Source organism: Antedon mediterranea, chromosome 11, assembly GCF_964355755.1.
Source record: "Antedon mediterranea chromosome 11, ecAntMedi1.1, whole genome shotgun sequence".
In the NCBI taxonomy this organism is placed as follows: Eukaryota; Metazoa; Echinodermata; class Crinoidea; order Comatulida; family Antedonidae; genus Antedon; species Antedon mediterranea.
This window is the reverse complement of record NC_092680.1, coordinates 21,701,080-21,944,319: the sequence shown is the minus strand read 5'-3', so window position 1 is coordinate 21,944,319 and position 243,240 is coordinate 21,701,080. Positions and strand designations below refer to the sequence as shown.

General features: G+C 33.7%; 24 protein-coding genes across 33 annotated transcripts; 13 read left to right on the top strand and 11 right to left on the bottom strand.

Moving 5' to 3' along the window:
- The first annotated feature begins 2,534 nt into the window (after positions 1-2,534).
- On the top strand, positions 2,535-7,190 carry LOC140063181 (uncharacterized). The gene is made up of 2 exons (XM_072109656.1): positions 2,535-2,734; positions 3,290-7,190. The coding sequence occupies exon 2, from the start codon at positions 3,332-3,334 to the stop codon at positions 5,648-5,650; it is 2,319 nt and encodes a 772-aa protein (XP_071965757.1). The 5' UTR covers positions 2,535-2,734; positions 3,290-3,331; the 3' UTR covers positions 5,651-7,190.
- A 605-nt stretch (positions 7,191-7,795) lies between these two features.
- On the bottom strand, positions 7,796-24,543 carry LOC140063179 (RB1-inducible coiled-coil protein 1-like). 3 transcript variants are annotated; one of them, XM_072109654.1, is made up of 19 exons: positions 24,031-24,537; positions 23,497-23,565; positions 23,203-23,372; positions 21,660-21,786; positions 16,774-16,956; positions 16,202-16,317; positions 15,494-15,704; positions 15,012-15,120; positions 14,548-14,666; positions 14,076-14,260; positions 13,658-13,844; positions 13,230-13,358; positions 12,928-13,025; positions 10,582-12,722; positions 10,218-10,428; positions 9,615-9,740; positions 9,080-9,223; positions 8,806-8,857; positions 7,796-8,534 (listed from the first exon to the last, which is right to left on the bottom strand). In XM_072109654.1, the coding sequence occupies exons 3-19, from the start codon at positions 23,268-23,270 to the stop codon at positions 8,427-8,429; spliced, it is 4,314 nt and encodes a 1,437-aa protein (XP_071965755.1). In that variant the 5' UTR covers positions 23,271-23,372; positions 23,497-23,565; positions 24,031-24,537; the 3' UTR covers positions 7,796-8,426. The 3 variants fall into 3 exon arrangements, 2 of the variants coding, with proteins under 2 accessions (XP_071965755.1, XP_071965756.1); XM_072109655.1 differs by lacking the exon at positions 23,497-23,565; XR_011847584.1 differs by lacking the exon at positions 7,796-8,534 and having other exon boundaries at positions 9,080-9,218; positions 24,031-24,543.
- A 2,200-nt stretch (positions 24,544-26,743) lies between these two features.
- On the top strand, positions 26,744-27,784 carry LOC140062077 (uncharacterized). Its single transcript, XM_072108121.1, has one exon. The coding sequence runs from the start codon at positions 26,744-26,746 to the stop codon at positions 27,782-27,784; it is 1,041 nt and encodes a 346-aa protein (XP_071964222.1).
- Positions 27,785-34,924: 7,140 nt separating this feature from the next.
- Positions 34,925-53,810, bottom strand: LOC140062442 (uncharacterized). The gene is made up of 8 exons (XM_072108663.1): positions 53,533-53,810; positions 46,368-46,414; positions 45,512-45,667; positions 40,961-41,082; positions 39,995-40,147; positions 39,505-39,607; positions 37,541-37,695; positions 34,925-36,825 (listed from the first exon to the last, which is right to left on the bottom strand). The coding sequence occupies exons 2-8, from the start codon at positions 46,384-46,386 to the stop codon at positions 35,263-35,265; spliced, it is 2,271 nt and encodes a 756-aa protein (XP_071964764.1). The 5' UTR covers positions 46,387-46,414; positions 53,533-53,810; the 3' UTR covers positions 34,925-35,262.
- Positions 53,811-53,919: 109 nt separating this feature from the next.
- LOC140062475 (coiled-coil-helix-coiled-coil-helix domain-containing protein 7-like) lies at positions 53,920-59,145 on the top strand. Its single transcript, XM_072108710.1, has 3 exons — positions 53,920-54,096; positions 55,478-55,576; positions 58,045-59,145. The coding sequence occupies exons 1-3, from the start codon at positions 53,986-53,988 to the stop codon at positions 58,141-58,143; spliced, it is 309 nt and encodes a 102-aa protein (XP_071964811.1). The 5' UTR covers positions 53,920-53,985; the 3' UTR covers positions 58,144-59,145.
- A 2,337-nt stretch (positions 59,146-61,482) lies between these two features.
- LOC140062076 (uncharacterized) lies at positions 61,483-62,307 on the top strand. The gene has a single exon (XM_072108120.1). It carries the CDS (start codon positions 61,483-61,485, stop codon positions 62,305-62,307), a length of 825 nt encoding a protein of 274 aa, XP_071964221.1.
- Positions 62,308-82,200: 19,893 nt separating this feature from the next.
- On the top strand, positions 82,201-88,815 carry LOC140062572 (40S small subunit processome assembly factor 1-like). The gene is made up of 6 exons (XM_072108840.1): positions 82,201-82,316; positions 82,899-83,197; positions 83,522-83,671; positions 88,220-88,306; positions 88,421-88,473; positions 88,609-88,815. Exons 1-6 carry the CDS (start codon positions 82,241-82,243, stop codon positions 88,766-88,768), a joined length of 825 nt encoding a protein of 274 aa, XP_071964941.1. The 5' UTR covers positions 82,201-82,240; the 3' UTR covers positions 88,769-88,815.
- A 42-nt stretch (positions 88,816-88,857) lies between these two features.
- LOC140062571 (tectonic-1-like) lies at positions 88,858-95,511 on the bottom strand. Its single transcript, XM_072108838.1, has 12 exons — positions 95,156-95,511; positions 94,701-94,821; positions 94,204-94,310; positions 93,591-93,727; positions 93,058-93,169; positions 92,656-92,774; positions 92,136-92,540; positions 91,718-91,845; positions 91,282-91,422; positions 90,304-90,478; positions 89,905-90,048; positions 88,858-89,752 (listed from the first exon to the last, which is right to left on the bottom strand). The coding sequence occupies exons 1-12, from the start codon at positions 95,451-95,453 to the stop codon at positions 89,516-89,518; spliced, it is 2,124 nt and encodes a 707-aa protein (XP_071964939.1). The 5' UTR covers positions 95,454-95,511; the 3' UTR covers positions 88,858-89,515.
- Positions 95,512-97,710: 2,199 nt separating this feature from the next.
- LOC140062141 (ATPase family AAA domain-containing protein 2-like) lies at positions 97,711-118,168 on the top strand. Its single transcript, XM_072108208.1, has 22 exons — positions 97,711-97,871; positions 99,731-99,882; positions 100,088-100,305; positions 101,166-101,335; positions 101,830-101,950; positions 102,153-102,390; positions 102,912-103,025; positions 105,371-105,479; positions 106,608-106,898; positions 107,594-107,842; positions 108,108-108,198; positions 108,348-108,662; positions 109,179-109,329; positions 109,499-109,685; positions 110,350-110,535; positions 111,396-111,716; positions 112,187-112,346; positions 112,569-112,691; positions 113,041-113,709; positions 114,171-114,289; positions 114,675-114,803; positions 116,074-118,168. Exons 1-22 carry the CDS (start codon positions 97,764-97,766, stop codon positions 116,107-116,109), a joined length of 4,257 nt encoding a protein of 1,418 aa, XP_071964309.1. The 5' UTR covers positions 97,711-97,763; the 3' UTR covers positions 116,110-118,168.
- Positions 118,169-118,546: 378 nt separating this feature from the next.
- Positions 118,547-124,124, bottom strand: LOC140062138 (carotenoid-cleaving dioxygenase, mitochondrial-like). The gene is made up of 9 exons (XM_072108203.1): positions 124,078-124,124; positions 123,626-123,735; positions 122,857-123,254; positions 122,073-122,217; positions 120,840-121,297; positions 120,287-120,398; positions 119,988-120,073; positions 119,585-119,696; positions 118,547-119,323 (listed from the first exon to the last, which is right to left on the bottom strand). The coding sequence occupies exons 2-9, from the start codon at positions 123,720-123,722 to the stop codon at positions 119,169-119,171; spliced, it is 1,563 nt and encodes a 520-aa protein (XP_071964304.1). The 5' UTR covers positions 123,723-123,735; positions 124,078-124,124; the 3' UTR covers positions 118,547-119,168.
- Positions 124,125-125,245: 1,121 nt separating this feature from the next.
- On the top strand, positions 125,246-134,545 carry LOC140062139 (KH domain-containing, RNA-binding, signal transduction-associated protein 2-like). Of its 3 annotated transcripts, XM_072108205.1 has the most exons (10): positions 125,246-125,366; positions 125,865-125,989; positions 126,304-126,420; positions 126,713-126,859; positions 127,185-127,502; positions 127,626-127,681; positions 128,418-128,482; positions 128,920-129,007; positions 133,376-133,409; positions 133,935-134,545. In XM_072108205.1, exons 1-9 carry the CDS (start codon positions 125,339-125,341, stop codon positions 133,392-133,394), a joined length of 963 nt encoding a protein of 320 aa, XP_071964306.1. In that variant the 5' UTR covers positions 125,246-125,338; the 3' UTR covers positions 133,395-133,409; positions 133,935-134,545. The 3 variants fall into 3 exon arrangements, 2 of the variants coding, with proteins under 2 accessions (XP_071964306.1, XP_071964307.1); XR_011847462.1 differs by lacking the exon at positions 128,418-128,482 and having other exon boundaries at positions 133,935-133,949; XM_072108206.1 differs by lacking the exons at positions 128,418-128,482; positions 133,376-133,409; positions 133,935-134,545 and having other exon boundaries at positions 128,920-130,394.
- Positions 134,546-135,338: 793 nt separating this feature from the next.
- On the top strand, positions 135,339-156,879 carry LOC140062542 (voltage-dependent calcium channel subunit alpha-2/delta-1-like). Its single transcript, XM_072108802.1, has 23 exons — positions 135,339-135,393; positions 136,462-137,084; positions 138,273-138,422; positions 138,957-139,096; positions 139,487-139,639; positions 141,974-142,138; positions 142,312-142,440; positions 142,772-142,900; positions 143,206-143,327; positions 143,598-143,701; positions 143,955-144,208; positions 144,545-144,689; positions 144,906-145,052; positions 145,364-145,474; positions 148,398-148,515; positions 149,185-149,407; positions 149,834-149,989; positions 150,220-150,431; positions 150,520-150,727; positions 151,200-151,410; positions 151,839-151,977; positions 152,948-153,113; positions 153,828-156,879. Exons 2-23 carry the CDS (start codon positions 136,884-136,886, stop codon positions 154,033-154,035), a joined length of 3,591 nt encoding a protein of 1,196 aa, XP_071964903.1. The 5' UTR covers positions 135,339-135,393; positions 136,462-136,883; the 3' UTR covers positions 154,036-156,879.
- A 2,494-nt stretch (positions 156,880-159,373) lies between these two features.
- On the bottom strand, positions 159,374-173,403 carry LOC140062592 (hephaestin-like protein). Its single transcript, XM_072108875.1, has 16 exons — positions 173,185-173,403; positions 172,529-172,746; positions 171,901-172,113; positions 165,953-166,087; positions 165,295-165,461; positions 164,947-165,070; positions 164,634-164,778; positions 163,983-164,257; positions 163,449-163,657; positions 163,127-163,256; positions 162,552-162,764; positions 162,238-162,448; positions 161,230-161,816; positions 160,496-160,678; positions 160,045-160,155; positions 159,374-159,789 (listed from the first exon to the last, which is right to left on the bottom strand). Exons 1-16 carry the CDS (start codon positions 173,343-173,345, stop codon positions 159,695-159,697), a joined length of 3,177 nt encoding a protein of 1,058 aa, XP_071964976.1. The 5' UTR covers positions 173,346-173,403; the 3' UTR covers positions 159,374-159,694.
- Positions 173,404-174,225: 822 nt separating this feature from the next.
- Positions 174,226-181,654, bottom strand: LOC140062199 (L-threonine 3-dehydrogenase, mitochondrial-like). Of its 2 annotated transcripts, XM_072108290.1 has the most exons (9): positions 181,516-181,654; positions 180,613-180,796; positions 178,899-179,012; positions 177,660-177,775; positions 177,273-177,479; positions 176,972-177,062; positions 176,085-176,354; positions 175,478-175,636; positions 174,226-175,413 (listed from the first exon to the last, which is right to left on the bottom strand). In XM_072108290.1, exons 2-9 carry the CDS (start codon positions 180,779-180,781, stop codon positions 175,409-175,411), a joined length of 1,131 nt encoding a protein of 376 aa, XP_071964391.1. In that variant the 5' UTR covers positions 180,782-180,796; positions 181,516-181,654; the 3' UTR covers positions 174,226-175,408. The 2 variants fall into 2 exon arrangements, with proteins under 2 accessions (XP_071964391.1, XP_071964390.1); XM_072108289.1 differs by having other exon boundaries at positions 174,226-175,636.
- A 519-nt stretch (positions 181,655-182,173) lies between these two features.
- On the top strand, positions 182,174-183,950 carry LOC140062265 (uncharacterized). 2 transcript variants are annotated; one of them, XM_072108398.1, is made up of 2 exons: positions 182,174-182,217; positions 182,670-183,950. In XM_072108398.1, the coding sequence occupies exon 2, from the start codon at positions 182,675-182,677 to the stop codon at positions 183,305-183,307; it is 633 nt and encodes a 210-aa protein (XP_071964499.1). In that variant the 5' UTR covers positions 182,174-182,217; positions 182,670-182,674; the 3' UTR covers positions 183,308-183,950. The 2 variants fall into 2 exon arrangements, with proteins under 2 accessions (XP_071964499.1, XP_071964500.1); XM_072108399.1 differs by having other exon boundaries at positions 182,191-182,227.
- Positions 183,951-184,496: 546 nt separating this feature from the next.
- LOC140062264 (WASH complex subunit 5-like) lies at positions 184,497-200,981 on the bottom strand. The gene is made up of 26 exons (XM_072108397.1): positions 200,829-200,981; positions 200,006-200,237; positions 199,653-199,759; positions 199,323-199,407; positions 198,907-199,007; positions 198,465-198,584; positions 198,025-198,250; positions 197,646-197,759; positions 197,158-197,329; positions 196,773-196,897; positions 196,426-196,555; positions 195,474-195,586; positions 194,957-195,199; positions 194,460-194,711; positions 194,050-194,130; positions 192,250-192,351; positions 191,844-192,023; positions 191,535-191,659; positions 191,140-191,230; positions 190,801-190,975; positions 190,159-190,342; positions 189,593-189,722; positions 185,916-186,012; positions 185,286-185,445; positions 184,900-184,987; positions 184,497-184,671 (listed from the first exon to the last, which is right to left on the bottom strand). Exons 2-26 carry the CDS (start codon positions 200,228-200,230, stop codon positions 184,615-184,617), a joined length of 3,483 nt encoding a protein of 1,160 aa, XP_071964498.1. The 5' UTR covers positions 200,231-200,237; positions 200,829-200,981; the 3' UTR covers positions 184,497-184,614.
- A 119-nt stretch (positions 200,982-201,100) lies between these two features.
- On the bottom strand, positions 201,101-206,097 carry LOC140063119 (regulator of chromosome condensation-like). Its single transcript, XM_072109561.1, has 8 exons — positions 206,013-206,097; positions 205,470-205,585; positions 205,104-205,303; positions 204,468-204,650; positions 203,590-203,806; positions 202,938-203,207; positions 202,522-202,680; positions 201,101-202,399 (listed from the first exon to the last, which is right to left on the bottom strand). Exons 2-8 carry the CDS (start codon positions 205,549-205,551, stop codon positions 202,233-202,235), a joined length of 1,278 nt encoding a protein of 425 aa, XP_071965662.1. The 5' UTR covers positions 205,552-205,585; positions 206,013-206,097; the 3' UTR covers positions 201,101-202,232.
- On the top strand, positions 201,881-209,279 carry LOC140063121 (probable thiopurine S-methyltransferase). Of its 3 annotated transcripts, none has more exons than XM_072109566.1 (9): positions 201,881-201,947; positions 206,727-206,838; positions 207,262-207,354; positions 207,784-207,916; positions 208,044-208,096; positions 208,398-208,472; positions 208,553-208,641; positions 208,823-208,864; positions 209,141-209,279. In XM_072109566.1, exons 2-9 carry the CDS (start codon positions 206,738-206,740, stop codon positions 209,263-209,265), a joined length of 711 nt encoding a protein of 236 aa, XP_071965667.1. In that variant the 5' UTR covers positions 201,881-201,947; positions 206,727-206,737; the 3' UTR covers positions 209,266-209,279. The 3 variants fall into 3 exon arrangements, with proteins under 3 accessions (XP_071965667.1, XP_071965666.1, XP_071965665.1); XM_072109565.1 differs by lacking the exon at positions 201,881-201,947 and adding an exon at positions 206,198-206,234; XM_072109564.1 differs by lacking the exon at positions 201,881-201,947 and adding an exon at positions 206,201-206,314.
- On the bottom strand, positions 209,158-215,359 carry LOC140063118 (IQ motif and ankyrin repeat domain-containing protein 1-like). 2 transcript variants are annotated; one of them, XM_072109560.1, is made up of 14 exons: positions 215,182-215,359; positions 214,790-214,878; positions 214,347-214,511; positions 214,015-214,179; positions 213,344-213,564; positions 212,990-213,086; positions 212,440-212,579; positions 212,145-212,289; positions 211,621-211,735; positions 211,407-211,506; positions 210,961-211,095; positions 210,475-210,603; positions 209,759-210,363; positions 209,158-209,257 (listed from the first exon to the last, which is right to left on the bottom strand). In XM_072109560.1, the coding sequence occupies exons 1-13, from the start codon at positions 215,297-215,299 to the stop codon at positions 210,204-210,206; spliced, it is 1,779 nt and encodes a 592-aa protein (XP_071965661.1). In that variant the 5' UTR covers positions 215,300-215,359; the 3' UTR covers positions 209,158-209,257; positions 209,759-210,203. The 2 variants fall into 2 exon arrangements, with proteins under 2 accessions (XP_071965661.1, XP_071965660.1); XM_072109559.1 differs by having other exon boundaries at positions 209,166-209,279.
- Positions 215,360-215,897: 538 nt separating this feature from the next.
- On the bottom strand, positions 215,898-218,337 carry LOC140063122 (uncharacterized). The gene is made up of 2 exons (XM_072109567.1): positions 218,044-218,337; positions 215,898-216,450 (listed from the first exon to the last, which is right to left on the bottom strand). The coding sequence occupies exons 1-2, from the start codon at positions 218,174-218,176 to the stop codon at positions 216,023-216,025; spliced, it is 561 nt and encodes a 186-aa protein (XP_071965668.1). The 5' UTR covers positions 218,177-218,337; the 3' UTR covers positions 215,898-216,022.
- Positions 218,338-218,466: 129 nt separating this feature from the next.
- On the bottom strand, positions 218,467-228,407 carry LOC140063120 (nuclear inhibitor of protein phosphatase 1-like). Its single transcript, XM_072109563.1, has 7 exons — positions 228,377-228,407; positions 227,952-228,012; positions 227,319-227,472; positions 224,949-225,178; positions 224,476-224,623; positions 220,692-220,756; positions 218,467-220,465 (listed from the first exon to the last, which is right to left on the bottom strand). The coding sequence occupies exons 2-7, from the start codon at positions 227,958-227,960 to the stop codon at positions 220,121-220,123; spliced, it is 951 nt and encodes a 316-aa protein (XP_071965664.1). The 5' UTR covers positions 227,961-228,012; positions 228,377-228,407; the 3' UTR covers positions 218,467-220,120.
- Positions 228,408-230,170: 1,763 nt separating this feature from the next.
- On the top strand, positions 230,171-235,781 carry LOC140062676 (uncharacterized). Its single transcript, XM_072108981.1, has 5 exons — positions 230,171-230,689; positions 231,833-232,069; positions 233,530-233,603; positions 234,194-234,277; positions 234,397-235,781. The coding sequence occupies exons 1-5, from the start codon at positions 230,212-230,214 to the stop codon at positions 235,258-235,260; spliced, it is 1,737 nt and encodes a 578-aa protein (XP_071965082.1). The 5' UTR covers positions 230,171-230,211; the 3' UTR covers positions 235,261-235,781.
- Positions 235,782-237,066: 1,285 nt separating this feature from the next.
- Positions 237,067-238,947, top strand: LOC140062639 (uncharacterized). Its single transcript, XM_072108941.1, has 2 exons — positions 237,067-237,762; positions 238,094-238,947. Exons 1-2 carry the CDS (start codon positions 237,257-237,259, stop codon positions 238,530-238,532), a joined length of 945 nt encoding a protein of 314 aa, XP_071965042.1. The 5' UTR covers positions 237,067-237,256; the 3' UTR covers positions 238,533-238,947.
- An 863-nt stretch (positions 238,948-239,810) lies between these two features.
- On the top strand, positions 239,811-241,994 carry LOC140062833 (uncharacterized). Its single transcript, XM_072109193.1, has 2 exons — positions 239,811-240,026; positions 240,683-241,994. The coding sequence occupies exons 1-2, from the start codon at positions 240,024-240,026 to the stop codon at positions 241,598-241,600; spliced, it is 921 nt and encodes a 306-aa protein (XP_071965294.1). The 5' UTR covers positions 239,811-240,023; the 3' UTR covers positions 241,601-241,994.
- The last annotated feature ends 1,246 nt before the right edge of the window (positions 241,995-243,240 follow it).

Here is a 243,240-nt window from a genome sequence, read left to right as displayed (position 1 = left end):
ATAAAAATCAGCTATGGGTTTTTTTGTGTGTACTTATTGTGTACGTATATCGGAACAGATTTCACGCGCAAATTGCAGACAGCATTGAGGATCGTGTACCGGTGACAGGCCCGTATCCAGGGGGGGTGCGTTGGGTGCAGACGCACCCCCCCAAGTCCCAAAAGGTCCACTATTTCCTCGGTTGGTATTTTTTCTTGTCTTGTTTAACTAAAGACAATATCATTATATATATACAAAATTTACATTATCAATGGTATACAAACAAAAATATGCTAATATAAAATGAAAAAATACCGGTAATTAAATTACGGAATCTGAACTGACTACAAACTCGATGTAAAACATGCGCAGTCGATCATGTGACGACAAGCAATAGCTTAGCGCTTCATGTACGCGGTACGCGGTAAAGTGTTTGCTGGAGAAATACAGACAACTTAAAGTCAGGGAACACGTGTACTTTTTGTCGGGGAATATAATATACAGTAAAAAGCGTTCGCGTTCACTTAGTAGCTAGCTTCAGCGCCTAGAAAACCGCGACGTTTCATTGACCGTGAGAGTACGTCAGAGTGATATTATGCACTTTATATGCATTCATTATTGCCAGCGATCTAACTTACTACTAAACAATAGCTAGGTACGCACTTGTCTGGCGGTATCCCTTTGTACGAATCGTTCAACGTTGGGTCGAGACGCGTGATATCAAGTTTCATCCAGGGACCAAAATGTGTAATGTGTTATTTTCCAGGCGAAGTTTACCGACGGTTACGTCGTGTACTGCGTCGACGTACGCTACACTACAGCAAAAACGAATTATGTTAATTGTTCGTTTGTTCACCAATTTTTTAATTTACAAGTAACCTTCTGTACCGTGGGGCACCTAAAATCAATTTTTCATCCATTACTAAACAAAAAAACATGCCATTTTCGCTTAGCCAACATTATAGCTATAGTTATTACATTTTCAATATCCTGTATGTCATGAATTTCTCACCACTCGGAAGTCCAGATGGTACGCATGCATACACCCTGGGAGGAATAAACTTTTTTCCCCGACTGAAAAAGGTCTACGCTTGCGTTTTTTAAGCCTCTAGGCCTGATGTTTCCAAAGTATAAAATGCAATTTTTTGAAGACCTGCAGCTCTAGTTTTAAACATTTTCTTAGCTCAGCCCCAACAATAAAGCTGGTCATATTTCGAAGAACAAGAAGTACATTTTCCGGGACCTAACATCTCTATTTTTCAAACATTTCTTAGCTCAGTCACAACCCATGATAGGGACTTATATATTTTTTTTCATGTTTTGAAGTATAATAAGTCCAATTTCCGGGACCTCCAACTCTATTTTTCAAAATTTTCTTTGAACTTTTATTTTTTAAATTGAAAAATATGGATTGAAACCGTCATCGCGCATCGTTTTTTTGCACGCAGTATTTTATTTATGCATTATAAAAAATGGAAAAAATGGCTACCCTAAATCTGATTAAAAAGACCTCAAATGACGCTAGAACGCGTTGCTTCCGGGGGCTTCGCCCCCTGGACCCCCACCGGGGGCCCTTGGTGGCCCCCAGCCTAGTGATGCTCGCTTCGCTCGCATAGCCCCCTCGTCGGGGAATGTAGCCCCCGCGTCGGGAAGATCCTGGCGCCACCCCTGCTGAGTTGGCCTCATCATGAAAGCGTTAAGTTCTGGTGTCCATCGTTCAACTAGCCCAAGCCACAACAGAGAGTCTTACATCAGTCTTTAGAACGTCAAATAACGCAAATTTTTCCAGGGCCTTCGGCCCCTGGACCCTGACCGGGGGCCCTTGGCGGCCCCCTGGCCCCCAGCCATTGTTGCTCGCTTCGCTCGCACCCCCCCATTATAAATGCTGCATACGGGCCTGCGGTGGTGGTACACGAAAACTGTCTTTTATTTTTGTATCCGATATAAAGAAATTTAATTGACAATGCTGAATTGATAGGCCTATTGATTTATAAAATTGGATGAAAATAAAGTGATTTTAAATTACTATTCTATGTATTGCATGACACTGGCCATGGAGTTTACTCCATGCACTGGCATACACTTTTCATGGTCATCATCGAATAAAATCTATTTATTGATTAATTCGACACGGGATTCGACACGTCACGCATCGGTGATTCTAAAACCGAAGTTATCCAGTAAAAGATAGGCCTACCAGATTAATCCATATTTCCCCAAATATCAACAAGTGCTGGTATTAATGAACCAGGATTGTTACACGTTCATATTATTAAAATATCAAAAAATAATTCTTTATTCTTTATTCTTTATTTCAAGCCAACAGTGTAAAACACCAATAAGTTGAAAATAAAATAACTAAACTATAAATATAAGCCAATATAAGTACAAAAATGTAAATAAGATTATTTAAATAATTTCATTAATAATACATTTAAATAAGGTAAAAACTGAACAGGGAAATGCTCCGAGTACATTACTACACTAGCAAACATTCTAGTATTTAATTAAGAACGTGATGTTACTGTTTATGAATATTGTACAATAAAAGGTTTTGATTGTTTTGACTTAATCAGCCGCCCATACCGTTTCCAAAACATAAAAAAGAGGGCGTAAATACAGCGTCCCCCTGTGTGTCTCTACAGTTCGTCCCACTATAAAATTATCTAGGCTAGGCCTGCACATATTACAGTATTTTCTGTTAAACATATGCTATATTCTGCATCTTATGCATATAGTGTGTATATTTTTTCATGTAAGTAAGTTAAAATAAATGAATAATAATAGCGTTTAATTCGTAATACTAATAATTAATAAATACTAATATTCTCGCGGGGATGGCTTGCCCACGTACATGCAGGGCCAGGCCTAAACTAGAGTCGAGTCGAGTGTAGAGAGCAGGAGGCCCTACACATACAGTACGACCTACTTTCTTAGTAGTTTAGTAAATACCCAGCTCGAATTGGCCTATTCGATATGGATGCAGTGAGTGTAAACGGCAATCCGTTACTGTGTAGTACTGCCGAGTAGGCTAGAGTCGGCTAGATAGAAACTCAGCAGCTAGCTGCAGGCTGTGTTTTTAAAATTTCATTTGAAAATACAGTAATATATTATTATTAATTAACACTTAAACATAGTAAATAAGCTAGTTAGGCCATTATTTTAATTTGTTTGCATATTAACATTTTGAGCTCATCACAATTATCATTAAAATATTTTTGTTGCAAATACAATGACGTTTAGGTTTTAATTGATAAAAATAATAGTAGCATTTTTTGAGTGTGTGATAATTGCTCGCCTTTTGTTACAGGTGACATGGTTCCATTGATGGTCATTTCAGTGAACTGAAGGGATGGATGATATTGATATACACAACATCAAATATTTGCAAGTATTGATACCAAAACTTGATGATAGCAATATAGAAAGCACACGACAGGATTACGGAAACTTTAACGAGGACCTGATAGATAGCATGATGTCTGGGTTATTGGAAGATGATTCGAGTATGGAATTACCACCATCAATGACTGGTAAAAAACATACATTAAATAAGAATGTTGCCAAAAAGAAAACTGTTAAAAAACAAGACTGTTCTTTACAACACAGTAAAGAGAGTGGACATAATGCATTGAATAAAACAACAAAAATGTTGAATAAATGTTTAACTTGTGGGCAGCGATTTAAGGATAAAGAGACTATGTCATTCCATTGTGCGGCCAGAGGACATACTAATCCAAACGATACAAATGTCACATCCATTGATAAGAAAAAGACGAACTCCAAACAACAAAATGTCTCTCTGAAATGTGGAGAATGCTCTCGAAAATTTAAAGACATTGAAGCGCTTAATTTTCACTATGCAATGTCAGGTCATGCAATGTCAGGTCATGAAATGTCGGGTCAAGCAATGTCAGGTCATGCAATGTCAGGTCATGATAATGATTGCACGAGTGATAGTCAAGAAGAGAATAACACTCCAGCAACAACAAACATCAAACTGCCGTGTGGTAGTTGTAATAAAAAGTTCAAAGATTCTAAATCTTTGGATTTACATTTAGCGCTTTCAGGACATTCTGATAATAGGGAATCAAATGAACTACAAAAACCTGAGAAAATACAAAAAAGGCTTTCAGAAAAAAAGGATGCTGAGAAAACACAAAAGGGACATTCAGGAAAAAAAGATTCAGAGAAAAAACAAAGTGAAAAACAAAAATCTGAAATGAATGGAAAAAGAAGAAGCAGTAATAACAGTGATTGTAAAAGTAAAAACACTTTTGAGAATCGAAACGAATCGTTCAACTGTAATGGTTGTAGGAAAAAGTTTAAAAGTTTGAAAGAATTAGATATGCATTGTGCTCTTAGTGGTCACACTCGGGCAGAGACAACAGAAATAAATAAAGCAACAAAAACAACCAAAAATAATAAAACTGACTCACAAAAAGCCAAAATACTTAAAAATGGAAGTTCACTAAACGAAAGAAAACCTTCAACAAAATCAAGCTACAACTGTTTTGAATGTGGGAAGAAATTTAAAACTTTAGAAATGTTGAATTACCACGAGGCCTTAAGTGGTCATGCAACTAAGGAGGAAAATGATTCAAATAAAGATGAAGTGAGTGATGTGGACGATGATGAGGAAGTAGACGATGAGGAAGTGGACGAAGAAGAGGAAGTAGATGAAGGTGATTATAGTCACAGTGAAGAGCTATCTGATGATGAACAAGTACTAACTCTCAATGAAGATATTGTTGATATACTTTGCAGTGTTTGTACCAGAAAATTTAAAAACAAAAATGCATTGTATTATCATATGGCAATATCGGGTCATGGAGCATCAAAACTAGGCTCAGATAGAGCTGTAAAGGTCAAACCAAGGTCAAGAATTGCTGATCTCACCAGTAGTGATAGCAGTAGTTCAGAAGAATCTGAATCAGACATTTCCGATGAAAGTGAAGAAGAAAAACCAACTAAAAATAATAAAGCACAAACAAAGTCTATTACAAAACCAAAGTGTGCAACTTGTAAAAAACAATTCAAAGACACCACAACATTAGAATTTCACATTGCTATGTCTGGGCACTCAGACAATACTAACATAAAATCTAAAGGACGCCCAGCAAAGGATAGGACCTCTAAAAGCACCAACAAACGCAAAACTTCTACATCACAAAATGCTAAGAAAGCAAGAGGCAGCAGACAAAAGGCAGTACAAGAAGAAATAGAATCTGAAGATGATGACTCGGCAGAAAAAGAAAAAAAAAGACAATGTAAAGAATGTGGTAGAAAATGTAAAGATCTTCACGCATATCAATATCATTGCGCAATGACAGGGCATGGCAGCACAGCCGTCATTTCAATAGCAAAGATGGACCTTCCAGCTACTAAAATACAATCTGAAGATACCAGTGATGATGAATCACTTGACATCAAAAGACCTCGCAAAAGACAGCGACGAAAAAAACATTCTTCTGACGATGACAGCGATTACGATGAGGCCGCTAGTAGGGTTAGAAGCTATCAGAGTTTCATGGAAGAGGCATCTGTATGGGATAAGTGGAACCCAAAAAAAGGAATCCCATGTCGACGGTGTGGATTGCTCTTTAAAAGGACTGATGAACTTAAGAGACATTTACTCACTACATCTCACAAAACAAATGTGCAGGAGTAAACACAAACCAACATCAGTACGTGCATGTTGCATTGTGTAGTGGTCTCATATCTTAAGAGACATTTACTCACTACATCTCACAAAACAAATGTGCAGGAGTAAACACAGCCAACATCAGTACGTGCATGTTGCATTGTGTAGTGGTCTCATATCTTAAGAGACATTTTGTTTTAAAACGTGCAAAAAAATTGGGATGCTCAATTATAATTATTAATACTGTGTTTCTTTCTGATTAGTTAAAAAGAGATATTTTTACTTTGCTCAAATCCTTTAACTTTTGTAAAACAGGCATTAACAACAGGTTGTTGTATCAATACACAAACATTCCATTCTTAGTCATGTGCTTAGTTTACTATATTAATATCAAGATTGCTTTCTTTTAAATAGGGTAATTTATTTGTTTGCATACCTCATTTGTATCAAGTGATACTTCAATTGAAATGATTTGTACAAAATGATTGATATTAGTCGCAGCAATGTTGATTTCTTGGTGCACTTGTTTGATGTTTATTAAATAAATGAATTATCCTAAATCATAGTAGTATATAAAGTGACTTTTGAAAGCAACTTTTGTGAGTTGCAAATGTCTTGTTAGTGCCATTAAAACATTTTGTAATTTTTGGCTTGTAAAAGATTGTACAGTATTTGAACATTGAGTTTAACTATAATAAGGTATTAAAGATATAAATGTGTGTGTGGACAAAAAGCTAAGTACGTGATTTTTTAATCTATACAGTAAAATGTATAGAATCTTTTAATAATAATTCTTAGATAGAACTATTTATGACATATTTGTCATAGTACAGTAGTTTAAAGATTGTAAATATTATTACATGCTATAACCTTAATCCTTACCGTTTGGCTTATAGGATTCTTAAACCAATTGTGTAAATAATCTTATTGGTTTTAATCATGTTTTTCAACTTCATAGTTTTTAGGTTTTTGTAAAGTAGAGCTATATTTGGGTCTACCATTCAAACTTTATCTTGTTTAAAAGGAAAATTATTTATGCATGTGATAATGATTCCCAAGGATGGATTCAAAAGTTTAAAGTACATAAAGTTGTTCTCTCATTATTCGAAATATATTTCAGCCAAAGCATCAACATTAAGATAACTAATAACTCAGGTGGGGAAAGAAGCATTTTCTAATAATATTTTCACCACTGCCTTCCAAGCCTATTGCCACTATTTTTTTTAAATATGTGTGCAAATCAGGGAAATGAAATAGGACATGGTCATATTGTACTACTATAAAGCTTTGTCTACACTATCAAACTTTATGTGACAAATGTGGCTATATATGGACATGATGTCATATCACTACCATATTTGGACATATTACTACCATATTTAGGCACATCACACTTTTTTTGTCAAACTGGTTTGATACTGTAGACAGAGCTTAAAATTGGGTAGCAAAGGTACTTGATGTAAAGACTATGTACAAATTTGATGGACTTAACCCAACTATTCCAAATGTATTAAGTTTACATTTCTAGATTTACAATGTGTGACTTGCTTTTAAGATGTTTTTTATGGTGGCATCTACTATTGTATAATAAAACTTACTATTCAAACTATTTTCTTGTCAGTTTGTTTAAAAACGCTTCATTGCTGCTAAACAACTCATGTTCAAAAAGCTTTTTAATTAAAATTACAGTTTTTAACACAAAACAGCTTTTAGAATTGCAGCAAGTAGGATCACTGTTTCTGATATTTGTGTAATATCATATAGGGCTACAACTATATTTTTGTTTAGTACAGGCTATTTCTTATGATTATTTACACAAACACAGAGCAGACGGTCAATTGAAACCCGCTTTCTTTCTCCCAGTTTTCTGCTTACCATTATTGTAAATTAGCCTTTTAGTGAGATTTATAACATACTTTTATATGTATTCCATAGTTAAAATACAGAAACATGATTTTGTAATGTCTATGGAACAACCTTGATTTCCACTTGGAACAAACACTAAACCGTTAAACAATAAATTATTATAAAGGATATGAAACAGGAGAATGGGCTCACTACATATTGATTTCTGAATTAAATAAAACTGAACATAAAATATAAACAAAGTCTATATATCATTCATTTTGTAAATGATCAATCAAAATCATATGTTAACATATGTGTTCTCTATATTAAACTGAAGGATATGAATTGACACAAATGAAAGGTACAGCAAGATGTTCACATAAGCCTATTTTATTACACATTAAATATCATACACGGCATTCAAATAAATCATCCCACAAATTACTGTTATGTTTATAGAATTACAATAAAGAATCTTACTACATTTAAACAAGAAACTACAAATTATACACCTCGTTTATTCTCACATACTACTTGAATATACCAACACAAACTTTCAAATTAAGCATAGCATTAGATTTGATTGCACAAATTGTAATGAATCGGGTTTTAATTTAATGTTTATAGGCCTTTATATTTTATATTATTCATTTTATTGTTTAGTGAATCATACTGAAACCCAAGTACTACTTAATTATTAATTGTAATAAAGTAAAACTCCTTTTATTTTGTGGAATTGTATTAGAGTAAACATAAGTTTACAAACTGATTCCTCTTAACTGGTAACATAGTGTATATAAGTTATTAATTCAAAGCTTGTTTATATAATTATAACAAAAACAAATTTGGAGTAGGGATACTTCCTAAAGTGGACTATTACATCTTGAAATAGTAATACTAAATAATAACTAATCTGTAGTTTAATATGGCATACACAGGAGAATTAGTAGGCTGGCTAGGTCTTACTCTCTACCTTTGTCCTACGGTGATCCTTTATACTGCAGAGTTCAGCTTTTACTCTGTAGAACTTGGTGCCTACTGGAACCTTGAACCTATTTTGGGCCTTAAAAGATATAAATGTTAGATTGATAATCCAATAGGGTACAACTCCATAGGTCCAAACCAGGAAATGATTAGTGGAAGCCATCTCTCACAACCCTGACCTTTCATTCGGCATGAAAGCTCAAGGTTAGTATACGTTGCTTCAATTTTGACCCCTAACCAATCAAATTAAATCTTGCATACCGCATGTTTGTTGAAACGGAAGCATATATTTATATGTAGTAACATAATGTACAGGAATTAACAAATATGGCATGGTAAAGATGACATACCTTCTTAGCTTGACAATACTCCTTGTCAGTTATTCTGCCAATTATCCAAGCTCTAAGAACAAAATAGAGAAACTTTAAACTTGAAACTATTATCAAATCTTTTCTTTCAAACTATTTGCAGCATACGAGTACTGCAATCTCTCTTTTTGGGTACACAGTATCAGAATTATAACTCATGAATGTAAAAAACAAATACTCCGATACATAATAGTATTAATCCATACCTAATTCAAATATTTTCACTATAAATGTGTCTTTTACACCAAATGTATACCTTTTGCTGGGGTCATGTGGTTTTAAGCCAAGCCCTGTCAATGAATCAGCATGTACAAAGTAATGTGTCTGTCCTCGTGTAAACACAACATAGTTGTCATGTGGCTCTTCAAAGAAGATCAAAACAAGGTCTCCAACACCTATACTGAAAGCCAAAATCAGGAATAGAAAAAGTTTAGGTACAGAATCAGTGAAGTATGATACCATTCATGTATATACAGACTGATTGATATGAGTGAAACATGATAAGTGTAGGTACAGAACCAGTGAAGTACGTTACGACCACAAGGCTCGAACTAGCATTTCATATGCTATGCGAAAGAGATGGGTTTTCAGCAACTATTTGAAGATGGCAATAGAGTTGGCATTCTTGATTGATTGTGGAAGAGTATTCAAGGATGGAGCTGTGCAAGAGAATGACCATGAATATACAGATTGATTATTGTTATTAATGTTATGATTAAAATATGAGAACTTTATTAGTACTATAAGGGAGCAATAATACTACAACCTTCCTTGTTTAATAATGTACTCACTCTATTATAGATATTTTTTCTGCTTTAGATGTAGAATCTACCATTCTCTTTCTAAAGTCTGTATTTTCTTTGGCCTTTGTAAGTCTATGACCACCAGAAGCCTGATCTTCCAATGTTGATGAATCACTAGGGAAACAAATTTAAACTCACTATAGCTTCAACATATTCTCATTATCTCTTGATATATCTTATTATTTATGTAAAGTTGAAGTCAGTTTTAAGGTAGATCAAGTATACACACAATTATATACATCAGAATATAGAAAGATATGTTCCATATTAATGTAAATGGTCATAAGAAATAGTATTTTTTATACCGCTTACCGTTACTGCTGTAATGTATAAAGATGGATACTAACCCATAGGTTGGACACAAAACTTTAAGATATTGTTATCAGACAAATCATAAAGGAGTGAGACAATTACATAGGATACAGTAAATCAGTACATAACACTGTTTATCACTGCAATAAGCAGATAATGTATGTTTCTGGGTTTAAACATATTATTAGTATATTATGATGGCCTCTGTAGTATATTTGTTGGAATATCCACAATCTTTGTTCACTATCTTTTCCAGCCCTGTTCCATACAACATAATACCTATGAATACTCTTCTGCATGTACAAAACCGACTCCTCCATAGATGAGGAACCACTACCCCTAACTTGCAGGTCCATCAGATCTTGTTTACTTTTTAGTAGAGATTCATTCTCATCTTTAAGTTTCTGGTTTTCTAACGCTCTCTCACTAATTGTTTGTTTGACAATGTCACTGATGTCACAATTTTCAGTAAGCAGTTTATCAATTGCTTCTGTCAAAAACAAATACGACTTTATTTAGAAACAATGAGAATTTACATTTTGCTGAGGTATATACAATACTAATATTGATTAGTTTGACATCAGATTTTAAAAACAGCTATAGAGTATATTATGTTCGAATAAGTAGAAATAAGTATAATTACCTTTATCCATTTGACGTTGCTTCTCAAATTCTGCAATTTTCTTTTTCAAAGTTTCAATTTCCTTATCTTTCTCAACTGATAATTTAGAGAGGGCAGTATTGAAGTGAACTTGCTTGTCTGCTTGGATGCTAGTCTTCATATCATCCAGACTGCTTTGTTTTTCTTTATCAAATGTTTTCATCATTTCTTGGATTTCTCTTGAATGCCGTAATTCAGCATCATCTAAAACGTCTTTGATTGCGTTTTTCTGACTTTCTTCCATGTTTTGTCTGAGTTTATCCATCTTCAGTTTGTGGTTCTTTCTTTCTTCTTCTAAAGCTGCTAGAACCTCACATTGTTTTTCTGTCATAAACGATGCTTCCATCTGATTTGTCTGCTTCACAGAGTCTTTCTGTAATGTATGGTATTTCTCTTCACATATTTTGTATTTTTCCAACAATTCCTCAATTTCTGAGTGGGCTGTCTGCTTGGCTACTGCTATTTCCTCATCTTTCGTTATTTTTAACTCTTCTAGCCTTACATTTAAGTCTTTCTTATGTGTTTCTTCAAGTTGTTTTTGGAGTCCTTTAAGAGATTCTTCATTCTCTTTTCTGATTATTGCTTCAGATTTTATATCTGGTTTAATTGCAATCAAATTCTCTATTGACATAGCTTTTATTTCCTCTTCCCATTGTTTTCGTAAATTATTCTCAAACTCTTTCAATTCAGTAGACTTCTTGCTTTCTAATTCAAGAACAAGTTGCTCTTTTTCTTCACTTTTCTGTTTCAACATTTCCTCCTTGCCATCCTTAAGCTGATCAATCAATTGTTCTTTATCTTTAACAATTAGTCTTAAGTCAGAGATCTCCACCTCTTGGCTCAATCTTAACCTAATTATTTCTTGATTCTTATCTTCCAATTGACTTTCAAGCTTTCTCTTAGATTCTTCTAAAGAGTTACCATACTCGTCTTTAAGATCTTGCTTTTGTTTATTTAAATTTGTCAAGTCTTGTTGACTTTTTTCAAGTTGTTTTTTAAGTTCATTTTCTTTCTGAATTTGTAAACTTAATTCCTGTTGAACAATTTCTAATTTCTCTTTCTCTTTCAACATTTTCTCAAGTAGTGTTTCTTTTTCCTTTATGTCTTTATCCATCATTTCATGTTTTTCATCGTTTTGCTTTATATAACATTCATGTTCCTGTAGTAAATGTTCATATTTTCTTTGAAACACATTTTCTTCTTTTAGTTTATTTTCCTTTTCCTGTTTCATTTCTTCTAACAGATTAGCATTATCTACTTGTGTTCTTTCATACTCCTTACTTATTAACTTTACATGTGTTTCTAATTGAACAACTGCTGTTCTATTATCAGTCAAAAAAGAACTAAAATCATCCTTAATGTTTGTCAATTCACCTCTAATTGACTTTGTTTCCGACAACAAAACGTTCTTACTTTCATTTACCTTTTCTGTTAGGCTTACATTTTGTTTAGAAATCTGTTCCTTTTCATTTTCTAATTTGTTAAATTTAGAAGTTGCATCTTGGATTTCTTGTTGAAGATGTCTAATTTCAACCTCCAATCTTTCAGATATTTTAAGCTTTCTTTCTTTATCTTCATTCTCTCGTTTCAAATCTTCAAGTTCATCTTCCAAAGTCTCTATTTTGTTTGTGAACTCTGTTCCTATCAGTGGTTTTGGTAAAACTGATTGTAGCTGATTACCAGCTAAACTGTAAAATGGCATTTCAACACTATCTTGTGTCGACAAAAAGTTATCAGTGTTTGTTGACAATAAAGCCCCAAAAGGAGGATCCATTTTTAAGTTGCTATGGCTACCAATTGTGATACCAGTCACTGATAAAGGACCACCATTTTCCAGCAAAATATCATCCTCTAAATTATCTTCAAATGGTTCATTTTTAAGTGTTTCAACCGATTCCTCAATGGGTTGTTTTGAGTTTTTCTCAAATTCATCTGTAAATCTATCATCAATATGGGATATGTATATCTCTTCCTCCCTGTTAGCTGTGGGAGTAGTTTCTTTATCACTGTATTGTATTTGTTGCTGTTTTATAAGCACATCTCTCATTGATAACTTTTCCCAGTCTTTATTTGGTAACTCGTCAACTGTTTGTGTTTCTTTACTCAAACCTTCATCTGGAAATCTGCAAGATGTAGTCAAATGTTTTAATATTATTGTTTGTTTAGTTTGCAAGCTGATGATGTCTTTAATGATTTTATAGAATAATTTTGATTTTACACTACAGTAGTTAGATGAAACTATAAAATGGTTTGGTATGGTCATTTTATGGCAATAATATTACTTTTATTTGTTGAATATTATGTGGTAACAATATTAAAATCACTTACTGAAGGCAGTGTTCTAATTCTGGTACATGGTCTTTAAGTAGCTTGATATCTTCAAGGGATACTGTAGGCAAAATAGTATCACTCACCAACGGTTCAAGCTGGAAAACACAAAACAAAAAACGGTTATTCAGGTTTGCTCATTTATGGACAAGATTAGATATTACACATTATTATATATATAGGACATAAATATCTAAGATTAATCAACACAACTATTTGTTTGAGAAAATGTACAACTTTCACTAATCATGTTAATAATATTTAAAAAATAAAAAATGCTTTAAAAAGTGTAAATTTCTAACCATGATCCCTGGTGGAAGGTTGCCAAGCCCAGGAAACATAGCATTAAGAAAATGTGAATGCATTATTGCAGAAAACTCCTTGCGTCTGTCAACCTCCCTTAGCTGCAACTCACTCACCGCTCCAAATTTCTATTACAAAAAATACAAGATATGAGTAAAGGCAGTAGGTAAATATGAACATAATTTCATCTTCCATTTAATAATTAGGTTTAAAGTTCTTCAGCTTGTACGATTTGAAAGTTTCCTCAAATTCCTCAACTTCACATTTTTGTGGAAATCCGTCTTTGTAATCAACTGTTTGGATAAGGATTTATTGAACTACTGAAACCAGAGGTAACACATTTATTTATCATAAATGTTTTTAATTTATTAAATTGATTGTAAATGACAAACAATGACTTAAGTTCACACACATGGTCACAACTAACCTGTGAGAACTGAAAGTCAAACTGCCTTCTGAGGTAAATCTCCACCAAGGCTTTTGCAAACAGTTCTGGCGCATTGTAAACCTGTTGAGCTATTTCCAACCGTTTCTTTAATCTCTTCAGATTCTCGTGGTACACGACCATTTTGCCATGAATGCCGGTAATTTGCTGTTCTACAAACATTATCCACCTGGAACAAATTTGCATTTTTACAGAATTAGTGTTATAGGTATAAAATTCAACATTGCAGGTACACGTTAAAAAACAAGCCTATCAGGAAATGTATATTTCAAAAAACCTTCTGAGTTTACATCATTACAAAATAACAACTTTGAGATCTTTTGCAATAAAAACTCTGGTTTTGGGAGAATTTATATTCCAGATTATTAATGCATTTCCTTCTCTTATTTTAATAATATACCTCAATCTAACATGAAGATTTTGACAAAGCTCTTTTTTTGCAATCAAACAACGACGACTGATTTCTCTTAATTGAAGGTGATTCTTGATCATGACCACCAGCTGTTTCTGGTGACTGTCACAGAGTTGTGGCAAAACAGAGGTGTCTCTAAGGTTACTGATCCGTGTTTGATTCTGAACAAAGCTCTACAAATACAAATTGTTAAAAGTTATTCACAACTCATCCATCAAAACTACAAAAAGTACAATTGTATCAGGCAGAATAAGAGTGTTTCAAGTTCACCAACACAGAACAAAAGGAGTTTTAAATTGACAATATAACATCAATTCCTGTCATCATATTTCATACTGGAACTATAGGCTTGGCTTTCAGTATTTGAACATTAGATTGCCCAGTGAAAACATCTACAGACTTGCTAACATGCTTTATGTTATTTAGATGTGGACTAGAAGTAAAAACCTAATGCACACACCTGGGCCATCTCTCCCTGGTCTTGCCTTGTCTTCTTTGCTTGTGCTAACAGTTGTTCTAATCCAAACAGCCTGTCTCCAAGGCCTTTGATTTCTTTCATACCTGGGTTATCAACTTTCACTGGTATAATAAAATGAAATGTTTAGATTCAGAAGTAATACTAAATGACATTATTTTGTACATTTACAATGACTATGGATATAACCTTTGAGGAATTCTGCCATGCTACAACCAGGACAGTTTAATATAGAGGGCCATCATATTGTACTAAACACACTCAACAAAAGGCCTGAATGTTGAAAACAGGGGGGATGGGAGTCACAAATAGACAATTTTAATTAACACTACTTTTCTTCAAAGCAATCAATCTGCCCCTGAAACAATGTACATGTCAATTTAAAAAACATCTATTCCATTTTTTTGTAAAGGACGTTTCAAATATTATTACATACAAATGCTGTTTACCTTTAACATCATTAATGTCAGAGCTAAAAACATGAAGCGTGTTTGGCTCAAACTGCTCCAGCGACTTTGCACATAATTGGTACATGTTAACTAATGAACTTCGCTCATCCTACAAAAACAACATAGCCTGCTTTATGAAATTGAAGCTAATAAGCAATTTCACACCACCTTTGACACAATGATGTAAAAGTATAATTAAATTATAGGCATTTCATTTCATCAAAACCAACAGCAACGAAAGTTGCCACTTAAAGGTATGAAACAAAAAACATATACAATAAGTACTATAAATTAAGCAGACTTAAATAAAAATATGTTAAATAGCCTATTGAGCACAATTATAACTATTAACAATAGTTATGAATATAACTATTACACTAGTAAAAAAAAATGATTTAACCAAAAAGAAATATATAAATATTCTTCAAGGAATACACAGTACCTATAATTAACATAATTCTAATTATTAAATAAAAAGTAACCTGTCTACTAATCCATCTCATTAGGGTCATGCTATCACGATCACTCTCACTCTCAAGCCGTGCAGAATCAACCAGGTTTGATGGCAATGGAATTCTCTCTAGTTGATTTAGAACATCTGGGAACTCGGATAACATCTTGAAGTAGTCTTCTCTTTTTGACATGAAATCAGTCAAACTATTCTCAAATGAACTTGTTCGAAGTTTGAATGCTCTGAAAACACAATATTTTATGCAATACTTTCCATTCTTTTGTTTTGTAACTATTTATGTATGTTTATGATTTTGTAAATGGAAATAAAGAAAGAAAGAATACATTCTGGTGACAATATTTTAATATAATTTCAACAGCACACTATCTACATAATATTATTTCCTTCTTATTCTTTTCCTTGCCTTTCTATTTTCACTTGCAAATAAATATACATAGAAAATAGATTTTCATACAATACAATAAAAAAGTACAAAACATTGACAAAATAAAAAGTCACAATTCATTCAGTGATAAAAAGAAGCTGGATTAATTCTGTTGCGCAACTTATTTGTACGAGGTGATGAACCGGTAATGTACTGCTATATAGAACTTCATAGTAGATGCCTAATGTTAATATTATTATAAATGTTGGCCATTAGATTATTATGAATGTTGTTATTGATTGTTGTCATGGATGTTGATATTGTCATGAATGTTTCATTGCTTCTTCTTCTTACCTAGAGATATCTTCCAAGTTAGCAACAACAGCCATCCATCCTTGCTGTTGTTGATGTTGATCTCTAACCACATTCTCACATGATTGCACTTTTTCTTTAGCACGATCGTGTAGTTGCTATATAAGTAGATAAATTCAATAACTTATTATTTTAGCAGATTATGGCAAAAACATGTGTATATATATAAATAAAATGCTTACACTATATTTTACGGTGGCTGATTTCCGCCAAAGAAAAAAATTATTTTATATTATTAGGGCGTTATAACGCCGTATTATTATAAAATAATTTTTTTCTTTGGCGGAAATCAGCCACCGTAATATTTAGGTTTGACTACAGCAATTTATTATATTTCATACACACTAGAAAAAACTGGTAATTTACAGGATGCTTATAAACTATATTAGAGGCTTTACTTAGGAAGATTGAATTCTGGGCTAACAGAAAGCATGTTAAACCAAGCTATAGCTCCATTCATTTGAATATAAAATGACTACTGTAAAACTAGCCAGTCTCTTTAAGAAAGATCACATATTCAAATTAATCTTAGTAAGCTAAGAGGCTATACTTACAAGGGCCATTTGCGTTCTTGAACTAACAGCATTATAGCTAGGTGGAAGGTGTCTGAATGCTTCAACCTGTTCTTTCAGCTCATTATCTAACTGTTGCTGATCATCTTCCATCAATGAACTACCATGTTGATAGTTTGCTTGCTCAATTAAAGATTTATCAAACAAATAAATAGGGTTTGTATCCTACACAAGAAAAATCATTAAAATGATAATAATAATGTATTAATAATATAAAGTTAAGAGGATAAATTAAATAACATCAATAAACAATTAGATTTAATTTAAATCACTATTTTGACAATGTAAAGGTGATTAAAGATATAAACAGAGATAAGCAGTTTATAAAAATCATTATCCACACAAACGAAACATATCCATGCAAAGATGAGTGCCAAAAGTTGATTGAATTGTGTCTTTTATGTGTAGAATATACAGTATAGGGTGCTGGATATCCAATCCAACAAACACTCATGGCAATTAACTCGTACCCGTCAACTCATACATGAAATGGCAAACCTGTACCGGAGTTCAATAAGAAACACGTACCTATTTGTATAATATATATATATATATATATATATATATATAAACAAATCAGGCAAAGAACATTAATTCTAAACCGCCCGGTGATATACTGAAATTTAATTAATTAATTTGAAACGATAAAGATGATGAAATCTGTGAGAATGAGAAAAAGTCGCCCCAACCGAGACTCGAACTCAGACCGCCTGCTTGATATGCAGATGTCCTAACCATTAGACCACTGGGGCTTTCATGGTATTGTTCGAACTCGATTGGATAGCGACTCTTTAACACTCTCGGCGTGGTACGGCGGAACAGCACTAGTCCTCAGTTGAACGCACGCGCACCAGAGATCAAATTGATACACCCTCATCTTACAGTATTTCTATTCACGAGGCGGGATCTCCGAAGAGATACTTTTATATATATAAACAAATCAGGCAAAGAACATTAATTCTAAACCGCCCGGTGATATACTGAAATTTAATTAATTAATTTGAAACGATAAAGATGAGGAAATCTGTGAGAATGAGAAAAAGTCGCCCCAACCGAGACTCGAACTCGGACCGCCTGCTTGATATGCAGATGTCCTAACCAAATTCTTACTAAATTGCAGATCCAAATAGTTTATCTAAAACAATAGGCTATTGTATACGACTTCCTGATGACTCACTTCTATTAAGCACTATGAGACAACTGTGTCACTTATGTTTTATATTTCACCTGAAGAGTGCGGCCAGCTACATGCTGGTCGTACGAAACAAATTTGTAGTGATTAAAACAATGAAGTAACCAAGTTTTCTGCTGTTATTTTATTTATTTATGCTCTACCTTGGTATTGAGCACTCTATCCTAACGGTCTGATAATTTCAACCTGAATATATATATATTCTTGCACTGATGAAGGGCTAGTGTTGCCCGAAAGCTCTACTAACTTTTCTGGCTGTTTACTTTATCGTTTTGATTTAGCTTTTCGCTTTTTATTTTTGTATCTCCATTGAGATCCAGCCACTGATACCCACAGCATTGTCATTTTTTTCAGTAATTTGCCTTTGGATTTATATATATTGCGCTGGTTACCGGCTGCATTATGGGAGTATGTTTCCATACGTGTTTGATCCCAAAAAATACTGGGGTAATAATGCTTGTAAAGCGCCTTTGAGCATGATTACTCATGAAAAGGGCGCTATATAAATGTGGTATTATTATTATTATATATATAGGTAGGTAGGGCTTTCTTAATCATATTCACAAACGTTTCTAAGTTACATATTATTACACCATTCCAGCACCGTGTGCTAGCCTTTGTTACCTAAACAAATAAAGAGAGTCAAGTCAATGTATTGTCATTTATAAACATATAAAACACATTTACATTGAAATAAATTTGAATAGTTTCGGCTAACAACAAATATAGAACTTAAACTACAGGGTGAAACTATCCCCCGCTGGACACCATCCCGGCATTTCTAGAACTTGTTTCGGGGTTGGTAAAAAACTAAATCCCATTCCAGTATTTCAAAGTTTCGGGGAAGTATAAACTTAACGTGTGTCATTAATTGCACGGATTGCTGTTGGGTAGAAGGAAGAAACTGACCTATTAGTTTTTGCAAGTATCGATCTCAATTTGTGACTGTAAGTGAGACATAATTTGGAAATGATGGTTGCCAGGATGGTATTGATCATTTATGATCAATGTTGCCTTTCTGAGTAAACATTCAGCATACAAAGTAACAATAGAACGTTGGGGTATGCCTATGATTTTTGAGGGACGTTTAACAACCTTGTGTAACTTGTGTTTATCTTCATTGGAACAGCCATTGTACCATACAATATTATCATTAAGGATAAAGTAACAACACTTTCAACTATTGATTGATAGAATGTACTCATCACCTCTGACCTAATATCAAATTGAGTAAACGCATCATTGGATAATAATAAATGTAATTACAACAATTTGGTAGAAATGCATTCACCTGGAACGATACAAGGAAGTATTGAAAGATGACAACTTTCTAAAAACCACACAGGGTACAGTATGATTTGTTTTGTTTTTTAAATTATATTTATATGTGAAGTTTGCTTTGTTTAGGTTTTTTGTACTTTAAAAATGTCCAACTTTAACTTGTAAACAGCATTTAAATAATTTAAGATTGAATTAAAATACAAGCCTATAGAATCTGTTTTAACATTATAATAAGTAAACAAATGTTATTTTCAAGAAATATACTTTTTCAGTTTATGAATACCAAACAATGCGTGTAAAATATCATATCAAAATATAAATTCATCTTTCAGAGTAATAAGGAAATTATGGCAAAATTTATGATTATTTTCATTATAATCTACACACTCATACAAATGGCAATAGCCTCCAATGTGTCAGTTACTCCAAATTACATTATTACTGATGTTGGGACTGATTCTGTCAACTTTACCTGCAATGTACAACTGGAGACTTATGAAGCAGTGCATGGCCATTGGATAATATGGTGGAAAGACACTATTCGAATTGTAGATAATGACATGGTATTGAGTGATCCAGCCAAGTATAGTGTATATGGAGTATCATCTCTTAGCAACATTGATTATAATCAGACTCTACAGGTTAATAACATTGATGAAAGTGACAGTGGAACATATACTTGTTATTTGCTTTTTATGTCAGAAGGTCCTTCAATACCAATACCACTTCCATCTACCTCAGATGTAGCATTGGTAATTAGAAACTCAATTCCTCAACTTACTTGTTTTGACATTACAATAACTGATTCACAATTGAGATTGATTTGTACATGTTCACCAGGCAATCCCCTAATAACACTCCACTGGATAGATCATACAGGTACTTACTTGACATCAAAGAGTCAGATGGCATTTGAAGCAAACACATTGATACATGATGTGTCTATAGCATCTGTCACAAGTAAGCAATGGTTTATATGTAGAGCTACACAAGAAGGATCAACAGATTCAAACGAATGTGTCGTTGGCAATCGGATTCCAATGACAACTGAACAAGCAGCAGTGTCATTAACAAATAAGTTTACAGGTCAGTCTGTGTCACCTACAGCTAATGAGAAATTTACAACAAAGGATGAAATTGACATGGCTTCATTCATAATTGAAGAGATACGAGTTACAACAAGACATAATACATCAGCAACTGACATGGCTTCAAACACACTAAATACCTCTGAAGATATACGAGGTACAGCAAGGCATGAAACATCAGAAACTGACGTGGCTTCAAGACATGAAACAACATCAGCAGATATTGCTGTCATGGCATTGTCTGTCATTCTAGGTATAAGCCTATTAGTCATATTGGTATTTTCAAGCTACACTCTTCTAAACAAAATAAGAAAGAAATGGCCCAATGCAACAGACAGACCAACTGGGTCTTACTGTGTAACCAATATAGTAGGCCAGAGTACTACTAGCCAAATGCCAAATGAGGTTGAAGATGGTTATATGAAACCAAATGTAGAAGAAATAGCAATGGAACCATGCTATTATACTATCCCAAATCAAAAACATCAAGATAAAATAACACTTGATGACGATGGGTATATAAAACCAAATGTAGGAGAAACATCAATGGAACCATGCTATTATACTATTTCAAATCAAAAACATCAAGATAAAATAACACTTGATGAAGATGGTTATATGGAAACATTATCCAAAATGCCCAATCAGTACAAAGAACTCCAATGGGATAAATAAATTGCACAATAATAAATTGTACTGTACAGTACTGTATATTGTATATAAGGTTATCAGGTTCTGTAAACTCAACGCACCAATATATGATGTTAACCCTGAGATTTAACACTGAGAGTAATACTCTGACTAACGCATCATGTTAACTATTTAGTAGCTATACGTAATAATATAATTTTTGTTCTCATTATTGTATTAATATTATTGTGGAATTGCTGCCATAAATTCTTGAAGGAGAGGAAAAAGTGTGATAGTGTACTAAGATGGATCAGTGTCTGGCAGGTACAGACCGTACAATATGTTATGCTATTGTAATAGGACAGATGTATTGTAAATAAAGCACAAATTAATTGAACTTGTCATACGTGAACATTCTGTACAAAACCACAGTATAAAGCTAGATAGCTTTGTTTTTTTTTTCATAAGAGTCTGTACATATTATATACTTTTTAACAAAGTAGTTTATTTAGTTATTGTTCAGCATTATTGAACTTGGGTATCACTATCAGCCCGCCCTTGATGTGTACGAGTAAGCAAACATTTGGGTACAAGTTTGCATGGGTACAGGTAAAACCTGTTTTCGTCAGAAGTTGCATAAAGTTATAATCATTTCAATGACTTTGAAGTGAACTTACAGTGCCAGCATTGAACGTACAAACTCTCTGCTGTACATCTAAACTCTGACCTCCACTCACAAGAAGAACTTGTTTATCAACTGCAATGCCATACTCTTTATGAATAGCATGTTGTAGATCGAGCACACTAAGAGAAAGAAAACCAACGAACAACAAGATTTAGTTTTTGCCTCTACTCACTTTAATCATTTTAATATAAATCTCACAACAAAGAACTACCACCATGATAGATATCAATAAAAGCAAGAAATTGTCTATGAAAATGATGTTATTAAAAGATGCACACTACTACTGAATTTGTTTGATCATTGATTGAGAATTGTAAACAATTGTTTCCTTGTTTTATTTTAACTGTTTCTATTGTATAGAGTGAGTGCAGAATCTGTTTCTATTGTATGGAGTGAGTGCAGAATCTGTTTCTATTGTATGGAGTGAGTGCAGAATCTGTTTCTATTGTATGGAGTGAGTGCAGAATCTGTTTCTATTGTATGGAGTGAGTGCAGAATCTGTTTCTATTGTATGGAGTGAGTGCAGAATCTGTTTCTATTGTATAGAGTGAGTGCAGAATCTGTTTCTATTGTATGGAGTGAGTGCAGAATCTGTTTCTATTGTATGGAGTGAGTGCAGAATCTGTTTCTATTGTATGGAGTGAGTGTAGAATCTGTTTCTATTGTATAGAGTGAGTGCAGAATCTGTTTCTATTGTATGGAGTGAGTGCAGAATATGTTTCTATTGTATGGAGTGAGTGCAGAATCTGTTTCTATTGTATGGAGTGAGTGCAGAATCTGTTTCTATTGTATGGAGTGAGTGCAGAATCTGTTTCTATTGTATGGAGTGAGTGCAGAATCTGTTTCTATTGTATAGAGTGAGTCCAGAATCTGTTTCTATTGTATGGAGTGAGTGCAGAATCTGTTTCTATTGTATGGAGTGAGTGCAGAATCTGTTTCTATTGTATGGAGTGCAGAATCTATTTGTATTGTATGGAATGAGTGCAGAATCTTTTTCTATTGTATGGAGTGAGTGCAGAATCTGTTTCTATTGTATGGAGTGAGTGCAGAATCTGTTTTTATTGTATGGAGTGAGTGCAGAATATGTTTCTATTGTATGGAATGAGTGTAGAATCTGTTTCTATTGTATGGAGTGAGTGCAGAATTTGTTTGTATTGTATGGAGTGAGTGTAGAATCTGTTTCTATTGTATGGAGTGAGTGCAGAATCTGTTTGTATTGTATGGAGTGAGTGCAGAATCTGTTTGTATTATATGGAGTGAGTGCAGAATCTGTTTCTATTGTATGGAGTGAGTGCAGAATCTGTTTGTATTGTATGGAATGAGTGTAGAATCTGTTTCTATTGTATGGAGTGAGTGCAGAATCTGTTTGTATTGTATGGAGTGAGTGCAGAATCTGTTTGTATTGTATGGAGTGAGTACAGAATCTGTTTCTATTGTATGGAATAAGTGCAGAATCTGTTTCTATTGTATGGAGTGAGTGCAGAATCTGTTTAAAGAAATAAATAAGTTCGCTGAATAGTTTAAAAGATACTTACCTGCGCATTGTGTGGCTCATGTCCATGGTAACCATCGTACCAGTATTCACAACGAATATATGCAACATCTTGGTCCTTTGATTGTTCAACAACACATAATTTTCACAAGATGTCAAAGTTCACTTGACTTGTGTATGTATAATATACTATACATTATCATTATAAGTTTCCTATAAATTGAAAGATTTACACATTTGTAGTAGTAAAGTACTGTAGTATGGTATTGTTCGTTGATAATGATTCCAGAATACGTTGTTAGTTACATCATTGTTATAAATATGCTCAAATACTTACTGTAGATAGTAATTCAACCTTAAAGTGGAAATTCCAATATTTTCAAAATTGTCTCCAAAAGTAAAATTTCTGTAAATAATTTTTCATACAATAATAAATTAAATTACCTAATCTAAAGTTCACAATTTATCTAAAAATAAAATCAGAATTTCTTAATTGCAAAATTTGAAATAATAAAAACAATTCTTTATCCTGGTGTCTTATTTATTATCAAAACGGTATTGATTTAAAAAAATAAATATTTATCCATTGCAAATAAATTTCATTTCATTTATTCTTCATTTCGCACAAATAAAAAAAGTGTACTATTAGGATACACTTACAAATAAAACATATTTTATCTAAAAATATTTAATAAGAAAAAAAATTCTAAACTAGGTAGAAAGAATATATTTACATGTAATATAATATTTGTATAAAAGTTTAATTACTGTCATAATACAATCAATCATACTATCAATAATAGACAATATAAACGAACAAAAAGATGACAGATGCATAAAAAGCATTTTTTAAGAAGTAAAATGAACAAACCTGAAATATCTGTCTCTCTATCTGAAATGTCTGCCTAAATAAATTTTTTTGAGAACAAGAAACAATTCCTATTTTTAGACCAGCAAAATTACAACTAGGCCTAACTAGGCCTATTTAACATTGTCATTGTCATTGACTGATTGAGACTCTTTCTTTTCTAGAGTATGAAAACATTTATTGATTTATCAATATCAGAAAATGAAAACAGTACTGTAACAGTATTTATTGTTCTATTATTTATTAGGCCGCGCCTACATTAGTAAAAAAAAATTATTGTCAGTTGAACTTCTGACACTGTCTATTACATGGGACTATCCCTACGAATACCATCCCTACTACTCTAGGCCCTATGTTTTGTTGCGTTATCCGCAGAATACTGTGTGGGCACAAAAGAAGAACAATGGAACGTCCTTTCTTTTGCTGCTACTGCTCTCTTGTACAACAAGCCCAGCCTAGACTCTAGCAAATTGATTAATCAAGCAGGTCCTAGGTAGTATCTAAAATACCTAGATCTATCTATACATTTTCATGTCATCATCATAATTTGATTGACACACACCACAAAACAATACAAAAATCGATAATGCAATCTTACGGAAATTCCAACTGTGTAAAAATAAAAAAACGACGACATTATCTTTTTTGGACTTTTCATCATATCATCAAAACAAAAGCACGCCACCATACGATGATATGATGTACTCTCATCATGCAGCATGCAGCCTGATGCTTCACTTGGCATAATGAAATTAATTTTGAGAATTAAATATCTTTAAAAAAAAAACTAACAGTGAGTAATCACTGTTGACTGTATACTTTTAAAATAAATATACGTTTGCCAGGTCCAGATATGAAAAAAAAAAGAATAGAGAACTTTGTATAATAAAAGTAAAATGTACAAATCATAATGTCTAAAGGTGTTGCAAATAATTAACTTGTACAGGAACTTTATTATATTAATAGTTCCATCTACAAACATAATTATCACTGCAATTCATATGATTCACAATCTTATGTCATTTAATCAGATATACTGGTCCCATAAATTGGAATAAAATTCCTTTACAAATTAAACATTTGGCTACTAAATTTTTATTTAATAAAACATTCAAATCTTTCCTCATTTCTAAATATTAATGTTTCCCCCTGGTGATGTGTGTTCGTGTATGTGTGTGCTTGTGCATGTTCTGTATGAGATGTCTGTTTGTGTTGTGATTCGTGTCCTGTAAGTTTGTTTCTGTACCTGTGTGTCACTGTTTGTGTAGTGTCTAACTTATTTATTACTTCTTTGTGTGGGCTTCCACATCACAGGCTTTGCCATCTTTCTTTCTACATGTTGCTGTTTATATGGTTTATTTGAAAAAAAGGAAAAAGGAAGTGAAAATTAGTCTATATAGGCTATATATATATATATATATTTATGAAATGTATTATTTGAAATTCGCACTTTCTTTAATTTTTTTAATACCATCTGTTTTATTGTTATTGATTGAGTGAAGTGAAAATTAGTCTATATAGGCTATATATATATATATATAGCTATACCTGTTTGTTTTATAACAAGTATGGCCAATTCCAAGCAAGTTTTACAACAAGCGCGTCGGATTCTCAACAACGACTTAAGCCTGTATTCTCCATGTGTGAAGACATTTGGTTTTTGCTTTGGAACCTCAACGTTCAGTAAGGCAAGATGTTCTAGTAATGTTTATTTTCTGTCCACTTGTCTAAGATGGAACGTCATACCCAAGTCATTTAGATCTACCTGGTCACCGTCCTTTGCTTATTTTGATAAGAAGTTCATATCTGATAGTATCAATGCTGTTTCCAGACGGTTTATGCGTATGAGCATTCAGATGAACTTAAAGAAAGTTGCGTATCATGATGAACAAATGGTACATCATAAGACCAACCTACGAGCAGCTTGTACCAACTACGAATTTGACAAAATACGAAGTATCGTCCATGGATTAAACAAATGGTATTACAAGTCATTGACAGAAGCTAAATTACTTAAAGCTAATCGTGTTTGTAGAGAGTATTCCATTGGTGAGGTAGGACCAACGAGAGCACACCCTGATACGTCTAAACTAGTTGTGACTATACCTGACGATTTGCCTCTTAAAGATGAAGAACGCTCTGTTCTTTCTAAGGGTCTATCTTTTATTCCTATTAGGAAAGAGATTGATGATTTCCAGCTTAAACAAGACATGGATCAATATTACAGACGTTTACGACTCAAAGCAAACTTTCACGGCAAGAATCAGACAAATGTAACAACAAAAGATGAATTACAGTTGCTGAATAAGAAGCCATCTAGCTGGACACTGCCACAAGGTATGTTCGCTGAACTTGATCTGTATGTCAATACTTGCAAACGAGAGATTAACAAGCTTAAGTTAAAACAACCAAAGAATATTTGTAATTTGTCAAAAGGAGAGCAAGCTGCCATTAGATCACTTAAAGGTAATCATGACTACGTTATTAAACGAGCAGATAAAGGTGGTGCTACTGTGGTTTGGAGAAGGGACCTATATATTACAGAGGGAGAAAGACAACTTTCTAATCTTGACGTATATCAGCCACTTGATGCCGACCCTACTGATTCTGATATTGGTATTGTTAAGAAGACTGTAAATAGTATGATTAAGAAGAAAGAGCTCCTTCTACAGCCCATATATTGATTAATTCTGACGCCACTTGTCCTAGCTTTTACATGTTACCTAAAATACACAAGACTAACAGTCCTGGTAGACCTATTGTTTCCGCTTGTAACGCGCCTACAGTTGTTATTAGCGAGTTCTTGGATGGAATCTTGAAGCCAATTGTACAAAATCTGCCAACCTACATCAAGGATAGCAAAGAAGCTGTAGTTTTGTTTAAAGATTATACATTTTCATCTGCGAGTGCTTATCTTTTTACAATGGATGTTACGGCCTTATACACATCAATTCCTATTCAAGATGGACTTAGCGCAATGAGACATTTTATTGAACTAGATAATTCAATTAAATATCCCGCATCGACAATACTACGTCTCGCTGAACTTGTACTTAATACTACAGCCTTCAACTTCAATGGGAAGTTTTTTCGGCAAGTTTCTGGGATAAGCATGGGTACAAAAATGGGACCTAACTTTGCTTGCCTCTTTATGGGGTATTTTGAACAGAATGTGTTACGAGATTATAAGGGAAAGAAACCAGATTTATTCAAACGGTATATTGATGATTGTGTTGGTGTTATGTCGGGAACTTTAGATGAACTTAATGAGTTCATTAACTTTGTGAACAATTTTCATCCTGCTATAAAGTTTACTCATGAAATTTCTGACAAGTGTGTGCCTTTCCTTGATATTAGTTTATCTATTGATAAACCTGGTCTTTCTACATCCGTCCACTACAAAGATACTGACGCGCACACTTATCTAAATTACAACTCTTCGCATCCTCCAGCTTGTAAGAATGCTATACCGTATTCGCAACTTGTTAGACTTCGACGTTTATGTAGCGATGATGATGACTTTAACATCAAAGCATCTGAGATGATCGATTTTTTCAATGCACGCGAATATCCATCTGACATTACTGTGAAATCTCTAAGAAAAGTTTGCCAGTTAACGCACGAGGACACATTACAACCTACACATAATACAAATGCTTGTGACCGCATACCTCTAGTCCTCACGTATCATCCTATGAATAAGAAGGTTATTAACATTGTCCGCGATAACTTTTCAATTTTGACTGAAGATAAATAAATCCGCTACAAAAGATATTTTTCAAGAACCACCCATGATAGCTTACAGACGTGATCAAAGCATTAAAGACACTTTAGTTAAATCTAAATTACAAAACAAAGGTAATGAATCAACTGGAACATTCAAATGTAATAGAAATAGATGTTCGACATGTAATTACGTTTCATGTTCAAACCAAATAGTAGGACCTTCTGGTAATTATGTTATCACAGATCGTATTACGTGCACCACTAGAAATCTAGTTTATTGTATTTCGTGTACTAAATGTACCCGTAAATGTAATATGCTTTATATTGGTGAAACTAAACGCAGGTTAGGTGATAGGTTTGTAGAACATTTAAGGTCTATTAAACTAAAGACTCCCGGATTACCTGTAGCCACCCATTTTTGTAATAATGAGCATTCCCTTTCAGATATTACTATTTCTGGTGTTAAAGTATGTAATGGTTCTGAGACATCTCGTAGAATTATAGAAGAAAGAATAATTGTAAAGCTTGGCACTCTTGCCCCTACCGGCATAACTGTACAATTTAGATCCTTTAAACATTAATTTTGCCAGAGACATTCACATATTAACAATTATTTACACTTGAGCTTTTGTCTTTGTTTTAAATTTCCTGCTTTATAAGCAACCATTCCTGCTTTGTACACCATAGCTTTTGGAGGCGTGCCTTTATAACTATGCCTTTTGTTTGTTAACATCTTTGATTGGCTGATTTGTTTTATTATGTAATTTTGTGACTTATATATGTTATCCTTTGTTACAATTCTTTTCACCTGATGATGGGCTATGCCCGAAACATGTCGTTAAAATAAATCTATATTGAGGCAGTTTTAACTTATTTGATCTTGATTTTTTTCTATATCCTGCCTATGCAGCTCTTTGATTTATATATATATATATATATATATATATATATATATATATATATATATATATATATATATATATATATATATATATATATATATATATATATATATATATATATATATTTATGAATTGTATTATTTGAAACTCGTACTTTCTTTTTTTATACCTATTCATTTTTTATTGATTGAAAGAAAGAAAATAAATGTTTACGTTGAATTGAATTGAATGTGTTACTGTTCTCAGGCCCTTTCATCGACTTAGTATATATATGCGCGCATCTGAGATTATCTCACAAACTGCTGCAATGCGGAGCGAATCACAGCAAATGTTTAGAAAGACGATCCAGAAAATTGCTGATAACTGATTACCTACTTAATTGGGCAATTTGGATTTGGTTTATAATTTTCAAACAAAAACTCAGAAACAACTTGTATATTTTGGAGAAGTGTTTATTATTCCTTGGCATTATTGCATATGCAGCAAAAAAATATATATATGGAGATAACAAGATTAACGCAACACTGTCATTACTTTTCACTGGAAGATAGTTCTTGGATATTGACAGGGATGCTACAGCCAAGCGGCAGTGACAAGTTCATAGAATAGCTAAAATGGTAGAGAGAGTGCTACAGCCAAGCAGCAGTGACAAGTTCATAGAATAGCTAAAATTGTACAGAGAGTGACAATAATTATGGTCATTTATCCACAGGAAGAAGTTTGCATACAAATAGTAATGGGATAGCTTGGAACCAAAATGTATAATAAATTGGCAATAGGTAGACTTGAGTATCTACTTATGAATTAATTTACACATGTGCTGAGACCCCCAGTAAAATCATAGAGGAATTCCTCCATGCATGGTACAAAAGTTAAGAACATGTTCTAACACCAGTTAATAGCATATGTACATATATCATCTTGTAATTGGCAGCAAAGGGATAGTGCCTATATTATTACACAATATTTTCCAAATTTATTGAAACTTGCAGGGAGTTGATTTATCAATTTACATATAGGTGAGCTTTAAACGTAGTAACGTCTGAATTTAAATCCAAGCATTTGTACATGCATTAAACGATTACCACATTTATGTAAACTAGTTAAACATACAAGAAACACAGAATGATGCCAATGTTCCCTGTTCACACACAAGAACAAAGAATGATGTCAATGTTCCCTGTTCACACACAAGAACACAGAATGATGATAATGTTCCCTGTTCACACACAAGAACACAAAATGATGACAATGTTCTCTGTTCACACAAAAGAACACAGAATGATGTCAATGCTCCCTGTTCACACACAAGAACACAGAATGATGTCAATGTTCCCTGTTCACACACAATTGAACACAGAATGATGTCAATGTTCCCTGTTCACACACAAGGTATTAGCATTTTTATCTATCAGTATTTGGCTTACTGTCTTCTGGAAGCAAGTAAAAACAACTATAGTGTTAATAAAGAATTATCCCCACTAATCAGCATCAATACAGTGTAATTTGTGTGAAATTAAACACTGGGTCTTTTTTAATGATTGTAAAAAATCTAACAATCTGTAAATATGAATACTTTACTTCAATCTTGTTATCTCATGCTAACTACCTCATGCTAATTAATTATGCAAAAAATATTAAATACTAGATTTACAGTTTGTTTTATAATATTGGCAAAATGTATAAAAATGGATATATTACAATCAGTCTGGTATTTTATACTACTTATAAATATGAAATGCCTATAATTATTGAATATTATGTTTCATGTACATTATGTACATTATTAATATATAACCTAAAGAAAAATAATTCAATTTACAATACTATTATATATCTGTACATAAGGATATACCACTATACTTCCTGCTATTCTTAAAATTCATAAATATATATAATATATGATATAGTCTAAATACACAGATACTACTATAGAGCTGTTAATACTGATACAATATAAAAACAAAATTAAAAAACAAACTATAAAAACATTAAAGTTATTCTATCTGAAACGGTAGTATTAATTAAGGGTATACCAGCAGAACACAAGGTGTGTCACCCGGAAACAGTGTTCTTAATACTACATTTGATGAGAACTGGCTTAATACTACATTTGATGAGAAGTGGCTTAATACAATTTTTTAAATTCAACTGCAGATTTGTGATACCAGCTACGGTTCTGTGATACAGAAATAAAAGTCTGTAAATCCAAAGCATGCTAGATTAAATTTTAAGAGAAAAGAAATAAACGTCAAATAAAATACTTTAATTTAACTGGTTACCACCAGTAGTAAGCATGATACATCATTTGACACAACTTAATTTCAATATTTTGAAAAGAGTGAATATCAAAATTAATATGACAATTTGTATTACAGCGGGTACCCAAAACAAACACTGTAATATGCGGAGGTCAATGCCGAGGTCATGTAATTAAACAGAATATATAATAATACCAATAATAAAACACACACTATATTAACAATAGGTCTATGTCTCTAGTAAATACAAATGATAACATAACAATAGGTCTATGTATCTAGTAAATATAAATGATAACATAACAATACATATTATTGTAAAACAATAGAAATGTAAATACACATGCAAATAAGAAATTTAAAAAAATTTAATTAAACATTAAATCCACAGTTGTAAGAGACAGTATAACAGCCAAAGAGTAATTGTAAACATTGTAAAAAGCTAAAGAATTGGTGGTAACATTTGATATAAACATTTGATAACATGAATGTGGAAATCAATCAAAATGTAATGATTATGATAAGCCACATGATACCATCTTCATTTCACAGTAATATCATTAACTTGTCTTAACATCATTATCTTAATCTCATTAATAACCAGTTTTATAATGATAATGGAGGTGCCGGCGGCGGAGGAGGGAGGGTTACATATTTGGTTGTACCACTATGTTCAATTGCAACGAATAATATTGTAAATACTCAGAAATACCGTATAATGTTTAATGACATTCTATGATGTACAGCATTGGTTTAGTTTTTAATCATATATAATAATTTTAAAATCTGACAGTTTGTTTATTCAACATTACACCAATTATTATGCTTGGATATATTTATCCTAGTGTTTAATATAAAGACATATAGCATTATCATTTAATAAAGTTAGGTGATATAACACAGAGATTAATATTAATTCAATATATTCATTACTGATTGTTTTAAATACAATTACACTTTTAAACACTTTTATTTATCACACTGCTTCTTAAATTTAACACCATTTACATATTCCACTGAAAAGCTGAATTATTAGTTTTACCAAAATAAAGTGTTATTAAATTGCAAATATTAAAAATACCATTTCAAATAAATTAGAAGTTTTCTTCAAAATATCTAATTATCTTGAATGGGAATTATATGTTTCAATTAAAATATGTTAAATATGAGAATAGTCAGATTCTATTTTATTAATGACATAAAATAGTAAAATGGCCCATGCAAGGGCTAAATGACTGAGGTACCATACTATATATCAACTTGTTGATTATTTGTAATAGCACATATATTAGTGTATTCATAACCTACACAATTGGAGCAGATTGAAGAGTTTTACAGAATATAATCTTTACGTCTTGAACATATTGAAATCAGCAGAAAATTTTGTTAACATTATTTGATTAAATACTGTGCGGAATCTGTTTTATACCAATTAAAATCATTAAACCTAGTTTATATGTATTGTTTCATTTATTTTTTAACTTGAAAAAGGCGGATGTATAATACCATTTACTATCAAATAAATGTAAAAGTAAATGTATTTAATATGAAGAGGAAGAGCAGGTTATAATGAGGTAACAGTAATCAAGTTAAAACCACAGCAAGCAGTTGCATATCAAAATAATATTTACAACATAGACTACTATAATCTATCGATTAAGTAGTTTGAAAATACCTAGGTATTAAAAATTGCACAGCTCTAAGAGGTAGTAGAAGATGAGAAAAAAACTAAATCCAGAGTATATAAGGGCAATGCATATTATGTAGTACAATATATGAAACACAGATGAGTCAGATTTCCATTAAATCTAAAATTAAATACAGTAAAGTAGTGCATAGAACACGTTTAGTTTTGGTATTAATTTTGAATACAGTATTGGGAGACAAAAGATCAAAATAACTGAATACAGTATTGGGAGACAAAAGATCAAAATAACTGAATACAGTATTGGGAGATAAAACATCAAAATAACTGAATATAGTATTGGGAGACAAAAGATCAAAATAACTGAATATAGTATTGGGAGATAAAACATCAAAATAACTGAATATAGTATTGGGAGACAAAAGATCAAAATAACTGAATACAGTATTGGGAGACAAAAGATCAAAATAACTGAATACAGTGTTGGGAGATAAAACATCAAAATAACTGAATATAGTATTGGGAGACAAAAGATCAAAATAACTGAATATAGTATTGGGAGACAAAAGATCAAAATAACTGAATACAGTATTGGGAGACAAAAGATCATAATAACTGAATACAGTATTGGGAGACAAAAGATCAAAATAACTGAATATAGTATTGGGAGATAAAACATCAAAATAACTGAATATAGTATTGGGAGACAAAAGATCAAAATAACTGAATATAGTATTGGGAGATAAAACATCAAAATAACTGAATATAGTATTGGGAGACAAAAGATCAAAATCACTGAACTTAGTATTGGGAGATAAAACATCAAAATAACTGAATATAGTATTGGGAGACAAAAGATCAAAATAACTGAATATAGTATTGGGAGACAAAAGATCAAAATCACTGAACTTAGTATTGGGAGATAAAACATCAAAATAACTGAATATAGTATGGGAGACAAAAGATCAAAATAACTGAACTTAGTATTGGGAGATAAAACATCAAAATAACTGAATATAGTATCATAATACTTAAATTAGTAGAACGCCCCTCCTTTAGGACACCTTTATTTTGGGGACACCCCTATTAATGGGGACACCCCTAATTTGGGACACCCCTATTAAGGGGACAATTTCCCATGAAAGAAACTACTGCAGAAGACGTATTCATTCTGAAACTATGGCCAACCCAAAGGGGATCTATTGTATATCAAACTTAAAATGCATCTAAGTATGGCCTACCAAGAGTTGGACTTACATGCATCTAAGTATGGCCTACCAAGAGTTGGACTTACATGCATCTAAGTATGGCCTACCAAGAGTTGGACTTACATGCATCTAAGTATGGCCTACCAAGAGTTGGACTTACATGCATCTAAGTATGGCCTACCAAGAGTTGGACTTACACCTTCAGAAGAACACAATTGCTTTACACTTTAATAAGAAAATATGACAATGTTACTTAATTAATTCAGTTTAAAAAGATATGATAAAGGCACTGTTAATATAAAGCTATAAAGAGACAGTGAAACAACCAAGAATGAATTTTGGCACAAAAAACCAGACAATTATACCAGCTTACACACTTTTTGGCTTTGAATTCTTTCCGAAAACTCATTCAAATAAATTTAGCGTAACACAATTAGCAATTATTAAATATGGTTAAAAAGAGTTACATCTGGTAAAAATAATTTAAGGAAGGAAGGAAAAGGGAAGTAAAATTTGTTAAAACATAATAGTATACTAAAAAGTTTAAGGTTTAAATGAAGGGAAACAATTTATATTTAAAAAATTCCTCCTAAACCCACTCACACAAAACCCCACCCATAATGGTAGACCCAGGCTACTATACCCATCCATCGCAAACTTCCCAGCCATAATATACCCCACCCCCTCACGCAAACTTCCCAGCCATAAAATACCCCACCCCCTCACGCAAACTTCCCAGCCATAATATACCCAACCCCCTCACGCAAACTTCCCAGCCATAATATACCCCACCCCCTCACACACTCAAATACTTAATATATATTTACACTTTAACATTATTACTTGCAATGTGATTATAATTTAAGAGAATACAAAAAACTTGACAAAATAGCTCGCCAATAATTATAAAGTCATATATTCTAAATCTAACTATATATTTGGATTAGTTTCAGTTTTCTTAGTAATAACAAGGTTTTGAATATTCATTGATTATATCTATATATTTATATCATACCAAAAATTATTTAAAAAAAAGATAAACTCTGCCAACACTGGACAGCATTTAAGCTGGCCCAAATTGCCTGTTTTCACTCATTCAATTCCATTTTACATGGCAGGACAGAATTACAAACATTTCCCGGCAGTTTGGCAGAGTTTCTAAAATGTTTTAGGAGACTATACATAACATAAATTATTATTTAGTAAAAAAGTTTTGTATATTTAAACACATACATTGGCACCAAAATTTATTACTGTACCTATCAGCATTGCTAAATAGCGTTGCTAAGGATGACTCACACCTAGTTACCTGATTGCACATGATAGCTGCTATAAAGAACGCCCTCTATTGAATTGAGAAGTAAAATGAACCGCTAATACTGTAGCTACTTTAGTGTACCATATATTATATTAACCATGTTATTTTTATTCTGATACTACTACTGTAGATAACGCTATGATCAACAAAATAATGTTTTGACATGAATAATGTTTCACTGAAAAGCTTGGTGAAAGCGTGGAAGCCCTTGAATCATTGGATGGTTATACTGACCCTGGCTCATACCACTTTGATTAGAGGGGTATCGGATTGTCTGTGGTTGAATTCCTGGATTAGGAATAGCCATAGGCTGTGAATGAGGTAGATCCGACTGCGTTACATAAGTTGAGGTCTGAGGTAAAGTGCTAGGAGACTGTTTCATTGGCGGCGGCAGTTGCTCGCGTGACGGGTGAGGGGGATTACCAGCTTGCTGCATTGGGTGGTTTGTCGGTAAAAATCCTAGTAACCGACCAAGATCATAGCTATTAGGATTCAAAGTGTCAGACAAATCTTGCATATCTTTATCTCTATCCGTTTCCATCATGCTCATTTCCATTGCCATCCCAGAAGCTTCTTTCACCTGCGTTCCGATCTTTGGTGATAATCTTGTTTCTGTATGAGGTCGTGTCATCGTTCGGTTGTGAGATCTAACTTGAGGAATGGGTGGAACTTTGATAAGGTCAACCTCGTTAAGCGGAGGTTGACCGAGCGACGAAGATGCTGTATTTGACCCGTAGTTTGATATCGTTAGCGGAGGAAGGTCATCCAGATGCTGTTGAAGTATCTGATGAACCGTTGCCGTGCCAACTGCTCTTAAATGTTCACCCATCTTCATCCCAAGTTGTTCTCCATTGTGACTCTTGCGCGTGTGTCTCACCAAATGATCTTTACGTCCAAACCTTTGACCACACGTTTGACACAGGAAGTTCTTCTGACCCGTATGTACCACCGTGTGCCTCCGCACATCTTTCCGCGTGTAGAATTTACGATCACATTCATCGCATTTATGTTTCTTCTCTTTTGCACCATTACTCTTCCCAGAATGCACCTTAATATGTTCTATGAGCATTTCCGTACTATCAAAGTCTCTGTCGCAAACTTTACAAGTGAGTTCACCTGCGTCTGCAGCATGCATTGCTATGTGCTTTTTGAAGCCTGGTTTTGTGTTATAAACTTTGCTACAATTTTCACATCGAAATGATTCCTTGTTCGGGTCGTGTGTCTGCAGGTGATTTTTTAAATGATCTTTACGGTGAAATTTCTTGTCGCAATATTGGCATTGATGAATTTTATCAGGTGAATGAGTTGCCATGTGACGTGATAACTTATAACTTGAGATAAATGCTTTTTTACAATCAGGTTTTGTGCAAACAAATGGCCGTTCACCAGAATGTGTATAACTGTGAGTTCTTAATTTCTCCATACTCAAAAAAATTTTTGAACAGTGATCACACGAGTACGTAACTTGTTCCTTGTGTTTACGTCCTTTGCCATGGCGACCAATCAACTTATCTTTACCCGTCTTTAGTATAATCTGTTTGCTTGCACGTGTAAGCGGTCCTTCTCGACTCGTGGATGTGTCTATTAATTTCTTTGACTTTGGTTTTCGTCCACGTCTAACCTTTGTTGCCGTTTCACATGTGTGTACTTCAAGAAGTGAAAAAGTTCCAAATCCTCGATTACAGGTTGAACATTTCCAAGGGTCTGAAAGTGTAGGGGATTGCAAACTAGCCGATGCCTACAAACAGAGGGACAGAAAACACAGTTTAAAACTTTAGAAATCAAATGAGTTCTTGTCAAACTGTACTTTCAATTCAATTCAACAAACATTTATTTCATCCAATGGCATACAAATAATACAAAGCATAAAATGAAGACCACCAACTTTGTGTTTTTTGCTTTAAAACAATAATAATGTGAAGAAAGTTTAATTAAGTTTACTTTCAAGTTCTACCACTGAAATTGGTGATTGTATCAAATCAAAGAACTTATAACACAAGAATCTCCTGTTCTTCAATTTGCATTCAAAACACAGTATCGGATGTACAGGGTTAAAAGGTCAAACTGGGCGACGCCATTTCACAGCATGGAGCAGCGCCCCCTCCAAACTAGGAAGTCAATTACTCTAACCCCCCCCCCCCCCTTAGAGTATTAGCAGATCACCTCTATGATTTTGACTTTCTAATTTGATGCGGGCTCCCTACTCCTCAGTCAATTACTCTACCCCCCCTAGAGTATTAAGAGTATTAGCAGATCCCCTCTATGATTTTGACTTCCTAATTTGATGCGGGCGCCCTACTCCATGGCTCACAATGGCGCCACCCATAGCTCTATTCTATCCCACAATGCCTTTCGAAATTGTTACGCGCTTCGGACAAACAGGAGATTCTTGTGTTATAAGTTCTTTGATCAAATAAATGAAAACATTTGATGGAAAAGATAAAGTACAGTACCTGGTGCACATTCAAATTAGATTGTAATAGTGATATTTCAGGTTTGAATTCTGGTTCTTGAGGTAACTCATTGAGGTCAGTAAAATCATACTCTGGTGTTGATAAGTGGCTTCCACCCATCTGAGACGTTGATTGTCGAGAAAAATTAGGTGATTCTGAAAAAAAACAAAATCAAATGCATTAGGTGATGTTACACCAATACACTATGTTGTTACAAGAGTGACCAAATGGATCAAATAATGCATTAGTTCATTTACCAAAAGTAATGTATATAGATTTCAAAACAAGCAAATATGTATGTATTATTAAAATATACAACATATAATATCTCTGGTATAATCCCACCTTCCTAGAACATGAAATTGGGCCGGCTTTAGGAAGTAGGATCGGTAAAACCTCATCTGAAAAAAAGGCCTACATCTGTAGACCAAAAGTCAATACTGGGCTCTATCCTGTTTGTGAAATCAAACATAAAGTAAGGGGTGGGATTAGACCTGAAGTGGGATTATACCCGAGGATATATAGTAAATTTTTTTCAGTTTAAAATATTGCTAATTATAAACATCTAACTTTTTATGATGTTTGAATTAATTTTAATTAATGAATTAGTAAATGGTTGACTCACGACAGAAAGGAATATCAACATATGAATGAAGGTATGAATGGTTGACTCACGACAGGAAGGAATATCAACATATGAATGAAGGATTGAATGGTTGACTAAAAAAGTGAAGGATGAATCAACATATGAATTAAGGAATGAATGGTTGACTAAAAAAGTGAAGGATGAATTAACATATGAATGAAGGAATGAATGGTTGACTAAAAAAGTGAAGGATGAATTAACATATGAATGAAGGAATGAATGGTTGACTAAAAAAGTGAAGGATGAATCAACATATGAATTAAGGAATGAATGGTTGACTAAAAAAGTGAAGGATGAATTAACATATGAATTAAGGAATGAATGGTTGACTAAAAAAGTGAAGGATGAATTAACATATGAATGAAGGAATGAATGGTTGACTAAAAAAGTGAAGGATGAATTAACATATGAATGAAGGAATGAATGGTTGACTAAAAAAGTGAAGGATGAATCAACATATGAATGAAGGAATGAATGGTTGACTAAAAAAGTGAAGGATGAATCAACATATGAATGAAGGAATGAATGGTTGACTAAAAAAGTGAAGGAATATCAACATATGAATGAAGGAATGAATGGTTGACTAAAAAAGTGAAGGATGAATTAACATATGAATGAAGGAATGAATGGTTGACTAAAAAAGTGAAGGATGAATCAACATATGAATGAAGGAATGAATGGTTGACTAAAAAAGTGAAGGATGAATTAACATATGAATGAAGGAATGAATGGTTGACTAAAAAAGTGAAGGATGAATCAACATATGAATGAAGGAATGAATGGTTGACTAAAAAAGTGAAGGATGAATTAACATATGAATGAAGGAATGAATGGTTGACTAAAAAAGTGAAGGATGAATTAACATATGAATGAAGGAATGAATGGTTGACTAAAAAAGTGAAGGATGAATTAACATATGAATGAAGGAATGAATGGTTGACTAAAAAAGTGAAGGATGAATCAACATATGAATGAAGGAATGAATGGTTGACTAAAAAAGTGAAGGAATATCAACATATGAATGAAGGAATGAATGGTTGACTAAAAAAGTGAAGGATGAATTAACATATGAATGAAGGAATGAATGGTTGACTAAAAAAGTGAAGGATGAATTAACATATGAATGAAGGAATGAATGGTTGACTAAAAAAGTGAAGGATGAATTAACATATGAATGAAGGAATTACAGTAACTAATAAATGAAGTAATGAAATAGTGAATAAATTAACTAATAAGAGAGAGATTGAATGAAGGGATGAACACAATGAGTAAAGTAATGAAATAAATTATCTAATTAATACTTATCAGTAATCCTTACCTGTTTTGGTTGTACTTAAAGGGTTGTATAATAGTTTTGTCTGCATATTTTTGGAGTACTCTGCCGCATACCAGACCTTTAATTCTGTGTGCGGTGGAATTGCCTGAAAACAAAACACAAATAATAATTGAATATACTACTGTAAATGAGTACATTATTGGACTGATATGCTTTAGTATACCACACACATGCCCATAACGGACATACAGCTTAACAGTTACTGTACTAGCAATAAAATGATAATAAGCAACAAAATTCTGTTAAGAATATTCATCTGAAGGTAGGCCTAACAGACTTACTGTACCTGATGTCGTCAAATAAACATTATTATTTTATTGATTTAAGCAACTACATTCTGTTTAAAGTATTCTCCTGCGATTCTTACAAAGAACGTAGACTTACCTTTGATGTCGTAAAGAAAACATCACTATTTTATTAGTAAGCAACTACATTCTGTTTAAAGTATTTTCCTGCGATTCTTAATTCTTACCTTTGATGTCGTAAAGTAAACGTCATTGTTCCACTGATACGCTACTACATTCTGTTCAAAATATTCTTCTGCAGGTCTTACAAACATCATCCAATTACACACATCCTCACTACTAGTGTCAAGGATCGACTGCTGCATATTATTTTGAAAAATCTGACAAATATGAATTAATATTATGAAATAATAAGCTAGGGAGGATGTTGGGAGATCTACATCTTAAATATATAGTTGAAAAATCCTTGTTAAATTTGCATATTTTAATTGTATTTTTTGACATCTGATATCTGGCCATTTTCATTGCAACCATACCACATACGTTTGCAAATGCAGTCGCAGTAAACATTCTCACAGATCATGAGAGGCAATACTCATTATTAACGTAACTAAAGATAATGATGAGTTAAGTAGTAAAGATGTGCTTATTTTAATAAACTTCTCAACACCTCCAGAATATTATTATGCCATTCTAAGTGTCAACTTATAGATGACATAGAAAAAAAAATCCAGGGACTAGAACAATGAACTTAAAGATAGAGATGAGCACACATGCTTAATCACGCCTCTATTGTTAAGCGCCAGAGATGTCACTCTGATGCATAGAATAGGCATCAGCAATGTTTGATTGTTCTGTCTCATGTTTTATAATAAGATAAGATTTATTAAAGATGTATTGTCCCCCAAAAACATAAAAAGTTTAAAAAAAATTAGTCTTTGAATATGCCATTTTTCAGTTTTCATAAAAAATGTAAAAAATAAATGAAAAGACAAAATAAACTGTTAAATTCAACCAAAACCCCATTGACTTCCAGTCAATTTGACTATTTTTTGCTTTAAATTACATTTTTTTTGTGTACATTTTTTTTTTATCCAACTTTTGGTCAAAGTGGATAACTACTGTATTATGTGACATTAAAATGGTATATTCAACAACAAAAATTATTTTTTTCAGGGGGACAATATTCCTACCTTAAAAGAAGGTCTGTGAGTATCATTGTTGTTTGTTTCCACCTTTGTCAGAGATCTGGGTGCTATGAAGGGACCAAACTGAGTTCGACGTTGTATTAGCTTCCGGGCAAAAACACCAAGGACTGTTGGAAATGACAAAACAAAAACAGATTGTTTATTATACTGTAAATACATAAATCATCTTCAATAAACAATGAACTACTATTTTATATCAGAAATCCCACTCTCTATAGTCGCGAGAGTTTACAATTGCAATTTCTCCCTGGCTCTAGATAGGGTAAAAGAACAGAAAACAGTTTGTAAAACGTTTATAATTTATTCAAGTTAGATCTGTTACATAATTTAAAAACAGGACCTGTCAAATAAATTCCAAAACGAATTCTATAATCTTTTGTAAAATTTAGTTGACAGTTTTTTTTAGATCACTCGAAACATGTTAAATTAATGCTATGATCACTGTACAATTTGATTGCAGTTAATAAAAACTGGAGACATGGTAATTGCTTACAAGTGCCACTTAAGAATTGTGTCACTCAAGGAAAAGGTAAGTTAGGTTTTAAGGTAAATTCCTGTAAAACACCAAGATGCTCCAAGATCTGTAATGAAGTTTTGTAGAAACATACTGTACACAGTGTTTGATATTTTATTGTTACCTTTAATCATTACAACTGGCAAGAAGAATTTTTTTTTTTATTTATAAATCACTCACACTCAGGTATATAAAAATAAATATAATATACCAGTATAATATGATATACTGGTAGTGGTATACAAAATAGGTATTTGATAATACTACTATAAGTCATCATATTATTAGTATTAAGCAAGAAGTGAGGAGACTAAAAGACACCAGCACTTTGTACAACAACACCAGCAACAGTATAGTATTCATCATAAACATTAATCAATGTGTTACTGTTATTTATAATCATCAGTGTAGATGAAAAAAAAGGATATTATATTATAAATACTGTAATTATATATTAGATATTGAACCTATAGTCATCCCTTCTACTTAACTTGACCTTTCTGTTGGAAGGTCAAGTTCACACTTGACAACCTTGATGGTTGTGAAGGTTACCAGCTGATGCCTGTCAGATATAAACCATTTGTTTATATGAATTAATTATGCAAGATATTACAATTCTATTCAAATAAATATGGAAATGGATCATTTGATAAATTGATATAAAATAAAACAATATAAATTAAAAGAAAAAAGGTATAAACAAAATTATAAGGCGTTACGAAAAGAAATGATGATACTAACTACTACTACTACTACAAGGTGGGATGGCGCCCACTTGAGCCCCAGTACACGGATGATAACATTATCCAATAGGGGTGCTCAATGGAATTTCTTCTTTTCACAATTATTCTTACTTCAGAGAGAGGTAAACTACTAGGTAGGCAAGAAATAGCCAAAAGTACCACGACTCAAAAGAAAAATGAATTATACCTGACCAAAAAAATTAAGATCATACAATGTAAAGTTATTCATTATATAAATAACAATAACGTTACACTTATTTGTTGTTTTCAGAAAAAGATTATTGTAATCAATTTATAATAACGCTAATAAATTCCCAGTTATGGACAGTAATTACAGATATTTTACAATTAATAAAATATTTGTAATTTTTACTCATCAGTAGACCTTTTAATTCTACATGTGACACCCCATGTGATAAGAGAATGGCACGTTATGACACAAGCTACGATGACGCGTTAGCCAGGACTTGGGACAAACTGTACGACGACGTTCAAATTATCTATATATAGTCAGATGAGTAACACATCAAACTACTCTATAAAAACTTTATATAAATTAATATGTGAGATGCTGAACCTTTAGTCATACAATCCTGGTTCAAATCTTATGACTGTTAGCTGGGACTTGGGATAAATAAATATATACATGTAATATACTTTGTTTTGTTTGAAATCAAACCAATTGACAATTGTTAAAATCTACTTGTAACTAACAAACTTTGGGTTATCGTTCACCATTCAACCAGATTACAAGTATTTTAGTTTAAGTATAAAACACAATTAAAGGTGTCCATCAATCTCAAGCTGTGTGGGATGTATAGTGACATAAATAAAAGGCACAAAACTAGCAACCACATGTTAATTTATGGTGCTAAACTTGGTTGAGCTAGGATTGGGCACAAACTAAAACACAAGTCTTAAAATGGATGAAAGGGTTGCAACATTTTTCATTTTAGGTTTCCAACACGTAGGATATATTGTACTGTTTGTTACATACTTGTGATTGTAATAAATACTACAGAGATACTGTAGACAGAAAACAGCTCTAAGAAATGCGAAATTTGTTAATATTTTACAACTTTTACTAATTTGAAATGAAGACATCAATTTTGTCATAATTATGAAAATTAATTTCAATTTTTGTTACAGATTTGTATAATAGATAGAGAAATTTTATTTCTTAATCTTACAAATAAATCTATTGTTTGAGGGTTTTTTGTATCTTGGCAAATTTCCAAACATCAATCAAGTTTTAAATTAATGTGTTATTAGCGATTTCCTAAATGGAAATACTTTTCAATTATTATCAATAAAATGTTTAATATGGTTTACCGTAGTAATTTTCAAATGTGTCTCAATTCTAGCAATCTGATACAATCAAGTAAAAATATGTTTAATTAACAAAAAAACCAACTGACAATATTCTCTTTAAAAGGCGCTAATTCTTTAAGATGAATAGATCACAATTAGTAGAATTTTGGTAAATTTCTAAAATTCTGTGACATTTTTTATTAAACAAGTCTGTCATTTATGCGATAAAACATTAAACAAAACCTTTTATTTAGCAAAAGCTAAACCATTTTATTCAAAATAGTTATTTTATTTAAAAAAAACTGTGATTCTATGAAATATGTTATATAATGTAATATAGGTAGGTACCAAAAGTCAACATCAATGAGTCTCTACAGCTCTTTTGTCATTGAAAAAAGGGCTCAAAATAAACCCAAAAAACATCATCTAAATGAAAATTAGTAATTTACGGATTAGAAAAAATTTGTTATTAAAAAGGTTTGGATAGTTTTTACTCATTCTCACAGATTTCGTCATCTTTATCATTTATCAGTACACAACCAGGTGCTTTAGAATTTCTTTACATTTCTGTTTATTGTTAAAAACTAACTGATGGGTCACAGTACTAACTGATGGGTCACAGTACTAACTGATGGGTCACAGTACTAACTGATGGGTCACAGTACTAACTGATGGGTCACAGTAGTAACTGATGGGTCACAGTACTAACTGATGGGTCACAGTACTATCTGTAAGTGGTACATTAATACATTAATTAAAACACAAATATAGATTACAACAAATAAATCAACAATAATCACGATAACGATAAATAAAATAGCCTTGGTGCGCGTTCTGTATCGTTGCACGGTGAACATAGGTCGGAATCCAGCCAACGTTGATAATGAAACAAAACATTGGAAATAGGCAAAGGATAATTTAAATAAATTGTGATTACTCATTTAGATTCAAGTATTATATTATCATTGCATGCTGCCTATATGTCTACACGAAACCTGGCAAAAATAAAGACTACAAATGCTGTAGTTGGCACTGTACAGGTTTAAATCAAAACTCTGTACATTGGGTATTTTATTGCAAAGTTGTGTTTAACACAAAGTTTCACGATCCAAATTATTTCACTCTTCATATTTGACCAAAGACAAAACTAGTGGTGAGTTACAATCACTTACACAATGTTATACATAATAACTGTATGCAAGCTTTATGGGAATATTGGATAGAAAACTTCCCAAAATACTCTTTAACTGACCCGGACATGACCCTATAACTGGCCAAAACACTCTTCAACTGGTCAAAACACCCTTCAACTGGGCATGACCCCGGTAAAAACACAGGAACTTCTACCTTAGTTTTCTGCTCTCCTTCTGTATGTATATTTGTAAATTTTGTATTTAACACTTATTAAAAATATTTATATTATATTTACTATATTACTTTACAGTTAATAACATGCTAGCTGCTGTATTAATAAAAAACATTGTAGTTCTTTCATATCATGTTGCTGTTATTAATTGCGTGGGTGTTGTTTGCCTCTTAATGACAAATATTAGTACTTACATTAAATATTAATATTATCTAATCATGATAATGATACTATAGTGTGTTGCTTTAAACATCTTTAAACTATTTGGGTTGATAGTGAACTTACACAAGTCAGTACTATCCTTTACAGTTACTACCAGGATCATGCTAGCTATAACAAGACATTGCAAACTGTACTTCTTTCTTTGTATGATGTTGCTGGTATAAAATAATTGTGTATGATTCAGGAATAATGTTGTTTGCCTCATTAATGACTGATAATGTATGTTACTACATGTAATATCTAATTATGATATGATGTACAGTAGCATATTGCTGTCAAAACCTTCAAACTGTTTGGGTTACACAAGGCAGCACATCATTTGGACTATACAGTATAAATAAATGTAAGACTTACTTTGTATAAATAAATGTGATACTTACTTTGTTGGTTTCCAGTTCTAAGTTCCAACTCTTTTAAAACCATGTGATGTGGTAGTGTGAGTCTAGCGTGAGACGGTATTACTTTATCTCTCACTCTAGTTAACGAACCATGAACTGGACAATCCCCTATATGACTCTTTCCACATTCTTCACACCCTGTTAAAAAACAACTAAAATCTATCTAACAATTGTCTAAGACCCTGTTCACACCATGAAGTTACACTGTGTTAACGTACAACTTTGTCAAATTTTATGTCTTTGTATCTTCCATTCTGCAACCGAATAAAAGAAACCGGTTGAGTGAACCATTTTAACGTTTTCATTCGTACTACAGTATATCCATTTAAAACAATTCTTATGATGGTAACACAATGTTTGTTAAGGACCGAAAGTTGCACTGTACCAATAAAGTTTTGCTCTGCAGTTCACAATTTTACTTTGCTATCACTTTTGCACAATAATATGACATACTTTAACTGCATCTGTGTCAACATGCCTACTGTAAGTAACTGTAAAAATTATCAAAATGGTATTTAACAGTTTTAATCAAGCAACTTGCTGTATTTTAGTTTACGTCATTCTCAAAACTAAACAACTTGCTGTATTTTACGTCACTCTCAAAACTAAACAACTTGCTGTATTTTACGTCACTCTCAAAACTAAGAAAAATGTTTCTATTGACTTCACTTTAAAAAAATAAAGTGACAACTAAAAAATAATTTACAGTATGCTACTACTGTACTATGTTCGCATAAATAAAATCGGGTAAAACCCTATCATCTGAACAAAAAATTGAATACTGAAAATGTTATGTATGAATATGATGTAATTTTAAATAAATCAAGTATGTACTTACACAAGGGATCTTTGGCCATTGCCTACTACAAGCCAGTATAAATCCGTCTGAAAACAAACATTAACAACAATTGATATTTTATCTCAATTTATCTAAAACAGGAAACAATTTGTTTTAATTGTAAACAGAATAATCCTAATAGAGATTAATAATTTGTCATTTTCATTTCAATTATTATTTTTTTTAATTGTCAATCTGTGCATTTCTGTGAGTTGCCAAGAAAGAGAAATGATGCTAATTAGAATTATAAATAAGTATTTTTCCGCTCAGAACACTCAGTGATGAGTTAAACTGTCACTTTTGCCTGAATTGGTCTTTTCTTTCATTTTTTACATCTTATCAACTCATCTACTCCATATCCATCGTCAGTAACACTGAAAGACAATACGCATGTGAAATGGATTTTGTGTTCACGATGAGACACTAGTTTTGCTTAGCCTTAATTTACTTGTTAATTAAGTAACAAGATTAAAAAAACTACCTGTACACCTCTATAGCTGAATTTCTAGTTATTACAGACATGTTATAAATTTAAAAAAATCTAAATGAAAATTATGTGTCAGCTTTCTCTCTATAAAAATGAATAGAAATGTGTAGGTTTAATGATTTGACATCACTCATCACTAAAAACTACAAACACATCAATCTTGAAGAAAACTAAATATATCTATTATTTGTTAAAAATAAAATAGCAGAACTTATCACATGTGGAGACAAAAATGTTAAATATAACAAGAAAGTCTAAATAGTGATCTATACAGAAAGTGTGGATTTTTGTTTCTTTTTTAGATAGTTTTTAAAATATTTAGGTGGTACTGTAAGATGTTTAAATTATTAAGAACAATGTACAGTACTTAGATGGTACATTACTTGAATTGTTAATTACATAATATGTTGTGTGTGTGTGTGTGTTACAGCTGCATCGGTCCTGTTTTTGTTTTGTTTTTGATACCATAAAATACGTAATAACAAAAATAAATACCTGTAAAATAATAAAAATCAATCAACATGAAATAATTAAATTACAAATGTCAAAAAATTCAACATGTAAAAATGTTGCAGGTGGTAAAAATACAGACATGATATTACAAACTGAATTCAAGCATTATACACACAGGATACTAAGTTCATTCTTAAACAAACTTTGATGGTATCTTAATAACAACTTAAGCAATTATCTTAATAAGAACTTTTCTATTAAAATTACCAGACTACAGTAATTATTTTTACAAGACAATCATTCGGTTTTATCTATGAGGTCAAACGACACACTAAACAGTAGGTACAGAACTCTGATAGGATAGCAGTAGAATTTATATATCATTTATTTGCAAAATAATGAAAATAATAAACATGAAATTAAAATAAAAATCAATTTAGGATCACAAGACTAGTTAGTCCTTGAATCTGCAATGCCAAGTAGTAAGAAGCAATAATTTTACAGTATGTATTTTTTGTAGTTTATCAAACTGAAGCCATTAAAACAAGTTGTTGCCATAAATCAATGTTACCCTACTGTCAGGGTACTCAATACCGATTGTAAGGTGAGTAATGAGCTCATTTTGAGTACCAAAAATCACTCATGTACAATGTGCAAAACCATAAGAAAAATTTTTGAAGCAAGCAATTCAAGGTATCAGTGGCATAGCGAACAGGGCAAAGGCCCCTGGTTTAGCACTCCTAAGGGGCCCTCTAACACAGGGTAGTTGAATTGAGGCTGCTCATGCTCTGGGGCACCTTAAGCTCTGGGCCCCTGGGTTTAGCCAGTGAGCGTCGTGCATAGCTGTTACGCTACTGCAAGGTATTTGCAGTATGAATAGTGTTAGTATTTCCAACCAGGCAATGTATTACTAGGTTAACCCAGAGGCCAGGCTCAATATTCACTAGTCAAGTCAAACTAACTTCTTATAAGCCTGGGTGTGTCTGGTAGAATTGATATTTTATTTTTCATTTATTTTATTTTTAAAACCAGAAACAGCAGAAGAAACAAATCTAACAGATAATTACAACAAATCAAAAACACTTAAATTCAACGACGAAACAGATGAAGATTGGAATTAAAAATGTCAATATGGGGATGGGCCTTGACTAAAACTATTAAAAGATAAACTTAATCTACTAATGTAACCGTTTTTAAGTACACTAACTCTACTAAAGGGATTTTGATGAAATTACCTTTTTATTCTTTGAATGGCATTTAATGCAAACAGTACAGTATACTGACCATAGAATAAATAATGATATTAAAATATGGAACAATAATAAAAAAAATAACTAACCTCCAGTAAGAGCAGAAGAAATGACTTAGGCATTTGTATGTCAGAAGTAAAGGTTTATTAAAACACTATTTGAAGGTACAGGTTTAGGATGGTTCTTAAATATATTTTAAAATGACAGTTATTTTAATATATCAGCTGATCGTGTCACATGGCCTTAGAATGTCTCATACATATAATGGCACCTGTAGTAACCAAAAATGTCATATTTTAGAACATATACCGGTAGAGTTATAAAACTTTAATATCAATTATTACTAACAGTATGGCAGCATTGACACAAACCTAGACTACTGTACTGTCATGTCGGTGATAGTTTACTTTACTTTATACATCTGGTTTAATAACAAGACACAATTAAATGCTGTTTAAAGAATTCATCAAAGAAAAATAACATGCAATGTAAATGAGGGTTGAGATTTAGCAAAAAGTCCCATCAAAATTTCCATGGATATAATCTAATTTAACCAATTACTTAACACTTTGACTGCCAAACACGAAGATCTTCGTTTTTGGAAACACAACGCTTGACTGCCAAACACGAAGATCTTCGTTTTTCGCGTTTTTTTACGAAATCCGGTAGATAGGTTAATTATTGGTATATACTATAAATATGAACACTATATTCGGTCTGGACCGTAAATATTTTACAATTTGAAAGTAACTAATCTGGTTAGGAACGACTGTCAAAATGGTACCTGTCGAAATAACAAACACCGCGCATCACAGTAGCGCGTACAGCGATGGCTTGGCGCATTGTGTATCGGTCGCGCGCTAGCTATGCCGCCGAAGCATTACAAACGTTTTTGTGGATTGACATGTTTGTTTGTTATCTGAATAAAAGATAATGGAGTCATTTTCAATACGAAGTCTTTAATTTTATTATTGTATGTATACCCTAATTGTTTTGGTGTTTTACTTAAAGTGACCGAGTTTCACGCAACAAACTTGTTTTGAAATGGTATGGATATTATCATCAGTTTACTATCTAGGCTAGTAGTACAAGGCTAGCCTAGCCTAGGCCTAGTCGTAAAACGGTTCCGGACCAACTTTAGGCCTGGTTAACTAGGCCTGGTGTCTTTACTATGTGGATTTTGGCGAAACATTGATGTAAGATTTATGATTTATAAAATGTAATACATTTTTCGATAGTGATAACTTGTTTTTATAGGCCTATCGGTGCCGTGTAAGTAACTTTTTTGTTGTTTGTTGATCTCACCGGGCGATATTTTCATACTGTGATGTCTTGCACAAAATCGCGAATATCTCGACTTTCTTGCGCGAAACTACGAAAAACTCAAAAAGTGTGTTACTTTCATTTTACTATTACGATTTACATATTGCGCTTTAAAAATCGTTCTTGGTACCATTGTAAAGCTAAAATCTTTATGATTATTTTAGTCTAAATTACATATAAATCAGATCACATACATGGTTTCAATCAGCTTTAATAAAAACATCGAATTGGGCTAAAAACGCTGGCGGTGGCAGTTTCTAACTGGAAAAACCTCTGGCAGTCAAAGTGTTAAGAGTCTACACTATCAAACTACAGTAGTTTGACAAAAAAAGTGTGATTTGCCAAAATATGGTAGTGATATTCCCAAATACGGTAGTGATATTCCCAAATATGGTAGTGATACTGTATAACATCATCATGTCTATATATGGGCACATCACATTTTTTTGTCACATGAAGTTTGATAGTGAAGACAAGGCAACGTTTCGTTTTTGATTTAGTGTTTTTAACCAAACCCAAGTTGTTATTAATGTGACCAATCTCTGATGACCTAGAGCTCTCTGAAGATTCTTTAGAAATAGTCAAACATATTCTAAATTATTAGATTGAAATACTTTTTTGGAGACAAACGATTTTAGTGCTACAATATCTTTAAAAAATTGTTTGTAATCAGATTCATTGTAATAATCATTTATAATAAAAAGTAAATTAAAATGCTATGTTTTTTAATGCAAAGTTCTGTAATGGTGTGAAAACAATGCAGCTGGCAATGAGGACAATTTATCCTGATCTAAGTTCTTCCAAAGTGTCAAGTTTTAACCAACTTGAAATATAAACCTTCATGACCCCTCAAGACCTAAACTATATAAGTGGAATTAAACTGACATTTTTAAAAATATATCTAAATAGTTCATGGAATATACCATTTGTGGAGAGGGGTCATAAATATAAGGTCTACTTTTTTAGTTATATCTCGCTCTTCAAGAAGAGTACAGTTATTGTTTTAGGTTTATCTAGGTAAGACAGGCAAGAAATAGATATTTGATTAGAACTTGCATAATAAAAATTAATACTTCTACTTCTAATACTAAGTTTCATTTAGTTTTATTCATCCATATAAAAAAAATCGTAAAAAGCATAAAAATACCAAAATATTAAGTAAAATATGGACAAAAAGAAGGCGATAAAAAGCAACTACATGCCTATTGAGATCAACTTCCACTTTTACAAAAGTGGATGACAAAGACCTCTACTGCATAGTTTCAATCATTATGGTACACTTTTCTACTGCGATCCTAGCACAGATCAAGAAATGTTAGCGAAATACAGATGACAGTTTGTCTAGGAATCAGCTGCACAGCCAGGAATTATTTATTCTACCATCATGTCAGTCGACACTTTACAAAGGACATGTCAATTATTAACAGAGTTATGGAAAACACAAAATATTCACTGAAAAATTATACTTTTATTGTTTAAACAGGCCTTGTTTTTAATTCTAAAATTTAAAACCAAATATAATATTTCAATGTTTTCATGGGGACAAAACCATTCAAGTTCAGAAATTGTTTATTAAATAGCTTCAGTTTACATATGTAGTAGGCCAGTTTCTTAATTGACAATAATAATATGCATAATAACTGTAGAAATGATGTCTAAATAAATGACATGTACACAAAATAAATGATGAATAAAATAATGTCATTATGAATAAAAGTATGACTTGTTCAGGATAAATGAACAAGAATGTTGAAATTTCACAACAGTATCATGGTTTTTACAAGCCATGTTGTAAAACTGGGTTTAAATTTTATTAAGTGGAAAAGAATGATTATTTAGAGGATTTAAGGTGGGACAATTGTGGTGAAATTATGTCAGTAGTAGCATGTCACATAAATGACTGTGCAATGAGGCGACAATGGCTGAAATGATGATGAAATAAAGGAAAGAGAACATCTTGTAGCATATCACATAAATGACTGTGTAATGGGGCGACAACGGCTGAAATGATGATGAAATAAAGGAAAGAGAACATCACATAAATGACTGTGCAATGAGGCGACAACGGCTGAAATGATGATGAAATAAAGGAAAGAGAACATCTTGTAGCATATCACATAAATGACTGTGTAATGGGGCGACAACGGCTGAAATGATGATGAAATAAAGGAAAGAGAACATCTTGTAGCATATCACATAAATGACTGTGTAATGGGACGACAATGGCTTAAATGATGATGAAATAAAGGAAAGAGAACATCTTGTAGCATATCACATAAATGACTGTGCAATGGGGCGACAACGGCTGAAATGATGATGAAATAAAGGAAAGAGAACATCACATAAATGACTGTGCAATGGGGCGACAATGGCTTAAATGATGATGAAATAAAGGAAAGAGAACATCTTGTAGCATATCACATAAATGACTGTGCAATGGGGCGACAACGGCTGAAATGATGATGAAATAAAGGAAAGAGAACATCACATAAATGACTGTGCAATGGGGCGACAACGGCTGAAATGATGATGAAATAAAGGAAAGAGAACATCACATAAATGACTGTGCAATGGGGCGACAACGGCTGAAATGATGATGAAATAAAGGAAAGAGAACATCACATAAATGACTGTGCAATGGGGCGACAACGGCTGAAATGATGATGAAATAAAGGAAAGAGAACATCACATAAATGACTGTGCAATGGGGCGACAATGGCTGAAATGATGATGAAATAAAGGAAAGAGAACATCTTGCAATGTCAAATTAAAAAATGTCCATTAAGTAAAAAATAACATCACACATTTCCACTTAAGTGACACCACATAAAACTAATTGACAATGTGACTACAGAGACTATGCACATGGAATAGATTTGTGACTTTAAAAAGTGACACTAAATGTATAGCCTGCCTTACCTACAATTGTTAAATAAGGTTTATCGTAATAGCGTGCACGACGAATAGTGGGAAGGAATACGCATATGTACGTTATTTGTTGTTTGTAAGTACGCATCGTGAAATTTGCTCCCAAACCCTTCCCATCATGCATTGTGCAATGACGTTCCTCGCGAAATCAAGTTATTTGCGATAGCCTAACCTTAAAATTATTACCATTATTACTTAAATTAGACAACGCCTTTTTTTAATAATACTTGACAACATGTGTCATGAAATCATTTAGTATCGTAATCATGAAACAAAACATAAATCTAGGCTTTCTAGTAACAGCAGTCTAGAATAAAACAGATCTGTCAAACCAAACACTCCTCTCAGTTTGGATAGAATAAAAAGATTGTCACTTTAAAACTGTATGTAGGCCAGGCTATAGTACTATATTTATATAGTACAGTTAGTATGCATATCAGTGTTTTATAAAATGTTACATCTAAAATGCAATGTAATGAATGGAAGTTAAAATAGCTGAGATACCATATTCATTTACGCAGCCATGGCTAGTATAATTAGCAATATAGTAGTGTACATGATGAAAAGGGACCAGCCCAGAATAGATATAGCAGTCAGCCAGCAACGAATTTATACAATCCAGGGTTGCTGGTTGTTCAACACACACACGGATGGTCTTTTTATTACACAGCTTTTTTACACAAATCCCAATATGTTTCAAAGATATGAAAAAATGCATACACACCTCTGTAAGTGCCTTTCTTCTGTTAAGACATTCCTAAAATCTATCAGTTGGCATTTTCTACAAATTTCATCAATTTTGGGTCCAAACAGGGATGACATTTCTCCGCAAGCAGATGGGACCGCCCGGCCAATTATTCCAATGTTTTGACGAAATGAACTGTGGGCAAGTTTTTGCAGTTCAAGCGGAAAATGACAGAAAACCACAAAGTTTCAAACATCGTTTTTCACACTATTAAATTTTCAGTTGAAACCTGTATGCACATAGATTTTTTCAAGTAGCAACTGTAAGGTATAGTATTAGTTTTTTTACAAATAAGTAGATAAAATACCAATAACATTTATAAAGGTGTGAAGGTTTTACCTGTTTGTATAATGAGCTGTTCCAAGATGTCTGCCTCCTTCATATGACATTTTATTGGTACAGTACTTGCAATTTTAATCTGATTTCTGCAAAATGGAAACGAAAAGTGGTTCTGAAATTGAAGCAGACAATATTCGAAGAAAAAGGAACTCTGGTTCCGATAGACAAAAACTAGACGATATTAATAATAACCCTTGTCTTGAGGTTTGTATTTAAATTCTGTAGCCTCTATCTAGCTAGGTATAGTCGGCAGGCTAGCTAGTAAGTATAGGCCTAGTAAGTAGACCTTAGTAGTACTGTGTGGCCCATCTATCTGGTCTAGCCTAACTACTACTAACCTATTTTGGGTGCGGAGGGGGAAGGACACCTCGATGTTATCCATGGCTCAGCTGATGGAATCATGTTGGCAGCACTTCACCAAAAGTTGTGACATTCATAGAATACAAAATTTGTAAATTAAAATAACTAATTATTAAACTTATATTAAAATATTTAAGTAAATAATAAAGAAATATAAGAGGCTTTTGTTTCCAGGTAAATAATTAGATAAATAGGTATATAAAAGCAAATTAAAAATGAAATTTGTTGTGCAATACTTAAAAGTGTTAACTATACTAATAATCAATTAAAATGAACATAATAATAATGTTAAACATTTTTTAAATAAAAAGTAAGTAGTAGTACAGTATTATTAAAAACAACTCAAATATCTATGCCCTACTACTACTAGTTGTTACTTTACTTATTTGTTTGCATAATAAAAAAAAACTACAAATGTCGGCTTTCATTTGAAATTTCATAAAATACCTATCCTACTTACACTGATTTTACACTGACTGTAAATTTAAATAAAAAATAATTATTAATAAAAAATGGAAGATAGAAAATGAATTAATTTCACAAATCTTTATTCAGAGAATTCTGTATGCAACTTTTAATGCAATTAATTGCCTCCTCATAGTTCATGTTTATAAATATTCACGAGACAGATTGTTTATATTTAAATTAAGTAGGAGCAGATTGTGAAAACCTAGTAACTGTCAGTGAGTGGTATTTATCCTGCCAGATGTGGATACCTAGTAGGCCTAACATTATGCAATGTGACTCAGTATTATAAATACAATTCATACAGGTTATAAAAGTTGATTAACTATATTTATACATATACAGTTTATATCTAATTGAAAATTCAATTAATAATTTTAGTAAATTTAAAAAAAATCTATTAAATGCAGATAAAAGCTAGCCAAATAAACGTTTTTAAAACCTAATAAATAACTGATTCTCAATAACCCAATAATTTTGTTTTCTGGGGATGATTGAATTATTAGCACTGACTACCGTTGCTCATGCTTAGTGAGTGGTGGTATGCTCATAAGAACTTGGCATATTTTATACAGTTGGCTCCAATCTGACTTGTATTACAAACTAGCTCATGTGACCAAAATATTAAAGTGATGACTACCCAGACAAATTGAGTAGGGACTTAAGTATACAATGAGTTACTTTCATTTGTTTTAATATTTATACTAAAATGGTTGATAAATTCATGAATATCTCCTTTTTTTGTCTTGTTTGTCTTCAGGAAGCTAATGCCTCGTACCGTTGTCTCCATCAAAATAATTTTGATCGCGATTCATGTACCAAGTACTTCCTGAATTATAAAAACTGCCGCAAATTTTGGGTAAGTACTTTATTTTTAGACTAGTGTCATTTAATTGATAACAAAAACATTACACAGGAGAATTTCATAATAAAATATGATCTATGCTATCTGGTTTTAAGGTTTTGTATTGTTACTGCAGTAAATAGAAAATATAGATAAAAATATATAATCCAAAAATGTATTTTATTTTTTATTAAATGTGCTTTTATTCTATTGTTGTTTTTTGTCCATATATGGAAGAAATATAGATAATAAAAGATGGTATTTTAAAGATGGTACCATGCATAAGTTGGTGCAAAACTTGGTTCAAATCAACTAATGAATTAGATATTTCCTGGTTGAATTACTCAGACTGTATCCAGCTAATTACTAACTTGCCTTGACCTTATTAGAAGCGCGATCTCCAAGAAGTACCGTAGTTGGCTAATAAATAGTAATTTGTCATCAATACAAGATTAGATTCATAAACAGGCCTGTTACATAATGTTTGATTTGCATGCTATTAAGGGCAACATGGCTAAAACCTTGTGGTTTTCAAGGTGGTCGGCGTTGTTTGAAAACTTCCATGTTGCAAACTTCCAATATAACGGCTATTGAAACATGCTACTAGTTGTAATGTCAATCATACAGGACCTCAACTAAAGGTAATTAGTAAGAAATGTTTAACATACCTTATTGGTTAGAATTGTGGTGACATTTTAATACAATGCTTTATAAACTTATTGAATAACTAGATGAAGCATAATCCAATTACGTTTGAATAATGTAATTACAAATTTTACTTAATAATAAAATACCAAGTAATTTGTATAAAATTTTTAATTTAGTTTAAATACAAAATAAAATTTTAAACTATACTACTATAATAAACCATACATTTTCATAAATTTTGCACTCTGGGCCAACATTTATGGTTCTTCTTTTCTGAGACCACTTGTCCTCCATTGTGTGGCGTGTATCTGCATACTAATGTTATGCAATATGTAAGACCATACACCTATAAATTAGGGTCCATGGTAAGACCACCCCTGCCTTGATTGCTTGGCCATGCAAACATATATGTAAGACTATGGACCTATAAATTAGGGTCCATAGTTGATTGCTTGGCCATGAAAACATATATGTAAGACTATGGACCTATAAATTAGGGTCCATGGTTGATTGCTTGGCCATGCAAACATATATGTAAGACTATGGACCTATAAATTAGGGTCCATGGTTGATTGCTTGGCCATGCAAACATATATGTAAGACCATGGACCTATAAATTAGGGTCCATGGTAAGACCACCCCTGCCTTGATTGCTTGACCATGCAAACATATATGTAAGACCATGGACCTATAAATTCGGGTCCATGGTAAGACCACCCCTGCCTTGATTGCTTGGCCATGCAAACATAATTACATAATTAATTTAGGATTTTGATAATTATGTATTTTAAGAAAGAATATTTTAATTTTTGTAACAGTTGTTACATGTGAAGTTGACTATTATTTGTGCAGTTTCTGTACTATCATTTTACAGTTTACAGTGCATTTATTACCTCAGAAGTTGCATTAAATACACTCCCAACTTTTTTAGTTAAACTTTACGAGAAAAAGGAAATAGAATTACCTTGCTGGAGTTCCGCTGCAGAACTATAAATCCAAAAATACCATTATTTTCAATATGACATGATTCTAATCTAATCATGCTAATGTGGAATAAATATTATTTGGATACTGCCCTCTATAGTTTATAATATCTAATGAATAATCAAACTTAGGGATTTTTGTATGTAGAGATAGTGGTACTTATTGCTACAGTAATATTAGTCATCATTAACAACACAATGCTTGGCACTGGCACACGTTTTTCAAACTTTGGCTGTAGGCAAACTATAGTTTTTTATAAAACGGAAATTAATATAATTTTACAAATTTAGTTCTCATGTTACATAGACCTACATTGAAATGAATGTCTTGATCTTAGAAAGGTTGAAATTCCCTGTAAGTGAGGGTATATGAAATTAAATGAATTCTTGCCATTTCAAATTTTAACCAATATTCAATATTTTGTTTAGCCAGTAGACTTCATGAATCATAATTACCAATATTTGGATTTTTGTTTGTTGGTGTTATGTAATAATATGTGTATAAAACTTGAGTATATACCGCATACAGTATAGTCCTATAGTGTGGCATTATATTCAGATTGCATTAGCAAAGGAATCGTCCAAAGTCTTGCATCCAAATTTAGCCTAAATTAAGAGGTGGGATTATACTCAAACATAGGATTATACAGTTAATACCTTGTATTTGATATAAATCTACACCAATAATTTAATTTTATTAGTAAGAGGGGCTTTAGTAGAAGCTTTGAAGTGTCAAGCCCAACCACAAAGTAAACAAAGGTTTTGAAGTGTCAAGCCCAACAACCACAAAGTAAACAAAGGTATTAATAATGTTTTTTAAAGTTTATCTTTGGTATCTATTTTATTTTACAGGGGAGTCTAATTAGAGAACGGAAAGGCAAAGGACTTGTACCAGCACTTCCAAATAAAGAAGAAAGAGACAAGATTTTAGAAAACATATCAGTGAAATGATGATAACATAGAACATTATTGTATTTGAAGAAACGTGAGATGAATACAAACATTGATGTGATTGAGTAAATAAACCAAATAACATCATTTGACTCAGATGGTTTGGTTGTGCTGAATGTACTTTGAGAACATTTTGTAACAGTTATTCTTGTGTTTTTCTCATGACCTAGCTCATATATCTAAGCGGCCAAGCTTATAGTTATACTGCTATAGCTAAGGTTAGATTCAAGCCTAAGGAATTAGCTTAGAATTTTATTACTGAATGAAATCTTTTCATAACATCTGTTAATACAGATTAATTTGTACTACATTCAACACTCCCAATACCGGACACCCTTGGGCTGGGCTAATAATTATGTCTGGTTTTCTGAATGTGTTTTTAATGGTAAAAAAGAATAAGACCTAAAAACAGGAACCTTTCTTGTTTTCAGTGAGTCCGGTATTGACCGAGTTATTGTTGTACTATTAAAAATATAAATATTTCTAGTTGTAATTCAACTTTTTAAAAATTGCAATTTGTTGGTGAAAAAATATATTTTGTACCAGTGGTGCTAATTAATGATGGATGTGTGGCTTATTTAGCCGTGTGTAGCGAGGAAACATTGGAGTTTTAATATTTTGACTGATAAGAGAGAAAGTTATACTACATGACTTGATGATAATACAGTATTAGTATATATGCTGGATCAGACAGTGAGGTCTTGGGAGCAGATGGGTTCAAATACAAATCATTCTCCTACAAATAACAAAGTAATTGTTATGAGAAAACTGAAATGAAACATACTCATATTTGGGTTTTCAATTGTATAAGTCCTGTATTGTATAACATGTATCTCACAAACCTTAAACACTAACAAAAGTCTAAGTTAATAATTTGTGGAATTGTCTTGCAAAGCATTGATATGCTTTACTAATTGTGTGGCAGTAACTGTAAGTACAACTTACAACTATGTATAACCATGTTGCTGTGTTGAATAAAAAATAAATAAATATTATAAATCATTTTATGTCTGTATTGTATCTGCTTCACTAAATTGGTACTTGAGCTCTATCTACACTATCAAACTAGTTTGACAAAAAAGTGTGATGTGCTCAAATATGGTATTGATATGCCCAATTATGGCAGTGATATGACATTATCACGTCCATATATATGCAAATATCATTTTTTTGTTACATAAAGTTTGAATGCTAAATATTAGGTTTGAACCCAAGGGAGTAACCATAATGTTGCCAAAGTGCGAGCCAGCGAGGCATGCAATTCATGCGGTCACGACGGTAATTCAACAGAACAAAATTATAACGTACAAACAGCGCGCCACAAACAACATTTACAATAATGAATCGCCTACGATAATTAATTTTAGCCATCCAGATATGACAGGTTTTAGGTGAGTTCAGATTTTAGGTCAGCTTCATGCCATGACAAGGATCCGCGGCATCTTTACAAATGTTATATTTGTTTTGACATATAACGCGGCTATTCTTAAAATTGAGGGCGCTAAACATAGAATTTACGAGATCGAAAAAGGTGGTTAGCCTCAGAAGAAAAAAAATGTGTTGTGCTCCCTTGCCTCTAGCACAGTAAGGCCCTCTCACAGCCTTGGGTACACATCAGATGCCGTGATGTTATCGCCTCATGATGTGTGGTGGAATGGGGGACGTTTAAATCTGTGAACCCCAAACACAGAAGCTCGCATAGCTTTAACTCTTTTCCACCGAGACCGGCATGGGGTTTGAACCCACGACAAACGTGTTCCACGACGCTCTACCAACTGAGCTATCCGGCCCTCTGATGCATTACCAGGAAAAACTAATACAGCACTAGTTTTGTTCCCTCAAGACGACGGTCATGAATATGTATATTTATGACGTAACGATGAATTACGTAATATAGGCACGTATAAATAGAATGTCAATTGTTAGCTGTTCAGTCGTGTACTTCTGTGGCGCAACGGATAATGATCTACTTTGAGTATTCACGGTTTTACCCGAAGGTACGGTTCAAATCTCTACAGCTTTTTTTATGCAAAATCAATATCATTTTTCTTTAGAAATATATAACATATATATTTTGAAATATTATATTTATACTAAGGAGGTTAAATTAATTCAATAAATAGTAATCATAATGTAGTCTAATATAGCGCCTAATAGAATGTTTCTAATCGCTTTAAACACACACAAAATGATCCAAACAATCCTAGAAGAAGCAGAGGAACCATTTTACACATCCTTTATTCATTTATGACTGTTTTTAAAAATACCGATTGATGTCGCCGCTCTTTAATAACTTGTGGCAGATCATTCCAAAGACGAGCAGAAGATCTTTAATAACTTGTGGCAGATCATTCCAAAGACGAGCAGAAGATCTTTAATAACTTGTGGCAGATCATTCCAAAGACGAGCAGAAGATCTTTAATAACTTGTGGCAGATCATTCCAAAGACGAGCAGAAGATCTTTAATAAATTGTGGCAGATCATTCCAAAGACAAGCAGAAGAAAAGATAAATTCATTTATTCTTTTATGTCAGATAAATATCCACAGAGAGAACATATACTATATACATAACATATACTATATACATAACATATACTATATACATAACATATACTATATACATAACATATACTATATACATAACATATACTATATACATAACATATACTATATACATAACATATACTATATACATAACATATACTATATACATAACATATATTATATAACACCTATATAAATTCCTGTCATTTGATTGGACGAATGTGGGTCACATGGCGTGCAATAGTACGCACTATTCAACGATCGTTAAATAGTACTTTTTGAAACATTTTTGTGTACGAAAAAAAAACGTCTAGATGTTATATAAAACAAATAATGAATGTTTTGTATTCGTGTAATGGTACAAATAATGGCACTTGGTGAATGATGAAAGGTTATATCAACTCGGCTTTGCCTCGTTGATATAACCTTTCATCATTCACCTCGTGCCATTATTTGTACCATTGCACTCATAAACATTCATTATTTGTATACTATATACACAACATATACTATATACATAACATTGTATTCGTGTAATGGTACAAATAATGGCACTTGGTGAATGATGAAAGGTTATATCAACTCGGCTTTGCCTCGTTGATATAACCTTTCATCATTCACCTCGTGCCATTATTTGTACCATTGCACTCATAAACATTCATTATTTGTATACTATATACATAACATATACTATATACATAACATATACTATATACATAACATATACTATATACATAACATATTATACTATATACATAACATATACTGGTATTGTTAAGAAGACTGTAAATAGTATGATTAAGAAGAAAGAGCTTCCTTCTACAGCCCATATATTGATTAATTCTGACGCCACTTGTCCTAGCTTTTACATGTTACCTAAAATACACAAGACTAACAGTCCTGGTAGACCTATTGTTTCCGCTTGTAACGCGCCTACAGTTGTTATTAGCGAGTTCTTGGATGGAATCTTGAAGCCAATTGTACAAAATCTGCCAACCCACATCAAAGATAGCAAAGAAGCTGTAGTTTTGTTTAAAGATTATACATTTTCATCTGAGAGTGCTTATCTTTTTACAATGAATGTTACGGCCTTATACACATCAATTCCTATTCAAGATGGACTTAGCGCAATGAGACATTTTATTGAACTAGATAATTCAATTAAATATCCCGCATCGACAATACTACGTCTCGCTGAACTTGTACTTAATACTACAGCCTTCAACTTCAATGGAAAGTTTTTTCGGCAAGTTTCTGGGATAAGCATGGGTACAAAAATGGGACCTAACTTTGCTTGCCTCTTTATGGGGTATTTTGAGCAGAATGTGTTACGAGATTATAAGGGGAAGAAACCAGATTTATTCAAACGGTATATTGATGATTGTGTTGGTGTTATGTCGGGAACTTTAGATGAACTTAATGAGTTCATTAACTTTGTGAACAATTTTCATCCTGCTATAAAGTTTAGGCCTACTCATGAAATTTCTGACAAGTGTGTGCCTTTCCTTGATATTAGTTTATCTATTGATAAACCTGGTCTTTCTACATCCGTCCACTACAAAGATACTGACGCGCACACTTATCTAAATTACAACTCTTCGCATCCTCCAGCTTTGTAAGAATGCTATACCGTATTCGCAACTTGTTAGACTTCGACGTTTATGTAGCGATGATGATGACTTTAACATCAAAGCATCTGAGATGATCGATTTTTTCAATGCACGCGAATATCCATCTGATACTACTGTGAAATCTCTAAGAAAAGTTTGCCAGTTAACGCACGAGGACACATTGCAACCTATACATAATACAAATGCTTGTGACCGCATACCTCTAGTCCTCACGTATCATCCTATGAATAAGAAGGTTATTAACATTGTCCGCGATAACTTTTCAATTTTGACTGAAGATAAATCCGCGACAAAAGATATTTTTCAAGAACCACCCATGATAGCTTACAGACGTGATCAAAGCATTAAAGACACTTTAGTTAAATCTAAATTACAAAACAAAGGTACGGTAATGAATCAACTGGAACATTCAAATGTAATAGAAATAGATGTTCGACATGTAATTACGTTTCATGTTCAAACCAAATAGTAGGACCTTCTGGTAATTATGTTATCACAGATCGTATTACGTGCACCACTAGAAATCTAGTTTATTGTATTTCGTGTACTAAATGTAATATGCTTTATATTGGTGAAACTAAACGCAGGTTAGGTGATAGGTTTGTAGAACATTTAAGGTCTATTAAACTAAAGACTCCCGGATTACCTGTAGCCACCCATTTTTGTAATAATGAGCATTCCCTTTCGGATATTACTATTTCTGGTGTTAAAGTATGTAATGGTTCTGAGACATCTCGTAGAATTATAGAAGAAAGAATAATTGTAAAGCTTGGCACTCTTGCCCCTACCGGCATAAATGTACAATTTAGATCCTTTAAACATTAATTTTGCCAGAGACATTCACATATTAACATTTATTTACACTTGAAGCTTTTGTCTTTGTTTTAAATTTCCTGCTTTATAAGCAACCGTTCCTGCTTTGTACACCATAGCTTTTGGAGGCGTGCCTTTATAACTATGCCTTTTGTTTGTTAACATCTTTGATTGGCTGATTTGTTTTATTATGTAATTTTGTGACTTATATATGTTATCCTTTGTTACAATTCTTTTCACCTGATGATGGGCTATGTCCGAAACATGTCGTTAAAATAAATCTATATTGAGGCAGTTTTAACTTATTTGATCATAACATATACTATATACATAACATATACTATATACATAACGAAAATAAATAAAATGTATTCTGAGAAGTATCTGAATATAAAAAAATAATAAATGATTTTACATCATCTATATATATATTGAATTATAACATTAGCCATGCATGATGCCATAAAAAAAGTGGCCAAATTTGCGATCTTTATGGTTCAACCGTCATAAATGCGTCTTCGTGCACCCCTTACATTAAAATATAATCACAATCTATCGTTTTACAGATCGCTATCTATTATAGAGGATGTCTCTTGCCATTCATTGTATGGATTAAAAAACTTTGTGTAACCCACAAAGAGGTTTCGGAGTGTAGTGGTTATCAGGTTTGATTAACACGCAGAAGGTTCGAGCCCTGGCGAAACCTATTTTTCTTAAACTTTATGGTGAAATATACTGTATACGTAATTATGATATAGCGTATATCTCGTTTTATTACTCGGGGTACCTAACCTCTTTTGCTGTACCCCGAGTATCGCACATTCGTGCTTGTTTGTTAATTAATTTGTTTATTAAGAAGCCACAATGTGTGACACACACCACAGCGTTATGTACTTATATGCGGCTTCTTGGCGTAGTGGTTATCACGCCTGCTTAACACGCAGAAGGTCCTCGGTTCGAGACCGGGTGAAACCTTTTCTTTTTTTTAACTTTAGTGTGAAAAGTACTTTATACGCAATATGTACATATATCAGATTTTTATTATTTTTTTAAATACTTATTTTGTGTAATCGGTAGTTATCACTTTTACACATGTTTATTTTACTTTGTGCTTATTACCATATTTATTTGTAATTTAAATGGATTAAAAAACTTTGTGTAATCCACATTTTTGGTGTAAGATGTTTCGTAGTGTAGGCCCAGTGGTTATCAAGTCTGCTTAACACGCAGAAGGTCCCCGATTTTCGAGCATTGGCGAAACCTATTTTTTCTTAAATTTTATGGTGAAATATACTGTATACGTAATATGATATAGAGTATATTTCGTTTTATTACTCGGGGTACTCATACCTCCATGGGGTACTTGAGTCTGGGACTCTCGCATCTTTTCCTCTTCTTCTTCCATCCGAACACTATTGAGTAAAAAGTGCGATTTATAAAGTACTACTGATCCCTTATTCGCTGTAGTATTGAGCTGGGATTTGGCTTGAATATACTACAGGGACATGTCCTCAAAGCTATAGAGCTGGATTTTTAAATTTCAAACCGGATGCAGCCATATCACGTCTCGAAGATGGTACCGTAGCGAGGTTATGTGTAGGCCTATGTGACGTTACATCCGGTCTTATGACGTCATTACAGCTTCTTTCGCTGTACCCTGAGTATTGCACATTCGTGCTTGTTTATAAATGCACAAAATTAGCTTTGGCTCAATTGCAAGAGTGAAAGTAATTAGCTCTGTCTACACTATCAAGCTTTATGTGACAATGTGATGTGCCTATATATGGACATAATTGATGTCATATCACTACCATATTTAAACATATCACTACCATATTTGGACACACCACACTTTTTTTGTCATACTAGTTTGATAGTGTAGACAGTTAATAGCTTTAACCAATGGGTATTGTAGCGCACAGTGGTAGCCCTAAACTAAATCCTATTTATTATCACTGATATTTTATTGTTTAGGAATATTAACATTAGTAGTTAAGCTCTTGTATGTGTTGCGCCGCTGCGCGCGCTGTTTATGTTTATAAATTACCGTAAAGGCCCTGAGGGAATTGCATGCCTCGCTGGCTCGCACCTTGAGACTGAGTGAGCGAGTCTATTTCGTCATCATAATAGGCTAGATGGTAACGTTCGACCAATGACAGGCCGACAATAATCATTAATTTGGTCGTCGTTCGTTGGTGGTGGTGGTTGTGTGATGGATTACCGATGATTTTTGTTGTTCGGGGATATGATACGTGCGTGGTCGGTTCGTTCTGTTATGAGAGCACATACACAACAGGGTGGACAGGGGTGTGGAGGTAGGGTCTGATAGTGGTTCAGGCCTACATAAATGATTGTGTACGAAACTGCATTAGCGCCAGTAGGCTTAGCTAAGGCCCTGGACCTAGCTAATAAAAATGTTAGTACTAAGTAGGCCTAGCTAGCATAGTAGAGGCTAGGCCCAGGGCCTACTAGCTAGCCTCTAGTAGGTAGGCCTAGCTAGGCCTAGTATGTAGCCTACTACTACTACTAGTCTAGGCCTAGGCCTCTAAGTAATGCTAGGCCTAGCTAGTAGTAGTGGAGAAGTGTAGGTAGGCTAGGCTATGTCTGGACATACAAATGGTCGTTTCGCCCAAGCAAGTTGTCATTGTTACTGTTAGTAGTTAGTATTGTATTGTATTGGATCCGATATGTTAATATTAAATTGATTGGAATGAAAGGGTAGCTTTAGCGTGTTTATTTAGTAGGTCATATCAATATCATACTAACTAATCATAAATAAATTAAATCATAATTATTTCTTTTTTTATTACAGATAATAATACATACAGTTATCTCAAACTAATGGAATATACCAAGTGGATTAAAATTAGAGAGGTTATCTAACCCTGTAACTACTCAATGATGAACGTACTCTTCATGAATTCATTATCATTCAAATAACTCTAGATATGAGTATCTAACTGGAAGCCTTCATCATGTACTGTTTACAATGGCTTCTGCCCGTACTTCTAATGCCTTTGCCAAAAACTGGGCTAGGCTTCGTCAATATTGGTTTGCTTCACAGCCATGCAATGTTCATCATTCTCTATCTAACAGGTTTCTTTCTAGAGAGGCGTCCTTGCACCATATGTACAATAGTCTTTAGCGTTGCTTTGGGCCTGGTCTGTTATAACTGCTTAGGAAATTGTGTGTTCTTTTGTTGTAATGAAAGTGGTAGCTGTGATGCTATGGAAAGTTTGTAACATTATCACCAGTCAGCATGTAATGACGATCATGAATATCAACATTATGGTGAAAAAAGGAAACATGACGAGATGAGAAATCAAGTTAAGACACACAAAAACATTGCAGAATCATAAAGAACCTTTGCATACAATGTGACAGTTTAGTTATAACACATTTAAGTATGTAAAGTACTGTATAAACAAGTATTCAATGATGCACAGTTAAAAGCAAAGTTAACAGGTCATATGATGGACTAACTAAAAGATTACTGGGTCACATGATGGCCTAACTAAAAGATTACCAGGTCACATGATGGCCTTACTATATTACCGGGTCACATGATGGCTTAATTCGATTACTGGGTCACATGATTGCCTAACTAGATTATCTGGTCACATGATGGCCTAACTAGATTATCTGGTCACATGATGGCCTAACTAGATTATCTGGTCACATGATGGCCTAACTAGATTATCTGGTCACATGATGGCCTAACTAGATTATCTGGTCACATGATGGCCTAACTAGATTATCTGGTCACATGATGGCCTAACTAGATTATCTGGTCACATGATGGCCTTACTAGATTATCTGGTCACATGATGGTCTAACTAGATTATCTGGTCACATAATGGCCTAACTAGATTATCTGGTCACATGATGGTCTAACTAGATTATCTGGTCACATGATGGTCTAACTAGATTATCTGGTCACATGATGGCCTAACTAGATTATCTGGTCACATGATGGTCTAACTAGATTATCTGGTCACATGATGGTCTAACTAGATTATCTGGTCACATGATGGTCTAACTAGATTATCTGGTCACATGATGGTCTAACTAGATTATCTGGTCACATGATGGTCTAACTAGATTATCTGGTCACATGATGGTCTAACTAGGAAACATTAATGGTTGCTTTATGTTATTATGCTTTATTATTCATGTTCTATAGTTGTTGTTCTTTTATATAAATTTGAAAAAATATTTTTACTGCTGTTATTTATTTTTAGACATTCCATTAGAATAATTAATAATATGGCAATAGTAAAATATACTAAAAGTAGTAAATTGATCTAGAATGACGGTGGTAATACGATTTAATATTTTATTTTACTTATTTTATTCAGTTGTCAACCAACAGCGATGAAACCGCCACTAACAGGTTGAATCTAACATAATAATAAACTATAAAAATGTATTCAAATAAGCAACAAAAACATAAACAAAGATTGGAACATTATAGAGATTTAACAATTTTACCCTTAAATACATTTAAACTATCATAAAATAAATCAATATCCAAACAAGTAACCTATTAAATGTGTTAGGTAACCGCTGAAAAACACCTCGTTTTGTGCATTCAACACGACCACAAGGAACGTGAAGCAAACACTTGCTGCGAGTACGAGTTGGAATATGCAACTTAAACAAAGCAACAAGAGGACAATCATAAACAGAATTGAATGAGTTGTATAAAAAAACCATATCAAAAACAACTCTACTTTTAATATATTAAGAGTTGTTTTGTGTTTAGTTAACAAAGATTGCTTTTTTCAATTTGGCCTAATTTACCTATATATTAATATAGTATTTGCTTATCTAAATCATAGTCACTATTAACTATATGTCTATTATACATACACTGTTGTGTGTTTAAAACAGAATGTGATTTTTACTTTTAATGGTCTCCTCCATTTTCTGATTGTATTATTCATTTTATAATAAAAGATCATGAATTGTATGAAAGTGTTCTTTTATTTTTTGTTTCAATTACAATATAGTGTGTTGTATAAGCTATGTATTTAGTATATTAATATAATAATATAATATAAGTTCTTCCCAGGTATCAAAAGATATGTGTACGTCTATCTCTCAACTAACAAAGATTCAGATCAGAGCGTCATTCTGACGACTGGAGCATTCTCTACGGAGCGCCATTTATGCCTTTATTAACTTCAGTAATAGAAATAGTACTAACGGTAACTGCTCAAGTGGACCCAATTTAGCACCAGTGGAGCACAGTGATATAAAATAGAAAAAAAGTCACTACTTTTAATACCCATATCACAAACTGACAAACAGAACCATCTTGGCATTCACATTGATTCAAATTTATCTTTTATGTTTTCAAACAACATAAGAATCTTCAGTACCCCACCATGCTTGTGGGGCTGAGCAAAGACAATTTTGAAAAAAAAGAGCTGTATACAGTAGGTTCCCGCCCGAAAAAATGGTGTTACATGATTTGAATGAAACAAACTATATAAGACTCACCAGGACAATATGAGCTTGTTCCCGGAAAGTGCACCTATTAATTGAAATATAAAATTAAATTAAATATTAAGTCTCCAGTACTAGCCCATCCATGGTTGAGGCAGAGCAATGAAAATAGAGCCCAGAAATGCACTTATTTATACTTATTAATATACATAGTCACCTATGATTTAACTATCTCCAGATGCGACGTCAACATTTTAGGTGGGGTTTTCTAGTCTAAAAACTCGACTTCGTATATGCGCATGGCCTAGCCTGGCGGCGGAATTAGTCTAAGCTTCGAAATTGGTCTGGAAATCGGCATCAATTAGATTTATCATATCACATTGATAATTATAATGTTAAATTTCAACTATCCAGAGGCGAATTTTAGGTTGGGTTTAAAAAAAACTCGACTTTATATATGCTTCAATAAAATTGGAATATAAAATTAAATAGTGACGAAATATGATTCATACTATTATAGCTATTTGGCAACGGTCAATGAACTTTGACCTCCGATTTTCCCCAGCCCCTATATCTTCCCTTCTTTTTTTTGGTAGTTGTCCATACCCATACCTACCAAAATCAGTTGAAATTAGCTTCTTTTAAATTTTGTCACAGATTTGCTCAATATATGGCTAATTTAGGGATACTAATTGGGTCCACTTGAGCACAGTGTATTAAAATACGAAAAGATATTAACATTCAGTGACTTATTTCTATTTTATATCACTGTGCTCCCCGGCTCCAAATAGGGTTCAATTGAGTAAAGTGTATTAAAATACGAAAAGATATTAAAATTCAGTGACTTATTTCTATTTTATATCACTGTGCTCCACTGGCGCAAAATTGTGTCCACTTGAGCACAGTACTAGACTAGCATACCCCGTAGCATACGAAAAGATATTAACATTCAATGACTTGTTTCTATTATATCACTGTGCTCCACTGGCTCCAAATTGTGTCCACTTGAGCCCAGTGTATTAACATACGAAAAGATATTAAAATGAGTGACTTATTTCTATTTTATATCACTGTGTTCCACTGGTGCTAAATTTGGTCCACTGAACCAGTTACCGTTGTAGTACTATTTCTATTTCGGAAATAAATAAAGGCATAAATGGCGCTCCGTAGAAGTAGAGAATGCTCGACTCGATCGTCAATAATGCTCAAATATGGGGATCGAGAGCGCCATTTATCGACCGGCGTGAAGTTGGTTACTTATTCCTTATTCGATATTCAATTTTTTTTGTGAAGTTGGATCCTTATTCGACATTCACATTCACATGTATGGGGCGCAATATGTGTAATATTTTAATTAAATGATTTTATACTTACGGCTTAGATTAACTAGGGTTATGATTTATAGGGCTATAACTTCGTTATAAACAGCATGGACCGGGATGACGATACATGGGTTGGGGCTAGTAGGGTCCAGTCGTTTCAGAAAAATACCACTTGCCCCGGTCCATGCCGTCTAGCTGTCATTTTACGCCATTTTAAAACCTTACTACAATTTAATGTTTTTTTAAATAAAAAATGCAATATACCGGATGATTTATAGGGCTATAATTACGTGATAAACGGCATGGACCGGGATGACGATACATGGATTGGGGCGAGTAGGATCTAGTCATTTCAGAAAAATACCACTTGCCCCGGTCCATGCCGTCTAGCTGCCATTTTACGCCATTTTAAAACGTTACCACAATTTAAGTTTTTTTTAAATAAAAAATGCAATATAACCGTATGATTTATAGGGCTATAATTACGTTATAAACGGCATGGACCGGGATGACGATACATGGGTTGGGGCTAGTAGGGTCCTGTCGTTTCAGAAAAATACCACTTGCCCCGGTCCCTGCCGTCTAGCTGCCATTTTACGCCATTTTAAAACGTTACTACAATTTAAGTTTTTTTTAAATGAAAAATGTAATATTACCGGATGATATATAGGGCTATAATTACGTTATAAACGGCATGGACCGGGATGACGATACATGGGTTGGGGCGAGAAGGGTCCAGTCATTTCAGAAAAATACCACTTGCCCCGGTCCATGCCGTCTAGCTAGCATTTTACGCCATTTTAAAACGTTACCACAATTTAACGTTTTTTTTATAAAAAAATGAAATATAACCGAATGATTTATAGGGCTATAATTACGTTATGAACGGCATGGACCGGGATGACGATACATGGGTTGGGGCTAGTAGGGTCCAGTCGTTTCAGAAAAATACCACTTGCCCCGGTCCATGCCGTCTAGCTGTCATTTTACGCCATTTTAAAACGTTACTACAATTTAACGTTTTTTTAAATAAAAATTGCAATATAACCGGATGAAATATAGGGCTATAATTACGTGATAAACGGCATGGACCGGGATGACGATACATGGATTGGGGCGAGTAGGATCTAGTCATTTCAGAAAAATACCACTTGCCCCGGTCCATGCCGTCTAGCTGCCATTTTACGCCATTTTAAAACGTTACCACAATTTAAGTTTTTTTTTTTATAAAAAATGCAATACAACCGTATGATTTATAGGGCTATAATTACGTTATAAACGGCATGGACCGGGATGACGATACATGGGTTGGGGCTAGTAGGGTCCTGTCGTTTCAGAAAAATACCACTTGCCCCGGTCCATGCCGTCTAGCTGCCATTTTTCGCCATTTTAAAACGTTACTACAATTTAAGTTTTTTTTAAAGGAAAAATGTAATATTACCGGATGATATATAGGGCTATAATTACGTTATAAACGGCATGGACCGGGATGACGATACATGGGTTGGGGCGAGTAGGGTCCAGTCATTTCAGAAAAATACCACTTGCCCCGGTCCATGCCGTCTAGCTAGCATTTTACGCCATTTTAAAACGATACCACAATTTAACGTTTTTTTTTATAAAAAAATGAAATATAACCGAATGATTTATAGGGCTATAATTACGTTATGAACGGCATGGACCGGGATGACGATACATGGGTTGGGGCTAGTTGGGTCCAGTCATTTCAGAAAAATACCACTTGCCCCGGTCCATGCCGTCTAGCTGTCATTTTACGCCATTTTAAAACGTTACTACAATTTAACGTTTTTTTAAATAAAAATTGCAATATAACCGGATGAAATATACGGCTATAATTACGTGATAAACGGCATGGACCGGGATGACGATACATGGATTGGGGCGAGTAGGATCTAGTCATTTCAGAAAAATACCACTTGCCCCGGTCCATGCCGTCTAGCTGCCATTTTACGCCATTTTAAAACGTTACCACAATTTAAGTTTTTTTTTTATAAAAAATGCAATATAACCGTATGATTTATAGGGCTATAATTACGTTATAAACGGCATGGACCGGGATGACGATACATGGGTTGGGGCTAGTATGGTCCTGTCGTTTCAGAAAAATACCACTTGCCCCGGTCCATGCCGTCTAGCTGCCATTTTACGCCATTTTAAAACGTTACTACAATTTAAGTTTTTTTTTAATGAAAAATGTAATATTACCGGATGATATATAGGGCTATAATTACGTTATAAACGGCATGGACCGGGATGAAGATACATGGGTTGGGGCGAGTAGGGTCCAGTCATTTCAGAAAAATACCACTTGCCCCGGTCCATGCCGTCTAGCTAGCATTTTACGCCATTTTAAAACGTTACCACAATTTAACGGGGTTTTTTTATAAAAAAATGAAATATAACCGAATGATTTATAGGGCTATAATTACGTTATGAACGGCATGGACCGGGATGACGATACATGGGTTGGGGCTAGTAGGGTCCAGTCGTTTCAGAAAAATACCACTTGCCCCGGTCCATGCCGTCTAGCTGTCATTTTACGCCATTTTAAAACGTTACTACAATTTAACGTTTTTTTAAATAAAAATTGCAATATAACCGGATGAAATATAGGGCTATAATTACGTGATAAACGGCATGGACCGGGATGACGATACATGGATTGGGGCGAGTAGGATCTAGTCATTTCAGAAAAATACCACTTGCCCCGGTCCATGCCGTCTAGCTGCCATTTTACGCCATTTTAAAACGTTACCACAATTTAAGTTTTTTTTTTATAAAAAATGCAATATAACCGTATGATTTATAGGGCTATAATTACGTTATAAACGGCATGGACCGGGATGACGATACATGGGTTGGGGCTAGTAGGGTCCAGTCGTTTCAGAAAAATACCACTTGCCCCGGTCCATGCCGTCTAGCTGCCATTTTACGCCATTTTAAAACGTTACTACAATTTAAGTTTTTTTTAAATGAAAAATGTAATATTACCGGATGATATATAGGGCTATAATTACGTTATAAACGGCATGGACCGGGATGACGATACATGAGTTGGGGCGAGTAGGGTCCAGTCATTTCAGAAAAATACCACTTGCCCCGGTCCATGCCGTCTAGCTAGCATTTTACGCCATTTTAAAACGTTACCACAATTTAACGTTTTTTTTTTATAAAAAAATGAAATATAACCGAATGATTTATAGGGCTATAATTACGTTATGAACGGCATGGACCGGGATGACGATACATGGGTTGGGGCTAGTAGAGTCCAGTCGTTTCAGAAAAATACCACTTGCCCCGGTCCATGCCGTCTAGCTGTCATTTTACGCCATTTTAAAACGTTACTACAATTTAACGTTTTTTTAAATAAAAAATGCAATACAACAGGATAATATATAGGGCTATAATTACGTTATAAACGGCATAGACCGGGATGACGATACATGGGTTGGGGCGAGTAGGGTCCAGTCATTTCAGAAAAATACCACTTGCCCCGGTCCATGCCGTCTAGCTGTAATTTTACGCCATTTTAAAACGTTACCGGTACTACAATTTAATTTTTTTAAATAAAAAATGCAATATAACCGAATGATTTATAGGGCTATAATTACGTTATAAACGGCATGGACCGGGATGACGATACATGGGTTGGGGCTAGTAAGGTCCAGTAGTTTCAGAAAAATACCACTTGACCCGGTCCATGCCGTCTAGCTGCCATTTCACGCCATTTTAAAACCTTACTACAAATTAACGTTTTTATAAAAATTGCAATATAACCGGATGAAATATAGGGCTATAATTACGTTATAAACGACATGGACCGGGATGACGATACATGGGTTGGGGCGAGGAGGGTCCAGTCATTTCAGAAAAATACCTCTTACCCCGGTCCATGCCGTCTAGCTGTCATTTTACGCCATTTTAAAACGTTACTACAATTTAAGTTTTTTTTTATAAAAAATGCAATATAACCGTATGATTTATAGGGCTATAATTACGTTATAAACGGCATGGACCGCGATGACGATACATGGGTTGGGGCTAGTAGGGTCCAGTCGTTTCAGAAAAATACCAATTGCCCCGGTCCATGCCGTCTAGCTGCCATTTTACGCCATTTTAAAACATTACTACAATTTAAGTTTTTTTTAAATAAAAAATGTAATATTACCGGATGATATATAGGGCTATAATTACGTTATAAACGGCATGGATCGGGATTACGATACATAGTTTGGGGCGAGTTGGGTCCAGTCATTTCAGAAAAATACCACTTGCCCCGGTCCATGCCGTCTAGCTAGCGTTTTACGCCATTTTAAAACGTTACCACAATTTAAGGTTTTCATAAAAAATGCAATGTAAACGTATGATTTATAGGGCTATAATTACGTTACAAACGGCATGGACCGGGATGACGATACATGGGTTGGGGCAAGTAGGGTCCAGTCAATTCAGAAAAATACCACTTGCCCCGGTCCATGCCGTCTAGCTATCATTTTATGCCATTTTAAAACGTTACTACAATATAACGTTTTTTTAAATAAAAAATGCAATATAACAGGATGATATATAGGGCTATAATTACGTTATAAGCGGCATGGACCGGGATGACGAAACATGGGTTGGGGCGAGTAGGGTCCAGTCTAGCTGTCATTTTAAGCCATTTTAAAACGTTACCGGTACTACAATTTAATTTTTTTAAATAAAAAATGCAACATTACCAATGATTTATAGGGCTATAATTACGTTATAAACGGCATGGACCGGGATGACGATACATGGGTTGGGGCGAGTAGGGTCCAGTCATTTCAGAAAAATACCTCTTACCCCGGTCCATGCCATCTAGCTGTCATTTTACGCCATTTTAAAACGTTACTACAATTTAAGGTTTTCATAAAAAATGCAATGTAAACGTATGATTTATAGGGCTATAATTACGTTATAAACGGCATGGACCGGGATGACGATACATGGGTTGGGGCTAGTAGGGTCCAGTCGTTTAAAAAATATACCACTTGCCCCGGTTCATGCCGTCTAGCTGCCATTTCACGCCATTTTAAAACCTTACTACAATTTAACGTTTTTATAAAAATTGCAATATAACTGGATGATATATAGGGCTATAATTACGTTATAAACGGCATGGACCGGGATGACGATACATGGGTTGGGGCTAGTAGGGTCCAGTCATTTAAGAAAAATACCTCTTACCCCGGTCCATGCCGTCTAGCTGTCATTTTACGCCATTTTAAAACGTTACTAAAATTTAAGGTTTTCATAAAAAATGCAATGTAAACGTATGATTTATAGGGCTATAATTACGTTATAAACGGCATGGACCGGGAAGACGATACATGGGTTGGAGCAAGTAGGGTCCAGTCAATTCAGAAAAATACCACTTGCCCCGGTCCATGCCGTCTAGCTATCATTTTACGCCATTTTAAAACGTTACTACAATTTAACGTTTTTTTTTTATAAAAAATGCAATATAACCGAATGATTTATAGGGCTATAATTACGTTATAAACGGCATGGACCGGGATGACGATACATGGGTTGGGGCGAGTAGGGTCCAGTCATTTCAGAAAAATACCTCTTACCCCGGTCCATGCCATCTAGCTGTCATTTTACGCCATTTTAAAACGTTACTACAATTTAAGGTTTTCATAAAAAATGCAATGTAAACGTATGATTTATAGGGCTATAATTACGTTATAAACGGCATGGACCGGGATGACGATACATGGGTTGGGGCTAGTAGGGTCCAGTCGTTTCAGAAATATACCACTTGCCCCGGTTCATGCCGTCTAGCTGCCATTTCACGCCATTTTAAAACCTTACTACAATTTAACGTTTTTATAAAAATTGCAATATAACTGGATGATATATAGGGCTATAATTACGTTATAAACGGCATGGACCGGGATGACGATACATGGGTTGGGGCTAGTAGGGTTCAGTCATTTAAGAAAAATACCTCTTACCCCGGTCCATGCCGTCTAGCTGTCATTTTACGCCATTTTAAAACGTTACTAAAATTTAAGGTTTTCATAAAAAATGCAATGTAAACGTATGATTTATAGGGCTATAATTACGTTATAAACGGCATGGACCGGGAAGACGATACATGGGTTGGGGCAAGTAGGGTCCAGTCAATTCAGAAAAATACCACTTGCCCCGGTCCATGCCGTCTAGCTATCATTTTACGCCATTTTAAAACGTTACTACAATTTAACGTTTTTTTTTATAAAAAATGCAATATAACCGAATGATTTATAGGGCTATAATTACGTTATAAACGGCATGGACCGGGATGACGATACATGGGTTGGGGCTAGTAGGGTCCAGTCGTTTCAGAAATATACCACTTGCCCCGGTCCATGCCGTCTAGCTGTCATTTTACGCAATTTTATACGTTACTACAATTTATTGTATTTTTTTTATAAAAAATGTAATAAAACCGGATGATATATAGGGCTATAATTACATTATAAACGGCATGGACCGGGAAGACGATACATGGGTTGGGGCAACTAGGGTCCAGTCAATTCAGAAAAATACCACTTGCCCCGGTCCATGCCGTCTAGCTATCATTTTACGCCATTTTGAAACGTTACTACAATTTAACGTTTTTTTTTATAAAAAATGCAATATAATTGAATGATTTATAGGGCTATAAATACGTTATAAACGGCATGGACCGGGATGACGATAGATGGGTTGGGGCTAGTAGGGTCCAGTCGTTTCAGAAATATACAACTTGCCCCGGTCTATGCCGTCTAACTGTCATTTTACGCCATTTTAAACGTTACTACAATTTAATTTTTTTTTTTTATAAAAAATGTAATATAACCGGATGATATATAGGGCTATAATTACGTTATAAACGGCATGGACCGGGATGACGATACATGGGTTGGGGCGAGTAGGGTCCAGTCATTTCAGAAAAATACCACTTGCCCCGGTCCATGCCGTCTAGCTGTCATTTTACGCCATTTTAAAACGTTACTACAATTTAACGTTTTTTAAAATAAAAAATGCAATATAACAGGATGATATATAGGGCTATAATTACGTTATAAACGGCATGGACCGGGATGACGATACATGGGTTGGGGCGAGTAGGGTCCAGTCATTTCAGAAAAATACCATTTGCCCCGGTCCATGCCGTCTAGCTGTCATTTTACGCCATTTTAAAACGTTACCGGTACTACAATTTAATTTTTTTTATAAAAAATGCAATATAACCGGAAGATATATAGGGCTATAATTACGTTATAAACGGCATGGACCGGGATGACGATACATGAGTTGGGGCTAGTAGGGTCCTGTCGTTTCAGAAAAATACCACTTGCCCCGGTCCATGCCGTCTAGCTGCCATTTTACGCCATTTTAAAACGTTACTACAATTTAAGTTTTTTTTTAAAGAAAAATAGAATATAACCGGATGATATATAGGGCTATAATTACGTTATAAACGGCATGGACCGGGATGACGATACATGGGTTGGAGCGAGTAGGGTCCAGTCATTTCAGAAAAATACCACTTGCCCCGGTCCATGCCGTCTAGCTGTCATTTTACGCCATTTTAAAACGTTACCGGTACTACAATTTAATTTTTTAAAATAAAAAATGCAATATAACCGAATGATTTATAGGGCTATAATTACGTTATAAACGGCATGGACCGGGATGACAATACATGGGTTGGGGCTAGTAGGGTCCAGTAGTTTTAGAAAAATACCACTTGACCCGGTCCATGCCGTCTAGCTGCCTTTTCACGTCATTTTAAAACCTTACTACAATTTAACGTTTTTATAAAAAATGCAATATAACCGGATGATATATAGGGCTATAATTACGTTATAAACGGCATGGACCGGGATGACGATACATGGGTTGGAGCGAGTAGGGTCCAGTCATTACAGAAACATACCACTTGTCCCGGTCCATGACGTCTAGCTGCCATTTTACGCCATTTTAAAACGTTACTACAATTTACGTTTTTTTTAAATAAAAAATGTAATATAACCGGATGATATATAGGGCGATAATTACGTTATAAACGGCATGGACCGGGATAACGATACATGGGTTGGGGCGAGTAGGGTCCAGTCATTTCAGAAAAATACCACTTGCCCCGGTCCATGCCGTCTAGCTGCCATTTTACGCCATTTTAAAAGGTTACTACAATTTAATTTTTTTTTTTATAAAAAATGCAATATAACCGGAAGATATATAGGGCTATAATTACGTTATAAACGGCATGGACCGGGATGACGATACATGGGTTGGGGCGAGTAGGGTCCAGTCATTTCAGAAAAATACCACTTGCCCTGGTCCATGTCGTCTAGCTGTCATTTTACGCCATTTTAAAACGTTACTACAATTGAACTTTAAAAAAAAATGCAATATAAACGCATGATTTATAGGGCTATAATTACGTTATAAACGGCATGGACCGGGATGACGATACGTGGGTGAAATGACTGGACCCTACTTGCCCCAATCAATGTATCGTCATCCCGGTCCATGCCGTTTATAACGTAATTATAGCCCTATAAATCATGCGTTTATATTTTATTTTTTATTTAAAAAAAAGTTAAATTGTAGTAACATTTTAAAATGGCGTAAAATGGCAGCTAGACGGCATAGACCGGGGCAAGTGGTATTTTTATAAAATCACTCGAACATACTCGCCTCAACCTATGTATCGTCATCCCGGTCCATGCCGTTTATAACGTAATTATAGCCCTATTATATCATGCATATATATTGCATTTTTTATTTTTAAAAACGTAAAATTGTAGTAACGTTTTAAAATTGCGTAAAATGACAGCTAGACGGCATGGACCGGGGCAAGTGGTATTTTTCCGAAATGACTAGACACTACTCGTCCAAACCCATGCATCGTCATCCCGGTCCATGACGTTTATAACGTAATTATAGCCCTATATATCATCCGGTTATATTGCATTTTTTATAAAAAAAGTTAAATTGTAGTAACGTTTTAAAATGGCGTGAAATGGCCGCTAGACGGCATGGACCGGGTCAAGTGGTATTTTTCTGAAACGACTGGACCCTACTAGCCCAACCCATGTATCGTCATCCCGGTCCATACCGTTTATAACGTAATTATAGCCCTATAAATCATACGTTTACATTGCATTTTTTATGAAAACCTTAAATTGTAATAACGTTTTAAAATGGCGTAAAATGACAGCTAGACGGCATGGACCGGGGCAAGTTGTATTTTTCTGAAATGACTGGACCCTACTCGCCCCAACCCATGTATCGTTATCCCGGTCCATGCCGTTTATAACGTAATTATAGCCCTATACATCATACGTTTACATTGCATTTTTTATGAAAATCTTAAATTGTAGTAACGTTTTAAAATGGCGTAAAATGACAGCTAGACGGCATGGATCGGGGTAAGAGGTATATTTCTGAAATGACTGGACCCTACTCGCCCCAACCCATGTATCGTCATCCCGGTCCATGCCGTTTATAACGTCATTATAATAGCCCTATAAATCATTCGGTTATATTGCATTTTGTATTTTAAAAAAAAAATTGTAGTACCGGTAACGTTTTAAAATGGCTTAAAATGACAGCTAGACGGCATGGACCGGGGCAAGTGGTATTTTTCTGAAATGACTGGACCCTACTAGCCCCAACCCATGTATCGTCATTCCCGGTCCATGCCGTTTATAACGTAATTATAGCCCTATAAATCATTCGGTTATATTGCATTTTTTTATTAAAAAAAACGTTAAATTGTAGTAACCTTTTAAAATGACGTAAAATGATAGCTAGACGGCATGGACCGGGGCAAGTGGTATTTTTATGAATTGACTGGACCCTACTTGCCCCAACCCATGTATCGTCATCCCGGTCCATGCCGTTTATAACGTAATTATAGCCCTATAAATCATACGTTTACATTACATTTTTTATGAAAACCTTAAATTGTAGTAACGTTTTAAAATGGCGTCAAATGACAGCTAGACGGCATGGACCGGGGTAAGAGGTATTTTTCTTAAATGACTGGACCTTACTCGCCCCAACCCATGTATCGTCATCCCGGTCCATGCCGTTTATAACCTAATTATAGCCCTATATTTCATCCGGTTATATTGCATTTTTTATTTAAAAAAACGTTAAATTGTAGTAACGTTTTAAAATGGCGTAAAATGACAGCTAGACGACATGGATCGGGGTAAGAGGTATATTTCTGAAATGACTGGACCCTACTCGCCCCAACCCACCCATGTATCGTCATCCCGGTCTATGCCGTTTATAACGTAATTATAGCCCTATATATCATCCGGTTATATTGCATTTTTTATAAAAACGTTAAATTGTAGTAAGGTTTTAAAATGGCGTGAAATGGCAGCTAGACGGCATGGACCGGGGCAAGTGGTATATTTCTGAAACGACTGGACCCTACTAGCCCTAACCCATGTATCGTCATCCCGGTCCATGCCGTTTATAACGTAATTATAGCCCTATAATCATTCGGTTATATTGCATTTTTTATTTTAAAAAAACCGTTAAATTGTAGTAACGTTTTAAAATGGCGTAAAATGATAGCTAGACGGCATGGACCGGGGCAAGTGGTATTTTTCTGAATTGACTGGACCCTACTTGCCCCAACCCATGTATCGTCATCCCGGTCCATGCCGTTTATAACGTAATTATAGCCCTATAAATCATACGTTTACATTGCATTTTTTATGAAAACCTTAAATTGTAGTAACGTTTTAAAATGGCGTAAAATGACAGCTAGACGGCATGGATCGGGGTAAGAGGTATATTTCTGAAATGACTGGACCCTACTCGCCCCAACCCATGTATCGTCATCCCGGTCCATGCCGTTTATAACGTCATTATAATAGCCCTATAAATCATTCGGTTATATTGCATTTTGTATTTAAAAAAAAAAAATTGTAGTACCGGTAACGTTTTAAAATGGCTTAAAATGACAGCTAGACGGCATGGACCGGGGCAAGTGGTATTTTTCTGAAATGACTGGACCCTACTAGCCCCAACCCATGTATCGTCATCCCGGTCCATGCCGTTTATAACGTAATTATAGCCCTATAAATCATTCGGTTATATTGCATTTTTTATTAAAAAAAACGTTAAATTGTAGTAACCTTTTAAAATGGCGTAAAATGATAGCTAGACGGCATGGACCGGGGCAAGTGGTATTTTTATGAATTGACTGGACCCTACTTGCCCCAACCCATGTATCGTCATCCCGGTCCATGCCGTTTATAACGTAATTATAGCCCTATAAATCATACGTTTACATTACATTTTTTATGAAAACCTTAAATTGTAGTAACGTTTTAAAATGGCGTCAAATGACAGCTAGACGGCATGGACCGGGGTAAGAGGTATTTTTCTTAAATGACTGGACCTTACTCGCCCCAACCCATGTATCGTCATCCCGGTCCATGCCGTTTATAACCTAATTATAGCCCTATATTTCATCCGGTTATATTGCATTTTTTATTTAAAAAAACGTTAAATTGTAGTAACGTTTTAAAATGGCGTAAAATGACAGCTAGACGACATGGATCGGGGTAAGAGGTATATTTCTGAAATGACTGGACCCTACTCGCCCCAACCCACCCATGTATCGTCATCCCGGTCCATGCCGTTTATAACGTAATTATAGCCCTATAAATCATACGGTTATATTGCATTTTTTATAAAAAAAAAAACTTAAATTGTGGTAACGTTTTAAAATGGCGTAAAATGGCAGCTAGACGGCATGGACCGGGGCAAGTGGTATTTTTCTGAAATGACTAGATCCTACTCGCCCCAATCCATGTATCGTCATCCCGGTCCATGCCGTTTATCACGTAATTATAGCCCTATATTTTATCCGGTTATATTGCAATTTTTATTTAAAAAAACGTTAAATTGTAGTAACGTTTTAAAATGGCGTAAAATGACAGCTAGACGGCATGGACCGGGGCAAGTGGTATTTTTCTGAAACGACTGGACCCTACTAGCCCCAACCCATGTATCGTCATCCCGGTCCATGCTGTTTATAACGAAGTTATAGCCCTATAAATCATAGCCCTAGTTAATCTAAGCCGTAAGTATAAAATCATTTAATTAAAATATTACACATATTGCGCCCCATACATGTGAATGTGAATGTCGAATAAGGATCCAACTTCACAAAAAAAATTGAATATCGAATAAGGAATAAGTAACCAACTTCACGCCGGTCATTTATATATCGCACGTTCACGCAACACACGTTGTTCTATGGGAATCCCTGTCTGGTTGTTAAAATGACTTCAGAAAAAGACACATCACTATTTGACGAACATATTTCCAACTTAATTCTTAAACGTTTAAATGCTTATGGTAAATTCGTAATCCGTTTTTATGTTTTGATTTCTGTTGTTAATTTTGTAGAGATATTATCTAATAATATAGCCTAGGATAAACAACTGTTTTAGTGTAGGCCTAGGCCTTACTACAGTCTAGCTCAGGCCGGCGGCGGATCAGAAAAAGGCAGATTACTTGAATCCGGGACGTTTCGACCCAAAAGGTCTTTATTATTTTGTGGTAAAATTTGATATATAATACTGTATAGACTTTATCGTCCAGTAAGTTTAAAAGAATGAACTAAAGAACCAACCAATATAATCAAAATATTATCTTTATTTTAATTTAATTAATTTAAATTAATTAATGAATAAATGAAGTCTAATACAAATAATGCACCCTCCTCCTACCAGCCATCATGGCATTATAGTTACTGTAATGATGATTATTTCCACTTTTTAAAAACATGATATTGAATGGCGGGCATTTAAATAATATTTAGAAAATGTTATATGGTAGATAGTTAACCTCTGACCTGACTGAAATGGCAGATTGACCAAAATGTTCCTGCGATGTTCCTCCCTTTCAATTTGATTGATTTTATTTATACTTACTTAGGAGATAGTTTACTTGAGGATAATTCCAGCAGGGTAAACAAAATGATAAGAAAGAAAAATGCAGTTGAAATGGATAAAAGAAATGGGTCAAAAAAGAGAAAGAAAAAAAGATCAACTACCATGACAACTAATGATTTATTAAAGGAAAAACACAAATTTACTGACTTTGATAAAGAAATTAAGATGTTCAAAGAATCGGAAGATTTTAAAAAGAAGAAGAAAAGAAAGAAGAAAGTCAAAACACAAAAAGAAGTAGAAGTGATTGTTTTTAATGACCCATCAAAAAGAAAACGTACACAGGTATGATTACAGTAACTGTAATCCAATTGTCAACAATAAGTTATAATTTGATAATAAGTTAATAATTTGTAGAATCATGGAGGTAGAATTTTAAAAAAAATACACAAATTTCAATAAACATTAAGACGTCTGATATTAAAATTATCAATCAAATGTGTTATTCTCAAGCTCTCAGATATTCTCAATTTTAGAAATTAAAAATTTACCATAATAGCACAATTGAAATCCGGATAAATATTGCTATAACTTGTTTATAAACATATATCATATGTGTGTTGGAACTATTTGATCAAGTTAAGTTTACTTAATTAATTCTGTACGCAGGATGAAGACACAGTAGCAATGAACTCAAACACTGCCATCATGAGTTTGAAGAAAGCTAAAATTGACGTTCATCAGTTTGGTCTCAGTGGATTTGATTACGAAGACAAAGAAAAAATGGAATTACAACGAGCGATCAGGCTTGGTGCTCAGGTAAGTTCTCATTAGGCGCAGGAGCCCCGGATAGCGTTACGAAGTCGTTAACTCTGTCAGCCCATGGTCAACCCAACTAATGTGTTTTTCCCAAGGACAACTTATCAATAACTAAACTTTGTCACCACCCATAAGTGTGCTGTTCATTTCCTATTGACCAATGAACACCAATGTAACTGGAACTGAGTTTCTTGCTATTCGACCTTGGGTGCAAATTATACAATTAATTGATGTTAAGGCCACTGACTACCTCTTTTCTGTATAGAAACACTGAATTGACTGAATAATAAGAAAACCCTACAATAATTTCTACTACTACTTGATATGGTGTTATACAAGAACTATATTAAAAGAATTGAATGTATGGAGAATGAAAAGTTAAACGTTATAACTTATGTAAAACATCACTTAGATGATATCTATCAGATATATCATTTTCTAAAAATTGTTTCATTAGTTAGAATAGATCACGGAAAACCAATACCAATACTGATCTGGACTCGGAAATTCAAAATGTAGCAGGCAACGTTTCACCAATGAAAACTTTCAAGACAAACAAAGTATCATAATTATCATAATATCCATTTTTATTTAATAACGATAAATGGATATAAATATTTCGTCTTTTTTGTTATTTTGTGATGGAAAATATATTGAGTGAACATTGGCACTGAGCTTAAATGTTCCCCGTCCCCTTAATGTCCGCTTTATAGGAGTGTCCCCTCAGTAAAGATTTGCTGTTTTTCCCCTTAATAATAAATTATGATGTCCATCTTATCTCAATTTTAATGTGCTACACCCGATAATAGAATACACATCTAGCTTGTGTGTACTTAAAGAACCTAGTACATCTTTCGAGACGAGTGGAGGGTTACCCCGGTGTATTAGTACATCACAGCCACTGATCACGAACTGGGCCCTCTGGGAGACCTGTCTTTGACTGAAGAGGTTACCCAGTATAAATATATATTTCAATTCAATTCAATAGAATAACTGTACAGTAGGCTCCCATTTGATGCAATGTGTTACCCAATGTGCTCAATTTGATTGTGCTACCCAAATCCATGCTATCCATTTGAAATAATTTGCTATCCATTTGAAAGAATGTGCTACCCGATAATCCGTATAGAATAATGTACAGTACAATTATATCCATTTGATTGTGCTACCTAATGTGCTATCCATTTGAAAGAATGTGCTATCCATTTGAAAGAATGTGCTACACGATAATCCGTATAAAATAATGTACAGTACTATATCCATTTGATTGTGCTACCTAATGTGCTATCCATTTGAAAGAATGTGCTACCCGATAATCCTTATAAAATAATGTACAGTACTATATCCATTTGGCTGTGCTACCTAATGTGCTATCCATTTGAAAGAATGTGCTACCCGATAATCCGTAGGCTATAGAATAATGTACAGTACAATTATATCCATTTGATTGTGCTACATAATGTGCTATCCATTTGAAATAATGTGCTACCCGATAATCCTTATAGAATAATGTACAGTACTATATCCATTTGATTGTGCTACCCAATGTGCTATCCATTTGAAATAATTTGCTATTTGAAAGAATGTGCTACCCGATAATCCGTATAGAATAATGTACAGTACAATTACATCCATTTGATTGTGCTACCTAATGTGCTATCCATTTGAAATAATGTGCTATCCATTTGAAAGAATGTGCTATCCATTTGAAAGAATGTGCTACCCGATAATCCGTATAGAATAATATACAGTACAGTACTATATCCATTTGATTGTGCTACCCAACGTGCTATCCATTTGAAAGAATGTGCTATCCATTTGAAAGAATGTGCTACCCGATAATCCGTATAAAATAATGTACAGTACTATATCCATTTGATTGTGCTACCTAATGTGCTATCCATTTGAAAGAATGTGCTACCCGATAATCCTTATAGAATAATGTACAGTACTATATCCATTTGGCTGTGCTACCTAATGTGCTATCCATTTGAAAGAATGTGCTACCCGATAATCCGTAGGCTATAGAATAATGTACAGTACAATTATATCCATTTGATTGTGCTACCTAATGTGCTATCCATTTGAAATAATTTGCTATCCATTTGAAAGAATGTGCTACCCGATAATCCGTATAGAATAATGTACAGTACAATTATATCCATTTGATTGTGCTACCTAATGTGCTATCCATTTGAAAGAATGTGCTATCCATTTGAAATAATGTGCTACCCGATAATCCTTATAGAATAATGTACAGTACTATATCCATTTGATTGTGCTACCCAATGTGCTATCCATTTGAAATAATGTGCTATCCATTTGAAATAATGTGCTATTTGAAAGAATGTGCTACCCGATAATCCGTATAGAATAATGTACAGTACAATTACATCCATTTGATTGTGCTACCTAATGTGCTATCCATTTGAAATAATGTGCTATCCATTTGAAATAATGTGCTATTTGAAAGAATGTGCTACCCGATAATCCGTATAGAATAATGTACAGTACAATTACATCCATTTGATTGTGCTACCTGATGTGCTATCCATTTGAAATAATGTGCTATCCATTTGAAATAATGTGCTATTTGAAAGAATGTGCTACCCGATAATCCGTATAGAATAATGTACAGTACAATTACATCCATTTGATTGTGCTACCTAATGTGCTATCCATTTGAAATAATGTGCTATCCATTTGAAATAATTTTCTATCCATTTGAAAGAATGTGCTACCCGATAATCCGTATAGAATAATGTACAGTAGGCCTACTATATCCATTTGACTGTGCTACCTAATGTGCTATCCATTTGAAATAATGTGCTACCCGATAATCCTTATAGAATAATGTACAGTACTATATCTATTTGATTGTGCTACCCAATGTGCTATCCATTTGAAATAATGTGCTATCCATTTTGAAATAATGTGCTATCCATTTGAAAGAATGTGCTATCCATTTGAAATAGGCCTAATGTGCTATCCATTTGAAAGAATGTGCTACCCGATAATCATAGAATAATGTACAGTACTATATCCATTTGATTGTGCTACCTAATGTGCTATCCATTTGAAAGAATGTGCTATCCATTTGAAAGAATGTGCTATCCATTTGAAAGAATGTGCTACCCGATAATCCGTATAGAATGCACAGTACAGTTATATAGTTATATTCATTTGATTGAACTATCTATATTGTGCTATCCGTTTGAACTAATGTGCTGTCTGTTTGAAATAATTCAGGTTTTTTTTTTTAATATGTTTTGCTATCCATTTTAAACGTGCTAAACAAGTTACATATTTGTTGATATAAATTTGCAGTACACCACGTAGGCCTATATTAGTTATGAAAAGAACTGTTGAGTTGCTTGACGTTTCGATTTAGGCCTACTCCAAAGTCAAAGTCTCCAAAACTATTCCATCATGTCGTATTCGGGGAATCGCCCACAAGTGTTTTCTCAGAGAAGGGTATGTTCTGTATGGGGTTCTGTATGCTATTTGTTAATAATGTACAAAAAATGAAATGAAAAATCATATTAATTATCGGTATGTACGGAGGAAGCTCGAACAAGACAAGGCGCGAAACAAATAAAAGCGCAGCGCGAAACATCTGAAATGATATACAATTTCTCAAAACATGAAAACACAGAATATATTATATTAATATAACTTTTTAATATTTCCAAAGGCTCGGACAAGGAAGAAGGGCCTTAAAAAACTGAATTGCTATATGTTAGACCACATTTACATCACTTTTCAAAACTCATCGAACCCTCTGCTAGTAGGCCTAATTAATATAGGAGCGTATCGCCAAATCATTAGAGAAAAAAAAACATGGCATGAAGATGTAATTAATCAAACAACGGCCAAAGAATACCAACAATTTTAATTTAGGTTTCGATTCGTAATTACTAATGTGGTGGACTAAGCCTAGTTTGAAACTATAGTGACCATTTATTTTAGAAAGAAAGATAGACAAATTTGTTTCCATCTCCATGTTATTGTTAGGCACTTTTCAATTAAAAATTCTGGCCTAGTATTCTTGCAAGGTCGTCACAGCTCCAGTTACAAAGGTCGTCACAGCTCCAGTTACAAACGGTGATACAAAGTGTCAATCATTTGACCAGTGAACAGCCCACTGGTAGGATAGTCCTTGAAACCGTCCGTAAAACACATTAATCACTCACATCAGTCATGCCGCTAATGGTTGAAAACCTCACTTTTTGGGGTTTTCAAACGTAACGCTATCCGGGGCTCCTGCGCCTAATGCTGTCTACACTATCAAACTAGTTTGACAAAAAAAGTGTGATGTGCCAAATATGGTAGTGGTATGCTTAAATATGGTAGTGATATGCTTAAATATGGTAGTGATATGAAATCATCATGTCCATATATGAGTATATCACATTTTTTTGACACATGAAGTTTGATAGTGTGGACAGGGCTTTACACAGTTCTAAAGATTCTAACACATGTGCCTGTTAGTGTTAAACATATTTAAAAAGTGCGTGTGTAGATCATGTTTTATTTATTTTTTTCTAGGCCCCGAAAAAAGAATATATGAATTACAAACAACTAATTGAAACTAGGAAAAAAGAGCGAGAAACTGAAACAAGTCAAAAAGAGATTGTAAGTATGATTTGACCTTTGACATGGAGCTTTTGTGATAGGACCCTGGAATCAATGCTTTGCCTTGGTAAATTTACATTGGATTTTAACCAGTATTGGTTTTTTTTCTCACAGAACCGAAAGCTGGGAATCAAAGTAAAAAAGAAACCAGAGAAAATAGTTCTAAAGTAAGCAACATTTATGACTTGTTTTTAGAATTAATGAGAACTTGCTTATTACTGTATTATTATTAAATTATTATTTTGTTTGGTGAAAAAACAAATTAAGCTAATATTAACATTTCCCATATTGATACATTTCAGAAACAAAGGATTCTGGGTAGATCCAACTCAACAACGAGGTGTTTACATTGATGGACAAGTTGGGAAATTCACAAGGGGTATGCAGATTGTCTCGAAAAAAGATTTAAAAATCAAATCAAGTAAATCCAAAATGCATAAAAACAGTCATATTAAGTTATAATGTTGTAAAATAAATACTAATACAAATATATGCAGCTATACAAGTTTTATTTTGTAAATGGTTTGTTTTCTATTCTACAAAGTTCTTATAAAAAGTACTGTATCATTTTGTTAATTAAAACAAAATAGGAATAAATAAATATAAATTCTCAATCATTTGTCATTTTTAGTAATACAATCATTTACTTCAGAGTAGAGCAAAACATCTGACCAATTACAATCAAGGTAGTTTCTTAATTTACATATGTCAACATGATATAAAAAGGTATATAAACAGGAAGTGAATTCAATAACTGATTGACACTTTAAATATATTGATAAAACAACTCTTTAAACATTTAAAAAGGCAAACATTAATTTCAACAATATATTGGTTGCGTATACAGTTTCTTAATTGTATCAAGGCTTAAAATTAATTTTAAAATTAAAAATGAAATTTGGAGTTATTTGGGCAAAATTAGTCCAGTGTGCCTCAGTAGTTAAAATCACCTTGCATATGAGCTACACAGTTGATAAGCTATACAGCCATAATTGACCCTGCAGTATCTAGTCCATCATTTGTATCTGGACTCGCTTGTTAGGAGAGTCATGTTCTGTTGTTATATAGATATCTATACCATTCTATATTGATAACTCGTTTCAAACCAACTGTCTGAACACCAGGAGGGCGCCACATCATCTACGTTTCGCAGCACCAATACCGCTTGTTTCATTAGACCACGTTTTCACATCTTAGTAATCTCCGATTTCAGGTGCATAACAAATTAACCATCAACAACAACATAATAGTTAAGATGTGAACATGTAGGGTAGAAGCTGTTGAGAGTGGGTAGAAAAAATCGTTGGGCAATTCCACTTTCCATGGGGGTATTTCAGCAAGGACAGCGTCTGGATAGGTTGAAACATCAAGGAATGCTACCGAACTAGCTATCTCGTACTTCTGTCTTAAATTCTCAGTTCCAGCCTGGCAGTATGGTCCCACACACTGCAAACAAAAATTACAACTGCTTAAATTCTTTTTACTCTTATAAATCAAATAAGACAGTATTACATGGAGTACAATTTTACTCCCTATGTTTAAGAACTACTGTAGATTGGTAGGAAATCATTTTAGTTCAAAATGATTTTGCTTCTTACCTGGTATGTAAGTTTACCCGGAATGAATGTGTACTTAACTCCAACAATTTTAGCTTGTGGATTAGCCAATGAGCCAATATTAGCATACAGAATCTCAATGCTTAAAGACAGAATTACGTTATCGCACTGTCCTGCCACGATGCTCTAGAAAATATAGGAAGTTTAGAGTAAAAAGTAAGATTAAACTTGATTGTGACTTAATTCACTAATTTTAAAGATCAAAACATCAAATACACTATTCAAAATAAAAGCAACTAGTGTATTCCAATAATGGTAAAAGCTATAGGTATTTGACTAAGTAATAACCTTAACATAATTCAACCAATCAAGACAAGGGTGGATGATGATTCATTGCATCATGATTGGTCAATTTACTTGCATTAAAAATGAACTTCTTACCGTGGGTTCAGCAACCGGTTCTTGGATAATAACTGGAACCCAATCTCCTACAATTCCCACATCAGAATTGCCAAACATTGCAACATACATAGATTGTGGCATGTCACCTGCAAGTGCTTGCCTTGCTATAGCGTTTATTGCAGTACAAGCCTCAGTAACATCAGAGAACGATACACTGGGAATAGAAAATGGTAAAAAGATAGTTAGTTGCCTTGCTATGGCGTTTATTGCCTCACTGACATCAGAGAACGATACACTGAAATAGAAAATGGTAAAAAAGATAGTTAGTTGCCTTGCTATGGCGTTTATTGCCTCACTGACATCTGAGAACGATACACTGGGAATAGAAAATGGTAAAAAGATAGTTAGTTGCCTTGCTATGGCGTTTATTGCCTCACTGACATCAGAGAACGATACACTGGGAATAAAAAAAATGGTAAAAAGATAGTTAGTTGCCTTGCTATGGCGTTTATTGCCTCACTGACATCTGAGAACGATACACTGGGAATAGAAAATGGTAAAAAGATAGTTAGTTGCCTTGCTATGGCGTTTATTGCCTCACTGACATCTGAGAACGATACACTGGGAATAGAAAATGGTAAAAAGATAGTTAGTTGCCTTGCTATGGCGTTTATTGCCTCACTGACATCAGAGAACGATACACTGGGAATAGAAAATGGTAAAAATATAGTTGCCTTGCTATGGCGTTTATTGCCTCACTGACATCTGAGAACGATACACTGGGAATAGAAAATGGTAAAAAGATAGTTAGTTGCCTTGCTATGGCGTTTATTGCCTCACTGACATCTGAGAACGATACACTGGGAATAGTCAACAGTTATGTTTAATTCAACCATTTATCCTTAAAATGGTTGGCAAAGGGATGACAATTAAGTACAATATACAAGTATGAAATAAAACATACTTACTACGATGTTTCCTAATGAAATTATTCAATAATTTAGAAAAAAACCTAACCTTATAAGGCAACCTGATCGAATGTCCTCTCCAAAGACAACCGGTATTCTCGAGTCTGGATCTGAAACGCAAGTTCCACTTGCTGTAGCGGTCACCACTGTCATACGATTATAGCGGTCTTCACTTAATGATATTGCATATGTAATTAATGTTGGTTAAAGAAACATTATAAAAACAGCGAAATCCCTCCTTTGGGACACCCTATTCAAGAAAACTTTACTGTGAAACAAATAAAAAGCAAACAAAATTCACAGTCCTAAAAAGAAAACTAGAAAATTATTGAAAATCATTGTTATCTAAAACCAAAAATGTTATCATAACTCATCATAAGGGCCCCTTGATTGTCAGCATATGCTGTATAGGGTCACCATCGATAAATAAGGTGTAATAAAAAAATAAAATAATAGTAAGTATGGTTTTAATAAGTAAAGGATATTTGACGTAGACCTCCTCGGTACCCTCATCCACGCTTTCTTCATACGATGTCAGATTACCAGCAATAAGTGGTTCACCAATTACATACCCGGGGTTACCACTCCTAGCAAACACATCCTCTTCATCAAACTGAAAGGTAAGTATTTTTTAGTGTTTTATATTCACCTTCCTTAACTTCCACAAATAACTTACGTTATTTCAAGAATTATAAAACTATTTACTAAAACAAATGATATTTTTTTAAAGCAAGAAATTACATTTTGTTTAAATCGTTAATCAGACTTTACAAATAACTTTAAAAAAAAAATGTTTAATAAATATAATTAATAAACAGAAATATATATGCTTGCAGTAAAGTATATGCTAAAACGGCATGCAAACCAAAGAACGCACAGAAAACATTGAGTCAGTAAACATACCTTGACAAAGCTTGTTGAGAACTTTTGTAAAAGAGGAAAATGTTGAGCATTCACAGTTGATAAAACAAACAACACTTGAGCGTCAACTATACCATCAGTGGCATTATGGGTAATGGTATAATGAACTTCTGTCACAACGTTGCTACAAGTCTCTGTAACATTGTTGTATGTTGGCGTTTGAAAAGATGAAATATTACAGGAAGTACGTATATCAAGAAGATTCTCGCAAAATGATGGTTGTGCCAATCGAATCGGAACAAACTCTTCTCCTGAGTACAAACTTGGAGTCGTACTTGGTGTCTGCGTCGATACGTTAACTTTGGGGGCATCTGTTGTCACGGGGAAAACTGTTGTCAAATTATAATCTGTTACATTTACAAACATATCTCGAATGTAGGCTGGTACCTACAATCAAAACACAAAAGATGAAAGAAATAAAACTAACTTTTTTTAGTAAATATAAATAATTGCTCTATAAATTCTTTAGCAAGTAAAAAGGTTTAAAAAATAAATGACTTACAGCGACAATCTTAATTTCATTGTAGTACGAGTAACTAGATAAAGAGGGCAGTGTTTGGCATTCTGTCGCAAGGTCGATAACCGTACGAATGCACTCTGTGTTTTCATCAACTAAGTATCCTGTTGAAAAAATAATGTACACAAAAAGTATTTAGGTGATGAATGCTAATAATGCATAATACATGATACATCTTTTATTATCAGACGTTGAATGCTAATTATACTAAACTTTGTTGTCTTTTAATGTTTTTTCTAGATGTGTTTTTTAATGTTTTATTACTGTATAATGTACATTAATTTTACATAGTTTTTACATCTGTCAAATTGTACTCATTTCAGCCTTTGGCTGCCTGTATGGTTTCTTTGAATGAATAACTATATAATAACTAATAATGTTACTTACTGGCAGGGTTGTTATCAGTACAAGCATTGGTGACAAGCAAAGCTGGTAGACCAAGGTACCCCAGAGCAATTCCTTTAACTCCCTCAAATAACGTGTATATTTTATCACCATACTTTAACAATAACAAAAATATTCATTCAAAAAAATTCATAATATAAGAGTGTACTGTATAGGATGCATTCTGAAGAGTGCTATTCAATAATCAACGTGCGTGCTATTTCTTTTTGCTTCAGAGGGTACAGTAAAGTACAGTACAAATCTATATATTATATATTATGTTTTCTGTTGATTGTAATGCTCAGCACTTAGATATGCCCTGTATATACATATATACATTATTATTATTTCCATACTGTATGAATTCCAGAGTAGCTCAATGTATTGCCCATGGCAATAAAACTGTTGCTAGTCTGGGTAAAAAAAAATCTTGCTTTTGTACAAAATTGTACGGACTTGAACCTAGGACCTTGAGATTGGACGGCAAGAATATTGCACCAAGCTACTGTACCACATTGGTTTCAAGGAAGACTTACCTTATAGTAATCACCAAATGTTTCATTAGTTTCTGATTGTTTAGCAAAGTTATAAGATCCATATTCTGTAACAAGTTCATCAAAAGTGTCAACACTGTCCACTGTATCTGGAACTGTGTAATAATTACGATCTTCATCTGAAGAAACAAAACATAATTCAAGTAGTTGAGCATTAAAACAGGGGCAATGCATATTAAAGCTATAATATGGGCACAGCTCTGGTAGTGGTGGTAGATCAACAAGATGGATGTCCATTTGGATTGATGCAAACTTACTATTATTTCTATCTATTACCTATCTATCAAAGTTCAAGTATGTTCAAATGGTGCACATATTGTGTGTATTTTGTTGTGATGCTCTAATGTTGTGATACCAGACAACTAAATAATAAATACTGAGCGCTATAATAAATCATTCATTCTTACTGGAGTTAGATTCTACAATAGTAACCTCTAAAAAGATAACGCTGTGCAATATGATCCTGATTTAGATTGTTTATTATTGTTGTGATTGTGCTTGCTTTGTGTACTTTCTTACGTTTTTTATAAAATTGTATTACCACAAGCAAATGAATTTGAAATAATACAATTTTATTGTATTGCATGATTCTTACAATTATCTGTATAAATACAGAATAGGCCGCCAACAGTCTCTGTTGTTACTTCGTCATTGTTGATGTTGTAAATTGTTTCTTTTGAGAAACAGACTCTATCTTCATTGCTAAAAATTAAGAGAAATTTTAATAATAATAGTTAGAACGGGAAAAAGATATTATTTGTGAAAATTTTTATATAATTTGATTTCCAGGACTTTTTGAGAGCAATAAAAAACTGGACACCGTTGGGCTGGCTTATAATCTCTGGTTTGGATCCACAGGCAGATCCAGGGGATTGAAATCTACTTTTTTACAGACTAAATCATATTAAAATCATACTTAAAATATTGTGTTAGCGCTCCTTCGTTAACAAAATCCTGGATCCGTTCCTGGGACCGGAAAAGTTTGGTTTTCAAATTTTTCATTCTCAAAGAGAATCTGATGTTGAAAAGAGTGCCTGATGGAATTTTATATTTTTAACCATGTTATATAGAATCATGTGAAAATGGTCTTACCTTAAATCTTGATTGTTACAGAAACTGAAGGTAGAGATATCATCAGGAGAACAATCTGAATCACAACAACAATTCACATCGCAAGCATTGCCAGTCAAATCACAAGTACATGGCCCAATATCTATAGAATCAAAACAGATATCAAATAATGATATAGGCCTAGCCTATGGCGAGTAAAAATAAGCTATACTTTAAATTTATTTTTCATTAATAATAATTAATATTCAATCAATACAAAAGAAAGATTAAGAATATAGCCTAGATAGGCCTACTACTAGTTCTAGGCCGGCCTAGGCCTACTACTATAATAATAGGCTAGGCCCTAGCTAGGCCTAGTAGTAGTAGCTGGCCTAATATTATTATTATAATATTAATAATAATTAATATAGATTTCTCGAGCGCACTTCGCCACCAAAGGTGCTCAAGGCAATAATAATAGTACTGTAATTACTAACCCGTATTTGCTTCTATTGTACTGTATTCTATAGACATTTCTTCAGGCCTAGTAGGTGTTGTCTGTTGTTGTGGGTCGACGGGCTCGGAGGTCGTTTCTCCACCAGAAGTCTCGGTCGTTGGCTCATCGGTGGTTGTCTGGTCACTCGTCATGCTGGGCTCAACTGTCGTAATATTGGGATTATCGGTACTATTTATAGTTGAATTCATGTTCTGACCATTTACTAACAAAATAAACGTACATCCTAGGCTTATTACCAATAAAAGTAATTCAGGAATGCCTAGGTTTTGCTTCGCCATAGCGACGCACCTTTTCAACAAAAAACAAAAATGTTTGTAAACAACAACCGAGAGATTGAGATCAAAATAAGAGCGCGTCATTTCGACGGATCGAGCATTCTCTACTTCTACGGCGCGCCATTTATGCCTTTATTTACTTCCGAAATACAAATAGTACTACGGTAACTGGTTCAGTGGACCAAATTTAGCACCAGTGGAGCACAGTGATATAAAATAGAAATAAGTCACTAATTTTAATATCTTTTTGTATGTTAATACACTGTGCTTAAGTGGACCCAATTTGGAGCCAGTGGAGCACAGTGATATAAATAGAAACAAGTCATTAAATGTTAAAATCGTTTCGTATGTTATTACATTGTGCTCATGTGGACCCAATTTGGAGCCAGTGGAGCATAGTGATATAAAATAGAAATAAGTAATTGAATTTTAATATCTTTTCGTATTTTAATACACTGTGCTCAAGTGGACCCAATTTGGAGCCAGGGGAGCACAGTGATATAAAATAGAAATAAGTTACTAAATGTTAATATCTTTTCGTATTTTAATACACTTTGCTCAATTGAACCCTATTTGGAGCCAGGGGAGCACAGTGATATAAAATAGAAATAAGTCACTGAATTTTAATATCTTTTCGTATTTTAATACACTGTGCTCAAGTGGACCCAATTTGGTAGGCCTACCAGGGAAGCACATTGATATAAAATAGAAATAAGTCATTGAATGTTAATATCTTTTCGTATTTTAATACACTGTGCTCAAGTGGACCCAATTTGGCGTCAGTGGAGCACAGTGATATAAAATAGAAATAAGTCACTGAATTGTAATATCTTTTCGTATTTTAATACAATGTACTCAAGTGTACCCAATTTGGCACCAGGCGAGCACAACAGTGATATAAAATAGAAATAATTCACGGAATTTTAATATCTTTTTGTATGTTAATACACTGTGCTCAAGTGGACCCAACTTGCAGCCAGTGGAGCACAGTGATATAAAATAGAAATAAGTCACTGAATTTTAATATCTTTTCGTATTAAGCATATTTGAATACCTACCGGCGGTATGGTACCATATGCATGTTCGACAATACATTGTCACATATCTCTATTTAAAAAAATAAATAAATAAAAAATATCCGTCGAGGTTGTCTGACACTTTGGAAACAATCACCATTGTATGGCTGGTCCTGAAGACTTATATATTTCGTTTCATAATTTCCGGGGAATAAGCTTTCATTCTTAGCTCTGCCTCAACCATGGTGAGCTTAACTTGAGACTTAATATTTAATTTCATATTTCAATCAATATGTTTTCAAAATTGTCTTTGCTCAGCCCCAATCACAGTGGGGTAGTGAAGACTATATATCATGTTTCAAAATACTATAGGTGTCATTTCTGGGGACCTTGTAGCCTAGTTTTTTAAACAGTTTGGTATGCCGTGCGTTGTTATAAGCGTTTTAAGCAATGACAAGCGAAGTTATAGACAGTTAGCAATCACAAGCTAATAAGCCATCGCTTGTGATTGGTCAATTCATTTGCGTTGCGTTACGTCCTTGCGTTGCGTCGCTAGTGGGAACCACGCTTTAGAGGATATTATTGTTTTTCCAGTTTCCCAGCACTTACTTATTTCATCTTATTGTATTCGTTTGTTGGCAAATTGATAGGGAATCTCTCAAAAATTCTATTGTAGTTAGCATTCACGCAATTTAGCCTACGGAATTTCGTTCGAAAAAATCCCCAGCTCCTTCTTGCAAATGTAGCTAATCATTCTCCTTCAAAAAAAACCCACAATAGGTTACGGCGGCCCATGTTCCGTCATGAATCAATAAATCACATCCGATTCGTCGACTAGGGGATGAATATCGTTTTGTATTTTAATTCAATTATAAACTGAATGTTTAATCTATGTTTTTTGTTATGACAACGAAAAATCGATATTTCTTATTGTTATGATGAGTGGTTCAGAGACGAAGCAGAAGATTTAGTATTTTGACTTTCGCGCCAATTCCAAAATGAATTGCATTGCGCGGATGAATACCACCGTCTTGTTTTTTTCTCTAATTATTTGATTTAAGTCGAAGCAAAACTACTTCATTCTATATTTTAATTAAACTTTTTGTGTACATTTATTATATTAGAATGCCTTTTATAATTTAATAGTCAAATTTATGGTTGTCGATAATTAAACTACTTTATTATTAGTTAAATGATACTTGAGTAAAACGGCCTTTGTCTCCTCTATATCTCCTCACCACACACAAAAACTGACGATGGAAAATGTTGAGTATGCTTTACATAAAACCTAATTAAAATGGTGAAAACGAGACATAATGAATGTGTTGAAGTTGACGAAGGATCGGCCTTTATTAGCTTGAGGAGTTCAAGAGTTAGTAGACGATCAGGATTACAAGGAAATCAGGTATTCTTAGTGCAATCTTCCTACCCTATCTGAGTGTGTAGGCTCGTCAAAACGGACAAGGCCTTGCTAAGCCTTTGTCGATTGGTGGAGCTCTCCATATTTTGGCCGGCCAGCAAGATAGATTCGAGTAGAAATCTTGCTTTGCGAAGGCTTGTTGGTAGGCCTAGCCTAACTGAAAATTCTCTGTAGGCCTTAAAAGTATGTCGTAAATTAGAAAATATAGAATTTAGTTAGGCCTAGGCTAGGCTACACTTCTAATATAAGCAAATAAACTTAAAACTCTAGCCTAGGCTAGTAGGCCTAGGCCTATACTATAGGCCTAGTAGATGCCCCTGCCTGGCTGGGTGGGCCTAGCCTAGGCGTCTAGCTAGGCTAGGTAGGCCTAGCCGTCCCGCCTAGCCCTAGTCTCTAGAGGCCCTAACGTTCTAAAAACCATGGCTAGCCTAGAGCTAGTTAGAAGGCCTTGGCCTACTCAGCATGCAGGAGAGGTTCCGGGACGTTTACAATATTATTGGTAGGGATAACGATGTAAAATTAAAAGTTAATATTTTTCAAACAAATTATACATTGCCTGTTAGTATTTTGTATCAATATTATAATAAAGAAAGAATTATGAAAATATGACTTGTAGTTTTCGAAATATAGGGTTTAAAACATCGCCGAAAATGATCGTTTTTAGCCACGAACGATATAAACAAATTGCGCCCTCAGTCGACAATTGTATGAACTAGTCATTTTTCGTAAAAATAATTATATAAAATCACGATTTTAAGTAACATATTTTATATATCAACATTGTAAAATTCAATAAAATATGATATTACTTATTTATTATATAAAAAAGAGTGTTTATTTAACCTCGTTCGAAGAATTTCAATGCATTATTTTCCTGTGTAATTGGACAGGCCTGACACCATGTGACTTCACGGCACTCGCGAGAAAATTATTCCGCTGTGTGTTGAATCGCGTCAACCAATCAATGGGCGAGAATCCAAAATCGTTCAACCGTGAGACTTGCGGAGCGGAGGTTTGATTGGCTTGCGATGACATCATACCATAAAATGGCGTTTTTGTAGTTGAGCCCCTCAGAATTTTTCAAAAATTATTTAAAAAATGGACTAAACGGATATTTTTTATGGTATATGGGTTGTTACTATGAAATATTCGAATCATAAAGGCCTCATATCGGGATAAAATTGTTTTTTTAGCAGTTAAAATTAATATTTTTCTTAGTAACAAGCACATGGTATGTGGAACTATATTATCTTGGTGTAGGAATAAAAAACATTTTGAGGTCATAAGAGGCTCAACTACAAAAATAAGGTTGAAATGGTAGGTCATTGAGCCTTCCGAGGGTTTCGTAGTAAACAAAAGCTATACGCGCTAGGCGATAACGATCTTTTAACCACTATATTCACATTTTTGGTTGAATGAAATGGAAATAAAAAATACTTGATCTTATAGAATAATAGGTAAATAAATATATACTCAAAAGGATATATTTATAATTAATTTATTTTCAGAACAATTACCTAATAAAAAGTGTTTACCAAAGTAAAAAAACACCGCGTCAATGACATTGCGCGCATAGTAACGTGCGCGCTGTTTAATCGTGGTAATGAAAATGGAGTCAGCTCTCGGTATCCCTATTATTGGGCTCTACTAACGCCCATATGTCTGGATTGGGATTACCAATTAAAACCTAAAACATTAACTACAGTATGAGGTTTTATTAGTAATTTGACATGATTTATGAAAAAACAAATACAACAACAAAATATTATTATGGCAATAAATTTTATTAAATTAATAATTATGTTAGGATCTAATGAAGCTTACAAAACATAATTTGTCTGTAGGATGAAGATGATAGTAGTCCTGAAATTGTTATGTCAGAAAGAAAAAGACGTCGGATCAGTACTACTACTAAAATTGAGAGTAACGAAAAACATCAACAAGTAAATTGTACACATGCATCGGAGAATAATGAGGAAAACTCGCCCATATTGAAGTAAAATATTTGGCTTTGTCCAAGATTTATTTTTATTATTCATTGTAAAATGGAAATTAAATTACGCTTTTACATACAAGTATAAGACAAATAATTGTTTGACATTTTATAAAAATAATAATTTTGTGAAAAAGCAACATAAAAAGATGTGGAAACCGAGATGAAGACAAATATTTATTTGACATAAACAAAAATTAATTTTTAGAAAAAGCAACATAAAAAGACGTGTAAACCGGGATGAAGATAGTGGAGAGAGTATTTACAGCAATCACACGGTAACTAGAAAAAATTGGCGATTGCAGAGACGGAATCAAGTGAACGGTACGAGTATGAAAGATGAAGAGGTTGAAGATTCGGTGCGAATAAGAAGAAGTGGTCGAAGCCGTCGTCAAGTCTACAACACAATGAATACTAAACTGCTGGGTAAGACAGCTTTGCCTTGCATCTAATTACAGTGTGTATATAGGGAAAATATATTTTTTCATTGAATATGCCATTTTAATTTCACGTAATAGTTATTAACTTTAACCAAAAAATTGATTTGAAGAAAAAAAATTATTTACCTAAAAAAGTTATAATTTAAAGATGTATTGTCCCTTTGACTAATTAAAAAAAAAAAAAAATAGATTTCGAAAAAAGGTGGGTCATTTTGAAATATCATAATAGTTATTAACTATCACCAAAAATTTGTCGAAAAAAAAATCATTTAACTGAAATACAGACGTTTTTTTTGTTAAAAATGAAACGCGCTTGTTTGGCTACTCTGTATCATAATCATAAAACTTCCTCGCGATCTGTGTGAAAACACCTTCTCAACCATGACGAGTTGAAAACAATCCTAATTAGCATATGCATAATGCATACTCGTGGTTTGAAATCTTTCTTTACTTTCGCTAGCGACGATTTTCCAGACGAAATGTAATCAAACTAATTTACCTGTTAATTACATAAACTTGTTGCTTTTGGCTTGAATTTTCGACTTAAAGTGAATAACTTTAATATTACTTTGATATGGCCAATTTAAATTTAGAATATTTTGACCTTCATTTTTTTGTGTTTCAAGGGACAATACATCTTTAAAGTAAAACATTGTCAGGCAATGGATTTTTGGTTAAATTTATGTTGTCTTTTTTTCCTTTTATCTAAGTGAAACCATCATTATTTTTGTTTCATTGTTTTTCTACTACAAAATGGCCTAAGTCTTCATTTTTCATGATTTTCGAGGACAAAACATCTTTAATATGCATGGATTCTCTATTAAATCTTATGCCATTTTTATACAGGGGACTTAATGATGAATGGAGGAATAAACTTAGCAACAGGACCAACAGATGAAGATGAGGAGGACCAAGAAGATGAAGAAGTGGAGGAAGAAGATGAAGAGGAAGAAGCTGGGGAGGAAGAAGAGGATGGTGCTAACAACGAAGGAGAGGCTGCAAGTGATGAAGACGGGGTAAATAGATTTTTTATTAATTCTTATATATATTTGCCAATCTTTAAGAAGAATTTCTATTATTATTTTATATGATAATGGACAAATAAAGCTTTTCAGTATTCAAATGTATGTCAATGAAATTAACTGAAAACCATTAAATACCTATGGAGTGATTATTGTTGTAGGAAGCATTAGTAGTAGTGCTGATGTGTTCTGTTACCAATATAAGAAGGAAAGCCTAGTAGAAAACGCTACTAATTGGCATGGTACCAGCGATAGCACTCTAAATACATTATACACATACATATTAACAAATTCCTTAAACCATAATTGCATTTTTATAGGGTTTTTTAATTAGCATTTAAAAAAAAATATACCTATCTACATTAAAAAGGTCCATGACAGTCTTCTTTCTCCATACTTCTCTATTTAGTGCTTCTTCTTTTACTTCCGAATATGTACTTTTTTGTTTACTTTTACAAAGTATATGATGTTTATATCTATAAAATCAGGAGTTGGAAAGCATGGATATGTACTCGCGTGTGAAACGACGTCACATCTTGGCAAGGAAAAAGCAAGATGCTTTAGAAAAGGGAACTGAATCGTCAGATGGAAGCTCAGATGATAGTGATGGTAAGCAAACACTTTTAAAGAGTTTGTTTGCTGTTTCCCACCCCTGCCTAAATATGGTGAACACTATGTTTGTCCTCTCCATCAATGAATTTTTTATAATGATAGATGAATAAAAATAACAAAACAAATGTATGAATATTAAATTTTTGAAAAGTATATTTATACATGAAACATTGTGAATTTAAATTTTAAATATTTAAAGATTCTTCAGATGATAGCTCAGATGAGGAGGAGGAAGAAGAAGAGGTGCGCCCTCAACAATCAAATTACAGTCTACGAACGAAAAGATCAGTCACGAAGCGGTTTGAAGTTCCAATAGAAGCCCACAAAAAGAGGAACAAAAGGTCGTCACTATTTGATGGTGGCGCATGTTCCCCTTTTAGAAGTTACCGCCGACGCAAGCCAGGACCATCTACACCAGTCAGGAGCCCTGTTAAGAGGTAAGGTTTCAACATCTCCACTAGATAGATTCACAAATTTAATTACAGATAAAAATAAACTATATTTCATCCTTATCAGGAAATTCACAAGGTCTCAGTACAAGAATAAAATGAAATTGAAAACATAAACAATTTTTTATAAAATTATCAAACAGATTATCTCTGAAAATGTTCATTATAATATGTATAGGAATAAATGAATTTCTATAGCAGTTCGACGCTGACCAGAGTGTACCGCTCTTTTCTATATCAACATTAAATTTTATTGAAATTGTTATAGCTTCTACAGACTCGCAGTGAAGACAATTACAGAGCTTTGTCTGAGACAGTAAATAAAGGAATTTTTAAATCAACCAAATACAATAATGAAACAAACAAGATGTATATGATGTCTCAAACTCATTCCCTCCCATTAATCCAGCTCTCAATCTCATATTGCTTCAAGAAGAATGAAATTTGATGGAAAGAGTAAATCTTGACTACAATTTTTAGAGCATAATTGTATATTTGATTTTTTTCAGAATGAGGCGACGTCATGCCACTCACAATCGTTCTTCCACAAGTTCTGACTCTTCTGATGATGAACGCAGATTTGAACGGAGGAAAAAGAAAAGCATGGCAAAGGCTAGAATGAGGTGCAATTTTGAACAATTATTTATAGCTGTTGGTAGTAAGATATCACACATGCCCATAGTGAATATCCCATATCCCTATAGTGAATATCCCATATCCCTATAGTGAATATCCCATATCCCTATAGTGAATATCCCATATCCCTATAGTGAATATCCAGGCCTCGAATTTTACCGCGGCCACCGCGGCCAGTGCCGTCGGTGCCCTCCCAGTTGGCCCGCCTCAATGCCCTCGAAAATGAATAGCACCCACGGCCACTACTGGCCTGCCCTTTTTTTTGCGTTGGCCGCGAGTGCCCTTCCCGAGTTTTACCACAATAAAAACCACTGAATTAGATAGAAAATAATGTCAAGAAGATTTGTTTACACGACTCGGACGAGACGCAAAACTATCGCCTGTCTTCGTTGCAAGGGGATTTCCCTAAACGCATTTTATTAATACACAAACAGTAAACAAAACATCGAACATTGCAATAGGGTAACCAAAACAATATCATCCCGGCCGCCGTGCGTAGTAAATCATGGTATAGATAGTACATTAAAATACAGGGGTGTAAACTTTTAATAATCAAGCTAAAAACGTTCCTCGATCGGAGGTTACTGAAAGTATTAAAGTCGCACAATAATCGAGCTAGCCGCCTTCGATGAAAAAAATATTACACGCACTCCTAGCTAGCCTAGCCTATCCTCCCGCCGCCGATCCGGTCGAAACACACGCAATTCAATGCATTGGGAAAACAATTCTATTTGACGCACACGCACCCTCTGATAAGAAATTTCACACACAAAAAACGTCGTGTGAGAGTACCACGTACGCGCAAGGATCGGTGGTGGTGGATCGTTGGAAAAACAATTCCTTTTGACGTACACGCACCCTCTGAGAAGAAAATACCATGTGCGTTCCTGCATGGTGTAGTCCATTATACGTGTAAAATTAGGGGTGTTTACCTTTAGCACCAAAGTTAAACCTGCACCTCAACCCGAAGATCGTTGGAAGTATATCATATTTATATTTTATCGCACCCACCTCAATAATCCAGCAGACAGATCATCGAAAAATCTTGTTTAACAACGTCGTACACTAAATTACCAAACGCGTTTTTACCGAATTCAAGGAAATGGTATAGTCCAGAATACACGTGCCGAAGGCTAAACAGAGAGAGAAAGGGGTCGGTGTCCGTCCGTGTTTTGAATTCTTATAAATATGGGTTATACTGTACTAACAAAAAAGCTTCAGAAATCGAAACTCGGAAAATAACTATAATTTATATTCTACTACATAATGTAATTGGCTTGATTTTTACCGTGGTTAACACTCTGTGTATGAATAGTTGTAGGTAAGGCCTACAAACAAATTGTTTTTGTATCATGTTTTCTCCGTCGGCTGCTAGCTAAGTAAGGCTGAGTAGCTTGCTGTTGGAAGGGTTTTTATACCTGTTCCGGGCCTTACTTGGTTGGCTTCACATGCCTTTTTATCGCATTATTTGAAACTAAACGAAACATTCAACACAGGACGGTAAACTATAAACGCTGAACATCGTACCTATTTATTATTTATATAGATCGTAAATACACGTAATATTTATATGAAATACAAAAAGATGTATTGTAGACAGTCCTACTCCTACTACTCCGCGATCTGATGAATAGGGGGAAATCCCAAAACATTTTGCGGGTAGAATTTTTTTTTTGGAAAAAAATTCCACCCTCAACCGGAAACAAGCTATTTTTAAATTTTGGCCTAGTTATTAAAATATTTTTTAATTTTGGCCTTGGTGCCCCTTTGATTTAAAACAAATGGCCTTGGTGCCCTCCCATTTGGCCTTGGTGCCCCTAAAATCAATGAAAACCGGAGGCCAAATGGCCTTGCCCCTAAAATCCCCAAATTCGAGGCCTGAATATCCCATATCCCTATAGTGAATATCCCATATCCCTATAGTGAATATCCCATTTTGAGAATGGATAATTATGTTTACAATAAATTTTTACATTTTTTCATAAATGGGTTTTTTGGTTGTTTATCATTAATTAATAACATATATGTTACTGCATTCCATATCTGTAGTATTATGCCAAATTATTATTATTTATTTTGATTAAACTTTGTTTAATAAGGGTGACTCAAAACAGCCGAGGCTGACATGCATGAGGCCCTCAACACTTAATGGGGATGATACAAATACAAAAAACGAATGACAAAAATGGGAAAAAATAGACCAATATATACATATGTAAATATATAATATTACAAAAAAAATAGCAATATAGTTTAAGAAAGAGCGAATCATGTTGTGTTTTTTTTTTTTAGTTTCACAAATATTTTAATTAATGACTGGTTTTCATTTTAGATGCCTCCCAATGAATCTGGCACCTGATGACATCACAGGTGTAATGAAGGATCGTCAGAAGATAGGTAGTAGTTTGGCAGACATCGATCCTATGACTATTGATTCATCGGTAATAAATACTATTCATTTTATTTATACAGTCGACTCTCTCAAAACCAGACTTTTCTTGACGTCCAAAGTGTCCCAAATTCTTGTTGCCATTCAAAAAGAAAGCCAGACATAGCCAGTCCTGGCTTGTCCGGCATTGCGAGAGTTGACTGTGTATGTGTTGTTGTCTCTGGGACTGTAGTTTATATTGAATCAATGGGAGAGTTGACTGTGTATGTGTTGTTGTCTCTGGGACTGTAGTTTATATTGAATCAATGGGAGAGTTGACTGTTTATGTGTTGTTGTCTCTGGGACTGTAGTTTATATTGAATCAATGGGAGAGTTGACTGTATATGTGTTGTTGTCTCTGGGACTGTAGTTTATATTGAATCAATGGGAGAGTTGACTGTGTATGTGTTGTTGTCTCTGAGACTGTAGTTTATATTGAATCAATGGGAGAGTTGACTGTGTATGTGTTGTTGTCTCTGGGACTGTAGTTTATATTGAATCAATGGGAGAGTTGACTGTGTATGTGTTGTTGTCTCTGGGACTGTAGTTTATATTGAATCAATGGGAGAGTTGACTGTGTATGTGTTGTTGTCTCTGGGACTGTAGTTTATATTGAATCAATGGGAGAGTTGACTGTGTATGTGTTGTTGTCTCTGGGACTGTAGTTTATATTGAATCAATGGGAGAGTTGACTGTATATGTGTTGTTGTCTCTGAGACTGTAGTTTATATTGAATCAATGGGATAGTTGACTGTGTATGTGTTGTTGTCTCTGGGACTGTAGTTTATATTGAATCAATGGGAGAGTTGACTGTGTATGTGTTGTTGTCTCTGAGACTGTAGTTTATATTGAATCAATGGGAGAGTTGACTGTGTATGTGTTGTTGTCTCTGGGACTGTAGTTTATATTGAATCAATGGGAGAGTTGACTGTGTATGTGTTGTTGTCTCTGGGACTGTAGTTTATATTGAATCAATGGGAGAGTTGACTGTGTATGTGTTGTTGTCTCTGGGACTGTAGTTTATATTGAATCAATGTTTTACTTACTTATTATTTACTTGTTCTCTTACTAAAATCTGTAGTTCAAAACACTAAATAGCAATTCTTTCATATTATATTATTATTTCATGCTTTTTTATTAGGTTACATTTGAAAATGTTGGTGGCCTTGGTAAACATGTTCAAGCACTTAAAGAAATGGTGGTGTTTCCTTTACTATACCCAGAGGTGTTTGAACGTTTTAAGATCACCCCACCCAGGGGAGTACTCTTCCATGGCCCCCCTGGTACAGGCAAAACCTTAGTTGCGAGAGCCTTAGCAAATGAATGCCGGCATGGGGATAAACATGTATCATTCTTCATGAGGAAAGGAGCTGATTGCCTCAGCAAGTGGGTTGGAGAATCGGAGAGACAGTTGAGACTCCTTTTTGACCAGGTTAGTTATTTTATCTTTCTATGCATTTAATACAAGTATGAAAGAGATCAAATGTATAACCAGTATATATTTAGTAATGATAGACGGAAAGATGTGGAAAAGAAAATAAATAATAATTTGATAGAATGGAAGTGTATGCCTTAATATGTAATTTGTCAAGTGATTATGATTAAAATTCGTTACTGTTAACTTGTTGTGTGATAAAAGGAATAAATAATTGAAAAAGACAAATAATATTTAGTGTGAATTCTATCATCTTTTAGGCCTACACGATGCGTCCTGCAATAATATTTAGTGTGAATTCTATCATCTTTTAGGCCTACACGATGCGTCCTGCAATAATATTTAGTGTGAATTCTATCATCTTTTAGGCCTACACGATGCGTCCTGCAATAATATTTAGTGTGAATTCTATCATCTTTTAGGCCTACACGATGCGTCCTGCAATAATATTTAGTGTGAATTCTATCATCTTTTAGGCCTACACGATGCGTCCTGCAATAATATTTAGTGTGAATTCTATCATCTTTTAGGCCTACACGATGCGTCCTGCAATAATATTTAGTGTGAATTCTATCATCTTTTAGGCCTACACGATGCGTCCTGCAATAATATTTAGTGTGAATTCTATCATCTTTTAGGCCTACACGATGCGTCCTGCAATAATATTTAGTGTGAATTCTATCATCTTTTAGGCCTACACGATGCGTCCTGCAATAATATTTTTTGATGAAATTGATGGATTAGCTCCCGTACGTTCCAGTAGACAGGACCAAATCCACAGCTCCATTGTGTCAACATTGCTAGCATTAATGGATGGGCTTGATAGTCGGGGAGAGATTGTCGTGATAGGCGCCACCAATCGGATTGATTCTATTGATCCCGCATTGAGAAGACCGGGACGTTTTGACAGAGAGTTTCTGTTTCCACTTCCTTCAAAAGAGGTAACAACATAAATAAATTAAATAAAGTAAAATCGTAGCATAACAACCAAAAAATTTTAAACTAATACACTAGTTATTGATGCCAAATAGATGATAATACAAATTTTACTTATTTTTTACAAATCTATTCCAGGCTCGCAGTCAAATCCTATAGATATGATAATACACATTTTACTTATTTTTTACAAATCTATTCCAGGCTCGCAGTCAAATCCTATAGATATGATAATACACATTTTACTTATTTTTTACAAATCTATTCCAGGCTCGCAGTCAAATCCTATCAATACATACCAAAGATTGGAATCCCAAATTATCTGAAAGGTTTATCAACGAGGTTGCGGAAAAATCAGTTGGTGAGTTGTTGATAAACGTTGCCGACAATCATTTGTTTATAATTCTTTTCACATTTTTTAAATTTAATATGCTAATGTATTTAAAATAATAATGATAATGTATTTAATATGTTATTGTACTTAATATGTTAATGTGTTTATTATTGCAGGTTATTGTGGTGCTGATGTAAAGGCATTATGTACAGAAGCTGCATTACAAGCTCTAAGACGTCAGTATCCACAAATCTATGCATCCAAAGAAAAACTACAATTAGACCTCAACCAAATACAGATCACTGCAAGAGATTTCCACCATGCTATGCAAATCATTGTACCCGCTTCACAGAGGGCGGTCAGTTCTCCCGGTAGAGCTTTATCGGTTGTTGTAAGGCCGCTGCTAGAATGTAGTCTACAACAACTTGTAGATCTTACACGTAAGGTTTTCCCAGAGTCATGGAAAAAAAGATCTGGTCTTGATATGAAGGGTAAGCACTGTTTCTCCATTTTATTTTCGTATACAAGAATGCATGACATTGGTAATAATAATATAATTTTCATACCAGTTTTAGTATTATTGAATTGAATTGAATTGAAATATTTTATTTATACTGGGCGACCTCTTCGTACTCGTCTCCAAAGATGTACTAGGTTCTTTAAAGTGCACATGAGCTAGATCTGTACACTGGACCTACGGTTTGTAGTCCTTAACCGAGAAGACTTGTTCTACCACCAGAACCATGGAGTGAGTGAGCCTCGAACCCCTGCCGATGTTATGGCTATGTAATTACAGTTCCACTGTCTTAACCGCTCGGCCACTCACTCACTTTTTATATAAATTATTTTTTCGACCACTTTTTTAATGTGAATAAAGTAAAACAATTACAAAACAAATATTTTTGTTAATATAAATTATTATTATTTCATAATACATTTGAGAAGAGAAAGAAGAAGAAATAATGTTAAAATAATAAATTGTTTTATTTTTATTTCAATATCTACAGGTTCTTCAGATGCATCAAGTGTTGCCATGGCATTATTGAATGATGATGAATACAGTGATGATGATGCTCCTAGTATATATGACAACAATAAAGGTCATAGGTCAACAACTGAACTCAATGGACCAATTAACCCATTTCTTAATTTTGCCTTGTAAGTCTGTTCGGAAGATTTTAAATGATTCAGAGATTTTTACAGGCATCAAGAAATCTGGTTTCACATTCACTTACTGTGTGTGAGAAATTGGTATTGTATTATAAACATATAATCATATATTTATTCCAGTTATATTTGAAATATTGGGTTGTTTTTTTTCTTACAGATCAGCCTATAACACCCCATCAACATACCAACCTCGAATCCTGATAACAGGATCACGTCACTTGGGTCAAAGTTCACATTTAGCGCCAGCATTACTACATAATATGGAGCATTTACCAGTTCACTGTCTAGATCTGCCAGCCCTGTATGCTGTCACTGCCAAGTCCCCAGAAGAATCATGTGCTCAGGTAAAATAATATAATTTTTTTTTTAAATCTATAACAACTTGAAAAATATTTTTTACTCTATTAAATGTTCTCAAGGCACTAGTCACATATGTAGGTAGTCTTAGTTTATTTTGTATACGTCATTAATATATGACTTGCTAAAAGGGTATGATTTTAATGAATTTTTAAAATAATGCTTTGTATGGCTATATGTAGAATGTTAATTGAACTGTCTCTTATACAATGAATACACATGTACAATTAACCATAAAATAATGTAAAGTATGAAGGTTCATCTGGATCTATGTATAGTATTCATGAATTTTTTTCTTTTGGATGATCCAAAGTATATAAACTAAAAATGGAATGATCCAAAGTATATAAACTAAAAATGGAATGATCCAAAGTATATAAACTAAAAATGGAATAATCCAAAGTATATAAACTAAAAATGGAATGATCCAAAGTATATAAACTAAAAATGGAATGATCCAAAGTATATAAACTAAAAATGGAATGATCCAAAGTATATAAACTAAAAATGGAATGATCCAAAGTATATAAACTAAAAATGGAATGATTCAAAGTATATAAACTAAAAATGGAATGATCCAAAGTGTATAAACTAAAAATGGAATGATCCAAAGTATATAAACTAAAAATGGATGGTGGTTGTATTCTGTAGGTGTTTCGTGAAGCGCGACGGACTTGCCCAAGTGTAATATACTTGCCCCACGTTGTACAGTGGTGGTCAGCTTGTACAGAAACCATGAAAGCAACATTCCTTACTTTGCTAGAAGATCTACCATCAACCACACCCATCTTGTTACTTGCTACGTCTGAATCAAGTGATGAAAGCATCCCAGAAGAGGTAAGGCTTTGTCTACACTATCAAACTAGTTTAAAGTGTGATGTGCCTAAATATGGTAGTGATATGATATCATCATGTCCATATATGGGCACATCTCATTTTATCATATGTTTAGCAATGTTAACTGGCTTTAGAAACACACTGCTTATTGACTTTAGACAAGTTAAGCAACTTACAAATGTAAACAAATACCTTGCAACCTGGACAGTAATAGCGAGGTTTCGCAACCTTACGATAACGAAAACGGATACGTCACACATTTGTGAAACTTTTGAGCTGATCCCCATTTCATATTCAAAAAGCGTATTCGTGTTGACGAATATCACCAGTCATATTCGTAACTACAAAACGAGTATAGTTTTTGATCTATTTTGCACGTTTTGCATTTGAATCAGGAATGATTCATGACTATAATATAATTATACCTTTATTGAAAGTAATTTACTAAAGTAATTTATTAAAGTAATTTACTAAAATGCCAGGTCAATTTTGATAAATAGCAGTTTTTAAAGTCTTCACTTGCTTTGATGTTACGCTAGGCCTAGGCAGCTAAGCACCAAGCAACACGTACCTGCGCTTCGCTCAAATTTACCGCAGTCATATTTTGGACGGCGCCCTCACTTTCGTTGCCATGCGAAACAGATTTTTACTGGCTTATGAAAAACGAATACGTGTGCGTGACGTATCCGTTGTCGTTATCGTATTCGTAAGGTTGCGAAACCTCCCTAATATCAATATTATGACCAATTCACTTTAAAATACATTTATTTCTCAAAATAAAACGGAAATCTTTAACAGCAACTTAGCAAAGATTTAATTAGTTTTTTTTTGTTTAGTAATATTTACCGGGTCTTTTTCAGATTGATGAATTATTTAGGACCAAATTCCAGGTAAAATATCCAACTGAAGCAGAAAGGAAAGAATTTTTGAAGGAGTTGATAATCCACCAGGCAGCCAGAGCACCTCCAAGAAAGAAGAAAGCAGCAACAAGGGCTTTGATAGAACTGCCTGTAGCCCCAGCCCCTGAACCAAAGGGTATGAACCAAACTGAACTAGACAGACTTGAGAAATTTGAGGAGAGTCAGCTTAGAGAATTACGATTGTTTCTACGTGATGTGGTGTCTAGACTTGCCAAAGAAAAGAAATTTAGGGTATTTGCTCACCCTGTAGATCCAGAAGAGGTAATACTTTATTCTTAACTCGTGTCAATGTTTGTAAAAATGGTATTTTCTGTAGACTCTCGTCTTTGTACAATTCATGTCTTGAAAAAAATAATTCTTTAGATATCTTTAACTGTAATTTCTTTCAATTTAAAATGTATTATTAATGAAATTATTTAAATAATCTTATTTACATTTTTGTACTTATATTGGCTTATATTTATAGTTTAGTTATTTTATTTTCAACTTATTGGTGTTTTACACTGTTGGCTTGAAATAAATAATAAAAGAAACATCACTTTCTAGTTTGGAAACATCAATCGCTCTAGAGCAAAATAAATGAATCTAGCCATTTATATGATGTAAAATCAATAAATGAATCTAGCCATTTAATTATATGATGTAAAATTTAACATGAAAAATATTATTGCATTCACATTGATGTTCAAAATTAACATGAAAAATTTAATTTTAAATGTTTCTATTTGTAGGTTCCTGACTATGAAGAAGTTGTAAAGAAGCCGATGGATCTAGCTACCATGATGTCAAAGATTAACATGAAGAAATACACATGTGCAAAACAGTTCTTAGAGGACATTGACCTTATCTGTAGCAACGCACTGGAGTATAATCCAGACAGAAATCCTGCAGGTTGGTACAGCAGCGTCTTTCAATAACATTTATTGCAAATAACTTGTCTCCAAAGATGTACTAGGTTCTTTAAAGTACACATGAGCTAGATGCACTGGACCGGTTTATTGTTCCTTATCCACCAGATCCTTTGCCCCTTGATTGAACCTAATTGAATTGATAAGACTGATTATTTTAAACTTTCTAATGATGTACAAATGACTAGCACATTTGTTATTTCAGATAAGATTATAAGATTCAGAGCATGTGAGTTGAAAGACACAGCTTATGCTATAATAGACGTTGAGATGAACTCAGAATTTGAAAAGTCATGTGTTGACATCATGCAATCCAGAAAAAACAGAGGTAACATTTATTTGAATTTAACATGCACCTGATTCCGTCATTTCACCTTTCAAATCTTTGAGGACTCGAAATGAGAACCAAAGTTGCCTTTCTTCTGCCTGAAACAGTGTAGGTCTTTTCAACAATACTGTCAAATATAAAGTAAACAGGAATCTGCTTTGTTAATTGATTTATCCTTTCACTTTGTCTACATACCAAATGTAGTTGAACAGAGGTGTAGAGTAAAAGTAAAGAAGAAACTTAACCAACCTCTGCCCCCTATCGACACATTACTTTCCTCTCTATGAACTTATTGCAATTATATTGAATGCGTTAAACAACTTGCATTTGTTAATTTTTCACATTATAGGTGATAGTCCCACTAAGCATATACCAGATTTTTTCCGAGTTTCGCCTAAAAAAAAGACCTCTGTAAACCGATTAATGAATCATGCACGTACGTATTCACCAGCTTCTCAGGACACGCCCACTATGTCAGATGTGTTGACAGATGAATATGAATTGAGAAGCAGCGGTATGCGTCGAAAAAGGCGACGGCGTTCTGCATGGGCTCGCGGATTTATACCATCAAACAGAAAAAGAAAATTAACGGAAACAAACGAAGAAAAAGATACAGAAGAAAAAGAGGAGGAAGATACAGATAATGAACGCCCTCACAGGACGCGATTTAGAAATCTACGTAGACCGTCTGCCGTGAGTCCCGTAAAGGCTCTTAGGGAGAATAAACCAGAAAGTGCAAATGCTATTGAACCACCACATACTGTGCGTGAGAATGAACCACACACTGTGTGTGAGAATGGAACAGTTGAACTTAATGAGGCTGAGATGTCGTCACACTCTAGTGGTGCTGAGCCACCAATATTACACCCTATTCAGGATGTTGATACTGCAATTGTAACAAATGGACCTGAAATATTACAAGAACCTAATGAGGAATGTGATAAAGAATCAGAGAAGGAAGAACAGTCTACGGAATGTAATAAAGAAGAAGAAGTAGAATTAGAAGACATTGAGCATGGTCAGTAATTGGCTTCATTATTTGAATTTCATTTATGATTTTTGATAGTTATTACACTTTTGTTAAAGATGTATTGTCTTGTCTGGTTGAATATGTCATTTTAATGTCACATAATTATCCATTTTGACCAAAAATTGGATTTAAAAAATGTATTTATCTGAAGAAACTGTAATTTAAAGCAAAAATAGTCAAATGGGCTGCCAGCAAATGTGTGTTTGGTTGAATTAAACCATTTTTGTTGTCATCTTATAACTGAAAATATTTTTTTTTTTTTACGGAAGTAATTAACTTTATTAAAACTACAAAATACTGTACAATACATCTTCTGTATGTTCTTCCTCAATAAGGTCCATAACGGCATCACGTTTATTAAAACTACAAAATAGCGTACAATACATCTTCTGTATGTTCTTCCTCAATAAGGTCCATAACGGCATCACGTTTATTGTTATTATTTTCAGTGACTCCAATAACTGTACGTATGACTAGGTCTCGTGGGGCTAGTAAAACAGCCCAGAGGGCGCTGCAGATTTTAGAAGAACCTTTACCAGAATTGGTTGTTGATGTTGCCAAATTACAGGTATATTGATTGCATTTGGAAATTTACTTGGGAATAAAACATTTTTGCAATGGAACATGGAAGAAGGACCAAAACAGCTTCCTATAAGGGTCCTGTAAATACAATTAATTGAACAATTGCACAAACAAATGTAAAGCTCTGAAGCGTTATGTGCCCAAATATGGCAGTTATATGCCCAAATATAGTAGTAATACGACATCATCATGTCAATATATGGGCACATCACATTATGTAGACAGAGCTGTACATCATCCATCTTACCTTGCGAAAAGCTTACATTGATGCTTTTTACTATTTTTTGCCATTTCCCTCCGTCATGGGCAGGATTATTAATAAATTTTTGTTTAAACCTATAAACCTATTTGTTAAAAATTAATAATTACAGAAATTGTTAGAATTGGCTGTCAGTTTGACTGTCAACTATACAGTAAGCAGACTAGAAAGGTTACACAGCTCCCTCAGTCAGTGTATCTACCTCCATCGTAGGGATTACGATAAAACAAACTTAACCCAGGTAAGTTCATTTCCGATATTTGATGTGGTATCTCTCTTTCCGTGAGTATGCTCTTTATAAAGTTTAAATGAATTTTAAAAACATGTGGGTTTTAATTTGATTGGATCACCACAAACTTTTTGTATGATTACAATATGTCCAGAGTTACAAGCTAACCTTAAACACTCGCTCCATGTAGTTCTGGTGGTAGAACGAGTCTTTTCCAGAGTTACAAGCTAACCTTAAACACTCGCTCCATGTAGTTCTGGTGGTAGAACGAGTCTTTTCCAGAGTTACAAGCTAACCTTAAACACTTGCTCCATAGTTCTGGTGGTAGAACGAGTCTTTTGCAGAGTTACAAGCTAACCTTAAACACTTGCTCCATAGTTCTGGTGGTAGAACGAGTCTTTTGCAGAGTTACAAGCTAACCTTAAACACTCGCTCCATGTAGTTCTGGTGGTAGAACGAGTCTTTTCCAGAGTTACAAGCTAACCTTAAACACTTGCTCCATAGTTCTGGTGGTAGAACGAGTCTTTTGCAGAGTTACAAGCTAACCTTAAACACTTGCTCCATAGTTCTGGTGGTAGACACGAGTCTTTTCCAGAGTTACAAGCTAACCTTAAACACTCGCTCCATAGTTCTGGTGGTAGACACGAGTCTTTTCCAGAGTTACAAGCTAACCTTAAACACTCTCTCCATAGTTCTGGTGATAGAACGAGTCTTTTCCAGAGTTACAAGCTAACTTAAACACTCGCTCCATGTAGTTCTGGTGGTAGAACGAGTCTTTTCCAGAGTTACAAGCTAACCTTAAACACTCTCTCCATAGTTCTGGTGATAGAATGAGTCTTTTCCAGAGTTACAAGCTAACTTAAACACTCGCTCCATGTAGTTCTGGTGATAGAACGAGTCTTTTCCAGAGTTACAAGCTAACCTTAAACACTCGCTCCATGTAGTTCTGGTGGTAGAACGAGTCTTTTCCAGAGTTACAAGCTAACCTTAAACACTCGCTCCATGTAGTTCTGGTGGTAGAACGAGTCTTTTCCGATAAGGACTATAAACCGTATATAAAGAACCTATTACATCTTTTGAGACGAGTGGGGTTTCCCTGGTATACTAGTATACACACAGCCACTGTCGTACTCATCATGAGGGCCCCTTGATTGTCAGCATATGCTGTTCAGGGTTACCCTCTATAAATAAGGTTGAATAAAAAATAAATAAAGTTATACAAATCATATGTTTTTTTGTGATTGTGATTTTTCTGAGCTAACTCATTTTGTTTACCTTTTAGGCTATGGAGAATGAGATCTTAAAACTAGCCAGATGATACAAACATAACCTGTCCTCAACTTGCAAGTACTTCAGTTATTATTTATTTTAGTGTTCACTTGGAAATTATTTTTATTTATAGACAATTATCAGGTGTAGAAAAAGTCTTTTGTTTGTCTTTGTTTAATATGTACAATCCATCATCAGTACTGAAACCCCTATTGCTATGTGTTTTGCATTCTCTCCCTCTTTGATTGTAATACTTTTATTTTTAAACTATTCAAAGAATCTTTTGTGATTGCCAACGTGTCCCAAGATGTTTAAACGGTTGCTAATATATATATATTGCAAATGGTATATCCACCCAAAAGCCGTATCACAATAGCTATTAAAGCCTCTTGTCAGAAAAGAATTTCAAATCCTGGAAGTGAAAATAATTTTTTTTATTTGGCCTAAGCAACATTAATAGTTGAATAAAGACCTCTTTGAATACAACATACTCTGCTGGTCACATTAATGGTGTACTCAAGAGATATTGTTTACTACTTACTAAAGTCACCTGAGCAACTTTAACATTGTTGCTTTAATGTTGTTGCTCAGTAAATGCTCGTAAGTCTTCCAATACACTTGTTGAATTAAGACCTTCTATGTCAAACATCAGGGCTCCTAATTTACATTGACTTAATAATGCATTTACATGAATTCCAGGAAAAATATTGTAGTTATCTGTTTACACATGCATTAGTTATATAAACCAGTACATAAAGCTCTGTTTACACTATCAAAGTGACAAAAAATTCACATTTTGTCAAACTAGTTTGATAGTGTAGATGTATAAACCAGTACCTAAGTGTTAGATCTATATGCCAGTATCTAAGTACTGTACTAAGCATGTACTTAAGTTCTAAACCAGTAGCTAAGTTGTAAGCATGTACTTGATTGCAATCAACAAGTATTTGTTAAAATCAGTAATCTGCATTTGATGTTACAAACATTGCTGCTTTTATATTTTGTTTTAAAACAATTTTCTAAGGAAAATTATAACTACCTCACCGCCTCGAAGTTATTGCAACACTTAGAAAAATAAAAAATGTATGTTTTTATTATTTTTTTTAAATTTTAAGAATGTTATTGTATTTAATATTACCAAGAACATTTAATTTGTCACATTATAATGTGTGTGTTATCAATTTGCTATAAAATTTAATTTATTTTTACAATAGTATTGTAATGTATCTTATTAATTTTACATTTTTTAAACATTTTTGTCAATTGTAAATGCAGTACTACTAATTATTACTAATGGTTGTTCACACACACTCATCAAATGTCAGTAGTGTATTATTATTAGTATTTGGTTTTGCCTACCTCAGAATCACTTGTTCCCATCACAGATAACATTCCCTCTGATGGACTCTTTCTAGTTGTGTTCAATCCATGAATACACTATTGATACTTTGATGATGATATTGTTGTACACAGTAACCACCTGATTGGCTGTACTGTATCTCTACATATGGCATTGTATGACCAGTAACATAGGCAATTTCTGTAATACAGTGTCACACGCCTGTAAAGGTTAGGCTTATGACCTATGATACTGGCATCACATGTGCTACATACGTGACTATGTATTACAGCATTTGCATATGATACTGTACAAAATTATAGATACAGTACTGAGAATTGGCTACAGTAACTATGATGAATTTGTGATTCTAAAATGGCCTCCTCCTCGTCGACAAGAGTGCCCACATCTTGATTCAAAGACTCAGGAAATTAAAATGCTGCATAAATGGGGTTTCACTTGAATGCATAGATGTGGTACAGGTCCTAAAATATTGCTGCATGCATTTTGAATACAGTGGAGAATCTAACGATCTTAGCTCACATAATTGCGGTGTGTCTATTGTAGAGCTAAGATTGTCATAGATATTGTTTGCCATTCCATCATTCATCATCTACTTCATCTTAAGAAGTGTATTATTTTGTGTGTGTGCATTGTTTACTGTTGAGATGCATTCTCATTCCATGTTCAACGACCTTTTTGTATAAATTGTACAATAAAGAGAGAGTGGGATATTTGCTCATTTGTAAAGTGTTATTCATTCTTGCTGTCGATTAGTGAACTATCATTGCCAATCAATTCCTTAATACAGTACAGCCCCTGCGTGAACTATCATCATTGCCAATCAACTCCTTAATACAGTACAGCCCCTGCTTTGGCAGACACATATCCAAATAAGTTGTTTATCTCTTATGTTCACAAATTAAAATGGTAAATAAATTGAAATTGAAACTGAATCATATTCAGGGGACATTTCCATAACGAGATCGAGACGAAATGTTTGTTTTAACACAACTAACCGCTATTAAGGAACGCATTCCCATGACAAATTCAAATAATCTTTATTGCAATCATAATATTTATAAAATAAATAAGATTTGATAATTACAATTCATATAAATACAAAATAACTATTACCATACCATAACACACATAAAATTACCCACTACTAAAAGGCATGAGAGAGAGGAAGTATATGTTTTAACACAACTACAACCAACCTCTATTCAGGAGATACTTATATTAAGGGGATACTTATTTGGGTCCTAAAGATGTTGCCTTTTTGATTTCCTGAAAAGAATCAGTCTATTATTACTCAATAGTTATTTATTTGCACACACATTCAATAAGAAACAGACAAGTTAACTTGTAGTGATGTAGACTATATGCACAGTAATACAGTACGTATCTTCTAAAATGACGGCAGAAATACACAGATATCAGGGACGACGTGCTCCGAAGACGTATGTTGAAATATCGATGCGTGCTTTAGAATATAGGAATTAATAAATGTTAACGACAGTTCGTAGAAGTGATGTCTCAACATGGAGGTGAACAAATATTTCACTTTCCTGCTAGTAATAAATACGTATACAGTACATCATAAGTGATGGCGTAGTAGATGTGTCCTAAACATGATCTGGAACGCCAACGTGAACATAAAACACAACCCGGAACGAACATTCCGTGCATGTCGTCAATGTGAACAGGAAATTGCTACTACAAGCACGGGTTTGCATGGCTATCGACGACGGCGAAGAAGTGACGTCCTAAACACAATCTGGGACGAACAGTCCGTGCATGCCGTAGACAACATCTGCCGGAATCTCTGCTCGTGCTACTTCAGTAAATGTGTTAGCGTCAAGTATTAATAGGAAGGGTGGTTGTTCGCCTTTAAGGTGAATCACGGATGAGAGGATAACTCCTATAATTAAATTTTTAAAAAGTGAATTGTAGAAAACGAATAATCATTTAAAAACTAATAGTAACATGATTCAAGGTGTAAAGCTCTGTCTACTCTATCAAACTAGTTTTACAAAAAAAGTGTGATGTGCCCAATTATGGTAGTGATATGCTCAAATATGGTAGTGATATGACATCATCATGTCCATTATAGGCACATCATATTTTTTGTCACATAAATGTGTTAGTGTAGACAGGAAAGGAAGTGGTGTTTAACACTTACCTTCGTCTTCTTGCTGAGCGTTGGGTGATTCAACGAATATCGGCTCAGACGGAAACCAGTCCACCTCCCTCCATGATGTACTGGTCTTGGTCGATATGTCCACTTTTAACAACTAAATAAAAACAAGTATACAATCATAATTATATCGGAAAATAGGGAATTGCAGCAATATTATGGGTGGTGTAGTCAGTAGCGGAGATAAAAGAGGTGCGAACGGATTTGACAGTTTTTTTTTTTAAATTCAAATATTCTTTATTCATCCTCTATCATGAAAATATCATATAAAATATACAGTTGCGGTATTCATGGTTAGGTGATGTTCTGTTCTGTTCTTGTAGCCGTCTTAAGTTCCTTCTGAAGATCTACGTTTATTTGGTAGAGAAAAGTACGAGAGTATTCTTACGGTTTGTAGTCCGTATCCAAGTCCATAGAAGTAACGGTATGGTTTACCGTTATAAGATGCGTAGTTTATTTGTGGAACTTCCACAGCTGTAAAACAAATGTAGATATCAATTTCATAATTGTATTTTTATGAACTCAGAAACCTCCCAGTGGTCTGAGATAAATTGAACAACCGATGGAGATTAAGACATCTTCTTTCATGGTTTGGTTCAAATTATTTATTATTATAAAGAGATTCCATACCAATAGTGCGTTATTATTATTTTCCCTATTTATAACAACCAACAGCAGTGTACTCACAAACGTCCGAAATCATTTCTGGTTCTACGTACACATGGTCAAATGATGTTAAATAGGCTCTTGCGTCACTTCCTGCCAAAGTGACCAGTTGCTCTGTTGAAGTTCCAATATTCTAATTGAGATGATAAAAAAAAACTTATTCCAAATTTTACAGCACTTGCATATTCCTCAATTGAATATTTTGCATTCAGTAGAAGGGCTCAGAATCATCCATGCATTCTGTCCTCAGAAAATACGGATGCTCCGTATATTATCAATTTGTACTTTATAGTACATAGTTTCTAGTTTTAAAACATACAGCTCTGTCTACACTATCAAACTTTATGTGTCAAAAACATGTCCATATATTGACATGATGATGTCATATCACTACCATATTTGGGCACATCACACCTTTTTTTTTCAAACTAGTTTGATAGTGTAGACAGGGCTTAACGTCTTTTCCAAAGACGAGAAAGTTATAGTTACGGTATGGTAACATCCGTCTAAATGTTCTAAAAATTCTCAGCTAGCTTTTCTTTCATTACTTGTATTTGTATTTATTTATGATTACCTCAGCTTCCATAATGGGAAGTACAAATCGCATTGGTTTATTATCAGTTTCTGGAATAAATCCTGCTTTCATATTTTTAATCTTGAAAAAGTTCAAAACATCTACATTTTCATAGCAACACATATCGACAACAACATGGCCATCTTGTTCAAACGCGTTGATATGATGCAAAGTGAAAAACGCTTTGGCTGAGTAACGCGTTTTTAAATGCTCCCCTGTGTCCCTACGAATAAGGTGAAAATATGTTCTTTTCGCAGGATTCCAATCCAAGCACGAGTCCATTGGGTTACCAAGCAACCTAAACGTCAACGCTCTGAACGCGTTTATTGTTAACGGTTGTTCAACAAACACTATAAAGTTTGATGTTATACCAAAGCTATGGAAGTATGATGGATGGATTCCTGGGCACGTGATTCTAGACAGCACAGAAGCACCATTCAAGTCCCCAACGCCGGATTCTATGAATATAAACATACATGCTTTTAAAACAATGTTTTATTATTATTTAAAATCATAAATCCTTTGTTATCTCTATATTTCAGTGGACGAGAAAAGAATTTAATTCTCTATTTTGAGAAGTCTCGTATTGGACGATCCATTAAATAATATATTGATTGCAATACAAATCATTTATACACATCGAATAATATATCTTTGTATATGGAGAAAATAACATTCGTCGTGTGAAATCTTGGTATTTCGAAAGCCAAGGCTCTAAGCTTAGTTCACACAAGAACGAAACACAATTACGTAAGCGCGACGCAATTAGCGAGTTGACCATTGAAAAGCTACAGTTCGAATAATCCATTCCTGTGATTGGTCAAATTACTTGCGTTTTCTGACGTTGTTGCGCGCGTCGTCCAAGTGGGAACTAATCCTGATACCAGGATGTTGCGGAGAAATAGTGGTGGAATAATTTATTTATCGCAAGACAGTTTTGGCCAGCACCAATTAAGTAACACCTCACGTCACGAATGTTAATGGTTGGAATGAACATATCACCGTGACAACGTCGCATTTATAAGCATTATTATTAGGCCTTATAAATTATATGATTTAAAATTCTAATCATTAATAGTAAGTGGGCTCTAGTAATAGTATAGCTCTAATAATAATAATCATATAACACAATATATTATTACAGCTACTCTTTAAAAATAAAGTATGGATAAATCAGAATATTTTCCTTCCCTCTGACCTATTCAAGCAAGCAAGTATAAACACAATTAATACCTTTTATTGTCTTCGGTGGAATTTGAATAATATTGTATCGAATTCGATAATCTACAGAAGTACCCATGTTGTAAACAGTTCCATCAGAGGCTGTGTGAGGATGCGCAGTTTGAGCAATCAAGGGAACATACTTACGAATATCGATCTAAACATGAAATACAAATGTATTACTGAGAAAATGTTACTTAATAGGTACCTGTATGCTAAGTGAAGTATGGCTCCTGTATCCTAAACTGAAGCGTAACTGTGTAACTTACATATACGTCCCTGAATTAATGTAGACCTATGACTGTTGTAACTTATGTAGGTAGGCCTATGATTGTAACTGTAAGTATTGTAACTAAAGTAGGTAGGCCTATGATTCTAACTGTAAGTATTGTAACTTAAGTATAGGCCTATGATTTTAACTGTAAGTATTGTAACTTAAGTAAGTAGGCCTATGATTATAACTGTAAGTATTGTAACTTAAGTAAGTAGGCCTATGATTCTAACTGTAAGTATTGTAACTTAAGTAGGCCTAGGTAGGCCTATGATTCTAACTGTAATTAAGTATTGTAACTTAAGTAGGTAGGCCTATGATTCTAACTGTAAGTATTGTAACTTAAGTATAGGCCTATGATTCTAACTGTAAGTATTGTAACTTAAGTATAGGCCTATGATTCTAACTGTAAGTATTGTAACTTAAGTATAGGCCTATGATTCTAACTGTAAGTATTGTAACTTAAGTATAGGCCTATGATTCTAACTGTAAGTATTGTAACTTACTGATAATGCTACAACTTACTGATTCTTCTGTATCTAACGTACGCTCATTTATTTTTTGAATTGTGTATGATTCTGTGAGAGCAAACATATCTTTACCAAGAACCATTAAGTTTACGTTACAATTATCGGTTGCTGGTATTTCAAAATACGACATAAATCGATGAAATAGACTCTTGCAAGGATCAGGATAAGTGACGGTACCAAATCCCACATTAGTTAATTGTCCACAGCGTTGAGCGCTTTTATATCCCTCACTTTGAATTAGTTTATGGTCGTATGTCACAGCACCCTGCTTAATCTTGTATCGATGTATCACGGCAAATCCGTCAAACCAGTGATCAAACTGCTGTTTACCAACTTCGAACTTTCCTGGTCCAAGTCGGAAGAAACTACCACATAGCCATTTTGGAATGTTACCTTAGATAAAAATTTTTAACACATCAGTGTAGGCCTATGTATTGTGAAAGAAAATGATGTTTTTAAATTAAATACAAATAGATTAATTTATATAAAATGAATATTAATAGGCCCAATGCTAAAGTGCACACACGTCACCAGCAGTCACCGCCTATCGGGTTTATGATTCATTACTCAAATTAAGTGTATGTTATGTTCGATATACTCGCACGGTACTCGCACGGTACTCGCACGGTATATTATTATCCATTGCAGTGATTATGAAACTAAACCCTCGCTTTGAGCAAGCCAAAATGGCTTGGTTTGATTTTGGTCGGAATAAAATGTTGAATTAAAAGACGAATAATCGAATGAATGAAGATAAGTGTTACCTGTAACTCGACCTGCTACGGGATGTTGGACATCTTTTGATATCGATGTATACGAGATGTGAGGGAATGTAATCGGTGCCTTCTGTGTACTTTCCATCGAAATACGCAACCTATGCAAAAATAAACGTTATAAGATAGTGCAAGGGAAATCCATATTAGCTATACCAGTATACCACCGATCAAAATAAATTTCCCCCAATGTCAGCAAAAATAAAAGATAAGCTTAAATATACAGTACTGTAAGAAAGTAACAGGTGATCATCAACATTCAATCTGTGCATTATAATTATATAAGTAACATTGATTCGGTAGTAGGCCTACGTCTGCACTTCTCGCATCAACGCCGCCGAAAAATGAAGTCAACAGTTATATCAGAATATAATATATTGTATTAAATGAGAAAAAATGACGTGATTTTGCCAAAGAACCGTAATATCGTCAGAGTGTAATACCTAATCGTGGTTCCTCAGCAGAGATGTTTATTGATGAGTGACGTGACTGTGTACTGTCAATCCAGTATCTTCTTTAGGGACTTAATTGGATGAGTACGCATGTGCAAATAAGCAATGTTATTATCATAATTAATTATAATTACTTTGTCCTCATTATATGGTATTACAGACATGCCTTGTATTATTTGAATCAAAATATTTTAAATGGTAATGGAGCAATTTACGAAAACCATTTTTGTTGTAGTGTATATAATCGATTGCTTTTGCAATGCCATGCTATCAGACGATTCGATAGATAGAAAAAAAAAATCAAACAAGTTAAAACTGCCTCAATATAAATTTATTAAACCAACATGTTTCGGACATAGCCCATCATCAAGAGAATTGTAACAACAAAGGATAACATATATCATTCACAAAATTAAATAATAAAACAAATCAGCAGCCAATAGATTTAACAAACAAAAGGCATAGTTATAAAATCACGCCTTCAAAAGCACAATTGTGTACAGACAATCTCAATAAAAACAGATGGTTTATTTTTTGTTAATGTGTACCGTTCTTTGTGGATATGAAGTCCGAAATATAAAGAGAAGATTAACTGAATACCGTAACAAAAAAATGTCCGAAACGTTAATTCAACATTCGTGAGGGTTCACAAATAGCAGATGTAGTTTTTGTTCTGTTCATTGAAGTTTTTTTTTCTTCTAATATATATAGATATATATATATATATTTCATTCTTCGTTTCTTTTAAATATTATATATAGGAATTTATAAAAAAGGTATTTTATTTTATTTAACTAGATGATTATTTTAGAGTATTATTAATAGAGGGCGGGCGACTAATATGATTATTTTTGGCACCATTTCTTTTCTTTCTCAGCAGCTCACACAGTACACAGTGCATACATTAGTATTCATTCGCATTTTGCGAATAAAATATAGTCCAAATAATATTAGTGGAAATGTTTTATTATAGTACGAAACAGAAGTAAACATTACGCATATAGTTTTCTACATATTTATATATAGGCCTATATGCCTAAAGAGATAATTGTATTGAAATAGTAATATCTAAAGTGGAAATAAGATGATAAACCGCGGATTAATAAATTAATTAAAATGTGTATATAGACAAGAAACGCATGGTGTTGTAGTAGGCCACCGGTCATTTTAACGGCGTGTGTGAGTAGTGGTCTATTAAATTCAGTCAATTATTGTGAAAAAGTTGTGTATTATTAACTTATTTTATATAAAAATGGATGGCTTAAAGGTAGAATCAGTAGGTAAGTAAATATTACATTTTTTAAATTAGGAAAAATATGTTTTTCAATGTTATAATAATGAAGTAATGACACTCATTTGTTGTCTCGTCTGTGGTGTGCACGATGGCTCACGATGGATGTTGTTAATGTTGGTGGTAGTGGTGGTGGAAGAAAGAAAGAAAGCAGGATTTTCATGCTGCCTCCATCACATTTTTGTTGTCTGTCTGTAGGCCTACATCGATGACGTAAAAGAATGTTGTCTTTACGATTTATTCCCGGTAAAGCTAGCTAGCTAATAAGGCCACAGTTTATGCTAGTAGTGTGCTATTTTCTAGTCGTAGTAGATTAAGCCTAACTAGATAGGTAGAGGAGTTGGCCGAGGCGGGATCGGTAGAGATACAGTGGGTATTGGCCGCGCCGTCATTCACTTCGGCCGCCGTAAAAATATCCCTCTATGTGGGATCTATAAATGTACTACCATATTATATAGTATAACCAGTTTTTAAAATTGAATTTCAGATGGCGATGGTGAACAACAGAGTATCATCAGGACATCATCGTCAACAGAGTTGATTGAAGTAAATTCAACAAAACCAGTACGGTTAGAAGCAAAGGTTCGCATACCTGTAAAAGAACACCCAAAGGTATGCTAATCAGTTAACTGTATAGGCCTATGTCTTAAACTCTTCTTTATCTGGACTTTTTTTTAAAGTCAAATTGTTTGATTGTTGAATTTGTTGGTAGAACATACCACAAACAATGTAAAGCTCTGTCTACACTATCAAACTTTTATGTGACAAAAAATGTGCCCATATTTGGGCACATCACACTTTTTTTGTCAAACTAGTGATAGTGTGGACAGGGCTTTAGGTGCACACAAAAGTAGGCTTTCACAAACTGAGTAACTGCTTTATTGAATGTAATTTTATGAGCATTTAAGTTTACAATTTACTTTTAGTTCAACTTTATTGGTAAATTACTTGGACCAAGAGGTAATTCCCTGAAGAGAATGCAAGAAGAAACAAAAACAAGAATTTCCATATTAGGGAAAGGGTCAATGAGAGATAAACAGAAGGTAAGAAGGCCTCTTGTAAACTTGTGTGATAAAATGGTTGGGTTTTTATTTTACTTTCTGTTTTGTGATTTAATATTGCAGGACAATGATGTTCACAATTTAATTGCCAATACCAGAATGTTGCATAAAAGAAGACAGCAGCATTTCTTCAATTTCCTAGCCTATTGAAAACATCCTATTTTTTTTTCAACCTATACTTGTACCCAAATTCCCTTTTGATACTTTAATCATTTTGATTACCAATATGTACTCTGAAATTAATTAATTTTTGTTTGTTTTTTTTTTCAAATAGGAAGAAGCATTACGTAATGAAGGGAACCCAAAATTTTCACATTTAAATGATGAATTACACATCCACATAGAGGCATACGCACAGGTTGTAGAGGCTTATCAGAGGCTGGCTACCGCTCTTGCTGAAGTCCAGTACCATCTTGTTCCTGTAAGTTTCATCATTTTCATTACAATAATATTGAACATTATAGAGTGGTCTTTATTGGAGTCTGACAATGTAAAGCTCTGTCTACACTATCAAACTTTTATGTGACAAAAAATGTGCCCATATTTGGGCACATCACACTTTTTCAATCAATAAAAACAAACAAACAAACAAACAGTGAAATACAAAAAGAATAACTATTGAAATAGGTGCGTTTTATGGAGAGATTTGATAGCATGATTTGATAGCATGATTTGATAGCATGATTTGATAGCATGATTATCAAACCAAATTATTGAACACATTATTATACTTTGTATTTTGTCAGGATAACAATGATGAAATCCGAATAAATCAGATCCAAGAAATGGCGATGATAAAGGGCTCATTTTCAGAACCAATCGTAGGAAGAGGAGGCAGACGAGGTGGGCCACCGCTGCGAGGTGCACCACCACCAAGGGGAGGAAGAGGTATCCCAAGAGGAGGACCATCATTAAGAGGAGGACCAGGTAGAGGAGGACCACCAAGGGCAGGATTGAGAGGTGCAGCACCACCTGGTAGGGGACCATTGAGGGGAGGGCCATCAAGAGGAGCTCCACGGGGTGGGTATGGCGGCCATGGTGGCTATCAGGGATCTAATGACTATGTGAGTACCCATTTCACAATTGCTATTCAAATTAGTTTGCAGTAATTTTATTAACTTTTATTACAATAATTTTGGATTAATATTTTGTCTTAACTTGTTTTATTTTAAATGGACATAATTTAGTATGAATATGGCCAGCAGTACGACCAGTCATATGATGACGGATATAACACACAAGGGTGAGTAAGATAAGTGTACTTCCCCCCTCCACTACCACTGAGTAAAATAAGCGTACCTCCCCCCTCCACTACCACTGCTTTCATGGGTCCCCAAAATAAAATAATTAAAAAAAACTGAAGATAAAAATATCATTTTAATGTTATAATAGTGCTTAAATAACTTAATACAGTATTTTTAAATCGCAGTATAAGATCTGTTAAACAGAAATATTTTAAATGGTGTGAATCTGTTATAGAATGTATAAATTAGCTAAAGAATATTAAAATAATAATAATGTATCTTTAATTAAATCAAAAACATGCAATAAAAGAAGAAAAATTGTACACAAATTACAAACTGATGTCATCAGTTACATCATACTGTACATTTTTACAATTTCACACAAAAATAGAATTTGGTTCTTAAATAATTTGAATTACAGAAAAAAGTTAAAGAAAGTCATCACTAATCCTCGCCGAATCTCAATGGAATAAAAGTATCATAAACTTGCAGTTTTGTGCTATAATAAAACTGAACAATCTATTTTATACTGTATGCTACAATAACACTGAACAGTCTATTTTATTTAATAAAATATACTAAAGTCAATAACTAAAGATTGACATAATTGAAAAAGTACAAAACTTGTATTAAAATAAAATATAAATAAAATATATTTTAAAAAAATGTTAAAATTTAATATCCTAAACTAATACTTAAAATAAATGTTAATTAATGTTGTTGTCTTCCTTGTAGCAATGATGGTTACGGTTACGAGGACTACACGGGCAGTGCTATACAAAGCAGTGGTGATGGCTATGGTAAACACACCTACCCTTAATAATAATAAAACAACTAAACATCATTTAAAAGAAACAAGCTAGTTTTAGTATTAAACTAAACATCATTTAAAATAAGCAAGCTAGTTTTAGTATTAAACTAAACATCATTTAAAATAAGCAAGCTAGTTTTAGTATTAAATTAATACATTGAAATAACATTTCACAAATAAACTAAAGTAAAAATGTGTTTATTATTAATCATACCATAAACCCAATAGATGACATGTTTTAATAATTGACTGGCCTCAGTGATATGGAACATTCTGATAGATGACATGTTTTAATAATTGACTGGCCTCAGTGATATGGAACATTCTGTGCAGGTGAAAAACAAAACGTTTTTAAATTGTATTAATGCAATGTTTTTATTATAATTTGGCCATTACATTTATGTGTTGTTTGTTTTTATCTTGTAGGTGGCGATGACACTTGGAGTCAATCCATGTTGCATACAAAGGCTCCAACCACCCAGAAGACGAACGCCAGGGCTCACCCGTACACTAGGTAGGCTGCTTGCATCCGACTACTTGACTCAGGGTTGTTAAAACCCAGATAACATGCATTTCTCTCGCATGACTACTGTTTATTATTTTCATACATTGTCCATTGTTCAGTACATCTATTATGTCCCTTAAATTTTTTGTTATCAAATTGAAAAAAATTTTAAAATATGTTTAAAAAAATTAATAAAAGCCTAAAGTTTCAGATAATGTTCGTATCAAATGGGGTTTGGATTGATTGGAGCAACTGCATAAAATAATTGTTCAAAAATATTAAAAACAAGTAAAAAAAACATTAATAGATTGATATTGTCTTGTGATAGATAAGCATAAGCACATTAATTAGTTAAGTTAAAAATGTCAGATGTTAACTTAAATAGATCATTAATTAGATAAGTCATTAATTATGTAAGTTTAATCATTAATGTAAGGCTCTATAATTATTAATTATGTTAAATGTAATTGTAAGTTTGTGTTAGTGAAAGTGATCTTGTATTAAAGTAGGTAAATAGATATAAACATAAACATGTTAAATGTAACTGTTGCTCATAATATTGTTAACTATAATAATAATATACAGATAATATATAATCTGTGTATCCCTATAAAATATAAATGTCCTTTAATTAATAATCTGTGGTACTTTATTAATCAGACTAAAATCAAGAAATAAACATGTGCTTCAATAACAACTTAAAAGATTATGAATATAAAACCATTCCCCTGAACAGCTTAAATGTTATTATAGAAATGATTATTATTTAATTGAATGTTAAGAAATGTAACTTTTAAAATCATGTATACTTATTAAGACTATTTTTATCTAAAAAATAATAATACCAACAGAAGCCTTGAAAGGTGTAATACAATCATCATTTTTTAAATTAGAAACTTCAATAATTTTTTGTTAACTGAGTGAAATAATTTGAAAATATAAGTCGGAGAAACAAATGTCAAAGAAACTAGAATTTAACATCATTCTAGATAATAAAAGCGCAGTTTAACAGACAATTGAAGTTGACTAGAACATCAGTGATATATACTTATTGTCTACTTTTAAATTGCCCAAGTACTTGAAACATGTTGCATGAAAATGTATTGCATTGAAGGTGTATATATGCTAATTAGTAATCCTCAATAGGTGAGTAAGAATAAATAAAAAAATCAGCATAAATAGAGTAGACCACCATTATGCTAATGAAGAAAAGGTCAAATACAAGTGTCACTATCTAATATGCTGTTGACTTGCGCTGAAGGTGTCAGTAACATTGCTTATTACTATTAGTAAGTTGACATTACAGGTGTCATTATGCTAATGAGCAATTTGTATTTGAAGGCAGTATGTTCAGGTTTTAACTTTTGATGGATTGTAATAAAGGTTTTACGCCAAATTTATGCAGTTAATTCTTTCCTACAAAGTTTAAAACATTCTCAATGGACCAGGTTCGATGGAATTAAAATGATTTTATAATTAAAGTATTAAATCTATAATTAAATCACATTGGTTGATCCACCTGGTGCGAATCACCTGATGAATTTAAATTAAATTTATTATTTTAGCTGAAACGTAATTACTTTATATTCTCATGGATTTCTTCTAAATAATTTAATAATATCCTTGATTTCTATAGCGCCTAATGTTGTGAAACCTCTAAGCACTGAACATAAACTAATATGATAAAAGGGATTCCAACCATGGCAAAAAAAAATTCAAACCGAAGTAAGGGGATACGCATTTTTCGCTAACCAGGGATCGGTCTAATTGAACCCCGGTCAGCATCAGTAGTGTCTCAGTCATCCCGGATCATCTCTGGGCGCCTCCTGCCCTACTCAAACTAGATCTAAAACAACCAGACAATACCAGTAGTTCATATAGCAGCATTGCTAATATAAATATTTAATACAGAATACTCATGGTTAGTGTTTCCCAAAAGCTCTGCTGCAATTTCTTTTTGACTGTTTTACTTTATAGTTTTGATTTATCTTATTATTTACCCACAACATTTGTCATTTTTTTACCCACAACATTTGTCATTTTTTTACCCACAACATTTGTCATTTTTTTACCCACAACATTTGTCATTTTTTTACCCACAACATTTGTCATTTTTTTACCCACAACATTTGTCATTTTTTTACCCACAACATTTGTCATTTTTTTACCCACAACATTTGTCATTTTTTTACCCACATTTGTCATTTTTTTACCCACAGCATTTGTCATTTTTTTACCCACAGCATTTGTCATTTTTTTACCCACAGCATTTGTCATTTTTTTACCCACATCATTTGTCATTTTTTTACCCACATCATTTGTCATTTTTTTACCCACAACATTTGTCATTTTTTTACCCACAACATTTGCCATTTTTTTACCCACAACATTTGTCATTTTTTTACCCACAACATTTGTCATTTTTTTACCCACAACATTTGTCATTTTTTTACCAGCAATTTTCCTTCATTTTTAAAAAAATATTAAATACAAATATGGTGTGATTGTAGGAAGGCATTTCTTCATCTCTTTTATCTTCAAAAATAAAATTAACATTAAAATAAATTATGATAAACAATTACTCAAAAATCATAATGATATTTAAAAAAAAGTAACCATTGTAGTTTTGAGAACAGAAGACTAGATTCCATTACATCCTAAGCATACAGTATTTCATGTAAATACAATCATTTTTTATATGCAACATTTCCTGTAGATGTGTAATTGCTGTGATGTGTAACTCAATTATTGTTGAAATTACAAAAATACAATTGATTTATAATTCAAGTGACCACTGCTGAATAACATCATTGCTTCTCTTTAGGATAAAAACAAAATCCTACTTCAATTAAAGAGCTCAATTTTTAAGAAAAAGTACAGAGTATTTAAAAGGGAATAATGTACACTCTCGTACATCTAACAATGAATCTAATTTTTGATGCAGTTTAAAGGTTTTTTAAAAAGTAATTTCACACTTGATTAAAATAATAAATAACATTTTAAAAGTTACCATGAACTATAATCGTAAGCTAAACATAAGACTGACTTGATAACGATACACTTTGTGACTAAACCTACATTTGATTATTACCTCGTCACATTGCAAAATATGCTGCTTCTTCTTACATGTAAATCATTTGCTGAAGAGCGTAAATCTTTCTCTTTGATAAAAAGAGGTTAATGTTCCAGTTATACCAAAGTTTATGGATAAAACTAAAGCTCTGTCTACACTATCAAACTTTATGTGACAAAAAAAACTGATGTGCCCATGGGCATGATGATGTCATAGCACTACCATATTTGTGCATATCACTACCATATTTGTGCATATCACTACCGTATATGGCCATATCACTTCTATTTTATAGTGTTTTCTTTGTTATGACGAGCAATGAATTTCCTTTTTGAGGATCAATAAAAGTTATCTTATCTTATCTTATATTTATGCATGTCACTACCATATTTGGGCACATCACTTCCATATTTGTGTAGTTTCCTCCTTGAACCACAACCAAGATTGATATTGCTAAATAATATTTTTAGTAAATAAAAATTAACTAATAATAAATGCCTGGTAATGGTACTCTGAGAAGACAAATGATGAACATGCAGTTAGTTAATGTTTCGCACTTATGACTCAGTTTAGGACGCTGATAATTTGACAATTCTTTTTTATGATTCTGCTGCTTTTAATATCACATAATATAACATAGTAACATAAAAATACCCCTGTACTGAAAATGAAATAAGTTGGATTGTACAAGATTGGTGCGCTACAGTATAATTTACTTTAATTTGAAATATAGATAATTAAAAAAAAAACCTTATTTCTTATTGCCGTTTTACTTAAAAACTGACATAGGTTTATAAACATCTGTGAATAAATAGTTCCAACTTTTACAGAAAGAAATAAAATAGAAGTACAGGGCCGTAGTGTTTCAACCCTTTTTTATATGCAGAGATATTATGCTACTCCAAATGATGTAGTTTTACAATCAGCATTTTATTTTTTGTTTTAACAACATTAATAATGTCAATATTATCAAGGTAATGATTTCCTATAGTAAAAGACATTAATAAATGACTTGATATTAATAATTAATAGTAATTGATAAATAATTTAATAATTTGTAGTTAATAATTGTATGCATTAATAATGATACTGTCATTCACTGCTGTATCAGCAGGATTTATAGAAAACAAATTTGATGATCAAGTTCTCCATGTTTAAATGAAGTATTTATTATTATTATATTTCTCCATTATACATATGCTTGGTTTAAAATAACGCTTAACTAAAGGTCAGAGTTCGCCCATAGAGTGAGGCTGTATAGCAGATAATAATCTTATATGCATTCATTTTGATTACATTTTCAGTGAAGGATTTTGGAAATGATGTCCTAAATATCAGGTAATAACAACTTCTTATATCTATTATTTTGTCATGGTGGTGTAGACATGTTAATGATATTAAAGGCCAGGTGAAGGCAAAACATTTCTATTGATCACATATTCAAATAATTATCAATCTATAGTTTTCCCTATGTTTCATAATTTTTGGGTTTTATTTTTGTTACGCGATCAGGGCGATAGTTCAAATTACACAGTAAAATCTACACAAATGCTGTAAATAGAGAGGCATTTTTAAAAACCTATGAAAACTAAACGGCGTGGTAAAAAAAATCATCAAAAAGAATTAAAAAAAAACATACAGTAGGCCTAATAATGTACAAACATGAATATTAGAATTTTAGAAACTGCAGATAGATATTAAAGGTGACCAGAACAAATAATGATTTTTCTTAAAAAAGAGACCAAATAAATGGTTTAATCAAAATCCTGTTGTCTTTTTGAAAATGGGCTTTCAGTTGATGTTCTTTTACCGTTTTTTTTCAGGTTAATATTATCTTTAAATGTATTTTATTGTTTATTCTAGGTGATGTTGGTCTTTGGTATGGAATGTGGTGCTATGGCTAAGGATATGATTCACCTCCGCAAAACTAATTTTTATATAATGTAAATAGTAAGGACAATTGAAACTGTGATACAAAATGTGGTAAAGGATAACCTGTGTTTATATTAATTTCAAAGTAGAAAGAGTTATGGTTATAACCAAAATATTTAATAATACAGTATTTACAAAGCAAACTGATTTAATAATGAAATATAGGAGAAAAATGTTGCCTTTGTGTGTAAGGTAAACGGTTCCACTTGTTAATTGATGTTAGTTTTATTTTATAAGCAGGCGAGTTGTTATGCATCTTTCTGTTGAAAAAAAACTTTCATATTTTTTCATGATTTGAAGATTTCTTGTTGTTTGTTTAATATCCCTCTCATTACATTTGTGTTTTATTTTGTTATTTTTCTATAAAGTAGAATTAGTATAAATGTAGATGACTAATCTTTCCAGTATTTTGTGTTTTTTTCCAAATGTTACACCAACCTTGAAATGTGTTCTGTTTCCTTTTTGTATGTATGTTCAGTCTGTGAATGTTCTTTTGTAAAAAAAAAAAAGAAAAATAAAAAAAAACATTGTGTACAAAATTATTTTGTGTTCATTGGATTTCATTTTGTTATTCATCCAGCAGAAGAAAAATGCAATTGTATGTAGCCGTAGCTCTGTCTACAATATCAAACTTTATGTGATAAAAAATGTGATGTGCCCATATATGGACATGATTATCATATTTGGGCATATCACACCTTTTTTGATAGAGCTTTACAGTAGACTATTTGTTCAAAAGATAATCTTATTGTTGAATAGTTTGACCCGGAATAAAATTATAGTAAATCGGTTTTGGCATCACTGGAATTTGTTGCTGATCAACATATCCATGGATTAAAGAATAATCCATGACATATCCAAAATCCGTCTTGATCAATGAATGGTTTGAATTATTTTTAAAGATGTATTGTCCCCAAAAAACATGAAAACTGGAGATTAATTAAATAAGACTTTGAATATGTTATTTTGTAGTTTTAATAAAGTTAATCACTTTCATTGAAAAAAAAAACGAAAAAAAATTATGTTTTCACTTGTAAAATGTCAAAATAAATGGTTAAATTCAACCAAAAATCCATTGGCTGGCAGCCAATTTGACCATTTTTTCAGGTAAATACATTTTTTTTCGATCCAATTTTTGGTCAAAGTGGATAAATATTATTTTACATTAAAATAGAACATTCAACAAAAAAATGTGTAAGAATTATTTGTTCAGGGGGACAATACATCTTTAATAGTGGAGAATTTTTAAAATGAAAGCAGAAAGTAAAGATGTAGCACGCCACCTGGCGGTTGGGTTAAAAAATGTCATTCATTTGATGTGCAGTGATGTGTGACAAAACAACGGCGGTGTTGTTGACAGTTTTCGTATAAAAAGGTAGCTTTTCTTGAGGTTTGTTTGTTTATTTATGCATTTTGCAAATGATACTTAGTTTATTATGTAAATAGGAACCACTGAAAAGAGATTTTATTATGTATATATGCCAGTTAAAGTCCACTCTAGCATCACAGTTAGTCCACCACTCTTCTTCATCTGTCTCCTCCACGACGCCTCCTTTTCTTCCTTGATGCCCCACCACCACTAGATAAGATGAGATTAAGACGGTAGATGGTAGGCCTACGTTGTACCTAAACAATTACCAACATACAGAAATGTGTTGTATAATAAGTATGTTCTAGCCTCTGTATTATATTTTGTGTGTACAAAATTTTATTTAAAGTATTTTTTTAATTGTTTAAATTTTTTTCAATTGTTTTAATTTTATTCAATTTTTGTATATTTAAAGAATTGTTTTAATTTTTTTTTTTGCATAGACCTAACTATTTTGATATTGATAGTTGTTGGCATTTACGATATTTAAATTGTTCATTTCTGTAGTAGCCCTAGCTTAGGCATATTTAATATTAATAATATTTCTCTATAAGAAAAGTATAATATGGAACATTATGACATGCTTGTTGAATCGGGAATCGACATAATCACTTTAAAAAATGTCTATCAAATAAATTTGCATCTGCCTTCTGAGTATCTAAAAATATGTTGTTGCGTCCGTTAAAAAAGAATAAATGTGCTGGTATTTAATACAATTCATTCAAAATTATCAACATTTCTTTTTAGATATAAACACATTTAAATTTATTAAGTATTAATGTGGTAATTATGATACAGTCTATTAAAAAGTAGTTTTATTTGAGAACAAGCCGCTAATAAATTAATCAATGAGCCAGTGAACAAATAGATTTGTGTGCATTTTAAAGGACTAATTATTCATTTTGTTTGCATTCAGTTAAAAATTAGTTTGTTCATATGGTATAAATAATTGATAATAAGTCTTGTTCCCTTGCATCAATAATGCTCATTAGAAATAGTAAATTACAAAGAATTGATTAAGACTTAGATTACATTATAATGTATGAAAGGCAATCAATATTAAAAGAAAGAATATGAACTGGGTTTCAGAAGTGAGCGGAAATCAATGTAAACAGCATGTGTAAGAACACGAATGAAAGCATTGAATGATATAACAACAGACTTGAACAAACAAAACAAATTCATGAGTGGATACTAAATGCTGATCACATGACATCACAAGCGTGTACAGCTGTTGAATTAAGTGTTTGGCTGAAAGTGAATCTGAAATATCACAAGCGTGTACAGCTGTTGAATTAAGTGTTTGGCTGAAAGTGAATCTGAAATAATGTACTGCACACTTGAAATCCGACGGAAAGCATCAACTTCAATTATTTGAATCAGAAATTCGTAAAAATACTAAATCACATGACGCCTTCCATTGTCAGGTGACTGGGTGCAACATTCGTTTCGTGAACAATAAACTTTGCTGACAATTTTTGCAGCTTTACAGCAATTGATTCTAAAATTTAATGTATGATTTCATACTACATTGTGATTGGCTGAAAATGAGTAAATATCTGTACTTATCGTGCTTTTTAAGCCTCGTACTTATCTTGAGTTCTCAAGGTCATCAATATGGACAATACAGTTACGCGAGGTCAAATGAAGATGGACGATTGGCCGGAGATGTCCAAAATTGGGCCATTCTTATTCAGAATTATATACTTCAAGTAGGTATTACTTTCCTTTGATATTACAATTTTGTTATATCATGTTATTTATAATTATAGTATATTTGACATTACAGTGAACACTTTTGGCAGTGTAGCGTAGCGAAATTCTACACTATACCACTTTGCTGCTAGCTACACATTTATCAAAGGGTCACATAGCAACAAAATGCAATAAAAAACTATGTTTCCTATTAAAATTGATTGGTGATGGCTAGTAATACACATTTTCCATGTATTATACCTTACAATAAAACCACATTATATTGGTAACTGTCAATTTAGAATTTATTATGATAATGAGTTTCATGTATTATTATCAATGGTGTTTTTTAGTTTAGTAACCTACTGTAGTTGATTGATGTATAGAAAGGCTTAATTCTAAGATGCTGAACCAATATACTCAATACTACGATCATTTAAATTATTATGGATTGGCACCTTTGTGTATTATTTCTTCTAATTGTCTTTGTCGGTTTTCTCTTGGTGTTATTGATTTCTTTGTTTAATTTCTTTTTGTGACTCCAACAAGCATGGAGTGTAATTTTCTATTATGCGTTGGACCATGAAAAGACAAAAATTAAAATACTTGCATTTTATGTTGTTTTTTGTTTTTAAAGTAAAAAATGGTACCCATGCTTTTGGTGTTGGCAGCAAGAATAATATTATATTAATAAAAAATCAATAGTAATATTCTTAATTTTGAAATTTACAGTACACTATAATGTTCTTGTATACTATTATTGCTGTTATTTGTCATCTATAACAGTCATAGTATTATTTTTTTAAGCCAGTGTTTTTAAAGATGTATTGTATTTGTTCCCCTGAAAAAAATAATTGTTTAACATTTTTTGTTGTTGAAATATTCCAATTTAATGTCACAGATTTTCACTTTGACCAAAAGTTGGATTTAAAAAAAATATTTACCTGAATAAACTGTAATTTAACTAAAAACTGGACTGGAAGTCAATGAGTTTTTAGTTGAATTTAACTGTTTATTTTGTGTTTTTATAAATTAAAACATTACATTTTTTTCTATAGAAGATTAACTTTCTTAAAGCTGTGAAATGTCCTATTAAAAATCTTTTTATTAATATCATTTTTCATGTTTTTGGGGTACAGGCCTACAATACATCTTACATACAGTATATATTACAAAATGGTTTATTTTTAATCTTTCTTTTGTAGGTTACCAGTGATGGCTTGCAAACACAGTGGACTCAAAAGTTCTATGATCTTGCAAATTATACAATAGATATTAAAAACGGAAGCAAAACTATTGAGAAGGTACAAGGAATTCTGGGAGATTATTTCACAAAGAAAGAGCAAGCAGCAAAGGTAGAATGATCTCCGTCTTCTTTTTCTTTTTTTTTCTTTTTAACAAAAGAAGATCTAAGCCACTTTCAAAACACATCTTTTAAAGATGTGTTTTGTGTAAATAAAAATAAAATTACACGTAAGAATTACGAATTAAATTTTAAAAATAAGTAAAAAGTCATTGGTGGAATGTAGTTATACCATTGAAACACGTGGGAAACCTGTTCCCCAATATATAAGTATAACTTAATAGAGAAAAATTGCAACAAACTGAATTTATGCCTTTTTGACTTTAACTTTAATATTACTTTTGTTTTGTTCTGCATTTGCTTGGTCGTCCAAGCTGTGACCGAGGATGTACTGTATGTGACATTCTTGTGTCTATTTTTTAATAAAGAATTATTTGCTAGAAAAACATTTTGAGTCAGTTCCTGGTATTTGGGACTGTAACAAAACATTTTTAGAATAGTGCGTGGTACTGGGGATTAAAACGCGGGCACCACTGCTTTACACTAGGGGTGTTGACTGTAAAAAATATATTTGTTCCTTTTGTAGAGGATTGTTAAAAAGATTGCAGATCTGCACAGCAAATTTACAGCTAATAATTCCTATGAGCATCTATTTGAACTTGACATTGATGAATATAAAGACGCTGATATCCCTAAACGTTTACCAAAACCTTTGGTTTTCAACCCGTAAGTACCTAGATAATTACCAAAACCTCTGGTTTTCAACCAGTAAGTACCTAGGTAAATTACCAGAACCTCTGGTTTTCAACCCGTAAGTACCTAGATAATTACCAGAACCTCTGGTTTTCAACCCGTAAGTACTTAGATAATTACCAGAACCTCTGGTTTGACAGGCTTTCCTTCCAATCCCAAGGTCCAGGGTTCAGTGTGTTGTGGTTGTAACTCACGGCTGTTTCCTCTCCACTCCTTAAATGAGCATGATCAATCATATTGTATACATCTTGTCATTTCTTGCTTTTGGATGCATATGAAATATGAAATGAATGAAATGTTGTGGTGTGGACAGTTCGGTCTTTAACTTACTTCTTAGTAAGTTGTATTTTTGTATCTTTACAGTTACTTTAAACAAAATGTGAGTATGACAAAAAGTACAGTAAAGATATCTGATGAAGTGCCACGAGACGACAACAAGACGATTCAAACCATCCTGATGTTCCAGGGCCTGGATGAGGTCTTTACAAGTAACTCTAAGAAAGATCCATTACTAAGGTAAATACACTCTAAATATTGTTATTTTTATGATTAACTGGACATAAACATCATCTATCTCAAACTAACTTGAGGCAGGGATCCTTTTCTAACTAGGAGAACTGTAAATCAGCACTGCAACTTATTATTATGGAAATACCATGTATTGTGTTAAATACCATGTATTGTGTTAAATACCATGTATTGTGTTAAATACCATGTATTGTGTTAAATACCATGTATTGTGTTTAATACCATGTATTGTGTTAAATACCATGTATTGTGTTAAATACCATGTATTGTGTTTAATACCATGTATTGTGTTTAATACCATGTATTGTGTTAAATACCATGTATTGTGTTAAATACCATGTATTGTGTTAAATACCATGTATTGTGTTAAATACCATGTATTGTGTTTAATACCATGTATTGTGTTTAATACCATGTATTGTGTTAAATACCATGTATTGTGTTAAATACCATGTATTGTGTTAAATACCATGTATTGTGTTTAATACCATGTATTGTGTTAAATACCATGTATTGTGTTAAATACCATGTATTGTGTTTAATACCATGTATTGTGTTAAATACCATGTATTGTGTTAAATACCATGTATTGTGTTAAATACCATGTATTGTGTTAAATACCATGTATTGTGTTAAATACCATGTATTGTGTTAAATACCATGTATTGTGTTAAATACCATGTATTGTGTTAAATACCATGTATTGTGTTAAATACCATGTATTGTGTTTAATACCATGTATTGTGTTAAATACCATGTATTGTGTTTAATACCATGTATTGTGTTAAATACCATGTATTGTGTTAAATACCATGTATTGTGTTTAATACCATGTATTGTGTTAAATACCATGTATTGTGTTTAATACCATGTATTGTGTTAAATACCATGTATTGTGTTAAATACCATGTATTGTGTTTAATACCATGTATTGTGTTTAATACCATGTATTGTGTTAAATACCATGTATTGTGTTAAATACCATGTATTGTGTTTAATACCATGTATTGTGTTAAATACCATGTATTGTGTTAAATACCATGTATTGTGTTAAATACCATGTATTGTGTTAAATACCATGTATTGTGTTTAATACCATGTATTGTGTTAAATACCATGTATTGTGTTAAATACCATGTATTGTGTTAAATACCATGTATTGTGTTAAATACCATGTATTGTGTTAAATACCATGTATTGTGTTAAATACCATGTATTGTGTTAAATACCATGTATTGTGTTAAATACCATGTATTGTGTTAAATACCATGTATTGTGTTAAATACCATGTATTGTGTTAAATACCATGTATTGTGTTAAATACCATGTATTGTGTTAAATACCATGTATTGTGTTAAATACCATGTATTGTGTTAAATACCATGTATTGTGTTAAATACCATGTATTGTGTTAAATACCATGTATTGTGTTAAATACCATGTATTGTGTTAAATACCATGTATTGTGTTAAATACCATGTATTGTGTTAAATACCATGTATTGTGTTAAATACCATGTATTGTGTTAAATACCATGTATTGTGTTAAATACCATGTATTGTGTTAAATACCATGTATTGTGTTAAATACCATGTATTGTGTTAAATACCATGTATTGTGTTAAATACCATGTATTGTGTTAAATACCATGTATTGTGTTAAATACCATGTATTGTGTTTAATACCATGTATTGTGTTAAATACCATGTATTGTGTTTAATACCATGTATTGTGTTAAATACCATGTATTGTGTTAAATACCATGTATTGTGTTAAATACCATGTATTGTGTTAAATACCATGTATTGTGTTAAATACCATGTATTGTGTTTAATACCATGTATTGTGTTAAATACCATGTATTGTGTTAAATACCATGTATTGTGTTTAATACCATGTATTGTGTTAAATACCATGTATTGTGTTAAATACCATGTATTGTGTTAAATACCATGTATTGTGTTAAATACCATGTATTGTGTTTAATACCATGTATTGTGTTTAATACCATGTATTGTGTTAAATACCATGTATTGTGTTAAATACCATGTATTGTGTTAAATACCATGTATTGTGTTAAATACCATGTATTGTGTTAAATACCATGTATTGTGTTAAATACCATGTATTGTGTTAAATACCATGTATTGTGTTAAATACCATGTATTGTGTTAAATACCATGTATTGTGTTAAATACCATGTATTGTGTTTGTTGAGTGGCAGTGTTTTTGTTCCACTGAGGATGGTTCTCACTCACAATGTTTCATCCATTTTCATTTCTGATATGAACCCTTGATTTCTTTAAACATCCATTTCATTAGATGGCAATATTTTGGTTCTTCTGAGGGGATGGTGTGGACATTTCCAGGTCGTGAATGGGACACAAATTTTGCTGGTTTTTACAATGACTACGACCCACGAGTACGGCCTTGGTACATCGCAGCAACGAGTGGACCCAAGGATGTAGTTATTATAATGGACTGCAGGTTGGTTCTGTTCATTTGTTGGTTCATCTGAAATGCAACAAATCAAGTGTAAAACACTGCCATTAGTAACAAGGAAGTCATTCACCATGTGTAAAAAAGATTAAATATAATAAAAATAGGTTCCTTCAACTACCCATTTAAAATTAAAAATTAATATCATCCATATTTTACAGCTATTCAATGAAAGGCAAAAAATTTGAAATTACCAAACAAGTGGTAAATGCTGTACTGAGCACGCTCACAAAACAGGACTATGTGAATGTAATCTGTGCTAGAGCTAGCCATTGGGACGAGGTTGGCAAGTAAGTTACATTTTATTGGTTTAATTAAACATTTTATTTATATTGTTTATTTTTCCTCACTTTTCTCAACTTTTTCTTTAGACTTCTTAAGACTACAGAAAACAAACTTTTCTCTGTTAGAATCCCTGCAATATTGATGTAAATATATATTGCTGTAATGTACATTTAAATTGTATTGTACTTTTAATTTTAAACTTTTTTAGAAAGGGTGCAGTGAATCGGCGAGACTTGCCATTCTGTGAATCCTTTTATGTTTCCATAGACTCATTGACTTGTCCTTCGAAGGGGATTCCAGCCACTTTGTTTATATTTCTTTATTTTTCCTGTTTAGATGGCATTATTATAATACAGAAGTATTAAGCTGTAAAGATGACCGCCTTGTACCTGCATCAACAGCACATCGTAAAGATTTAAATGAAAAGACGGGGAACTTGGTACCAGGAGGAACCAGTGAGCTCAAGTTAGTATAAACTAAAGTTCTGTCTATACTATTAAAAAAATGTGTGATGTGCCCAAATATGGTAGTGATATGCTCAAATATGGTAGTGATATGACATCATCATGTCCATATATGGGCACATCACATTTTTTTGTCTCTTAAAGATAGTGTAGAAAGAGTTTAACACAGTACACCCATCAAAGTGTCCCTTATATTGGGGTGTCTCCTGAATAGGGGTTACGCAAAGGGGCTGTATGTACATTTGAATAAAACCCAAAACATAATAACCATAGTACATTAAAATTGTATTTCTGTATTTATTAAAGGAAAGGTTTTGAGAAGGCCTTTGAACTTTTAACTGGTCCTTCGCGGACTGGTTGTCAAACTTTAATTGTCCTTATTACGGACGGTCAAGACACAGACGGTGAGCATGTACGCTGTGGTCCAGGTAAATTATTCTTTTATGGAATTTTCTTTTTTTTAACTTTTTTTGTTAATTTTTTTTCTTTTTTTGACTTCATCCTATCTACAATAATTCAAATATTACAAGGATGTGCTCATGTTTTCTGTTTTTTCTTTTATCTAGTTATTAATGTGTTATCTTAATATTTGGTGGTTTAATCTGTAATTTAAAATTCATGTGAATTTCAGTAAATATAGACCTATGTTAGAATTTGATGATTCAATTTAAGATAACCATATTTTAATTAATAAATAGGTTACTATACAAGGAGTGGATACGTTCCTGGACCTATTTGCCGCTATAACTGGACAAAGGTGTTTGATTTTGTTGAACAAATGAATAAAAACATGAACCCAAAAGTAAGTATTTTTAATTTTTTGTAAACATTTTATTATATTGTGTATACTTTTTTATCTAAAACAAAGCCAGGTATGAAGAAGTGAAAAATTGTGTTGTGCCCAAATATAGAAGTGATATGTTTAAATATGGTAGTGATATAACATCATCATGTCCATATATGGGTACATCAAAAAAAGTAACTTCTAAAGACTACACTAATCTCTCACTTGTTAATAAATGTGTTGATTTCAACATTTTCATTTCTGTTCATAGACCAGAATATTCAGTTATCTGACCAATTCTGCTGGCGAAGAGTTCCCTGGTAAACTAGCATGTGACAATGGTGGTCACATGCGCAAATTGGAGGACGGTACAAATCTCATCTCGCAAATGAGTGACTACTTTGATTTTCTTGTCACCAACTCAGTAACGCAAGAAGGTCTTTGGACGGCCCCTTACCTGGATGCCTGGGGTCTTGGTTTGATGGTTACATATGCAATACCTGTTGTTAGTACATCAAGTAAAAAGTAAGTCCTTATCTAGAGATGGTTACATATGCAATACCTGTTGTTAGTACATCAAGTAAAAAGTAAGTCCTTATCTGGATGCTTGGGGTCTTGGTTTGATGGTTACATATGCAATACCTGTTGTTAGTACATCAAGTAAAAAGTAAGTAATAAGTTTGAATTAGGATACAGAGAACACTGGTTATATAGATAAACCTAGGGTAATCATCGTCTCAGTTGCCAAAATACACTAGTTTGGTTGTTAAAATAAATTTTATAGAATTTTCTTTTCAGTCCTAACTAATGGTCATGAATTATTATTTTTCATTGGATGATCTTTGTATTGGTTTGTTTCAGATTATTAGGTGTGGTTGGTATTGACGCAACCCTAGATGAGATTGAGAACCTGATTGTAAGTGAGAAGTGGGGGTCAGTTTATGCATTTCTTATCAATAAGGAGGGAGAGACAATCTTTCATCCACTTCTCAAACCAAGCAGTAAGGTAAGAAACTACCTCAGTATTTGCAATAAGACTTGTATATGTTTGTCTTGCGAACAGGATTTCCACCTTTAAGAAGGATAGTGAATGAATTAGCTTATGGTTATCCTTGGCAATTTGCCTAAAATATAAATTTTCTCTGTTTGATAATGAAAATAAAGATGACTGATTACTGTCAAATCCTTTCTAAATAATAAAATGTGTTTATTTATATTTTAGTTATCGGATGATCCAATCTTTATTACCATATCAAAGTTAGAACAACGAGATGGAAAACCTGAAGAATTCAGTCAAGTAGAGAATGACATGAAAGCGGGGAAGAGTGGATTTAAGTACATAAAAGAGGCTGTCCGTGGAGTTCCTAAAGTAAGACAAATTATCATTTTCTTTATTAATTTATTTTTTTTTTTAATTTATTCATTGGTATTTATTCTCAAAGCAAAAAGATTAAAACATGGCAGCAAAATGCTGATTTGCGTTTCAATTTACAAAATATGTATACAATTGGTTAAAAATACTTTAAAATATTAAAAATTACTGCTATAGGCCATAAAAACAATTTGAACATCAAAATACATAAATAAACAGCAAAACTACATTAAAAAGCAAATCAGTTAAAATTAACAGATAGTTATTTATATAATATATCTTATTTAACCAAGATATTTTAATTTTAGGGTGATTTTTCAGACGGTGTGAAGGTGTTAATAATGCCCGCCACTTATTACTATACATCTCTCAACCAATCAGATTATTCATTTGCTTTTAGCCTTGCTGATACAGACTCTGTAAGTATAATTGTCTGAGAACGAAAATATTCTTCATCTATGATCATTTTTATTTGTAGTAACTACTCTAGTTTGTACATTGTTTTCTGGATAAAGAATAAGGACCCCTTCTGAAACAAGCTCCCCAGCTTAAAGGATTATCCTCTGCTATCCCATAACAAGCTCCCCAGCTTAAAGGGTTATCCTCTGCTATCCCATAACAAGCTCCCCAGCTTAAAGGGTTATCCTCTGCTATTCCATAACAAGCTCCCCAGCTTAAAGGGTTATCCTCTGCTATCCCATAACAAGCTTCCCAGCTTAAAGGGTTATCCTCTGCTATTCCATAACCAGCTTCCCAGCTTAAAGGGTTATCCTCTGCTATCCCATAACAAGCTCCCCAGCTTAAAGGGTTATCCTCTGCTATTCCATAACAAGCTTCCCAGCTTAAAGGGTTATCCTCTGCTATTCCATAACAAGCTCCCCAGCTTAAAGGGTTATCCTCTGCTATCCCATAACAAGCTTCCCAGCTTAAAGGATTATCCTCTGCTATCCCATAACAAGCTCCCCAGCTTAAAGGGTTATCCTCTGCTATCCCATAACAAGCTCCCCAGCTTAAAGGGTTATCTCTGCTATCCCATAACAAGCTTCCCAGCTTAAAGGGTTATCCTCTGCTATTCCATAACAAGCTCCCCAGCTTAAAGGGTTATCCTCTGCTATCCCATAACAAGCTCCCCAGCTTAAAGGGTTATCCTCTGCTATCCCATAACAAGCTCCCCAGCTTAAAGGGTTATCTCTGTTATCCCATAACAAGCTTCCCAGCTTAAAGGGTTATCCTCTGCTATTCCATAACAAGCTCCCCAGCTTAAAGGGTTATCCTCTGCTATCCCATAACAAGCTTCCCAGCTTAAAGGGTTATCCTCTGCTATCCCATAACAAGCTCCCCAGCTTAAAGGGTTATCCTCTGCTATCCCATAACAAAAGGGTTATCCTCTGCTATCCCATAACACGCTCCCCAGCTTAAAGGGTTATCCTCTGTTATTCCATAACAAGCTCCCCAGCTTAAAGGGTTATCCTCTGCTATCCCATAACAAGCTCCCCAGCTTAAAGGGTTATCCTCTGCTATTCCATAACAAGCTCCCCAGCTTAAAGGGTTATCCTCTGCTATTCCATAACAAGCTTCCCAGCTTAAAGGGTTATCCTCTGCTATTCCATAACAAGCTCCCCAGCTTAAAGGGTTATCCTCTGCTATTCCATAACAAGCTTCCCAGCTTAAAGAGTTATCCTCTGCTATCCCATAACAAGCTTCCCAGCTTAAAGGGTTATCCTCTGCTATTCCATAACAAGCTCCCCAGCTTAAAGGGTTATCCTCTGCTATCCCATAACAAGCTTCCCAGCTTAAAGGTTTATCCTCTGCTATTCTATAACAAGCTCCCCAGCTTAAAGGGTTATCCTCTGCTATCCCATAACAAGCTTCCCAGCTTAAAGGGTTATCCTCTGCTATTCCATAACAAGCTCACCAGCTTAAAGGGTTATCCTCTGCTATCCCATAACAAGCTTCCCAGCTTAAAGGGTTATCCTCTGCTATTCCATAACAAGCTCCCCAGCTTAAAGTGTTATCCTCTGCTATCCCATAACAAGCTTCCCAGCTTAAAGGGTTATCCTCTGCTATCCCATAACAAGCTCCCCAGCTTAAAGGGTTATCCTCTGCTATCCCATAACAAGCTTCCCAGCTTAAAGGTTTATCCTCTGCTATTCCATAACAAGCTCCCCAGCTTAAAGGGTTATCCTCTGCTATCCCATAACAAGCTTCCCAGCTTAAAGGGTTATCCTCTGCTATTCCATAACAAGCTCACCAGCTTAAAGGGTTATCCTCTGCTATCCCATAACAAGCTTCCCAGCTTAAAGGGTTATCCTCTGCTATTCCATAACAAGCTCCCCAGCTTAAAGTGTTATCCTCTGCTATCCCATAACAAGCTTCCCAGCTTAAAGGGTTATCCTCTGCTATCCCATAACAAGCTCCCCAGCTTAAAGGGTTATCCTCTGCTATCCCATAACAAGCTCCCCAGCTTAAAGGGTTATCCTCTGCTATTCCATAACAAGCTCCCCAGCTTAAAGGGTTATCCTCTGCTATTCCATAACAAGCTCCCCAGCTTAAAGGGTTATCCTCTGCTATCCCATAACAAGCTCCCCATCTTAAAGGGTTATCCTCTGCTATCCCATAACAAGCTCCCCAGCTTAAAGGGTTATCCTCTGTTATTCCATAACAAGCTCCCCAGCTTAAAGGGTTATCCTCTGCTATCCCATAACAAGCTCCCCAGCTTAAAGGGTTATCCTCTGCTATTCCATAACAAGCTCCCCAGCTTAAAGGGTTATCCTCTGCTATTCCATAACAAGCTTCCCAGCTGAAAGAGTTATCCTCTGCTATCCCATAACAAGCTTCCCAGCTTAAAGGGTTATCCTCTGCTATCCCATAACAAGCTTCCCAGCTTAAAGGGTTATCCTCTGCAGCTATCCCATAACAAGCTTCCCAGCTTAAAGGGTTATCCTCTGCTATCCCATAACAAGCTTCCCAGCTTAAAGGGTTATCCTCTGCTATCCCATAACAAGCTTCCCAGCTTAAAGGGTTATCCTCTGCTATCCCATAACAAGCTCCCCAGCTTAAAGGGTTATCCTCTGCTATTCCATAACAAGCTTCCCAGCTTAAAGGGTTATCCTCTGCTATCCCATAACAAGCTTCCCAGCTTAAAGGGTTATCCTCTGCTATCCCATAACTGTATAATTATTTAGTTTTTGTATGATTTTGTTCATTTCAAACTATAATGTATTATATTGTGTATTTTATGGATAGCAATAAATATTACAAAAAAACAATGTATGATGTAATTTATTTCATTTCTGATTTGTTGTAGACGTTATTTATTTCATTATTTCTGATTTGTTGTAGACGTTCCGTCGTTCAAATGAACCTCAAGATAAGTCATCTCTACCAATGAGTGTTTTCAACATTTTAACCGAATACAACAGTTCGTTGGCTAGGAAACGTCTGAAAAAAGACGGAAAAAGTATTTATTGTTTGTTTTGTATTATAATTTTCAGAAATTTTTATTTTCCCATTTCACTCCTTTAATGTAATTGCATGGAACCAGTTCTCTGTTTACACAAAATCTCTTATTTACAACATATCACCATAAATATGTTTTCAAAGAACAAAATGGCCTATGTATTATTTAGTTTTGTATAACACCTAAATAAATTGATTGGATGATTGTAGGTCACATGGCATGCAATAGTACGAACTATTTAACAATCGTTAAATAGTACTTTAAAAAAAATGTTGTGTACGAACATTTAAAAAAATTTTTTTTTAATACCATTACTTGAAAAACCGAACAGCGAGCCCATTCTGCCGCAATTTTACGAGTGATGTGTGTATTCTATTGTAGCACGACGGAAGTACATTTTTGGAGAGATATGTACTAATTTAGACCAAAAAAGCATTTAAATTACTTTTTATTGAATCTGATTCAAATGACAGGATCTATTTAGATGTTATATAAAGAAAATAATGAATGTTTTATATTCGTGGAATGGTACAAATAATGGCATGAGGTGAATGATGAAGGGTTATTACACCTATGTAAATATGTGACGTGATTGGTTGAAACTGCATCACATGATTACCAAAAAGTGATTAAGATATGTTAATGTTTTAAATATGTTATTTTCTTCAGTTTTATATTATTTGATGGATATAAAGAACAAAGAACCTAGATATAAAGGATTAACAGTCACTTATAAACATTCATCAATAAAGTTTGCACCAAAATGTTACTGTAACCCAAACAAGTTCATCTTTGACGATGACTTAGGCCAGAAGACGGTGGTGGCTCATGAGTTTATGAACGGAAATGAGAATCCAGGATGTCCTAATGGAACCTTTGAGAAGAATATCAAGTAGGCAGCTCAGTACACTTTTATTTATTCTATAAAACAAATATTTCTAATAACAAGTTTCTTATGTACTCTATTGATTGACATTCTTATCAAATTTTTGTAGTTGAAGTATTTATATTACATTTCTTATCAACTTTTTATTGTTGATTTATTTATATTACATTTCTTATCAACTTTTTCTTGTTGATTTATTTATATTACATTTCTTATCAACTTTTTATTGTTGATTTATTGATATTACATTTCTTATCAACTTTTTATTGTTGATTTATTTATATTACATTTCTTATCAACTTTTTATTGTTGATTTTATTTATATTACATTTCTTATCAACTTTTTATTGTTGATTTATTGATATTACATTTCTTATCAACTTTTTAAGCTGATATAATAATACTACTGTACATTCTTATCAACTTTCTCAGAGCGGATGTATTGATAACATCACAGATTGAAGCAATATGGAAGAAGCGTAACTTTGACCTTTTAAAGGATGTCAAGTGGACATATATTGGTTGCCGTAGTGGAGTATTTAGAACATATCCAGGTCATAGGTCAAGTCGTCCATATGACCCTACAAAGTAAGTACTGCATAGGAATACAATATTTGTATAGAATATAAAATGTTTAAATAAAAAAAACATCATTGTTGTCATAATCATTGTCTGTAATTCATTGGCATCATTATCATGCATCAACTCCAAATGTTTGTCATCACCATTTTGCCATATTTCTAAAGTTACCTTATTTACTAAGCAGCGCTCAAGATCTCAAATCAATGTCATATTTTATCTTTGAATTTTTATGTTAGACGTCCATGGTATCATCGTGTGATTGTAAGTCCTCACAAAACATCCATATCAACAGCTTACATGGATGCTGCTGGAGCTGGCAAGATTATCAGCATTTCACAGGCCATCTTTGAAGGAATGCAAACACGCAATAAATCAGAATGTGAAGGCAATGAGGGACAATTGATAATGGGAGGCTGTGTCTGCACTCATGACTCAGATTGTGCTTCATGTAAGTGACAAAGAACTAATTCAAATGTCAGAAATCCTTTATTTGTAGATTTATAATTTCAGATGTTTATAAATGTTCTTTTTTGCAGCTCGTTGCTATGTAAGTGATGCCCCAAGTTACACCGACAGATCACGCCCTCGCTGTGCCATGGAGAGAGTTGAAGCTGTCACATCGCTGGATATTCTTTACAATGATTTTCACAAAGCTGTTTATGAACGAATGGAAGCAAGTGATGGCAACCACTCATGTGAAGCCAAATACCCATGTCCTGATGGAGAACCAGGCTGTCAAACACGGTTAGTATTATATCAAGTTTAGGGTCAAGCAATGCCAGGTCAACAGTAGCAAGAAGCTCTACTTAACTCATTTACATAAAACAGGTGATATACTCACTAAAGCTTCTTTCCCACTTGAATGCATTGACCAATCACAATGCGATGGATCACCCAAGCTGTTGCTTATGATTGGTCAACTCACTTGCATTGTTGTTGCGTTTTGTCTAAGTAGGAACTAAGCTAACATATGTAACTAAGGAATATATTAAATAGACACGTAATACTCCACCAGTATTCATGAGAATAGGAGAAAAAATATGGTCAGAGTCAGACACATGAGAAGTTCCAGTTAAACTGAGAACAACGTAAACCAGAATTATTGTAAGCTAAAAAAACCACAACTTTTTAGAATCCATTCTGAATCATTTTGCCCAAGGATGGTTTTGGATAGTTCAAAATATTTGTTGTAAAACCTTCTATCTCAACATTGCAGGTGCTACTTGTTTGATAAGAATGCAAATATTGTGATTGATACAGACTTTTTGGAAGCAACAGCATTAGATGAACGTAAATACAAACGGGTATCACTTGGCAAGAAAGAGGGTGAAGTCATGCATGACTTGATCTACAAACACCAATTCTTTGTACGAAAAGAACAGATTGATTTCCAAGGATCATGCAGTGTGTCTCCTTACGCACCAAAGGTGAATAACCATCAACTCTTAACTCTTTATTTGCAATTTTGTTTTCATGTTGAGACACAATTTATCACAATTCCCCATAGCAATAGCTCTGAATAGATATACAACTAAAATAAAATTATTAACTATTTTATTATATCCATGTTAGACTATATTAATATTATATGTTAGCGCTCCCTTGTTTTTTCTATAATTATTGTTACTCAATGATAAATGGCTACGTTGACAGCCAGACTACTGTCTGCATCTATCTCACAGAATCTCTTCTCCCAGAGGTGCTTTAGGGTTTGAGAATGCCCAGTCCGAGTTTCTAAATACCTATTTTTTGCTTCCGTCCTCTTTGGTGCATAAATCCTGGATCCGCCCCTGTAATAGTACTATAAATGAATCATGTGATAAATGCGTCCAATGTCTATATTACTTGGTTTCAGGCGAGCCTGCAGGGCATACCAATGACACCTGGTGAGTTGGATGATTACTACAAGACCAAGGGGCCTACCCCTTCCTTCTCAAACTCTTTTGGATGTATTCAAGATGTTGTTGGTTATCAGGCTAATGATAGTGTTGTAGGTATGTACACACATTATTTACTACATTAAGGAGTTGGGTAGCCAAGTCGTTAGGACACTTAAAGGTCATACGGAGAAACCAGGGTTCAACTCCCAGTCTACTCCGCTGTAAATGAGTACCTGGTTGAAAATAATAGGGATGATAAGGTGGCATTAAAGGAACTGGCCATCCTACCACATAATGCCAAGGCTTAGTACAATGAGCTCCTAACAGCTCATTTCCCTACGTTCTACCACATAATGCCATGGCTTAGTACAATGAGCTCCTAACAGCTCATTTCCCTACGTTCTACCACATAATGCCAAGGCTTAGTACAATGAGCTCCTAACAGCTCATTTCCCGACGTTCTACCACATAATGCCATGGCTTAGTACAATGAGCTCCTAACAGCTCATTTCCCTACGTTCTACCACATAATGCCATGGCTTAGTACAATGAGCTCCTAACAGCTCATTTCCCTACGTTCTACCACATAATGCCAATGCTTAGTACAATGAGCTCCTAACAGCTCATTTCCCTACGTTCTACCACATAATGCCAAGGCTTAATACAATGAGCTCCTAACAGCTCATTTCCCTACGTTCTACCACATAATGCCATGGCTTAGTACAATGACCTCCTAACAGCTCATTTCCCTACGTTCTACCACATAATGCCATGGCTTAGTACAATGAGCTCCTAACAGCTCATTTCCCTACGTTCTACCACATAATGCCAAGGCTTAGTACAATGAGCTCCTAACAGCTCATTTCCCTACGTTCAGAAATGGCAACAGGGCTTACTTTTATTTACTACAAGACTAAGGAACCTATTTTTCTCAAATCATTTTTGCTGTATTTAAAATGATATTTTTAAAGCACAAATTAAATCGCTTCTGAGGTTGATCTGTACGCAATGGAATGTGAAAACACCACTGTTTGTGTGTGTAACCTGATCTTCTTTAATTATTAAATGATATTTTGATTTGCAGAGGCCAATGGAATTATAACAGGGAATGTATCAGGGCCGTGCAAGTCTGGTTTCTATTATGTGTCAGCACTACCCAAGACAAATCTTTACCTGCTTGTTATTGAGAATTGGCGCAACACCAAGGAAAAAACTAAATACTTCAATTTCAACTGTAAAATTACAAATGCGTAAGTAAAACTTCTTGAATTTTCTTCTTCATGAAAGCAGAAACAATAACTGTAATGCAAGATTTTCATACACAGTTTATCTGGACCTGTTCACTTTATCTTGACCTGTTCACTTTATCTGGACCTGTTCACTTTATCTGGACCTGTTCACTTTATCTGCACCTGTTCACTTTATCTGCACCTGTTCACTTTATCTGCACCTGTTCACTTTATCTGCACCTGTTCACTTTATCTGGACCTGTTCACTTTATCTGCACCTGTTCACTTTATCTGCACCTGTTCACTTTATCTGCACCTGTTCACTTTATCTGCACCTGTTCACTTTATCTGGACCTGTTCACTTTATCTGAACCTGTTCACTTTATCTGCACCTGTTCACTTTATCTGCACCTGTTCACTTTATCTGCACCTGTTCACTTTATCTGCACCTGTTCACTTTATCTGCACCTGTTCACTTTATCTGCACCTGTTCACTTTATCTGCACCTGTTCACTTTATTTTGTACCTAATGTCCTTGTTTTATAGACATTATGTAATTGTATGGTTTTACAAAAATCTAAAACATCAATTCGTGTCTTCTGCAACAGTAAAACATACATTTGATCTATTTCCATATGTCCATTTTTTAATACAATTACAGACTTACTTACTAAATTTTGCTGGTTAGACCTTCAATAATTTGTAAATAACAATGTTTTTTGTTTATTTTTTCAGTATTGCTGGAACAGGAGCTTTTCGTATCATCAATGGAACATGTGCACACAATGATGACAAACAGAGTTTAGCTCAACAAGATAAATGTCCCATGATAAATGATATTGAGGTGCCGTGTTTATACAGTGGTGCTGATACAACACTTGTACAAAGAAAACTGCTACTGCTACTCATCTTTATAACATTTATTACCTCGTCTTATTTATGAATTTTTCACTTCTTTCTTTTTGTAATTATTTACCTGAACCATGCCTCAACACAATTCTAGTTCAAATATTTGTGGACTACTCTATTGATCTTGTACGGGTGCTCTTGAGCAGGGCACTACTATTATTTATTAGTCAATAATATGACTGGATGTTCATCATTGCACTGCGCTGATTACTGGCTGCAACATTATGTTTCCAGTCGTGTTTGATCCAATCCAGGGTAATTTTCATTTTATTTCTTTATTTGATCAAAAAACAACAATAAAAACTGATCAGGAAATCAAAAGTGACCTAGATGAATGATGTAAAGCGCCTTTATGCGTTAAGCGCTAGGTAAGATCATTGACATATTATTATTAACTCAAAAGCCAACTTACAATTTTGTATGTGATTAATGTTTTGTAAGATATTTGTAATATTATGGTACTTGACACAAATCTTTTTTAATTATGCAATAATTTATTTACAAATGTTATTAACCATCACTATTTTAAGAAGTAAGTTATGTAAAAAGGATTCAATATATTGTATATGCAATTAATGTTATAGATTGATAATATCGTTGTCAAATGAAATTTGTTTCAATCAACGTTATTAAGAAACTAATTAAATACACAGAGTTTGTAATGGAAATTAGATCTTTTAGTTTAGTAATTGCACCAAGCTAAAGCTTTACATTTGATCAAGATAGTTACACCTTTATATTTTGATTCAAGTGATTTACCGATACAGTATTGTTTAAAAGAAGTATTAACAATTCTTAGACTAATTGTGTGGTACTATCATAAGGTATGCTGTAAATATTTGTCTAAATGCAACACGATTACAAATGTGAAGGAATGTGAGTGATTAATAATGTATAACTTTCAAAGTACATTTGTAATTGTAAGTGTTTCAATTTTAGAATATTATTGTGCAATAGAAAATAGACATTTTAAAGACATTTGATTGTTGCAATAACTCACACAGTGTATTATTATTACTGTAATAATACGTACACGTTGAATTATCAAAATAATAATTGTTGTTAAAAATCAACATGCTCTAGGTATCAGATAATAATTGTAGAGCACTGAACTACCAAGAAGAACATATGTTATTTAAATGTAAAAACATTCATCTACTTTTAATCCTTAACTATGTTTTCTATTAATACCTTAAATATTATACCTTGCTTGCTTGTAACAATACGTGACACTATACCTAAGATCAATTTCTTTTAAAATTGTGGCATACCTCTTTTATTATCCTTGCTTACTTGTCTCTTTTCCACCCATTGGTTTATCGCAAATAGCGTGTACGACGCATGATGGGAAGGGTTTGGGAGCAAACGTCACAACGCGTACGTACATGATTTGTTGTTTGTGCGTACGCGTTGCGTGACGTTTTCTCCCAAACCATTCCCATCATGCATTGTGCAATTACGTTTATCAAACTATTTGTGACGATAAACATTATTACAATGATTGTGAGTGCAGTGTCATCTGTATCAAGCTATTTGCGACGATAAACATTATTACAATGATTGTGAGTGTCATCTGTATCAAGCTATTTGCGACGATAAACATTATTTACAAGGATTGTGAGTGTCATCTGTAAATATTTTTCTGTATGAAATTTAACTTTGTACTTTTGTAGATGTTATTTAGATGTTTCATATTGATATTTATTATTTCAAATTTGTGTAAACAAAATTGTAAAAGTTGAACACGGCAACCACAAAACAAAGAGGGAAACATACAATAGGGGTGCCCTAACATACAATAGGGGTGCCCTAACAATAACATACGATAGGGGTGCCCTAACATACGATAGGGGTGCCCTAACATACAATAGGGGTGCCCTAACATACAATAGGGGTGCCCTAACATACAATAGGGGTGCCCTAACATACAATAGGGGTGCCCTAACATACAATAGGGGTGCCCTAACATACGATAGGGGTGCCCTAACATACGATAGGGGTGCCCTAACATACGATAGGGTGCCCTAACATACGATAGGGGTGCCCTAACATACGATAGGGGTGCCCTAACATACGATAGGGGTGCCCTAACATACGATAGGTATCGTATACAATAGGGGTGCCCTAACATACAATAGGGGTGCCCTAAAACATACAATAGGGGTGCCCTAACATACAATAGGGGTGCCCTAACATACAATAGGGGTGCCCTAACATACAATAGGGGTGCCGTAACATACAATAGGGGTGCCCTAAAACATACAATAGGGGTGCCCTAAAACATACAATAGGGGTGCCCTAACATACAATAGGGGTGCCCTAACATACAATAGGGGTGCCCTAACATACAATAGGGGTGCCCTAACATACAATAGGGGTGCCCTAACATACAATAGGGGTGCCCTAAAAAGGAATTAAGTATATGATAGAATAATATGTAATATAAAATTTGATAACATCTAAAAATAACCAATAAACGACTAAATATAAATACAAGATGCTCCATGCATAAACAGTTAAAAAACGAGTAATAGTCCCAGACTAGAAAATGGAAGAAATATTGTACAGAAGTAATTTGCATTTTATTACAGATTCTTGCAGTATCTTTAATATTTAATAATTGTTCTGTATTTATAAGATTTTATAACTTATTGTTAAGCTCTGTATACACTATCAAACTAGTTTGAAAGAAAGTGTGATGTGCGCAAATTTAGTAGTTATATGACATAATCATGTCCATATATGGGAAAATCACTTTTTTTTTGTCAGATAAAGTTTGATAGTGTAGACAAGACTCTAGACTATAGTATTTATTTATAACAGTGGATAGTGGTAATGAATTTGTGCAATATATCTTACGGTGTTCAGAATATCAACAGACACGGTGGTTCAGCATTCATTTCATAATAGGTAATGTTCATTAGATATAAACCATAAGCTTAGGTCAAGACAGCATGTATTTTAATCGTAGAGAATATTATATAAGTTCAATAAATTCATTTGAATAGTAAATAATATAGTAGGCCAAAATATCAACTTATTATTACTATAGTACAGGGATTTTTTTTTAAATGGCCAAAATATCTATATTCAATTATGATTATGCAATAATATTGCCATATATGCACATATTGCATTATCAACATCTTTTAGAGGCATAGCAACCAGTTAAATATAAAAAAATAAAAGGGTCGAAATTTGGCAATTTTCAAAAATGGACAAAAAACGCATTTGTTTAAATACTGTTATTATGCAATAATATTGCTATATATGCGCATATATTGCATTATAATCATCTTATTGACGTATAGTAACCATTTATGTCGAAAAATAAAAAGGTCGAAATTGGGCCATTTTTCATCCAAAGATCCCTTACTATAGTACAGGGATTTTTTCCAAAAATGGCCAAAATACGCACTTTTTAAAATACTGTTATTATGCAATAATAATGCTATATATGCGCATATATTACATTATAATCATCTTATAGACGTATAGTAACCATTTATGTCTAAAAATAAAAAGGTCGAAATTGGACCATTTTTCGAAAAATCCCTTACTATAGTACAGGGATTTTTTACAAAAAATAGACAAAATATCAAGTTTTTAAAATTCAATTATTATGCAATAAAATTGCTCTATATGATCATATATTGCTTTATCATCACCTTATAGTACCATAGACACCAGTTTTATCGAAAAATAAAAGGGTAGAAAATGGCCATTTTTAGTCGAGTGGACGTTCACTATGTCTGTCGGTCTGTCTGTCGGTCCGGTATCACTATGCGTTTTAGCACGCGACTTATGGCTGTTGGCCTTGTTAGAAAAAATCCTTGTACTATAGTACAGGGATTTTTCATAAGTGAGCTCCCCTTCATTGCCTAAGTCACACAGCTGACTTAGGCAGAAACACAACAAATATAGTATATTGATATAAGCAGTGAGTTAAGCAGATCATAAGTCAGCTCTCCTTAATTGCCTAAGTCACACAGCTGACTTAGGCAGAAACACAAAAATATAGTATATTGATATAAGCAGTGAGTTAAGCAGATCATAAGTGAGCTCCCCTTAATTGCCTAAGTCACACAGCTGACTTAGGCAGAAACACAAAAAATATAGTATATTGATATAAGCAGTGAGTTAAGCAGATCATAAGTCAGCTCTCCTTAATTGCCTAAGTCACACAGATAGTACAGGGATTTTTTACAAAAATGGCCAAAATACGCACTTTTTAAAATACTGTTATTATGCAATAATATTGCTATATATGCGCATATATTGCATTATAATCATCTTATAGACGTATAGTAACCATTTATGTCTAAAAATAAAAAGGTCGAAATTGGGCCATTTTTCGAAAAATCCCTTACTATAGTACAGGGATTTTTTCAAAAAATGGCCAAAATACGCACTTTTTAAAATACTGTTATTATGCAATAATCTATATATGCGCATATATTGCATTATAATCATCTTATAGACGTATAGTAACCATTTATGTCGAAAAATAAAAAGGTCGAAATTGGGCCATTTTTCGAAAAATCCCTTACTATAGTACAGGGATTTTTTCCAAAAATAGCCAAAATATCAAGTTTTTAAAATTCAATTATTATGCAATAAAATTGCTCTATATGATCATATTTTGCTTTATCATCATCTTATAGTACCATAGACACCAGTTTTATCGAAAAATAAAAGGGTCGAAAAATGCCATTTTTAGTCGAGTGGACGTTCACTATGTCTGTTGGTCGGCCTGTCGGTCTGTCCGGTATCACTATGAGTTTTAGCACGCGACTTATGGCTGTTGGCCTTGTTAGAAAAAATCCTTGTACTATAGTACAGGGATTTTTCATAAGTGAGCTCCCCTTTATTGCCTAAGTCACACAGCTGACTTAGGCAGAAACACAACAAATATAGTATATTGATATAAGCAGTGAGTTAAGCAGATCATAAGTCAGCTCTCCTTAATTGCCTAAGTCACACAGCTGACTTAGGCAGAAACACAAAAAATATAGTATATTGATATAAGCAGTGAGTTAAGCAGATCATAAGTCAGCTCTCCTTAATTGCCTAAGTCACACAGATAGTACAAGGATTTTTTCCAAAAATTTCCAAAATACGCACTTTTTAAAATACTGTTATTATGCAGTAATATTGCTATATATGCGCATATATTGCATTATAATCATCTTATAGACGTATAGTAACCATTTATGTCGAAAAATAAAAAGGTTGAAATTGGGCCATTTTTTTTTTAAATGGCCAAAATACGCTCTTTTTTTTGCAATTTTTTAAAAATGTCAACATCTTATAGAGTCATAGTAGCAAGCATCAACAAACTAGATCTATTAGTGAACAAGGTTATTGATCAGAAAATAATTACTCTACATTTCCTTAATTCTTTATTACAAAATCTGGGTACATATTGGTTATCTTTTGTTATTATTTTGTTATTATATTTAGTTAGTTCACATGTCAATCTACAGATTTACTATGTAGCTTGTATTATTATTAAATAACAATAAATAACACAAATTATGATTTCTGTTAAAATCTTGCTGAACAAACAAAAATAAAACTACAAAGCTAGTTCCTAAAACAAAGGTAATATATTTCTACTTCTCTAAAATGGATTTAAAGTAGGCCTACTGCTGATCATTGAACGCTAGTCACATATTACATGGTGGTAGGTTTTAGTATACTAGAATTGATACCATGATGAAAGTAAGAAATGTAAGAAAGCTGGAGCATATGTTGACCTTTGACCGACTTGGTTCTTTTTCAGCTTCTATAAAAGAACAAAGATATAATTATTATCCAAATACGTATTATTTCAACATTGGCAACAAAAGTCACAATGTGATTGGGAAGTGAAATAATTGTAAAAAAAACATGGTAAAAAAACAATTTTGTACATTAATGATGAAATAAAATTATAATTAAATGTGGAAATAAGGTAAAATCAGGGTAAAAATATGAAGTAGAATTATTGTAAATAAAATAAATGACATTATGATGTTTTGAGGATATAAATTATGCTAACCTTGAACAGTGAAGAGCGCCTCCATGCCAGCAAAGATGTGATCATTGACGTGGCAGTGTAAAAGCCACGTTCCTACATTGTCTGGCTCCATCTCAATTGTCTTGTATACACCTGCAATGTAAACCATATCATGAATATTCATGTTCATGTAAATTAGAAAAACAGAAAGTATGCGACATTAAACTGACAAAAAAACTTTATTGTAAATTTTAAATTATATTATTATAATTATTTGAAAATATCAAAATCCATAACAATTATCTAATCAAAGAAAATAGAAAATTTTACATCAAAGAACAACAGACAATTATTAAAACATCATTTGGTCAAATACCAGTTCCACGTCATTTAGCAAAACTCAAGTGTTTCCATACACAGAGTGTCAACACCGATGTTTTGTATGGTATGTGTGTGTAAAAGGTGTGTGGAAAGGGTAAACATTGAAACACACCTGGAAACAGTTCAAAAACATCGGCTCGCTGCGTCGTGTCTGTCTGGTAGGTTACCGTTTGAGCATGAAAATGCACAGAATGTAAATCAACATCTGTTCCCATGGAAATCAGGTACCAGTCGACTGTTTCTCCTTTTATCATTTCAAGTCCCTTTAAGTTTGTGTAAATAAAGCCATTGATTCCTGAAATAAAACAAAGGCCCTTTAAGTTTGTGTAAATAAAGCCATTGATTCCTGAAATAAAACAAAGGCCCTTTAAGTTTGTGTAAATAAAGCCATTGATTCCTGAAATAAAACAAAGGCCCTTTAAGTTTGTGTAAATAAAGCCATTGATTCCTGAAATAAAACAAAGGCCCTTTAAGTTTGTGTAAATAAAGCCATTGATTCCTGAAATAAAACAAAGGCCCTTTAAGTTTGTGTAAATAAAGCTATTGATTCCTGAAATAAAACAAAGGCCCTTTAAGTTTGTGTAAATAATATTTCTATTCTATAATGTTACAGTCAATTAGGTCAATTAGGCTGTTTACGTGAGACAAGAAGATACTGTACTGAATTTAATTATTAATATTTTAGTTAAAAAGAAAAAATTTCAAGAATGAACACTACAAGTTGGCTATTGAAATATACATATTGGGAATAAAAAAATAACTATGCTATTCAACTATAAGAATTGTGAATAAAGTCTTTCTAAATTTATCAACAATGGTTTTTTTTGTAATTGTCTCAATATTTACCATGCATTAAGTTGCTCTCCTCAAATTCTGGGTCAGACGTATCCACCATGGCCGGCGTGTCTGTGAATAGGTTAATATTTTCATCAAGATACCAGCTCTGATTTTCATCCATAACCATAAAGAGAAGCGCAAATTCACGATCAACATCCTTCCTCGCACCTGAATTATCAAGAACATTTTTTTTACACACCGCTAGAGGACCTATCAAGCCTGAATAGATATCTCGAACACGGTCCGTAGTTGAATAGTATGAATACGCCACGCAATTTGGGTCAGTATTTGTTGGAGCGACGCTAGTAGGTGCATTCCAAACGTACGTGTAAGTTTCACCGGGTGCTACAGATTTCATTTTATTGCTTACAACGACACCTTGCCCGTCAATTGAGTAATTTCTTGAGGCCATGTTTTTAAACACAATGCAGATCTTTTCATCAACTTGCATCCTGATGAGTGGTCCTAATGTTCCGAGATATGTTTCATGTTCACTTTGAACTTTGAACTCTTCATCTTCATACTGACGATAGAGGGCCTTTTTGTAAACACTTCCAATTAATGTCTCGGTTTGAGTGACAAAGACGTGACCAGAACTGTCATAACAAACCAGATGTACATTGTTAACAACGGTACTATATAATCAAGCATAAACAAATAATAAGGGGTGGGATTGTATTCGGAATAAATTATCAAAGGGGTGGTATTATACTTGAGTAACTTGATATTCGGTCATATATGGTATTTTTAAGCTCTGTTACACTATCAAACTTTATGTGACAACAAAATGTAAAATGTGCCAATATATGAACATGATGATGTTATACCACTGCCATATTTGGGCACATCACACTTTTTTTCCAAACTAGTTTGATAGTGTAGACAGAGCTTAGCATAGGGTAACAGTATCAACTTTGACAATCAATCTCATAGCCTGTGGTATATGGCCTCCATCTACATCACAGCTTTTGCGAAAAAAAACCCATAAATAATAAAAATCTTGGTTAAAAAACTTGCCTGTCCGGATCTTGAAGGGAAATATTGCGAATATAATCATATTTTTCCTTAGCAAAATCCCAATGCATCTCTACAGCGGCAATGTAGTATGTACGATCACAATGCTCCTTGTAGCTTTGAGTTGGTAGACTGTTACAGTTCCCAACTAAGAATCTTGCAATCATTCCACTGTCTCTTTGCACAGCTGATTGGCTCTCAATAATCCATTGACCTTATTATTCAGTAAAAAAAATGGATTGATTATAGACATTTGGCAAAAACAGAAAAAAAAATGCCTTAAAAGCCCTTTCTGGTAAAAAAAACTGTTAGCAAACCTGATAAGCTTGGTGTCATTACCACAGTCTGATAAATTCCAGGAAATAGGGCGACCGAGTCTGTGCGGGCGCCATTGAATATGAAGGTGTTACCATGGAAATAGACCGTTGTTTGGTCCGTCTCTTTCCCTAGTGACATCAAATGCCAACTTACATCATCACCTTGACAGACATGAATGCTAGGAAGATTTGAGAAAGAAAATCCATTGATAGCTGCAAAGGGAAAAACATGGTATCATCACTAGAAAATTTAAGTTTTTGTATCAATGTCCGTTCAAGTTTACTTTCACTAATGAAAAAATATAATTTATTTAAACTCTTGCCTAATTTGATTAGTAACTTTTGTTGATTATGTACTGTTTTTTTCATCCTATGAATATTAAGTACGAAATGAATGAATGAATGAATAATGTAATTCGAATTTATATAAAATCAAATCAATGTAAACAAAATCATTCGTGTATTTATAAATTGTGCTCTTCTAAATAATCACACATTTCCGTTTTTCAGTTGATAGACGTCTGTCCAGTTTTCAGGGTATTGGGCGCATGGACAACAGGCCACTCATAACGTACCACTCATTCTATTGGATGCCATAAAGTCTTCATCATCTTTCATCAACGTTGGATCAGTTGTATTTGCTGCAATGTTGTCATCAATATACCAACTTAAGTTCTCATCAGTTGTGAAGAAAAACAGGAATTTCTACAAAAATTCCAATAAAATAAATCTGATTAAATTTACATACATTGAACTGACATATTGGATGTCACAAAACATAAATAAATGTAAAGTGTAAACGGTGCAATGTTAACTAATTATTATATTTATATTAGACATCATTGTTCATATAAGAACCAACAAGATCAGAGTACAAATCCATACATGTATGTTTACCTGTGTTGTGGATGATAATGTTCCTGGTCTGCATGTAATCAAAGGGCCAACAAGACCAGAGTACAAATCTCTTTGAAGATCTACACCTGAATAGTACATCCATGTAAGGCAATCTTCATCACCCACCATTGGTCCATAGTTATCAGGAACTGACAAATAGTAACTGTAAGTTTCGCCTGGCTGCACATTAGCATCAACTCTGTCTTCCTCTGAAAGATTTGTTCAATGTCCTTTAATTTAAAGCTCTGTCTACACTATCAAACTGTATATGATAAAAAAAATGTGATGTGCCAATATATGGACATGATGATGTCATATCACTACCATATTTGGGTAAATCACTATTGGGCACATCACAGTTTTTTTGTCAAACTAGTTTGATAGTTAGACAGAGCTTAAGTCATGAAATATTAATACGACAGGCCTAGGTTCTAAACAATACAATACCTTTTTCACTTACAAATTAATAAACATAGGCCTATAATATCCATCTATCATATTCACAAAGCAGCCTAAAATGAATAATCCACAAACCTGAAGTTCCATCATTATAAAACATTCCCTCATTCATCTTATCATACATCACACCCTGAGCATGTATACTGTAATTCCTGGTAGCTAGGTTACGGAATGTTACATTAATCACGTCGCCAACTTCAGCTTTGATGACAGGTCCCAAGTAACCATGGTGTTCTTCCTCCGGTGTTCGCACTTTTTGTTGTGTGAATGTCGCATCTGTGTACTCTCGATAAACAGCTTTCTTGTAAACTGATCCTATTCTGTTGGCTGCTTTGTTGAAAAATGGCTCCCTACAAAATACACAACTCTATGTTTATAATGAAACTTCCAATAATGGAACTAAGGAAATCACATAGATAAATATTTTATTTGTTCAACTAATATTTTACGAGGGTAGTCCATCCAGTTGAATTAAGGACCTTTGGCATAATACAGTTTGACAATGACAAAGACAATGAAAAATGAAAACCATTTGAGAACAATTACACATTAAATAGTTTATATAAACTACTCATTGTTCTGAGCATATGATCTTTTATGCTATAGCAAGAAACATGTTTCTTTAGTAAAACAAAAACACATTGAATTAAACAAACATTTTATGAAGTTAAAAAATCAATGTATAAACCACGAAGACAATACTAAATTTATTTATAAAATACTCACAGATTGTTTTCCGATGTGAGTGGATCTTCACCAATAGGCAAATAATCCCACTCTATTTCAACTGCTGCAATAAAATACTCTCTTACAGTTCCTGTCATTGGTGTAGGCTCCTGTCCGGTCACAGTATAAATAGCTTGAGACCCATCTAGTGAAAATATTTATAGAATAGAAATGAGAAGTGTCTACAGAGATTAGAACACTAGAAAACGATACCCTACTTGTTTTTAATTGGGTACCAAGTTTTTTAACCAACAGCTTATTGGAAGAACATTTTCAGACTTCTTAAAATTAAAAAGAAACATCACATACACACCTTCATAGTGTGATGTGACCGCATCGGTTATGAGCCAAGACCCTACGTTATCTGCAACCATTCTACCTGTGAAGAACGCTGCTGGTTCTACACTGATTGAGTCAGTTCGGTGATTTCGGACATCCTGAAAGAAAAAAAGCAACTCTATAGCCACGAGAATTAAAGTGGTAAAGGATCGAAAAAAGAGAAAACAATCTCATCTCTTGTGTGGGTTGACCTCTGTCAAAAAGTAGTCAGGTTGAAACCTTACCAACCGTACTGGTGGAAACTAAGAACCTCTATTATAAATAAACAAATTTAACAACATCACTAAGGTGAAATTATACCAAAATGTGTTGCAAAACGTACAAGAATATTGCCATGGAAGTAAGCAGTGTGTATATCAGCTTCAGTGCCCATGCCTAACACATGCCATTCAACCTTATCACCTTGATTTATCTCCAATCCAGGCAAGTTGCCATACAAATACCCATTGATTCCATCTTTCAGAAGAGACCCCTGGAAAGCTTCATCTTCTAAAATACCAATAAAATTAAGAAATAAAAAAAAATGAAATGTAGATACATGTATAACTGTTATAGTATATACCCCATTCACACTGCCAGCAAAACTATATAAAAACTCATCAAATACTAATTAGGCAGTTAGGATGTGTAGCAATGACTCTCATGTTTTGTAAAACCTCTAAATTTACTACTGAAAATATTGCAGTCTTTGTTTACTTTTTACAGGCCTTTTTTTCAAATTAAATAGTTACACCATTTAAATAATATACGCTTGTTGCCCATTTTAATAGAATTCATTCAGTATTAATGGTGGTTTTAAAATTCTTAAACAAAACTTTGGGGGTGGAGATGTTTTTTTGTCATGAAAACAAATCTGTACATCTGATGGGATCTGAGTAGTCAAGTATCTCAACCACCAAGCACTATACTAAGAGGAACCACACATGTTTAAGCAATGTAAATTATTTATATATTCACAGACTATAAATTACTTTGTTTACCTTTATTAACGAGGCTAGTAGCAAATTCTTGGATGTTTTCATCCAAGTAGTAGCTTAAGTTCTCATCAGTTACCGTAAACATCAAAACAAACTCTTTATCTACATCTGACCTTTGTCCATTTTTATTTAAGATACCTGTGCAAAAAACGATTATTATTAGTGAAGAATTTACACATTTAATCAAGTTCTGTAAGTTAAGCCTACATTAATGTTGTTGTTGACAAACTGTGAGATGGATATAGGGGCGATAACAGCGACATTAACCCACAATTTTTCTCATTCCTATTAAAAATCAAACATGAAAAGCTTATCTTGTTTTACCTAACTCTAAACTCACATGATTCATTCGGTTTTTTTTTAAGGTATAGGATATTGCGAAATACAAAAAAAACATAATTGGCCCATGTCCAAGTTATATAGGCATTCATTTGATAAGAGTAAAGTATTTTAATTCTCAATAAGGAAAAACAATTTTGTATTTTAATACAAAATTGTATTAAAAGCTGTATACACTGTGAAACTAATTTGACAACAATTAAAAGTGTGATGTACCCAAATATGGTAGTAATATGCCCAAATATATTGATATGACATCATCATCATCATCCATTATGGACACATCGCATACTTTGATACTGTAGACAGTACACCGAAAGCAAAATTATTTGTTCCCATTGGAGTATTCTACAAAGGAAAGGAAGTGAACATAGCTAGAATTGACTGAACCTGTTATTGAATTAAATTAGAAACTCTCCTCAATGCACAGAGCTAGTGTAGCCACAAGAAATAAAGTGATGAGCTGATCGCAAGAAAGGGGAGCAATACTCTGTTGAAGCAACAGGGAATTGTCAAATGCTTTGTGAAAAAGTGGTCAGGTTGAAACCTTACCAACGGCCCTGATGCAATACATTTCATTAATTTGTGCAAATCAAGTGGTATCATGATGAAGCATTCTAATCACACTCTGCAGGGTGTAGAAATCCCAAACCAAAAATATATCAATACCCTACTTCTCCACTTTCACAAACCCAACCATGTCCTATATTTGTTGTCTACTGTTCAATCCAGGTAAACCTAACCATGTCCTATATTTGTTGTCTACTGTTCAATCCAGGTAAACCCAACCATGTCCTATATTTGTTGTCTACTGTTCAATCCAGGTAAACCCAACCATGTCCTATATTTGTTGTCTACTGTTCAATCCAGGTAAACCTAACCATGTCCTATATTTGTTGTCTACTGTTCAATCCAGGTAAACCCAACCATGTCCTATATTTGTTGTCTACTGTTCAATCCAGGTAAACCCAACCATGTCCTATATTTGTTGTCTACTGTTCAATCCAGGTAAACCCAACCATGTCCTATATTTGTTGTCTACTGTTCAATCCAGGTAAACCTAACCATGTCCTATATTTGTTGTGTACTGTTCAATCCAGGTAAACCCAACCATGTCCTATATTTGTTGTCTACTGTTCAATCCAGGTAAACCTAACCATGTCCTATATTTGTTGTCTACTGTTCAATCCAGGTAAACCCAACCATGTCCTATATTTGTTGTCTACTGTTCAATCCAGGTAAACCCAACCATGTCCTATATTTGTTGTCTACTGTTCAATCCAGGTAAACCTAACCATGTCCTATATTTGTTGTCTACTGTTCAATCCAGGTAAACCCAACCATGTCCTATATTTGTTGTCTACTGTTCAATCCAGGTAAACCCAACCATGTCCTATATTTGTTGTCTACTGTTCAATCCAGGTAAACCCAACCATGTCCTATATTTGTTGTCTACTTTTCAATCCAGGTAAACCTAACCATGTCCTATATTTGTTGTCTACTGTTCAATCCAGGTAAACCCAACCATGTCCTATATTTGTTGTCTACTGTTCAATCCAGGTAAACCTAACCATGTCCTATATTTGTTGTCTACTGTTCAATCCAGGTAAACCCAACCATGTCCTATATTTGTTGTGTACTGTTCAATCCAGGTAAACCCAACCATGTCCTATATTTGTTGTGTACTGTTCAATCCAGGTAAACCTAACCATGTCCTATATTTGTTGTCTACTGTTCAATCCAGGTAAACCCAACCATGTCCTATATTTGTTGTGTACTGTTCAATCCAGGTAAACCTAACCATGTCCTATATTTGTTGTCTACTGTTCAATCCAGGTAAACCCAACCATGTCCTATATTTGTTGTCTACTGTTCAATCCAGGTAAACCCAACCATGTCCTATATTTGTTGTCTACTGTTCAATCCAGGTAAACCTAACCATGTCCTATATTTGTTGTCTACTGTTCAATCCAGGTAAACCCAACCATGTCCTATATTTGTTGTCTACTGTTCAATCCAGGTAAACCCAACCATGTCCTATATTTGTTGTCTACTGTTCAATCCAGGTAAACCCAACCATGTCCTATATTTGTTGTCTACTGTTCAATCCAGGTAAACCCAACCATGTCCTATATTTGTTGTCTACTGTTCAATCCAGGTAAACCCAACCATGTCCTATATTTGTTGTCTACTGTTCAATCCAGGTAAACCCAACCATGTCCTATATTTGTTGTCTACTGTTCAATCCAGGTAAACCCAACCATGTCCTATATTTGTTGTCTACTGTTCAATCCAGGTAAACCCAACCATGTCCTATATTTGTTGTCTACTGTTCAATCCAGGTAAACCCAACCATGTCCTATATTTGTTGTCTACTGTTCAATCCAGGTAAACCCAACCATGTCCTATATTTGTTGTCTACTGTTCAATCCAGGTAAACCCAACCATGTCCTATATTTGTTGTCTACTGTTCAATCCAGGTAAACCCAACCATGTCCTATATTTGTTGTCTACTGTTCAATCCAGGTAAACCCAACCATGTCCTATATTTGTTGTCTACTGTTCAATCCAGGTAAACCTAACCATGTCCTATATTAGTTGTCTACTGTTCAATCCAGGTAAACCTAACCATGTCCTATATTTGTTGTCTACTGTTCAATCCAGGTAAACCCAACCATGTCCTATATTTGTTGTCTACTGTTCAATCCAGGTAAACCCAACCATGTCCTATATTTGTTGTCTACTGTTCAATCCAGGTAAACCTAACCATGTCCTATATTTGTTGTCTACTGTTCAATCCAGGTAAACCCAACCATGTCCTATATTTGTTGTCTACTGTTCAATCCAGGTAAACCCAACCATGTCCTATATTTGTTGTCTACTGTTCAATCCAGGTAAACCCAACCATGTCCTATATTTGTTGTCTACTGTTCAATCCAGGTAAACCCAACCATGTCCTATATTTGTTGTCTACTGTTCAATCCAGGTAAACCTAACCATGTCCTATATTTGTTGTCTACTGTTCAATCCAGGTAAACCCAACCATGTCCTATATTTGTTGTCTACTGTTCAATCCAGGTAAACCCAACCATGTCCTATATTTGTTGTCTACTGTTCAATCCAGGTAAACCCAACCATGTCCTATATTTGTTGTCTACTGTTCAATCCAGGTAAACCTAACCATGTCCTATATTTGTTGTCTACTGTTCAATCCAGGTAAACCCAACCATGTCCTATATTTGTTGTCTACTGTTCAATCCAGGTAAACCTAACCATGTCCTATATTTGTTGTGTACTGTTCAATCCAGGTAAACCTAACCATGTCCTATATTTGTTGTCTACTGTTCAATCCAGGTAAACCCAACCATGTCCTATATTTGTTGTCTACTGTTCAATCCAGGTAAACCCAACCATGTCCTATATTTGTTGTCTACTGTTCAATCCAGGTAAACCTAACCATGTCCTATATTTGTTGTCTACTGTTCAATCCAGGTAAACCCAACCATGTCCTATATTTGTTGTCTACTGTTCAATCCAGGTAAACCTAACCATGTCCTATATTTGTTGTCTACTGTTCAATCCAGGTAAACCCAACCATGTCCTATATTTGTTGTCTACTGTTCAATCCAGGTAAACCCAACCATGTCCTATATTTGTTGTCTACTGTTCAATCCAGGTAAACCCAACCATGTCCTATATTTGTTGTCTACTGTTCAATCCAGGTAAACCCAACCATGTCCTATATTTGTTGTCTACTGTTCAATCCAGGTAAACCCAACCATGTCCTATATTTGTTGTCTACTGTTCAATCCAGGTAAACCCAACCATGTCCTATATTTGTTGTCTACTGTTCAATCCAGGTAAACCCAACCATGTCCTATATTTGTTGTCTACTGTTCAATCCAGGTAAACCTAACCATGTCCTATATTTGTTGTCTACTGTTCAATCCAGGTAAACCCAACCATGTCCTATATTTGTTGTCTACTGTTCAATCCAGGTAAACCCAACCATGTCCTATATTTGTTGTCTACTGTTCAATCCAGGTAAACCCAACCATGTCCTATATTTGTTGTCTACTGTTCAATCCAGGTAAACCTAACCATGTCCTATATTTGTTGTCTACTGTTCAATCCAGGTAAACCCAACCATGTCCTATATTTGTTGTCTACTGTTCAATCCAGGTAAACCTAACCATGTCCTATATTTGTTGTGTACTGTTCAATCCAGGTAAACCTAACCATGTCCTATATTTGTTGTCTACTGTTCAATCCAGGTAAACCCAACCATGTCCTATATTTGTTGTCTACTGTTCAATCCAGGTAAACCCAACCATGTCCTATATTTGTTGTCTACTGTTCAATCCAGGTAAACCTAACCATGTCCTATATTTGTTGTCTACTGTTCAATCCAGGTAAACCCAACCATGTCCTATATTTGTTGTCTACTGTTCAATCCAGGTAAACCTAACCATGTCCTATATTTGTTGTCTACTGTTCAATCCAGGTAAACCCAACCATGTCCTATATTTGTTGTCTACTGTTCAATCCAGGTAAACCCAACCATGTCCTATATTTGTTGTCTACTGTTCAATCCAGGTAAACCCAACCATGTCCTATATTTGTTGTCTACTGTTCAATCCAGGTAAACCCAACCATGTCCTATATTTGTTGTCTACTGTTCAATCCAGGTAAACCCAACCATGTCCTATATTTGTTGTCTACTGTTCAATCCAGGTAAACCCAACCATGTCCTATATTTGTTGTCTACTGTTCAATCCAGGTAAACCCATTGAATCTCTCCAGTCTTTTTTATGTTGAATAATAAAGGACATAAAACACAATATTAATACAGATGATATACTCCATCAGACAAGAATATAATCTTATGTGTTGGGTTACTGTATTATGTTATTTGATATCATTGAATACTGAAATAAACAACATGCATGTTGTAAATATGAATATCATAATTATTTTACAAAAAATAGTTGAAAATCACTTTCTCTAGAAATAGAATAGGCCTACTATTATAAAATGGAAAGGTGCCAAACTTAGATGAAGAAACAAAAGGAAGTAGTACATGTTTTGAAAAGTATTACTTTATTTGTTCACTCCTTCCTGGTTGTGTTACTGTTTTGCATAACAGATTATTCAGGTACTTTTTTTTTATTGTTAAAAAGTTATTGTTTGACCTAAAAATAACTGAAGTACTTGTTATCTATGAAGTGCAGCAAGTTCATAGAAATACAATAATGCTAAAATACTCTTGTACTTAACCTTGTTTCCTGGTCTGCTTAGACTTAAGAAACATTGAGAGAAAAAATTATACATCATGCAATCTTGAAAACTAAAAAAATACATTGGAGGACTGGAGCAGCTTCTTCATACTCAGGCCGAGTCAAACAAACTTATTATTGATCAATCTAAATATTGGTAGCTGTTACCATATTAGTCATCTTCATGTTGAAAATATTTATTTAGTGCAGGACTAACTTATTGCACATACAAAGTTAAAAAATAAAAAAAACCAAAACAAACATAAAACTATGCCTTATTTGATTATTCAATTTAAAGTTGAGTGCAACAAGAAAAAGAAAAAAATTGATACCAACCTTTTCTGCAAATGATCATTGACCCAACAAGGCCGCTATTTGTTCCGTGTGGACTTTTGATATGTGAATGGTACATCCACGGTATGCAGTTAGTATCATCATTAGCTGGACCAGCTCTCTCGTTAGCAATCCATGTGTATTTGTATTCTCCATTTGGTGGAATATCATCATCTAACTTGTCTTTACCTTTTGTACCATCCACGTAAAGTGCTCCTAATGAGAAATAACTTATGCTTAAGTATCTCAGATAATGATTATTTTGAATCAAATTTTACCAAACAAAGACTGCAAAGACTGTGTAACCTTATTTGATGTTGATGATGTTGTAGTAATCTCAATAACCTACGTCCTCTTTCAAACAACACCAGCTGAAATTCTTAGACTTATTAACTTAATTACATCCCTGGCCCTGCCTTCTTTTTGGAATAATATTTGTAAACAAAAAAAAAGCTGTCACAAATGGGCAAAGAGTATGGGTCCCTGGATCACCGACCCCCTTATTTGTGGAGTATATTATTGAAACAATCTGTCAAAAGGGAGTAGAGTGGGCCTCTTTACCCCCACCACGCCCACTCCTCCAACCAATCTTCTTTGTGGAGTAGTTTTATTTTGAAACAATTGAGCTTACCTTCAGAGTCTTTGTTATAAAAGACCCCATGGGGGTGAAGACTGACTGCTTTTGTAGCGTTGTTTTTAAAGTGAATGATGATCGTTTCTCCCACTTCTGCATAGATGATTGGTCCAAGATATCCCAGCCAATCAGGATGCTCTAGAGCCGCTGTAAATGTATCATCACTATATGCTCTGTACACCACTTTCCTAAATATTGTTCCAATTCCATTTTCGCTAAAAAATTAAGTTTTTGTTTTGTTATTAGTTTCCAGGTATGAATATGCAACTGCGTAAAGCTCTGTCTACACTATAAAACTAATTTGACCAAAAAAGTGTGATGTGCCCAAATATAGTAGTGATTATATGACAGCATCATGTCCATATATTGGCATATCACAAATTTTTTGTCATCTAAATCTGATAGTGTATAGACAGAGCTTTAGAATTATTAGCCTTCCTCCATGACTTCATATTCAATACTTGTATTATAATATTTCCCAACTGTGGGAAAATGTTATTATTTATCATAGTTTATCATGGAGTAAATTACTCCATGGTTTTATACAGTACAGACACCACGGCCTAAAAGAAGTAAGCCCTGTGATGTACCACATGGCGCGTGCTATGTAATGGTACTTATCTTATTTCTTTGCTAAGAAAGTTTAGACTAACCTTGGTGGGAGTGACGTATTTGTTACAACATTCTTTCCAGTCGGAACGTAGTCCCATATGATTTCATCGGCCGCCAAAAAGTACGTACGTTCCTTAGCGCAATCAATTTGTTTGATATTTAGCGAAAAATACAGCAATGTTAAGTAAACCAAACGCAACATTATTTAAGATTTATGGCGAACACAGAACAAGTAATGAGACCCATGTGTCTCTCTCTCTGTGCGCTGTGATTTAAGCCCCGCCTCCCACCAATATTGCATCCAATCATTGACCGGATCAGAAAGTGAGGTCGCGTGTTTAGTATTTTTGTTTTTCAGTAGTTATGTAACACGTGTGTTATCAATACAGAAGTAAACACAACTATATTGCTTTGATAACATGACCATATATAATGCTGATTTTGCCATTTTTCCTCCAACTGAGAACGAGTTTTATATTGAAGCTGTGCAGTAGACCGACCACATTTATAAACCATAAATGATAATGAAAATATCAATTATTAGATATATTGTCCCCCTGAATTTTTTTTTTTTTGATATGAAAATATAAATTATTAGATATATTGTCCCCCTGAATTTTTTTTTTTGATGTCATTTTGATTTTTAAAAAAAGTTTATTTATTTATTTCAGTAATACATAAAAAGGGAGCACTGAGGAGAGACAAGAGCTGTCAAAGACAACTGTTGCCAAAGTTATTTTTTTTAATGGTTAGTCTCCTAGACAATAGGGGTTTTTTAAATGTAACCATTTATTTTTTCTTTTTAGATATAAAATCATTATTTTTATTTATTGAATAACTTTATTAAAACTTCAAAATCTTCTATTCAGAGTGAGATTTGATTAAGTTCATTTTTCATATCGAGAGACAACACATCTTTAAATTTAAAAAAAGATAATGGTAATCGATGTCTCAATGCAATGATTTATCCCTTGTATCTTTTTTATCCATCAATTCATTTCATCACTTTGTTGTCCATCTCTCAATTACTCCATCTTACTACATCCATTGCTTCTTATCCATTACAGAAAAACAGACTAATATTTTACACTATAAATTATTTTATTGAAAAGCTTTGCATAAAATTCTACTGGGCCTTACTTCTGACTCAACAAGGCTGCTGTATACATTATATTAACTTAGCTACACTACTGCGATAAATGTAATTGTCATCCACACATCAAAATTAAAGTCTAATTCAGCTTTTACAAGTATTCCAACTTTACATTCCAACTTACAAAGCATTTTTAATAAGTTTATTTACTTTTAACTTTCTTCCAGTTAGTATTGTACCATTGTATAATGCTTTGTTTTTGACGTACTGTATTTTAATAGAAATTGTAAAATTCTGTTACCATGTATTTTTTACCCAAATTGTCTTCAAAGTTAAATTATATACAATGCTTATAAATACCTTACCATAAATATAGATATCAAAGTGTAAAATTAAATAATTTAAAGGAAACAATTGTTAGTGTATAACGAAAATGCATATAAATAGACAACAGTTCTATCTTGTATTTGCATGGAATACCTCCTGAAACAATTAATTAAATACACGTCTAATTAATCGGCAAAAATCTATAACTATATTCTATATCGGAAGAGAGCAAAATATACTTTTTGATCTTGAAAATAGCGAACATAAAAAACATGGCACAATGGTAGAGCGCAGCTGCATTCATCTTTCCAAAAATATCCTTAACAATAATTACGCTGAACATATTCAGATCTTTATATAAAATAGTTGGCACAAAAATAAATAAATTGGCAAGATATGGTAGTTCTAGTTTTCATTTGAGTGCTGTATCTTTCCATTTAATCCTTATTTGGAGTTACCCTCATATTAATACGCAAACCATAGTTAAATTAACTTAAAGCAGGAGCATAGACATGGGAAGTAGGGGGGGGGGGGGGGGCAGGCAGATCAATTTCACAAATATAATAGGTTTTTGACCCACCGACCTTTCATGATAGTTCTGCTGCTTAAAACGTAGAAAATAATCATTGTAAATCAATCATTACAAAATGTTCCATTCTCTGCTCAGTGTTTCTCGCTCGGTTTGCATCTCATTATCATAATATTACTTTGACCCCACTGCATCGCTAGGGAGAAAGAGAGAGAGAGGGGGTACTTTGAAGAGAAGAGATGTATTGAATTTCTTTCATTCATTCTCTCTTTATTATTATACATTGTGGGAATGCCATATTGAAACAGATTCTTCTCTAACCTCGGACTGTTGCTGATGAGTGATGCATTGTGGGAATGCCATATGAAACAGATTCTTCTCTAACCTTGGACTGTTGCTGATGAGTGATGCATTGTGGGAATGCCTAATCGCTGACTTACAATTTCTAGCATAATGTTAACCATACCATTGAGGTCGTATTGGTGGCGCCAACCCCAATCCTTTCTGGCTCCTGAATCGTCAAAAACTTGTGGCCACGAGTCAGCTAAAATGATACAAAAATAAAGTAATTTTATTTAAACCACACTCTTTGAATACTAGAAACTCTTTCACAATCAAAAGATTTATAATTCCATTTATAAAAAACTAGATTTGAATGAAAAATAAAAAAACAGTACAGAATATACACTTTTTACCGTATTCTCCAACTGATTCTCTATTCCTCTAAGCCTCTTCAAAATGTTAAGGCACGTAACCTTTGGAATCTTTCACTTCTTAACTTGAACATAAATGCCCTCACAATCCTAAAGCCTTGTCTACACTATCAAACTTTATGAGACAACGAAATGTGATGTGCCCATATATAGACATGATGATGTCATAGCACTACCATATTTTAACATATCAATCACTACCATGTTTGGACAAATCATAATTTTTGTCAAACCAGTTTGATAGTGTAGACAGAGCATAATATCTACATGTGAACGTACCTATAGCCTGCCTGACAGGATCGACGTCATACTCCATTATCAACTGTGGAATGTGTTTGCGTAACTCGGCAACAAGTTCTTCAGGCGTAAAGCTAAATGCTGCTAAGTTGTACGTCCTTAACTTAAGTTCACTTTGCTGCGCCTCTAACATCTCAGTGATTCCTCGGAGACAGTCGTCGATGTAAATCATCGGCAACTTGCAATCAGGTCGAAGATAACAATTGAACTTACCAGACTTCAAGGACTCATCAAATATTGATACGGCGTAATCTAACAAACAATTTGGAGCATTTAAATTCTCATAATCTATTAAATACTTTTAATCAAGTTCCAAAATATGTAAATACAGTATTATCATTTAAATTCTCATAATCTATTAAATACTTTTAATCAAGTTCCACACTATTTAAATACAGTATTATCATTTAAATTCTCATAATCTATTAAGTACTTTTAATCAAGTTCCACAATATGTAAAACATCTGTTTTCAAATTATTCAAAGTATTAAGTTATTCAAATATACTATAGACACAAAGTATGTTTTTCTACAAATGAAAAATAGTAAAATTGAATTGTATGGCTTGTTAATAAAATCCAAACCTTTTCAATTTCAACATTTGTTGTATAATTTATATAATATATTTAATGTCATGTTGTAATGTGAACTTGTATTTTTAATAATTTATTGTTATTCAATATTGTAAATTCAACAATGTTTACTTTGTCGCAATCAAGAATTTAAATTGAATTTCTTCCAAAATACTGACACTGTTCATGATAATCAACACACACTTGTAGTACAGTATTTCATGACAGTAATAATTTTATATTTATAATCAATACTGATCAGGCATAGACTAATTGATTATTATTGATCTGTTCTCACCTGTTGTACCACCACCTGGCTTTGTGTCACCTGATATAACACCTGGTAATCGTAAACACCTAAAGTCAAGTCCAAACCGATGATTGTAATACTAAGAAACATAAAGTATAGTTTTATACTAAGAAAATAACATTTTACATTTGAATTGAAAGTACCTCAAAATGTTATTTTTATTATACATTTTGGGAAAATGCTGAACTGTCTTAACCGTACCACTCGCTCACAACAGCATCAATAGTTAAAAACTGAATATTGTACAACCAAATTAAACCATTTCGGTACAAACATTTCTTGAGCTTACCTCTCCCATTAATTCTGCATGCACTTTTGAAACGCCATATATTGTCCTTGGTCTCTGGATGGTGAGATCTGGAGTAGGATTACGAGGCGAGTCTGGTCCAAATGCGCCGATGGTACTTGGACAAAAAAGCCGTAACTGGTACATTTTGGACAGTTCCATTATGTTGTGTAGACCTTGAATATTTACCTTAATTGCCAATGGAACATCCTGAAACATAGTAATAATAAATGAATGAATTGTAAAGCAATTCATCTACTGTACATTTTATATACTACTGGTTTATATACTACTGGTTTATATACTACTGGTTTATAATATTCATAATGAAATTAATCAATGTTAAGATGTACTGCATCATATGCATCAACTACTCTGTAATATAATTACCTGTTCACCAACTGCACTTAAGAGGGCGCTAAAATGAACGAGCCAGTCAATGTTGTTGTTAACAACAATCTCTTGTAGGTTTTTAAAGTCTAATATATCAGCATAGAGGTATGGACCTGAAAATAAAAAGAGAGCAAAATCGATAAAAATCAAACAAATATAATAATACAGTACAGAAACATAAAAGAAAAGTGGCTTAGTAATAACAAAAGCTGATCTATGTTCAATATAAATTGTTTATCTTATTATCTATTTATGATACCTCCCCTGGCTCTGCACCTAAATAATATCCATGTTAAGAAACAGCCACAATTAAAAATGTAAAAGATGCTATAATAATTTCCCTGATGTGCACCATATTGTACACAATTTGTATAGAATTATATCTCCATGGTATATACTGTACTATAGTACAATATGATATCTAGGCTGAGATCTACAGGTATGTATAAGGTTTTATAATTTGTATCTTCACTATAGTATCAGTGAATATAATAAAAAGCTAATTAAAAAAGTTAATTATTAATGTTCATCAATTGAAATATGTCACTCATTATGATTATAAAAAAATATGATGTAAAATATGTAAATTATTAATGTTCAACATAAAACAAATAGAAATAAAAAACATGTAATTTTCAAATGAAAATGATATAAAATTTGTAATTATATTCCACTGGTAAAGTGTGCTACAATGTGTCATGGTAAGAGTAATGTGACACATAAAGTCAAGGATTTTTGTGTGAACACAAGCTGTCTCTGAATATTAGCTGTGTGTAAATACATGCTGTGTGTTGAACTATAACAATTCATAATGTAATGCAGGCATTAAGCATTAATATTAAAGGTATAAAACTAGAATTGAATACATTATAACATTAAAATATTTGAATAATCTATAGCCTACTTTACTGTCTTTTTATTTGCCTATATTAAACTGTTAAGTGTTATTTGTATTTATGATAATGAACATGATACAGTATTATGAAAAGCACTATAAAATCATAGGCGAATGTGCGTCATGATATTGTCATATTGTTTATGCTTTATGATTAGTTGTTGATGTTCCAGTTGAATTTTTATATCAAAAAAATATACATTTCAATTGCTGGTTTTTGGTCCAAATTAATTTATTTTGTAGTGTTGTTGCCACTTTTTTAGATTAAGTTTAAAGCTTTTTATAATAATTAATATCTGTCACTGACATAATATTATTGTGTTTTCATTCTGAATGCTTACCACTTTCTAAGATATGTTTTGGGGCTTTTATTATATCTGACATAATAACGTTGTCTTTTCCATATTTCTGCCGCAAAACTCGAGCCAATCCTTGTCCAAGCTGACCTAATGAACCTTCAGAAAAAAATATTTAAAAAATTAATTAAAAGGAACAGTGATATTGGCATTGAAAATGGAAGGACAGTTCCATATTTGGACATGTGCATAATGGATTATGGTTTATCAATGACAGAAGAGGTTGGTTGATATTTTATCACTAGGCAGTCAAACATGGTACTTAAGCTCTGTCTACACTATCAAACTAGTTTGACAAAAAAAGTGAGATATGCCCAAATATATGGTAGTGAGATGAAATCATCATATATGGGCACATCACATTTTTTTTGTCACATAAAGTTTGATAGTGTAGACAGAGCTTTACATACATGAAATTGCTGTTGATGTTGTACTAAAAGTATAATAATAAACATGTTATCAACTAAAGCTGCCTAGCTTTACATGACAAGTTTGTTGCTACCAGTCTTAGGGTAGGGGATTCTTACATGGAGGGTAGGGGATTCTTACATGGAGGGTAGGGGATTCTTACATGGAGGGTAGGGGATTCTTACATGGAGGGTAGGGGATTCTTACATGGAGGGTAGGGGATTCTTACATGGAGGGTAGGGGATTCTTACATGGAGGGTAGGGGATTCTTACATGGAGGGTAGGGGATTCTTACATGGAGGGTAGGGGATTCTCAATCATAGCTGATGTATTACAGTATGAATGCTTTCATAAAAACACATCCTAAAAAAAATTCTACACCAATTAATATAATTAAACCTTGTAATCTAACCTTCAAGTAAAAACATTTGTGGATATTAATTTAGAATTGAGTCACAAACTAATGTCACATCACAGGGAACGTGGCAAGTGGCTTATAAAGGGATTAGGAGATCACAGACACACACTGGAGGTTTAACACATGTACAGGATAAACTAGATTAAATTTATATAAGAATATCCTCACTTCAACATATGTTTTAACAAATTATATATTTTTTTTAAATCGCCACATCATGAAAAAAGTTGTCTACAATTTATTTGTAATATATTCATTTGCAGTAAAGATTTTGAATTTTTAAAGCGAAAAAAAAAAGTCTCAAAGCCATGTGAAACAAGTGAAAAGGGAAGTGTATACCAGCATGCATCGCAGCAGACGTCTGTACTTTGTGTCTGATTGGAGGTTCAGTACATTTGCATTATAAATATTATTATTCATTCAAATATTACTATGCTAATTCAATATCACTACAATATTTGGCCTTGTACTTTGTTTAACATCATCTTACAAAAACACCACATTAGTATACCTGCTTAGATATTCATTCATAAGTGGAAACATTATTCAAATATCATTTGCATGCATAGATTAGTACAATCAATAGCTTATTGAGTCTGGCTCTCTGAGTAAAACAATATCAAATAAAAAAATGTATGAGAGATGACCCGGCACCGCAACAGTATGTATTTAACTGAACAAACATGGGGAGGTTTAGTCTTACAAAATAGAATACATTTTCTATACAATCTTATATTATTCTGTTCTTCTGTATTTTTAGTGTTTTTTTTACTGTGTTTACAATGAAAAGGAAAATCAACATCTTATTTTATCATCTTATATCTTCTATTCATAAAATATTTACAAATTACTTCTTAAATGACACACACTGACCTGTGATGAGTATCTTTGGATTGTCAAACGTATCAACATCAAAGACTTGATAGTTTTTAGGTGTTGATGATAAGTAAACAACAGGATGGCATCTTGTGAGTTTTCCAGCAACTTGTTGTCTTTGGTGGTGACACCCAGTAACAGCTCTTGTCACGAATTTTCTGAACATTCTCTGCCACTCTCCCTAATAGTAAATTAAACTTGGAATTATTTAATGGGAACCACACCTGAATTATCAGTTTTACAAAAAGTGATGTTAATTTTTCATGAGAACCAATTCTGCCTAAGCTTGGAAATTCCTATTTTTGGACAAAAAAAATTAATTTATCAATTTTTTTCCTATACCACAGCAGTTTCACATAAAAACATTTACATTTTTACAAAATATTCAATTGAGTATAGTAATTTGTTATTTTTAAATTCTGTCTTTTAGACATATATTATTAGGCCTACTGTAGTAGGCCTAATAATATATGTCTAAAACGTGTAAACATAACTAATTAGACATAAAATATCATGTTGTGTGAATCAATATGAATTTCAATTGTCCAGTTTCAAAATAAAGTATAATACTTACTTATATTAATAGCCTTTTATAGTTAGCCTAGGCAAGAATCATAAATTGACACACAACAATTAAGTTGTCATAGATCTAGACAGCCAACAGACCATTCATGGCTTCGATACAGAAACCATACATGCATATTTAAATCAATTTCCTCTAAGCCCGTTGTGGTCAGTTGCAGTTGTTAGCGGAGTTACGGCTCCGCCGACATGGAATGTGTGTATTGTACTCCGCTACTATAAAACAAACAAACTGCAGCAAGCCTCTCTCTAGTGTGCGAGACACGTTGTATCCCATGACATCTGTCATCGATATTAAACGTTGTAAAATTAACTTACCGTAAATTTGGTCGTATCCTCCAAATGTGTATTGATTATAGTGTTGAAATAAATAAACCTTTGTACAAATTTCAACAGAAAGTATTTAATTTCCTGATACAATGACGATGATATTATTTTTCTATTCTCGGTTAATCGCCTCTCGCTCTTTCTTCTTCAATGAATCAATCATGTGTTGCCGTGACTTTAATGAATATTCATAGATTTAGTGACGAGCCTCTTTAATTTAAGCCAATTACAACAGAGGATACTATGACACACCTCCTCTCTAAAATTATTATTATAATAAAATTCCTAATAATTATAGTTTGCTACAATGTTGGATTCATATGAATGTCTCTTTTTCATGGCCCAAGAATCAATAAAAACAAAAATTATTATTATATAGAATAGAAAGAAATCAAATAATAATTTCAAATTGTTGTATAGGCCTAGTTAGGCCTATCATAGACTATAAGTGTCTATAACAAAATTAAATCATGTATTATGATGTCACAAGAATGCCAAAATGTGGCCGGCCCTGGTTAATTAACTTGTTGAAAATTCCTTTATTATTATTAATATTATTATTATTTAATATTGAAAAGTAGGTAAGCATATAAGGTTGTAGACAACCCCCAATAATCGACTCTTTTATGGAGATACACGCCCTCTATCTTATTGACATCAACAACAAGTAGGACACATCGACAACGCCGTATAGTTAGTAAAGGTTCTTTTTGCTATGCTATTAGATAATGAAAGAACTTCGTACTAGGCCTAGGTCAAATAGATAATTACGGGATAACAAATTCTTGCTAGTAATGAGTATATTTCCCGGGCTCCGCCGCTTGTAATTTTATTTTGAGAAAAGCAGATCAACAGGCGGCGCTCCGTCCGAGTATGGAACGCCCAAATTTATAGCAGGCTACAGGTATATTTTGTAGCTCCAGGCTACTCGTACTTTAATGTGTGTAAGGTATGGTACGCCAATATAGCAGAAACATACTACTACTGCATATATATAATTATAATATATATGTCACAATCTTCTAATATAAAACCCTGATAAATTATTTTACAGTAGATTTTTTTTAAACAAAAACATTTTTAATACAATACATTCCAATAATGTCATTGCATAAGGTATTAATTATTAATGCAATTAATTTCAGTTAAGATGTCTGTGGTACCGCTGTATAGTCCCGATGGACAGAGACTCAAAACAGAAGCTTCCGAGAGATCATACTATCAGCCGATCATTGATAGAATATTCAAGAAGCAACACAACTCGACGTTCTGTGGGGTAGTTAGCAGCGTGCTAGCCATGAACGCCTATCTTATTGGTAAACATGGCAACGATGACCAGCTTCCATTCAGTGAAGCAAACATGTTTTCATTGAAAGAAACTAACAGTATTCTGACTGAATCAGTGGTAAGCAAGGAAGGATGCACTTTGCAGCAAATCACAGACTTGGTCAGAGCTCATGGTTACCTAGCAACTATGCACCCAGCAGCAGACAGTTCAGTAGAAGAATTTCGTACAAAAGCAAAAAGTGCTCTCAGTCACAAGGACTCAAGTTGTTCGGTGATTATAAATTACGATTTAAAGGTGATATATCCAGGTCAGACTGTTTCTGGTCATTTTAGTCCCTTGTGTGGCTACCACGAGGACAGCGACAGCTTCCTTATCTTAGATACATGGCCTGCAACTGATGAATGCTGGGTAACATCTCATCATTTGTTTCATTCTATGAACACAGTTGATACATCAACTTCTAAAACTCGTGGTTATATCATTGTATCACAATAATTCAATTGTTTAAAGGAAGAATGACTTTGTATGCAAACCATGTTTTTACTGTATCAATTTTAAGCAACAACATTAAGGGGTCAAACCTTCTGGGTGGAATGGGGTGAAATCATATGTTACTGGCTCCCAGAATAATTGCACATGACTTGGAATTTTGGCAATGAAATAAAGAACACTATAGAATCAGCAGGAGAAACTAATTTGTAATGTTCTTATGATTTCTTGTGCCATGTATTGCTTTCTGTGTTTCTTTTCAGTTAATTCTCAGTGTAGTTTGCAGTAATGTTAAAAAAAGGTTATCTTCAACTTGAAATGAAAACATCATTTTGAAGAAAAAAAATGTAAGAGTCCATCTGTTTTATTATATACAGTATTTGTTTTTTGAAAAAACCACAAAGTGTCTGTAAATGAAGTAGATCGTGCTTAAACATCTGTTACACACTCATGCATATACCAATAAATTATGGTCCAAATCTATCATGGTTTTTACCATAAGTGGATTCTTTAAATGGATTATGACACCATATTTTGTTTTGGTGAAATAAACAAATATTTGTGACTACCTCAATTTAAGTACTGTATCAGCAGCTCATCAAATAAAGTAAATTTATCTATAATTAAAATATATACACATTAATTATTGCAGCAGCCTATAAAATTATATTTTTAAACTTTGATATAATTTCTATAAAAATGATGAGCATAATTAATACATTATTATGAGGCCATTACTGTAGTGTGTGATAACACCAATCTCTACTACAGTTAAAACCTGTACTATTAATATTTTGTCAAAGTGTATGTTGGTCCATATAGTACATACTGTACAACAGGCTAACAAGATGGTGCATTTGTATTTAGTTTTTTGTTCCTTATCATGCAGCATCTTTTAAAATAAATGTCTCTTTTTCAAATCTGATTACAGTATATGACATGCACTTAACATTAATACATAAACAATGTTTTCCTATTTAGTTTTGCCAGCAAGAATAAATTGGTTGCCGACAGGTGTAAAGAATAAACATAGTATGCAAATTAGGCTGGATTTTGACCTTTATGTAGTTAAATTATATACATTTGACATAATTTTTAATTAGGAGACCACTGTATCAACATGCACCAATACACTGTTTACTTTAACATGAATGAAACTGATAAATAAATGATGATTTGGAACAGTGTTGTTGCCATCACTAGGCTTACCATCATCTTCCACTCAATTTAATTAATTTAAACAATGTTAACCATTATCATCTTTTGCTGATTAATTTAATATTCCATCCGCCTTCTCTCTAATTGTCCTTTGTTTAGCAATTACTTTTGAATTCATCAAAAATGTATGCTGGTACGTGAGCTTCTACCATCTGAAAAAAAAAGAGATATTGTTAGGCTAATTCAAACAAAGCTTAGACAGAAAGGTATGTTAATAGCTGTAGTAGAACCAGAGGGCGCTCATTCTTCATCCATCTCACCTCCCCTCCAACACCGTCATCTGTAATTTTTATTTCATCTTTTGGTTTTGGCAGTACAGGATATTTGTGGTCACATGACACGGACAAAAAATTGAAGAACAAGTTACAGCAGCTACTTACCTTTCTAGGCAGGGAGCCGTAGTGTACAAAATCATCAAGAAAGGCCAAAACATTCACTGCTTCTATAGGAAGTTCTGGAGTCTTGGACCTGCAACATAACAATAATATCAAATATAAAGCGCTTTTTACTGGAGTCTCACAGTCCAACATGAAAAGAATAACTATTGAAATAAGTGAGTTTTCAGGAGAGATTTGAATTAAAATGAATCCATCTTTTAAAACGGCAAACAAAAAAATAGATACAGCACATCAACTCTGTTGTTGAATGAAATTATTGCAACTCTATAAATAAATATGTGCATTATGCATAAAGCCATAGCAAAGTAACAAGTTTTTAATAAAATAATCAGAAAAACGGATGAAAAAGGTAATGAAGGGGAACGTACACGGTGGCAGCAGCTTCCACGTGAGATCGGACATATTGGCCTAGAAGAGCTAGAAACTGATCGGTGTTCTCTGAATGGAACTGCTTGAGAAGTGTAATGGTTCCAGCAATGAAGGGAGGTCCATCAATAGGGTCTTTTATCTGACGAGCAATCATACTTCCTGTAAACACAAACAATATAATATATAAGTAACTGGCATGGATATACTGCAAGATCTTACCATGTTGAAACACTGGTTCTCGTTAGATGACCGAAGTTAAGCAACGTTGGGCCTGGTTAGAGCTTGGATGGGAGAATATCGGGTGCTGTATATGGAGCTGGGGTCCTGTTAGGCATTTGAAATCAGCACTGCTGACTCTTATAGCATCTAGTATCTGCCTCAGACGTATTGGCTTATGCCTCTCCTCTGGTGGGCACTGGACGAAAGGACTATTTTAAAATACTATCTCCAGGGGCGGATCCAGCAGTAGCACTATAGGCGCAATCCTTCCGTTTGACAACTACAATCAAAATACAAACTTCTTTTTGATAGACTAATGATAACAAATTGTGGATCCGCTCCGGATTTACATCTCAGCATAATAATTTGAAGATGATAAACAATAGAACACACTAAGTTTGATCACTTACCTACAGACTTGACATATTGGAGTTTTGGTAACTGTGACGTCACAAATAGGAAGGTGATTAAAGACAGATATGGCACTCGCTTTGTTGTGATATAAATCTACAAAAGAAACAAATTGAAAATACAAGAAAATGCTTAACTAAATACCAGTTAGGAACGTTTATGAGTTGAATGGGTTTAAATATTTACACGAGTTGAAAAATTGCAGAGTTGAATAGGACAGTAAAGTTCTGTCTACACTATCAAACTTTATGTGACAAAAAATGCCCCTATATTGACATGATGATTTCATATCACTACCATATTTGGGCATATCACTACCATATGTGGGCACATCACACTTTTTTGTCACACTTACGCCCGTATTCTTAAACCGGACTTTAGTCGTAGTTCGAAGTTCGACTTGGAAAAGTTGTAGTTCGAGCTATTACTTCAAATTCGATTCAAAAACGAAGTAGTCGAAGTTTGCAGTTCGACTTAATGAAGTCGAACTTTTAGTCGAGTTGCACACGTCTGAGTAACAAAGGCTATACATTGGCCAATGACAAGAGAGTATTTGAGGAGCAGACGAAATTTTGCGCATTGATATCACTTTCCATTTCTTACAACACTTTTTACGCATCAGGACTATATACATGAAAAATAATTTTAATCGTTAATTATTAGAACAATATCAGTATTAATTTAACAGTGAAGTATATTTGATTAACAACAAATAAAATCTTAAAAATATAATTAGGAACCATGGCGGTACGGTAACTTTTATATTTTCTAGGCCCCCAACAAAGTATGATTGCCACGAACCACGCACTTCATAGCATGACAAGAAAGCGCTAGGCCCCCTAAACATTTCATCGCGTGGTGAATTGCCGCATCTCCCATTGTCGCTATGGCGTGACGTAGCTCAAGTCGGACTTGCGCGAAGAAAATAATGTAATTTGTATACAGTTGTAAATAAAGATGATTTTCATTATTATAATTTATACCAATGTATATTTAATTAAGCTAATATAAATATAGATATTTCATTCTTCAATATCTGGCCAATATAACAACTCAATGACTGTTACGTTTTTTATAAACATCGTTTAAAAACCATTTAGTCGACCATTTAGTCTGCCCCCTCCAGGACTAAAAAAATCGATCAAAATCCGTCTCGATTTAGTCGAGGTTGGCCTGATTTAGTCGGTGATTTAGTTGAAGTTCGGTTTATGAATTAAAATGACGTCATTTTTTTAGTTTTAGCTCGAACTACGACTAAAGTCCGGTTTAAGAATACGGGCGTTAGTGTGATAGTGTAGACAGAGCTTTAGAAATGAAAATATACTCAATGAATACGAAACATTCATTAATAGGTTGGGTTGTATGGCATGGCTACACCTAATATAATTGTAATAGGTTGGGTTGTAATTGTATGGCTTGGCTACACCTAATATAATTGTAATAGGTTGGGTTGTATGGCATGGCTACACCTAATATAATTGTAATAGGTTGGGTTGTATGGCATGGCTACACCTAATATAATTGTAATAGGTTGGGTTGTATGGCATGGCTACACCTAATATAATTGTAATAGGTTGGGTTGTATGGCATGGCTACACCTAATATAATTGTAATAGGTTGGGTTGTATGGCATGGCTACACCTAATATAATTGTAATAGGTTGGGTTTTATGGCATGGCTACACCTAATATAATTGTAATAGGTTGGGTTGTATGGCATGGCTACACCTAATATAATTGTAATAGGTTGGGTTGCATGGCATGGCTACACCAAATATAATTGTAATAGGTTGGGTTGTATGGCATGGCTACACCTAATATAATTGTAATAGGTTGGGTTGTATGGCATGGCTACACCTAATATAATTGTAATAGGTTGGGTTGTATGGCATGGCTACACCTAATATAATTGTAATAGGTTGGGTTGTATGGCATGGCTACACCTAATATAATTGTAATAGGTTGGGTTTTATGGCATGGCTACACCTAATATAATTGTAATAGGTTGGGTTGTATGGCATGGCTACACCTAATATAATTGTAATAGGTTGGGTTGCATGGCATGGCTACACCTAATATAATTGTAATAGGTTGGGTTTTATGGCATGGCTACACCTAATATAATTGTAATAGGTTGGGTTGTATGGCATGGCTACACCTAATATAATTGTAATAGGTTGGGTTGTATGGCATGGCTACACCTAATATAATTATAATAGGTTGGGTTGTATGGCATGGCTACACCTAATATAATTGTAATAGGTTGGGTTGTATGGCATGGCTACACCTAATATAATTGTAATAGGTTGGGTTGTATGGCATGGCTACACCTAATATAATTGTAATAGGTTGGGTTGTATGGCATGGCTACACCTAATATAATTGTAATAGGTTGGGTTGTATGGCATGGCTACACCTAATATACTGTAATTGTAATAGGTTGGGTTGTATGGCATGGCTACACCTAATATAATTGTAATAGGTTGGGTTGTATGGCATGGCTACACCTAATATAATTGTAATAGGTTGGGTTGTATGGCATGGCTAAACCTAATATAATTGTAATAGGTTGGGTTGTATGGCATGGCTACACCTAATATAATTGTAATAGGTTGGGTTGTATGGAATGGCTACACCTAATATAATTGTAATAGGTTGGGTTGTATGGCATGGCTACACCTAATATAATTGTAATAGGTTGGGTTGCATGGCATGGCTACACCTAATATAATTGTAATAGGTTGGGTTTTATGGCATGGCTACACCTAATATAATTGTAATAGGTTGGGTTGTATGGCATGGCTACACCTAATATAATTGTACTAGGTTGGGTTGTATGGCATGGCTACACCTAATATAATTGTAATAGGTTGGGTTGTATGGCATGGCTACACCTAATATAATTGTAATAGGTTGGGTTGTATGGCATGGCTACACCTAATATAATTGTAATAGGTTGGGTTGTATGGCATGGCTACACCTAATATAATTGTAATAGGTTGGGTTGTATGGCATGGCTACACCTAATATAATTGTAATAGGTTGGGTTGCATGGCATGGCTACACCTAATATAATTGTAATAGGTTGGGTTTTATGGCATGGCTACACCTAATATAATTGTAATAGGTTGGGTTGTATGGCATGGCTACACCTAATATAATTGTAATAGGTTGGGTTGTATGGCATGGCTACACCTAATATAATTGTAATAGGTTGGGTTGTATGGCATGGCTACACCTAATATAATTGTAATAGGTTGGGTTGTATGGCATGGCTACACCTAATATAATTGTAATAGGTTGGGTTGTATGGCATGGCTACACCTAATATAATTGTAATAGGTTGGGTTGTATGGCATGGCTACACCTAATATAATTGTAATAGGTTGGGTTGTATGGCATGGCTACACCTAATATAATTGTAATAGGTTGGGTTGTATGGCATGGCTACACCTAATATAATTGTAATAGGTTGGGTTGTATTGCATGGCTACACCTAATATAATTGTAATAGGTTGGGTTGTATGGCATGGCTACACCTAATATAATTGTAATAGGTTGGGTTGTATGGCATGGTTACACCTAATATAATTGTAATAGGTTGGGTTGTATGGCATGGCTACAGTACACCTAATATAATTGTATTTATATGTGTTAAAGATGTAATTTATATTGACCTTAGCAAGTGGTTGGCAGAACCCAGCAGACTCAAGGTAAGATGATAGTTCATACATCAGTGGGTTCTCTTCCTTAGGGTACGGTAAAGTTGGGTCTTGATAGTGAGCTTCTACATCCTTTAGTAATCCCCTAAAAATTCAAAATTTATTAAAATTAAAGTTCTGTCTACACTATCACATTTATGTGACGTAAAAAATGTGATGTACTCATATATATATGGACATGATGATGTCATATCATTACCATATTTGAGCATATCACCACTATATTTGGGCACATCACACATTTTTGTCAAACTAGTTTGATAGTGTAGACAGAGCTAAATATTGTTCGTACTGTATACAATGTATTTGTAAGTGTGGGCAAACACTTGATATTTTTGTTTGCCGATATATTTATTGAAATGCTATATTTTATCTTTATGTGCTACTTGAGGATTCACAGGCTCTTGTCATAGGGATTTAGTTCCCTTTTGTGTTTCCTGCCACTTACTTTGTAGTTATTTGTTTGTTATTGTTTTATGATAAAGAATAATAAATATAAACTGCTGTATAAGTAGACTTACTTGTTCATTGTTTCCAATCCATTTGACAAGAAATTAGAGTCAAATTTGCAAGTGAACTTAAGGTCATTAGCAATGAGTCGCCGTAGTAACTGCATCTGTCCCACTTTTAGCACCATAATGATAAAAGGCTGCCACATTTTGTTGGCTTTGTTTATGAATTGTGAATAATGCTTTGCTGGGTTAGCTGTACAAAAGAAAAGTTGTTGAAATGTTTTATCAATGTACCGAAACTGAAACCAGTTCTTCTTTTAATAAATATACTCTAATTATGTGTATTACTATTGTTAACAGAATTGAATTTGAGGATTGAATATTGTGGTCTTAATATTAAGATGGATGTAGAATGCACTGATTTTCATTTGATAAAAGTATGTTACGGATATATTCATCATCGTCCTTCAGCCAGATAGTATTAAATTTAGGTTGTGAAAAGTTACTGTTTACTAAACAAGTGCAGTTGACTAGATTCAGTATCTCTTTCTAAATAAAAATACGTTGGCATTAAAATGAAAAAAAAATACGTTGGCATTAAAACGAGAAAAGAATATAAATATGATAGAAACAATTAACCACACATAATAAATAAGTGTTTTTACTGGGAAGTTCAAAAAATCAATAGACAAATAAATTTAAAAAGATTACCTACTAATCCTCTGACAGGATTAAGAGATTTCATAAGACTACCAAACATATCCAGCCATTGCTTATCCCTTAGCACACCTCGTTCTAGAATGGCCAAAAAGTTTTGTAGTTCCCGTACAATCATGAAACAGAGCAGACGATCAACTCCAGTCAACCCACATGTACCAATGCTTTGCTGAAATAGAAAGTATGATATGTCTAAGACGTCCAAATAACAATACATTACAACTTCCAGGAACTACAGTATGGGTGAACCATAGACTGTACTGTATTTAGGTAATGAGAAATAAACATACATATACACAAATCATTGTTTATTTGCATGCTATATTTTCTCACCTGCATTTTAGAGAAGATTCGCTTATCAAGAACTTCAGTCTTGTTCTTCAAATCATACCAGGTGTTCATTTGGTCAATGAAAGATGTCGTTCTGAAAAATAAATATCATTGAACAAAACAAATTGCTGCACGATAACATTTTAAAATCATTTTTTCTTTTAAACCATACACAGTGGAATGTTAATACACATTTTACTTTAAAATAAGTCAAATGAAAAACTGAGTATTATTTCAGCCAATATTGGCATTATAAAATTATTCATATTCATAAAATTTACCAAATTTCTTGAAAATCAATAAAGGATGCAAATAATAAACATGCAAAACAAATACCTTGGAATTTTGCCAAGTAATAGTTAAAGTGTTTAAAAAATAAAACTTAATCGGATACATACAGTGGGTCAGTCATCCGTAGAATCTCTCTGACAAGTCTGCCCATAAAATTAATGGAAATATCAACTGGAGGGAATCTTGGGATAGGTATTGTTGGAGACTGATACACACTCTCCCAGTCATGGACCTGCACAAATTAAAATATTATTTTGGGCTTACAACATTAACAATTACCATGCTACTACTTCTTATTGGTATATTATTAGGAATAAAAATGGAAGTTGCCGTCATCAAGAATCATAACTTAATTTCCTTGCAGTTGAATTGCAACATAATAAATTATGTACATAGTACAGGCTACCAACTCTTACCTTAGTTCTCAGAAAGCTGTTACATTCTTGCTCAATATTGTAATTAATTATGCGCGATACTTCTTCATGCCAGATTTTGAGTCCATAAATGTTGACATAATCCTGAATATATTCAAATGACCTCACAAATCCATTCATCTTCGCTCCTAGGCCGCCCAGTCTTGTAATCAAATCACCATTCTGCAAAGAAACAAACATTAAATATGTGAACAATTACATCTGGTTTCAATGTAAAATAATTAAATCTAGTTGGTAGTTTGGAAATACACTTGTTTATATATCTATGAACTTTATTTTATTAAATATTAAAAATCTTGAAAATGTCTATCTAGTACATTTCAACCACAGTACATTTGATTTTAATTTATCAGTAACGCTAACTAATATATTTACTTAATTTACTTACCTTGTTTTTAGCATTAAATGTCAGACCACTGTGCAGAGCTGAGGCAACCTGCATTACAAGCTCTTTCCTAATACCATCTTCAAGAAGTTGCTTTGGATCAATCTAAACATACAACCATTCATTAAATTTAATATTGGGTATGACTTACTAAGGAACCAAACCTTTCCTCCTAGTCACATTATTGCAATTATCAAAAGCTTTTTAAGATAATAATCATGCACCTTGTTTATTGTAGTGAATGCTTCACATTGAAACAATCCGAAAATGATTGCAGTAAATAAAATAGTTACTGCAGTAACTGGCATGATCTGTAACAGGAGAGTCTGTTGAAGTGAAAGTTATGTCCAGATCAGTAGAAAGTGAGACATCTCACTTGTCTGTCACTTTAATTAACGAGTCAGGTAAACAATCAGCCACTGAAGTGGAATGCGTAGGAAATGAAGAGTACAAAATAAAGGAGACCAGTATGAATATTAAGGTAGAAGCAGTATGACTGGTACATACCATTAATGACATACAATATCTTAAAATACATGATAAGAATAACAAAGTTAATGATGGATATTTAATTGTATCTAGTTTGAGTAAAGATGTATTAAAGTTTAACCAAGATTATTTATTTATGGGTAAAATAGAGGTACCAGAAGATGTACAGGTTTCTTGCATGCATCAAATAGATAATGGCCGAATCGTTTATATTGACAAAATGAACAAAACTGTTGTCATGTATGATGATAAATTTCAACAAATTTGTACATTTGGACAAGGAACTATAAAACATACAACCTCGTGGATTGACAGTGAATAAAAACACTAGAACTATGTATGTTGCAGATAGTGAGCATCACTGTGTGTTTAAATTTAATGTTGATAATGGCAAACTTCTTTGTAAAATAGCCTCATACGGTAGCAATGAAGAAGAAATGAATGAACCTGAAGATGTTACTCTTACAAAGGAAGGAAACATAATTGTTGCAGACTTGAGTAATCACAGAATACAAATGTTTGATGCAAATGAGAATTTATGAGAATTCTTGTAGGCAGTGGTAAGAAAGATGGTCATGTTTATAGTCCTCATTATGTAGCCATAGATTCTGAGGAAAACATACTGGTATCAAGTAATCACAAATTACTGTACAGTTATTTGATAAAAATGGTAATAGATAATGGTAGGTTAAATCTTCCTTATGGAATTGCAATAATCTCTAACCAACCAAGAAGGGTTGCTGTAGCAAACTGGTATACTAACAATGTAAAAATATACAATTATTAATAACACATTTTATATACTTCAAACTAGCAGAAAAACAATTAATTTCTATATGCACACTCAACATATGTTGAATAGTGGTAACATCCTTGTTGCTTGTGTTTGCAAACATATGCTCCATAACTCTAAAATGTATTGCAGATGGAGAAGCATTCTATATACTTAAGTTTAGAGATTTTTCTGTTTATAAGTTTATTAATATGGATGATATTTCCGAAATAAAAAGAAATTGAATTGAATACAACTGATGATGAAAACACAGTTTTGTATGAGAATAATTAGTGATTTACTTTAATTTGTTAATGATGTGAAACTTAAAAATAAGATACATGTACTGTATTATAGTATCAAGTAAGTAATAAAAGTTACTAAAATGTAACCAAGCATATTTGTTATTTATTTTTTGTACATTCAACAAAAAGAAAGATATTCAATGAGATAAAAATATGTAAAGTAAATATTAAGGCTTGATAATCATAAAGTTCTTGTTTAATAATAATCTCAATAAATAACTATTAATGACTGATTACCTTGATAATTCCAACTAGTGTGGTCTTCATCATCAGTATGCCCTCAGTGAACACGGATATGGAATGAGTTAAGCGGGCAACCTAAACAAAGACTTACATTGTTAGTACAAAGTACAAAATCAGGGTTCAAGTTCTACTGAGAGTCAGTGGCGATAAGTTAAATTGTATAGTCCATGCGGCATTTCTGGGCATGGAATTTGGACAAAATCAAAGGATGGGATTTTACTCGGATTGAATCAACAATGGATTTAACAAAGTTTTGTAATTCATATACAATATCAAATTGTTGATATGATTTTAGCAATAAGGTACAGTAGTAGCTTTTGATACTTGTCCTAATTACAGATTTTCACCATTTGTATGATCATGGATAAAAAGATGGATGAATGCAAAAACTAAAATTGACTTACTTCATATCTAAGATCAAGCTGTGCAAAGTCTCTAAGTTTATCTTTCTCTAGCCTTGTTGGAACCTCTTTAATTGAATTGGTCTGTAGTTGGATGATCTGGGATAACAGACTAAACATGGTACGTGGTATAATCTGAAGCACTTTACGTACGTATGAAACGAGTTCACCTGAGTAGTACTGAGATACACTAACAAGGTCAGGACTTTGTGCTTGATTGATACGGAGCAGTGGCAGATCAAGAGCTGACGCAAGCTGGAAATTAAATGATTTCGTTTAAAGGTTTCGTTTGTCTTTTTAAGTGAAATAATTATTTTGTTTTGTTTTGAATAACTTTATTAAAACTGCAAAATGGCCTATTTAAAGTCTGATTTTATTAATCTTCATTTTTTCATGTTTTTGTTGGACAATATATCATTAATATAATAACAAAGATAATATGTATAGTTGGTTGTAATATTATACGGCTAAAATAAACTTTAAAAATAACAATTAAAAACCTTTAAGAATGTTGCCCTGAGCTTAGTGACAAGAGCTGGATTGCTCTTAATTCCAGCCTGCATGTAGTTTGTGTACCTATCAATCAACTCCCATGCGTACGACAAATCAGCTACAATCTGCATTGTGATCAAAACCTCTTCTTTGATGTTGATGGTGCGAATCATCTGGTGAAGGTACGTCCGCGTCTCAGCCAGGAATTGACGCACCTGTAGGTTGGCTTCTAACTGGTGGAACTCTTGAACCTGAAATAAGTTAATTTGTTTTATTCAGTAAACATGAAAACCTTACCATGATGACCCATAATGTTGAAACAGCTTATTTCCAATGGACTCCAATTTAAATTGCTTGTTATACACCAGTTTTACTTCTCAATTTCAATTTACCAACATACACAGTAGAGTTTAAAAAGCATAATCCACTATCTATTATATAAAACCTATTTTGCTATAACAGCAGTAGGTAACTGTTAAGCCTTTTATAAAAATATCATCACAATAATAATGTCTTCATATGTACCTCTTCGAGAGCTTGAATGAGTTGAATAATTTTCCGTCCAGCTGATGTTGAGTCATCGTAATCCAACGATCCAATCTGTTTTGCCATCTCACTAAACCACATCTTAAGATTATCTAAAGTAGCAACAAAATCGATCCTAAAACTTGTTACTTTCACTGAAAATGAACTCATTGTCTTTTCTTTACATAGACATACATGAATCATTCGCCACAATGTGACATTCAAACAACTCCTCAAATCCCGCCTTTTTAATTTGTACTTTCAACATTAATTTTTTGGTATTTTTTTCTTCTTTCTGTTGATTGTTCAGCGCTATTGTGCTATATTAAATTGAACATTATTATTATTCCACTAAAAATTATAAAGTAAGTAATTCCATGTGTGATCCCATTGATGAATAGAAAGCAATGATCAGGATGATCAATGATCAGGATTATAAAGTAAGTAATTCCATGTGTGATCCCATTGATGAATAGAAAGCAATGATCAGGATGATCAATGATCAGGATGATCAATGATCAGGATGATCAATGATCAGGATTATAAAGTAAGTAATTCCATGTGTGATCCTATTGATGAATAGAAAGCAATGATTAGGATGATCAATGATCAGGATTATAAAGTAAGTAATTCCATGTGTGATCCCATTGATGAATAGAAAGCAATGATCAGGATTAATGTTGTTGTTTTCCCAATCCTTCATTGTATATTGTGTGTAAATCAAAATGTAAACCAACCAACTAGATTTCATTTATACCATAAAATGACAATATATAATATCGTATTGTATCATGTGCACATTTTTTATATTTTATTTTTATGTTGTACACTTTTATCCAAGTTTATCCATCCTGTAATAGTTGAGTTTGTGCTAACTGGATGTGTATGAAATAAATAAAAAAATAAATAAATAATAAATATATTTAAATGCATAGATGGAAGCAGGTCATACCGTTCCTGGCAATCCTGGTAAGTGGCTTAGTTCCTGAGAACACATCTCCAAGTTCTTCCATTCTTTCTCTTCCTTCTTTTTGGTAATCCTCCCACTTCTCCTGCTTCTCATTCAGCATTTTCTTAAACATCTAAAACAAAGTTTAATTGGTTATTTTTCACCATACCTTTCACTGTTGCGGCTACTACATACTAGTCTATGCAGGGAGTTGTTACAACTCCCTGATCTATGTATTCTGTCTTATGTATGGTTGGCCCACATTACACTAATAATCCTTGACAAAGTGTTTTACATATAAGTTAAGTAAATAAAGATAACAAATTATCAAGCATAAAGCAGTAACTAACCTCTTTTAATTTAAATTCAAGTTGAGCCGTATCAAGAAGCAGTTCAAATAGTTGTTGATGATTAAACTTAGAATCAAACAGGACTTGCTCTCTCACTTTAAAACACTTCTTATTCGTGTCCCATGCTAAAGTAAAAATAAATTTAGAATTGAACAAGACTCACTCTCCTAATTTTAAACACAAAAATATATTTAATTGATTGCTCAAACTAAAGTAAAAATTAAATTGAAATACATCATGGTTATGGTTATGGATTTATTAGAATTCTAGTTTGGTAACAAAGTAACTATATCTATCATTTTGCTTTTATATTGGGAAGTTGAATTAACAAAATCAAAAATAATGTTGTGAGTTTTGAAAAAGCAGTATAAAAGATAATACATACATCCCTCAGCCGTGTGCAGCATTAGCCATCGCATGGTCACATTACATTCACGAAGACAGTTCATTAACTTAGGTATGTTATCAAGTACATACTCCTCCGTCAATGAGCCCTCCGTCAGATAATGTTTGGTTGCTTTACGCACTTTACGTATACGCTCATCATATCGATTGCTCTAAAATGACAAATATATACATATATACATTTGTAAAATTTAAGTAGTGTCCAATTTAAATGAATTATTTTTAGTTATTGATATTGGTTGTAGTGGACATTCACTGTTCATAAAAAAAAGGCTTCATGATTGTTTGCTGTTGAAGTGAAAAAACATGTAAAAGCAGCGATAGACCACCTACATAGTATTTATTGAAGATGTAGGCCTTCAAAGAGTATACCTTAAAATGTGTAGTAAATTTGATTATACATTGGTATAGAAATATAATGCTTTGTTCCCCATTGTTTTGGGGAAAACTGACAAGAAGTATACTTACCAGCTCTTTGATGTTAGTCGGATCAACTGTATTAGTGAGTGCAGTATACGCTGCCTTATATGGCATCCAGGCATCCATCAGATTTACACTAATCCCCATGTAAATACTAATCACCTGAAATACAAAATACAAAAATTTAAAATGCAAAACAAAATATACAAAATCTACCAAGGTCCATATTTATAGTTATATACAAACAAGGATAAATTATAATCTAAATAATTACATCTAGCATTTCTCTTATGTATATTAGCAACAATCAAACTAGGACTGGCAGCTTGTGAAAAATAGCAAAGTGCCAAGGAAGGTATAAACAAGTTTTTAGCAACAACAAATATATTTATATTAAAACGTGGTGAGCAAAAAAGAAGATGATTACCCAATTGTCTGGAAAGTGCTTATCAACAATTTCTCGCATCTTCGATTGTTGCGTTGCCAATATTTCAGGAGCAAAATAAAGAATGACGTACAGCATAGCCGCTTGGGTTGCAAGAGCTGTACTACGATGCTCCGGTAGCGGGTATGCGGATATCTGATTGTAAATATCATCTGACCTTAATCGACCAATTACCATGTTTACAAACATCTTGTTAACTGGTATTCGACTGAAAAAAAAAAAGGATTTTTATGAACGATTTTCTTTTCCAGTAACCCAGATAAGTGAATTAGATTTCTAACTTTGTAAATAGTATTTAAGTTGGTCTGTGTAAGTGCTTAGTTGAAGTATGACTCTTTGCATTTGGATGAGTTGAGAACCAAGTACATCTTATGACTTCATGAATGGTATATATTAAGTTGGTCAACTTAAGTATAGTTTACCTGAAGTATGACTCTGGATAGTTAGGTACTCTCTTAGCGTTTGGATGAGTTGAGAAGCCAGTACTTCTTAGTAGCTTGCAAACATCATCCATGTTGGAATCAACTGCAGCACGTGCAGCACTGTAAATGAGTTAAATAAAAATATATAATAAGCTAGCCTAATCTTTATGGTCAATCTTACCTACTTTGGACAGGTAGATTTCTCGCTATCTGGGGAAGAAGACCAATGAACTACTGTATGTTGACTGTGTTGCAAGAGACACCAGTCAATTTATTCACTACCAAATCAGAAGATAAACAAATGACTGTCGTGTTGCATTGTGAACTTCATCTCAGATACGTCTGCTTGATGATGATGATGTTGAAACATGTGTCTGTGTGCAACGTGTATGGGATCCTCTGCCTGTGTACTATTGTGAAGAAACCAAGCGAGTCAACTTACCTGTAGCGATGATAAGACACCAGCATTCTCTCTCTAACGATACCTTCTATTCTCATGTCTACTAGAATAAGCATCACACCATACAGGTACAGGGCTTCACACTACAAACAATACAAATACTGTACAAATCAATACTTTGCTTATTTCAATGGTCTGCTTATTGACTATGTGTATAAAAAAATATTATTATTATTATTATACAATATTATTTTTTTTTAAATTTTTATTTATTTTTTTTTCATGGCTTCAGACGAAGTAAATTAATCACTGTCCTATTAGATACAGTAGGTGGTGTTACAGGGACTGTTTTGTGAACCAGTTCACCGGGGTAACACCCTACACGCCTCGAAAATGATGAACTGGGTTTAAAGTTCACACACGATTACAATCAATATATTAACATTTAATATATTTACCAAAAGTTGTTTGCCATCTTCATTTAATAATACACTTTCAAGTGTTTGTTGAATGAACACGCCTTCATCTAAATCGTCTAAAAATCTGAAAGGATAACGGACATTAAAAAATTGGTTTTATTTTGCATATTTTTTTTCAAAAAGCTACAAGCAATTGCTTATACAAAAACTGATTTTCATAATTGCTTTCAACATTAGAGATTTCAGCTTTGAGTCATTTGTTATATTTTATTAGTATGTTTTAGGTTTTATACTTATTCTATGTTTCTTGAAAACTTTCAATACATGGAAACTTAAATACAAATAAACAAACAACAAAATCCTGTAAACCTGTTTAAATCTGAAATGTATTTGTGAATGCTTTCAAATGCTAGATAAAATCTTCGCAATATATCAATATTATTTTCACGGAATTCCTCATCTATATCCTGCAATTCCTGATGAGAGAGAGAAAAAAAATTACAATTACAAACAAAAATGTTACCTACTGTATCTTTTGTAATTGTCATAAATTAAACTATCTGGAACTGAATTTGGTTACACATATGGAGTGGTTCACCATTTTTTCTGAGGTAATAAATTGGCCGAGCATCCAACTTACAGTACAACTAATCATGTGTTCATTTTAACAAATTATAGATTACATTTTAAGTAAGTATTTTAGTAAAATATAAGAATCTTACTGGCTTTGCATCAATCTTGTTATCATAATAATCAGAGGCTTTGAAATAGTTAAAATCAAACAAGATTTCTGAGTACTTCATTTGATCATGCTTAGTTTCCAAACGGAACACAGGTGGAATAAAGTCTGCCAGTCGCAACAACTCAGCAATGATTGCATTTCCACGGGAAACCAACTTCACAATAATTTGCCCGCAGGCATTGTTTTCAGCTAGAAAGTCAGCCATGGTATTACTAAAATATGAATCAACAATTTATGAATGTAACATCTTTGAAAAGTTAGAGCCGTCATCAAAACGATTTCAAAATTGTTTACTTTTAGTTTTAACTGAAATAGGCAGTATAAATAAAAAAAAAGCTTAATAAACAGTTACTACACATTATTACCTTGGTCATGGAGTACTCCATGCCTGGGCCTTGGTCTTCAAGTTTCTTTACTAAAAGTGGCCATACCATTGTTTTACTATCGAATATCAATCGGTATGGTCTAAAAAAATGGCATGTCAGGTTTTCTATTCTCAAACCATGATGGAGGTATAAAAAATTTAATTTTATACCTCCCTAGCCTAGTGTAAGATAGATTCCAAAATAAACACGGCCTAGCCTAGGCTAAAATCTTTTACAACCCACCTAGAAAAGTAAACCCACTGTGTCTGTTAATTGGCCTAGCCTAGCTAAGTATCTAGTATTACCCAGGTAGGCCTAGGCTAATAAGGCCTAACTAGGCCTAGTTAGAGGACGTCGGAAGAGAATCTAATCCCGTGACCAGTCATCTGACGATGGCCGAGGCTGGCCTGTCACTTTCAGTAGAAAATTAACACAAACCTCTTTATGATTAATTACACCTTAATCACAAAAAAACTTGCTGAGCAGATTAGCTTATCATATGACCTTTCTTTTCATTGACTTTCAATGGGAAAAAAACATGAAAGGAAAAGAGAGGAAATCACTGCAAAAAGGAATCAACAACAGGACGGACGGCGGAGCGCGGAAGTGTTTGATGTTGTTGTGCGCAGAAGTTATAATATGGAACGCCAAAAATGCCTTTGAAATCGGCTGGTATAATCTTTAGTGAAATGCGAAAGATAAAAATAGAGTTGAGAGACGGGCAAATTAATTTATTGAAATACAGTATTTATTGAAAAAGGTAGTCATTTACAAAAAATAATAATAATAAGATACATTACAATAAAAAAAAACATATTTGGAAAATTAAATGTCAGTAAAACAAACAACTTTCGATTCTGGTTGGTTAAAAAATATTTCTAATTAATCTACACTTGAATGAATCAACGTTTATATTTATAAAAATAAGAAATGCTCATTTTTGGTAGACATTTCATGTTGACATTTAGTTTAATTCTGCTTCACATAAAACAATTAATGCTCTATCTATTAGGTTCATAAATGAGTGGAAAGTGAGATACCTCAATTTACCCATCATTCAATCTCTCATCATTACATTCACACCAACCATCTCATTCGATTCATATCAAATTTGAAATATGCATTCCTCTGTCTCATGCTAAACATGCATTAAATACAACAGCATTTAAAAGTTTTGAAAATTTACACGAGTCCTTTTTTTTACAATTCCTATTCATTCATACAGCCTTTTTTGTTTCTATTTCCTTATGTTTTAAAAACAGGTTTACAACAACATAATAAGTATAACATTTCACAGATGTAAAATAGCTATACAACAACATAATAAGTATAACATTTCACAGATGTAAAATAGCTATACAACAACATAATAAGTATAACATTTCACAGATGTAAAATAGCTATAAATTGAAGTCGTAATTCCAAATCATTTCATAGATTGTGAATTATGTCAAATGAAAGTTAATGTTAGCATTTATACAAGGGTAAATCCATGGACTACTGTACTCATTGGCAATGGAGTTCTACCATTAAGACTACTACTAGGTTTCATGTCAGGTATCATTTTGCATAGAAGATCATAAATATATATAATATATTAAGCTCTGTCTTACACTATCAAACTTGTTTGACAAAAAGTGTGATGTGCCCAAATATGGTAGTGATATGACATCATCAAGTCCATATATGGGCTTATCACATTTTTTTGTAACATAAAGTTTGATAGTGTAGACAGAGCTTTACATTGTATTATTCTTTATGGGTATTATTGACCACTTCGCCTTCAGGGTAAGTTATTTTGAAGGTCAGTTGTGTTCTTATTTGTCAATTGCGATGTGTAGTTCACTTGTCCTTTGCTAGTATAACAGTATGTTGTCCTCCCGCTGATACCATAATAGCTTTACGATTTTCGAGTTGTTTGGATTTAATAAGTACAGGCGTTAGTTCATCATCTTCTTCTCCCGTTCCAAGTTGTAAACTGCTCCCCATTCCCCATGAGTAAACCTCGCCTGCAAAAAATGCATCATTTATTGTCACCTCAATATTCTAAAGTAGTACTGTAGTAGCACGATACAATTCTAATTTTCTAAGTTTCTTAATTTGAGAGGAAAAGCTAAAATATTGTCCATACCTTCTTTAGTTGATGCTATGCTCATGCTAGCTCCACAGTCAACACTTGTCACGTTGCTCTTTTTTATTTTTTCCAACATTCGTGGAACGTGTGACTCTTCAACGTTTCCTCCAAGTCCCAGTCGTCCATAATCAATCCTACCTAGAGAATAAACTTTACCTAAAAGGACAAAATAAACAAATATTATTACATTTTTAAAAAGAATTTGTTATCAGTAGTTTATTTTTGACACATTTAATTTGTCATTGATGCTAACAAGTATTTGATAAAAAGTGTATTTTGAGAAAATTATGATTAAAAGGAAACTGTATATCAAAAGAGTTTCAAGAATCTATGATTTTTTTGTTTGCCCGCATGTTGTTATCTTAGCTGTCATCACTGCTATAAAAACGAACTATTATTTTACTATTACTAACCTTTAGTATCAAGAAGTACAGTGTGATGCTGGCCACCACAAATCCATTCAACTTCAATATTGGAGAAACCTTTCACCTTCTGAGGTACAAACCACGTCCTAGTGTCTTTGATTCCAAGATGGTGATAATTATTTAATCCCCATCCATAAACGTCGCCCTCGTTAGTGCTTGCGAAGGTACAGTACGAAGAACACCACACATTACTGAATACCGGTGGTCCAGACCCTCGTATTGGCTTGAAACGAATTTGTGTTGGACTCAAAACTAAACCTAGTGGAATAAAAAAGAAAATGACGTGTCATTTTGTATAAATGATATTTACTCTAAATGTAAATTCTCCTAATACAAGAATTCAAATCCCGAACTCTGAGGAAATTAATTTGGTTGTGGTAGAACAGAGATTCATGAAAACATTTTACAACTTTGGTTGCTTTTTCACACACTAAGCAACGCAATAAATGATTTGACTGACCAATCACAAGTGATAGATTATTTGAACTGACCAATCACAAGTGATAGATTATTTGAACTGTCGTTTATTAACCTACTTGTCCTTGCATCCCATGCTCAAGAGAAGCATGATGAATTTTATGCCATTTAAAGCCAGCTGCAATGTAGCAAAAGAGACATAGTTCTAATAGCAGATACTTACCAAGACCCTTACGACCGCCTCTCAATGAAAAACATTCTGCAACTCGTCCTAACTGGCCTTGGTCAGCGCAGCCCATACTGAATATCATGCCTTTATCGGTCAGTAAGCATAGATGGTCATTTCCAGATGCTATCTGAACTATTTTATGATCTAATGGTAAATGAAAGGGCTCCCTCACTACACCCTTTAACGTTAATCCAATGACACCCATTCCATCCTGCAAAAAAATAACAAGGGTTAAAAATTGGGTATAATGATTTTTACATCAATTAATTAAATTATTGTAGATTGTATGTTATGCGATAAATATTATTTAAAAATGACTATTTTGATGATTTGTTGAAAATTTGTATTGATGCGCTAGCATTGCACTGCTTTATGTTGTCATATAAAATCACTGCTTTATGTTGTCATATAATTTTGTTAGTAATCCAACATTTCTTCTAGATTTTTCATTATTTGAGAAGAATATCATTAAGTTACAATTTGAGAAAACAAGTTATATTGATCATTAATTATTTAATTGTTAGTTGCTGCATTGTTAGTATTGTATAGTAGTTATATAACTTAGTTCAAACTAAAGCTATCTTATCCATTACAAACAAAAGCTATCTTATCCATTACAAACTAAAGCTATCTTATCCATTACAAACTAAAGCTATCTTATCCATTACAAATGTGTTAATTTTGCAGCACAATAACATTTAACTTCACACAAAGAACATGTGACAAAACACAATAGAAAGATAATGACATTTATGACTTTCTAGGGTGGGGTAATCTTTAGGGTGTGGGTCAAATTTGTTGGGCAGGAATGTAGAATGTAACTATTTACAGTCATGATTTTAGCAATCATTGGAAAAAAATAGATGCCTTACCCTAAATGAACCCCAAATGTAGACTATACCATCATCTGTGAGAGCAGCTGTGTGTGAATCACCAGCACTTATTTGTACAACCCTTACATTCAAATTCTCAACTTCTCGTACTTCAAACTCTGACCCTTCCACCGTCGTATCCCGACCAAGAGCACCATCGTCATTGCAACCAAATGTAAAAACCTAAAATTATTCAAATTAAATGCATAATTAAAAGAGTATCGTTATGAGCTGAGGAAACTAAAGAGTGCATTGAGAAAACAAGTGGTTAAAATCAGCTGGTTGGAAATACTGTGTTTTAAAGCAGTGTATGTATATAAACCATTAATTTTTCTGGCTGTTTTACTTTATCGTTTAGATTTAGCTTTTCGCTTTTTTTGTATCTCTGTTGAGATCCAGCCACTGATACCCACAGCATTGTCATTTTTTCAGTGCTTATTTTATTTTGTATCTCTATTGAGATCCAGCGACTGATACCTAGAGCATTGTCATTTTTTAAGTAATTTGCCTTTGGATTTATAAACCATTAATAATATATTTTTTCACCTAATACAATGTTTCTAAGCGTTTTAAACAAAAAAATAATCCATAAAATATCGTAAGATGAGCAACAATAAATCAAAAGCATGGACTTACCTTTCCACTTGATGTGAGACAAACTGTATGCATGCCACCAGCAACCACCTGTACTATATTACCCTGGGCTTCTGCTGGAAACACCACTAAACCTGGCTTCTTCTTTTCATTTATGTCTTCACCTAGGCCTAACTGACCAACATCTCCTTGCCCAATGGTTAAAACCACACCTGGTTCAACTCTATGTGATGGATGGCTCACTAATAAATAAAATGTTCATTAATTCAATCAATAAATATTTCTAGTCATTAAAACCACTGATCTCTATAAAACTACAATTCAAATCAACACATAAAACTTAGACAGTAATAAAAAAAAAATAATAAAGACATTATTTGAAAAAAAAATATATGGCTTTTAAAATACCTTTATTAGTTTTAGTTTGCTTGGGTTTAACAACTTCTTCCTTGGTAATCTTTTCTGTATTCTTTCTTTTCTTGGCTGGCATTTTGTTGTATTTATTATAATTATTTTATTTTTTACTAAAAAAAATTAAGTAGCATTACAATAATTTTATCAACAAGTTTATAACAATAAAATCATAACCATATGTATAGCCTAGTAGGCCTAATGTATGTAACATTGGCTGCCTAGCTAGCGGATGTCACCTGTCTGGTATGTGGGTCAGCCGCTATACGTACAGCAACATACACTATTCGCGAGTCTATGCGCCTAGCCTAAAAAAGGTAGTAAGTAGGCCTGGCTAGCTCTACCTCCTAGCTAGGCCTAGGCTAGGCCCTAGTAGTAGTAGGCCAGGCTATTTTAGGTAGGAGGACTAGCTAGCTAGTCTAGGCCTAGCCTAGCTAGCCTAGGTTCCGGTCGGAGTTATTTTATGTTTATTATACCTAAAACGTTTGATCAACTGAATATTTTTATATAAAATCTCGTTAAATTAAAAAAATAATTTACCTTTTAACAAACCTTTTCTTTGCTTATAAAAATTGGACTACAAAACTTCGAACGAACATTCAAAATGATGCACGTTTGCTACAAACATCCGGCACGCGGTGGTTAAAACTACCGAAGCGTGACGACTCCTCGCGCTCGATTCAATTTTGTTGAAAAAACGCCCTCAATGTTACTGCCATTGTTTACTTTTTGGTCCCTGGGAAATTTAGAATTATTGTTGTTGTGAGTTCCAGCTTTTTTTTTTTTAGATTTTCTGCAATAAAACTCACCATAGCATTCTAGGCCTACTCATAGGAAAATAGGTTTGTATTTATAAATATATTGACAAGACACTCTGCCTGGGCTGGAAGTGGCTGAATACATCAAATAAAAGCAGACTGCAAGGCTAGGGCTAGGCGCTAGCCTAGTTAGTCTCCTATCCTATCTAGTCCTAAACTAGCCCCTCCCTAGATATTAAGTGTCTTTATCCTATAGCTAGCTAGGCTAGCATTAATAGTAGGCCTACTAGTATAGTAAAGTAAGTAACTGCCTCAGGCATCCCTGTCTCCTCTGTACTACACTAGGTACAGTACTTAAGTTTAGGCAGTGCAATCAATGATCTTTCATCTTTTTTTCACTTTACATTTACTATAAATTAAAGAGCAATAGAATTTTTGTAACTTTTTATTCATTAGAAAGAAATTACTTAAAAAGTAATTCTTCCTTTTTTTTCAGAATAAAATAAGATGGCAACTGCTGAGGATGAGGAGTATGTAATGACAACAGAAGACTGGACAAATTCATGGAATTCTGGACATGATAGTACATTTATATCTGAACCTCATCCGTATGAAACTTAAAAATTTATTAAGAGAACAGAAATGCCTGCAGGGTTTACCCAAATTATTTAAAGATATTTATAACAGCCAACCTCTCACTAAAAACACTTCCTACTGACTTGTGACTGCTCTTGCCTTTTTAAAACTTTTTGATGTGTTTTTTGCCTGTTTCTTTTATTTTTTATCTTTTCAAAAGAATTTTATATTTTTGATGTTGTCTTAATTCTTACACATTTTTATGCAATATTTTTTATTTGTTCTTTACATGCAATTTGGCCATTAGGCTACGAGATGTAACATTGGTCAGTATTTTTTGGAAATAAAGAGAATATGTATACTGTATATACACTCAACAATCTTGTTTAATTGACCTTAATTTCCTTGCTTTTATATTGTAAAATAACAATACTCTTCATATAATTTGTTGGCAGAGCACTGGTTGCAAACATTGATACTTTGACAGCAGAAAAATCTAACTGCAAAATATTTGTACCTCTTTGTGGAACCTCGGTGGATATGAAATGGTAAGATGATGTGACAGGTTTTTAAAAATTTATATATTCCATGTATTTTATTGAAATATAAATTATAAGCAATGTAACAAACATTCTCCTAAAACTTTTACATTTTTTAAGAGTTATGTACTCTGTTTTTTTTTTGACTGATTTTAGTTTACTTAATGTAACATTAGTTGTCCTTAGTCTTACTTAATGTAACATTAGTTGTCCTTAGTCTTACTTAATGTAACATTAGTTGTCCTTAGTCTTACTTAATGTAACATTAGTTGTCCTTAGTCTTACTTAATGTAACATTAGTTGTCCTTAGTCTTACTTAATGTAACATTAGTTGTCCTTAGTTTTTAAGGACAGGGTCCTTGTATAGGTACCACTGTTCAATCATTAAAAAAAATACAAAAATAAATGAATGATAGTTTGCAACGAACTCCACCATAGGTTAGCTGATAGAGGACACAAAGTGACAGGCTTGGAATGCTCAGAAGTGGCTATAAAGAAATTCTTCAAAACAAACAATATTGAGTTTATTCAAGAACCAGTTAAGAACATTGAAAATGCACAAATATATAAGGTAAAGAACACCTTTTTTGGCCTAAGAAATAAACAATTCCAACAGAGTTATGACCCAGGAATAAAGCATCCTTTTATCACCAAGCAAGAATCTTTTGAGTGTTTTATCAAATCATATTTATTTCTAGGCTACTGATGGGAGTATTGAGATATACCAGTGTGACTTGTACACATTCAATGTGTAAGTATTATATACAGTGCTTTAGTATAATCAGTACAACATAACATATACCAGTGTGACTTGTACACATTCAATGTGTAAGTATGATGTACAGTGCTTTAGTATAATCAGTATAACATAACATCATAAAAAGAAAAGGAAAACAAATATTTAAAATACAAAATGAGTCACATTAATCACTCAAAAATCATTTGTATTGGCATCAAATATTAGCTGTCGATTCAGCATTCATAAACGAGTACAACTTCACCCTGTTTAAAATACAGTACTTAAAATTAGTAGATGGTTGGTTTACTTGCAGGGATGTTGTAGGAAAGTTTGACTGCATTTGGGACAGTGGGTCTCTAGAGGCCATTAACCACAAGGACAGATCAAGGTAATATACACATAGCAATCATTATTATTCATAATTATTGTCTTCAGTTTATATGTGATTTTTATCTTCTTTATTTATAGCTATACTAAGATTATGACGTCAATAATGGCCAACGAATGCAAATATTTTATTCACTCTTTCTCATATGACAAAAGTAAAGTAGAATTTGGTAAGTAATCAGCATTTTAATATTGTCTTATTCTTCCTAAAGTCTTTCATTAGTTTTTGATTAACAAAGACCTAATTACAAAGTAAGCTCCGTCTTTAGATTTGAAATATAAATACTGCAGTAGTGACATCACAGTAATCTATGCGTTAAATTTATTCATATTTATTTGATGTTGTTTAAGGGCCTTACATGTTCAGTACAGAAGATCTTCGAATAATCTTTGGTGAGTTTGGAATGCAATTGTGTTAGGCAGCCACCTTCAATGTTGTCTACCCCGCCCACTACATGCTATTGTAAGAACTTTCACCCAGCCTAATTGTCTTCAATCCCTTCGCACCACCCACTCAAATGTCATTGTTCTCACCCACCCTCAACTTTTTAACACAACCCACCCATGTTATTAGCTACACCCATGTTAATGTATATACATTTTCCTTTTCAAATTAGTTTCATTTAGTTATTTAATGTGTTATCTTAATAATATATTTTATTTTTGTAGGTGACCAGTACAAAGTAGAGTTGGTATCTCGATATATGATGCCAGACAACTTCTTGAAGGCTTATGATTTTTCCCAAGATTCAAATTGTTATGGCATCCTCCACCTTGTCACACAGACTAGGTAAAAAAAAACAGGAACCTACTATATATTATTATTATTATCATTATATTAATGTATATTGACTCCATATATTGAATAATAATTGAATTTATAAATGTAGTGAACAGATATTTAATTTTGAAATAACATTTTTTACGGTTTTCACTTAGTTATTATACAATAGACATATTTTAATTTGATATTTCATGTAAAATTATCGCTAATTTTAATGTTACTCTAGACTGATAATAAAAATTATATATTTTGAAGGTGTTTGTGTTTTTTTTCCACTCACAATCAACTCTCGGATGTGGCTTATACATCACTTATAGACAAATAATTAAAATACTTTGGCTAAGGACAATAGCTTAATATTTGTAAAAAGAATTTGTGCATACATTGCGTGTCGTAACTGTGTTTGAGATGAAGTTTTGTAAAAAATGAAAGTGCCCAATGTTGGCGCTAACATAACAGCATTATTAGAGACTCGTAGTAAATATTTGTTATGACTAACGTACCATGAATGTTGACGATTCCACTTGAACATGACAACACCAATGAAGAAATATAAACACTGTGTACTCTAATAAACAGGAGTAATATCACATATTAAATGGACGGATTAATTTATACACACATTTTTCAAATATTATGTAGAGTACTTCAGTATCAGTATAACATTATCAAAAGAAAATTACATTGTTTAACTTTAAAAATAGTTAAAAATACAAAAGTCACATTCATCACACACATTCTATGGACGTGCCGACTTGGCACGCCCCCTTGAATCCGCCCTGCCCCTGTGTACTGTACTTGTAGGCTAGTACAGTTGACTTAAAACCGGAAACTCACAAAACATTTGCTGTCTCAAAACACAGGAAAGTTTGGTTTTGAGTTTTTTGAAAGTATTTGTTATAGCGGTAATATTTTGAAATGACTACTCGCCGCTGCTCAGTTATTTTGTCAGCCAATCACAATTCTTATAGGATACATCTTTTGCATGGATTCATCTGATGGGTCCATTTTCACCACAACAACAAACTTGAAACGTTTCACTCTTGATTCAAGAAACTGGTCTGAATTATATTCTTTGCCATCAGAATCTTTGATAAGCTTTGTATACCTTAAATAAAAAATATGGGAAAGAATCAATCATTTAAATCGTGTATGATACCACCAAACTTTTGAGTTAAAATCAAAATCAGGACCTAAGTATGCTGCACTAGATACTAACTTTTCTGGTTTCATTATCTCCTTTGTGATAACATCTTCTAAAAGTCCTTTACTAACTTCGTCAAATCGCCTAGCACACGCTTCAAACATGTCAACTTCTTGCATATCAATTACAAATGGCTTGCCATACCTGCAACAACAAATCAAATTAACAATTATTTTTCTCAAATCAACTTTAATGTTTACACAATCATTTTTGTTTGTGAAATAAAAAATATGGTGAATAATTTATGAAAGAATCAAAAACCCCAAAAAACCGAAAATCAATTGTAGTATTGGGATGTGTTGGGAAAGCCATACTACTATAATTATCTTATACTGTATATACAGAGGTAACAGTAAAACGCACCCCCTCCTTTCTAGCAATTTATTCTTAATAGCCACCTTTCATGCACATGCTCAGAAACATTATTGCCATATGCAGAATGACTGTTACACTCAATAGCTGCATAGTCATGTGGTGTAGACGTTGATAGTAAACACACACCTGAGGGCGCCAAGTAATGCCATTCTTATCATCTCTGGTTGCATTCTAGATGGGTTTAAAGCATGTAGGTAGTTTGTATCTTGGTAACGAAGAAATGTACTAGTTCGATCTGAGCTATCAATTAATATAGGCCATCTAAAAATAAATAAAACATAATACTTTTAAACAATGCATTTTATCGCATTTTATATTTTAACTCCAAATTGTGTTTGTGCAATAATGTGTGTGTATACTATATTTTAATTTTTTTTTTCCTTTATATATATCTGTTTTTTATTGTACTAATATTTGCCAATCTTTATTTATTATTGAATTTTTTTAAATGATAATGGACAAATAAAGCTTTTTGGTATTCAGTATACTGAAATCATGTTACACACAATTTAATATGATTTTATGTGGCTAAGGTGGATAAGGTTTAAAAGGTTTATGTGATGACAACCTACCTGCCATCAGCTTCCATCTTGCCTCCTACATCTCTCATTAACACATCATCTAGTTCTTTGATGTTAACTTTTACTCCGGGAAGTTCAACTCCTTCTAGATCTGGTAAAGAAAGAGCAGAAATTGAGAACGGTTTAAAGTCAACCCAAAAAACAAGAAAGCTGGAGTCTTATAATTAACATTTTATCTTATTTTTGTCTTCATTATTGTACATACCTTGTCCTTGTCGTTTTTGCTCTCTTTTCTTTAATTTCAATTGTGATAATTTGTCTCTAGTTTCTTCTGCGGCTATCTTGCACATTTCAAGTTCATGCTCCGCATCATGCACGACCTAGACATTCAACAATGTTTCTTTATAAATAACAACATTTGTCTGGCTCTTTCCCATTAGGACACAACACGAGGAGGTAAGCGCAATGTAAGTAACTTGACCAATCATAAGCGATGGATTTATTTATTTATTTTTTTAACATTTTTAATACTTCCACTGGATAACAATATCAACGTTGTCCCACAAAGGGGACAATGTTGTTTTTTTTTCAAAAGGTCAAAAGGGACCATGGATATCAACTGGCCTGTGGGTTCAACTAGAAGGGTAAACCCTAAATAAATATATGTTTATCAAATAACATGTTATGTTTCATCTGTGCATTTGTAAAAGTTAAATTTTACATTGTGTTATTTTATTTTAGATTGTTGAGTTTGTACTTAGATGTGCATGTCACATGTGATTTTAGTACCTGTATAGTTATCTCAGTTTTGTGACCTGATAGGGCACATTTGTCATGTTCTGTTATACGTTTCTCAAGTTCTTCATATGCTTTCTTTAGTAACCTTTGTTTGATGTTGTTATCATTCTCAGCAGCTTCTATTTGCTTCTCAAGTCTGAAAAGTAAAAATGAAAAAAAAAATTAGGTACAGTTGGCGTTACTTATTCTGGAAGTATTTATTTATTCCATTCAGTATAAAATAAAAAGGGAGCACAGAGGAGAGACAAGAGCTGTCAAACTATAGCAAGGAGGGCGTCATACTTACTTTTGCATTTCTGCCTCTCTTTTTTTCTTTTCCTTCTCTCTTCGTTCCTCATTTACTTTCTCAATCTTTTCAAGAAGTCGTTCAGTTTGTGTGATATCCCACCCTTGGAGCAGCTTCACTACAGCATCCACTGATGCAATCTACAATATGAATTTGGCAAGTTAAACAAAGTAATAGTTTATAATCAGCAAGTAATAGGAACTAATCTTCTTCTGCTCCATCATTCAACACCAAATAATAAAAATATACAACAATATAGACAGTTTTTCACTACACTAATATAATAAAATACATTATGGAACTCAAAAACAAACCTCTAATACAATACAATATGAAAATCAGCGGCGTAATGGCTATGAGGACTCATTTGCTAAACCCAGGGGCCCAGAGGAAAAAAACAGGCATTAAAATATGTAAAAAAATGCTAAAAACCTCCAGTGTTAGGAGGGCCACTTTGGTTCCTTAAACGAGGGGCCTCAGACTTTTGCGTTACGCCACTGACGAACACGTTATTTGAGATACTTAATTAAACAAAAATAAAGTAAGTAACCTGTTCAGGAGTAGCACCGTCACTAGCATAGAGACGAGGATCAGCACCACATTCTAGGAGCACCTGACACACTTCAAGGTGGCCTCCAAATGCACACCTACAAAAACAAATTACTACATTTCAAATAAACAGATATAGATACTGTTGTTTAGCAACGCCGTAGGGAGAGGTTAAAAACAAATGAGGCAAAAATGTTTTAATATAATTATCATATAAAATATGACGAGCTGTGCTGGGGGATTGGGGTGGGTGGTGAAAATTTTGTAAGAGGCAAGCCGACTGCTTCATGCTGGCTACGGCCCTGATCAGTGCAAAGTTTAAGTTGACTCTATTGTGAAGAATCTTACTATTCACCTGTACAATGGTGTCCTTTTAAACTGGCCTTGAGAATTAACATTTGCACCTTTCTCAATTAGGTATCGTATTGTGTCAGCATTCCCCCCACCTGCAGCCTCAGACAATGCAGTGTTCCCATTCGCATCCTCACAATTGATGATGTTGAGGAGATCACGTGATCTCACTGCTTGCCCAATCACATCGCTGCCAATGTTACTTTTCTTATGTTCATCTTCTACCTATCAAAACAATTTGAACATTAAATTTGTCCTGGTTGACTTGTTTTGTAAAGCTCTGTCTACACTATCAAACTAGTTTGACAAAAAAAAGTGTGATGTGCCCAACTTGGTAGTGATATGCCCAAATATGGTAGTGATATGACATCATATCCATATACTGTATCATCACATTTTTTTAACTTACAGTTTTATAGTGTAGAGAGAGCTTTAAGATTACTGTTGTAGGACATTAGTAGATGCCACCTAGTCTTGATTGACTGATGACAAATTAGCTTATAAAAAGAAAAAACATCTAACAATACATGAGAGAGGGCACCACAAAAATAAACTAAATCACAGCTGAGTGGGACCTTTAAATATAATACACTTCACAATGAAAATGTTTAAGTTTGAAGATTTAAAAAAAGACATCTTACACACAGACAAGAACATAACCTCATTATAACAAACCTCTTGTACAATGATTTGAAGTTCATCTGTGTCTCCATCAAATGCTGCCTCCAAAAAACGTTTTCTTCTTTTTAATTCAGCTTTCTTTTTCCTCCTTATTTCTTCCTCCTTTTCTCTTTCAAGTTCTGCTCGTTCTTGCTCTTTCTTAACCATGGCAACAAATGCCTGTAATATTTATATATAATTAAAAAGAATTTTTTAGACAACATCAATTATTTTCATACTAATGCATCTATTATCAACCATTTTCCATTAAATGTTTCACACCTTTTGAACTGAGAAACACTTTTAGCATCAAATTCAAAAGATTGAATTAAATTGAATGACATTACCTCCTTTTCTAGCCTTTCCATTAACTCCTCATAATCTACCTTCTCCTTCTTCATCTTTACAAGCCTTTTCTTTGCTAGAAATCTTCTTATCCATTTTTGAATGACAACTGCTGCCAAATCTTGCTTTGTTGGTCCTTTCTTTGGCGCTGGTTGTTTGGGAGCTGTCTTTCCATATTATAATTAATCATAAAATGTTTTTTTTTATTTATCTTTTTATACACTCCACATTACATATAAACAAATTGGAAAAATAAAAATCACTTTACAATATAGGACTAAAAAAGACATTAGTTCTAGGTTTATCTGTAGATTAAAATATACAGTGATATACTTTAAAACCTTATCAATTTATTCAAACAAGTTTTACATTTTATTTAAAATTTGATAAAAATTAATAAAATAAATAAAAACACCATGCAGCATTTTGAAAGGTAGTAATTTACCTTATTTGTATTTTTTGTACCAGCCTTATTTTTACCTTCAACTGATTTGCCTTTAATATTACTGACGGCAGTTTTCTTTGAAATTGAAGCTGAAAAAAAAGAATAAACTTTTCTGCAATGTTCCTTTTGTAAATTGTTGTGGGACTATATAAATTAATTCAGTTAATACTTATGACACATGTGATTACTCATCCCAGGCCTACAGTAAGTATAGGCCTAGAAGGACTATCAACCAAACCTACTACTAGGCCTGGCTATGTGGGGGAGAGGTCGGTCCTTAATCTCTCTCTCCCCCTGCTGCTGCATGCGCTGCTGCAGCAGCAGTAGAGCCGCGCCTACTAGGCCTAGTCTAGGCTACTATATACTACTTTGGCTAGGCTAGGTAGGCCTACCTTTTGGTTGATTTACACTTGCCACGGGACTTTTTGAGTTTGCTATGCTCTTATTATTTGTTTGATTAGTTTTTGTTTGACGAGATACAGGTTTAGTTATAGGCTTTTTTAGAGGCATTTTGCAGAATTTGCTTCACTTTTCACGGACGAGAACACACAAAACTAGCACCTTACGCCATTTTGTGACGCTTTTTGGTTGCTATACGTGCCTCCGGATCTATTAGTCAGGTTCAATATCCAACAACGGTTCTGCTGTGAATGGGTCCGACTGGACTATTCCATTGCGTTCATGGGGTATTGTTGAATCTCAGTGATATAATGATAACACTTTAATATTTAGCGGGATATATCGCGCGCGTTGTGGTTGTTATTTGCGTTGTGCTTACGTGACTAATTACATCACGTCCTAAAGTGGGAACAACAGCTTGCACAACGCAAATAATTTTAAGCTTCCCCCAGACGTAATTACGCAACGACGTCACTAGACGCAACGTAACTCGACGAGTGCAAGAGACCTTATGATTCATTGTTAGTAATTTATAATGTTTGCTTCAATGCTAACCAGGACCACACCCTCATTATGTCAATGTTGTTCCTGTGACCAGGTCATGTATGCTTCTTCTTGATCTTCGTTTAATATGAAACATATCATATTGTATGCATAGATAGCCAAGTGATTGACACAAAAATAATAAAATACAAAATTTCCAAACCGCAAGCATTTATTTAAACATCAATTTATTGAATTATTGTTTATATAACATCGATAACTAATACTATAGATAACGTCCACAGGTGGTGAGAGGCATTGATGTATTCCTCTCCGCTCTTATATAATTTCTTAACAACTCTCTAAAAACTGTATCATCTTCTTAACAAACATATGACAGTTATTGAGCAGTAGGTTGTAGGATCCTTCCACCAGGTGGTAGTTTTCAGCCCATGCTGTTGCTTCCTCCAGGCTGCACCTGCTTGTGCCACGAGGAGCGACGTCCCAGGAGATACACTTGCTCTCACTCTTCCTGTTCATCCAACCAAAGTTTCGGGATATGGGCGAAAGCGGCAGCACTCCCCATTCAAACACTTTACCTCGAAAAGTAAGCATGCTGTGAGTGAGCCGTAACTCATCGATTGGGTTTGGGGGAGGTCCCCGTTTGGTGGGGTCTTCGTTTGGGTTTGGAAGAGATCGTCGGAGTCGTTTGTTCCATGGAATACCGCACATCAAGTCTATGAACTCCACTTCTCCAACTGAGAAACTAACTCGGTCTTCTGAAATGATACCGTAAACGATTATTAAAATTAAAATACATTTTTTAAAAGAATGGATTAATAAAATAAACATTAAAACGAATCATGCTATAGTCACTTATAGGCCTAGCTAGGTGTCCAATAGAGAAATGTAACGCAATGGCACACGTAAACTATATCACCATCTGACATTCTCTTATTCTTTGACAGACAGACAGACAGACAGAAAAGATAATAAGTCACTGAAAGATAGGTTGAGATATGTTCTCATTGGTATAATAACTTTCAATACAGACACAGACGTTAAACAGGAAAAGCAGATTAAAAATTGCAATTCAAGTTAAAATATTGGTTCTCCTACTAGATACTGAACATAAGGACGTAACGCAACGAAAGTGAGTTGACTAATCACAAGCGATGGATTATTCGAACTGCCGCTTGTCTGTTCAACAACACACTGGCGTTGCGTTTACGTCCTTGCGTTGCGACCTAGATAGTGGGAACTAAGCTTAAGTAAAATAGTTCATAGAATGAAGATTGTTATCGTTAAGCTATAGAGTGTAACTGCAGTTACCCAGCCATCCTCCTCAATAATGTTATTAATGTCCGTCAATAATCAAATCACATGGATATTAAAAAAAGGCCTTATCGAATTATCCAATCGTATCCTAGCATCATATCCATTCCATTGCACTTCTCTACATATTGTGTAAGTTTGAGATTTCAATTGATAATTAATTTGTTTTTGTTTATATAAGTTCACTACCCTTGGATATTAATCTAGTTATCGAAAACAAAGAAGGCGATAATTGAACTGTTCCGTCAAACGTCAAGTTAGAAAACTACTTTTTTAAATGTATTTATAACAACTTTAGTAATCACTGTATTAGGATCGTGGCATCAAGCCGAGTTAGGACCACAAAAGAAAAAAAAACCTTCTTAGGAAATTATTAAGAACATTATTTAGTATGTTTATGATTTTGTGAATGGAAATAAAGAAGGAAAAAAACATTATTAGATTATTGTTTTACTTTTTCCTTTTATGAATTTAATATCTAAATTCCTGCTAAGCGGGTTCAGACGTTTCTTAAGCGTGGTTCCCACTAGCGACGCAACGCAAGGACGTAACGCAACGCAAGTGAATTGACCAATCACAAGCGATGGCTTTTTCGCTTTTGATTTCTAACTGTCTATAACTTCGCTTGTCATTGGTTAAAACTCTTGCGTTGCGTTTACGTCCTTGCGTTACGTTCCATAGTGGGAACCAAGCTTTACAAGAAATGTATATAAACAATACCATTTTCCAAGAGCAAGAAAGGAGGACATTTCAAGAAACTGTATATTTTTACATTTCGTATTTTTTTGTTCTTTTTTGATCATTAAAATGATGGCGAAATTATTTGCAAAAATGTTATGTTTCGTTTCCGCTGATGTGTGAATGTTATCTTTTTTTAAATAATGTAAATTATAATTTTTTTTAAATGAGTAGCACGATAGTAAGTTTAACTGAGCTAGCTTAGTATAGTAAGTTCGTGCTTTTTAGAATGAACGTTTTCTCAATGTAATCTCGCAATTATTGTAAATTGTATAAATAATAACTTGCACCTAACTTACCCTGAATAACAGTAGACACATCAGATGCAACAACTGCTTCTGTTGGTGATGCTGTTGTCGTCTGGGTGGAAGACGGATTACAACCCCAAGCTATGTTTACCGCAAATAGTAGAAAAAACAATGTTACTGTCATCTTCTCTCTGGATTCTGTGACTTTGAACAGTACCACCGATTGTGTGATTAGCCCCGTCGTCGTATAGAGCTGTTAACTTTGAAGATGTGAGAAGCCCCGTGTAGGCTCGAACAATATTCACAAATACTACAGCTTTTACGTTTAGTGGTGTGTTGCAGAATACTGCCAAGGAAGGGAACTTGTGAATTTATAAGACTTTCCTGTAAGAAAACTTCCCGCCCTCAAACAACCGGATAAACTTATACAGTAATTATGATGATTGAAGTGTTTTTATTACGATAAAAGTACCGTACCAGATTCAACAAACATTGTCATTGAAGTAATCACAAAGTCGTTTAACGTTTTTCTTTTAGTCGTTTTATACATGTTGTGTAAATGACGATTATGAAAACGTAAACACGGGTTGCCGTTATGGAAGTCATTAAACACTTTAACGGATCAATTATATTTACGTAACCTTTTACAAATCGTCCTGTATTTTTGATCATTTTGACAATAAACATCACTACAAGAAAGTTGGAGCTTCCGTACTTTGTACCAAGTTATATTTCAACATGAACATCCCTCGTGTCTAAAGCTGCTCTGTCTACACTATCAAAAAGTGTGATGTGCCCAAATATTTTAGTGATATGATAAAATATGCACTTTTTTGTCACATAAAGTTTGATAGTGTGGACAGAGCTTAAATGATTAAAGACAGTGTCCATACTAATACTAAGAGAGAAAAAAAACAGTGTTTGTTAAATTATTTGGGTTTTTTATTGTGGGTATACAGAAACGACTTTTGTTAAAATAAATATGTATACACAAATTTATAATTAATTTTAATCAATTGCAAATTACAATACATTTAATCATAGACTTATAAATTAGGAGGTCTATGCTTTGACAGTATTAAACACTTTAAAGTACTGGACCTATAAATTAGATAGGTCTATGCTTTAACAGTATTAAACACTTTAAAGTACTGGACCTATACATTAGTAGGTCTGCTTTAACAGTAATGAACACTTTAAAGTACGGCGAATATATTGCCAATAGAGGGCGGCATATAAATTAATCATTATAAACATGAACAGTTTATGTTATGGTTTAAAAATTAGAAAAAAAATTAACTAAATTTAAAGAATAGAATTAAAAAACATTCGACTTGTAGAAAACCTTACGAATAAATGTGATTTTTTAAATTCAAGGTACCACCTCCTAGCTAATTTATTCCAAAATAGAAATTCTACATGAAATTGTAGTATGCTAGTTTCCAGAAAACAAGTTTGTTTTTTCAAGACGTCAATTTGGTCAATGTATTCGTAGGGTAATTGAATTGTAAACATATACAATATTTACATTTGAAACAAATGGTTCACAAAATGCAGATCAAATAAGTAAAAAAGGTGTTGGCTTCTTTCCAGGCCACACCTCTTTTAACAGCAGATCAAGAAGTAAAGAAGGTGTCAGCTTCTTTCCAGGCCACGTCTCCTTTAACTGCAGATCAAATATGCCTCCTTTAACTGTAGATCAAATAAGTAAAAATAGTGTTGGCTTCTTTTCAGGCTACGTCTCCTTTAACAGCAGATCAAATAAGCAAAGAAGGTGTCAGCTTCTTTTAAGGCCACACCTCCTTTAACTGCAGATCAAATAAGCAAAGGTGTTGGCTTCTTTCGAGGCCACGCCTTCTTTAACTGCAGATCAAATAAGCAAAGGTGTTGGCTTCTTTCCAGGCCACGCCTTCTTAAACTGCAGATCAAATAATCAAAGTAGGTATTGGCTTCTTTCCAGGCCACGCCTCCTTTAACTGCAGATCAAATATGCCTCCTTTAACTGCAGATCAAATAAGCAAAGAAGGTGTCGGCTTCTTTCTAGGCCATGCCTTCTTTAACTGCAGATCAAATAAGCAAAGAAGGTGTCAGCTTCTTTCCAGGCCATGCCTCTTTTAACTGCAGTAGATCAAATAAGTAAAGAAGGTGTCGGCTTCTTTCCAGGCCACGCCTCCTTTGGAAAGTACTTTTTCTTTGGTTCTGCTGGTCCCACTGGTCCAACTATTGGTACCGATACCGGGTTAACTTGTGGTACCACACTTGGTGCTGGGTTAACGTCCGGTGCCAAATTCGGGGTGTGCATAAAACTCAATGTTGAGCTCATGAGGCCATATTTTGGGGAGGTGGGTGAAATGGCCGATGATGAACTGGACTCTTCTTGTGGCAGGTCAGAATACAATGAATTGTAATTAAAACCTTGTAAACGTTTATTTATACTTTCTGTTGAAAACGTTGAATTGTCTGATCGGCGTTTCTGTAAACATAAGGAAATAAATTGAAAATTACATTAAAAAAAAACCCATAAGATGAACACTAACCTATTACATCTTTAATTATATTAACTCCACCTTTGTTAATGTTAGGAGACATAATTATTTGTTTTTTTAAGTTCTGATGTTGTTCATTTGTTGCTTGCTTTCTTGATGTTAATTTTATCAAATTTGTTTTGATGTATAAGTGATAAGCACAATTATTCTAACCTTTACAGGAACTACCGATGTTTGCACTAGGTTTCTAAAGCGACCTACAGAGGGGTCAATGTCCTCTGAAAAAATAGAAAATAATTATTAAGACACATTTTACACAATTCTTTTTAAGATCAGTCAGTTCTGATTTCCAGTTTATGTTCGTTAAAGTAGGTTTAAATCTTATTTCGTCTGACAATTAGGAGTATTCTGCTTCATCATAGTAGTCATTTACACAATTAGGAGTATTCTGCTTCTGTATTCTATCATAGTAGTCATTTATACAATTAGGAGTATTCTGCTTCTGTGTTCCATCATAGTAGTCATTTATACAATTAGGAGTATTCTGCTTCTGTATTCCATCATAGTAGTCATTTATACAATTAGGAGTATTCTGCTTCTGTGTTCCATCATAGTAGTCATTTATACAATTAGGAGTACTAGATGGCACGCTCGCTTCGCTCGCGTACCATCTAGGTCGTGCCCACAGATGGTTCTCGAATACACAGTATTTCCAGCGAGAAAAAAATGGAGATTTCAAATGTACGTACCGCAGGACTATAATACATTGTCGTTTACAGAAACGAATAAATATACACAATGATTTATGTAGTCAACCAAAATTAGCACCCTGGGAATTACTTCCGAGAGAGAAACAAAATGAGTCAAATTTTTTTATTTGGACTCATTTAAACAAACCCAATTTGTGTTTTGTATGTAACATTAAGGGTTGAGGGATGGGGGAAGAAGATATATTGTTTTTAATGTTTTATAGGCCTATAAATAATATACCACTAAATACAGTAAAACATTTACGATTTAATACGGTACTTTGTTAAAACTCTCACTGTCATAGTCGATTGAAATAGTAAAGTACATGTAACGATACACCACTACGACGTTTATATATTTTTAAATTATTAATTAATACAAACGTTGAGAAGCAACTGTCAGTAATAACGTTTATTTATTTGTATATTATATGTTTATAATCTAACAGTAGGGCCTACCCACACTCACAGTAATAAAGTTTATTTGTATATATTTTTATATTACATCTAACAGTACCAACACTCACAGTAAGAAATTTGCGATTAAAATTGGGATCAAAAGTGGTTAATACCTTAACAGTATTGTACAGCATTGCAATACTATTTATGTTTATTCTCCAAGGGGGCCCATAAATCTAAATCTATACCTCTATGGTTAAACCAAATAATGTGGAATGTTTATTTGTATATTATATGTTTATAATCTAACAGTAGGGCCTACCCACACTCACAGTAATAAAGTTTATTTGTATATATTTTTATATTACATCTAACAGTACCAACACTCACAGTAAGAAATTTGCGATTCAAATTGCGATCAAAAGTGGTTAATACCGTAACAGTATTGTACAGCATTGCAATACTATTTATGTTCATTCTCCAAGGGGGCCCATAAATCTAAAAAAATCTATACCTGTATGGTTAAACCAAATAATTTGGAATGTTCCATTCATCACAAATCAATACATTTGTAAAAACGTATATTAAATGTATCAAAATAGTATTTTTTAAAGAAAATCGGCCTGTCTTCAACATTATGATGGTGTACTCTAGCTGTTCAACCGGTTTTCAGCCATTAAAAACAATTATCGTAGGAGGAGATAGGAAAATGCGAAGCCTCCTCGCATTTTTGTGGCGGGTATTTTTCAAGACGGACATCCATTATACAGTGTATACCACGGTCGGAAAACACCCCTATTTGGGGCAAATCTTGGAACCTAAATTCGTTTTAACCGTCAATAACTTATTATCTAACTTAATTTAATTAGTAAACAGGGTTACATCAGGTGGTTAAAATCAGTACCGAAAGTACGAACCAACTTTACATACCATCGAGTAAAAATTATAGAAGTAAGGCGCGATTTACCGAATTTTGCCCTTACGTAAATTTATATATAGATTCTGCTTCTGTATTCCATCATAGTAGTCATTTATACAATTAGGAGTATTCTGCTTCTGTGTTCCATCATAGTAGTCATTTATACAATTAGGAGTATTCTGCTTCTGTGTTCCATCATAGTAGTCATTTATACAATTAGGAGTATTCTGCTTCTGTGTTCCATCATAGTAGTCATTTATACAATTAGGAGTATTCTGCTTCTGTCAGTGGCGTATCCAGGATTTTGAAGTTGGGGGGGCCGGGAATTGCCAATTTGCCGACAAAATTGGTGTCATTATCTGCTGTACATACACGACGTCTCTGATCAATATATTTTCTAGGATTACATAGTCATATTGTCTTATATGGGATAACGATGCAAAATAAAATCCAAACCAACATTATCTGTTAGTATGTTGTATTCATATTACAATAAAGAAAGAATTAGGAAAATCTGATTTGTAGTTTTCGAAATATAGGGTCTAAAACATCGCCGAAAATGATCGTTTTTAGCCACGAAAGAAGTAAAACAATTTGCGGCCTCAGTCGACAATTCTATTAACTACGCCATTTTTGGTTAAAATAATTACATATAATTACGTTTTTTAGTAATTTATTTTATATATCACCATTGCAAATATCAATAAAACATGTTATTAAATGCTTATAAAATATATAAAGTTGTTTACTTAACGGAATTCGGACAAATTCATTGCTCTAACTTTGTGTAGTAACGATCAGAGAGATTCATGGTACACGCGCGAGAGAAAACATTCCGCTGCGGGTGATTCGCATCCACCAATCAAATCAGCTAGAATCCTAAATCATTCAACCGTGAGCAATGCCAATCGCGAGAAAGCTCAGCTTTGATTGGCTTACGATGACATCATATCACAAAATGGTGGTTTTGTAGTTGAGCCTCACGGAATATTCTGTTCCAAAAATGAAATAGGGCCTACATGGATATTTTTTATGGTATATGTGCTTTTTCTTTAAAAATTTTGAATAATAAAGGCCTCATATCGAGAAAAAAAAACCGGGTTTTTGGCACTTATAATAAATATATCTTAGACAAAAAGGCACATGGCATGTGGAACTATATAATCTCTTAGCGTAGGAAGACATACAAATCCCAGGTCATGAGAGGCTCAACTGCATGCAAAAACAAGGTTTTAGGGTAAGGTCAAAGACTTTTGAGTAAACAATCTACCGCGTACGGCCGTACGTACGTACGTGCTACACATTTTTTACGTGTTTCGTTAGATGTAATGAAAATAAAAAATAGTTGATCTGAAGGGATCAATGATGATATGATATGTAAATAAACAAACACTCAAAAGAATTATGTTTACAGTTCAATTATTGTCAGAATAAATAGTTTATTTTTTTTCCCGGCACCTTTGTTTGCCGACGGCCGCGATGATGTGCCGACGGAAACGAAATCAGGGGGGGCCCGGGCCCCCCCGGCCCCCCTACTGGATACGCCACTGGCTTCTGTGTTCCATCATAGTAGTCATTTATACAATTAGGAGTATTCTGCTTCTGTATTCCATCATAGTAGTCATTTATACAATTAGGAGTATTCTGCTTCTGTGTTCCATCATAGTAGTCATTTATACAATTAGGAGTATTCTGCTTCTGTATTCCATCATAGTAGTCATTTATTCAAACACAGTAGAATATAGTACATGGTTTGAAATTATTTTCATTTGTTGAAATTAAAAATTCACATAAAAATTAGTTAAAAAGGTTAAAATTTGGTATAATACAGATAAAACACATTGTTTAAAATACAGATAAAATGCATCATTTAAAATACAAAATGGTGTGTTTCTGACATTGCAATGGCTACATTATTCATTAAACTTACCAGGGTTAATAATCTCATCATCTTCACTGAAAACAACATTTAAATGTTTGCGTTTCCTTTTAGCACGTGCAGCTTCAGTGGCGGCCGATTCTTCTATCCCAACTGCCGTCAGACGCTTGTTATGAGCGGTATTAAATTCTGTTAAATTCTATAAAAAAATAATATTAAATGATTACTACAAATGCTTACAATAATTTTTATTTCAAGGGGCGCCACAGAACATTTAGTCTCTTTCTTTGACCATGGTTCTGGTGCTAGAATAATAATAATGTACAGAGCTTAAGACCATGGTTCTGGTGCTAGAATAATAATAATGTACACAGCTTAAGACCATGGTTCTGGTGCTAGAATAATAATAATGTACAGAGCTTAAGACCATGGTTCTGGTGCTAGAATAATAATAATGTACACAGCCTAAGACCATGGTTCTGGTGCTATAATAATAATAATGTACAGAGCTTAAGACTACTCACAGCCAGCTCAGTTTCTTCCTCTGGTAACCCTAATAATCCTCCATGCATTTCTTCCTCTTCTAACTGTTTTTCTGAGTGTTCTGACTTGTTGCCAGGGGTGATAGCATTCTGTGGTTTTTCTCGTAGAATGTACGCCCTCGTGGACGCGCCAAATCTGATTGTACTGTCTATTGGTACTTGTTGGGGTTTCTTTCTCTCCAGTCTTATACTGCCAAGGTAAGTGCCATGTGCTTGAGAAAAAAACAACATGTTTACTTTACTTATAAAGTTAGTCTGTATTGTATTCTATGTACAGTATACTATATTACAGTATTATAATATGTTAATCACAACATATACTGTTATTGATGGGTGTTCCAATTGTATTCTGTATACAGTATTATAATATGTTAATCACAACATATACTGTTATTGATGGATGTTCCAATTGTATTCTGTATACAGTATTATAATATGTTAATCACAACATATACTGTTATTGATGGATGTTCCAATTGTATTCTGTATACAGTATTATAATATGTTAATCACAACATATACTGTTATTGATGGATGTTCCAATTGTATTCTGTATACAGTATTAATATGTTAATCACAACATATACTGTTATTGATGGATGTTCCAATTGTATTCTGTATACAGTATTAATATGTTAATCACAACATATACTGTTATTGATGGGTGTTCCAATTGTATTCTGTATACAGTATTAATATGTTAATCACAACATATACTGTTATTGATGGGTGTTCCAATTGTATTCTGTATACAGTATTATAATATGTTAATCACAACATATACTGTTATTGATGGGTGTTCCAATTGTATTCTGTATACAGTATTATAATATGTTAATCACAACATATACTGTTATTGATGGATGTTCCAATTGTATTCTGTATACAGTATTATAATATGTTAATCACAACATATACTGTTATTGATGGATGTTCCAATTGTATTCTGTATACAGTATTAATATGTTAATCACAACATATACTGTTATTGATGGATGTTCCAATTGTATTCTGTATACAGTATTAATATGTTAATCACAACATATACTGTTATTGATGGGTGTTCCAATTGTATTCTGTATACAGTATTAATATGTTAATCACAACATATACTGTTATTGATGGATGTTCCAATTGTATTCTGTATACAGTATTAATATGTTAATCACAACATATACTGTTATTGATGGATGTTCCAATTGTATTCTGTATACAGTATTAATATGTTAATCACAACATATACTGTTATTGATGGATGTTCCAATTGTATTCTGTATACAGTATTAATATGTTAATCACAACATATACTGTTATTGATGGATGTTCCAATTGTATTCTGTATACAGTATTAATATGTTAATCACAACATATACTGTTATTGATGGATGTTCCAATTGTATTCTGTATACAGTATTATAATATGTTAATCACAACATATACTGTTATTGATGGATGTTCCAATTGTATTCTGTATACAGTATTAATATGTTAATCACAACATATACTGTTATTGATGGATGTTCCAATTGTATTCTGTATACAGTATTAATATGTTAATCACAACATATACTGTTATTGATGGATGTTCCAATTGTATTCTGTATACAGTATTATAATATGTTAATCACAACATATACTGTTATTGATGGGTGTTCCAATTGTATTCTGTATACAGTATTAATATGTTAATCACAACATATACTGTTATTGATGGATGTTCCAATTGTATTCTGTATACAGTATTAATATGTTAATCACAACATATACTGTTATTGATGGGTGTTCCAATTGTATTCTGTATACAGTATTATAATATGTTAATCACAACATATACTGTTATTGATGGGTGTTCCAATTGTATTCTGTATACAGTATTAATATGTTAATCACAACATATACTGTTATTGATGGATGTTCCAATTGTATTCTGTATACAGTATTATAATATGTTAATCACAACATATACTGTTATTGATGTATGTTCCAATTGTATTCTGTATACAGTATTAATATGTTAATCACAAAATATACTGTTATTGATGGATGTTCCAATTGTATTCTGTATACAGTATTATAATATGTTAATCACAACATATACTGTTATTGATGGATGTTCCAATTGTATTCTGTATACAGTATTACATGACATATACTGTAGCTCTCGTTCATGCACTCTTTTTGATTTTGTTTTATACTACTAATTGGTACTTCATCTTATTAATGTAAAATTGCTATTTTTGATTGAATTAAAACGAAATGAATTTCTATGGTTTACTATGGTTTTCAGCCATAGTAGCATTTTCATAAGATGTAAAATTACACAATTAATAAATGCCGAATTTAGAGACTTACTGCTATTTAAGTCGATAATAAAAGACCGATTTAAATGTTTGTGGTAAACGAGGGCAGCATGTACACGTGAACAGGATGCGTGATCAATCACAAAATCACACGTCAATGAATTTCTTCCAAATAAATAGTATGTCTTCTCATCTATCATCATTTTCTGAAACAAATCAATTTTTATTTTATGTGTTTTATGTGTCAATTGTATTTTATCTTCACCCTGCAGTAACCACAAAAGGCATTATTAAAGGGTAAAAAAACCTACAAATAAATAAATAAACAAGCAAAAAGACAATTAACAAGTAATACAAAAATGAATTGATTCATCAACTTCAATAAACACAGTAACTGATGTAATTACTACCTAACTTAACTTTGGCAGATGATTTCAGAACTTAAATTGTTATCAATTAAATGTTGTGTTCATATTGTGCAATGTTTTATTTTATGTAATAATATTCTAATTTTGTTTGTTTTTAAGACAAGAAATATATTGTTTAATCATCTTCCCTTATTTAAAGTTAAACACAGAATGAATAAAATGATTGTACTTTATACTTGTTAATATTTATATATCAGTATTTTTATTTCTCCAACTCTTTATATTATTTATTAATTATTATTATATTGTTCAATTACCTCAATCATTTTTCCATCTTTAAGAACATCAAGATGAAGCCCAGGATGAGGTTTACCAGCCCTGTAAAAAACATTTTAAAATAATTAATAATTATTATTTCACATAAATCACGTTTATGATAAAATCAAGATAGGCAGGGTTAATAAGGTAGCTGTAGCCCAACAGAACGAAAAGACTCTGGGACGAAGCGACCTTGTTTTACGTCCTTGCGGGACGGACCAGGTGTTAAGAAAGCCAGCCAACATCATAGGAGGCATATCCCTAGGCCTAGATGGTCATAGGAACATTTAGATTTACACTAAGGTTAACAAACTTTGGTTTTATATTATGCACTACAATTTTGAAATTTAAATAGTCCTTTAGTTTTGATGTAAATATATCTTAAAATGCAATATTTTGAGAATAAATAAATGAAATTTCATACCATGAGGGCACATCAAATTCAATAACCTCCGCCATCACACAAAAAGCGTCTATTACCGGAAGATACCATTTGTAAAGAGGGTAGACTAGATGTACACGTAGAGATAGTTTATTTACGTTAAAAATAAAGAAAAACAGCATTGTTTTCGATATAACATAAACAACTAATAATTTTCCCAATATGAACAAATAGAATATCTGTGCAAAAATACTGTATAAGATCTTAATTTTGTCAAAGTGACATTTTTATTGTTGTTTCGTATAACAATTTTGATTAATCATGGAGTAAGAATTTACTCCATGGATTGATTTTTTTTTAAAATTTTATAAAAATTAGTATTTTATTGACGTACCACAAATAAAAAAACCATACATAGGGTTATTAAATGGAGATTTTATGTAAGAGGCCTAAACAGCATGTCATAATACAACACTTGAAGAAAAGCTGGAACGATAAACGTTCATGTTAATCACTTGCCCATAGGCCTAATAGGATATATTTGTCAAAAATAGAATTTCTAAACAATTAAAAAAAACCTTATAGTGTAAGAACGATTCATAGAAAATGTTTGTAACGAAAGTGTGATTAACACTGAAACCAACTACAGTAGCAGGAAATGCTCATGTCACGTTTTAAACATGTTTAGAATATATTATAATTGTCAACATATTATATTATACAAACTATAATCTAATAATAGTATAGGAGCTTGTTCGATATAATATTAGAACAATTAGTGATAGAAGACACAAGCCGTTTATGATAGCAGTTTGCCTATAGTTTGTCACTCTGTCGCATTCCAATGGATTCGTAACCGGTTCACGAAATCAATACGGGATCGAGAGTTTCACCAGAATTGTCAACTATACGTAGGTTGAGAGCCAGCCCAACATTAAAGATGGAAATTGATCACATGAGGTACGATATTCGACTGAGTGCTCAAGAACTGTTTGAACTAGATCCAGCCTTGCCTAGCCTCGTTGGAATTGTGAAAAATGAAAAACAATTCCTTTCACCTACGACTACATTCGAGTCAGATATGGTGATGTTGCACTACCGTTGGAATCTAGAAACAGTTCAGCTTAGAATACCAAGTATTCTTGATGATTCTAAGTCCAAACTTTATTTACCAGTTAGCTACAGCGGATGTTTTAATGTAGTTCATGATTGTTCTAAGAGTTTTTATACCGTAGCAGACTTGGTTGAAATAAATCCTCAGCAAGTTCGTATAATGTCGAAGCTTACAAATGTTTCAAAATTAGTGGATATGCTTAAATTAGAAATTGGAGAAATAATACGCATAGTCCGAATTCGACGCTGTGCTTTCATTGACGGAATAAAGCCAGTATTAAGGTAGGAAATTGTCACCATTGATAATACTTGGTTCACATTAGAGACGCAACACAACGACGTAACGCAACGTAGGCCTAAGGGATTTGACCAATCAAATGCGAAGGATTCCAAGTCATTGGTAAACTCGCAGTGCGTTGCGTCCACATCCTTGCGTTGCGTCTCTATTGGGAACAAGCTTAAGGCATTTGACCAATCACTGAGCGATGTAGTTATTCAACTGTCGCTTGTCATTGGTCAACTCCTCAACTCTACGTCCTTGCGTTGGGAACCAGCTTTATAGCCCTACTTATAACATCGCTACTTAATATTAATAGTCCGTAGGCCTAATGGCGCACCCCATGGATGATGCTTCTTTTTTTCTCGTTTATTTATTTCCACCTAATTTCATCAACAGTTGTGTGTGTCGGGAAAACATAACATTTACATTAACAACAGGCACAGTTGGTTATTTTGAGGTGATCCCCGACGTGTTGCCATATACCATGCAGGAGATTATAAACAAGTTTACTCTACCTGTGAAACTTCGAATAACTGGCGACCTCAACGACCACGAACCAGAATTTCTTTCTCGTATGAACAGTTACATATCACACCCAATTGTAGCAGAGAAAACATGCGCAGAGGAATACTACGCGGGTTGTTCGTGTAATAATACTGGATATAAAACAATCTTTCTATTTTCTCATCTGGCTAATTTACAATTTTATGTTAGTGAATCTCTGCTGACAAGACAACGTGAAAAAACGGAAGCGGTTGAGACTTTTGGTCCAAAGTTTACATTGAGCAATATTGATGTTGTTCGGTTATTAAAATTTGACTATCCTCAATTAGTGGTAGACACTAAGAAAGAGAATATTTATTGTCCGTCGCCTAAACTGCCCAGGCGAACTACATTGGACTGTACAGTACCTATTATGCCATTGTCAGATGCTACTATGTCTACTGAAAGGGAGGGCATCGGTAAGTTTACTAATTCTGCAAAATAGAAAACTGCGCATCTAAAATTTTGATAGATTTAAGTTTGCTTTAATGTGAATAACTAATCTTTTAGTCGGCGTAGTACGTAGATAATTGATAATGATACAAAGGAGCAAAACGTTTAGTTTATCTAGAAGATCTACCGGAGTGAGAGCATGCAATTCATCCGAGCCATGACAGTAAATCAATAGAACAAACATTTCAAATACAAACTATTTTAATATCATCGATTTCAACTTAGATGTGACTTAAAAGTTTTAGGCGGGGTTTCCCTACTTAAACAACTCGGCTTCTTATCCTAAGCGGCGGAAAAGTCCAACTTCGAAGTTACAAAAACGTTCGCTTGTTCGTAATTTCCTGGATTATTATAACACGGGTGTTAGGGTTCCTAAATTGAGGGCGCTAACCATAAAATTTACAAGATCAAAATACAGGTGCGGTGGAGTAAGCCAAAAAGATGTTAACGTGTGCTCTCCCTGCCTCAGCACTAAGGCCCTGCCACAGCCTTTTGAGGTCGTTTCCACCACATCACCTGATGCATTTATTTTGCTGCCTCATGATGTGTGGTGAAAAGAGGGACGTATAATTCCGTGAACCCCAAACACAGTAGCTCGCATAGTTTTAACTCTGTTCCACCAGACCAGTGTGGGGTTCGAACGCGCGACACTCTTGTTATTAACACGACGCTCAGTCGACTGAGCTAACTGGTCATCTTGTTTATAACCAAGTTATTACACTAATAGTTCCCTCAAGATGACGTTCATGAATATGCATATTTATGACGTAACGATGAATTACATAATATGAAGCAGGTATAAATTTAATAGGCTATTGTCAGCATCAAATCAACGGATTTCTTTTTTTAAATTAAAGAGAAAATAAATATTGTTTTCCGCACCGAAACCCCCGCACCCGCCCTACGTTATTCTTATCATCTTTTTTATTATTTTTTTTAGTCGACTGGCTCCGCACTCTAACCTATAATAATATATTGCGTGCATAACTCGATTTATACATAATCGATACCATAGTCAAATATAGAGTTAGAATAAAAGTGAAAACAAAAGCAAACCTTAGTAGAATGAGTTGTTTTCGGACCATTATTTATGTACTTATTCATGACAGAACGAGCGAATACAGAGAATTTTGATAATAGACGTATTTCAATGAAATCTGCCAGTGAGTATTACACGAATGAACCAGTGACTCCATTATGCAAACGGATTCTCAACCACTCTGCTCCACAACTCGACCACACATCAGATGATGACTCCATCGGGTATACTCGTACCTCTAAGAATACGAAAGCTAAAGCAACGGCAGCCCTGCAAACATTGTCAAGAAACTCTCCTGAACTCATTGGTAACACCTTTTTGCATAGCCTAATTTTGTTAGTATTTGGGATGTTTTATGTTATGGTTGTATTATGATATCAGAATCTTAGACTAAAGCCCTGTCCACACTATCAAATGTTATGTGACAACAAAATGTGATGTTCCCATAATGAATATGGACACGATGACGACATCACTATATTATCACTACCATATTTGGGCACAGCAACAATTTATTTGTCAAATTAGTTTGATAGTGTAGACAGGGCTTAAGTGGACTTATACAATTGAATTATCAAGGTACTATTTTACTTTCGAGACGTGACTAACATATATAATTATTATTTTTTTTCATCATCAAATATATTTTTTAGAATTCGTTAAAAAACGGCAATCAGTAGTTCCAAGGCCTGTGCCACCTCCACGTGTAGATAGCAAAAAAGATGCTGCCACCCATCGGCTGCTTCTCAACAAACCTGGTAATTCAAAAAGCAGACAACTGGCTTTTTTTTTAAAACTTGATGGTAGCTGCTGAGAACTTTATAAATCTTTCAAATTACTAACTACAATTAAACAGGAATCGTGGAACATTTTATAGTACTTTCTATTTTATAACCAATGTTATGTGTATTTTTTGTTGAGCATAACAATCATGCAAAGAAAGCTAACAGATAAGAAACAGGAATTGCGTATACACCGCCGTAAACGTACGTATCAATGGTTTTTCTATATAGTTGCTGGTTAAGCTTGGTTCCCACTAGAACGCAACGCAAGCGAATTGACCAATCATAAGGAATGGTTTGAATAATCCATCGCTTGGATTGGTCAGTTCGCTACGTTGCGGCTTACGGCCTTGCGTTGCGTTCTAGTATAAAGCTTGGTTCCCACTAGAACGTAACGCAAGGACGTAAATGCAACGCAAGCGTTTTAACCAATCACAAGCGATGGCTTATTCGCTTGTGATTGCTAACTGTCTATAACTTCGTTTGTCATTGGTTAAAACGCTTGCGTTGCGTTTACGTCCTTGCGTTACGTTCTAGTGGGAACCAAGCTTAAGGAACCAAGCTTTAGTTGTAAAACTAAAATACAAATATTTAATATAGAAAAAAACATTATTTTGTTTGTAGGATAAAAATCTCTTACTTTCGTTTCATCATTGTTGCAATTACTTACTTTACCAAAATATCATTTTTGTTTAAGCATCAAATCATTTTATATTCATTCATTCATTCATTCTTTATTTAGCCTTTAAAATCGAAATACATTTAAAACAAAGTAAAAAAAACAAGACAGGTGGAAATCTAAGGAGGCAAGGATAAGCAAAAGCAATTAAAATCGCTGTAGCTCACAGGCTTGCTTATTTATCTCTGGTTTCAATTTTTTTTACCATATCAATACAAGTGAAACTTGTTGTACTTTTCTATGCTAATAGTAAATGCGGAAATGATTACAGTTTAATCATATTATTCTTGTTGTACTTAATTTTAGTTGAAGAATCCAAAACGTTAACTAAATTAAAGTCTCAGCAACTTGGTCATCAATGCTACAATTCAAAAGATTCAGTAAGTATTTATTAATGTTATTAATGTTACTACATAACCTCGTTGTTCCACAAAGTCTACATGGCAAATTGCTAGCTAACTCTAAGCATAGACATGTAATGTCTGAATGAAGAAAATGTAAATCTTTAAAAAAAAATACAAAGAAGTAAACCATTACATTAGTATCAATAACTTTTTTTTGGCTTTTAAGCAATTTTACACCATAAATTTGTCATGTTTTTAAATCATACATTTTAAAATGTTTAAATATGTGGAACTTTAAAAGCCACCAGAAGACTATCTGTGAAAACAAGGTAATTGATAAACTTTTAAATGATGAAAGTGAATAAAAGTGGGTAGTTTGAAAAGAAAAACAATGTTTCCAGATTTTGCAGCATTCATAAACGGTTTAGTATTCTTCACACATTCTCAATAGGGAATATATTCTGCTGTGAGTGTTACAGTTGAGGTCTTCTTACACTATACAAGAAACTTTCCAAAAACTCACTATAAAACAATCTTCTTCTGAGAACGAAAACTTTGGTGTTTCGGTCATGATCATCTTATTGTTTGCATCCATGATTTATATTCAATATTGTATTCTACAATAGGGGGACTCCGCCGAAGACTGCTTGACACATGACGTCATTGCCATGGTTAACAAACCACAGGTCAACAGATTTGCAACAATACAAGTAAGGCAAGATGGTTATTGTTTTGACAAATGAAAATATTTACATTTTTAAGTTCGTTTTTTTTAGTTTCTCAACAATTGTAATTGCTTATACGTTCTTATTGTCTTTTTTGATTCTAGAAAATAAAGAGAGGATCTAAATGGCCATTTAGGACCCGTCGTAAATTATCTCAAGCTAAGAGTGATACTGAAATTCAAGAAAAACCAGACAGCAAATGTATTAGTAGAAACGCGTCAATTAACACACCTATACGCGCCAAAACCGTCAAACGACGCCCAGCTGACCCCCTACCAACCCCACACACCACCATCAGTGCTTCGGTCGACAATCTATTTGACGATGAACGTATATACAATATTGATAGTCGACCTCCGATGCCATTGCCCCAAATTAAGAAGACTAGTGAACCTAAACGATTTTTATCAGCGTTGCCATGCCGACCTCCTCCATTGCCGCCAAGAGCCTGTCTGTCACATCAGCGGACGCACACTACTGAGGATAGTGGCTCAGAACCTTCTCATGACGGTAACACCAGTTCTAGTTACGAGGACATGGCGCGTATGGCACCAGGTTCGAGTGGTCACGTTGGTGGCACTATTAATCCAACTGAAGATACATATTACGTAACTGCAAAAGATTATAAGCCGGTGAGCTCCTACTATGGCTATAAGAAAGGACGTTACTATCGTTATAACAAACGGTATGGCGAATTCGATAGCAGAAGTGAAAATGTCAACATACATGAACGAATTACTTCCGGGTTAAGTACATCTCAATTAATTAAACATTTAAAATCACTGAAACTGAACGTGTCTTGTGATGAAAAGATACAGGACCAAGCTATTGATGGATCCCTACTCTTAGATATGTCAAAACAATTGATTCAAGATTCGTTGAAGGTGACCAAGTTAGACGCACTTAAAATTTTTAAGTTTGCACACAAAGGATGGAGTCCATTGCTTAATAGTGATGACGGTTTTTAAAAGTGTGATGTGCCCAAATATGGTAGTGATATGACATCATTGTGTCCATATATGGGCACATCACATTTTTTTGTCACATAAAGTTTGATAGTGTAGACAGAGCTTTAAACGCATCAACAGAAACAATAGGCTGAACAATAATGTGACAATCTTTAGGGGTATGGATTTTACAGACGAGTTTCGGGTTTAAAATTGGTATTATTACAAAATAAAACCTTTGCAAGAAAATTGATAACCCTTCATTTTTCGTCATCGATAAAGCAGAACTATATCATTGCGAAATAACATCAATTAAAAAAAAAAATTTATACTCCGGAGCTATCCTTTAAGGTTGTTTTATGTGTGTCATCAAAGTACGTGGAAGGACGCCGCGCACTCACTGTAGGCTAGCAACCAAACTGACGCGCACTCACTGTAGGCTAGCAACCAAACTTACGCTTGTGATTGGTGATTATGCGCGTTGTCCTTGTATGCTAATTGTGAACTTTTATCCTCAATAAACAGAAAATAATATATAATTAGCAGCTCTTGTCTATCAATTGGTTTTATGAAAAAGTAAAATATATATATATATGATTCATTTTAATTGCACGAATTTCAGATTAAATATCGACAAATCTGTTTGAATATTTATACTGTGTCGTTTCATTTAAAAAAAAATTAAAATGGTGGAATTCCATTAGATTATTCTCCAGAAAACATATTTATATTTCTGATTTAAACCTTAATTGGTGTAACTACGTTGCTAAATGGAAAAACTTATGTACAGTGGTATAGGCCTACATTTGTACGAAAAATATACCTTGAATTTTGAATAATTTTATATAATTTATTTCAAATATTAACAAAAACATAACCCAAACAAAATGTATGTTTTATTTCCTTATTCTCAAAAACTGTTAAAACTGACGACTGACGAAACTCATTGGCGTCAATAAATACATCAACATTAATGTTATGACTGCTCTTATTTGGAAATAGGTTTCGACTTCATCTCAGTTTTGTATACGTTTTGTGATTATTATATTACTTTCTGTATACAGAAATGAGTAATTTCAGAATATCCATATAAATAATAACTAAAAATATATTTCTCGTTTGTTTTTGTTTCATAGGGAAAAACACAATTATGCACCTAATTGACGTCGCTCGAAATATTACTGTTGTCTACAAGGTGAACGTGCAATCGTTCACTCTGCGTGTGTGCGTGCGTGCGTGACCTCACTGCTGTCGGGGGGAAGGAAAGATTGATACCCATTGATGAGACGCGGCGCAAAGACGTACGCGCACCGAAAGTAGTTTGACCAATTACGGCGCAATGGATCATCCAATCGTTGCTTGTGATTGGCCAACTTACTTGCATTCAAGTGGCGTCTTCTCGATCGTTGATTATTCAAGACTATGCTTACTGTACTCTGTGCGTATGTGGAAACCAGCGACAGACTGAGCGCAGATATCCTAATGGGTTGATAGAAGAAGATGGTCGCTTCAAAGTATTTCAACTGACTATTAAAACACAAACAACTTCATTGGGATTACATTTTACCAGAAGTTTGTCTACGTAATTTGCTATCTCATTACCAGGCAATCTATTTTTCCTTCTTTCCACGGAAAGGATAGGCCTACGTAAACCATTCAGGAAACAATCAATCAAAACAAATAATATAATAATACATTTAAAGGCGGTGGGTTTTCGTGTCAAAGAAAGCATGCCTAAGCGTACTTCACATTAAATGTCAAGTAAATAAGATTTTAGGTACGACAACAACGACAACTCATATATATTGTGTAGGCCTATACACACGTCCCTGTACTAATGGGTACTTGTTACCGGTTCTTACAGGATTTATGGCAGTACAGTTCCTCGAACAAAAAAAAAACCCATTCAAGGAAACTATATAAGGAAATAGGTTGTTGAACGATAGTCAGTATATAACAAGCCTTGCCAAGTCTACGATGTTATTTTCAGTTTTGAAAGCAAACATACAGGTGTATAATGACAGACATTACAGAGAAGATGAAGCACCGATACACAGCGTCTATCAGGCGTTTACGAAGGCAGTACACTTGTAAAAGTGAGCACCATACCGTAGAGTGGCAGGACAAAGCCGTGTCTGCCAACTACCTACATCAGCGGGAGTTAATGTTACCAAACATCGTTAAAATAGTCAGGCCCAGAGAAAATAACAATGAAGATAAAACCTATGTATTACATAAAAAGTACACAAACGAGGTGTTTATCGCTAAGCCTGTTACTGAATCGTCAAACAAGTTTGCCCTACCCATGGACTATAAAGGAAAATTCCACGTTCTGTATGACACTACGCGCGCGTATACGATAGCACAGATTGCACGTATTCTTCCAAAATCCGTAAAAGTCACAGCTCAGTTACAGAATATTTCAACAAAAGCGAATCAACATAAATTTCGTGTTGGAACCATCATCGATGTAGAAGGTATAGCGTCTTATGCTACCAGAACTGGAGTAAAACCATTTTTAAGGTAAATTATTGTTACTATCCCCAACTGATACACGCGCGCAAACTGATACACGCGCGCAAATACCTTTTTAGTTCACTCTCACTACAATTGTCAATTAGCCTATTTTAGCCTAAATTATACCTTTGTATTGAAAATTAAGTTAATACCTTAACACATGCTCTTAATGTTTGTGGTACACCATCGTGTGTTTCTAGAAAGGAAATACTATAAAAACAACCTTTACGTTTCGGCATGCTCAATTACCTGGAAACACAATGGTGTACCACAAACCGTATTTTTATATATAGTACCGGTACCCATGATAACATTTTATTTTCTAAATTGTTTGCAGATGTTCTTTTCGAGGAAAACATTTCTTTACGTTGAACATGGATTGCACTGGGTATTTTGAAATCGTACCGGATCCTCTCCCATACACATTGCGACAGATAGAGTGCAAGTTTCCTGCACCACAGCGCGTGCGCGTTATTGATGAAGATTCAACCAATCACGAAGACTTATTTTGCAAATCAAAAAATGGTGAATTTATACTGGAAAAAACTAGCAAGGAGGACTTTTTGGCGGGAAACTGCAAGGCAGACAACAGTATAATAGTATTTTCTTCAAAATCAGAAGTCATGTTTCAAATTACGAACGCAGTGATTCAGGGAGAAAGAGATGATCGCATTATTGCAAGGCATTATGGGAACGAATACATGACAGTTGATTTCACAAAAATTATCGGTATAAATGGAATTTCGTTTGTTGAATTAAAAAAAGTTCAGAAATAATTTATGAAACAAATTAAGTATAAAAGACAATAATTATATCTAAATCGAGAATGAAAATCATTTAGTTAATTATGCAAATATACAACTTCTAAAATGAGTGTTATTTATTCGTTTAAGATCGCATTTTTAACATTTTGTACAATAATTGATCAGTTAAGGAACTTCTTTAAAATTCTATGCCACGCATATTTGCCTTTGCATGAATAGATAAATAAATGGACGTACGTACGTAACGGAGATATAGATAAATAAATGGACGTACGTACGTAACGGAGATATAGATAAATAAATGGACGTACGTACGTACATAACGGAGATTTTGATCTGTTTGTTATCACATCTCTAGCACTGTCCTCTTAGTCATGATTTCGTCTCAAATGCATATAAGTTGTTACTAGTGGAATATGTACATATAAATAAATCAATTAATAAAAGTTGTCTATTCAATCTGCTAATGTATTAGTGTGTATGTTTTGTATACTGTACGCGTACAGGTCAATCAAGTATTCTATCAATCTTACAGTAAAACAAAGGAGGAACTCATTTTCTTATTCCGTATAATTACGTAAGTTATCATTTACTTTGTTAAGAGAAAAAAAAATCCCTTATTATGAACACAATACAATTGCGCCCTCAAAATCCCCTTATATATAAATTAACCGATAAACTGCCCGTGGAAACGGTGTTTAACCGATAAACTGCCCGTGGAAACGGTGTTTAACCGATAATCATCTCATTCAAATCAGATAATTATCGGATAAATGCGATAATTGTTAACCTTTGACCTGAATATTGGGCATCTGGTTGTTTGATAATGACTGTGAAATTTACCGATAATGTTTTTTTTAACTGTGGATAAATACAATACACGGCCTACCTATGGCTCTGTCTTATTGTGGACAACAGCGCTCTCAACGGCCATATTATTGACAGCACAGAAGCGACACCCCCCCCCCCCCCCCTCACCCCCCCGCCCCCTCATAAATTAAGTGCCTACAATGGAGAGATTTCATCAATCCTATTGGGCCACTGTAGGCCCTATACTTTACAGCTAGGTGCAAATTAAGTGCCTACAATGGACGGATTTCATCAATCCTATTGGACCACTGTAGGCCCCATACTTTACAGATAGGTGGCAGCATACACGATTTCACATTTTGATCCATGGTTTCACTATTTCAACACTGCTACCCGATTGGTTTACAACATTTATAAAAAAATCCATTTCTGGTATTTGTTTGGTTTGTATACAGAAGAAACGGAAGTCACATGGTGCAATTGTTCTACCTATGTTTTCACAGTGACTAAACCAGTTATTATATTTCTGTTATTGTTATTGGTCTGCAATGCGTGAGGCACAACAGTGGTGCATTGGGTTTTATAGTAAACACGCAGGCCTATATTTGAAAAAACGAACTGTACACACTTTTGGTCCGGTAATGACCATGCCCTACACTTTCTAAAAAGAGGTTGTAAAGTATACTAAACACAATGGTGAGTACAAGTTTCATTTTTAAAAGTATACTAAACAATTTGATTAACGAAGCAAAAATACAGTGTAGTCTAAGATGCTACTCTAATAAAACCATTTCTTAAGAACACGGTGAAAGCATACATACTTTGGTTGACGCAAGACGACGTGCACGCGACGCTAGACGGCGCAACGACGTACGCGCAACGTCCGTCGCTTCCAATAAACGTCTGCTTTGAATTAATCATCCCTATACCTCCATAGAACATCGTTCTATTAGAAATAAACTCCCCGTCCCCCACCCCCTTTCCTCAAATAAACTTTCCGCCATACACAATACGGTAGGCCTATTATAACACATTTATATTTGTAGACTAGACAATTTACCAAGGATATTGATACAATTTTTCACTGTATCATATCACTTATTGGTATTAAGTTTGTTGTATTTTTTCAAATCTAGGGGAATTTATTTGATTATACAGGTTACATCCACAAAAATAAACGCCTTCTCCAAATTCAAACATAGGCCTATTTTTATCATTAACGACACTCGAAAGACACATATTTTACGCGCGAGCGCATATATGCCACCTACAACCATCATTTCCACGCGCGCGCAATGTTACACAGGTTAAGTTAATTATATTTAAGTCATTATATTATTCTCTTTTGACAGAGGTCGATCAGAAATATCTTCAAACGATCGGTTGACAATCTGGATGCCGATATTGAGAAAAGACCTAAATTAAAAACACCAGAAACAAGTGATAGCGAAGAAGACGGTTCTTATGATTCACCAGAAGAAATATTCCAGTTTTCAAACAGAACAGAAGATGATTTGTTCCCAACACTTCCAACACGTCCAGTTTTTAATTCACCGTATTCCCCACCACCCCAGTTACAAACACTTCCACTTGTGTCACCTGACTTCCTACAGAAAACACGTGTAAGTTTGAATCATAGGACGAGTGAAACACCTGTTAATAGAAAAAAACCATTGTTGCCGCCTAAGCTAAAACAACCTGTGTGCTGTAAACAAGACATGCGGCCACCCGCAATACCAACAAAACCAGTAGGCCTCCCAACCAACAATAAGTTAGTGAACGTTGTCACCCCGATTATTCAACCACCTTGCAGCAGAAGGATCGAAAGGGGTCTTCATAAAGAAATTGTTTATGTTCATAAACAACGTATGAGTGGTTTAAATTTACTTGAAATCAGCTTCAATGGAAAACCACCAATACCAAAGAAACCTGGCAGTCGAATATTGATCAAGAAACCACCGCCTTTACCCATTAAACCAGCTATGTCGTCACCGAACGACAACAGCAGCAGTAGCAGTATTGAAAGTAGTAGTGATGACGAAAGCAGTATCGAAACAGTAAAAACACTATCTGTGACTGAACTTGCAGAAGAAATATCAAAATTAAATGTAGAGCAAAAAGTTGTTGAAAACGTTACAAAATTAATGGTCGATGGAGCGCTGGCAACAAAAATGAGCAAAAGTCTAATATCGAGTTCTCTCGAGTGCAACAGACTGGACACGTTAAAAATCTACCAATACATATATCATGGTTGGAAGCCGAATGTGTGACTCTTATATCGAGTGCAACAGACTGGACAAATCTACCAATACATATATCATGGTTGGAAGCCGAATGTGTGACTCTTATATCGAGTGCAACAGACTGGACAAATCTACCAATACATATATCATGGTTGGAAGCCGAATGTGTGACTCTTATATCGAGTTCAATGCAACAGACTGGACAAATCTACCAATACATATATCATGGTTGGAAGCCGAATGTGTGACTCTTATATCGAGTGCAACAGACTGGACAAATCTACCAATACATATATCATGGTTGGAAGCCGAATGTGTGACTCTTGTATCGAGTTCAATGCAACAGACTGGACAAATCTACCAATACATATATCATGGTTGGAAGCCGAATGTGTGACTCTTATATCGAGTTCAATGCAACAGACTGCACAAAACTACCAATACATATATCATGGTTGGAAGCCGAATGTGTGACTCTTGTATCGAGTTCAATGCAACAGACTGCACAAATCTACCAATACATATATCATGGTTGGAAGCCGAATGTGTAACTCTTATATCGAGTTCAATGCAACAGACTGGACAAATCTACCAATACATATATCATGGTTGGAAGCCGAATGTGTGACTCTTGTATCGAGTGCAACAGACTGGACAAATCTACCAATACATATATCATGGTTGGAAGCCGAATGTGTGACTCTTGTATCGAGTTCAATGCAACAGACTGCACAAAACTACCAATACATATATAATGGTTGGAAGCCGAATGTGTGACTCTTATATCGAGTGCAACAGACTGGACAAATCTACCAATACATATATCATGGTTGGAAGCCGAATGTGTGACTCTTGTATCGAGTTCAATGCAACAGACTGCACAAAACTACCAATACATATATCATGGTTGGAAGCCGAATGTGTGACTCTTATATCGAGTTCAATGCAACAGACTGGACAAATCTACCAATACATATATCATGGTTGGAAGCCGAATGTGTGACTCTTATATCGAGTGCAACAGACTGGACAAATCTACCAATACATATATCATGGTTGGAAGCCGAATGTGTGACTCTTGTATCGAGTTCAATGCAACAGACTGGACAAATCTACCAATACATATATCATGGTTGGAAGCCGAATGTGTGACTCTTGTATCGAGTGCAACAGACTGGACAAATCTACCAATACATATATCATGGTTGGAAGCCGAATGTGTGACTCTTGTATCGAGTTCAATGCAACAGACTGGACAAATCTACCAATACATATATCATGGTTGGAAGCCGAATGTGTGACTCTTATATCGAGTGCAACAGACTGGACAAATCTACCAATACATATATCATGGTTGGAAGCCGAATGTGTGACTCTTGTATCGAGTGCAACAGACTGGACAAATCTACCAATACATATATCATGGTTGGAAGCCGAATGTGTGACTCTTATATCGAGTTCAATGCAACAGACTGCACAAAACTACCAATACATATATCATGGTTGGAAGCCGAATGTGTGACTCTTATATCGAGTTCAATGCAACAGACTGCACAAAACTACCAATACATATATCATGGTTGGAAGCCGAATGTGTGACTCTTATATCGAGTTCAATGCAACAGACTGGACAAATCTACCAATACATATATCATGGTTGGAAGCCG

Excerpts from the sequence above, each read along its gene's own strand:
- LOC140063181 (XM_072109656.1), top strand. The coding sequence starts at position 3,332 with ATGGATGATATTGATATACACAACATCAAATATTTGCAAGTATTGATA.
- LOC140063179 (XM_072109654.1), bottom strand. The coding sequence starts at position 23,270 with ATGTTGCATATATTCGTTGTGAATACTGGTACGATGGTTACCATGGAC. Across the intron at positions 16,318-16,773 it reads CAAGAACGCAAATGGCCCTT|CAACTACACGATCGTGCTAA; the intron begins GTAAGTATAGCC and ends CTACTTATATAG. Across the intron at positions 10,429-10,581 it reads GCAACGTCAAATGGATAAAG|AAGCAATTGATAAACTGCTT; the intron begins GTAATTATACTT and ends TGTTTTTGACAG.
- LOC140062077 (XM_072108121.1), top strand. The coding sequence starts at position 26,744 with ATGTTACCTAAAATACACAAGACTAACAGTCCTGGTAGACCTATTGTT.
- LOC140062442 (XM_072108663.1), bottom strand. Across the intron at positions 39,608-39,994 it reads TTTACTTTACGACATCAAAG|GCAATTCCACCGCACACAGA; the intron begins GTAAGAATTAAG and ends TTTTGTTTTCAG. Across the intron at positions 37,696-39,504 it reads TTTAAGTACAACCAAAACAG|AATCACCTAATTTTTCTCGA; the intron begins GTAAGGATTACT and ends GTTTTTTTTCAG.
- LOC140062475 (XM_072108710.1), top strand. The coding sequence starts at position 53,986 with ATGGAAACGAAAAGTGGTTCTGAAATTGAAGCAGACAATATTCGAAGA. Across the intron at positions 54,097-55,477 it reads ATAATAACCCTTGTCTTGAG|GAAGCTAATGCCTCGTACCG; the intron begins GTTTGTATTTAA and ends GTTTGTCTTCAG. Across the intron at positions 55,577-58,044 it reads AAAACTGCCGCAAATTTTGG|GGGAGTCTAATTAGAGAACG; the intron begins GTAAGTACTTTA and ends TTTATTTTACAG.
- LOC140062076 (XM_072108120.1), top strand. The coding sequence starts at position 61,483 with ATGATTAAGAAGAAAGAGCTTCCTTCTACAGCCCATATATTGATTAAT.
- LOC140062572 (XM_072108840.1), top strand. The coding sequence starts at position 82,241 with ATGACTTCAGAAAAAGACACATCACTATTTGACGAACATATTTCCAAC. Across the intron at positions 83,672-88,219 it reads CGATCAGGCTTGGTGCTCAG|GCCCCGAAAAAAGAATATAT; the intron begins GTAAGTTCTCAT and ends ATTTTTTTCTAG. Across the intron at positions 88,474-88,608 it reads CCAGAGAAAATAGTTCTAAA|AAACAAAGGATTCTGGGTAG; the intron begins GTAAGCAACATT and ends GATACATTTCAG.
- LOC140062571 (XM_072108838.1), bottom strand. The coding sequence starts at position 95,453 with ATGGCGAAGCAAAACCTAGGCATTCCTGAATTACTTTTATTGGTAATA. Across the intron at positions 94,311-94,700 it reads TGTAACAATCAAGATTTAAG|CAATGAAGATAGAGTCTGTT; the intron begins GTAAGACCATTT and ends CTTAATTTTTAG. Across the intron at positions 91,423-91,717 it reads ACCGAGGAGGTCTACGTCAA|ATATGCAATATCATTAAGTG; the intron begins ATATCCTTTACT and ends AACATTAATTAC.
- LOC140062141 (XM_072108208.1), top strand. The coding sequence starts at position 97,764 with ATGGTGAAAACGAGACATAATGAATGTGTTGAAGTTGACGAAGGATCG. Across the intron at positions 111,717-112,186 it reads ACCCTGTAGATCCAGAAGAG|GTTCCTGACTATGAAGAAGT; the intron begins GTAATACTTTAT and ends TTCTATTTGTAG. Across the intron at positions 113,710-114,170 it reads ATTAGAAGACATTGAGCATG|TGACTCCAATAACTGTACGT; the intron begins GTCAGTAATTGG and ends TATTATTTTCAG.
- LOC140062138 (XM_072108203.1), bottom strand. The coding sequence starts at position 123,722 with ATGGAAAGTACACAGAAGGCACCGATTACATTCCCTCACATCTCGTAT. Across the intron at positions 120,399-120,839 it reads TTCCCATTATGGAAGCTGAG|AATATTGGAACTTCAACAGA; the intron begins GTAATCATAAAT and ends CATCTCAATTAG. Across the intron at positions 120,074-120,286 it reads AGAAATGATTTCGGACGTTT|CTGTGGAAGTTCCACAAATA; the intron begins GTGAGTACACTG and ends TTTGTTTTACAG.
- LOC140062139 (XM_072108205.1), top strand. The coding sequence starts at position 125,339 with ATGGATGGCTTAAAGGTAGAATCAGTAG. Across the intron at positions 126,421-126,712 it reads CAATGAGAGATAAACAGAAG|GAAGAAGCATTACGTAATGA; the intron begins GTAAGAAGGCCT and ends TTTTTCAAATAG. Across the intron at positions 128,483-128,919 it reads AAGCAGTGGTGATGGCTATG|GTGGCGATGACACTTGGAGT; the intron begins GTAAACACACCT and ends TTTATCTTGTAG.
- LOC140062542 (XM_072108802.1), top strand. The coding sequence starts at position 136,884 with ATGTATGATTTCATACTACATTGTGATTGGCTGAAAATGAGTAAATAT. Across the intron at positions 150,728-151,199 it reads GAACCAGGCTGTCAAACACG|GTGCTACTTGTTTGATAAGA; the intron begins GTTAGTATTATA and ends TCAACATTGCAG. Across the intron at positions 151,411-151,838 it reads TGTCTCCTTACGCACCAAAG|GCGAGCCTGCAGGGCATACC; the intron begins GTGAATAACCAT and ends ACTTGGTTTCAG.
- LOC140062592 (XM_072108875.1), bottom strand. The coding sequence starts at position 173,345 with ATGTTGCGTTTGGTTTACTTAACATTGCTGTATTTTTCGCTAAATATC. Across the intron at positions 163,658-163,982 it reads TTATAATGATGGAACTTCAG|AGGAAGACAGAGTTGATGCT; the intron begins GTTTGTGGATTA and ends CAAATCTTTCAG. Across the intron at positions 162,449-162,551 it reads AATGACACCAAGCTTATCAG|GTCAATGGATTATTGAGAGC; the intron begins GTTTGCTAACAG and ends CTGAATAATAAG.
- LOC140062199 (XM_072108289.1), bottom strand. The coding sequence starts at position 180,781 with ATGTTCAGAAAATTCGTGACAAGAGCTGTTACTGGGTGTCACCACCAA. Across the intron at positions 179,013-180,612 it reads TCCAAAGATACTCATCACAG|GTTCATTAGGTCAGCTTGGA; the intron begins GTCAGTGTGTGT and ends TTTTTTCTGAAG. Across the intron at positions 176,355-176,971 it reads GCCAGGTGGTGGTACAACAG|ATTACGCCGTATCAATATTT; the intron begins GTGAGAACAGAT and ends ATTGTTTGTTAG.
- LOC140062265 (XM_072108398.1), top strand. The coding sequence starts at position 182,675 with ATGTCTGTGGTACCGCTGTATAGTCCCGATGGACAGAGACTCAAAACA.
- LOC140062264 (XM_072108397.1), bottom strand. The coding sequence starts at position 200,230 with ATGGCTGACTTTCTAGCTGAAAACAATGCCTGCGGGCAAATTATTGTG. Across the intron at positions 199,008-199,322 it reads AAGATGGCAAACAACTTTTG|TGTGAAGCCCTGTACCTGTA; the intron begins GTAAATATATTA and ends TATTGTTTGTAG. Across the intron at positions 195,587-196,425 it reads TACCAGGATTGCCAGGAACG|ATAATCTTAAGATGTGGTTT; the intron begins GTATGACCTGCT and ends TTGCTACTTTAG.
- LOC140063119 (XM_072109561.1), bottom strand. The coding sequence starts at position 205,551 with ATGCCAGCCAAGAAAAGAAAGAATACAGAAAAGATTACCAAGGAAGAA. Across the intron at positions 203,807-204,467 it reads ACATTTGGGGTTCATTTAGG|GATGGAATGGGTGTCATTGG; the intron begins GTAAGGCATCTA and ends ATTTTTTTGCAG. Across the intron at positions 203,208-203,589 it reads AGGCGGTCGTAAGGGTCTTG|GTTTAGTTTTGAGTCCAACA; the intron begins GTAAGTATCTGC and ends TTATTCCACTAG.
- LOC140063121 (XM_072109566.1), top strand. The coding sequence starts at position 206,738 with ATGGCAACTGCTGAGGATGAGGAGTATGTAATGACAACAGAAGACTGG. Across the intron at positions 208,097-208,397 it reads GACTTGTACACATTCAATGT|GGATGTTGTAGGAAAGTTTG; the intron begins GTAAGTATTATA and ends GTTTACTTGCAG. Across the intron at positions 208,865-209,140 it reads AGATCTTCGAATAATCTTTG|GTGACCAGTACAAAGTAGAG; the intron begins GTGAGTTTGGAA and ends TTATTTTTGTAG.
- LOC140063118 (XM_072109560.1), bottom strand. The coding sequence starts at position 215,299 with ATGCCTCTAAAAAAGCCTATAACTAAACCTGTATCTCGTCAAACAAAA. Across the intron at positions 213,087-213,343 it reads AAAAGGACACCATTGTACAG|GTGTGCATTTGGAGGCCACC; the intron begins GTGAATAGTAAG and ends TTGTTTTTGTAG. Across the intron at positions 212,290-212,439 it reads AGAGAGGCAGAAATGCAAAA|ACTTGAGAAGCAAATAGAAG; the intron begins GTAAGTATGACG and ends TTTACTTTTCAG.
- LOC140063122 (XM_072109567.1), bottom strand. The coding sequence starts at position 218,176 with ATGACAGTAACATTGTTTTTTCTACTATTTGCGGTAAACATAGCTTGG. Across the intron at positions 216,451-218,043 it reads TGTGTCTACTGTTATTCAGG|AAGACCGAGTTAGTTTCTCA; the intron begins GTAAGTTAGGTG and ends GTATCATTTCAG.
- LOC140063120 (XM_072109563.1), bottom strand. Across the intron at positions 220,757-224,475 it reads TGATGAGATTATTAACCCTG|AGGACATTGACCCCTCTGTA; the intron begins GTAAGTTTAATG and ends CTATTTTTTCAG. Across the intron at positions 220,466-220,691 it reads CATCGGTAGTTCCTGTAAAG|AAACGCCGATCAGACAATTC; the intron begins GTTAGAATAATT and ends TTATGTTTACAG.
- LOC140062676 (XM_072108981.1), top strand. The coding sequence starts at position 230,212 with ATGCAGGAGATTATAAACAAGTTTACTCTACCTGTGAAACTTCGAATA. Across the intron at positions 230,690-231,832 it reads TACTGAAAGGGAGGGCATCG|AACGAGCGAATACAGAGAAT; the intron begins GTAAGTTTACTA and ends TATTCATGACAG. Across the intron at positions 233,604-234,193 it reads GCTACAATTCAAAAGATTCA|GGGGACTCCGCCGAAGACTG; the intron begins GTAAGTATTTAT and ends ATTCTACAATAG.
- LOC140062639 (XM_072108941.1), top strand. The coding sequence starts at position 237,257 with ATGACAGACATTACAGAGAAGATGAAGCACCGATACACAGCGTCTATC. Across the intron at positions 237,763-238,093 it reads GGAGTAAAACCATTTTTAAG|ATGTTCTTTTCGAGGAAAAC; the intron begins GTAAATTATTGT and ends AATTGTTTGCAG.